The 282,328-nt window shown below is 45.3% G+C and overlaps 6 protein-coding genes across 6 annotated transcripts in view; 1 reads left to right on the top strand and 5 right to left on the bottom strand.

Annotated features, from left to right (window-relative positions):
* The first annotated feature begins 40,444 nt into the window (after window positions 1-40,444).
* LOC119395061 (ornithine decarboxylase antizyme 1) lies at window positions 40,445-47,532 on the top strand. The gene is made up of 4 exons (XM_037662355.2): window positions 40,445-40,517; window positions 41,133-41,284; window positions 42,882-43,137; window positions 46,593-47,532. The coding sequence occupies exons 1-4, from the start codon at window positions 40,445-40,447 to the stop codon at window positions 46,706-46,708; spliced, it is 597 nt and encodes a 198-aa protein (XP_037518283.1). The 3' UTR covers window positions 46,709-47,532.
* An 8,946-nt stretch (window positions 47,533-56,478) lies between these two features.
* LOC119394403 (WD repeat-containing protein 7) lies at window positions 56,479-161,912 on the bottom strand. The gene is made up of 33 exons (XM_037661697.2): window positions 161,802-161,912; window positions 158,992-159,188; window positions 154,916-155,022; window positions 153,853-153,931; window positions 153,370-153,538; window positions 151,235-151,305; window positions 149,790-149,909; window positions 144,743-144,888; window positions 140,520-140,543; window positions 136,069-136,159; window positions 134,695-134,860; window positions 130,826-130,908; window positions 129,316-129,475; window positions 123,032-123,252; window positions 121,692-121,887; window positions 119,918-120,141; window positions 117,968-118,103; window positions 106,302-106,409; window positions 101,030-101,161; window positions 98,163-98,275; window positions 97,207-97,347; window positions 96,453-96,595; window positions 95,047-95,262; window positions 91,178-91,436; window positions 86,997-87,218; window positions 83,810-83,969; window positions 82,280-82,483; window positions 80,292-80,478; window positions 75,512-75,782; window positions 72,878-72,960; window positions 71,602-71,701; window positions 64,738-64,842; window positions 56,479-63,822 (listed from the first exon to the last, which is right to left on the bottom strand). The coding sequence occupies exons 2-33, from the start codon at window positions 159,151-159,153 to the stop codon at window positions 63,637-63,639; spliced, it is 4,785 nt and encodes a 1,594-aa protein (XP_037517625.1). The 5' UTR covers window positions 159,154-159,188; window positions 161,802-161,912; the 3' UTR covers window positions 56,479-63,636.
* Window positions 161,913-164,308: 2,396 nt separating this feature from the next.
* Window positions 164,309-213,096, bottom strand: LOC125758652 (cytoplasmic dynein 2 intermediate chain 1-like). Its single transcript, XM_049416077.1, has 12 exons — window positions 213,093-213,096; window positions 211,796-211,902; window positions 204,569-204,692; window positions 194,728-194,797; window positions 193,833-193,893; window positions 190,569-190,810; window positions 183,995-184,079; window positions 182,252-182,320; window positions 179,197-179,242; window positions 178,746-178,920; window positions 173,496-173,553; window positions 164,309-164,416 (listed from the first exon to the last, which is right to left on the bottom strand). The coding sequence occupies exons 1-12, from the start codon at window positions 213,094-213,096 to the stop codon at window positions 164,309-164,311; spliced, it is 1,149 nt and encodes a 382-aa protein (XP_049272034.1).
* A 5,563-nt stretch (window positions 213,097-218,659) lies between these two features.
* LOC119395060 (nucleolar protein dao-5) lies at window positions 218,660-251,865 on the bottom strand. The gene is made up of 10 exons (XM_049415772.1): window positions 251,739-251,865; window positions 233,569-234,280; window positions 229,612-229,797; window positions 228,953-229,026; window positions 228,537-228,604; window positions 227,658-227,688; window positions 226,621-226,704; window positions 223,019-223,439; window positions 219,994-220,117; window positions 218,660-218,775 (listed from the first exon to the last, which is right to left on the bottom strand). Exons 1-8 carry the CDS (start codon window positions 251,751-251,753, stop codon window positions 223,107-223,109), a joined length of 1,503 nt encoding a protein of 500 aa, XP_049271729.1. The 5' UTR covers window positions 251,754-251,865; the 3' UTR covers window positions 218,660-218,775; window positions 219,994-220,117; window positions 223,019-223,106.
* Window positions 251,866-264,240: 12,375 nt separating this feature from the next.
* Window positions 264,241-265,953, bottom strand: LOC119394402 (mitochondrial import inner membrane translocase subunit TIM44). The gene has a single exon (XM_037661696.2). The coding sequence runs from the start codon at window positions 265,913-265,915 to the stop codon at window positions 264,530-264,532; it is 1,386 nt and encodes a 461-aa protein (XP_037517624.1). The 5' UTR covers window positions 265,916-265,953; the 3' UTR covers window positions 264,241-264,529.
* Window positions 265,954-279,905: 13,952 nt separating this feature from the next.
* Window positions 279,906-282,328, bottom strand: part of LOC119395059 (DNA transposase THAP9) — a 5,335-nt gene continuing 2,912 nt past the window's right edge. The window contains 2 exon segments of the mRNA XM_049416076.1: window positions 279,906-280,435; window positions 280,438-282,219. Of these exon segments, the coding sequence (XP_049272033.1) occupies window positions 280,101-280,435; window positions 280,438-282,219 (2,117 nt within the window). The 3' untranslated portion in view covers window positions 279,906-280,100.

Here is a 282,328-nt window from a genome sequence, read left to right as displayed (position 1 = left end):
CGGCGAGAGAAGGAGCGCGCGCGCCCGCAGTTGTTGCTTAGGAGAGGGAGTGAGAGCGGAGAGGCGCGCGGACAACGCCGGATGCCTCACATAGCCCGACTAAGAAATGCATTCGCATTTAAAAAAGTTAACGCGCCAGCTGACTTCTCTTGGTCCACAGTCACGTGCGACACACACCCGCATACCATGGGCTTTGGTATGCGGTTATGCGTCATGCGTGACTGTGGGAGAGGCTTTCATGACGTACGCGACAAGCATTGCATGTTATACATGCCATGACCTATCAGTCAGGTTCGTTTTACACTCAAACCCTCCTATGCCAATTTTGGTATATGCCAACTTAATGAGGCAACCATGAGAGCACCGAGACGTAGGCGGCTAGATAGATAGATAGATAGATAGATAGATAGATAGATAGATAGATAGATAGATAGATAGATAGATAGATAGATAGATAGATAGATAGATAGATACCATACTTTATGTATGTTCCTGCGTATGTTTGTATGTGTGCGTATATAAATACACATGCAAAATTGAAAAATTCCTTGGTGGCGGGGGGTTCGACCATCCCCTGGCTACGCCAGTGCTCCGGCTACTCCTTGGCTCATGACTAGGTGAATAGGTGGAATAGCATAAAATACCACCATTCAAGAACGGGCCAGATACCCTCCCGCACTCTCGAAAAAAAATTCGTGACTGTACACCACTCATGACTCGAGGCGGAAAACGAATATTGATTTTTTTTTTCGTTGGAGTACTCATTCTGTGCAATATACGCACAGAAGGGAAAGACGGCTTCCTTCAGGTCAGAAAGGTCCAACCTTTCTTCGCAACAGCGATAACCTTGATTGATTGCGTGCGAAACGTAGCAAAGGTCGTACGATCTCTGGCCGTCATAATAGCAGCGATCAATTTCCCTCCTATCCGGCAGCTGGACGAGCTCGAAGCTTCGACGATGCGTCGTTCACCAGACACGCCACCCGGGCCTCCTCTCCTTGTTATGGCTGTCGGAGAAAGGGCAGAATCGAAGTCCGCGTCCTACGCGTATTTGTACTGCCTCGTCTGCCGTCTGTGCGCTGTACCATTACGATGGAAGTTCGATCGTTGTTCCCCTAAACTGCAGCTGTCACGACATGTCAAGGGCTTACAGCGCGGAAACGACGAGGAGGAAGGAGAGTAACTATCCCAACGGACTCTCCTTCGTCCTCGTCGTTTCCGCGCTGTTAGCCCTTGACGTGCACAACAAAATTTCCCAAGGAATCGCTCTCGAGCACGTGGCGCGCGGACATCTCGCTAGCGGCCCTGCCCGCACATGACTTCCTTCGTCCCATATTTTCTTTATTTTTTAATAAGTGCGTTCACGAGCTACTCAGACATGACTCGTCTAAACAATTTTTTTTCGAGAAGCACTCCCTGCGGTCACCATGTGTTGGCACGTAACCGTGAAACAACTCTACATTCCAGAATCGGCGTCTACGTTTTAGTCATTTATAAATTTGGAGATCATTATCCGTATGTTGTTGGAGTCATGGCGCCAAATTCCTTTCAGAAATGACCCATATATGAGATATCGGAAAGGCCTTTGAAATGGCAACGTTAGCTGACGTTTTGTACATACTACACCCACCCTCCCCCCTTCCTACCTTCTGCGCTGTTCCGGCCATTGCGATACTAAATTTCGTGACTGCGGCCCGCTATAGCTGTGGTGAGGTTGAGACCCGGGCCCTCCTCTATGCTGTCACGACATGTGTGCCGAGCTGGCTCATCAGGCACAATGGTAGCGCGCGGAGCAACGCTTCAGTGTCACGACGACCTTTATCGATATTATCGCGGTTGCTGCTGTTCTAGTGTTTCAGGAGGAAATGCCGAAAACGGATGCAAGAAAGTCGTCACGTCTCCCACTAATGCGCCGGTATAGCATAGCGTTGGTACACTTAACATTATTTATTTGGCGTCATTAGCCGACAGAGTGTGTTTCTTGGTGTTAGCGCATTATGTCAGGACGGTAAGGAAGAAGCTCCAAAACTGTGCTGGTGGGCATGAGTGAAAACAAATCGCCTATCCTAATTCGCACCCATTAGGTAATCATATTGGTATGGTACTTTCTTGGATAGTCGATACATATACATATATATATATATATATATATATATATATATATATATATATATATATATATATATATATATATATATATAATTTGGTCATAGCTGCATGCTACTGCAACAATCGCTGCGTTGTGGAGTACTGCTTTGAAGCAGTACACCTCACGAGTACAGTACAATAGCTACTTTGAAGAGCAAAAACAAAAAAAAATTAGCCACTGTGGTGATCAAGTGGTTATGGTGTTCGATCCCACTCACGGCGGTCGCATTTTCGACGCGGGCGAAAATGCTGGAGGCGCCCGTGTATCCTGCGATTTGTCTGCAGCCCTCCACTGCGGCTTGTCGCATAGCCTGAGTCACGTAGCCCATAAACCAACCAACAATAATAATATCTGAAGTTTTGCGAGTCAAAACCACGTTATGACAAACTGGCTAGTAGCATATAGTGCAGGAGCGCAAAAGGACAAAGAAGGAGTACGAGACGAACACAAGCGCTAACTTTGTCCTTGTGTATTCCTTAGAGCCATCCACATTTTTTGAATGTGAGTGGTCTCGACTACATCGCCCTCAAATAACTTTCGTGCAAAAGCTCTTGGAGCCATTACAAGTAACATTTGGTGATATAATCGACCCAAACGCACTCAAGCACACAGCAGTAATAGAATATGATGACATATTTCTAAAAAATGCTAAGTTATTGCCCATTAGATATTTAAACGGGTTGTCGGAAGACTACCTTAAAAACGTACAGATAAATTCAGTAATAGCCACGGATGCTTCTGTTACTGATGAGAAGGCAGGTGTGGGAATTTATTCAGCAGCATTAAATTGGTCATTTTCCCTTCGCATGCCAGACTTCACACCAATATTCCAGGCAGAATTAATCGCAATTATTCTTGCCTTGCGGAAACTCCCAGCACATATCTCTTCAACAGTTATATTAACGGATTCCTTGTCTGTGTGCGCGGCATTAACAGTGCCACACTCGTCGAGCTGCCTAACAGAACTTTACTCGTTTATGCCCAATCACGTACGGCACGTCCGTCTGGTTTGGGTACTAGGACACACTGGATTGATATTAAGTGAAGCGGTGGACACTCTGGCGGCGGCATCCCTTAAAGGACCTGTCCTAAATGTTCTGAGGCCGTCCTCTAATAACACGATCGCACGATTCCGAAATTTTGGTCTGCAAGAGGAGCGCACTAAGTCTTCTGTCCTAAACAATACAAATTTTCAGCACCTTAGGTTTCCGTGGAATAGCAGATGGTGTAGTACAAGGCAGTTGGAAGTAACATTAACTAAAATGCGATGCAGAATACCGTCACTAAACTTTTATTTGCACAGGCCTGGTTTCGTCCCTTCCCCTCAATATAATTATTGTAATCAAGCACAAACAATAGAGCACTACTTCACAGAATGCCGCGGATACGAAAACATAAGGCAAATATTTCTAAAACCACCTTTTCAAAAACTTGGCCTTGAGCTTTCCACATCGGCATTACTCTCCCTGGGAGCGTCGGCACTGGGGCAATGTAACAGGGGCATACATGATGCCATATTCAGTTATATAAAAGAAACAAAGAGACTACCATGTTAAAATTATAAGTTGATATATATAATTTCATTCCCTAAATAAATTTCTGTATTTATTTATTTATTTATTTAATTCTATTATTTAACATTTGTTTAACTAAAATTTCGTATATTAAAAAAAACACCGCTAACGTTCTTGCTTTGCTATAAATTATTTTTTTTCTCGCATGTTCCTTTTATTTACCTTTTTCACAAATTCTACTACCGCACGCTTCGTGGCCGATTCCCCGTAGTGTGTTAAGCTATGCTATAGGAACCAACCAACCAACCGACCAACCTTGTGTGCTCCCGCGCTATGCTACTAGCCAGTTTACGATGAACCAACAAACCCATATCGGTACCCTTGTCACGTTATGACCATGAGGCACACCATAGTGGATGGCTGCGGAAATTTCGACCAGCTGGGGTTCTTTAACGCAAACCTTAATGCAAGTACACGGGTCCCTAGCATTTCACCTCCGTCGAAATGCGACTGCCGCTGCCGGGATCGAACTGGCGACCTTCGCGTTCAGCATCCGAGCACCTTAACCACTGTACCACCGCGGCAAAGATAAGTGAGGATGAGGAGGAGGAAAGGGGAAGGGATAAGGTATAGCATAGCATAGCCATGTGTAGTATGGCATAGTAAGGGTGCGGGAAAGGGAAGTTAGGGGGAGGAAGAGGGAAGAGGAAAAAGCATACAATAGTCGTATATGGCTTCACGCAGGCAAAACCAAATATACATAGCCAAATATACATAGCCGCCCCCTTGCTACACATAGCCATGCGTAGCAAGGGGGCGAGAAAGAGCACTTAGGGTTAGGAGTGATGTGAGGGTGAGGGGAATGGGAGAAGGTAAAGCGTAGCATACCCACCATAGTATAGCATAGCCATGTGTATTATAGTTTAGCAATGGGGTGGAAAAGGGACGCGAGAGTGAGGAGGAGAGATGTAAGGGTGAGGAAGGAAAGAAGGAGGGGATAGGTTGCCACTGCATCACAAGTAAAGGTTTCCTTTCCCGCCTTGCGCGCCAGTAGGATGCACGTTTGAAAGGCCAGCGCTTGCTTGCCCGTGAACACGAGCGTCGCTGAAGGACAGGCGAATCACTGCTTCGCATTTCCTACAGCTTTCTCGTTGAGTGCAACTGCGTACATTTTTTTTCTGTATGTCGCCCAATGTCCACCGTTAGTTCGGCTTGCAGTTCTTCTCCATCCCTAGGCGACGCCTTCTGGGTCGCCTCCCCCTTCCACCTCTACCGGGCAAAGGAGAAACCTTAGCCTCTTAACGAGCGTCCGCAGCATCACTTGATCATATCTGTTCATCCAAGCCTATGCAATCAGTACACGCTTGTTAATTAATAAGTAAATGCTTACTTCAATGTATACGGGAGACAAAACAATAAATCTTACTTTGTTTAATACATGGGGGTCACCAGAAATACTTCGATTGCCTTTCGGGCGATTGGACTGAGTTGTCAATCATGAATATGCTTTGCTAACTTTCATTCATTTTACAAATTGTGACATATATGTAAACAAGTGTTTTGCATATTGTCATCAAACTTATATATTTAACTGAAACGTAATATTAATTTGCACTGGGCTACAATTTCTTTATCGTTTGTAATTACTGAAAGACAAAAAAAGCGAACGTGTAGACTGTGGTAAGCTGATTTACGGTGGTAATTAAGGCCCTTTAATTTCTTTGTTGTGATGTGTTTTGACATTAGGAACTGCAAAAGTCTGAGTACTTCACCCACCAGAAATTAAAATGTACATGGTCATTTGACTCTCTTATGTGCACTTAGTGTTAATAATAATAATATTTGGGGTTTTACTTAGAAGGGTGGCGGCTTGGGCTAATTGGTAGCTCATGACAAATGTTATAGCGCGAACTCGTCCTGAGTTGGCGCTATAACATTTGTCTTGGGGTTTAACGTCCCAAAACCACGATATGATTATGAGAGACGCCGTAGTGGAGGGCTCCGGAAATTGCGATTACCTGGGGTTCTTTAACGTGCACCTAAATCTAAGTACACGGACCTCTAACATTTTCGCCTCCATCGAAAATGCAGCCTCCGCGGCAGGGATTTGATCCCGCGACCTTCGGGTCAGCAGTCGAGCGCCATAACCATTAAACCACCATGACGGGGCACACTTACTGAGGCCCGAACACACGTACGCGTTGTAGCGCGTCAACGCGTACGTGTGTTCGGGCCTTTAAATGACATTAGGAATTGCATGTCTAGTCTCCGTCTAATTACACATTAGGAGTGCTCTAAGTCGACATTAGACATTCAAGTTTCATTGTCATAAGGAATGCTTCAAAAGAGCTAACAAGTGCAACATTGTAATCATTCTAAATATATCCATTGATTGAGTTGTACACTTATTTTTTGCTTTGTCATCGGAAGCCTTTGAACTGCTTCGCGCACTTCGTGAAGTGGTTTGTGTGTTTCTAGTTGTGCTCAGCAAGATTTGTACGTACGCTGTCTGATTTGCTTGCACTTGTTTTCGAATAGTCGAGACGGCCGGTGTACTGTAGCTACAATGTTCCATTTAGGAGAACAGTGAACTGGGCTGTTTATTTATTTATTTATTTATTTATTTATTATTTATTTATTTATTTATTTACGTACTACATAGCTGCATCGCCCCAGTGGGCATTACAGCAGGGGGGTTACAATCAGAAAGAAACAAAGTGATCACGCACACAAAGCGCGGTAAAACACATCGTTGTCCAAAATGTCCACAATGTCTAGTGACAGAGCATTCCATTCTCTTACGGCTCGTGAAAAAAAGAATACCTGAACACGTCACCTCTGAAAGGAAACTCGCGGACTTTCAGTGCACGTTCGCGTCTCGACGATTCGTAAGTGGGTAACTTGATATACCTTTCTCGCTCAAATAGTGCCGGTTTTAAAATGGTAAACAGCATGAAAAAATTTCAGTCTGAGGTTTTTCCGCCGGTCTTGTAGTGCCTGCCATGATAATTTGCGTTTACTTTCCGTCAGGCTTAATGTTCTACTATAATTGTCGAGTACAAACCTTGCCGCCTTATTCTGCACCTTTTCAAGCTGCTCCATGAGAACAGCTGTAAGCGGATCCCAACAAATACAACCGTAAGTAAAATACAGCTGCTCTTTCAATTTTTCCGGTAACTGACTGAAATTACGGCGAAGAAAACTCGGCGAACCTATTTCCTTATTCTTAATGTGCGAAATGTGCCTATTCCATCTTAAATCTGCTGTTATAAAAATACCTAAATATTTGTATTCTTCAACTTTCTTTAAGGTCGTAATATTGAGTGTATACAGGGTGTTTCAGCTAACTTGCGCCTAGTATTACAAAAACAAACACACGCGCTACGTGTGCCGAATTGGCCCAGTATTGTTCTGAGCCGCATGCTGCACGTCAGGAAATTTTGCTAATCCGCTGAGCTGGGTAATTAACAACGATTGTTCAATTAACTTTGTAATTAGTAACTCTAGCCAGAAGCCATCAATGCAAAAGTTGTAGCACTTGTTCTCAATTGTTACAATATATCATCTATGCTAGGATAACTACCAACCCGCCATGTTGGGTAATTAACAAAGATTGCTTAATTAACCTTTATATTAGTAACCCTAGCGAAAGATCTCCAATAGAAAGGTTGTAACGCTTGTTCAGCAGCGTCGGATGATTTAATCTATGCAGAGATAACTGCTCCGTGTTTTTTTTTTTCAGATTTTTTTAGAGTGCCCAAATTAAGAAATTATACTTGACACAAGTTAGCTGAAACACCCTGTATGTGCAATGCAGAAATACGCGTTTCCTTGAAGAGGTGACTTGAACACATTTCTGAACATTTAACGACATTTCCCATTTATCACACCATGATCCTCTAATGTGTAAATCAGCCTGCAATAAAGTAAAGTAATGTCACTCTCTTTATGTCTAACTCTATAAATGATACAGTTATCCGCAAACATTCTAAACGTCTGACGTCATTTGCATCTGACGTCATTTACAATATCATTAATAAAAAGCAAAAACAAAAGCGGACCCAGAACTGATCCTTGAGGGACACCTGAAGTTACTGGAGCATATATGCAGAAGAGAAACCGTTGAGCACAACAGACTACCGCCTTGCACGAAGATATTCGGCAACCCATGCGATAACACTATCATCCAATTTGTAGGCTCGAAGTTTTGAAATGAGAAGATAATGCGCAACTACGTCAAATGATTTTCTGAAATATAGGAATATACAGTCTATTATTTCCGTCTTATCTATCGCTGAAGCCAGACCGTGAAAATATTCAACTAGTTGGGTTGAGCATGAAAAACCTTGTCGCTGACAACCACGCTGACTGGAGCTTAGAAGGTTTTGTTTAACTAAATGTGACATGATAGAAGTATAAACTACGTGCTCCTTTAATTTCCATGTTACACTCGTCAAAGACACCGGCCTGTAGTTTTCAACGGCATTTCTTGATCCACTTTTGTGAATGGGTACACCACGTGCCAGCTTCCAATCATGCAGTAATGAAGCTTCAGATAAACATTTTTGAAATAAACGAGAAAAGTAAAAACACAATATCCCAGAACCATTTTTAAGAAACGCTGCCGGAAAATCATCCGGACCGCATGCGGTGGACGGCTTCATTTTCTGTATTAACTTACGCAACCCCGCCACACAAAATGCAACCTCGGGCATTGGATTAATGTCAATCTGGCAGGTCACATGAACGGTTCGAGAGTGTTTTGGCCTGTACACTGAGAAGGAAAAATTACTAAAAAGTTTCACTTTATCTTTGTCATCGTCAACTATGGTTTCAGATATCTTTAAGGGAGGAATGGAATTATTATCTTAACCGTTAGACCTAACAAGTTTCCAGGATGAACCAGTTGGTACTGGTTCATTATGTTACATTTAGGATTGTATATTACATCAAATGGACATAGCATCCATAGTTAAAAACAGCGCAAGGTGGACAAGATGCCCACAGGACCAGCGCTGCCGTGTTTACATTGCGCTACGCTTGTCCGTATTATGGACGCATATCAACTGGCTCGCATTTGCACTCCTTTAAAGACCTATCACCCAGGGGGGGTTGGGGGTGGGGGGGGCTAAGTGTACCTTATACTATTACTCAGTCGGACCTATCTCTTCATTATTAAAAAAGCATGGCTATGACCACGCAGGTTGTTGACGATTATGGCAGCCGAAGGACCGTCATGTTGAATACAGGGACTGCTTACTTCCCATCTTTACTCCTGGAAAGCCACGGACCAAAGCCAGGCCATTGTCAGAAACACGTCATCACTTCATTTTCATTTTTTTAATCCATTGTGAAGCATGGGCTGTTTTGGACTCGACCAAGGGGGGAGGGGGGAGGTTGCGAGAAAACTCTGCACCCCACCCCCCCCCTTAATGGGGAACCCTGCGCACGCCTATATGAACACCCGTTACGTCATTGCGGTGTGAGCCTCTACATATTTATTTTGTCGAAAACGATGGCGGATGAACACATGTATTGGCCGCTGTAGACAAGTGTCATTCAGACTGTGTACGTGCGCCAGACAAGGTAATTAAGGTTTGTCTCAGGTGTCGCGCCAGTTCCCTGAAATGAGGCGAGAGAAGCAATCTGGTCTCGCATTGCTCTAAGTCAGCGCATGCGCTGTTGATTGCTTAACTTTGTCCTCGTCTTTGTGTGCGCTACACAAACTAAAAGGTGGAAATAGACATAGATTCACATATGCGTCAACTCGCGCGCCGCACGTTAAAAAAATGCGAGCAAATTAGCGCTTATGAAGACGGAAGAGAAATATAATTCGTTTGTTTGCTAAAGAAAATTTTGCTTCCCATCGCATTTCGGTCCGGCAGAATGTTTACTGAGGTACGGAATCTGTACAATATATGTATATGGGGCATTGAACAGACGGCTGTAATAACTTAATGACATAACTTTCTTTCTCGGTGCAAGAGATCTCCCACTTGGAACCTTATTAAAGCCTGGCAGCCGGCATGTTAGCACATCCTCGTCGGGATACCGGCGTTCCAGCAACTTAGCATACGCGAGCGAAAACATGCAAGCTGTTGCCCCCCGCTTCGAGGTCAGCGTGCCGACGAACGCGCCGCAATGAAGGGCAGCTGAAGAACCTCCGAGATTAGCGGCGTCAGCCGCATATCAGGAGGCTATGTGTACTTTGAACGAGTACAACCACGACTGTTGACATGAACCCACGCGGTGGATATCGAGTGTGCTATATCGAACACCAGCCTTCTTCTAGAGCGAAACTTTCTCGGCAAACCTTACAGAATTTTGAGGGCGGAGGCGGCGGCTGCTGTCTAGACGAATCACCAATGCGCACTTAAAAAATAATCAAGCGTTTGACAGCGAGATCAAACTTCGTTCTTACTGGCGTCGCTTACAAACCAGTTCATACCTACACCTAACGCTTTTACACTATAGATGCACCGGCACTGTACACAGACACCTGCACGTGGTGGGGAGCAAAGGCCACGCTGGCCCATATGACGTGGCAATGCACGGACACATCACGCAAAATTAATTCATCCCTTCTAAGGGACACGAGTTCGCACGGCAGTGGAAGGCGCTGCTCGCAAGCGACGACCAGGAGAGCCGATTGGCCCTCCTAGACCAAGCTCAGCGAGCCTCAAAATCCAGTGGATCCCTGGACTGAGCACTCCACCCGGACATCCCGTGACACCCATTCAATAAGGTTATTCCTCCTCTTCAACACAACAGCCGCATGTTGTAACTGTAAAGTCCAACACACTATATAGATCTCTCTTTCCAGCAGGTTTTTTATACGATACTATTGGCATGTGCGTCACTTCTCGTATTACGTGCGCACAAAAGCGCATGCGCACCAGATGAGCGCGCGAGCTTTGTGGTGTCCGAAGTTTCGGATGCTGCTGTCGGTGGCGTGCTTCAGCAACCGTGTCTCATGGTTCAGCTAAGCAGCGATGACGCCCTCTGCTCTGTCATACGCTCAGATAGGGAAAAAAAGGACATGCAATGATAATAGCTGGAAACCTAGTAATGGAAGCAGGCAAGGGAGCCAAGGGTTCCTGGTCACGGCAACTTCAGATTACAGACATCATGTGGCCTCTTTGACGCTGATCCGTATATAGGCATTGCTGTTCTTAGCGGACGTCCTTATGCCAGTAACTGTTCCGCAATGTCGTTTAGCCCTTCACATTCTTACACGAGGTGATTCGCATTTGGAAATATTTTTGTGCGCAATTATAACACTCCCACTCGCAGAAGTCATTGCGGGTGGTCGAGGTCTCATTTCATTACCATCGTCAATGCGGTGCTGATGTGCTGATGTGCAGTGTTATGTTATGGCAAGGTCAGAGGAGCATACGCTGTGACACACTGTGACCTTGATAATACTGAGATGAACAGGACAGAGGCTAAGACAAAGCAGCCACTTGACCTCCATCTCTTCACTATATATGTCCAGCAATGGACATTCAGGCGATATCATCCTGTAGACGCAAATGATGTTGCTGGTGACCGTCAGTCCTTCCGTCTACTTCTACACGCAATCGTACTAAGCCTTTCAATTAGCTTTCGCCGATCATTGCTGACTGTCTACACTTCTGAGTACGCACGAATTGTGTTTCCGAATTCCAGTGATCAGAGGCCTCACTGAAGACAATGGGGAGGGGGTTGGGGGATTTAGAGGTGGAGGTGGGCTTAATGCAGTAAGAGTATGCCGCCAAGCCTTTAGAACTGAGAATTATTGCGTAAGGTTAATCAAATGTAAATTAAGGTGAATTAAAGGGATTTCAAGCAGTAAGTATAGGCAAGTGAATAAGATCTCGAATTGAAGGTGAATACAATTCGAATTAAGACCACGGCGACGAAGCCACAGCACGAAGAGTCAGTAGTGATGAGAACAAGTAACAGAATGCCATCGACTGAGGAACGTCAACGCAACTAAATGAGCGTTTCGTAGGAGTATAGGCTCTCGCCTGTGTTTTACTTTGCGTTAGCTGAAGGGACTGTAAATTTTTCCACGATGATTCTTAACCGGGAACCCTACTCCAGTCTCCAGTGGCGTAGGCAGAAATTTGTTTCGGGGGGGGGGGGGGGGGGGGGGCAGGTAAGTGTGGTCGAGTGTCATTTATCCAATGGCAGACAAGAAAATTAAAATTTGGGGGGGGGGGGGAGCAGGGGCCTGGTGTGCCCTCCCCCCTGGATTGGTTTCTGATTGGGACTGATTGGTTCTCCCGCCTTGATGTGTCGGCTCCTTTCCAGGTTTTCCTCGTCACACTCGTACTTTCCATAGCTGTGGAACTTCTGCCTGCACTTTACACCGAGTGTCAAGGGATGAATGGGAAGCAACCGCCTGACCGCTTATTCTTCGTTAACAGTTTTCGGCTGCGTGTACCCTTATCCCCTTCTGCAGTAATTAGATAGCAGTACGTGCAAACAAAGTGATCATGCGGTTTCCGCGTATCTATGTTTTCGTGCAGTTGTTTACGTTATCGCTCGAAGTGGCAGTTTTGACAGGATTGCCAAGGCACAGCGAGCTGCTTTGCGTGCCGTGTGCGAGCCACCGCCGCCGTGTAAACCCCGACTTGGCGTTCTGCGCCAAGAGCCATCCACTATCGCTAGCTATCAGGACAACCTTGCGTCGACTCGGCCGCGTGTGTGTATGTAGTATGCAAGCGCTCCTTATCGTCTTGCCGCTGTTGCGAACCGCGTCAAGTGAAAGAGCCTGCGAGTGTTGGTGACATTCGCAGACTAACTTTTGTGCGTCAGTGCTGGAACGTTTACGACTCGGCAGCCTTGTTTTGTTGTTTTTTTTTATTGTCCCTTTTCTTACCCGCACGGCCTTCGCGAGCCAGTGAAACGGCGTAACGTTTCGAGCTCCGTAGTACGCTGTACGTGAAAACAGGGGCCTTATGGCGGACACTCAGATAAGGCCATGGCCGCTCTTTCTGTGGACAGTAAGAGCGAGGACCCATTCTACGAGTCCACATTTCGCCGCTGCCAGGATACTGCACTTGAGAGAACGGTCGTGTGCTTTCGCAAACTCTTCAGCTAAGAAATTAGCAAACATTGCGACAGGGGGTATCTGCATGTTCATGCGCGACATGCTGTAATTGGAGAGAGACATGTAGACGATAAACAGACAACTCGAGCGTGAACTTCCTACGGATTTTATTTTCAAACACGCTTATGTAAGGCGTCGTCATCATTATCACCTGCCTGCTTGATGCCCACTACGGGCCAACCCCGACCGTCCTTTTATCTTCAATTGTCCCCGCATTCCGTCAGCTGACACCGGCCTGGAAACTTTCTTATTTCATCGCACCTGCCCTCTGCAGCGTTTTCCGTCCCTTCGCACCCCACCTGTAACATAAACGCACCGCCGGTTACCTGTCATAAACATTACAGGACTTGTTAAGCTCCGTTTCTTGATGTTAATATCGGCAAAGATATCGGCTAAGGTAGTTTGCTCCCTCTAAACCGCACTTTCTTTTGTCCCTATATGTTACGTTCATAGTTTATTGTTGCATGTATCACGCAAACAGGTGCAACACGACACAGCGAGGCGTGCCCAGCTGGCGGTCGGTTGTCAAGTGGGCGCCTATTCCGAGGCGAAATAGTTTAGTGGTTATGGGCGGAGTATAGGAGTTGTCGACGTGGCCGGCGGGGACCCGTTGACCACCTTCCATGAGATTACTTCTCACTGCCCGTTTGGGCAGGAGATCAGTACCAGCTCCGCACAGGGATCTAACCAGAGGTTAAGAAATCGCCCTTCGCTCAATTCAAACGGAGACGTTCCCATCACCGGCCTACGTGGCCTTGTATACAGATATTTTCCCCAACTGCGGCCGATTGGCTACATGCATTCCAGCACCTTATGTGGTGGTGCGCCCGCTTACGCGACAAAAGGACACCACGTCACCGAGGCAGACTTTTGCCAATGCATCTCTAGCACTGCCTCGTTCGACCGATTCAGGGCCGTCCAGGGGGCCTGAGAAGCGGAGCCTGTGGCTCCCTGCACCGCCCTCGGTGGGCTCCTAGAAGCCCCAAGTTCGTCTGACTGATGGGTGGAGTTAACGTTTTGGGATTATTTTCTACCACCAGGCATATGGGGACAGGCATGCATATGGGGCGGTCACATATCGGGACAGACCTCTAACGGCTCCGGTAACGGCTAAAATGATGCGCTCGCAAAAGTGGGCCGACCCTAAGGATAATGTAATACTGAACTGCACTTATGTGGTGAGACACCGACCAAGATGACTCACCAAACTGCAAGTCCCGAGAAAGCAGGCACAAAGGGGCTTGCTTTATTATAGACACTGTTCTCTTTATCACGTACCGGGCGATCAAAACAATTAAATGCCAACGGCAGAGCGCGTAGGTGCCGCACTGCTCGCACTTCTTTTTGTTGCGAAAGCATGTATATGTGCCGTGGTGAGGATATTTAGATACGGTGCGTCGTTTTACTGCGCAGTCGTGCAGAGGAGGCAGCAACAAGTTCACCTACGGAGTTTACCTTCACGCACCTGTATACAGTGTAGGTGCGTGAAGAGATACGCCTAACCAGCCACGGTGGTCTAGTTTTCTTCCTTTTTTTTTTGCTTTATTGCCTGTTTCCAGACACGAATTACATCATCAAGCACATAGCGGAAATAACAACGAATAGCGTCAGTCCTACTGGACGGACAACAATTTTAAAATTGCTATTTCGATGGAGGCGGAATGCTGGATGCCCGTTTGCTTAGATTTAGGTACATGTTAAAGACACCAGAGGGTCAAAATTTCAGGAGTCCTCAACTACGACGTCTCTCATTATGATATCGTGGTTTTGGGACGCTAAACCCCAAATATTATTATTATCGTTACTCATAATCATATCGTTGTTTTGGGACGCAAGACCCCAACAGTTATTAAAGAATACGCCTATTCGATTGTTACGCTTAGAATGCTTCTTCTTATTTTCTTTTCTTTTTTTTTAAGGTAAAGTGAAGATTAGGTGAGGCTTGGAGAGGCATCGTTATAACTTCTGAGACCCGACCTGTGGTTCAGAACGAACAGTTCGCATTAAAAAAACGCGCAAGCGCCATGGGCTTCGTTTGCTTCTTTTTTTTTAAATTTCGATAGCTCGCCGTTAGGCATAGTAAAACACGGTGTCTGTCAGCGAACGAGTCTATCAGCGAGCGATCTTCTCAAAGCAACACTTAACACAGTAGCCGAGTATGCATCATCAAGAAATCTTCACACTTCTTCAGTGACCGACACCGAAGAGCACTTGAATTTGCATTGGTGTTTATCTTTGTGTACATACAGGAATAATGAATGGAGAAACAGCTTACACGCTACATTTCGGCGGCCTTTGCAATCGGGCGATAACGCTGCCCGGGCTCACAGTGCAAACTCAGTTATCAAAATATGGTGGGCGCTCGCATTTATTGCGGCGCATAGAAAAGTGCCCCTGAACGCCTTTGCAGTTTTAGTGTCCGCACAAGCGCGATACGGCGTGCCCCTGCTGCTCCGCCACTCACAGCTCTGACAGCTGCAAAGCTATCACTCTGAAGTGCCCTAACAGTTTCAGGCCGCAACGATGTCGCTTCCGCTAAATGACTCCGCATTCCAAGAAGAAACGGCCATGTTAGATGATTGGTGGTGACGGGCCAGTCGTCTGACCACGAAGCTGTCAAACATTGTTCGAAAACAACCCCGCCGATCTCTTATCGTCGACGTCGACAAATTATCAGCTGCGACAACGATCAGCTGCGACAATTGACAAACGTACGCGTTTGTACAGACCTCACATGTATTCCTCATGTCGTGCAGCCCCCATGCCAGAAACCAATATCTCAAGCTGGGGAATCGACTGCTAAAGAGCTCAGTGACGAACTGCGTATTCGACGTGCACTCCCGGGTTTAACCTCATTTCTCATGAATGTGGTAGCGAACCGGAAGCGCGTCTGGTAGCCCTTCCTGTGTTTTCTTTATCTGGTCTCTCTCTTTCTTTCCCTTGTCGTGAAAACAGCTATCAGGTTCTCGCATAACTCTGACAATCATTGTAGATGGCCATCTACAAAATCCCACATAGAAAGAACAAAATGTGCACCTGCATCCACATCCAGCAATCTAGGCCTTCATGTGCAAAATTCTTTCTGTGATAGCGCATATGCAAAGGAACGGGGGCAAAAAAGACGTGCGCATATTCAAAGCACACAAAAGAGAAGCGTAAAAAAACTTTGGAGCTGTATCTTTGTGACCGCGTTAACGTGTCTTACCGCGGATGTTGTCGCAACACTTCTCGGTCGGTTTATTATCTGCACTTAAAACATCCGCGAGGTACGATTGAGCGCGATAGCGCGTATGCCAAGTTAGATGCGCATACACTGTCCAAAGCTCGCGCCGGAGCGGTTCTTGTGGGAACCCCTTTAGTGTTAGTAATTATGAACCCCATTCACGAGGCTGGAGCTGTGCTTCTGAAATTTTGAATAGAGCTACACAAGTCGAAAAATCGTGTGTCCCTCCGTCCGTGACGTAATAAATAAAATGTGTGTTGATCCCGGAGAAAGTGTTAAAGTGGCAAGAACATGGCAACAAAGGTTCTACGAAGAACTTTATTTAGGGACAGTACACATACCGCAACAAGCAACTATACATGTGCGAGAGCACATCTTAGTTCAATACCTCCCCTTGAGTTTCGAAGAGCAGTGAACGGTGGATGAACGGATGGATGAAACTTTATTTAAGTAATCTATTTAAATATGGTGGAGCATCTAGACGCCCGGGAGACCTCCTAGCCGACATTTTTAGCGGGCCCGGCACACCTGCCACAGCCGGTCGTGCGAGCCGGTGGCACCAAAGGCGGCTTCCCCCGGTCAAAGGCTAATCGGTATACGGTTGGCAGGTTGACAGAGCTCTTGTATACTGCGCGATGTTAGCGAGCTTGGGCCTGGTACCTGATGTCGCTAGACGTGGCACTGGAACCGTCCAGTCTCGCAAAGGGAAATTTGCATTCGTAAGTGCTCGCCCGTGAAAGCCGACCTGATTAGACGTTCGCGCCGACCATAATCACTGCGTCCTTCCTTCGTTTGAACTTTAGCGTTGCTGCATGAACACGTGGCTGTCCAAAAAGACTCCAAATAAATGTTAAATTATACTTATATGTGTCTATAACCTATTATTCTTTAATCATCTGGTCCCGAGGGCCTTATTATGTAGTACTTCTGTCTTTGCTACGACCTGCCGCGGTAGGTTAGAGGCTATATTGCGTTGCTAATCTCAAGGACTCGGGTTCGATTCCCGGTGACCGCACTTGGCATTACTCCCGCCTCAGCTATGTCTAACGCGAGCTTTTCAGTAACAGGAAATTGGTACCGTGCCAGAACAAGGAACGACGGCCGTCTCGCCGCCACTGCGTTCAGATAACCAGCAGCAACCGGCCGTGGACGATAAGGCAGCAGTCTTGGCTCAACAGCACGTGCAAAAGCAATTATTGCTGCCACTGCTGAAACTTCTCCCGCGACGCCGTGAAAATATGAGTGCGTAAATCTAGTAATGTAAAATAAACGGAAAGAAATCCTAACCTTTTTTTATTACGTGGTGGTAAGGAACAACAGTACACAGGGATGCATGCGATAACTTATTTTGAGGAGTTTCTGTATGATGGTGATGTTTAACAAAAGGTAATATCTTTTTTTTAAATATTGCCCACAATATATATATATATATATATATATATATATATATATATATATATATATATATATATATATATATATATATATATATATATATATATATTGTGGGCATTTATTATGCACATCTTCCTCATCTGTACATTATCATCATCATTAGTGTGGGTTCACCGTTCCTGTTGGCTGCCGGGTCTTGAGGCCAAATAAACGTCTGCCCAACCAAGACCTCATACGTGGTGGAGGTGCGGGGTATCGATCCCCGTACCTCTCGCACCACCAACGTAAATCTTTACCACCAACGTAAATCCGTCGCCATCCTCTGCCGAGGAATACGTTTCACGACTCGCCCAGTGTCGCCAGCGGGCTCGCCTGAACACAGAAGCCAGACAGCAGGACAGGAAGAGAGAGAGAACACAACTTTATTGTCGTCAGACTTTATGGAGGTAGGTGATCCGCCAGGCTGAACCTGGTGGCCACCTCCTCTGCTCTCTGTATGGCCTGTAGCTGAACTCCCAGGCTGGTGGAGGTCAAAACCTCCTCCCACCCTTCGGGCGAGGGAGTGGCCAGGAGATCGGGAGAGGGGGGGGGGTATTCCCTGCAGTCCCAGAGAATGTGATGAAGTGTGGCTATTGACCCACAATACGAGCAATGCGGGTCAATCGTGTCGGGGTATATACGTGCATAAATATATGGACACGGGAATGAATGCGTTTGCAGTCGTCGCCAGACAACCTCCTGGCGCTTAGTTAACTTGTGGTGCGGGGGTGGTTTTAACTGCCTCGATAGGCGGTAATATTGCGTAATGTCGTGATATGATGTCAAGGCTTCACCAGGGTCCACCGGATCAGAGGCGGGTCCCACCACTCGGCTGACGAATTCTCGAGCATATTGGTGGGCCGCCTCGTTTCCCGGGTTCCCCGCGTGAGCCGGGACCCATATCAGCTCAATGGAGCATAATGTTTCTTCCTCAGGATCAGTAAGCAGAATGGGGCGGAGTAAACGCAGTGTTGTGGGGGCCACAATGCCACGTGCAAAGTTGGAAATAGCGGCCTTTGAGTCGCTTAATATAATGGTGAATCCGGCTGCTACTGCTAAGGCTATGGCCGCTTCCTCGGCTTCTGTCGTGTTAAGTGCGCGGACGGAACCAGCCGTTTTTACTCGGGGTGAATCTGCATTGACGACAGGAAGAGTGATTACACTTATTGCGTATGCATTGGTCAAGTCTCGGTATTGGGCGGCGTCAACGTACGCCACTTCAGGGTTGGACGCGTACTTTTTGTGCAAGGATTTGGCCCTCGCTTTCCTTCTGCCGTCGTGGTGGTTGGCCAACATGTTCTTTGGCAGCGGTTTTATGAGGAATTTTCTTCTGATATTGGGGGGGATTATGGCAGGATCGTTACCCGTTGGAGAAACCTCGTGCCCAATTTTATCAAGGATCCATCGGCCCGTCCTGCTTCCTTGTAATCGGTAAATTTGCGCCGTACGATGCGCTTCGAGAAGTTCTTCTAAAGTGTTATGTAGCCCAAGATTGAGAAGGCGCTCGGTCGAGGTGTTTCGGGGGAGCCCCAGTGCCACCTTATAAGCTTTACGTATAAGGCGATTTAGTTGGGCTCGCTCAGACTGAAGGAGGTGCAAGTAAGGGAGGGCGTACGTGAAGCGCGACAAAACGAAGGCCTGAATTATCTGGAGTAATTCTTTCTCCTTCATGCCTCGACTGCGCGCGCTCACTCGAGATATGAGATGGGCTGTCTGGTTCACCGTTACGGTGAGGCGGTCCAATGTGATGTTGTTGTGGTGGTTTGTTTGTACAATGAGTCCGAGCACTCTCATGTGGCCCACCTGTGGTATTGGCGTGTCGTTCACATAAACGTTGATACTCGGGAGTGGAGTCTTAATTTTGCGTCGGTCTGGAGGTCGGAGTATTAGTAGCTCCGATTTGCTCTGCGAGCACTCTAAACCCGCATCCGTCACGTGCTGGACGACTGTGTCCGTAGCCCTTTGAAGGGTCTCTTCGATTTGACCATCGGATCCCACAGTCGTCCAGAGCGTGATATCATCTGCGTATAGGGTGTATCGCAGGCCGGGTATCTTGTCGAGCTTGGAGGGTAGTGACCTCATAGAGAGGTTGAATAGAAAAGGGGATAAAACGGCTCCTTGCGGAGTGCCGCGATCACCAAGAGTTATTAGCTTGGAACGGAGGTCGCCCACCGAGAGTTCTACTGTTCGGTCGGTTAAGAAAGCACGGATGTAGTTAAATATGCGTTCTCCGGGTTGTAGTTCGGATAGACTGCCTAGAATGGTAGTGTGCTTGACGTTGTCAAATGCTTTGTGAAGGTCCAGACCGAGCAAAGCCTTGGTACTAGTGCCACTCCCAGGACGTAGAAGATCGTGGTGCAACTGGATGAGTGCATCCTGAGTAGATAGATGGGCCCTGAAGCCCAGCATTGTTGGGGGAAGTAAGCTGTGCTCTTCCGCGAAATTTTGCAGGCGGCAGAGCACAACGTGCTCCATTAGTTTGCCCAGGCAGGAGGTAAGCGAGATGGGGCGAAGATTTTTCAGGTTGAGTTTCTTGCCCGGTTTTGGTATAAAGGCGACCCTTGCGTGTTTCCAGTCTCCTGCAGCACTCATTCATATATTCGGCAATGGCCACCACCGACTTTGGATCGAGGTTGCGCAGCGTCTTGTTTGTGACCCCGTCAGGGCCGGGCGCCGATGTTGTGCGCAGTTTGTGTAATGCTACGCAAACTTCAGCTTCCGAAATGTCGGCGTCCAACTGTTCGTTCGGGGTTCCTGTGTAATGGGGCAACTGCGCTGTGCTGCTTTGTTTTTGGGAGGTGTTGAAGTAGCGTGTGATGAGCTCGTCCAGCAGCTCCTCGTCGGTGCCCGGGTATTGGTGGATAATGCGCGCAAGCTGTTTGCGTGCCGCCGACTTGGAGCTGCCGGGGTCAAGCATGTGCCGCAGCAGATGCCATGTTTTTTTGCAGCCCATCTGGCCATTGAGGCTGTTGCAAATTTGGCCCCACTGCTGGCGTTCTAGCGCAGCAGTGTGGGCTTCAAGTTCGCGTTCGAGCCTCGCAGTGCGGCGGCGGAGCCTGTTATTGTGACGCTGGCGCCGCCATCTACGCATGAGGCTTTCATGCGCCTCCCACATATGTAGAAGGCGGGAGTCAGTTGATGGCTGTTCTTGAGTTACGCCTGTTTGATACGTTGTAGTGTCCACATCTCGACGTAACGAATGTATCCATTCGTTAAGGTCTGATATGGATTCGGGCGCCGTTTCTTTGCGCAGTTGGCGGAATTTATCCCAGTCAGTAATGTGAGCTGCGGCTCGCTTTTTTGCATTGCTAGCGGTCACCTCAATGGTTATCGCTAGAATGCAATGGTCACTTCCTACTGTGTGACCCGTGTTTTGCCACCGGGCACCCTGTGTGTTTCTGCATAGGGAGAGATCCGGCGTGGTGTCCCTACAGACGCTGTTTCCGACTCGCGTTGGTTGCTGTGGGTCGTTGAGGATACTGAAACCTAGGTCGTGTATGATGTTCCATAATCGGAGACCCTTGGGATCCGATTTGGGATATCCCCATTCGGGATGTTTCGCGTTGAAATCGCCTAGTACCAGCAGCTTTGCGTCCTTGGCCAGAAGCGATGCCTTCCGAAAGATGTAAGGAAGATCCGCACCTCTGTCTCTCGGTGGACTGTATATATTTAGAATGAGGAGTGGCTTGTCTCCTCTTCGTTTTGGTACGATTTCCACCAGTGTGTGATGGATGCTCGTGCCTTCAATTTCATGTTGAATAGCTGTGAGGTTTTGATGTACTAAAATGGCAGTGTGGCACTGTGCGCTTACGGAGAGGTCTGTTTTCTGATTATATGGTACGTATCCGGGCAGGTTAGCGGGACTGTTAGTTTCTTGCAACACTATGATGTCCGGGGTACGTTCTCCATCTTGTGCGTGGTTCTGAATATGCTGGGTATGTTGCTGCAGGTGGCCCCTCTTTTTGCGGTAGCCCCTGCAGTTCCATTGCCAGACGGTGAGCGTTTGGCGTGCAGCCATGACTAAGTAGTTATTGGTGCGGTGGCCGGCGGTTGCCGGCTGTTTGATGGTGTGTGGTGTATGGCCAACTGTACGCTGAAGTCGGCCAGTGCGGCTTCGGTCGAGCTCTTGAGCACGGCGAACGAATTGTTTGTTTCTAGGATGATTTGGTGGATTGCATTAAAGCGTGTTTCTAGTTGGGCTGTTAAATCGGATCGTAGGGTGGAGATGGCTGCCGTACCTGCCATCGTTACTGTTGCGGTTATGTCCACCTCTGCGTGGAGTGAAGCGGTGGGCGTAGCTGCCTTGCGTTTATTGGCATCTGGAGGTTGAGGTGCTGGCGCTGACGCCGTGTTGTTGGTTGTGAGTGAGTTAGGGTGTGTTTCTTGCGTTTGGGATGGTGTGGGTGTAGCTGTTTGTTTGTTGAAGTTGAGTGCTCTGTCAATTTTGGCTTCTAGAGACTTTATGTAGCTAGTCAACTTAGCTATCTGGGACTGCTGGGCCGAAATTTGTGCCTTAAGTGCAGAATTCTCCTTTGCCAACTCCCTCACCTGTGCATCGGATGATAGTAGCGACGCCGGGGGGCCCCGCTGCCAGGCCAGCGACTTTGGCGCTTCTCCGGGTCGTCTACTGGATGACCGGGACGTCGAAGGGGTGCGTCTGGCTGAGTGGGACGTCGGGCGCTGTGAGCGAGATCGAGATTTGCTGTGTCGGCGTTGGGCTGAGCGGGACCTCACGCGCCGGGTCTGGGATCGGGACCTGCGCTCTGGGCCTTTGTGCTGGCTGCTGCTGGTTTCGGGTGGTGGAAAAGATGGAGAATGGTCTCGAGGGGATGGTGAGCGGCTGCTTGAGGGGCCGCTGTGGGACGGGTTGCCTTGGGTGTTCGATGTAGGTTCTTGGGCTTCTTGCTTCCATTGCGGGGTGGGTGGCGCTTTCTTGACAAAGCGATACTTGCAGTTTGAGCTGCCGGTGTTGTGTGCACCACAGCAGACGATGCAGCGCGACGTGCACTTGGGTTTCTCGCCTTCTCCCGGTGGAGGGTGTTCCTCGCCGCAGCGACGGCACCGCTGCTTGCGTGGCAGCGGGCAAACATCGGTGCGGTGACCGACCTTGCGGCAGTTGAAACATGCTTCCACCCTGTTGTAGAACGGATAGAGCCTGATGTCGGTGCCGTGGTAGAATATCCACTTGGGAAGAGTCTTCGTCGTGAGTGCGACCACAATGTGTCTAGTTTGGCCCATGCGTCTTCCACTCACAATAGGCATGTCGGGGTTGCTGGCTTGTAGGTCCGCCAGTATTTCGTTGTCCGAGAAGTCATCGTATGCATGGAACATTATGCCTCGTACGGCGTCATCCGGAGGGGGTGCGTAGACATGGAGCTCGATGGTATCAGTGCCCACGTTAATAGTCTTCACGCGGAGGTAGGCCTGGGCGCGTTGTGAGTCGATAACACTCAGTGTAAAGGTATTATTGGTGGGGTGCGTCCGAAGACGATCCCGACTTGCGGGTGGCTGATCCGGCAGCGACGCTGCCTTTAGCAGGGCGTCATGCAATTGCCACGGTGGCACTTTCGTCAAGTCGATGGGTGTTCTTGGCCGTCCTACTATATGGATGGTGTCTTGCGGCAATCGGGGAAGTGGTGCACGCCGGCGTAATGGAGGCGGACGGGGCTTAATCTGGTGTTGGCGTTCCGGCACAGCGGCGCGGGCATTGTCCGACGCACTCAGTTGAAGATCGGGCTTGCCTTGGTTTTGAAGTTCCCGTCGGCGTCGTTCCTGGGCACGATAGCCGGGCGACTGCCACGAGTCGTCCGACCACTCCTCTTCAGAGATAGTATGACCTTCTACGACGCACTGCATGCCGGTGGGCGGCAGGGGCACGACGGCGGGAGTAGCGACAGGTGCGGCGCGAGGCCTCGACAAGGAGCCGAACGCGCGCTGAGCCAGCTAGGCTCAGGGCGGCGAGCGGCGTTGGCCGGGTAAACAAACTCTCCTGGGAGAATCTTGAGAAATCCAGCGTCGAGTGTGGTATCCGCGCGTTCCTAATAACTTCATGCACCCACTCGTACATAAATTATTGGTCGGTAAGCATTCGTCGCAGCGAAAAAGCCGAAAGACTCGGGAGGCGATGTGCAGTGCGTCCGATCGCTTCGAGCGTTCGCCACGAATCCCCCAGGACAGGAAGATTGTTTATGATGAAGCGCATCGTGTTGTCTCCTTCCGACCCGGTGACGAGGTACTGCTCTTGACGCCTCTTCGCACAGCTGGTTTGTGTGAGAAGTTTCAGCCACGGTTTATCGGGCCGTACACAGTTCTGGAGCAGACTTCACCCGTGAATTATCGCGTGACGCCACTTGTAACCCCAGCAGACCGCCGTTACCGTACTACCGAGGTTGTCCACGTCTCCCGCATCAAGCCTTTCATGCGACGTTCCTCGTCCCCTTGACCTGCAGCGGCCAGGCTGGCCGCTTTCACGTGGGGGGAATTAGTGTGCGCATTTATTATGCACATCTTCCTCATCTGTACATTAGCATCATCATAATGTATTTGGTTATGCATCCTCATCTTCGTCGGGCATCATCATCATTAGTGTGGGTTCACCGTGTCTGTCGGCTGCCGGGTCTTGAGGCCAAATAAACGTCTGCCCAACCAAGACCGCATAATATATATATATATATATATATATATATATATATATATATATATATATATATATATATATATATATATATATATATATATATATATATATATATATATATATATATATATATATATACATATATATATATATATATATATATATATATCGAGACTTGACTACATGCAACAATTAAATTTACACCTGCAAAACTAAAGAAGACTCTCAAAAACTCTACAGTGTAAATATTTGGAAAAAATCTACCGCGTTCTTCTCTTCTGTCGTTTCCAGTGTTTTCGCCGCACTTCTTGGTGCCAGCAGGATGAATAACGTGACGTATTACAGTAGAATCTCTCGAATGGTCCATGCATGTACGAGGAATATCAGTTGCGAGTTGACTGCTACCACGCACTGCCATGCACTGCCACGCAGTTGCACGCCCGTTCGTCCTCGCTGTCTCGCCTGACTCTCGTGCTCGATAAGCTTACTTCGATTCGTGTTGTGGGTTGTCTGTTGCGAGAGCAAAAGATAACAACATGTAGCCGGAAAGCGCAAAGTCCTGACAGGCACGACGCTCAGTACTGCCATTGTCCACGTGTCTTCTAAAGAAAATTATCGACGTGGAAGAGATAGTGCCTTTGGGGGGGGGGGGGGGGGGGCAAGTTAGCGCGAGAAAGAAACCACTCTTTCGCCTTCGAGCACGGAGTTGTATAGGAGCCCTTTGAAGGGCCCCGAAACAACCCCTGAAATTACCAAGAGCACCGTCTTTTCGGCGCAATTTGTGACGCCAGCAGTCTGTTTACGTGACGTCATGAGGAAATAAGCTCTCGATTGGTTCATATTCGAGGGAGGTCAGTTGTGAATTGTCTCCTGCGCTGCTTTGCCATGCAGTCGCACGCCCCTTCTGCCTTGTCTCGCATGACTATCGTGAGCAATCAATTGATTTCACTTCCTTTTGTGCGTTTCCGACTGCGCAAGCGGAGATAGCAGCGTGTAGCCGAAAAGCGCGAAATCCTGATAGGCTCAGCACTTAGTGCTGGCATTGTCCACGTGTTTTAGGAGAAATTAGCGGCGAGGAGGAGACAGCGCACGTAGGAAGGGTAGTGAATGGGTGAAAGAAACAACTCTTTCGCCTTTGAACTCTGAGTTACATAGGATTTCTTTAAATCCAGCGCCTCAGGAACGGTGTTATCGGCTTTTAGTTAAGTTTTCTGTGTTTAAATCGGCATATTGAGGTACATGAAACTCCGCGTAGCATAATAGAGTATTGGTAGAGCGGTAGAGTTCCCATACTCTTTAGTTCTCTTCTATACTCCGTCTGGTGAACAGAAGAATGTAAGGAGAGTACAAAAGTACGCGAGAGCTTGCGGCTCATACAGCTAGGGGGTCTTAGTACTAGTACTGTCTAGAGTTACAGTATATATGCTACCTTCAGTATATATACAGTAACTCTAGTACTGTGCTGTGACTCGCAGGGCATTTCACGAAGGGGTTGAGGCTACCTATATGCTACGTGAAATGCATTCGTTCTCTATCAAGGAACAACGGCTCATTCATTCGTGCGTTAACTGTTCGTACGCGACTGTAAAGGAGATGAAATTGAGTTAAATTAACTATAACTTGCCAGGATAGCTTGAATGAATCCACCTTTTGGGTCACGAAGTACAGACACTAATGCATCCAAGGGGTTAAACAAACTCTTCCTCTATATAAAACACATGCGACAGATGCTTGCAAATCGCAGAAAACCAACAGAAACGGAGTTCACCGATTAGTTCGCATTGGGCTTACAATGCTATTATGACTGAATCCTTTCATTTGTACATCTCAGTATTTCTGTGCGTTTTTATTTGTTTTATTTTATTTTTTATAATGTTATGCTTGATAATAATGGTGTATGTCCGATGTGCGTGCACGAATTCCTAGTTTTAATGGATATTGTGCTTTTCTGTGATATCTGAAGCGAGTGAAAAAAAAAAAAAGAAGAAGAAAGCTGTAATACACATGTCAAACGAAGGAGAGGACTCGTCCCATAGAAGAGGGTATTTACTGGACGTCCCGATTGCCCAGTGGGCCGAGGTCGTATCGACACGGCCATGGTCACTCATTATAATCTGTCAAGGTTACTACGCACAACAGCCTCTATCGTTAAACACACGCGCGCAACTAGTTTTATCATATAGCTAATAACGACTACACTATTAGTTATTAATAACACACAAAAAGTTCGCGGGCAGTTTGCACTAAGTCGGGCAAAGCTGGGACAGCGAAGCACGAACCCGTCGCAGCTCGTACTCGATCCACGTCGACCGACACGTCTAGCTTCGAGATGCGCGGCTTCCTCCTCGGGAGTATGCAGCCGGGCTATGCACTATAGAGCGTAGGTTGCGCGCGATGTCTTCGTCGGTTGGCATGGCTTAGCTACTGCCCAGATGGTGCGCAGTAGGTGGTGCGCTATCTAGCGACACGACGCTTGCTTCCTCTTTATTTCTATCTTTTTTTTTCTCTGTCTACTTCTTTTATTTGCAACATACTGCAGACCCAGTAAGGGTCCAAGCAGGAGGGACAGAAGAGTACAATGTAAACAGATATAAAAAAAGAAAATGAAACGAACACTAAAGTTGAACAATAACACAATTAATTAAAAGATGTAAAACATAGTGCCCGATGAACACTTTGAAGCCGAAAATAACAAAGAATACTTTAAATGCACAACAATATTATAGGTCCAAATAATATATTAGCAGAGTAACAAAAGATGCACAAAGAGCAACGACATATCCAAGAACTAATTGCATCAATAGCATCAGTGCCGCATAAATTAGCTACAAGTTCTCCTTCTTTCCCCTCTTCGTTGATGTTCTCTATGTCTCTCTTTCTTTTCCTTTCTGCATTTCTTTATCTCTATTTTCCTCTTTCTCATTCTTTTCTGTGCAACGCTTTACTCTCTCCCCTCCTCCTTTCCCTCCTCTTCACCATCACATCTCTCCTCACGCTCACCTCCCTTTCTCACCCCCTTGCTACAATATACAATACAAGGCTATGCTGTGCTCTGCGAGCGTGCCTGGATAGCCCAGTAGTTAACACGCTCGCCTTCGGATCGAGGGTACGCCGGTTCGAATCCCGCCTCGTGAAGAATTCTTTTCGGCAAAAATTTTTCTCTTTCTCTTTCTTTATATCTTTCTTTCCGTCTCTCTGTTTGTTTGTTTCTCTCTTTCTTTCTGTCTCTCTCTGTACTCGTTCTCAGGTAGCCGCACAGTGGCACATGCCCTTTAAGATGATGATAGTTTTCTGCGATCCACTCTCAAGGAACGATTTGCTAAGAAGCTTCCCTGTTAAAAAAAAAAGAAAATTGGCGTAACTTGCACTGGAGGCACAATGCTAAAGAGAGAGCGGAGTCGACGGTCACCTAGGTAGTCCCGGCTGTTGCTGTCTTGCTATGTTTTTCAACATTTCTCTTTCTTTATTCGTCTATGTCCTTCTTTTTCCGTTTTGTCTCTATTTTTGTGTAGTGTCTCTTTATTGTCTTACCTTTCACACCCCCCTGCTATGCTATACTATACTCTGTTAGCGTGCCTAGATAGCCGAGTGGTTAACACGCTCGCCTTCAGATTGTGGCTACACGGGTTCGAATTCCGCCTCGCCAAGAAATTTTTTCGCCAATAATCTTCAGTTTTTTCTTTATCTCTTTCTTTCTCTCTCTCTCTCTCTCTCTGTACTCGCTCTCTCGGCCTTCAGAGTTTTTCTACCCCGCGCCGTACAAATCGGCGCACGTGTTGTGGGAGCGAAGCAGAAGATGAAGAAGGGGAAGAGCCGGTTCATGATGATGATGCTGGTTCATGATGATGATCATTTCTGTTCGCAGCTCACGGACTAACGGCCGCATTAAACAGCTCCGCTGCTAACAGCTGCAGACTTCAGCAATTCATTCGGCTCTGAACTCATTTCTGCGAGAGCAAAATGTTTCCACGGCGTAGAACTCAACACTTGCCTAGGTTTTCTAATGTAACAGCATTCGTCCTACAGTCCATAAGGCTGGGCAAGAGGTTGCTGCTTACGAAGCCTCTTAATTGAGGTGAGGATGCTACAGTTCTGAGTAAAAAGTCAGAGAACATAATAAAATATTTCTTTTCATACTTAAATTATAATTCTGCCACAATATGAAATCACGCAGCGCCGCCTACAAGGTTTAGGCTAAAGTGTTTTTTTTTTGTTGTTGTTGTGATGAGGCAGCGAACTTGGTTCACATGGTGTGGACATGTCCGAGTCAGAGCGATGGTTCCCACACTCTAGAATCCTGGGAGACCCTGCTCCGCAGCCCAGACACCAACGTCCAGCGGGACATCATCAGTCAAGCCCTTGCTGCTGCTGTGTCTGAAGGGATTCCGGCGGACGGCTAGGGGCGACGGGCAATGCATGGCGTGATTGACTGATTTTTTAAAATAAAGTTTTTTTTCTCTCTCTCTCTCTCTCTGTGTACTCAGGCACAGCTTCGCGACTGAGAATTCAGTAAGCTGTTATGGAACAGTTTGCTTATTCATAATCATTGCGATGTCGTGTTTTTAATGACGCCGCCGATGCTGTCGAATCGTTTTCTTCCTTAAAAAGAGAAATTGTTCCATGCGCTCGTTTCTTTGTTACACGCAATCGATGAAATCGACGAACAGTTAAGCCAAGGAAGGCATCAGGGACATTATTTGTCGTTTCTTTAGGTGTAGCGTAATCATTATCCCTTATATTGAAAGAAATTCATGTGGTCGAAAAAGCACGCTTTCCGTCGGTGGGATCCGAACTCACAACATTCGAATTACGCTTCAGATGTTCTACCTTTTGATCTACAACGGAGGGCGCTCCCTCGTCCACTTTTTTGTTGGGTATTTATGTGCGTTTTGTTTTAAATCCCTGGGAGTGCACTGACAGGGAGACGTGATTTCGAATCCCAGTGCTGGTGACTCGGGATAAAGTTTAATTTTTCTTCGCATTGAGCTGACAGTAAAGCTGTGCATGGCGATGCGCGCCTTGGCGACCACAAAAATACGTCGGTGACTGCAACGGTCGTCGTCATGCGTAACAGAATGTAGTACGGACGGATGCACAAGGCAAATCCAGCTGACAAACCCGCTGTTTGTCTTGTAAAATGACTGCTTCCTTAGACATATTAGAAATTCGTTATAAAAGAGCGCGCCACTGTGGATGCAACAATGATAAAATACGTTGACTTTCAACTATGATTTTATTTTCAAAGGCACGCGTGCAATGTATCCCGTTTTTCGCGGAACGCTCTATTTTTGTCTAATCTCTCAAACGAGACCTTTGAAGTATCTGCGTAAGCATGGTAATATCGGTAAATGATTAATCGATAAAAAGTGTTCGCAAAACGATTGATCGTCATCGATGTCCGCATTTTGTTTAATCGACTTATCGATTAAACCTTTTTAATTATTCGACTTACATACAGTGAAAGAAGTGACGTGAAAATTCCGGAGTGCTGAGGAAGAGCCCCGACTGTGATTACGAATGGTTGACAATATTTTAATTGATTAACAGCAAACCCTTTGACACCTTAGCCCTTAGTCGGAGAACCCCAATCGGTCGGAGTTTTTTTATCGATTAATCAATTAATCGTCCCTTTCGGCGGGCGCTTCCAAAAAGGCTAAAGCAGTCTGTAGTTATGTACAGTCTATCAGGGGCATAGCCATAAATTTTTTTAGGTGGGGAGGTGCTTCGACAACACTTGAAATATATGCCCGTGCGTGTGCTTATATATATATATATGTATATATATATATATATATATATATATATATATATATATATATATATATATATATATATATATATATATATATATATATATAGAGAGAGAGAGAGAGAGAGAGAGAGAGAGAGAGAGAGAGAGAGATACACATGAAGAATTGAAAATGTTTTGACAAATCGTAGTTACTTTGTCGAATACTAAGTATAATTTGTGCTAATGAATGGTCACACGATAAACAGCATATGATGTAACGCCAAAGACAGAAATTCAAGGGACAAGGAGAGTTGCTGGAGTGTAGTGGAACATTGAATAGCACTATGAAATGGCACTTCTTGAGTTCAAAGCCTGGGTTCAAGCAGCGATGCCAATAAATTTTATTTTGTTTTATATTTCTTGTAGCGATGATCATCTGTGTGAGAGAGGTATGGACGTGCGGAGAGTTTTCTCGTCGAGTCGGCATAGAAATGCTTACTCATTTAAAAGTTTTGTCTAGGAGATTATGTAAAGCCAACGTAGATGATTGTGTACGTCAGGAAAATATATAGTTCGCGAAAGTTTCATGCAAACTCGCGTTTCGGTGGCCGCGGGATGCGAATTCTGTGGGGCCATACTGGGCGCTGACGAACGTCGAGTATTTGTGAAAACAGCGTCTGAGTTCGAGAGCAACGATAAGTATTCCCTTCTGTACCATTGCCTCCTTACCTTTAAATATACAATTACATTCTTACCTTTAATTTATAAATGTGTGAACGAGGAGCAAATGCTGCAATATCTTTCTCTGTTGGCGTTGTGCTCTCCTCTCAGGCAAGGACTCATGCAAGCTTACAGGAAATAAGCCCCTGCTCAACGCTGGCCGAAACTTTCAATCCTTCGGGCATTAACCAATATCTTCAGCTCACTCTTCGCACGGTGCTCGACTATCGACTACGCAAACCCTGCCGAGCGCCTTTAACGGGTACTAACGTCAGTTTTCGGTGCTGAGCTTATTGCGTCATACGATGCTCCATACTTGCTCAGAGGCGGCTCTGAATAAGTGTGAAGCATAGGAAGTGCTGACAAAATATTTCATTTTGAAACTGAAGTCAACTATCGCATCGTGCAGCTGCTGACAACAGCACTATAGCGTGACTTCAAGCAACGGTATCAGTTCTGGTAAATTCTCGCATCAGTATGAGTGCGTCAGGTACCAAAAGTTGCATGACAGCCGCTTGTGCGTCGCCAACGGAGTCACGGAGCGGAGCGGCCGTGGACACGTCACGATATCTTGCACGAGCACGTGCGTGGCGAGAAGCTCCTACCGTGTCGTGACGTTAGGATACAGTAGGAACCAAAACCACTTTTTATAAACATGTTGTAACGAATTTCTCAGCGCGCACTCACCCCTTACCAGCGTATTTTCTAGGCTCTGGAAGGCTTGACCTTTCACTTGATGCGAAAGAATGACCACTGAAAGTTTTCAACTCAGTACCTTTACGCAGTCCTCCCAGCCACAACGATGATGCAGCTCTTGCTGCTTCACAGCTCACCTTTCCTTCTCTCTCTCTTCCTCTATCTTTCCCCTGAGTGGGATGGCTGTGGTGTCCTCCACTGAGAGACAGATCCCTAGTCTGAGATCCCAGTAGCTTCCGCGGCGGCCCGGGTTCTAGCCTCCAATGCCTGTTAGGCTTGGAGGTCGAAGCAGCCGAGTAGGACAGCCCTCTCGGGTGGAGTGGGGCTTCGGTGGAAAGTTAGGATTGGAGAAGCACGCCCACACAATGTGATAGATCTCAGAAAACTCCTCAGAGTGCAAGCACGGGTCCGAGAAAGCAAAATTGAAGCGCTTAAGTACTGCCGGGCGCAGTATACAGTTTTGGTGAAGAGGCGGAGGAGTACCTGGTGAGGCCTTTACAGAAACGGGGGGGGGGGGGGGGGGTGATACAGGCTATCAAAGGTTTGATAAATGCAGACGAGCCGATCGTCTAAATCACAGTTCCCAACTGCCATGCGGATTCGCCATGTGCCGTGCAGGTCAAAGCGAAAACAACAACAACAATAAAATTACGTTATACCCTAAAGGTTCCTTCTGGCTCTACGGCTAAGAATCAGATCCATGTGGTGTTTTTGTAGAAGATCCTGGAATAGAAATGAGTCCCAGCAATCATAAAGACATGTTCTATCGACAAAGCCAATCAACATAAATATCTCGAGGTTTCAATTTTGGTGTCAGGGGTCCTTTAACACTCCTCAGAGCCTTTTCTCCTTGGCTTCCACTATACATAGATCGATACAGTGGCACGGGAAAAACACTTTCAGTCAAATCTCTCGTGAAACGTTTACGAGTGACATTAAACAGACGTTCCAAACTAAACCTGTCATTGAGAAAGCGAAAAGCATATACAACTTCTCGCAGAAAGCCACTGACACCATAACGGAGCTCATCTAAATCTCGTGCAAACATAATTCGAAGGAACGTCTTTAATGATGGGTCACACACACTGGTCACGTAGAACAAGAATCTTGAAACAACCTGCATCGAAAATCGGTGGGGCAAGTCCAATCCTTCCTCAAAAAGAATAATGTGCGATATCACATTTGCACATTATTTGTTTGAAGCAATGCAACGTATAGGCTCGCCACACGACAGTGCGCATGATATGGTGTTTCCACGCGGATACTGGACATTCGTGCACAGCAGGAAAAGTCTGAACTGGAATATTTGCGAGTGAACATTTGTTGCCACTTAGGGACATTAGCCAAGAGTCACGCCAATTCCTAATAAGTTCAAGCCTAATGAAAGCTAGAAGATTATGAATCCAAGGAGGGTATAGGGAACGTTAATTCTACTGCCTTAATAGTATTGTAGTAAATGTATTATAAAGATGTGAATAAAGTAAAGTGGACGAAAAGACAACTTGCCGATGGCAGGGACCGAACCGGCGACCTTCGGATTACGCGCCCGATGCTCTCAACTGAGCTACTGCGGCGATCGTCCCCTCGTCCACTTATCGGGTATTTATGTGCATGCAAACCCTGGAAGTGTTAGATGTAAGTCAGCGCCGCTCTTAGCCATGAGAGCGAGTGCGGAACACTCTTTCTTTTTGCCAAATGGCGTCACGTAGCACGTGAACCTTTAACGAGCGGACAGCTGACCGATAAATCCTCGCATGCTATTTGAAGGCATCAACAGTGCCGGAACGAGACGCTCGCTATGAATGAAGGGAATTTTCGAGGGCTCGTTTCTTTGTTTCACACAACCTTCGTGAAAACCAGGAGCTTCATTATCTGCAGGTTTTCATTAAGCCATCTATGTTGTCAGATGATTCATATATATATATATATATATATATATATATATATATATATATATATATATATATATATATATATATATATATATATATATATATATAGATGCTGAAGTATATATTATGCCGTAATTGTGATATTCTTATGCAAAATTTAATTGCCTTGATTATGCTGGAATAACAGCTTCGAGCTACGTGATGGATACACATATGCAGACAGTATAGGGTACAAGATACTGGGTATAAAACATCGACTATTTCTCTAACTTCCATGCCGGCTAACCGGTACAATGTGCGCTAACTCAAAGAATACGCGCATAAATAACCGTCAAGCCGCATTTTACGACCTTTCCTTACTAAGAGCTAGGTTAGTGCTTTTTGCGACTAGTAAATGGTTAGTCTTTAGTTAGCGAATATACCGCCATTTTTTTTTAAGTGTGATGTACAGTAAATAACCGGGTACCTGCGATTACCGAAGCGAAGGAACATCTCCTGGGCAAGAGGAGGCATTGACTCTTTGAGCCATGACGTAAAGCAGAGGTTCGTTCATGTCGCGAAAAAAAAAAAAGAGAGAGAATAAAAAAAAAAGATATGATCACCTCCGACGACAGTGCTGAAAAGCCTACATTCTGCACATTTCTATGGTCTACTCGTCGAAGCTTGATGACAGGCGTCTCAGTTTCCACAGGATGCTTGTAAAAAATGGAAACGTCTGTGTGTTTCTATAAATGACGTCATAGCCAAAGCGTGGCAAGAGCGCATTCTGTTATTCGCTAGTCCGCGAAAAGTAAAAGCGAATCAGTGTGAGCGCGGTTCCTCGCACGCCTCCCTTAGAAAGAAAGTGACGCACCTGCGCTTTATCCTACCGCACTTCAAAATTATTTTCCACGTTATAACGAACGCCACCGACAGGCATAGGAAAATGTTACACTTGCTCATCAGCCGTGGCACGCCGTGGTCGCAAAACAGCCACGCATGAGCAGTCAAAATTGCCAGCAGTTGAGACGGGAAAGACAGCTGGCAGCACATGTGTGTGTACACTTTAAATGTGTTTGGTATGCACGATTCAACTTCCGGCCACGGCGACAGCATTTCGACGAGGACAAAATGCCAGAAGGCTCGTGTACTTAGCTGCGCGTTATAGAAGTGGCGGTCGAATTATAATTTCGGAGCTCCCCGAACCGGAGGCCCTCATAACGCTGGAGTGTTGTTCCATAACGTTAGACTCAAAGAAACGATTGGCGAAAACCTTAGATGCCTCATCAAACGCGAAAATTGGCCGTCGGCGGCTTCAGCGTCCCGCGGCGTCGGCGTCAGCACGAATGTTGCTAAAAATCATCATCGCGTGGTGACGTCACTATATGACGTCACAGGTTACTATAATTTGTGACGCCATCATTACGTCACATGGTGACGTCATAACATGACATCTTCACTTGGTCAAAGGTGGGCCGATCACGGAGGCAGTGCAAAACCACTTTAGGTGCAGAAAGCTTTCGGAGGGAGGCGGGGGACGATCAGTACATCTACTGAGAAGAAAAAAAAAATTAAAGGCAGCTTCGCACTAGTGGTGCCAAGCCTGAAGGAAATGCTGAGCTGGGCGGCCTTCCTTGTTTCTCTTTATTTTTCGCTTTCTTTTTTCCTTCGTTTCTTTCTTTTTCTCTTATCTCCGTTTTTTTCTGTCTTTTTTGTCTCTGTTTATTTCTATTTCTCTCTCTATGTATTTCTTTGTCTTTCTCGGTCTTTCTATCTTTCTCTTTCTTGCCCTTCTTTCTCTCCCCCTATATATCTTGCTTCCTCTTTCTTTCTACCTTTTCCTTGCCATTCTCTCTCTTTCTCTCTTACTTCCTCTTTCGGTCTTTCTTCCCTTTCTTTCTCTCTATTTCTCTTTCTATTTCTTTCTATGCCTCGCTTTACTCCATCTCCTCCTCCTTTCCGTCCTCCTCACACTCACTTTCCTTTCCCGCCCCCTTGCTACAGTATACTGTACAAGGCTATGCTATGCAGTGCTAGCGCGCCTGGATAGCCGAGTGGTTACGGCGCTCGCCTCCTAATCGAGGGTACGCGGGTTCGAATTCTTCCTCGCCAGGAATTTCACTGTTTCTCTGTATTTCTATCTCTTTCTCTCTCTCTCTCTCTCTCTCTCCTGTTCTCTGTCTCTGTGCTCGTTCTGTCGCCCACCATAATTATTGCCTCCCGCGCCGGAGACATCGGCGCACGTGTTTTGGGAGCGAAGCGGAAGATGAAGAAGAGGACTGAGAGGAAGAAGAGGACGAAGATAGCGCGTGCCGATTCATGGTGATGATAGTTTCTGATCGCACTACCCGGCGCAACGAAAAGCCTGAAGAGCTCAGCTCTTAAAACAAGATGATGGTTTTCGCCTTCGAGTCGACTCAGGTGAATGCATAATGGAGCTTGGGAGTTTTTTAACGGCATTATGAGTAAGGTTCTGATGGGAAGACGTATTTGATGGAAAGCATAGTGTTTGGCCGTACGCGGTGCTGGTTCGCCCGCCACCGGATCGAGAGAAGGGCGCTGCATGCCGAGATATTTCGGTGCGTGTAATCTTGCGCCCTTGTGAACCTCCGTTTCCTGAATGCCGAGTCCGTCAGTGCTCTCGTCCGCGCCGACCCATCAATGCCCTGAGTCCCGTCAATGCTCTCGCCGACGTCTCTTCTCACTCAATTGGGTGTGGGCTCTGGGAAGATGCTATACGAAAGAAAAGATTCTTCACCACTATATATATAGGATGCATGAGGTGGGTATCAGTGCATTCCATGAAAATAGAGTCTATTAGCAAGTTGCAGTTAGGTAAGGCAGTACCGTAACGCTCCTCCTCTCCCGCTCGTTGTGCTTGACCCGCTCCCAGTTCCAGTGACAGTGCTCCCCCCCCCCCCCCCCCCCCCGAACGGCAGTTGCCTCGTTAACAATGCGTAGGCTGGCAAGCAACAATGAGGCGTGACAACCCCACAGTAATTTTTGAAAAAAGTTTTTGTGGCGTTGGGGTGCCTTCACCAGCAAAAGCACAACGAGCGGGAAAAGAGGATCGCTACCGTGCACCTAAATCTAAGTAGACGGGCCTCAGGCATTTTCGCCTCCATCGAAAATGGCTGTCTCCGTATGCCTGTATTGCGTAGGGGCCAATAAAATAAAACGCCACTCTTCACTGCCCGTAATTCTTCTTTAACAAAAATGTTTCGCTACAACACTTAGTGTGACGCGAATGAATTGAATGTTACCAATATTAATAGAAAACATACCTGCAGTCATCATCCTAATGAATCACCTTATCAAAGTCAGTCTCCTGAAAGAAAAGCTGGATTCATGCCTGGCTAGCGCATGCATACATGCTCCCTTTGAGGTGCAATTAATGCTGTACTCACGAATTCATGATGTCACCGCTTGCTTGCGAGGTCACCGATAAGTGAAACGCATAATGGAGATATAATGGTGCCTTATGGAGAAGTTTTACCTCAGCGGGAGAGAGAGGGAAAGGTCTAATGGTATCGAGAGAGTTTAGCCTACGGCAGGCCTGAAGTGCTACTAAAATGGCGTGGATCGATAGGAGAAAGGGAGCGAAATATCCCAGCAAACTCTTATCTCAACGCACTGGAACGGCCGGAGAAATTAGATTACTCCGAAACAGCTGAGCCAAGTTTGGTGCCTACGTTACATTACAAAAGAAAAGGTTCCAGGCGTGTCTACAGAGAGCACGTATTTTATATAGGTAATACGTTGATTGAAAGAATCGTTGAAAGTGGCGTAAACAAAATGAGTGATACACGAAGCATAAAATTATCCTTCGGGGGAAAACATGGGACATCACAGTTCTATAAGCTGCACTAGCTCTCTGAAATATCTGGAGTCGCCATGACATATTTGCACGTACGAGATGCGCGCCTTATGCAGACGCAGCCTAGAGAGCAGCGAAATATGTTTTTGTTGCAGAGTCAAGCATGTTTAAACATTTATTGTTCTTCTAAGTTAACGTATTGATTTCCGGCAATTTTTGTAGTAAAACATTGAAGGCCATTCACCATAGCGCTGGTTACTAATGTTACTCGAACCTTGCTCGGGAATGCTATAGCACGCAGGTAAAATATGGATGAGTCACTAAATGTGACGTTTTTGATTATTAAGGAATAATTGTTCTCGTCATGTTTGCAGCAGCCAGCAATATATCCACCCGAAGTACGGTATAGTAGGTGGTAGTTATAGTAATGGCAACGGCAGCAGTAGCAGCGGTGGTGGTGGTAGTAGTAGTAGTAGTAGTAGTAGTAGTAGTAAACGAAAGAAGGAAAATGATAGAGGGGCGAATTTGTTAGGCACGAACTAATGAATAGTGAAGCCAAGAGATGTTTAGGGGGCATTTGTTGAAGTTTTTAATTGATGTAGTAATTATAAAACAAAGGAAAATGAATGAAAGTGTACGTAAAAACAACTTGCCCCAAGTAGGAGACGAAACCAGAATAGTTCGACTTCTACTACTACTACACAACCGGCAGCAGCGTATGCAGCGTGCCACTCGACGGAACAGATGCTACTCAAAGCATCTGAAGCCTTTGCTGCGAGTGTCGTTACACAACCACTCGAGAAGAGACACAGAAGGCTCTTGACCTAGCCAGCGTAACAGCCGCGCTTTGTTCTGCATTGACCCGCGAGTGTGTTTGTTTACTTGGGCCGCTTTCTTCGTCCTTGCGGGGAAGAGACGAGCGCGCTCTCTTTCCTCGACCAGCGTTCCGGTCAACGAACGAGATCGGCATTGCCCAACCTTGCCCTAGAGCGATGCACCGCCGAAAACGGGACGAACACCGGGGAACAAAGAAAAAAAAAGAATGAAAAAAAAAAACCGCCCTCAGCTGCGCGGAAGAAGCGCCGAAAACGAAACTGCATTCGTCGCACCAACGATCCGGCTCACCACCAGGCGGCGCGCGCTACCAGTGACGTCACTCTTGCGGCGGTATTAAAGCGGAGGTCGCCGAAGGGGAGAGCGTAGTTTGCATCCACGCCACCCTTTGGGGCGGTATGAATCGTACGGCTGAGATAGCCTTATCAAGTTTAAGTAGTAAAGAGTTCGCCATGCCAGGTGTTAGTAGTAATTTTAGTAGTAGCTGTCCGGACAACACCATGAGGTAGGGGTCACGAAGTTTCTTTTTCTGCTCTTGCGTCGGCTGCCGGTTTCGACCGCGACGTGTTTACGGTGAACTTGTTCCTCGTTTCGCCAGGCTAAGCCTAACTGCCGAGCGTGACGAACCTCTACATTATCCCACTCGCCGTTTTTTTTGTCGCCCTGCTTATCTTCGATGAGGGAGGCGTGTTTCTTATGCTGGGATTAGCCTCGTGCATGCTTTAGGGCCGTCTGCCCGCCATTTCTTGCTCCGTGTTCTTACGTTTTGTGGCTCGTCGTTCCGGATTCGCGGCGCTCCGAAATGGGACGTGCGATTAATTTTTGCGCTGTAAATCGCGACTTCCTTTCGCTCCGAAACCCAGGCGCCTTCCGCTGGCACGTAGACAGGATGCCGTTGCGAACGCTGTGCCGTTTTAATGAGCGGCCCTTGGAGATATTTATCGCGTGCCTTTTGTTGTCCCGTGACCGCCGAACCACCCAGAAACTTCCCGTCGGCTGCCATATCGGAGCAACTCTGCCCTCTCCCGCCACCTCCTTTATTTCTGATGTCGCATTCGACTGCGTACTGATGTGGTGACCTAGTTTAGCCTCGTCGCTGCAAAACCGTCCGATAGCAAGCAATACCAACATCGCTCGCAGAAATTAACTTTCGGTTCAGTGGTGAAAACAAAATTGTGGCGCAATGTGTGCCGTTCGTCAATAACCAGTCTTGACTCTTCTTCGCACAAGTGACCCCGCGCCTGTAGCGTGAGGTGTATCGTTGCATGTTTAGGTTTCTTTATAGAAAGTGGTGGACAACAAGAGGCCTCCACCATTCTGTTACGTGGGAGATGAGGGTTTGATCGTGGCCCTCTCCCCCTCCCCTCTATTCTCGTTATATTTCGTTCATTGTTTACCGCTTACCCTAGCGCTCGGAGTATTGTGGATGTTGTCGTATTACAGGTGTTCTGGCGTAATCACATTGTTTGGTGGAAGGAAGGCGACATTTAAAGATCATTTACGGATTAGTGGCGCGGTGAGAAGGCGACGCTGCAAGTCATCGTTTCAAGGCCGTGAAGTGAACTGGAATTGTTTTGTGTGTGTGTGTGTGTGTGTGTGTGTGTGTGTGTGTGTATATATATATATATCGCTTCCATAGCAGCTTTCGCTGTGGTTGCAAAACAATTCCAGTTCACTTCACGGCCTTGAAACGATGACTTGCAGCGTCATATATATATATATATATATATATATATATATATATATACATATATGCAGGCGGCACTGACCTTGCTTAATTTTACGCTGGAGTCTACTTCAATATTAGATATTTTTAAAAAATTTGGCTTTAGCGATATTGGGTCTGACTGTAGAGGCTTATTTCTTACGTATACAAATACGACTTCATCTCGTAACACTACTTCTATTTGTGCAAAAGCGTTCATATGATAGGATTCAGCCTTTAGCGGCTGTAACAATAAGCAGCTGACTTTTCGCAAGTTTTAATTTGATATTGCGGAGGTAGCTCCAGAGCAGCCTGTTGGAAGACCTGCGGTGTGGTGTGCACCTGGAGCTGGCGCAGGTCCTATCTTGTTAAAAAAAAAAAAGTGTGGCAGTTCCACTACTGTGAAACCGGAGGAAGTGCATAGCACAGGCAGCCAGCGATTCCCGTTCGTAGAGCTCCCACTGTTCTGTTTACGAAAGGGTCGATGACGTCAATGTTTGAGGTAAGCATGTAGGGCTTGCCCGGCACGAGTAGACTCATGTGAGGGAATTCGCAAACTCTGTGTCCGACAAGTGCGCTACTTTTTGCTGCACTTTATCGACTTCCCTCTTGTTACGGCAGTTGATATACACGTCGTCTGCAGCGAGCCCCCCCCCCCCCCCCCCCCAATGGAATGTAGCGGCGCAGCGCCTGCGGAGCGCAGGTGGAGGGGCATTTGCTCGGCGAGGCAGTGGCGCCCGCTCTTGTGTGGCTCCGGAGTCAGTCGCACGTTTCTGAAACGCTTTTAGCGATTTTAAGGGATTTTGCCACGAAAACTTTCATTTGTCGTTGTCTTGCTTCAAATGAAAGGCAAAGCCCTCAAGAGCCTAGAAAATGCACTGCTAAGCATGAGTGCACCTTGATAAAGTAATTGCAGTAAGTTTTTAAAAATTAGTGTTGGTTCCTACTGTAGCCTGACGTCACAACACGGTATGAGCTTCTCTTCGCGTGCTCGCACAAGATCGCAAGATATTGCAATGTTTCGACGGTCACTTCGCACCGTGGCTCCATTGGTGATGCACACCACAAGCAGCCATTTTGGGAGGTCTGGTACCTGATGTCATCACATCTAGCCAGACAGCAGTGTGAAGTCACCAGAATTAGTACTGTAGCCTGACTTCAAGCTAGTGCCGATGTCGGTAGGTGTGCCATGGGGAAAATTGACTGTAATATCAAAATAATACATCAGCATTTGCTGAGCTTCACACTTGCTCAGAGCTGTCTCTATACAGGAGGTTGCTATGGCGGGGTAAACTCGTTTCGAAAAATAGTTTCATTACCTCTTTAGGTTAATTATTGGGATTACTTCTTGGTTATTTCTGTTAATTATTCTTGTTCCTTCATTTTAACCAGGTTTTGTGCATTGCTAGCCTCATTATGGTCCATGTCAAGCGCTTTACTCTGAGCGTGATCATGCCACATGAGATGCAGGTATGGACGACAAGCCAGGTTCTTAAGTGCTCCGCATTTAAAATTTGCTACATTATTTTAACAGGTTGCAGTAATGTATCAATACGTGATGCATGCTAGTCTGTCATCAGCGCCATGGGCTTTTTGCTTGCGTGTGTTTAGCTCCTAACAATTGGATACGAGGGAACAGACAATGCCTAGGCATGTACCACTGTGCAAATAATGCACTAAGTTATTGCTTATGATAATTTGCAGGACGCTGCTGCGCCACTACTGTATCTCTCTGGGTGCTGGGCCTCTGTGGTGCTCCTGATGCGCCCCATGCCGCCGACGTGTCGCTGTCAAGCACAGGAGGCAGCGGCGTGGGGTCTCTGAAAGCGCCCCCTGTGGACAACTCCCATGTTCGAGTAAGATGAACACCAAGATGTGTAGTGGATCCTACTTTGCGTTCATTGCCAGCCTTTGACATTAAGCATGTGGCGACGTAGAGATAAAATATATAATTTGCCAGTGTAAAGGTATTTTTGTGTTAAATGTGACCTCGCTCTGACAGTGTTCCTGTGGAACAGCATGCTTAGTCTCATTAGCTTTTAATTGCCCGTGCCATTCATACTGTCAAAAAGAGCAAATACTTTTCTCGTTAAAAGAACACATTAACTGAAGTTGAATGCACTCGGTGATCTCTTTGTATGCATACTTTGTCGTGTGTTGTCATTGGTGCGGGGAGTTGCAGGTTAATTTGACCTCAAAATAATTAAATTGGAACCTGTGAAATAGTACATTGTGCAGCACATAATGGCTGAGAAATCCAGGGTTAAGTGTTGCAACTGTATATGCTGAAAAATACCTAATAACAGACCAGTTGGCTTTTCTTTTTTTCCTGTGAAAGGTAATTTTGTAAATGCTGCCATTTGCGGAGCTTTTTTTTTTTTTTTTTTTTTTTTTGGTCCGGGGTCAAGGTTGTGCAACTCCAGAGCCCATCGTGAATGGTATCCCTGAATTTACTGAATTTCCAGAGCAGCCTCATAGCATCACGGTGGGATGGCAATTGACATTTTCCCACAAGTTTTGTTGGAGGGGTCAGGTTGTGCGTTAATGGCTTTCGCCTGTGCTGCATAGTAGCTTGGTGTTCCTTAAAGGGATACTGAACAAAATTTTCACCGCCGAGATAAATGGCCCAATTGAAAGATTGGGTGCTGAAATTTGTTGAAACGACCTTCATTTCAGCCGGAGACTAGCAAAAAATAATGAATTTGATGCATTTTTCGCAAATTGGCGCGTCTAGCGGCCGCGCCGCGAACTAAAGAGGAAGTGAGGCGAAACTCGGCGGATACTGACTCGCCAACCGTGCTCGCTGCAAAATCGCTTACCAATCGACATCGCAAGCCGCCACCCGCTGCCGCGCGTCTCTCTCAAAACTTGTTCTCGCGGTCGGGAAGGTGTTCTTGAGAGAAGAGGTGGGGAAAGGGAAGTGGCTGGGCAGGAGAGAGCGTGCCGGTTGTGCCCCTCTTGCTGGAGCATTTGACGTCACGGCCGTCGACAAGCGCACTGGCGTGCAGCCGCCGCGCTCTCACAATCCACTAAAAATACGGCCAACTGCTCGAAATTACGTGAAATAAACGCTGTTTACAGGAACAGTCGTGTCGTCCGAGTCGAATGCAAGTGTTTTCGTAGCTTTTTCAAATTTTTGTTCAGTATCCCTTTAACATTTGCTGCAACAGGCTTCATGGACTCTTGAGAACATTGGAGTGCACTTGTTCAATTTGCCACTGTAGTGCAACACTTGTAGCGTGAACCATAACATTTTTTTTTTTGTCTGCGTGTTTGCAACGTCAAAGTTAACAAGAACGCAAGGAAGAAACATGCGCAGGTGCAATGCATGTTTGTGCACATTTCATCTGTGGTCTTGTTCACTTTGATTTTGCGCAAGACAAAGCATTATGTATCAGACACCAACTAACCCAAACGCATTTTTGTAGAGTGACTGAAGTGTACCTTCTATTGCAGAAGGGAGGAGAGCTGTTTTCGCGGCAGTGGAGCGAGGAAGCGGTGCGACTGACGTTCCGCTGCCGTCTGACGGAGCAGACCGAGGTCAACTGGGAGACGGTGCTGTGCCAGGGCCGGCTGTACGTGCAGCTGCCGTCCTGTGTGCTGCCCGATGGCTCTCGCGAGGCCTTTGTCACACTGCTCGAGTTTGCCGAGGAGCAGCTGGGTTGCACCCATGTCCTGGTCTTCTTCAACAAGGACCGCACCGACAGAGGTCCTTACCACAACCCTTTCTCGGAATCTATAGTGGCTTAGCGGCTGCATACCGATGGTAGTGAAATGCAAAAAAAAGGGGAAAAAAAGAACTCCAATGAATTTATATGTAGGTGTACATTAAAATAATCTCTTGTAACCCCAACACAGCATGCCTCGTTATCGTATCACGCTTTATGGCGCATAAAATTCTTGTAATTTAATTTTTATGCCCTATTTCCAGTGACAGTATTTAGTTACAACTGTTTGATGCAACAGTACTTTTGCTGTGCTTTGCACTGGCATGAAAATATCAAGTGGATTACACTGCAGATTTAGTTGGTTTGATGTCTAGAGCAAGTTCTCTGTTCAGATCTGGTATTTAGTTGCTTAAGGGGGGACGCGGCTTTCGTATCGCGCAAAATGGCAAAAAAATCGATTTTTTGAAAATCACATTTTCAGTTTCTGTAGCCTTTTTTCTATCTGATTCCAAAATATCTTCACTGAAAACCACCTAGAAGTGCTTTAAAAAATTAGTTGCGCGGGCCGAGGTGTCGAAAATTATTGTGGAGATCGCAAAAAAACAGTGCTTTTCAAAAAATTCTTGCTCCGCAACGGTACAACCGGGCGCCGCCATTTTGAGCTCGTTGTAAAGGGCATTTCTTCCTTTTCAAATTCCCCGCCTCAGCTGGCTCCTCCCTTTAAAAACAAGCGCACAAAAAGCAAATCTCTGAAGGTCGTTTCGAGGCCTCCGATTGGCCGCGTCCGCCATGTTGCTCCAGCACGCCTCGCCATTGGTCCGATGCTCGCTTCCAGAGGACAGTTGTCTGCTGCTTACGCGTCGCGATGTTACCTGTTCTCGTTCTGTGTACACGGGTCGACGATAATTTAGAATATGATTACCCTGTAGTTTGACAGCCGCAAGCGGAAGCGCTGTAATCATCGTACGATAGACGGTAGCGTGCCGCGCTCGTCGCGAACATCGCAGATGCGCGTCTCGGGTAGTTCAGCTTGTCAGCACTTCGTCCTCCGTGACGAAGAACTTCGCGGGACTACTCTTTGTACTCGCGATCTAACATAACGTGCTTTGAAACATCGGGCATCGCGGCCACACACACCGCGACCGAGCTTACTGCTCGGAGTCGTGGCTAGGCCTAACTCCGCTTACGGCGCTGGTTTACGAGACGAATCCGAACTTTGCGGGCACGGACATCGCGCTAGCAGACAAGCCGCACTGTGCTTCGTCGCAAGCAACAAATCGCATCGTCCGCTGGCTACTCGAAAGTGCGGATGGGCACTTTACGCATCGGCAGCGGACTCCCGGTCAAGCCCATCGTACATTGACTGCTCCGAGCAGCGGCTAGCAATTTCGCGCGTCGGCGCCGCAAAATGAGAGACCAAGTACGTTACGCGCGCCGATTTTTCGTCGCCGCGGCTGAGCACTGCGTATTGTCGCCGAATGCCGCCAGCCAGCATATAGTGCGCGACTTCCCGGACCCCGCGGCCGAGTACATCGGCATGAAAGAAGGCGCTGGTGATGCAATTTAGGCACGCTTGGATTCGTGCTTGGTATCGCCGCTAGCTCTGATGAATCTTCTAAAATAACGAAAGCCTCGCAAATTGCAGTTTCCGCGACCGAGTGGATGATGAAACGCATCACAGGCGAGGTTTGCAAATGAGCGTGGCGTGTGTGAAGCAGGGAGTTGAATTTATGTCTGACCAACTCGCGTTATTGAATAAACTGCTCATATATTTCATACCAGAAATGTTTGCAATGAGTGTGCCAATTTTCATGAAAACCTACGAAGGAATAAGAAAGTTGGTACTGAATGCCACGACCCCCACCTTAATTTTATTCAGAAGCTCACTGGAAAGAATGAACTCCAACACACATCCAATGTTTGTGATAGAGACAGTGATACTTCCCTGACTCTTTCTGAAGAACATGCGGATTTATTCCATTGGCTAAAGAAGACTGTATAAATCATGTCAAAAAGAGTATGGGTACAGCTCTGCCAACACCTGTATGAAGAAGCAAAAAAGATCAACCACTTGGAGGATGGGCCGGCCTGACTCAGACCTGATTAATTTAAAAGACTGACTGGTTATGGTATGGCTATCCGTGACAATGTTGACATTGATGACATGCAAAAGGCCATAATGGCAACGTTCTGTCATGTCACCTCGAGAGATGAAGAGCCACGCCATGAATTCTGCCCACTTGGGTCCCTGAGCTGGTGCAGGTACCGTGCTGCAGAAGCTGAAGGCAAGGCTCCACCACCACACACGTATAAATTGGCAGCACTGCATTGCTGCCAATCTACTAAAAACCTGACCACCTTCAGTTGCTCGGCTGTTGCCAAAACAAAATAAAAAGTCAAAATGCGGCCGAGAGTCTTCATTCGGTAGTTTGGTCAATTCTACCAGAAGAGATAAACACTTCACTGATTGCCGCCGAAACAGCTGTCAATGAGGCAGTCTGCAAGTACAATACTAGCACTCTCCATGCTTATAGAGAGTTTTGTGCATCACTTGGCCAGAAGCCTGAAAAGCACTCCATTCAAAGAGCCGCAGAGAAGGATGCCATACGGGAAAAAAAGGCATCAAAAGTGCACCAAAGCAAGCACCAAATGCTCAAGAGACCTCGCATCACCAAGGACACCAAAAACTACGATCCTGGTGCATTCAGATCACTGGACGCAAGGTGAAACTTCGAGAGCCGTTTTCTCAAAAGTGCCTTTTTGCCTGCCTGCCAAGTTTGCGCAGCCATTTTCTTCGTAACCGTTTGGCCTATTTTGGCTCCGTTTCTTTTGTCATGTTTCTTAGACTGCAATGCATGTCGTGACATTCTTTCTTTCTTACTTTGACACTTTGTAATTTTACGAAGTGACTACTTGTTCACCCCAAGAGTGTGCCCGATTTGAAGGTATCAAAAAGAATCGCAATGCAAGAATATTGTGTTGCAAAAAAAAATAAAGCAAATGACACTCGGCGTGCATTTAGCTAAGCAACAAATATTCACCTAGCCTTCTAGTCCTTTTTTTAAACTCTCCAGGCATTGCGCAAAGTGTAAAGGAATGCAAGAAGTAAAAATTTAATTGAATAAAAAGTTCTGAAGATATTACTCTGAAACTTTTTAGAAGCAGCAGGGAGACATGCTGAATATCTGTACCAATTTTCATCAACATCTGTCAAGTTATAAGAAAGTCTGTTTTCCAAAGCCACATCCCCCCTTAAATAATCTCTCCTAAGCTTTACTTCGGCCTTGTTGCTAACGTTTCGCGAGAGTCTCAATCCCCAAACTGAGCAGTAGGTTCGAAATGTGCAGTTTTGTCAGCGCGTCTTTCTCCTATGCATTGCATGGAACCAGATCACGGTGTTTGGTCTTGCATTGCAATCGCTTCTTGCGCCAAGCAGTCTCTGCACGGCGGTACGTTTCTACTTCGGTTGCCTAACAGTGCCTTTCAATTCCTGCAGCTGGCATCGTGCGCACGTTCATGTTCCTGGGCTTCACCGCACTGGCCCCGGGGCATCCGCTCGTGCCGCAGTCAACTTCTGAAGGGCTCCTCTACATGGCATACGCCATTGAGTGAGACGTGGGAGGCCATCAGTAACCCGGCATCCTTCCTGGCTCTACTGCTGCACCAACAGTTTCTTCGTTTTGTTCCTTTTTCTGCAACTCTTTCGGGGAGGAGATCCAAAGCGTGTAACCTTTTGAGTGTTCAAGCATTAGCAACAAGAAAAGGGGCTTCAAAGTTGCGGGGGCCAAATTCTCTTGGGTTGGGCGGCAAATTCACAATTGGGATGTTGTTCGGGGAGGGCATTTTCAGAGACCGCGCGTTAAACTTAGAGCTTAGAAACCACAAGCGAGTGTTTAGTAGTTCGTTAAACCAAGAATTTCGTTACCTGTTTAGCTCCCAACGTGACCTAGGCATGGCGGCGTGATTCCGTTGAACTTCTTTCTTTCTAGTAAAGAATGTGTCATCGATGTTCGACACGTAATTGTTCTATAAGGCGTAATGTAGATGTTCGTTTGGGACCAACGCAGTGTTTTAGGGCATAAGTTAGCCTTCTAGATTGCAAAGATAGCAAGCATGTATGCACTGTTCGGGAAAAAAAATACACTACCTCGCTTGTGGGACTAGCTTCTTCCTGTGCTAGACTAGCTGGACATGTAATTCCTTGCTCATAAACTTCAAAAAATGTAAAAAAAAGTGTATAAACTGCCAAAAACGTTCAAAAAATGCAAATTGCCTTCTGTATCGTCATTTTCTTTCATTCACTCTTTCACATTGTGCAACTGTTTCGTGGCTTTCACAGTTTCGCGAGTCTATTTCCTTGTGCATGCAACACACATCCTTTTTGTTGTTTCCTTCATTTCTTCCAGCTATTTGTTCTATAACAAATAAACCCGTTTCTTGGCGACATTTTTGTTTTTCTTATTCTGCAAGTGCAGCGTATATCTGAATTCTCAAATAGCCCATGCACGGCTGAAAAAAAAACTTAGATTTGTGTCACTGGTTTACTTATGAAAAATGTCATGATCAGTGACGCATTTGTATGCAGCCACACAAATATAGGTTCGTAGCTTTTGCAGACCGCCCCACCACAGTGGTGTAGTGGTTGTGGCGCTCTATCGCTGAGCCGAAGGTCACGGGTTCGAATCCCGGCCGCAGGGGCTGCATTTTCGATGGAGGCGAAAATGTTTGAGGCCCGTGTACTTAGATTTAGGTGCACGTTACATAACCCCAGGTGGTCGAAATTCCCGGAGCCCTCCACTATGCCGTCCCTCATAATCTTATTGTGGTTTTGGGACGTTAAACCCCAGAAAAAAGAAAGCGTTTACAGACTGTATTATGTTGCCTTGGAATTCCAATTAAATCCACCTGTCTTGGATTCCTGAAACTTCAAGCACATTTTCACATGTCTCATCTGTAGTGTGCTGGGTATGTTGTGGCATCATGCAAAACATTGCTGACAATTATTTTTTAAAGATGGGTAGTGCAAATACCGACACAAGAAATAAGTCAAGACCACAAACTCCAAAAGGCTGACACTGAACACACATGCTTGTTTTAATTGGTGAATTTAGAGGCAATACTGTGTTAGCAAAATTTGAGCTCAACAGTCATTGCAGTGCCGACCAAAAGCACAAAGAATTTGTGGGTGCCCGAACATCCAGTAGGTTGGCCCTTTTGGGCAGCCTTCAAAGTAAGCTAATGTACTGTGTGGGAGTGGATCCTAGGAGATTATGAAGTCCCTACATACTTATCTGCTATTTATTTACTTTTTTGCTGTCTGCATGCAATACATTAACTGGCTTGCAGTTACAAAGCTGTGAATAGAATTCAGTATGAACATTCTAGAGAAAAAAAAAGGTTTCAAAAAGTGAATTGAATAGAGAGAGATGAAAAATGAAGTTTGCACAGAGTGCTTAATGTAAGAAAAAAAATTCAGGCAAGCTGTATGTTCATGTATATGACCTGCTCAGAAAGTATGCAAATTAACATTTGTAGCTGAAGTCTGCACACGCCCCGCCACGGTGGTCTAGTGGTTATGGCGCTCGACTGCTGACCCGAAGGTCGCGGGATCGAATCCCGGCCGCGGCGGCTGCATTTTCGATGGAGGCGAAAATGTTTGAGGCCCGTGTACTTAGATTTAGGTGCACGTTAAAGAACCCCAGGTGGTCGAAATTTCCGGAGCCCTCCACTACGGCGTCTCTCATAATCATATCGTGGTTTTGGGACGTTAAACCCCAGATATTATTATTTAAGTCTGCACACAAGTTATACAAGAGTTTCGGTGCACAAGGTGGCTTCACAGTAATGCAACAATGCAAGGAAGACGGCTGCACGACAATGAGCAGGAATTTTTTTTTTTTTTTTTCTTGCAGGCTGTAGTTGGAGGCAAAGCTCTTGGATTTCTAAAATATAAGAGCATTGGTTGGGGGTGTAGCTTATACACAAGAAAATACATACTGACGTGTGTACAATGCCAGTTTGACGCCGTGTGCTGCTTATCGTGATTGAGCCTGATCAGAATCAAATTTCTTTGCAGTGATTGGCTCCCTTCTGCAGCTTGTGTAAAGGGGCAAATCATGATCCGGAATCAATCTGGATCAGGCCCGATCTCAGTCAAGTGTCCATGTGACACCAGTGTAATTCTGTTCACATTTAGAAACCTGAATAACTGAGGAGCTTGTACATGATAAACGCTTTAAATCATAGGCCAAATTGACATTGTCAAGACTTTGCCAGATGTACCTATTACTGCAATAGCAATTACATGGACACTCTCGGCGGCTTTTTGCCGTCGCCGTCATGTCCCTTATATGTATATGTGTGTATATATAAATAAAAGCCACAAAGAAAAATAAGTCAGACAAAAAAAAATATTTGAAACTCACCACCGGGATTTGAACCTGCTACCCCTTGCTCTGCAGCATGCCGTGTTAGACAACTGGGCCACACGGCATTCATTGTTTTGTATGCTAACGGCAAGCTATTTATACACACCATTTACTGATGGCGGTACGCAGAGCTCAGAGGCACTTCAGCATGTGCAGTTCACCCACGAGATTGCCCGAAGGGCACGCTTTGAAGCAACACTCCTAGATTTTGCTTTAGTTTGAAAAGTGCCCTTGAGACACACACTAAAAAGTGGCCCATTCCTGTACCCACTCGCGATGTGGAACATTGGGTAAACACTACGTCGAACGCCACCACGCGGCAGGAGACGCGGAGGGGTCACTCCACGCGCGGCAGTTTTCAAGATGAAAAAGTATCTAAGAACGCTGGGTTATAGCGCGCTGCTCAAACACAAAAGAGTAACAACGGTGACAGTTGTTAGTTCGCACTCGTACCGTGTATACTTGTGCCTTCTTTTCGAGTGTCCTTCCTTGTGTTTGAACAGCACTCTGCAAGTGTCGAGTTGTGACCGCTGTTAGTTCGCGTTTGCCCTGTGTGTGTTCTTTTCGTTCGTCCTTTGCGCTTGAGCAGCGTATTGCAAGTATCAAGCTGCTTGCCGTTCTTCGTGTGACATTCTAATTGGGTGCTATCGCATTCATTGCTTCGCCCTTGCGGCGAAACTGAGTCTGTTTTTTTAAAGAGATACTGAAGTGAAAGTCAGTTAATGAAGTGAAATCAATTTAGACTGATATTCTTTGAGGTATGTTATTAGACAAGAAAATCACGTTTAATTTCTGAATTTCATGCTGGAACTTCAGCACTTAAATCTCACAAATTTCGCTTTTTTGGTATCTTGTTCACATGGGCTCAATAAAATTAGCTGGAACTCACTAGATCTTAAGCTCCCTCAGAAGACGTCATTAATTTGCATCAATAAAGAAATAGGTAGGCTGTAGTTTCACATGTTTTCTCACCTGCTGATAATAAAGTTGTTTCTCTCTCTCTCTCTCACCTGCTGAGCATCTTCTGGCTGCAACAATGGTGATTTTGGCATTGTGAAGGGGTAACTTACTAACACGAGAAAAACCATATTTCTCTTTATGGAACACAAGCATGGAGATGTGTCAAATAATTGATAGCAACAAATTTGCATGTAGACTGCATGCCAAAATGCAATCCACTCTTACTGAATCATTAGAAAATTACTCGGTGAAACTTTCCTGCACTGCGTGTTCTGTTTGTTAATAGTCCTGCATAACAATTGTTGTTGTCCTGCAAAAGAATCATTCTGAAGTTCAGAAGTGACGCCACCTTCATTGTCCTGTTGCCGAGGCCTCCAAGAATCAATTCTATGCTTTATATATTAAAAAGAAACAATATTCAACAACTTGGAAGAGAAATTCTTGAATTCAATATGAATCGAATTGCATGGTCTGTCCACACACTTCCACTAAGACCATCTATGCGGTTTGCCATCGTAGCACATTCCAACAGTTAAAATATACCACTCGTCACATTTCATGTAAATGCCACTTCTAATTGGGGAAGTCGGACCTGCGATGGGCAGTCCAAAGTGTCCATATTGAAATACACCTACACTCAGTGTGACATCTCGAGTTCCATGAACGCTCTCTGTGAGGAGAGGAGACTACTACATTCCACGTATAAATTCTTACCTTCGTAAATTCAATTTCTTATTAACTAACCTCAGTTCATTTTGTAATGAGCCAGAAACACTTGATCATTTTCTTCTGTCATGCCACCAATGCTGCTCCCTTACAGAATATTTCTCATAATCCTGGCTTGTAATCTTGGCTCAATTTGAGCATCAAACCCTTTGTCATTTGGCACTCATCAGTTACAATCCAAGACTCTATGTCAACTGCTCTACGAGAGTTTACTAAATCGTTTAACAGATTACCCTGTTAGTGTTGCTGACCGTAGGATGTATCTCTTCGTAATTTTTTTGTTGACTTATTGCTGAATGAGTCGTATCAGATTTTGCTGTGAATAATGCATGTAAGGTTTATTTTTTTAGACCAGTCTTGTTCCCTGTAGTTCTTTATGTAGTTCCGTTATTAGTCTGCAGTGAACCCAATCTCCTTTGTAAGTAGGAGCCAGTTATTGAGAAAACATCGTAGCTCCCAGTGTACCAACATGTGCCTTTGATGGCAGAGAGGAAGCCAGTATCAAATGCAGGTTATCGCATAATTATTATTTACCATTTATGCCAAGCCAGTGGGCATACTAGGAAGAGAAATATAGTTGAACTCTCATATTGAACCCATATTTGACGAATTATTGCGTATATCAGAGTTGCAAAATCCCCTTGAATATACTTTCGATAGATAAAATATTTTGTATATCGAATTACCTATGTACACAACTTTTTTGTGATCCCCTTCAGATTCTCTATATCTGGGTTCCACTGTTCGAGACAACCCCCCTGTAGGTCGGCAAAAAGATTGGAGCTCACTCAGACTCACTCAAGAAATATATTTTGCTCTAGGGGCTTACTCGGACTCAGACTGACCAAAAATTTACTCAACTGGACTAACTCACACTCACTAAACGTTTTCTCAACCGGGCTCACTCGGGCTCAAACTCACTGGTACATTACTCAGCCGGACTCACTCAACTGAGACTCGCGGCTTGACCTGAGTCTGGGTGAGCCTGAGTGAGTCGACTCGTGAGTCTGTTAGGGTAAAATTTGCTGCTTCGATCACAGTGTCAATGCTTTTTAATGCCAATATCTCACATAATCAATGCTCTACGATACGCCATTTGACCTTGTAACGTCTTATACGAGTTATAAGTGGTTTCAATCCACTAAGGACATTTTTATTAAATACGCGACTCACACGAGATATTTATATCATGAACTTCCCGTAGAAGGTTTGCGGGGCAAGTCATGGCACCCCCTCCCCACCCCCAATTCACGCCTCTGATCAATGCATATTGAGATGGTGCATGAACGCTAGTGCGTTGAGATATATCTGAGTAGACTTGAATATAAACTTAAGCCTATATAAGGCTGGTAGTAATGCTTAGTAGGACCATAGGTCGGCAATAACAGATGGAGCTCACTCAGACACACTCAAGAAATATATTTTGCTCTTAGGGCTCACTCCGACTCAGACTCACCAATATATTCATCAAGCGAACTCACTCGGACTCAGACTCACTAAAATTTTCCTCAGCCTGACTCACTCGGGCTCAAACTCAACAAAATAGTACTCACCCGGACTCACTCTGACTCAGACTTACGGCCCAACTGAGTCTAAGTGAGTCTGAGTGAGTCGACTCATGAGTGAGTTTGCCGACCTATGACTGGGGCCAATGCAGGTGGGGGGTGGGGGTGCAGCTGCCCCCACTATCATTCCTGTGCGACTTGGCAGGGGTACTCCCCCTCGCTCTCCCCACACAAGGCCACAAATGTTACAACAGTGTTGAAATTTTTACCACTACATTGAGTCGCTGAGATATTTTGTATGCCTCACTTAATAAGCAGCTGGTGAAGCTTCCAATAACTTTCTTACTTGAATGCAAAATTTCACTTAAATGGCTCTGCGCGTTCGTCTACATATTTACATGGACACTAAAGGCAAATTAAAATATGTCAGGGTGAAAGGTCACTGCTCGAGAATGTCTAAGACGCCAATATTACGTTCAGCAGCGTTTTAGTAATCGAGAAAGTAAGGTAAATGTAGGATACGATTTGTGCCACCTGTGGGACATTCTGGTACCAGCCTCACAATGTAGTAGGCCCTCAGTACAACTAGTCGCTCGTCATCAAGCTACCCATGATAAAAAGATCATTGCAGTGCATCAGGAGCGTAGCCAAATTTTTTTCGGGGGGGGGGGGGGGGTTCAACCATACTTTATGTATGTTCGTGCGTGCGTTTGTATGTGCACGTGTATATATACGCAAGCAAAACTGAAAAATTGCGGGGGGGGTTTGAACCCCCCCAACCCCCCCTCCCTTGACTACGCCCCTGCAGTGGATTACAAGATGGAATAAAGTGCAACTTGTGCATTTCTGTTCTACTGTTGGAAAAAAAAAAAACTTCTTGATGTTACCCTCAAGAACGACATGGGTGGTCCAAAAGCTCTGTTTTTGCCGGGCTGCGCTATGCTAGCATGGTCGCGTCCGAGTGGTAGTTTTGTTATTGCGAACTGTTGTGTGTGCTTTGCTTGTTCATGAAATTCGCGCAAACTGCAAGTTCGACAAGATTCTGCTTTCACGTGATGTCAGATACCCAAATAATGTACGCCGCATGATCAACAGCAGCTTCAGCAAAGAAAAAACAAGCAGCAAGAAACCACGGCACCAGCAGTCAAGCAGTAAAGGACAGGCATGACGAATGCCAAGTCACACGCTCCTCTCAAAGCGGGTGGTTTGAAGTGTGCTACAACCGTATGCGGACAACTAAATCGTAGGCTTGTGCGAATATTCGAGCAGTTCGGATATTCGAACGAATAATACAGTATTCGAATTCGCTTCGATTCGAATTTAAATTATTGAAAATTTCGAAGTATTCGAAATGAACGAATAGGTGTATATTAGTCCGCTTATAACCCCCCTGTAGAGGTGGTTTCACTGCGGTGGAGGGGTGCTCTACCGTGAATACACCTTTCTAGGAAAATCCGCATTGCCGCGAAGCCCTGCTTCAAGGTTAAATGAACATATTAACCTCACATCGATTCATCATTTCTTAAGTTTAAAAACTTGTTATACCGGCTTACATGCTCCAAGTATAGTAAATTTTAAAACATAACATATTTTACAGGTTATCATTTTCATTCTACCGGAAGCCAAATCCTGCTACTATTCAAAGTTGCTTACACTTCCTTAGAACCAAAAAGAATGACATTTGGACATGCCTTGTTACAATTAAAAAAAAAAAAAACGTTGTGCAGGTTGGTTGGGTCATGACAAATATGCTCATTTTTCTTTAGAATATGTGATATATATTATTCGAATTCGATTCGAAATTATTCGACCAAAATCACTATTCGCTTCGAACCTAAAATTTACTATTCGCACAAGCCTACTAAATAGTGATTTTCTTTCACTAAGCATTTCCATGGCATGAAACACACACTATGAGATTTCTGGAATGCTATTTCAACAAACCACGGCAACTCATTATTTGTCTTTAGTGCCCCTCTAAGAGTCAAGTTGCACAGTTGAAATACAGGTCGTTTGTCAAGTGGCTTGGGCTTTCACTATCAGCGAAATGATTGACAAGTTTAGTCTCACAGTTTAGAAAGGCTTAATGGTTATCAGACATTTAAAAGAAAGAGGAGAACATTTAACATCATGTCAATTACAGACTTCAAGACCGTTCACCTACACAACTGATAAGTATTTGCGCATATTTGACGCAGTAAGAGGAGCCTCTGTACACATTGAATCAACACATTTATTCACTTATGTATACACATGTAGCATCATAACATAACAGATATTGTGCAGAATTCAAATAATACACACAGTATCCTTGGATAAACCTCGACACGTCCTGCGTAGTTACAGAAACAACGCTTATCAAGAATTCCTTATCCTGGACGCAAAAAGCACAATGCTGAGCAACGTTCCCTCGAGTCTTTCAACGATAGTTCAAGGGTGAACAGGGGCACACTCCCACAATATCAGACTAGATATGCAAAGGTGTTTGCACGTCCACACGCTTTGCCTGGGCCACTGATCAGCACATTTCGCAACACAAGGCACCTATCACATTTTTGTCAGCGGGTTGCAAGCTGCGAGGGAGCAGGATATCGAGAAACCTTTCACGAACTTTTGTCTTCACAGTCGGTTCTTCGTGGTGCTCTTGTGAAGGCGCGGCGGGTAGCAGACTTGAGAAGTATTTGTCGGTCAAACAAAAGATTGCCTTTGCGTGTCATGCAAGGTCAGAAGGTTCTCTGAAGCAGCAGCCCATTAAGAAGTTAGCACATAGAGATTGTGATCCTGAAAGACAAAGAGTGAGAGAAAATAATATGGAACACAATGGAAAAAGACCGACATGCTATTAGTAGTTTTAGAACTTTTTTTATTCGTACCGAGATTTTTTATTGGCCACTCGAAATTTACTTATTCAAACGCCGTACTTCAAACTCTGCCACACACGTCAGGTGCTTAAATGTGAAAACATGCTACCTTTCCAATTTTGTCACTGGATGTGGGGCACCTAAAGGAACGTAAACATATCCTGAATACGCTAACTTTCCTGAATAAAGGAATGCAAACATATTTAGGCGCTATGTTTGGAACTTTGCCAAGCGCTTCCATATAAAAATGTCAAAATTATTTGAAAGAAGGATCCCTACAGTATAAATTGTGCTGAGTGAATCCTCATTTGTTCAACTTTGTTTTTGTTTATATAATGTGATGAAACTCACACCCCATACATATCATGGTGTGCTGAATCAAATAGTGGGTTTTATTCCTGTATAATACATAGTTCTTGTGAACTTTATGTTCTTCATTTGGAGATGACATCCGTGAATACAAACTGGAAGCTAGTACACACTACATAATCCAACTTCCCAAATTTTTATGTAAAATATCCAATAAGCAAGGTAGTGATATTGTGAAAATAGCTTGGAGGGAAGTCTGTTACAAAGTCACAAGACTGTTAAATACTGGCATGCAAAAAAAGATTTGGAATGTATGACGTGGTTTATATAGCATAAATTGAAGAGACAGACAAAGCTGGACCAAAGTTACAAGATAAAATTTTAGGAAAAAAAAAAAGGCTTCTGGCAGACTAGAATAAAACATCTAGGAAAACTTTTTACAATAATTAACACGAACAATCTTGTCTTATTTTACTATACAGGGGAAATTTTTATAACAACAAAATTTACAAAAAAGAATTCCATAATTTTCTTTCTTTATTACGGAGTTCACTGCCGTATTAAAGGAGAATGCGGCATTGAGAGGCAGACATGTTAAATGTAGACACAAATAGAATGGGAAGTATGTACTGTACAACTTATTCTACTCGTGTCAATGTCTTCAAGGCCTGCCTTTTTGTTCCATGAATTCCTACAATGTCGCCTAACATCAAGTAGGTACAAAAAAAAGTTGCACAAATGCAGCACAAATGAATACAAGAACCGAAAGAGCTTTATCAAACAGTTCAAATAGCTCTCCACATCTACACTAAGGAGATATCGAAAGTATTAATGGCTCTTACGAACAGCAACCTACATTTTACACGCATGCTCAGCTTTCCAGTCATTTCATAGTCACTGCATTTTAGTTACAGGAAAACACACATTTTCATCAGGGCATTCTTCAAAACAAGTAACAGTTGTAGAGTTTGGTTAAACCTAGGACAACAGTCTTAAATCTATACAGACATCTTAATAAGCCATACTATACATACATGCTTGCACACCAAAAAGGACCCGGAGGGACATTTTTCGTGCACAATTTCTACACAGTTCATTGAATGCTACCTAAAGAATCAAGCTCAACATTTCGCTCTCTTTTGCATTTGCATAAATGAATAGCCGAACTAACATGTGATCATAGTGAAAAAGAAAAATAATCTTGCGCTACCTTAGATGAGAGCAACTATTAATTACTCAAATACAGTATCAGAAAAAGAAAACGCGGCATGCAGGAGCAGCATATTTAATTAAGAGTTCTTACATAATTTTCACTTCCTGCCTTTTTCTGAAGTTCTCAACAGATATTTTGCTCATAAAGAACTAAAAAGAAAAGGCAAGCATAAGTTGCAACTAAGCTCCAAACCGGTTCCTTGAGCTCAGCACAAATAGAATATGCTAAGAAATGTATCCATAAAAGTTGTAGAAATGTGAGCCAAAAACACACATAAATAGAATATATAACACACATTTCAGCAGGGGAATGAAACAAATTCCTCAAGCTGATGCCTCACAAACAAGCACTACCATTTTTCCCAACAAGCAGCGTCTGTCCTTTATACCTTTGTCTGCATCGTTACTTTTACATTTTCAGTCGTGTAAAGCAATTAGCCTAACCTTTAGTGCCATCAATTTAACGTGTTGGTGCTGAGACTTTCTGCGTTCACATTGTGCTGAAATAGGATGAAGAGCAGCGTAACATGGGGAGAAGAAAAGCTTTCCACATTAACATATGTGGCATTGACATTAACGCTTCCATGCTATTCCAGCATTCTCTCACCCCCTCAACAACAGCTTGGCTGTTAAAGTCCATCCCATTCGAGGCAAGAGGCAATGCTGAGTGCGCGATTAAATCCAAGGGGTCATTGCTTGCAGCTGTAATGTGAAAATGGAGCTGTTTAAGGTGCTTAGCTGCTTAATTGAAAAATTAGCTTCATAGCTAGCTGGTGAAGATGTGTGAAAATTTTCGATCAGAAGCTGTGGCAAATGTTTCATTGAAGAATGGTGATACTGTAGGATAAGCACAGAGACGGAGTCAAGAATGTGCACAACCTTTATCTGTCTCGTTCCTTTCCCTTCTGACACGTCCGGAAACGACCTTGACCACCTTCCACGTTTACCTGCTCTCTTCATAACATTCATTTAACATTTCATCATCCAGTAATCGAGGCAATAGCACTCTTCAGTTTGTCATTTTGAATTGCTTAGCATGTCTTTTCAATGCACTGACTTCAGCCATTAATGCGTGCAGCATCTTCAGCAAATCTTGGGTAGTCAGGACAAGAAAGCAAAAAAAATGAAAGCGACATGAAGAATGTGAAAAATGAAGTGGACTCTCAGCGTTCTTGAGACACTGACACTTGAGATGCAGGCTGTTGCAGAATATACGCACCTGCCTACTCGAACATAATACCTGCCTACTCGAGTATAGAGAACAAGTAAAATGTATGTGACTGGGAGGAAAAAGATGGAAAAGAAAGAGCAGTTGGCAGAATTCTGGGCTATCTCTAGTTGCACATACAAAACAACGACAGAGGTCATATTCCTAATCAGTCATTTTTGCAAGTACCGCCATTAGCGAGAATCAAACTGGCTGAGCCAATAGACGAGATGTCTTCCAGTCCAATGAGGTGGCAAACTTAGGTGATTATGCTGACGAAAGTTGAAAGCAGTATTTCCCAGAAATCATGAATCTAGAATAGCATCTCAATTCAAATACAATATCGGTGAGAGCAAATAAAGAAGACGCAAGAGTTTTCAGGCCCAGAAGATGTGAAAAGGACAGCCAACGACAACAAAGATAAAAGGGGCAGACCACCATAGTTTTAAAGGACAAGGACCATCAAGAGTGTAAAAAAAGCAAGATGGAATCGTCAAACGAAAATCTTTGTCCAAGCAGGCTGTGACCAATTTGTCCTATTTAAAATTTTCATGCATGTCTACCAGTCAAGATGTTTCACAATAGACTGCTAGCTTGGGGTTCATAGTGAAAAAACAAAACAACACTTTATTTTATCAAGAGTTGTCTGCTCTGTCTAGTATAGGCCTCTTGCCCAGTTCTAAATGCCCATCTCTTTCGCTACTGAAGTTCCATAAATATCCGCAATTTGCTCTTCGGAGCACAAGATGGTCACTGGGATTTCACTTTTTTTTTCTGTGCCTGTGTGATATACTAGATGCTTGACTCAATTTCATGGGCGCCCCGCAGACTGGGAATGTCACAGAAATTTCCACATAAGTTGATGCAGAATTAAGGCTGCCTTTGGCTTATCATGCAAACTGCCACACATGCAAAGTAATAATAGGGAGTGGATACGTTCCCTGGTGACATGCACTAGAGTACACTTCAAATATCCACAAAGTAGCATGCAAAAAGAACATACACATTTACATGTCAATAAGCCAGCAAAGAAAAGACAAGTCTAAAGCATTAATTCTTTTTTTCTGTCCTACACATGCAAATTTCCTAAAGCTATACATCAGCTACCACCCGTTTACTGCACACCGTTCAAAAAAAAGAGCACTTGCTCAGGTCGCAACGTAAGCTTATATGTTCAGCGAAACAAGGCTGTACAGTAGAAGCATAACATCATCACAAAAGCAGCATTTAAAACTGGCTGGTATTACCGAAGTGGACGAGAATAGTTTGACATAATTTACAATGTATACCTTTGCTCCTCTAGCAACGTATACAAACATTAGAAAACAATATCTGTACCGAAAAAAATAAACCTATGCTAGGAAGTGTTTGCAGACAACACAAGCACAATTATCAGTAAAAAGTGCCTATAATATATAAAGGGAATCGTACAACATTCCATTTGTGCACGAGACTTTAAACATTACATTGCAAGGAACATACAAAGCTGTACAGTGTCAGGGCACAGGTGTGATTAATTCATGCAACTGCCACATGACATCTTCAACAGCTTCAAGGGAATAAAAAAAGACAACCAAAAAAAAGCTCATCATTAGGCAATACAAAGAAAGCCCAGGGAGTCAAAGCTATCGGCACAATCGACTGCTTTACGTCAAAAGAAAGGCTAGACATCGATAAATATTCTTATTTTCAAGCTTTGTAGTTAAAAATCTACACTTACGCGCTGCGAACAGATTTTAATTTTCAGCTGGTCATTCTGGCTCAACTAACTTTACAGCAAACTGCCCTATTGCTCCAATCTTCAAGCACACAACATCTGCCGCAATTCAGAGCAGGATGTGAAAAAAGGGTTCACTTAAGCATTCAGGCAGAGCCTCTTAAACGGCAGGTCATTTGTCATAGACTGAGAGCTTACAAATGCATTAATGAGAGAACAGCAAGGCATCGCTTGTACAAAGCTTTCTTCCAGAAGAGGCAGTGTGAAAACATTGTGTGCCTGCAAGCCATCCTCACGAGACTGTAAGTTCTAGGATTAAACACTCACGCTATCATTCTTAGGCACACCTTCGCTGACATGTGACATCGCATCTGGCACCACACTTAGCTGAGCAATGTGTGTTCTTGACCATTGGTTTAGCTGATTAACATGCACTAGTTATGATATCACTGAAAAAGATGAACCCAGGACAAGGTTTCAAAAGGTCACTAAAGCGAAGCGCTACATCAGTTTATAACAATGAATTATTCTTTGAGAATCTTGCTCTAATTTTGCCACCATAGGTTCATTATTAGAAGAAAAAATGCAGGTCCAAGTTTTCGTGTTGAGCTTTGCGCAGAAACTTCAGCAAACAGAATGTCAGTGTGACGTCATGGGTTTCAAGAGTCTTTTCTTTTGTATTTTGGGCAAAGTGGATAAATAAAATTTCCTGAAGCTTGCTACTTTAAGTCTGTGATGTCACACAGAGATCAAATCGGCGGCATCACCTGCATTTTCTTTTATTGCACTCGCCAAGTGCCTTCTTGCGGCAAGAGTGGCACCTTTGGTATTGCGAGACATTAATTTACTATTATCATTTTTCGCTTCAGTGTTCCTTCAATTGCCAGTGACACCAAGATGCCTCCTAGCAGGCACTCTCTCTTGGAGCTGCTAAATTGGCTTACGACACATCAACCCAGAGTTTGCGGGCGTTGCTTATGTTTGTGCTAAGGTTCATCATGCCATCCGTAAAGCAGGCCAGTACTGTATGAAAAATGAATGCTCGAGGAATTCGGCAAAATGCCAATAGAGCTGAGAATGTAAAGAAAAGATAACAGAAGAGCACAAAAAGAATGTTAAGAAAAGTTCTGCTGCCCCTCTTTTGTCTTCTGTCTTTTGCATGCACTTTATTTGCGCATGATTACTTCTGCAAGGATCAACCAACTTGCCCAAGAACAATCGTTTCTGAAAATAGCTTATTCTGGGCTTTGGCTTAAAAGCCAGTAAATAGCAATAGGAGTGCTAGTCACTCTTATTGACGGCGTCAGGTGATAAGAACATCTTATAATGAGCACTAGGAAGTAGCTAATCTGAGGAGTCAATTGTGATTAACTGATTTCTGATAACATCTGCAGAGGTGCAATATCATATTGAAAAAAAGAAAAGTTGCTTGAAACTAGTAGAGAGGAGCCACACTAAAAGATGGCATCATCAGAAGGCAGTTTTAAATATGGTAGCATTATCATGCTCATAAAGCATCAATAATAAAATGATTTCTCGGGGCATAAAGGAAACAGATCTGCAAATAAAGTAAGGAATCTGAGGTGCCTTTTTGAAGAGAGCTTGTAGCTTGGCTAGTGGGTTAGTGTTCAATATTGCTAACAGCGCAGATGATGAAATAATGCATGTATCTCTTGGGTGTACCACATTTACTCACGCAAGACATGCACCCCTAGGGTAACTGTTTGGGCTTGTTCGTTTGGCATGACACAGGTTGAAAGCTCAGAAGACGAATACAGAGAAGAGGCTTGACACACACGAGCACTGACTTACAACAGTCTGTCTTCGTCTTCTATGCTTTCAACCTGTGACATGTACCCCAACTATCGAGGTGAAAAAGTTTGCGGGAATGAAAGACATTTCACTGAGCCCAAAATTTTGAACATAGGATGCTCAGAATCTATTGATACCATTGCTAAAATTATTTTAAGTTGCTTGCATACTGAACAACACGTGCAACCATCTTTGGGAATGCGACGATGAGGTAATAACCTCCAGTGACAACACAAATCAGATCAAAAGCTAAGGTTGATGGAGAGTGAAAAGTAACAGCCATATTAATGAATGTACAAGATTATGTGAATGCGACATCGTCTGTAGTTTTAGCGGGTAACCACCGTTATGCCTGACCGGTGCAAGAATTGCATTCCCTGCCGAAGCTATGAAGAAAAGGTGTAGGCTCAAAGGGTCTCTTATGCATATGCCTAAGACGACTCGAAGGCGAAAGCCACCATCTTAATCTTTTTCTTGTCAATTGATGTCTTGATCCCCCCCACCCATTCCAAAAGCTTTCTGCATCTACATGGTTCTGCGTTGAATCCAGAATCGGAGGCATTGCAAGCTTTCTGCACCTCGGCTAGTTTTGCGCTGCCTCCAGGATCACCCCACCTATGACCATGTGATGACTTAGTCATCATATGACGTCATGTTATGTGTTGTCATAGCGCCGTCATAATGACGTCACAAATTTTGGTGATCTGTGACGTTTTAATCTCTGATCACGTGACTTCTTGCATAGCTTGTGTTGACACCGCCACTGGTCACTTTTCACGTTTGATGTGGCATCTAAGGCTTTTGCCTAAATAAATACGACACGGCCCTCGTCCTGTCATTCATGCCGTTCATTGCATTATAAATAGGCACAAATGCGCATGGCCCAGAAAGCTGCCCTGAGCCACCATATTTTGCATACGGATGGAGTGCAGTGAAGCCATAAAATCTTATATCATTTAGGTGGAAAGGCACAGAAGCAAGTAAGAAAACAGTAGGAAAGAAGGTTTCATTCCTCCTTGTCTGGTTCTTTTTTTGCTTCTTTTGCATTTTTTTTTTGCCACTGTAAGAAGGGTGAACAACTACTTCCACAGCAAGTAGTAATAAGTTACACATTTTCCTTAATTTCGACAAGACCGAGCATTTCTGATCCACACAGTAGTGGCCTGCTCTGAGCAGCATCATTACGGCACCTCTATACACAGGAAGAGTTCTAAACAGCTGCGAGAAAAAGCATCACTCTGGGCATTCTTGATCGTAATTCAACGGATCCTATATTATGTCCATACAATGACGCAGCACATTGCAGGCAAACTGACTGCGCAGTTTTTCATTTCCAGACTATGAGATGCTACCTTATGTCATCATATACCATTGAGACAAATAATAACCTATAGGCCTCTTCCGTCAATTTGCAGACAAGAGAGACAGACCCACGCTTTTTTTTTAACAAGCAACGATATACAATGCATTTCATGCTGCACAGTTTTCTTTGATTCGTTCCAGAAATCAAACTACAGGCACCTAAAAGGTACAAATTGCAAGCTGGGAAGTGTCAATTTGTGGGAATACACAGCAATGAGTGCTTTGGAGGGTGGGGGAGGAGGCGTAGAGATTCCCGGTTAAGACTTCCACATCTGACACCTTTTTTCGCTAGTAATAGACACACACTGGCAGCACATGACTGACAAGCACATCATGATGCGCTGAGGCACCCCTGACCTTCAGGCTGCGACGCCGACGCAGCCATAATTGTAACAAACGGCGGAGGCGGTATGTATTTCCCGCGAAGAGGAATAAAGTGGATTAACTGAGGGTGAATCGGTGCTCGGAGCCATCTGCCAGCATGAGGCTGACGGTGCGACTGGTGATCCAGACTAGCCACGCCATCTTGAGCGAGTTGGCACGCACGCTGTCCGGCAGTGGAGGCGTCGGGTAGGTGCGCACACAGCGCGTCTGCGCGTTGCCCAGCCCAAACAGACCGGCTGCAGTCTGTGGGAGCAAAAAAAGAAGTAAACGCTGTCGATACACCATCAGCAAACAATATAGCTGTGCATTTGGGGCAAAGAAAGACAGGAATGAGGGACTCTCAAGCAGGAACCAATACAAAGTCAGACTGGTGCAATGATCGTTAAAAAGCCTGTCTACAGGTATTACGTTTTGAGAACTAACACCACACTTAAAGGGGCCCTGCAACACTTTTCCAAGTAATCATCCAATGGCTTCCACACATATTGACTGCCGCAAATATTTTTAGAATCTGTCAAGTGTGAGCGGAGTTACAGGGGTTGGCTGCACGCTTTAAGCACTCTCTCTCTCTCTCCTTTCGTACCAGTGAGCACGCTGAAAGCTATGCAGGGGGTGGGGGGTGGATGACGAGGGGGCAAGAAGCCCCCTTGTCCATGTCAGTGCACGTCATGACCTTGAGCGCTTATATTTTTTTCTTCGAATGCGCGGTTTACTTTCAGTGTGATTGCGAGCGAGCGCACACGTCGTGGCATCCCGCGGCGGCCGTGGTAACTAGTATGCAGCTCACGATGCTCAAATCAGCCAATGGCCCTGGACTTTGGATTTATGGCGTGGTCATCTAGGTTTATGGCATCATTTTTCGAGAGAAGAGCGAGCGATTTCCAGCCAACTTTGAGAATTAAATGTAAATTCCAGGTCTCTTGCTGCACTATGTTTGGCTCGCGTGTTCTCAGGAGCCTTGATTATTGATCGGCAGCATTTTCTGACCATGCTCAAAAAGTGTTGCAGGGCCCCTTAAGCATGGATAGCCCGACTAGCTACCTCCCCAGTTTAATTCCCAATGCAAAACTTTCCTTGACTGACTGGCATCTGCTGTGCAGTGTTCTATTTACATCGAAGCTTCTTGGTAGTTTTTGTTTACGGGTTGGCAGTCATTACCTGCCAGAAGCAGAGCTTGTTCTCCCCACTGGAATAGGTGGCCAGGTATTTGCCATCAGGAGAGAATGTGCAGGCAACAACGCTTGTTGAGTGGGCCGGTATTATCTGCAGAAAGAGAAGCAAACTCAGTGATGAAGGAGAAACAAGGAGAATAAAAAGATTTGAAGTAGAAATATATTCAAGTATCTTTTCCTTTCTAATCACGGTGCAGAATTTTAATTGCCCCTTGGTCAACCAGACAGATTCCTGTCAAACATTCATGCTTAAGATGCAACAACAACATGAACAATGCACATAAAAAATGTTTGTCATATTCTCACGTTTAAGACGAGAACGACGCACACAAGAAATGATAATGAAAACAATCATATGCTCATGCTCAAGATTTGATGAAGACATTGTAGTGAAGAGGAAGAGAAAAACACTTCTTCCTTCTTGTTTACTACAATAGTCATACGACAATGTGAACAATGCACGAAAAATGTTCATGTCAGGCACTCATGTTTAAGACCCAACGACGACATTGTAGAGAAGAGGCGGAATAAAAAGTGAGTCTTCCTTCTTTACTAAAATCATTGCATTACAGCACAAGCAATGCAAACAAATAATGACTGCACTATCAACTGGCCACTTATGGAGAAGAGAAGCTTTTGCATAGGGGCAAACCTTGCATGTGCATTTCTCTATGCTTGGAGGCCACAGGATAAAAAGCACCCATACTGTGTTTTGTAGTTGCAGAACTTTTTTTTTTACCGCAGCATCTGTTTCCGTGAAAATAAAAAATTCAGGAGCCCTTCCCTAATCCGGGAAATGGGGGCAAGTGAAACTTGAAGTGGGCATGCTTGACCTACTGCTCTTCTTTCTTTCTTTATAGCTAGCAGCCATCCCCGGAACGATGTTTTCGGGCTCAGTCGACGTGGCGTCTTTCGTGTTCTTTCCAGCATTCGCCAGCCTTTAGAATGGCCAAACGAAAGGACCATCGTGTGATCATGGAAACATGGTTTAAGAATTCAATTTTGTTGAAGTCAGAATTTTTCCGAAATGTGCAATTCCCGATATCGACCTTACGCACTGTCCAGCAGATCGCTTTTAGTCCGCCAACACGAAATATGAATGAATTGCCCACAGCAAGTGTACTGCTTCTCAACTGTTTTTTGCATCATAGGTAGAATGCATTCATATGATTCAGTTCAGTTCACATTGGGCAAGCATGGGCATGTGGCGTAGTGTTCAATGCACTTGCTTTCCTACCACGGGGACCTAGGTTCAAGCCCCAACCCCAGAAAGAACATTAATTTTGTTGCATTTATTATTTATTTGGAGTGCGTGACAGCTGTGGGTGAGGAGGGTTTTTTGGAACACCACCAGCTACACAGGTCAGTCAATACAAGCTTCGCTTGAAAAGTACAGCAAACAAAACAAAACAAATCTCAAGCGAGATTTCTTGGTAGTAAAGCGATTATCTGCGAGTGAGTGAAACTTTTCTTCTTAACCAATCATGGATGAACGCTTGGTGACAACACTGCAATTAGAAATACTTCTGGTGAGCGCCGCTTCATGCTGATGCTGTCAGCAGCGGTGTAGCAATTTCTCTGGGTAATTGAAATACCAAATATTTCAACATCGATGTTTCTTACCTGCACTAAAGGCATCTCAAGCAATTAGTCTACATTACCTGCAAATAAATAACGGCGGCTTAAAAAGTTTTCAAGGGCCCCTTTAGCATACTTTATATTAAAGTTCCTTTGTTCAAATCAGTGCTGCGGAATTCTGCAAGGTGATGGACGAATTATGAAAGAGAAAACTTACAACCAGCTGTTTTGTAGAACAAAACTACGAGGACATCCATAAAGATTTCTCAGAAAGAAAGCTTCCTAGTTGACAAAAAATTCGTCCTGGTCCGGGGATCGAACCCAGGACCGACAACTTTGTGCTGCAAAACAGGTGGTCGTCAATTTTTCCTTTCATAACCCTTCCACCAGCTCGTGGGATTTCGCAGAACTGATGTGCAACATTCAGTGTCCACAGGCTTCGAGTTGTCGATTAATTCGGGTTGTCTGTTAAAGCGGCGATGACATGGTCACCCAACAATTTGCGGTTTTCAGTGAAAAATAGGAGTAGAGGGTCTATTGTGCCTGTACATATATAAAAAAATTAACTGTAAAAGAATATCTCAGTGCAAAATAAGCCCTAGAAGTCGCCAGCTATCAACTCCGCCTACGGCCGGCGACCACGATTTTGCCATGGAGTGTGTGACGGCAAGTGCTGCATGAAGTGGAGCCGTCGTCTTCTACCAAAGTTTCAGCGGTTGCAAATCGTTTAATTCCAATGTCAAGCTGAAGAAAGCTGAAATGGCTCGACTGAATACGCAGCTGACCACTGAACAAAATCGTTTGCCGGAATGCAGATGCTCGCGCAGCATGCAGCTCGTTACATCACGGCTCGCGAGTGCGGCAGTATTGCCCGACTCTCAGGCCGCTCATGCATTATAAAAATACTCAATTATAAATTAAGTTCTCGACCAAATGTGCTAAAATTTCACCAGCTTGTTTGTGAACTGTCAAGGATTAACCCAAATAACACAGATTATGACAGAAAATTGGGTGTCATGGCACCTTTAATAAAAAAAAAAGCGAAAGCTTGAACTCGGCCACGCAAGGCTTGGGACACAGCAAAGCTGGCCGATTTAATAGCATTTCATGGCTGGCACTAGGTTGAACTTGGCAGACTCGAGGTTTAAACTTGGATGTAGCTATGTCTGAATGTGACTGTACTAGGTTGAACTTGGTTGTAGCTAGGTCTGAACTTGGCTGTAACTAGGTGGAGCTTAGCAATGGTAGGTCTTTCTTAGCTTATTATGACACCATCAAATCGGTCAGCTTTGCTGTGTCTCAAGACTTGCGCGGCTGAGTGCAAGCTTTCGCATTTTAGGGGCGAAGCTCCTCTTAGTCTAACCTTGTCACGTCTCCGTTGTCTGGCGTAACCACCTTTGCAAACTGCCCACTACTTCGTCTTTGCAAACATCCCACTACGATCCATCACCGATCCATTACTTCACCGACCATAAAGCCGTTATAATGAAGGGGGAACAGAAGCCACGTCCAGCTACCACTTACGATTAATAAAATTTCTTGTATAAATATATACAGTGTTTGTCATGTCTTTGATGATGTACTGGGCTATCGCTTTGATTACTGCTGGGCGAAACCACTGAATATTTCACAGTGTAACCATGATTGCTTCAGGAGCTTCGCCCAAGCTCTTCGTCATTCACCCGTGGATATGCTGTGAATTTTTTAAGAGAGATGGAGAGTTCTCGTCTGAGTGAGAGAAATATTAGTATCTAGCAGTCATCATTGTAGCTACCACCATCCTCATCGTCAAAATTAAATAATAATAATATCTGGGGTTTAACGTCCCAAAACCACGATAATCGTCAAAATTCTCTTGCAAACTCGTCGTTGGGTATTCTTCTGGGTCATCACCACCATTGAAGACTTCTACCAAATCAATTCTTCCCGATGTTCTTGCTCTACCAGTTGTTGCTGTGGCCGCTGCTCTGGTTGTTTTCTCTGACTAAGCAAAAGCTTTGCCAAGAGAGAATCCAGAAGCGGTGTTACCACTTCGTAGCCTAGTCTCTAGATGCTTATCGCCGCATAGAGGTATTTGCTGTTATCAAGGGATACACCAGGTCGGGACACCCAGGCAAGCTTGACCGGCATCTTCACCATCAGAGCCTTGTTATCACTGTGGTAGACTGCCAACGGCTTGCACAACTCGCTTGTGCAGGCAGGATAAAAGTTCACATAGATTAAATCTATGCATATGCGCTGCATTCCACTCATGGTGATCAGCAGTATCATCTCGTCGTCTCCTCTTCTCCCTTTCCTTGGCCACGCATTTTGCATCTGCCCGTCGCTACCGTTGCCGTTCTTGCATAGCGACACAAGCCTTGCTTCACGATGCGCGATTTCTTCTTCGAGAGTACGTACTTTCTTTGCACATCCCATGGCTGTATCTGATCGAGAGGTGCAAGCACAGCGGAACTTGGTTGCGCGAGGTGTCTCTGTTGCTGGGTGTGGCTTAGCGATAGCAGCTCTGTGGTTATCGCTACCACGTATCCCATGGCTGCATCTGATCGAGCGGCAGAAGGCTGGCTTTTCGTGAAACACACACATTTTAACGATAGCTTAAAAAACTTCGCTCTTAAAACTGATTAAAAGTGAGCATACTGGAAAGATAACACACTACAATATATCGGCTCAACCGCTCGATAAATACAGAAAAGCTGTGCACGAAACAGACTACACACTGATATATTTAACACTGAAGATGCCAATGAGTCATATGATAATTCTATGATCAAACTAAAAATGTTTACTTTAAATCATTTCAGATTGAATGCTACAAGAGTAAAAAAGACATCGTAGAGGCCGTGGATCTCGAAAGAACTCCAAAGACAAATAAAAAAAAACTGTACTTATCTTTCGTCGGGTCACCAGACTAATCAAAGTGAAAAAATAAAACAGCTAAGAAATTGAACAAAGAAAAATAAAAGGTAAAAGATGACAAATACACTCGTGTATTTAACAATGATTGCATGTATAGAAGTAACAAAGTATCGCACAAAACAAAGAATATTCTAAATTGCAGGCCACTCACTAAAGTAAGAGCTCATTAATTCGGATTTGATGGGACAAGAAGAAATGTCAGAATTAAGCCAATGTTAAATTATCAAAAGTATCGAGAGAACAATATAAATAAGTATCTGTTACATCAATGCATTTTCATTTTCTCGATGAATTTGTTAATCCAGTACTTATTTTGCATAAAAGCAGTGTCAAAGCCACAATTTTTGTCATCCCAGCCGGAAAAATGGCTAGCAACAGATCATTCACCGATCAGAATGTAGCAAGCGAGTTTTATGCCAGCATGCGGACCGCGGCTGAAGCTCTTCAAGAGCTTCCACCATATTTGAGTTTTGTGACATTACGTGCACATTTCCCACAGTCGAAACGAAGCTACCGAGAGTTGCATCCGCTGTGGATGATACCGTGGTCGTTAAAGACATGGTTATAGCGTTTACGCAGTTCTTAAGGCACGCATGCGGCCTACATCCAGAGTAGAAATGAAACTGCTGAGTACTGCATCAGCCTAGCTCTCTAATGCACAATCATGGATGGCCACTACGTGGTTCTGAAGGCACGCAGCAAAAACGAAACTACTGCTTGTCACAGCTAAGCTTTGACCACATAGTCGCTATCAATGCGATCATAGATAGCACCCATGCAGTTCACGTGCGCTGAGTAAATCGAAAATGAAACAAGTTTGCCACAGCTGCTGAAGTCTTGGTCGCCAACAAGGCAATTGTGGCAAGATCCGCTAAGTCAGAAGGTTTAAGTCCTCCTTTTGCCTTAACTGGTGGGCAAATCCTGCATGTGTTATGCCTCCCCCCCCCCCTCCAAAACATTGTGAATGGTGACCAGGCCTTCTGAAGAGCCTCGGCCGTTTCGGTCGTTCGTGAACCCTGTTTTCGCTCCTTTGCGTCGCACATTTGTGGTGGTTTGTGCTTGGTGAGCTTCGAGGATCATCCAAATTAATGGGTTGCGGCCAAATACGACTGAACTAACCAGAGTTTCATGCCATCAAACAATACATATGCTTTCCGGAACAAGAGGACACATCCGAGTTATCCAATTTTCCAAATTAACAGGGGTCAAATGAACTTTTACTGTAAACGAATAGATACCACTGAAAATCGATGGTACTCTTGTAGGTGGCACAGAACTTGTGGACTACTTTAATAATTTCTTTGTGAAAGTAGGACGCGTAGATCACAGCATTCAGGATAGAATGCATGCAGCTTCATTAAGAGAGTCTCTATTCCCACAGCCTAATAGCATTTCTGAAGTGACGACTGACACATTTTTATCATTGGCCACAGCAGAGATAGGGATGATTTAGAAATCAGACCGGTTAAGTATGTCATAGACCTTCTCGCTCCTGCTGTATTATACATTTTTAATGTTTCACTGTCAACTGGAGTGCTCCCTCGCAAAATGCAGCTACTAGCACAAGTAATAGTTATTCACAAAGGGGGTGCACTGAAAAAAGCTTCTAACATTAGCTTTATATTTGGATTTCAGCAAAGCGTTGATTGAATTTGCCTTCGCGCTGCCGATCACTAGCTTACTGGTTGGCTCAATTGGTAGAGCAGCTGCCCAGGAAAGGCGTTGGTCCCAGGTTCCATTCCTGTACTAGGATGAATTTTTCGTCAACTAAGAAGCTTTCTTTCTAAGAAAATCCATATGGCTGTGTACTGCAAACTGGTGGTCCTCTACTTTCCCTTTCATGAAGTCTTTTTTGTTTAGCTCCAAGTTTCTGTTCTATATGTTATCATTGGTAGACAAAAAGCAATGATAGTGCAAATTATGTTATTTTTTTGTTTTCAAGCATAACAGCAAGCTACTTAACATGGCTAAGAATGCCTGCCGTATGCACTCCAAAGCATTTTTGTTCTTCCATAAACTTCTTTCTTACACACATTGTGCAGCCACAACCATACGGTGTGACAAGACAGTGACGCCTGAGAGAGCACAGGAGTTCATTCTAATCCTTAACTGCAACAGAAATAACAAGTTAAAGGGAAGTCAAAGTGAATGAAAAGGCATTCGACACTTCAGCAATTAAGCTACTGTTTTGATGTATTAATGCCCAGCCAGCCATTGAGCTTTTAATTAGGTATGAATATGGGAGGACCAGCGCAGCAGTAAAATAAGAGTTCCACAAAATTCTTCTATGCGATGAAGTGCAAGAGTGCACAAAAGTGAAAAGAAAAGAAGAAAGAAATAATAATGGACATGCCTGTGACTTTGAGGCCCTCAATTCGTATATAGTCAGGTTGCCACTCTTAGCTCCAACAGCAATGCGGCGTGTTGCCCCACAGTAGCTGACATTGTGAAATCTGCAGAAAATGAAATGAAAACATGACAAACATTGTCAAGAGGATCGAATAGGCAAAAGTGTGACATAACTAGAGGTCACCATGCATCTACATGTTAAGTTGTCGCGTACATGGGCACAATCACGCCGTCAACTGAGACAGCACATCAGCTACTGCTAAAGAAAGGGACACCCAGTAAAGCTTAGGTGATCCAGTTGACTGCAAAAAAGCGGCAGGATCAGCCAAGCCGCTAAACTGAAAAGACCGTGTTTGCGATTTGCCATGCGAGTTCCGTGCATCCAAGATTCGTTATTTTACGTATTCACCTCTTTGCTACTTGCATCCACATTCGTGGACACGACTTCTTAACAAGCAACACAACAGCAAACTGCTCAGCGTTGTTGAAAACTCATGCCTTTATTGCCCAGAATGTCCTTTACCCACACTCCAAGAGTGAGCAGCAGAAGTCGACTTCAGCTTCTGATGCAAACAAAATAAAGCGGCAATGAGCAGCTCCCGCAGTGACTCAGAACTAACCTTGTAGAAGTTTTGCAATTTTTACTTTCATACAAAGTAGCGTTACTGCAATTTAAAAAATTATTTAAAGCCCCAAAAGCTACAATTCGTATTTACTGTGCATGTTTTCGCCATGTTTGCAACTAATGTTCATGTCTGTGGACACCCACTTATACTCTTTGAAAATTAAATTTTTTCTGCTGTTTTTTTCTTTGCATTTGGGGTACAATTTGAAGTAAGCTTTCGCAAATTGCAAGGTGGATGACTTGCGTCATAATGCTAAGGTACCAACTGTATGACAGCTCAGCTGTTGAATGTACTTCTGAAAATTTTTCATGACTTTTGCACAACAAGAGTGTTGCTAGTACCGTGATAAGAAGGTACACTTGGCAGTTTTCTGAGAATGACGTTATTTGTAGAAGTGTCTCGTGCTGGTCACATGAAATCTCGTGAAAGTGACCAAAAGTGATCGCCTGAGTATATCGCCCAGCACTTTTCGTCACTCGTGAAATGAACTGTTAGTTGATTTCCTGACAAATATGTAACTCAACCGTAATGAAATCGCTTAAATGCGTCAACGCGCTTTCGAACCAGTTTTACGATGAGAAACTCGGTAAAAAACTGAAACCCAACAAACTCATCAAAAAGCTGAAAAATAGGACAGTAAGCTGGAAGACGTACTTGCAGATGGCAGGGAACAGTTCGCTGAGCCCACGCATTTTCAGCTGCGTAGGATCAAGGCAGTGCAGGACAATCTCCATCACCTGAGCAAAATGCAAGACAAAAAAGAGCATGGCAATGTGAGCATTGTTAGACAGTTCACTCAGGAGTGGCATACAGTAATGCACCAAGGATTGCTATCAAGTGTAGAAATACAAGTGAGACGTAGAAGCGTTAACCAATGAGCTAGTTGGTGCAACATTTCAGACATTATCATGATGTCATCATGTGACGTCACAAATTTTGGCGATCTGTAATAGTATCTGAGGTTTAACGTCTCAAAACCACGCTACGATTATGAGGGACGCCGTAGTGGAGGGCTCTGGAAATTTCTACCACCTGGGGTTATTTAACGTGCACCTAAATCTGAGTACACTGGCTTCAAACATTTTCGCCTTTTTGGCGATCTGTGACATCATGATGACATCATATGGTGACGTCATCATGTGATGATGATTTTTTCATCGTGATGATGACCGGCATCCCGCGCCGACGACGCGGGATGCCGGTCAATTTTGCGTTTGATGACGCATCTAAGGCTTTCGACTTAATAAGTACACCAACGAAAAGAACACAAGTACTGACAGGAAAGATACTCACCTTGCAGCTGAAGGACTTGTTCTTGGGCTAGTTGGTGCTCGCTAATAATCAGGTGTAGCGTAAAGACACATAACAAAGACACGGAAACACACAACACAGGCGCTACTTACAATTTTAATGGAAAATGGACGAGAAACAGTTTCTGTCTCTCGTCAAACAGAAAAAATTCTGTTTCTCGTGAATTTTCCATTAAATTTGTAAGTAGCGCCTGTGTTGTGTGTTTCCGTGTCTTTGATATGTGTCTTTGCGCTACACCATGATTATTAACTTGCAGCTGGGTTTGGTGCAAGTTGCAAGTTAAGGGTCTTTTCTGTCAGTACCTGGGTTCTTTTCGTTGGTTACCGTATATATACTCGAATGTAACGCGAATTATTTTTCCAGATTTTTGCTACCTAAAGTCGACCCTCGCGTTACAATCGAATACCAAAATAACTATATCTTCTTCCTAGACGCAACGAAAAGTCATCCCTCGCGTTACAATCGTGGTCGCGCTACAATCGAGTAAATACGGTAGTTACTTATCAACAATTCTGCATTCTTCACCTTTGAAATGCGAGACTGCTGGACCCATTAACAAACCACAATATTTAGAAAATAAACTGAGATTGTTAAACAACACACGTCAAACACTGGACATAAAATTAACGAAAAGCATGCACATTTCGGATGAATAATGCCTTGATTGGCAGCCAAGGAGATTTTCAATGTTTTCCACACTGCACAGACAAAGTGCATACAACCACTCATGCATACACACCCTGTTAAGTTCATTGCATCCTTATCAGAAGAAAATTTTTTAAATTTGCGGGGCCCTGTCTTCTCAGTACAGTCAGACATCGATATTTTTATTTTTTATTTTTTTATTTTATTCATCAAATACCCACAGCGCCTTCATAGGCATTACAGTGCGGGGCGGAATTACTTAAAGTACTCCATGTAACCTGTACTTAAAGTACAGGTTACATGGAGTAAACATCACAACATAATCATAACTATACTATTGCATCACAGCATGGTCTTACCTATACAACATCATAGAGTGCCTGCACAAACGCGGCATTTGAAATTATCTTCACAATGTCACTGGGTAGCCAATTCCAGGCTCTAACTGTATTGGGGAAAAATGATTTGTTATACACAGCACTTTTACAGAATATTTCTTTCACTTTTAGATCGTGATCCACTCTTGCAGACACATAATCAGGGCCATGCAAATATTTCATCCGATCAATCCCTGTTCGTGTATGTCGTAGAATAATTTCAATTTATGAGTGCATCGTCGTTTTTGAAGACTATCCCATCCAATTAATTTTTTTGCCTCAGATACACTAATTGCCTTGAATAATTTCGAAATGCAAACTGCACGGCTGATACGATCAACATGAGAAACCAGGAATGATGAAATAAATAATCTTTTTTTCTTTTTAGGTGTTAGCATGTATCAAATTAGTGCTTACAAAAAAAAAATGCAGCAATAGTGAAGTTATTCTTCTGTCACATGTGAATTTGTTGCAATGAAGCTCGACTACGTTCGTACTTGTTACCGCCACTTAAAGAAGCATAACATGAAAATTTGGATATGAGCATTACAAGATACTGCACGAAAAAAAAAGACAACCGGTCTAAGCTCAGCACCAACTCAGATGTTCATTTTTAAATATGTAAATGTGAAATGCAAGAATGGTCTTCCTATGAAACCGGTGACCTGATTTGAGTAAATTATATTTTATCAATAAATCGGGAGCTAATTACACTCACCATAGGAAGGGGAGTTTTTATTTAGGATCCAGCAGTTTCTACGAAAAGCAGTGAAACAACACATGTCTCAAGCAACACATGTTCAAGCTGCAGCAGTTTCTACAAAAACTGCTGCAGCTTGAAGAAACCTCATTGAAAATTTTTTGGGAGTCCCTCACTATGGCGTGCCTCATAATCATACTATGGTTTTGGCACATCAGACCAGCAGGATTTGAAGTTAATTTAATTTTAACTCACCTCGACGAGCAGGTCAGCAACTTCCGTCTGCATCTTGTCGATGAGCAGCTCGACGATGCGCAGGATCTCGGGGCGTGCGCGGCTGAGCACCGTCTGGTGCAGCGATATGTTGAGCGACTGTGCATTTTGAGCGAGCGTGTTGTAGCGGTGCACCTCGCGCGCCAGCGTTGTGATGAACGTTGGCGGACGCGCCGTCGCAATCAGGGACAGCGCGTGCCGCGCTGTGCGGCACGAATCTGCCGCCGGGGTCAGCGGCAGCCCGTACGACATGCTGGAAGACAGATCAGAACAGGCACTTCTGAGGTGACGGGAAAACTAAAAAGAGACAGAAATATCCTGCTTTCCTGAGACTTTTTATACAAATACAACCCAAGCACATACATCAAACACGTACAACACATACTTGCAAAGAAACACGAATAGCACATCTTGTTTTAGTTTTCTGGCATCTTTTCTGCATCTCTCATAACAATTTAAGCTCCTCTATTGCTTATTGCAAACAACACCGAATCTCACAAAGAAACCACTCAAGACTTGTGGATATACCGTAAAATCCTGAGCAAGCGGCCCCCTCTCTTTTTCTGGAGATCTGAAATATCCACCAATGACCAAGCAAGCGCCACACCCCCCCGGCCCTCCTGCCATTTTCACTGCTTCATTAAGCGTTTTTATTCGCTTTACGGGGCCATACAATGACAGTGAGTGCATACTTATTCAATAACGAATTTCATTGGAAGCATGCGGATCTTGAATTTTGATCTGTGACCGAGCAAGTGCTCCCCTCCAAATCTTGTCGGATTATCTTTCACCGCAGGGGGGAGGGGGGGGGGGGTGCTTGCTCGGGATTTTATGGTAATCTATTTTATGATGAAGTTTTTAGTGCAACTAGATGTGCTGAAAAACGCTACATGACTGTTTTCAGTTTTTTGAAGAAACTTGATCACTTAAAATATTTATGTCTTGGGGAAATGCAAAGAACATGAAAATATAAAGGCACATATGTAGGCTTATTCTGAAGGTGTGTGTTAACAATTGAAATGAAAACTTTGAAACCTTTTATTCTGGCCTGTCTAGAAGTATTTATGTAGGAAATGCTTCCAATATTTTCTTGTTTCACTGAGAGAACTGAGAACGGCAGAGATTTCATGTTTAGAGAAAGTGGGGGTCACGCTGTGCATGACACACACTGGAAGTTTGGAGTGTGTGTGCCCAATATGCTCTTAAAGTAAAATGCACATGAATGTTTACTTCCTTAGTGAAAGATTATGTACCAAGTGCTTGAAAACGTCGGGTCAAGTTTCAAACAAAACAGACAGACCCCAAATCAAACCACGCATGTCTTTTTCATCGTACATTTGCTTACTACGGTACTTGATGATGACTGTAGCGCCAGTGGAAACATCAAAAGCAAAGCATATGATATTTTAATTTGTTCCTGGAATTGGTTTCTGTGCCAACAGCAGTGTTGTTCATCAACAATTTCTGGCAGTGGACGTGACATAGTACACTGAGGGTGTTGAGTGGTTGGAAATACAAATGCTTATGCACATGCGTATGCTGTGTACTTACTACAGTCGAGCCCGACTATATCGGACCCGTTTATATCAAATTATCCCGTATATCGAACAATTTCTAAACACGGTAAATTTACATTGAGAATATATAGCAAAAGTTACTGTTACATCGAACGAAAATAGCAATGACAACCGATATATCAAACTCCATGTGCCTCAAAAGTGCCCCAGCAACTTGGCTTTCCCTCGCGGTGGCGGGGAAAACTGCCGGCGCCACCCCAGAAAAAGTGGTTTAGACCCGGCTGTGCACGGGCGAACACCCCCCTGCAAAAAATTATCCTGGCCCGCTCGCAGCGCTTACAGCCAATCAGAGGCCGTCGTGCTTTCTCCGAGGTGCGGAGGCGGTACAAGTGAGCGCCATTTTTTCTTTCTTTTTGCTTGCGTGCCTGCTGCTGCCTCTTTTCCTTGAGTGCTCGTTCAGCGTGGTCCGTGCTGGTGGTGTTGCCTGTTGGCACTCTGCAAACTTTCTTGGCGCACTGTTGTCATGGCTTGTGCAAAGAGGCAGAATTTGCCGTTCGCCACGAAACTCAAAATTACAAATCGAGTCGAGCGCGGTGAGAAGAAGTCCGGCGTCGCAACCGCATACGGATCGACATTCGACGAGTTCGTCAGTGCGGACGATGATGTCGCCATCATGGGCCAGCTACAAGATGAGGACTACGTTGCAGACGTCGTGCCGACCACGAGCCAAAGCGACAGCAATAAGGAAATTGACGATGGCCCTTTGCCTACATCCTCCGAAGTGATTAGTGCACTTGCATTGGTCCGGCGCTATTGCGTGAATATACAAGGCTGCTACGACTCGTTGGACGTGGAGGCGTGCGTGCTGTCGCAGGCAGCGAAGTTGTTGAAACAGAAGAAAATCCAGGACTATTTTGTTCCAAAGTAGGGCACGCATGTAAGCCACCGTATTAATAAAGTACTTTTCTTATTGGTATGTGCCTTTGAGTCATTAAATCCTATAGCGGGCCTATATCGAATTATGCCATATATCGAACTAATAAACGTATTTTGGCGAGTTCGATGTACCCGAGTTCGACTGTACGAGAAATATACAAATGGAAACATGTTTTATGATTGTTAGAGGTATCAAAAATATGCAAATTTGTACATCAGAATTTTGTTCTGTGTACAACTGACACAGGAAGTGGTGTTTAATGGCTTATAAAAAGTGCAGTCTTATATTGCATTTCTGCATCATGGCAAAACCATTTAATTCTCTATGGCAAAACTCCTGATTCCACTGTACTCTCAGATCAACCGTGTTATATGCTGAAGTTGGCGTAGTTTTTCAGTTGTTGACGCAATGGACTACGTGGTGACAACAGTGCTATCACAAAGTACAGCGGCAGTTTCCATTAGGAAAGCCACAATGTGCAGAAACGTTTCGCTACCACAAAATGTAAGCCACGTTCTGATTGGGATCAGCCTGACATGTCAACGGGTGAGCGCAATACTAAAGGGCATGCCGATTTCTGTCATCTGCTTTTATATTAAGTGCGAATGCACTTTATAAGCGACCCTGAATCCGCCGTCCCATAGCAACGGCGCGAGGAGCGGAGAGGAGCGTCTGTAGCAACGGCGCAGCGACGTCACGCCTCACGTGACTGCGCGCGCTCCGCCCTCCGCTCCGTGGCTGCGCGCGCCCCGCGCATTGCCTGTGGTGATGAAGGCCGGCGGCGAGACGCCGAACGAAAGCGTGCGAAGCGAGCCGAGCACCCCGAAGCCGATCTGGCGCGGGGACGCGCGATGCGTGAGCGAGCGCGGGCCCTCGAATTCGATCGGCCGGACGCGCGCTTCAAGCGAGACTTCCTGGACCGCAGCTTCGGATATAGCTGCGCGGTGTGCGATCGACTGTGGTTCGACAACAACCTGAGCCCCAACTCGGGCGTGCGCAACGCCGCCAACAAGTTGAACGCGTTGCGGGTTCTTTGGAACGAGTTCGGAAGACAGATCATCATCATTAGTAAAAGTGCTTTGCACTTAAAAACGGCCAGACCTCCGTGGGTCGGCTGGCGCGTGCTCTCTCGCTGCCGTCTCCTTCGCTCGGCTCTGCAGTTTAGTCGCGCGCGCCCCCTCATAGCATCACCCCGTGCTTCGCACTTCCTCATACTCCCCTTCGGGGAATTGCGGGTTTTTTTTTTAATGTGCAAGTTCAATAACTTTTGTTTGCATGCGTCTATCTTGAAAATTCTTTTCTTGCATTCATGGACACGTTGCAATGCAGAACTTAGAGAAAAACTTCAGTGCAAGACCTTTAAAGACAGGGCTGCAACATATGCATAGTGAGGCTGCTGTCATAAGCTGTGCATTTGCTATCATTTCTCAGTCACAGAGCTTCTCTAGATTCGTTCCAGAAAACAAACTAGCAAGTTGGCATGAAATTTTTCTTTGTCTCTGGTTTTAAATGTCAACACTGCAAGACGGTTATGAGCTTTTGATCACCTGGGGTTTTCTGATATTCACTGAAATATAAGTACACAGCTGTCCTTGTATTTTGCCCCCACTGAAATGCAACTGCCGTGGTTTGGAGTCAGACACACAACCTTGTGCTTAAAAGCACAATGCCACAACCACTAATCCACCACGATGGCTGGCTTGAAGTGTTATGCAATACTCAGACAAGGCCATATATGGTCCCAGCGAGTGCAGAAAGTCAGGTCAGATACGAAGCCACGTGAAGTATGAAACCGTCTGCTCAACACAAAGTGCACTGTGACTGGCTATGATCCAGTCAGCCAGCTGCAGCACAATAAATGTCATAGCCTCCGCCCTGCACTACACTCATCTGCAAGAGTTTGCTTGAAATGCACATAAAAAAGAAATTATGGCGAATCTTCTAAAGGGAAACGTGTATGCAAAGCATTAGCTACTCATACTGTGCACTAGCAACACAAGCCAACTGTTAGCGATCACTAGCCTGCATTAGGGAACACCAGCCAGTGCTTGTGTTATGCATAATAATTCCCAATAGAGCTTTAAATTTATATTTTCTAGTCATTATAGCTTTATATGATATTTCATGTGTCCGCTTCACTAGTAGTGTTCTTTTTCACCCAAAAACTGCTCCTGAAATCCTAGCTTACCTACCATGCTTTGCATTAAAACAGCACTACCAGAAGTGCAGAACATGGCGCAGAAGCACGCTGAAAAGCATGCAGCAAAGCAAACAGTGCCGTCAAGTGGTGAGAAGGGGAGACACCAACCTGGGCACGAGCTTGTCCGAATCGCAGCATAGTTCAAGCAGGCCAAGCAGCACCCGGGACACGTCCATGTGTGCTTGCCAGACCGTGAAGCCCCGACCGATCAGGTCGATGGCCGCTCGGCGTAGTGACGTATGTGCAGGTAGAGCTTGAGTTGCAGGTGTCAGCAGCAGATACGACAGTGCCTGGCCTGCATGCAGCCACACAGCAAGCTTACTAACGAGCTGACAACTTGAGATGCAAGCCATTCTAACTTGAGTCTTAAAAAGGGTATGGGCTTGAGCTTGTTGGTAAGGCTTCATGGGTTCGAAACAGTGCGTAAAGTACGAGGACACAGAAAGAACCAGACAGGTCCAGGGTCATTTGAGTCAGGGGAACTTGAGTCATTTGTTCACGCTCTTGCTTGCGTCTTTTCCCATGTTTTATGTTGCAAAGCAGCACTGTAAAAGAAAAAAATTACACCATTTCCCACTAAAGGGGACCATGAGGCGATGCGAAGCCGGAGCACTTGCACGATCGCGTTCCGTTGGCGTTCTTTGGGCATGCTACCGACCTCGCGTCGTGGAACGCGAAGAGGAACGCTACGCGTGTCTTATCTTCCCTCTAGCCTGGCCGTTAATTCTCACAGGGCGAGCGGGGAACGCGGTCAGCAGGCGTGCGAGAGGGGGGGCAGCGTAGGAGAGGAGAGAGAGGGGGAGGGGACGCACATGCGCTGGTGCTCATCGCGGCGTTGCGCAGGAGAGAATTTCGGCATGTCTAGCCCGCGTTTCAGAGGAAGAGTGGAAAGGGGGATGGGAGAGGGAAAGTGGAAAGGGATAGTGGAGAGGGAAATCGGAGAGGGTGAGTGGAGAGGGTATGCGCATGCGCAGTAAGGGTGGTCACGCCGCACACCACCACCACCACCACCGGATTGAACTCCGCCATAAGATACTTCGCATCTAAAACTATAGTCTTTTACAACCTAAGAAAAAACATAACCTCCGCCCACAGAACCATGGCGTGCCTGCTCTTCACCTGTGAAAGACAGTCGTGCTTGCTGGTTTCTGTTCAAACTGTAAGTACTTTTTCTTGGCTAATGTGAATACATACTACATGTATTAGGAGTTAACCCTTTCGTGACCAAAAGAAAATAAGAAAAACGCAGCAAAATTACCATAAATTATTTTTCGCTCAATTTGTAGAGCTTTCTTTTCTGAATAAAGTGGTACCATTCTTTCAATTCAGTGGTGTTCCTTTATTTCACTAATCGTGTAGGAAAAGATAACTCGAAGGTGGCTTCACCACATGGCAATACAATGAAAAATGGCCATAAAATGAAAGTTGAGACACAAATGTCCCAGCATGGACAAGTGTGGCCATCTGGCATCAAGAAACACAAGTATGACGAGTATAGTCTTCATTGGTTCCGTGTGGGACCAATTTTTCTGGTTGACGAGTATAGTAGTCATCGGTCATTTTGTTAGAAAATCTCATGATGTTAGAAAATCTCTATACTTGTCAACAGTCACGAAAGGGTTAAAGGTTCGTTGTTGCTCGCCAAAACATTACGTCTGGCTGAGCAGCGTTGTCAGAATCCCTGACGAAACTTACCAGGAGTTTCCGACCAGGAACCAGCAATACAAATGCATGCCCGCGTGGTACAGCCAACTATCTGAAACACTCTAGAACCACTTGGCGTCACGAAAATGAGTACGCGCAATCGGATGGAGCATTTATGCAAATTCTTTGTGGGAGGGTCAGCGATGGCTGTAGGTGGAGCCGATATTTTGTGTTACGTTGTATCCGACCATAAGTATGCAAAACTAATGAGTCACACTCGGAGCACTTCCAAGGCTGGTGTCGAGACCTAACACACCGCATTGACTTGAATCTAGAAAAAACACCGGCTCAGATTCGAGTAAATACGGCACTCCTTCCACATTTACTTTGTACTCTCATGCAGCGATGCGGTGCCATCGCCGTAAAAATGGTGGCTGCGCGTGTGGACTCACTAGTGTGCCACGCGAGAGAGTAGTTGGTGGGCCCAAATCCATCCACGACGGACTTCTTCTTCTGGTCGTCGGTGCCCTTCCGCTTGCTCTGTTCAATCTCGTGACCGTACTCTGCGCCGATCACTCCCAGAAGAACAATGGCCGTCGACTGTTTGCGGCGGGCCTCGGCAGCGCTCCAGGCGTGCTTGGTGGTCGCCTCCCCACCTGCATGCACACACAGCACAAGTCAATTTTTGACGGCAGAAACCTGGGATAGTTCTTCGTAAGGAAATGCCAGCAGCACTAAAGAAACGAGAAGTTTCTTTAGTTTCTTCTCGTTTCTTTAGTGCTGCTGGCATTTCCTTACGAAGAACTATGTACCAACTTGCCCAACAAGCCACCCTAATGAACTGGGATAGTTGGTAGGGATTCATCATAAAAGAAGGTAAGGTGGGCAAACATGGATACAAGAGAAGAGAACGAGACAACACAAATGGTGTTCGCATTGTCTTGTGCACTTCTCTTGTGTCCACTTGCACGTGTTACTTTCTTTTAAGGCAAAGTTTTGAAACTCTCAAAGCACTGGAGGGGTTGTGAGTAACAAGAATGTAGCAAACAATATGGCAAACTAGAACACACTAACAATGTAGTAAAGCAACAAGTTGGGCTAGTTGGTGGAATTTCACCTTTTTCACTGCGCTATAAACATGGACAAAAGAAGACGGGAAGACGGGACATGTGCAGACCCAGAACTGAATTTTATTAGGCTTGCTGATACTGAGAGGCAATACCTAGATGTGAGATTGTGATGCCAGTATTCCTTTATGACTTTGGATGGCCAATGAGCTGATGTTGTAATTTTTCTTTACTCTGTATACTATGTCACATTTCACCTAGTAAAATTCAGTTGTGAGTCTACACACGTCCTGTCTTCTTGTCTTCTTTTGTCTGTGTTTCTTGCACTGTAAAAAACTTTTTCAAGGTGCTAATAATGTAAAGAATTACAATGGCATAAAGCGATATACAGTATAGCAAGAACAGCATGAGAAGATGCCTTTAATTAGGTGCATTAGTTGTGTGCATTACAAAGTTGGCCCAGAAATGTCACTGTTATTGAAAAAGCAGAACAATATGTAGAAAAAAAAAACACACATCAAGTGCAGTATAAGAATCTATATTACATGAAGTTTGCTTTAGTTAGCGAGCCAGCAGCACAAGCAGACGACACAAGCACATCCTAATAGCCAGTACCGTTAACTGTCTGCATCACGAGAACAAGGGCAATGTAGGAGAAAGAATGTTGAGAGATGTAAGCACAGAGAAAGGTAATACATATCTAAATGCATAAAAGACTTATTGTGCCTCCTCTCATGATGGCACATCCAATGCTGTTTGGGCAAAAGTAAGCACTGTAGCATACCCAGTCACTCAAGCTGTCTATACTACATATTCACTTTGTTCACACACATATTTCCTGGAAAAACGATGAAAACCACACCTCGAGGAAGGGACAAACTGCTTCAAAAATCTCCCCCTTTTCCTTCTTCTCACCTTCTCTCTCCTCCTCGTCTTCTTCCTCCGATGAGTTCTGCCCATCGCTGGTTCTTATCGACTGTGTCTCAGCCTTGGGCTGGGGCCCTGAGGGTGTGCTTCCTCCAGAGGAGGCCCTGCTGCTGGCAGCACTCCCTACCTGGTAGCTGGCCACATTACCCTGCAGGTCAGAGATGGACATTAAGGGCAAGGCCACCATGAAGATTAACTACTGCAGTAGTTCATATAGCAATTAGTGACTGGCACAAAAGCACCTACCAAGCACCTACTGTGTTCTGCTCATGCTTCTCTGCCTATTTCAAATGCTGTACCTCTTTTGTTTACTATACATATAAAAAAAAAACAGTTAAACCATAATATAAGAAACTTCAGAATAATGAAATTCTTTATATAAAAAAGTATTTCGCTTTTCATAACTTCATGTAACTTCATGTCTGTAAAACATGACGCATTTTTAGCCTGAGGTTAACGAAGCATGTTTATCTATGACTTCAATATAATGAAGTTTCAGTGCTACCACGAAAAAAAAACAGAGGGAATAAATTAAAACTTCTCTTGGTGCCAGAGGTGTAACGGTTGTTACACATTGTTTTGCAAGTGCATTTTGCAACTTGCAGGCTGCACAATGAAGGGTGGCCACCAAGGATGAGCAGTGTCTTTCCTGGCAGCAGTTAGTCAGTTATTAATTAATTACTGCCGGTCTGTATTTCAGGCCATAAGAAGGAATGGTTACAAGCTAGTTACATCACACCTGAGTAAAAAAAAGTGAGAAAGAAAGAAAAAGAGCATGCAAACAAACAGAGGAGCAAACCGGAACTCAAGTAACAAAGCGGCTCAAAGTAATACAGCATCATTTCAGGTAATGCGATACAGCAGCCTGGCCAACATTTGGTACCTCGTCACACATGTGGCGTTCATGTAAACAATGCAATAATTGCCACTGGAAGAAAAAAAAACATGAAAGAACAGATACACAGTATAGAAAAAAAGTTGAGGGCGAGGGGAAACAACGTTCTCCTCCTCCCCACCGGTGTTGGGAAGAATGTGAGCAAACTAGCGCATTACAATGCACAGTCTACAGCTGGCATAGTTTCCTATTTCACACCACCCAGACGTTGCGTAGGGGCCTCATTCGGTGTTTTTCTTATTGCCATGCGTCAAGTAACAAGCACGAGTGGCCGGTCGTTAAGGCGGCAGTGCTAAATGCAATGAGCTCTCAATTATATTGCAAGTGATTTCGATCGTTCAGGAAACACAGGTTACTGACAAGGCTATGTTTTAGGTGACTTCATCAGACAAGAGAAAGGATGTTGTGGCTTGTTCTGGAACATCAAAAGGCATGCTTTCCGTGATCCTAAAGTCGCAAGAAGCTAATTTTGACTTTTTCAAGAATAGGCTAAATTTCCAGTGAAATTAGTAAAAACAGGCACCTTTTCTCCGGATGAGGTTTTTCGGTGAGTGCACCATTGCAGCATGTTTTAAGTAGCTGACCAACCTTTTTTTGGCTGCTTGCAGTTACCCGCCACAACACTACTGTTTCCATAAAATTATGGTGATGCTCTGCAATAAAATAGACTTGCAAGACTTCTGCCGAACCAACACATCGCAGCAATTGAAATATAGAATGCTATACAGAATCTTGCTCAATACTTCGGACATGATGCAAGTGCACTGTTTGACGAGTTTCAACAGTGTGTATTGAATGGACTTAGCTGGGGAGCAGTGTCCCACCCCTCTGGGCAACACCCAATGTTTCAACAGCAAGCCGCAGTAGGGGAATGTGCATGATAGTTTCATTACACTGATCACCACTGTGTGTTAAACCCCACATTCGTTTCGGCTTTACGCACACCATGTGGCCGCTGTCTTGAGGACTTTGTCGGCGTGGCATCAAATTGTAAATGCGGTCAACAAAAATTATCTTTTGTTACTGAAATTAGCTTTTCTTTTTGTGTTTCCCTACTATTCGGACATTTCCTGCAGCACCTCTCAAGCGAAAAAAAAAAAATCTGTTGGTGGCTATACATTGCTCAAAAGGCTAAATTTCAGCATAACAAATTTCAATATAGTGAAGTAAATTGCTGATTTTACTGACTTCGTGATATCCAGGTTTAACTGGGTTACTGTTTGTATGCTATCAATGTGCATGCCCCATGGAAAGCTTTGTTGGGAACAACATTGTTGGGTTGTATAAGATATTTCAGTACTCTTACTGACTTTTCCTAATAAACGTCAAACTTGAAACAGAAGTGGTCCATTAATCGGTACCATTTACTTGTCACACGCCTGCACAACGAAGTGCTTATTACTTAATAAAAAAAATTGTTGTCGTGCAGTAAAAAATAAAAAAAAGGCAACAACATTTTGCATGCTTTCTTGGTGAAGGCTCAACCACTGTGACAAATAGAACCCCATTGACAAGGCATGTTAATGACGGTCAGTGCAGCCAAGACCAGCACGGCCAATTTGCTACATTGCCTCACGAGGCATGTCTTTGAGAACTCCCTAGAATTTAACGAAAAATGGCATTATGGGACTACTTCCTGGCATTCAACTGCACAAAGAGTCATTACAGCATTGCTTTCCTTTTAAGTAAACTGCGAGAAGCCTGTAACAACTGCCACTGCAAAAGACAGTGTAGTAGACGCTATGTTATACTATACAATATAGCATCTACAATATAGTAGACAATACAGGCCAATATTGTTAAATGCAGACAAGATATCTATATTGCAGACAATACTATAGACCAACATTGTCTAGAATACTGACACATGCGTTTATTTCTTTATTTTCATGTATTCGGATTTCACCCACAAAAACTGTTAGCACTGCTCGGCGCAGGCCGCACAGCAATGTTTGGGAAGCCTCGTGATTGTTTTAGATTGTTCTGTTAAGATAAGGTGCAGGACGAGACTAGTCAAGTTTATTCGAGAGCATACGTGAGCACCAGCCATAACGCTGGAAGGTTCAATCAAAGACATATAAAAGACGATGCATTCCGCCGATGATCAGATTATTTGAGAACCGACGACTGTATGCGTCGATATCTTTGCACTTTGAGTGTAATTCTTTCCCTGGGCACAAGTTCGCCGAATGAAGAGTTTCATCCTTACTGGTTGCGATTGTTTTCTTCACAATCACAACCACGTGACAATGTATTAGAGAACATAGGTTTGAGACTTGCCTCGATTGCGACGGAGCTAGGACTGCCACCAGCCACGCTGGAAGCCGGCTGTGGCATCTGACCCGTCTGAGGTGTCGGTGGAGTGGGCCCAGCACTCGACGCAAGGAAGGCCTCGCCGTAGTTCGGCAGGTAGACAGCCCACTCGTCCACCACCATCTTGCGACCCTTGGGGCCAATGCGCCGAAGTTCCGCGAGCAGCAGTGCCTGGGCTGCCTCACGTACCTGGAAAGTGACCAACCACAGCCATTGTGAAAACTATGCCTGTGTGAATGTTCAAGCACTTAAAATATTCAATGGAATATTACAGTATTCGAATTCGCTTCGACATGAATTTATTACCAAATAAAAATTTCGAATTCAAAATGATAGAATACCTAGACTTATTTTTTACTGCATGCAACCTGCCTGAAATGGTGCTTTCACTGCACTGTGGTGTCACTATGCTGTGAAACCACCTATTGAGGGGAAATCTGCACTGCCATAAGCCCACACTGCATGGTTCAGTTTGCGTATTATCTGCAACTTAACTTTATATAAAAATCGTGCTATATGGGATTATATGAACTAAGCATGGTGAATTTTAAAGCTAAACATGTTTTACCACTTATATCTTGCACTTTACTGCTATTATAACAGTGCTACGATTCGGCCAGCTCAAAATGATTTATTAATCTATTAGTGCACTGCTATAATGAATTGAACAAGGAACACGGGTTGATGGGACAGGACCAGCAGATTCCATTCAAAAAGAGAATGCAAATAAAGCAAGGCATAAAGCGGAAAGGTAAGCCTCACTTGTCACTACTTCACATGCACAAATGTGACTCATGCAGATGTGAACTTGGATGGTCAATTTTCATTACAGTTAATCAATCAAACAAGCGCTAATGCAGTTTTTTGCTCATGGCTTTTCACTGCTAGTCCTAGCTTTAGGCTGCTTGCAAATTACTATAACTGCGAGATCAGTTGATTTTCAGTGCCTAGTATAAATAGTATTGAAAATATGAACAAACTAAAGTGTCCTGCAATTGACAGACCAATTGTGAAAGCAAACACGATCTAACGCACTCATCTAAGATGATGAGACATCTAATAACTTGGCCAACTATCAGTGTTATTGAAGGTAAAAGCCACCCACTGCAGCTGTTTTACTGTGCACTTTACGTCGCATGAACGCCGCCTTTTTTATATTTTAGTCATACCAACGCCACAAAGATGAAGTGAACACACAGCTCGTGTACCTCAAGCCACAAGGCACATCGTTGGTTTTCTACGATTCATGTAATTTTTTTTTGTACGACAGGCTGGTTTTTTCCACATGCCCCTTTTCATGAGAGATTTAAGGCTTTTCCTTAAAAATTAATTTGACCAGCCGCAGTTTTGGAGCTCAAGTGCTGACCCGAAGGTCACGGAATCGAATCCTGGCTGCGACGACCACATTTTGATGGATGCGAAATGCTAGACTTCAAGGGGCCCTGCAACACTTTTTGAGCAGGGTCAAAAAGCGCTGCCAATCGGTAGTCGAGGCTCCCGAGAACACGCGAGCCAAATACTATAGCGAAGCGAGCGGCCTGGAATTTACAATAAATTCTCAAAGTCAGCTGAAAATCACTCCCTCTTCTCTCGACAAATGATGTATTAGTCCGCAATATATGACGCGATTGTCGGCAGTTCCACCATTGGCTGATGTTATAATCACAATAACACCCTCATTATTACCTTCGTTGTTAATTTTGAGTTCAATAAGTAGATAATATGTATGTTGATATTGTGTTATGCCGTTAAAACACCGAAAAAACATTAATATTAGCACTTCCGGTCTCACCAACAGCTCGTCTGCTCGTAGTTGCGTGGTTGCGTTTTCTTCACCATGCGCAGTGCCGAAATCGTGAATATTTCTGTGCTTTTGACCATCGCCGGTTGTCATTGAGAGTGGCAGCGGTTCGAGTGTTGCCTCGTCAGCTGGAAACTGCATCGTCGGCATGTTCTCACGACCGACCGAGGCAGGGGTGCAGCATTTCTCCGATAACAATGCTGGCACCAGCTAGTTTAGGATACAGTCCCGTTCGCTGTCTGTTCAGTATGTCATCGAGCCGTACCTCGGCGTATCCTCCCCGTAGCCTCGCGTTCCCGAGAAACCGCGACCAAGCAACCAAGCAGACTCGCATTTTCAGGGTAGCTGCAGACAGCCGGGGGATGGGTCCGCGCCGGCCTGATGCCGCACGATCCTTTCTTCTAGTCTTTAGTTCTTTGTTGTCAGCGCGCACTCGCTGTGCGCCCGCATTCGAAGAGCAAACAGCATCGAAGTGCCCACCCACCGGCTTAAATGCTGTCATTCTAGTACCTCCACTGGGAGAAGGGTGCACGCAGCTTTGCCGTGTTGAATACGATTCAAGCGCGAGCAGTGCGACGAGGCGGTGTATCGGAGTGTGGGTCGAAACCCATCTCAGCTGTCATTCGTTCCAAACGCGCACGCAGGGTTGCGTCCATGGTTGGCAGAGCGATGAAAACACTATGGCAGTTCGAGGTGCACACCCAACATTACCAAACCGACTCGCAGTTTTCAAGCACGCACGATACACGGTGCGATGGGCTCCGCTCGACGACAACCACGCAAGCCGACCGGAAGTGGCGCCACAGACCACGTGGTTGCGCCCAGACGCCAGAGAGGAAAAAATGAAGAAAAAAAATTCCGCCGGCGATGACGTAACTCTTGGGCACCTCCTCGCACCTCCACCCTCCCTCCCTCCACGCCCCGCGCAGCTTTCCGCGCGCTGTCGGTGTTGAGCAGAGGGAGAAAGCTGCGGAACGTGATTTCTATAATTTGGTAACACCACTTAGACTTGACGGATTCGAAAAATTTTTGCGGCATATGACTCGTGAAGAGTCATACGTCAATAATGAGACTATTCCAATATGACTCGGAAAGGTGTTGCAGGGCCCCTTTCATTGTGTTTAGATTTAGGTGCACGTTAAAGAACCCCAGGTGGTCAAAATTGCTGGAGCCCTGCACTACAGCATCCCTCATAATCATATCGTGGTTTAGAGACATAAAACCCCAAAAGTTATTAAACTTTAATTAATTTATAAGCAAACGAACTACAAGTGTAACAGCTTGGGACAGTTGGTTTTCCTCAGTACAGGATGTTAGGACCAGGCCCAGACGACGTCAGATGCCTTTGATACAAGAGGCATCTCTAAAAAAAAAAGGGAGGATGACCTTATTTTTAGGTCTGGTGGTCCCATGCCGCCAATTTCCCACAGGGTGGGCACCCTCCCAAGAGACCATGTACTTCATTCTGCCGAGCACCAGGCCGGAAGTGCGCTTCTACATATTTCACCGGTAGGTACCCAGCGGCAGCAATTCTCTGCCTCCCACAGCAGCGGTGGATTCTCGACTACTTCACCAAGGCTGTTGTTGGTTGAGGTGCGCCCAGGGGCCTTTACAGAAACTTATGGGGCCGCCTTTCAAGATGAGTACCCAAGAACAACCGAGTGCCAGATTGGTGTACTCCTCTACCCTTTAAGAAAAACCGGTGGGTTTCCGGTTGGCACTGGGAATCGAACCCGTTACCTACAGCATTGGAAGCAGACGCTTTCAATGCGATAGTCATTCTAGGTTTGACTAGGCATTGCAAGGCTTGGCTATGTGGAGTGTAGAACTATATTGCTTGGCGAAGTGTTGTCGTGGCTATGTGAACTAAGAGTTCATATGTTCTTCATTAGCACAGTCTTAATTACCAATGCCATAATTAGCCTGCTATTAATTAGCGATTTCTTAATAAACAAGATCCTAAATAGCAATGTCTTCGTTAGCATAGTCTTAATTAGTAAGGTCTTTTTTTAAAATATCTTAATAATTGACAATGTCTTAATTACAAGGTCTTAATTAACATGGTCTTAACTAGCAAGCATTATTTAAAAATTAGCCTTAGTTAACCTAAATTAGCAAGGTCTTAAGAAAGTGATAAAGAGGATGAAGAGAGTGTATGCCAGCTGTACAACTCGCTAGAAGGTAGAGGCCAATCATGATGATAGTTTCTGTTCACTCTCCACGGCCTTATGTCGAGCTTACACAACTCCACTGTTAAAATACCAGAGAACTGGAAAGACGGGACACAATGACCGAGATTATTACTATCAAAGCAAACTATGGAAGAAACAAACATTGGGGGGCCTACCTCGAGGCAGCGGTCCTGCCACCGGCGGGCAAGCATCTCAACTTGGGGCCTCTTGAAGTCGGGCGTGTGCACCAGGTCAGGCAGCAGGACGCAGTGCAGCGCAGCCAGCAAGCTCCAGCCTTGCTTGATGTGAGCCTGCTGCTGCGACAGCACTTCCTGGATCACAGCCAGGGCGCCACTGCTGTCCACACTGCCACCACTGCCGCCTCCTTCACCGGGTGACATCATGAAGGCACGGCTATCCGCACGGCTCAGGCGCCTGCATAAAACGCCAAGTCAGCAGCGCACTCTCCAATTTACCGTTGCGGAGATAGGTCATGCAAGAAGCACGACTGAAAAGGGATGCAATGTGCTCCATTGCCGCAGCGCACAAAGACGCTACGGCCGGGTTCATTGACTCTCTGACATAGCGCAGAAAAGGCACTCGAGGCAGGTTGTCAACAAACACGGGTTTATTAACCCAAGATGCAGCACAGTGTGACAACCATGGGATTACGGGCTGTCCAGGGTTACTCCGCAAGACGAATCGAGTACACTTGCCGGCGGTGCTATGACTATCACGCAAAAGCGAGCAGTCGAGCGTACGAATGAGAAGCCGCCTGCCAAAGCAGTGTGTCAACCTCTCGTGCAGGCACGGGAGCGTCTGCCCGTGGCAAGCAAGCGCCAGACAAAAGCAAGCTCAGGTGGAAAGGGAGCTGTCACTGGCAACCAATGAGGACAGGCGTGGCACAGTGATGTATGCTAGCGTGCCGTGCGACGGCAGGTTTGACGCCGGGGAGAGGGCAACATGGCTCGCGCCAGGAACAAAGCCCAGTGTCCATGCACATGGCCGCCGTGTTACCATTTAACAGCGGTTCCCAGCGATCGAGCTGCACGGGGCCGGCACAACAGGCTAGTTGGAGGACAAGGCGCCAGAGGGTAGGGCGCTCTCGATTCTCACACCGTATTGTACTTACTCAACTCTAACGGCCACTTTCCTTTTATGAAAATATGTAAGTCCGTGCGAATATTCGAATGGAGATTAAAATATTCAATTTCGCTTTGACTCGAACTTAAAATTTCTGAAATTTCAAAGTACAGTTGAAGCTCGATGTAATGAAATCCGATTTTACAAAGTTTCCGATCTAATGAAGAAATTATCATTCCTTGGCAAATACCCATAGGGTTCAGTATTGACATCAACCCTAACCAACGATCAAATGTGGCCACCACCCGATTTAAAGAGGCTTTTTTAAAAAATAACCAACTAAAAAGGGGGTGATTCCTTTCTAATTTAGACACAGGCGGGCTTTTTCTTACAGTGTGCACTCTAATGCTATGGCCTAAAAACAATTGGATGCCCTAGTTACGGTGCTAGCTTTACTTTGCATACCTGCCAAGTTTGGAGAAACGGAATCCGGGAGATTTACTCAACGGGGGGGGGGGGGTATAAAATATTTCGACCGCGGGAGGAGGAGGTATAAAGTATGCCGACCGTGGGGGGAGGGGGGGGGAGGGGGGTGGTGTACTGCGATAGCAATTATATGTACATTAGGCAGTTTTAGAACAGCGTACGCAAAGCTTTGCGCTGGCTTTTAGCGCAACTGCGCCTGCGCATGCGTCGTACGCTAAGCGCTTGCGGGCTTCCGGTAAGTGACTGAAATAGTGAGCCGCAAACGCTAACGCTAACTTAGCGTACGCAATTCTAAAACTGCCTACTGACAGCGGGATTTTGCGGTCGCCGCTGATCTGTAGAGAGTCCAAACCGATAACATCGCTTACGCATCGTCTGTTTCACGTGCGAGTAAATGCGCACTAGCGCTAGGGACGAACGCTGTTGAAGCAGAGATGCAACGACCCGGCCGTCACCGTCGCGCGAAGGGCACATGCGATAACATCGCTCCGCATGCGAGGCCTGTCGTCGCTTGCTTACCAGTTATTTCGTCGGGCAAGGGACCATAAGGGGCGCCGTTGAGACGGGGACGGTCGCGAGCGCTGGCGAACGCGCTATCTCGACAGACATCGGCTACCCTTTTAAGTGCTGGACTGCGGCGCAAAGTGCACAGCTACTTCATGCGCAATGAAACTGAGTTGAACCTTTCTACCATCGTTAAAAAGAAGAAGAAGAGTCCTTTCTACTACGTGGCCAGACAACCTTGCTTATGTGGCCAGACAAAGCACTGGACGCGCGGGGCAAAACTGGATTTCCGGGAGATTTCTCTATGACCCGTACAACCGGGAGAAACGTTCAAAATCCGGGAGTCTCCCGGGTAATCCGGGAGACTTGGCAGGTATGACTTTGACAAGGGTGCACGCTTCACCCATGCACAGAACAAAGGACTAGGCTCTTACGTTCCGGGTGGTGCCAGAAGCTGTGGTGGTTGCTTTTGCTATTTCTTGGTTTATGCGGCCCATAGCATTGATAATCCCCAACCTACTTTCTCGCTCGGCCTACTTGCACAATCACTTTGTTCGTTCTCCACATCATCGCATATCTGTAGACTATCAGAGTGTTCATATTTACGAAACGGCGCCATGAAGTAAGACGAAAACACGTGTTTTCGTCTTACTTCTCAGCGCCGTTTCGTAAATATGAATCCTTACTAACTAGCCCAATTGTCAGTCCTACTAAATATCATAGTTTTTCATGACCTGCATTGCCAGGATAGGGCGTCTCCTACATCCGGGCCACCCTCGGATTGTCCTCACGGACTTTTCAGACACGCAGGTGTGGGTTATCAGCAGAAACATTGCCATGGCACACTTTTGGATATCGCTATGTTAAATTTTAAGACTTCAAAGAACTGAAAAACCCCTTTATAGATTTGATGAAATTCCTGATTTGGCGAAATAACTCAAGCGCTGTCATCAATTCATTAAATCAAGTTTCAACAGTATTCAAAATGAACGAATAGACATATTTTGCCACAGGTAACCCGCTTGAGAAGGTAGTTTCACTGCACTGTAGCCACGCCATAAATTGATAGCCTACTCACGGGAAATCAGCCCTGTCGCAAAGCCACATTTCATGGCTAAGCATGCATACTACCTGTACCCCGATTAAAAGTTTGAAAGCGGTTAATATGAGCATATGGCTAAGCATGGCAAAGATGTACCATGTATTTAAGATGTACCATGTTTTATTGCCTACAAGTGGCACCCTACAATGCAAATTCGCTTCTGAATTATTCGATACCGATTAACATCCGCTTCGAACCAAAAAAGCAATATCTGCACAAGCCTAGAAAAATTTACTGAAATATTACATGTGAGTGAGCCTCAAGTGTAATATTGGAACTGTGATAGGTGCCGTTTCAATTTTACTCCCCAATCTCAATTCCCACCTAGCAATCACAAAAGTTGTGCGTTTCTGTGCTGCAGGAGGCAAAAACAAAAGGGCAAAAGATTGCTTGAAAAAAAAAAACAACAACTAATGCACAGCCCTAAAAAAGAGACGTGTATAGGCATATATATGCATGAGTAAGAGTAATGCCGCTAAATATCGAATTTGATAAAACCGGCAATCGACCTCGTTACAACAAAACTTTTATTACATTGAAATTTGTCCTTGCATTAATCGGCTACCCTACCTTGTTCTCCGATCCACTCTGCTGTCTTCCTATCTCTTCATGTTGTGGCTATCATTTTTTGTTTCTTTGCATGCTGTGTGGTCCTCAGCTTCTTCTCGAGTTTCTTCGCTATTCTCCATGCTTCTACCCCATATGTTAAAACTGGACAAATACAGTGTACAACTTCTGCTTTAATGGCTGTTACTGTACCGTAGATGACAAAACATCGAACTATGTTTAGGGCAAATCTTATTCGCGTGATGAAGACTGCGGGAGGCTCTCCACCAACTGTCAAGAGCGAAGCAATGGGTGCGGGATCACCTGTGCAGCTTCCGGCGCTTCTCCTGCTCAGGCACGAAGGTGGCACTGTTCATGGACATCAGGGTGTTGGCCAGGGCAATCACCGACAGCAGGTGGTTGGTCGTGACGGCCGTCGACAACTCCCAGTGGCCTTTGGACGAGAAGCGTCGGGCCCGCTCCTCTTCTTCGATCTGCTCCTTGGGCACGGGTATGGTCACCACCTTGCGCTCCTTGCTACTGCGGCATTATGATCAATCACAAAGAATTGAAGTGAGAGTGTACTGCATTTTCTTGCATATAACACCCCCCCCCTCAACATAGCCCGCATCCCCCATTACAACCTGTAGAAGAATTGAAATAAGATAGCCTCGTATGCCCTACACATTCCACTATAGATTCACCTCAAACGCTTGTTGATTCACGTTATCAATTATTCGAAGTAAAAATGTATACCTGTAGCTCACCTAAACACTTTGCCCGTTTTCTGCTTAAGAAAGCAAAAGTTTACCTATGTATTTCTCCAACGCTGCATCAAAAGCATAAAAGTTTACTTAATTATTGTTTTATAATGAACCATAAGAATCTTAGAAGCTCATTGCACGACTAATTTGTAGTAATGAACAGGAACATGTTCATTATTAGAAGACAAAATGCAAGTCAAACTTTCATTTGCACCGGAACACCAGCATATCCATTTCATACTGTGGCTGCACTTGCACATCCCAGAACCCTGATTCATAGTTCTTGCTGCATTGATGTCCACACATGCACACACACACATGCACACACGCATGCACGCATACAGACGAGACAGAAAGGTCAATATTAGTGTGGCTCAGTAAATGTTTTTGAACTTTTTGTATCCAGTCCTTGCCCCTCGTGCAAGAAAACACGCTGTCCATCTTCGATAAACTATCAACTATACCAGAATAGACAACATCAAAATCAATGACATTATGCGAGAAATTTAAAGCTGATTCATCATTCGTCTTTGGTTCTTGCATCATCTCTCACTTACCAGGCCTCCTGATGCATATTTCATTTCCACTTAAACTTGCAACAGCATGCTTAAGACGGGGAACTGCTGAATTGCATGCATACAGTCAATAACTAAGGAGCTGTGATGTACAGTCAATGTCAAGAGTTTAAGGACCACGAGACGCAAGAAAAAGCTGAATATTCCTGCTGCTTCGGCGAACAGCCTTGAATTTAGATTTACATCCTGTTATAAAATGTGCTAAGAGCACGTACTAAGTAGACAACCAAATACAGTCACAAATTACTGAGAAATTTAAAGTTTTCTTCTAAAGTTCTGACGCCAACTGTACATTCCACTGCTTTCATATCGTAAGTGTGCCGTTATGGTACCAGGTGCTTTGCCTTCAACAGCAGTACCAGAGCGTGAACAGAACTGACAGTACTGGTACCTGATTGGTGCAGTCTCCTGGGATGGGGGCAGTATGCGGTACGTGTGGGTCGGAAGCAGCAGGCTCATGTGGCTGCCCCTTGACAACAGGCCAAAGCAGATGGGACGCATGGGGCACAGCAGGCCCAGTGTTCCCTCACATGCCTGCACACACCACACCGTCGTGAGGCATTGACAAATTTGAAATTAAAATTCTAATGCCAAAACGAATATCGGATTATGAGAAATGCTGTAATGAAGGGCTTTGGATGAATTTTGACCACATAAGGTTCTTTACTGGGTGTCTAAATATAAGCATCTGGTTTCCTTCCCCATTACTTAAAAAAGTAAACAGGATAACAAAAAAAAAAAAATTTTCCGCATGCATTTGTATCAAGGCTAACGTAAAATTTGAATTTTTTTGCGTTGTTAGTTCAATTGCAACTGCTTCTGTTAAAAAAACGAATTCCTGCCACAAAGGGTTCTAGGGTCCTGCCCATATACAAATAACCTGTCATTATCTGTATCAGAAACAATAAAAATTGTTCAACTGATTGATTGACCGAATAAGATGCTTTCTTATTAAGCAGTACAATAAGATGCAGGAACATAATGTTGTGGGTACAATACAGGCAGTGTCGTGCGCCATTCCACTTACTGCGCGTGCATGTGTTTTTGTGTGTGCACCATAACAATGTGAAGGTCAGCTATGTAGTAGCAAGCTTACATTGTAATGAACCCCCGACTACCACTTCAGATCAAACTGACAGCCTTGCCTTGTCGAGATCGTTGTCGAGCCCCCAAGCGTGCAGGAGGGACAGCAGCAGCTGAGCAATCTCCATGGTCAGGTTGGTCTCGGCCAAGCTCAGGTGCTTCTGCTTGGCCGCCAGTGCCGCTGCATTCTTTGGATCTCCTGGCTGCCAAGACAAACCAAGACCAAATTGATGGATGAAAGAAACTTTATTCCACTCTTCTAAAAAGGATGGCAATCAATAGACTGCAGTATAAGACAGTGTATTTACGGCTTCATACATGAACTCGGCGTGACAGTGTGCAACTAAACATGTCAAAAATTCGACCAAGAATTAATTAGTGTTGCACTCAAAAGAAAGCGATGCCCAAGCTGAAACATCCACTTTAAGCAGGAACTTGGGTTTCTCTGGTGCAGAAGACTGCATACACCTCAACGATGCCAAGTGCTTGGAAAGGTTTGTCATACTCGCAACAGACTTTGCCACATGTTGCAGATAAAACAAGCAGGCATCACTATACATTGTATGCATTACAGTCAGTTCCCTATGAATAGCGATGGCCTTAAAGACAGACTACAAATAGCAAAGGCCAAGCAGGTGCTACACTGATTACGCAGAGGAATGGATGGATGGATGGAAAAAACTTTGCTTCCTTTGAATTCACTCATGAGCTTGTGCACATAAGCATATCAGTGAAAAGCAGGAGAAAGGAAGAGTTCTTCCCCTCTGCAGAAAAGCTGGTGGAGTTCTCTCAAGGAGAGAAGATTTATGGATTCCTGCTCTAGAAGATTCATGACAAGAAAAAAAAACATATAAAAGATTTCTGGCAATACCTTTAAACTCCATCACTAATTGCATGGTCCTTTGCTTACTCTCAAGCTCCCTCGTTTATCTTCCATATTTCTGCCTCACATATTACATTGCCAGTAGAAGGTATGGTACAATGTTGAATTATGCAAGAGTAAGAACAAGCTGAGTACCTTGCCGCCTGCAGATGCATCCGTTTGAGATGTCTTAATGCCAACACTTTCTGCCTTGGCTTGGATTTTCGATGCTGCAGTCTCTGCGGTGTCTTTCACTTTGGCGATGAAACCTGCACCACAAGACAACAAACACAAAGTCAGCGTCAAGAACTGCTGTCAATATTCTGTTTCCCAGTTAGAATAAACAAAAACAATATCGATCTGCAGCTTGACATAGTTCACAAAGAAAGCTTCTTTTGGCATCTGTCTTGTTAAAAGGACGCTAAAGGCAAATAATGATTTAGGCTACATTGACATATTAATACTCGAGAACATCTGAAATATGAATAAAGTAATCCCTGGTTATATTGAAGACAGCGGGATGGCAAAAAGTTCGTTATAAGTAGTATTTCTATATAAGCGACCAATTGAGAAAAGCTAAAGCAGTCAAGCTTCAATTTCACCACAACTGTGAGGGGTCAAAACACAATGTATTCAGTGAAGCAAAACTTTATTCAGGCGCAAGAAAGGCAGCAAGCTTTGGCTGTTTCAAGTTCATACGGAGCTTGACAGAGCCACTTATCACTGTAGACCACAAAAAACAGGCGCGAGGCACGCCTAACGAAGCACTCTGAATAACAAATCACATGGCTTGCAGCACGGATCCAAAGGCACGCCCCGTCGGCGCCAAAGTAACTGAATGCGGAGGGCGATGCAGAAGCTTCAAAATGTTGTCAAGGCATCTTGCTTTTCTCGTGCGCGCTGGTGATGGCGACAGTTGCAACGGTGGGCTTGGCTTCGGCTTCACGTGTTGCAGAAGAAAGGCAATCGGAGTCGTGCAAGGCGCGGGAACCGCGGAAGGGCACCCGTTAGTGGAAGGTTGTGCTCAGGAGGGCAGCTTGGAGGAGCAGCTACGTCGAAACAGGCAGCAAGCAGGAGAGGAGTTGATGTGAAGGCGAGTGAGAGTAGAGACTGGCGTCCGAACCGCTTGCAGACTGGAGGGCAAATGAGGAGGGGAAGGCAGTGGCCACTTTTATAGGAGGGGTGTGGATGTCATGGAAAGCTACGAGAGTTTCGCGCTGGAAAGCGTCGCGAATGCCGCGGCTTGAGTCTGAGGTTGTCTTTGTTGTGTTCAAAAACGATTAATCGCTCATTGTGGGTACACAGCGTAGTTGCGAAAACTGACCGGTTTTGCAGTGTGGGCATGATCACTGGACAATTTTTTCCAGAGGCGTGCAGCCGTGATGCAAAACAAGAGTTTTTCGGCACCTCGTTGTCAATGAAACTGCTAATTCTACAGTTCAAGTGTTGGTGTTTGCACACCATTGCGTCTACATCGTTAACAAATGTCCAGAAAGAAAATTCGATGACCCTATCACGCATTTGGACCGTTTCTCTAAACTAGGATGACGTGTTTCAGCACCAGAAGTGCTCTCGCTAAAACTTTGCTCGAGCACACCCCATGGAATGCTACGGCGCAAGTCAGCCCGCTGTCTTTCGGCATCCAAAAGACTTTTCGGCATCCAAGAGACCACGGTTTTCTGGTGTCGCAAAGTGCCAGGAAAACATTATTTCATGTAGATTCCATAACGGGGGACACCAGTGATGCAATTATGAATGAGTTTAACAGTTCGGGCATGCTGTACCATGGAATTTCAAAGCTCCCATTCTCTCCACAGTAAACAGCAGGGAGCACTCGACACTTGCTTGGTACCTGTTACTAAGCGATCATTGGTCGTGGGTTTATATACTTTTGTGGCCTGTTCAGTGCCAGCATGAGACTAGTTCGGTGGCGGCATTAATTTGACACTGCATACGCGAAAGGGTTGCCGTCACTCGCCAGTTTGTTCTAAGCGGGTCAAGCTCTTCGTGCGCTTCGAGTAATGTGGCTTCACATGCATGCGTTTGGGTCATGACCAGAAGAAATTTTGAATAATGCGATATTTTGAGTCAAACAATTTCGCTATAACGAGGGATTACTGTACTATCATCAACAGTGCTTTTGTAATGGAGATGTTAAAGTATGCAAAGGACACAAAATGTTACTCCAGTGGGGCATTCTAGTAACAGGCCAATGATGTAGCATGTTCATTGTATAATTCTTTCACTAGCACTCTATCACACAAAATAAAAGGATCATTGTAGCGTATCGTAAGATGGCATAATATGCCAGCTATATGTTTCTATTCTACTCTTGGAGAAAATATATTTACGGTGTGAACCCAGGCTTTGAACAAATTCAATTCCCAGAAATGGTTTCCTCTATATCACAGCCACCATTTTTTTAAAGGCCATGCTTTCAGGTACTGTCAGGGCTATGCTCAATAGCGGGAGCTGAAGAAACCATGGCTGCCACACGACACAATATCTTGACAACAACATGGGCAATTTGAGTGGCTGAAAAGTATTGTTGCTCACGCATACCCATTCTGTTAGATTAGTTAACCCATTCTGTTAGATTAATTTGCTGGCTTTTCTCGAATGTGGAATTCACTCTAACTGCAAGTAGAAGAAAATGCCACATCTATGTGACGTCACTAGCTCGCTTTCTGGCCACTCTTTTGCATTTTAGATGTTTCTAGATGTGCTTCAGATGTGTCTTAGATGTGTTTTAGGTAAGAAACAGTAGTGCTGCCTGCATGGCAGTAAACAGAGGTGATGGCTTATGCCGCATCTTTCTCTCCTCTTCAGGGTGGGTGATTTGCATAGAACTAGGCATACATGGACTCTTCACAATATACTCTTAATGTAAATTAAGAATTTGTTTTTTGCATGAACCAAGGGCTGTAATGTTTCTGGAATGACATTTCAACGATGCACATCGACTCAACATTTGCCTTTAGTGTGCCCTTAAGGCTTCTCTCGAACAGCTCCTTGGGACATACCTGAGAGCTTCTTGTGCGTCTCGGGCGACGAGGACAAGGTGAGGTATTTCTGGTACTCGGACTGGTTGATAAGGCCCTGAGATTCCAGTGTGCCCGGCGACATTCCCGAATACTCTTCGGAGAGCAGCTGCACTGCACGGTGCAAGAGCCACAATCCGTTAGGCCAACACTGCTCGACACATTCTACGGAACAATCAAACATGCCTGACACCTTCTGAGTTGCAGACCAAGGCAGAATTTTGGAAATCTATTCATCTTGCCGCAAGTCATGTGTAGTAAAGGCAGAGGGAGCCTGTCGAAAGCCGAACAAATCTTTGCAAACTGCTTAGCATGTTATGCAATCTGTTCCAACAGCATATGGCATAAAAGGTTACTCAGGCCAGCTATTCTGGTGCAGATGCAACAGAGATGTGTAAAGCACAAGGTGTATTACAATTCTCATAAAAAACTACTAAAAAATACTGTTCGCATTACATGTACATTTAATAGTAGTTAAACAAAACTTTAAGAAAGGTGAAGGAAATCCTTATAAAAAATTGAAGGTATGCAAGATATCAAACAATACTACTGACTCAGTGCAAGTGCAAGGACAAAATCAACTTTTGTAGCACAAGTATTTGTTTTTCTCTCTGTCATTACAGACATGTGATTTCACAATGGTTTGTAGTTTAAATTTTTGCTATGTTTCTCACAGTTAAGTGGTAGAAAATTATTTACTAGGAATTTGTGTCCCATGCTAAGCTGGAGAGGTTGCTTATGAGATACTTGAAAAGCATGCAAACTTGAGCTTGCTGGTACATATTCATAGTGGAAAACAATGCTATAACAATGAAGACAAGAAAGACCGAACAGGACTAGTGCTGACAGCGCTAGTCCTGCTTGGTCTTTTTTGTCTTTGTTGTATCGCGCTGCTTTCCACTATGAATGAGATACTTTATTTTTTAACTAGAGTCCACAGGCAGAACATTTTCAAATTTTGAGTGGTGTAATTCAGGTTGGAAACGCAGACAGTCCCACCAAAGGGACGATGCTGCTTTCCTGGTTTTGAACGTCACTTCATGCTCATAAAAAAACACGCATATAATGTAATAGGGTGAAACGTACAAGAACAAAAAGAGCAATAGTAAGCTTGTAAAGGCCTCTTCTAACTAAACCTTAGTTAGCATAGTCTGGGCTGACATAGGCTGACCCAGTGGAGGATTAAGTGACTTTAGTGATGCGAAGTGACAGTGCGAGGTTTCTAAGAGTGCGAAGTGACAAGTGGTGCAAAGTGAGAAACACTCCAAGATGGCAAGCAATTTGAGGTGACAAGCAGTGTGAGGTGACAAGCAACATGAGATGACAAGCAGTGTGAGGTGACATGCAGTGCTAGGTGACAAGCAGTGCGAGGTAAAAAGTGGTGTGAGATGACAAGCAACATGAGATGACAAGCAGTGTGAGGTGACAAATGGTGTGAGGTGACATGCAGCGTGAGGTGACAGGCAGTGTGAGGTAAAAAGTGGTGTGAGGTGACATGCAGCGTGAGGTGACAAGCAGTGTGAGGTAAAAAGTGGTGTGAGATGACAAGCAACATGAGATGACAAGCAGCGTGAGGTGACAAGCAGTGTGAGCTGACATGCAGTGCGAGGTAAAAAGTGGTGTGAGATGACAAGCAGTGTGAGGTGACATGCAGCGTGAGGTGAAAGCAGTGCGAGGTAAAAAGTGGTGTGAGATGACAAGGAGAGTGAGGTGACATGCAGCGTGAGGTGACAAGCAGTGCGAGATGACAAGCAACATGAGATGACAAGCAGTGTGAGGTGGCATGCAGTGCGAGGTAAAAAGTGGTGTGAGATGACAAGCAGTGTGAGGTGACATGCAATGTGAGGTGACAAATGGTGTGAGGTGACATGCAGCGTGAGGTGACAGGCAGTGGGAGGTAAAAAGTGGTGTGAGGTGACATGCAGCGTGAGGTGACAAGCAGTGCGAGGTAAAAAGTGGTGTGAGATGACAAGCAGTGTGAGGTGACATGCAGCGTGAGGTGAAAGCAGTGCGAGGTAAAAAGTGGTGTGAGATGACAAGCAGTGTGAGGTGACATGCAGCGTGAGGTGAAAGCAGTGCGATGTAAAAAGTGGTGTGAGATGACAAGGAGAGTGAGGTGACATGCAGCGTGAGGTGACAAGCAGTGCGAGATGACAAGCAACATGAGATGACAAGCAGCGTGAGGTGACATGCAGTGCGAGGTAAAAAGTGGTGTGAGATGACAAGCAACATGAGATGACAAGCAGTGCGAGGTGACGTGCAGTGCGAGGTAAAAAGTGGTGTGAGATGACGAGCAGTGTGAGGTGACATGCAGTGTGAGGTGACAAGCAGTGCGAGGTAAAAATTTGTGTGAGATGACAAGCAGTGTGAGATGACAAGCAGCGTGAGGTGTGACATGCAGTGCGAGGTAAAAAGTGGTGTGAGATGACAAGCAGTGTGAGGTGACATGCAGCGCGAGGTGACAAGTAGTGCGAGGTGGCTTTGAAGAGATCAGCCCTGGCTCAAGAGTGCTGTTGGTGGAATTGGAGCCCTGAATTGGAGCGAGGCTTTGGAGGTAGTTACATTATAAGCCACATAAAGCCTTTAACTTCAACTCTTGGACTATGTAGCGGAGCTTACACATTAGGGCTTAGTCACTCGACTGTGCCACCGACTGTGTCGAACACCAAACCCCTTCCTCTTCTCTCCTCTCTTTGCCTCACACCTGCCTCTTCCTTTTCTTCTCCTCTTAGACCCTCACTGCACTGGCACATTTCTGCACATGCTGTATTCCTCTTCTGGTGCATCACACCAGTGTTGCGGAATGGGCGCCTCCATTCTATTCCAATTCCATTTCGGGGAATTAGAACTTGCCGCAATTCCATTCCTTTCAATTCCTCGGAATGAAAAAGCTTAGCCCATTCCCACTCCTGAAATGGCCGGCCAGTTCAATTCCATTTCTATAATTCATCAATGTAGTAAAGGCATCTTGATAGTTTTATCGAGTTAAGAATGAACGCCCTATAAAGCTGATGTCATCAGATGCATTAAGAACTGCAAAAGTACGCAAAACACATTATACCAAGGTCAAGAAATAGTAGCTTGGTGACATATCTCGTGTAGTACAACCACCCTACTAATTCCCATAGGGGCAGCTCTCCCGCTACTGGTAGTATTTGCATGGTCAGCATGTTTGAACGAATGGTGTTGTTTTAATATTGCTTAAGCTTAAATGTGTTAATGCTAAAATGACGACATAGCGTATTTCGATGCTGACAAAAGTAGTGTTCAAGAAGACTAAGCGTCCCACCACGGTGGTCTAGTGGTTATGGCGCTCGAGTGCTGACCTGAAGGTCGCAGGATCGAATCCCGCCCGCGGCAGCTGTATTTTCGATGGAGGCAAAAATGTTTGAGGCCCGTGTACTTCGATTTATGTGCACGTTAAAGAACCCCAGGTGGTCAAAATTTCCGGAGCCCTCCACTACGGCGCCCCTCATAATCATCTGGTGGTTTTGGGATGTTAAACTCCAGATATTATTATTAAGAAGACTAAGCAGTCTTGCCACACGTCTGGAGCGGTCGTGAATATGGAGTAAACTAAGATTTGGTTAATGGGGAACAAAACCCTCTAGATCTGCTGGTATTAGTTGGAACAATGCACCGCTCGGGCACCTTGTGCCTTGGCATCGAATACGGAACACCGGGCCGCACTGCTCGTCAGCACTCACGCTTGTCAAGCGCGCCTCACAAGCATGGATAGGGTGAGGAGAAATTTCTGTGTTCGTCTGTGCACAGGTATGTAATGTTTTCCTTGTCGCAAAGGTTATTTACGTTTGTCAGCTACTAAACTGCTCGTGAGACAAAGATTAGAATGTGCTTTATTTTCGGAAAAGGGCGTAATTCCATTCCCATTCCATTCCTCCAAACGTTGTCCCCATTCCATTCCCATTTAATTCCATTCCGGGGTCGCCAAAATGTGCAATGATTCCGGAGTCATTCCAATTCTGGAGTGTCAACTCCGCAACACTGCATCATACACAAATTACACATGCATAGTTGCGCCCATTACAAATGCGTAGTTGTGTTGGCTATATACAGGGATCTTGTAGCTTACGAAATCACATTCTAGAACTATGGGTGCCGTGAGTCTTATTTCCGCAATGACCCAATACACAGCTCAGAAATGAACAATGCAACCTAGTGCTGTTAGGTTGTGCCTGATACAGGTTTCCGAGTTATTTGCAGAAGCATACTACACTGCAAACTGCACTAGGACATGCTTGGGTGGACACAATAGCCCCATTTTCTGCAACCTCTGCAAATCATCACTTGTCTTGGCTTTCTTGTCAGTGATGCTTACTTAAGCCTGTCACACGCATCAAAGTGCATTTAAGCACGAAAGGTGAATTTCAAGCATTTGACGGAAACATAGTTTCTTTTCATTTTGTCTGACCAATAAAATATAGACAAAGTGATGCAGAACCTTGGTTTGAGATAGGTGGTAATGATTTATATTTGAAGGAAATTTTTTCAGTGTGAACTAAACATGGACACAAAAAACATATCAATACGACGGACCCATGTCCTGTTTATTTGTGTTTCTGTCTCCTCTTTTGCCAAAAAAGTTTTTTTTCAACTACATGCTAAAACCACAATATTATTATGAAGCACTCCACAGTAACTGACTTTGGATTAATTTTGATCCCTGAGGTTCTTTAACGTGCACCTAAATCTAAGTACTCGGGTGCTCTTGCATTTTGCCCCAGTGAAATGTAGCTGCTGTGGCTGGGAGTCGTACTTGTGTCCTCGAGCTTGCCAGCGCCACACTTTAGCCATTAAGCCACACTTTTTTCACAACACAGACGGTGCGTTTCAGGGGAAATCTGCACTACCGCAAAGCAATGCTCTATGGTAAGGTGTGCATATTATGTGCACCTCGGTTAATAATTTTTTTATAAGTTTAAAGTGTGTTAAACAGGCTTGTATGGACTATGTAAGGCATATTCTAAAATGCAATGTATTTTACCACCTATAACCACTACTATGCAAATCCTGCTCCTATTCGAATTCACTTCGAAATTATTTTATACCGATTACCATTCATGTCGACTTCACTCCAAACAAAAAAAAAACGATATTTGCACAAGCCTAGCCTATACGAAACACAAACACTTATTGTTGCAACATAATGCAGAACACAATGAATTAAGGACAAAAAGAAACTACACACAACAAACAGTAAAGTCAAATGCGGCAGACCATGCAAAACCCGCACCTTTGAATTCAGCCAGCAGCTCGTATGCATCTTGGGAAGTGATAGCAGTGGCCATATGACCAAAGGAGGAAGCTCGGCATTTCTTTCCTTTCAGAGATTTCAGGGAGCCTTGGGTACGAAGCGAGCACAACATGCACACGGGATGATGCAGGCAAGAGAGAACAGAAGCAGTGCACCGTAAAGAAATGAAAGACGAACAAAAACAGCATGCAAGCAGGCACACAGGCTGGGTTTATATTCTATTGGGCATTTCACTATAGTCGGAAATAACTTAAGAAGGCAGGAAAGGCCTGCAAAACCCGCACCTGCAAAACCCCCTCCCAGATGACCGAAACGTGGCAGCCGATTGCCTTTGCGACTAATAAAGTAGTCTCGCTCATGTACAGTAAGCCACAAAATAATACAGACCACATGAGCGCATGGCGAAATCGCCGTCTGCGCCGTCTAGTGGCGAGCCACCTGCTATTGAGAGCACTGCTCTGGCAAGTGCGTGGCCAGAGCAATGCTCTCAACAGCAGACGGCAATACTGCCATGCACTCGTGTGGTCCTTATTATTTTGTGGCCGGCCGTACTTGGCGACGTTCTCTGATGGTGTGGTCACGGACCAGGTGGCTTATGACATCAGCCTAGAGTGTGCACTCATTGGTGCAGGCTTGTGTGCATCTGCCTTTGAGGTGGAGATGCTGCTGCTGCCTTCTAAAGTTGTGCCCGACTATAGAGGCAGTACTATACAGCAGGTTTCGTGGAATGCGTCTACAGGGCACAGAAGCAGTGTGGCTAGCATTTTAGTGCGATTTCCATTACATAATGTATTTTCAGAGTTGCCTTAAAGGATAGTAGCGTAATGCTGACATTCCGGTAATCTTCTGATACCTCTGACTTAGTCTAGAAAGCTTGACAGACAAAAGCAGTGTTTACACACTGGCGTACTTTCTGCTTGATAGAGCAAATTTTTAATGATTTTCATTAAATGTACAGCAGCAGCGTTGGCATTTTAGCAACATTTCTACTATACTATCTGGAAAATCTTTGGGATTTGATCGACATCGCACAAAAGGCAGTGATGATAGCAAAGTGAATTTTCCACAATCTAAAGATGTTCCACTTTTCTGCGTTACATTTATTTCCTGCAATGTTCTACAGACGAATATATAAGCTTAATTTAAAATTTTTTTCACAGCCTTGATCTGGGCTAGACAGAATTGTCTGTTTGGTACCCAAGCACCATTTTAAGAATGGTTTACGGGTACTACATATTGTCACGTGGTCGTGACGTCGACGAAGAAAGCAGTCGGCGTTTGCAGAATGAAACTGTTTATTTGGCCGAACTTGTGGCCGGGAAAATGAGAACTAGAACTACAGCAATACACGCTGTACAATGATAGCGGCAGACAGGGCGTCGTCCGTCGATCAACTAACAAGCGGCGAAGTGCGTCGGCTTTTATACAGGTGCTATCGAACTTTCCAGCGATATCGCTGTTGGTGGCGTTATCTCTCGACAAAGCTGGAACATTCTCGTGCAGCGCGCAATCTTAACGGATTGTTCCAAAACAATCGCGAAGCTTCCTACACATCACGGCGAGGCCTGCGCAGCGCGTTGCCCACAGTCTTTGTGGGTGAAGCTTCAACTCATGAAATATAAGACTTGCGGCAATGCCCCCCTCTGAAAAAGCATCGTCCCGATGCTTAAAAACAGAACATGAATACATGCAATATTAAAGAAAACTAATAAAGAAAGCAAACATTAGAGTCCTCAGGTGCGTTAACGAGCATAGTACGGTTTAAGGCGCACCACATGCACGACCTCGGGTCGAGCTCGGCGCCTCTGAGAGTTCGTGATGCCGTCGGGGACAACCTCGTAGTCGAGTGCGCCGAGACGTCGAAGTACCCTGTACGGTCCGAAGTATCGTCGAAGAAGCTTCTCGCTTAGTCCGCGTCGTCGTATTGGCGTCCAGACCCAGACACGGTCGCCGGGCTGGTACTCGACGAAGCGTCGTCGAAGATTGTAGCGACGGCTGTCGGTGTGCTGCTGGGTCTTGATGCGCAGGCGGGCCAGCTGTCGAGCTTCTTCGGCACGTTGTAAGTAAGCGGCGGCGTCGACATTTTCTTCGTCGGTGACGTTGGGTAGCATGGCGTCGAGCGTCGTCGCCGGGCTCCTTCCGTAGACCAACTTGTACGGCGTCATCTGCGTCGTTTCTTGGACGGCCGTGTTGTAAGCGAAGGTCACGTACGGAAGGACGGCGTCCCACGTCTTGTGCTCAACGTCGACGTACATGGCGAGCATGTCGGCGATGGTCTTATTTAGACGCTCGGTGAGGCCATTGGTCTGCGGGTGGTAGGCGGTGGTGCAGCGGTGGCTCGTCTCGCTGTATTTTAAGATCGCCTGAGTTAGGTCCGCTGTAAAGGCGGTACCTCTGTCTGTGATGAGGACCTCTGGGGCGCCATGACGCAAGACGATGTTCTCCACGAAGAACTTGGCTACCTCCGCGGCACTGCCTTTGGGCAATGCCTTTGTCTCGGCGTAGCGGGTGAGGTAGTCAGTTGCTACGACGATCCACTTGTTGCCGGAAGTCGACGTCGGGAACGGCCCCAGTAGGTCCATCCCGATTTGCTGGAACGGCCGGTGAGGTGGTTCGATTGGCTGCAGAAGTCCCGCTGGCCTAGTCGGCGGTGTCTTCCTTCGCTGGCAATCTCGGCAAGTCTTGACGTAGTGGGCGACGTCGGCAGCAAGGCGTGGCCAGTAGTACTTTTCCTGTATTCTGGCGAGCGTGCGGGAAACACCGAGGTGTCCAGCCGTCGGGTCGTCGTGTAGGGCCTGGAGGACTTCTGGTCGCAATGATGAGGGCACGACAAGAAGATAGTCCGTTCGAAGTGGCGAGAAGTTCTTTTTCAGGAGAACGCCGTTCCGTAAGAAAAACGACGACAGTCCTCGCTTGAATACCTTCGGAACAACGGCGGTCTTGCACTGGAGGTACTCCATAAGGCCCCCCAGTTCCGCGTCGGCTCGTTGCCTTTCGGCGAAGTCGTCGGCACTTGTAGTTCCGAGGAAGCAGTCATCGTCGTCGTCTTGCGGCGGCGCGTCGACGGGGGCACGAGAGAGGCAGTTGGCGTCAGAGTGTTTTCGTCCGGACTTGTACACGACGGTAATGTCGAATTCTTGAAGCCTCAGACTCCATCGTGCGAGACGACCTGAAGGGTCCTTCAAGTTAGCTAGCCAACATAAGGCGTGATGGTCACTGACAACTTTGAAGGGCCTGCCATAGAGGTAGGGGCGAAACTTTGACGTAGCCCAGATGATGGCGAGGCATTCCCTTTCTGTTGTGGAATAGTTGGCTTCTGCCTTGGATAATGACCGGCTAGCATAACTGATAACCCTTTCAAGCCCGTCCGTCTTTTGCACAAGGACGGCACCGAGTCCTACGCTGCTTGCGTCGGTGTGTATGTCAGTATCGGTGCAATCGTCGAAATGCGCAAGTATGGGTGGCGTCTGCAGGCGTCGTTTAAGTTCCTCAAAATGCTTGCACTTGCTCCGGTTCCCACCTGAATTCCACGTTAGTCTTCGTGAGAAGCGTGAGTGGTTCGGAGATGCGTGAAAAGCTTTTGACGAAGCGTCTGTAATAGGCGCATAAGCCGAGAAATCGGCGGACGGCCTTCTTGTCGGTGGGAGGCGCGAAGTCGGCGATGGCCGCTGTTTTCCGCGGGTCTGGGCGCACTCCAGACTTGCTGATCACATGACCGAGAAACAGGAGCTCGTCGTATGCGAATCGGCACTTTTCTGGCTTCAGGGTCAGTCCAGAGGTCTTGATTGCTTGAAGTACTGCCTCAAGCCGCCGGAGATGCTCGTCGAAGGTCGAGGAAAACACGACGACGTCGTCCAAATACACAAGGCACGTCTGCCACTTCAATCCAGCCAGTACGGTGTCCATGACGTGCTGGAACGTCGCAGGTGCCGCGCAAAGACCGAAAGGCATGACCTTGAACTCAAAGAGGCCGTCAGGTGTTATAAAAGCGGTCTTTTCTCGGTCTCTTTCATCTACTTCGATCTGCCAATAGCCGGTCTTGAGGTCCATCGACGAAAAGTACGTTGCGTTGTGAAGTCGATCCAGGGTGTCGTCTATCCGTGGGAGGGGGTACACGTCCTTCTTCGTGATTTTATTCAGGCGCCGATAATCAACGCAGAAGCGCAGTGTCCCGTCCTTCTTCTTCACTAATACCACGGGTGACGCCCACGGACTCTTTGAAGGCTGGATGATATCTTCGCGTAGCATTTCGTCGACTTGTTTCTTTATGGCCTCACGTTCTCGCGTCGAAACTCTGTAGGGGCTCTGTCGGAGTGGTCGAGAATTTTCTTCTGTTATAATGCGGTGCTTAGCAAGGGGCGTTTGTCGGACCCGCGAGGACGACGAGAAACAGTGCTTGTATTGCAGGAGCAGGGTTTTGAGCTGGTCTTGCTTGACCTTCGGAAGGCTCGGGTTGACGTCAAAATCCGGTTCGGGACCTCTATTCGTCGAAGCAGGTTCGGCAGCATCGAAGAGGGCGAAAGCATCGCTGGCGGCTACACATTCGTCGATGTAGGCAACCGTCGTACCCATGTTGAGGTGCCTATATTCGTGGCTGAAGTTTGTCAGCAGTACCTTTGCTTTACCGTCATGCAGCTCGGCGATACCTCTTGCGACGCAAATTTGACGATTCAGGAGTAGTTGCTGATCGCCATCGATTACGCCTTCAAGGTTTGCAGGTTTTTCAGTGCCGACTGAAATAATGACGCTGGAGCGCGGCGGAACGGTCACCTGCTCTTCTATCACATTCAGTGCATGGTTCCCTGGCGTCGGGTGGGGCGGGAGCGCTTTGTCTGAGGTTAGTGTTATCGACTCAGACCTCAGGTCGATAACGGCGCCGTGGTCACTTAGGAAGTCCATTCCGAGTATCACATCCCTGGAGCAGTTTTGTAGGATTACAAAGCTCGCAGGATAAGTGTGGTTATTGATGGTGACTCTCGCCGTGCAGACACCAATCGGTGTTATAAGGTGGCCTCCAGCTGTCCGGATTTCGGGTCCACTCCAAGCGGTCTTTACTTTCTTCAGCTTGGTGGCGAATGGCCCACTGACGACGGAATAGTCGGCTCCGGTGTCGACGAGAGCTGTGATGCTGTGGCCGTCGATAAGGACATCGAGGTCGCTAGTTCGTCGTCTTGCGTTGCGGTTAGGTCGTGGCGTCGGATCACGGCTTCGTCGATTTGTCCCGCTGTTTCTACGTTGCGTCGTCAGGTTTTCTTCGGGCCGCGAAGTTTCGTCGTGAGGGCTCCGTCCGGTTTGCGTCGTGTTCTGAAGGTCTCGTCGCGTTGTCGTCGTCGGCGGCCGCGGAGGATCTTCGGCATTTCGTCGTACAGCAACCGCACCTCCATCGGTTGCTGCCCTTAGTTTCCCGGATACGGGCTAGGCGACCGGCCCCGGTTTGGGCCAGTGTACTGCCGGCGGTGCGGTGACATGTAGCGGCCGGGCGACGGCGAGCGGGAAGCTCGTCGTTCTTCCCACTGTGTTCCGGTGAGGTAGTCGTCGATGTCGCGAGGCCGTTCGCCTGGTTGCGGGCGCGGCGCGTTAACGGCGAATCCGCGTAGCCCCATCTGTCGACACTGGCATCGGCGGTATGTGTGGCCGGCTTCCCCGCAGTGATAGCAGAGCGGCCGGTTGTCAGGGGCACGCCAAACGTCGGTCTTTCGGGGGGCGCAGCGTTGTCCTGTCGGCGGGCGGTATGGCGTCGGTGGTGGTGGCGGCGGTGCCTGGCGGCGGAACTGCTGCGGCGACGCGGCGTCTTGACGTGGGCGAAGGGGTGGGGCGTTGCGTCGGGCTGCAGCAGCATAGCTCATTGCTTCCGGCTGAGCCTGCGGTGCTTCGGGAATTCCAAGCGATTGCCGGACTTCCTCGCGGACAACGTCGGCGATTGAATGCACTTGATGCTGCGGCGAAGGTAACAGTTTGCGCAGCTCTTCCCGCACAATCGCTCTGATGGTGTCACGCAGGTCATCAGACTGCAGCGCCCGAACCTCCCCGTAGGTCGTCGTAGGAATGCGGCAGTTGTACTGCCTAGTGCGGATTTCTAGTGCCTTTTCGATTGTGGTGGCCTCTGAAAGGAATGCCGAGACCGTCTTTGGCGGGTTGCGCACTGGTCCGGCGAAGAGTTCTTCCTTCACTCCCCGCATCAGGAAGCGAACTTTCTTTTCTTCGGACATGGCTGGATCGGCATGGCGGAATAGGCGAGTCATTTCTTCGGTGTACAGTCCGACGTTCTCATTGGGGAGCTGTACACGGGTCTCGAGAAGGGTTTCAGCCCTTTCTTTCCGGATGACGCTCGTGAAGGTGTTGAGAAATCCGGTGCGGAAGAGGTCCCATGATGTTAGCGTGGACTCTCGATTCTCGAACCAGGTCCTTGCGCCATCTTGAAGGGCGAAGTAGACATGGCGTAGCTTCTCGTCGCAGTCCCAGTTGTTGAACGTGGAGACTCGGTCGTATGCCTCCAGCCAGCTTTCTGGATCCTCGCATGGTGATCCGCGGAATGTCGGCGGCTCCTTCGGTTGATGCATGACAACCGTTGTAGGCGCCACAGCGGTTGTCATTGTGGCTGTTGTCTTCTTCGTTGTGATCCTGGTCTTGTCCGGTAGGGGTCCGTATTGTGGGGGTAGTCCTTCCAGTCTGCGGCTGGCTCGACTGCCGCTGATGGTGTCGGTGTCTTCTTCGCGACGTGGGCTGGGTTCAAGGCTTGTCGGGGGCGTCCGGAACATGAACGAGCAGCACCTCCACCAGATGTCACGTGGTCGTGACGTCGACGAAGAAAGCAGTCGGCGTTTGCAGAATGAAACTGTTTATTTGGCCGAACTTGTGGCCGGGAAAATGAGAACTAGAACTACAGCAATACACGCTGTACAATGATAGCGGCAGACAGGGCGTCGTCCGTCGATCAACTAACAAGCGGCGAAGTGCGTCGGCTTTTATACAGGTGCTATCGAACTTTCCAGCGATATCGCTGTTGGCGGCGTTATCTCTCGACAAAGCTGGAACATTCTCGTGCGGCGCGCAATCTTAACGGATTGTTCCAAAACAATCGCGAAGCTTCCTACACATCACGGCGAGGCCTGCGCAGCGCGTTGCCCACAGTCTTTGTGGGTGAAGCTTCAACTCATGAAATATAAGACTTGCGGCAATATCTTAGTCAATAAGATGCAGGCAAGGTGACACTAACATGAGCAGATAAGACTAACACAAAATGCTGGCAAACAATGATACACACATGCACGTGACAGGATGCCTTTGCATGTGCACGTATTACAGCACTAGAAACCGTAGCACTAGAAACAACACACAGCACAGGAAGGGGAGGGGGGGAGGGGCTATGTTCTAGTAATGCATTACACTAGGGACAGCACTATCAACATTATCACCAATGTTTCTTCATTTAACCCGGTCCTGTGCTAGCAACGGCCACGTTATCTCCAGAAACTTCTTATTCTCACCTGTCCACAGTGCTTGCCTTCTCTTGATATCCAGTCTGTTACCCTTAATGACCAGCGGTTATCTTTGCTTCTCTCTAAATGTCCCACCTATTTCTTCTTGATTTTGACCAAGCTGTCTTTAACATACATTTAATCTCAGACCCACTCTGCTCTCTTTTTGTCCCTTAACATTACACCTATCATTTTCCTTTCAATGGCTCGGTGCATCGTTTTCGATTTAAAGCTGAACCCTGTTCATAAGCCTCTCTGCATGGAGTGCTGGCATACCAGTAAGATGGAGCTGTTATACACTTTTCTAGTGAGTGATACTATGCTATAGGTGATGAAAGAAATGCCCTTGATGTGAGAGTTTACTAAGCAAAGAGTGTATAGTACAGTTGACTGAACCACAGTGCTTGCGCATTCACATAATGGTACAGTTAACCGATTCCTACTGATCTCTGATTCAGTTTGTAGTGAGGTAAAACTCTCTAGATTGGAGACACAAAAGGCCCACCAGACTGAACATTCAGCTACACCCAGATCAATTAGAGAATCTGTGTGAGTGAATTGCTGTCTGGTCTCAGTCATTCTTCTAGCAGGGAGGTGACAGTACTTCCAATCATGCACCCTTCCCTGGGCTGTAGAGCAAAGCTATGATTAAACCAAATGAATGTGTTTTGAATGCCCTATTTGGACTAGATACACAGTGTACAGTATGCCAGCAGGGTTCTCTCAAGCACTCAAAGGGCACTGGTCAACAAAGCAGAGGCAAAGAACAACACAACAGTCAATCATAAGTAAGCGCTCATCCACATTTTTTGCCCACTGTATTTTATTTGTTTAACTGTGTGCTACTTATGCTAAGTCTATCAGTCATACATAGCATTCAAGAGCAATAGATTTAGTGCATAAAACCTGACCACAGAAAGCAGATGACATCTAGGCAACAAGGGCATCCGTCCTGTCTGTAATCAGTGCAGCATATGGTACAGTATATGGTGCAGTGTATGCTGTGCGTTCAATGATACTATTAGATATAGTGCTAAAAACTGGACCCCTATCAACTAGCCCAACAGCAGGTAAGTACTACTAAATGTAACATCAGTGACCTAGAAATAACCAAGCAATGGGTGGGTACCCACACATTCTTGAGCATTACTCCATTTCATTCACTGCCTTCGCAGCAGGAACAGTGAACGACAGGCAGCATAGCTCCTTGACTCATGTGGTCGCTGTGCTTCTGCAAAATGACTACTTGGCAAGCGTCAGCTTTTTGGTGATCATCATTTGGAGCATGAAGTAACAATCCTTAACATTTAATTTAAGTGGAGCTAAAGATGTCTCATCAAGAATAGTGGAACAGAGTGTCAAAGAGAACACATAGTAGAAATTTAGCTGGGATCCATCGACTTGTAAGAATTGTCCAATTGCTCTTTAAGATAAAAAAATATGTTGCCGCATAGGCTTTCAAAGTGTCCTGGCAGATGCTTGTTTTCAAATATGGGGTAGTGTGGTGCACTCCTAGGTCTTCAGTACATCCGCAAGCCTGATACTACGAGTTACATGAATTTGCTAGCGCTCTTTAGTCCATATATTTGTATCCTTAAGCAACTAATTTATGCAATGCACGGGGCACTCTTGTGTACTGTGACAAAAGTGCCTTCGCTTCTGTATGTGGATGAATTTTGTGCTAGACATGCAATTTTTTTTATCCTTGGAAGTGATGACCTGAGAACATGATAAATTTTTGGCCATTCTTTCAAAAAGATTGCATTTCCCGATTCCAGTATTTCAATCTCCCTATTATCAGAACTCTGAGGTGGTTCCCTTCTATCCCAAATTATCAGACAGCGAATATACTCTTATGTAAGGGTTCACGAAGTAGACTGCATTCCGGCACGTGCTGATTGGGTAGTGCTGGAGAACTGTGGAGACTACTGGCACCAGTTTCGCCTTCTCTCTAGCTCTGTCCAATCAGAGTGCTCAGAAATGGACAGCGCACTTAATGGACTCACACAGAATACCACTCCTGCTAAGTTCAGAACTTAAGTCATCAACTAGCAGCACAATCATATTTGGCAGAAAGGAATGCCAATATAGTCAAATATAACTTTAGAAGGTAGTGGCATTTCCACCTAAAATTTGGATGCATACAAGCCTGCACCAATGGGTGCGCACTCTAGACTGACGTCATGAGTCAGACAACCGGTGACCCCACCGTCGAAGAATGTGACGGAGAACATGAGAGGAACTATTTCTCTAGACACGGAGGCAATCGGTTGCCATGCTTCAGCCCTCTGGTCATTCTGCATTCTTAAGTTGTGCATGACTACAGCTTGTACTTGATTATAAGAGCATGACAAGCAGATCAGAAACAAACACAAGGAAGCACAAAGTAAACAAAAGCAATGCTCATGATAGTCCACATTGTCAAACATCCACCATTCTGCTTTCCCTGCATTGTTTTTTCCTGTGTTTGCTGCCTGTCGAATTACAGAATTCGTAGAATCGGCTCACGAAGCCAGCCAATTCTACAAGCACAGTAAATTCGACAAGGCATGCGATAGCCCAGCTGGTATTTTGTAGCCATGCCTTATGCTTTATGCTAGTCTTATCATCCACTACCCGAAGCCTACTGATCCTGTTGGTAATGTGGTCAAACCGTTGTTCTGATCACTGGCCAAAAAGACATTTGCATCAGAAAAGGTATTACTACTACAAAATGCCGGCCCAGGTCTCTTCCTTTATTTTCCAAGTGAACCAGGCTGCAAAAAAAAGTAGGGGTGTGCGAATATTCGAAATTTCGAATATTTTTCGAATAGTGTTTACTATTCGATTCGATTCGCACTGAAATTTTACTATTCGAACTATTCGAACTTCCCAAAGACAAATGCAGTCAACGTCCGATTGAAAGTGACCCCTTCAGATTTTCAATATGCTTCACCTCATTACACTCTCGTATTGCGGCAAAGCTGCCTTTCAAGCTCCGTTACGGTCGAACTTAGCCAAGAGACAAAGTCCGGTTGGAAGTGGTCCCTAGATTTTCAATATGCTTCACCTCATCACACCCCCGTATTGCGGCAAAACTGCCTTTCAAGCTCCGTTACGGTCGAATTTAGGCAAGAGACAGTCAACGTCCGATTGAAAGTGCTCCCTAGATTTTCAATATGCTTCACCTCATCACACCCCCGTATTGCGGCAAAGCTGCCTTTCAAACTTCGCTACGGTCGCAAATGTATTAACTCAAGAAAACGCTGGTTCCAATATGGAGATGAAAGATTTGGCAGAGTTGGGGGCTCAATTAATGCTGTTTTGGACCTGAAATTTGGGCAGGAAGTCCGAGAAATCGGACGCCAAAGCTTTTTAGCATCCAAAATTTCAGATGTTCTTATATATCGACGTCTACGAGGCAGATTTGGAACTCCGGACTTGAAGGGAGCACACCCTTGTCTGCCACACCAGTTGGCCTTCCACAGAAGTTGAGAGAGGAGGAGAGGCTGAGAAAATGGCATTTTTGCCCATCACGTGTAAAGTGTTGTCGGCAACACTTTGGTTGCACCAAATCATCTACATAAATAGAATTTGGCCTCTACATTGCCTCATTCATGATAAGAAAGACAACTATGAAATATGACCCCACCAGCGCTTCATCAACCTAGCGAAAAGAAACACTTTCATGTTGCTATCTCACAAGAACATACTTAGGGATTCTCTGCAACTTTTTCTGTAATTTCACTTCGAATTATTCGAAAAATGTTTGAGAAATATTCGAAAATTATTCGAAATTATTCGATTCGATTCGCACTCAATATTTATTATTCGAATTCGCTTCGCACCCAAAATTTTGCTATTCGCACAGCTCTAAAAAAAAGTTAACTGCTTTAGTAGTAAACGATGTAGACTGAAGTTGTGACCACGTGACAAAATATGAACGAGAACAGTGCAGCCGTAAGTTGTCAGTAAGTACTACCTAGGTATGTAACCTAAGTCAGTGAGTACCGTCAGTAAGTACCTAAGTCAGCAGGTATGTTAAAGTTGTAAGAATAAGAATGCAGGTCACTGTAATCGGAACATAGCGACTATTATCCTTTGTTTGCTCTAAACTTCGTTGCGGTGTGATATAACATATGTGTTATACTAGACGTGTCATGTAAGGAAGCCATGCAAGGTGCCTACCGATGAGCGCTTCAATGTCAAAGAAGAGCACGTGGCTGTCCTGATCCACAGGGTTGGTCCTCAGCCCCTGGATCATGAGCGGGTGTGCACGGGAACGAGCATGGGCACTGTCACCCACTTCATGGCCCATTCCATGCTGCATTAAAGAATGTTCAAAGTGCAGTTAATTAGAACAGATGGGACTGCCTTCATTCACTGGTACCATATTTTCTTGCGTATAGCCTTCCCTTCCACAAACTGCAGAAAAATCCCCTATTACCCGCACATTTGAACCGTGCCAATTAATTTTACACCTTGGCATAAATGAAGCTTATTTTCACTTGGTTTCAGTCACTAGCGTCACCGCCCCACCTTTCTCTACTGTACGTCTCATCTGATGCTGACACTTCCACATTTCTTGCATTGCCTGGAAGCATTGCCATAAAGCCACTTTGCAAACTGAAATTCGCATGTAACCCACAACTCTAGGACAAATTTTCTGTTTTTTTGTGAGAGTTATACGCAATAAAATACGATACTCGAGGCCACCAATATATTAGCAGCTACACAGGAGTTGTGTCCTGTCTAGCATCATTATCTTTGTCTTGCAACTCCCGCACAGGATGGCATCAGCAAGTGTGAAACAATGATATTTATTTACAGACACTTTCCACGCAAAGTCTTGGAGATAAGTTTAGAGCAAGGCAGTAGGCTTGTGCAAATATTCGAGCAGTTCGAATACTCGAACGAATATTACATTACTCGAATTTGCTTAGAAGTGAATTTAAAATATTCTAAATTTCGAAGTATTCGGCATAAACAAATAGACACATAAACACCGCATGTAACCCCCTGTAAAGGTGGTTTCACTGCACTGCAGAGGTGCTGTACCGTGAATACACCTTTCCAGGGAAAATCGTACTGCCGCGAAGCACCACTTCAAGGTTAAATGAACAAATTACCCCCACATCGACTCATCACTTTTTAAGTTGAAAAGCTCATTATACTGGCTTATATGCTCTAAGTAGAGTAAATTTTAAAATGTAACGTATTTTACAGGTTATCACTTGCGTTGTACCGAAAGTCAAATCCTGCTACTATTCAAAGTTGCTGCCACCGAAAAGAATGACGTTTGCATATGCCTTCTTTCAGTTAAAAAAGAAATATTGTGCAGGTTAGTTGGGTCATGACAAATATACTCACTTTTCTTTATAATATGTGATATATACTATTTGAATTCGATTCGAAGTTATTCGACCATATCACAATTCGCTTTGAACCTAAAATTTGCTATTCGCACAGGCCTACAAGGCAGAGGTTGCACTTGGCTGACTGGATCGTAGCCAATAACCACAGAGAGTGAATCAAGCAAATGTAATCCTCCCGACTTCACACTTCGTCAGACTAGGCCCTCACTGTTTGTGAACATGCCCATCGCCTGAACACTCTGAACACTAGAAGCCAATGTACTAGATTTTTTTTCATTGACAAGTATAGGCAACTTTGTGGAACTTAGACCACAGTGCTGAATGTTTAAACAATATGTGATGACAATAATGATATTTTATGGGAAGGTAGTCGCTTCCTTCTGTGATGCACAGTCATGTCAAAGCTTCACCACCAACTCCACAATGAACTTTTACTACTGCGAGTGTGCTATGCCAGCTTGCTGTCCTGTCATGTGCTAAAATAAATCAAAACTGCCCTGCACAAAGTGTAGTTTTCATGCTTATGTACTTACACTGTAAAATTAAACAAATACAACACACATGCCAGAGTTTATGCAAAGCAAAGCTCTGTACATTTGTGCAACGCTTGTGTGCGTGTAAGATTCGTTGAGGTGACGAGGTTGCTCAGCATAGTCTGCCTGTAAGCAGATGTTATTTCCACAATGCACCAGTTGCCAATTGGTTGACTGTTGGCTGCCCCTCTCTTTTACCCTGAGTCCATGTGCTTTAAGGCATTTCCAACCTGGTGTCCGGGTGAGGGGTGGTGCGAAGCGTGGTGTTGCTGCTGCAGGTGGTGCAGTCCGCGCTGGGCGGCATGCCGGATGGCAGCCATGTTACGGTGGCGCAGACCCCGGAACAGATGCACCGCCGGGTTGGTCATGCGCTCTCCCGGGTGCCCAGTGTGCTCGTCACAAGCACTCAGAACCTCCTCTGCTGCCAGACCCTGCAGCACTCGATCCAGGTGGCCTGCACAACCACACGCGTTTAAGTTCATCGTTGTCGCAGAAAAATGGGAGTACAAGACACTGGAAAAATGGGTAATACGACGCAGTGTAACTTATTGTCAAGACACCACCATATATCAGTTAATGAAACAAACAAAAACACACGGGGCAGCATTAAGGCGAAAACCTTAGATGCCTATGTTGGTGGCCCCCCCAGAGAGCTGGTGACCTTGACGTGAAATGCACTATGATGAAAAAAATCCCTTCGCGAATGCATGTGGAAACAGCTGCGAGCAAGTGAAAAAATATATGCACGCCCAGCCAACGCCTCCTCTCGGCTTTACTGCGCAGATTAACACATGTTTTGCACATAAAAGTGGGCACACGCACGCTGCGGCTTTGCATCAAACTAGGCACAGTTGCTGCAACGTCGGCTGTTGTCGGCAGTGCTAGTTGGTGGCAGGGAGGTAAGTGACGAAGCGTGCATGCCCTTGTGGCTCGTGGAGACGACCACACAAGTATGCCACTGCAGTGTTGCTGCTCGTGCTTCTGTGTCTGCACGAGCAGGATGCTGAAGACAAGGGGATCCCAAACTGTGGAAGCAAGCAGTGGAACGACAGGTGCAACGAGCAGAAGACGTGAATACATGTACGACATGAAATGGGGCTCACATAAGGCATCCAAAGGGTCTACTTTGATGCCAAACATGCGTACTGCTCATTGTGGCTCCTGTCGTCTTACATGAATACAGCCTTCTTGTGTTCCAGGAGTTTAGCATCTGCCAAAAATTTTTTTACTATTCAAGTGAGGTGTACTAGCAATTACGAGATGAAGGGAAGCGAAAGTGAATAAAAAGAACGTCACAGTTTTGCCGCAAGGGCAAAGCAATGAATGTGATACTAGCAAGAAATTGGAATGTGATACGAAGTAAGGCTAGCAGCTCACTCCTTTGGATCCGATCTCCCGTATCTATACAAATGAATACAGCCGCTCCTCGGAACAACACCGTTTTTGTGCTGTCTGTCGTCTCAATACAAAGTAAGCAGTGAAAGCACAGCATGCACAAGGATAGACATTAGTATAAGTCTACTAATGTCTGTTGAGATAGCACGCTTGTGCCAGTGCTCGCGGCCACACAGTTGTTGCTTGAGTAACACAGTCCGCTCCCCCCACCGACATCCCTTCATGTTCCCTCGCTTGACGAAAGACGGATGGGGCGTTTCCTCTCTGCTTGAGGAGCCGTCGATGACAGATCTCGTAAGCAGGGTGATGTTATCGCATGTGCCCTTCATGCGACAAAGATGGCTGGCTTATTTCATCTCTGCTTCAGCCGCGTTCATCCCCAGTGCTTGCGTGCTTTTAGTCACGCATAAAACATACAATGTGTGGGGCAATGTTATCGATTTGTACTTTATACGGAACATGATGGCAATGGCAATGACAAAAACCCATTGGAACCACGACCTCCGCATTATGCAAGCAAGTACTATCGGTTGGGCTACGACAAGAGTCTACCCAGTACTCTAGTTCTGCCATTCCCAAGCTAACGAATGTGCTTCCACACATCCTCACCGGTCTCCATCTGCCAGACGTAAACCGAGCCGTCCGAGCAGCCGACCACCATGAAGTCGTCGAAGGGTCGCCACTTGACCACACCGACGGGGAACAGGTGGCGAGAGGCCAGCATGATGCACTTGCGTTCCTTCAGGCTGACCAACGCCACCGAGTGGTCACTGGCCACACTGCAGATGCTCTGCAGCACTCGTGTCTGAAAGTGCGATACAATTATGGGATGGCACAGTTAAAGCTGTCGATGCCTTGACAAACACAAACTCTTGAAATGATCATACACATACAAGCACCTCATTTATGTCCAACTATACCAAACGGTACTTTCTCAAATGTTGGATTACGATTACAGGATGCCGTGCCAATGGCAGTTTACTGTTTCAAATCATGGTTGTAGTTTTTGACAAACATGAAATACATATAGAAGTATCATAGAGGACAGACTTTTGGGCTAGTTGGTTTGTTATGTTCATTGAAGCCATAGCGCTGATAAGACAGGGACCACAGAAAGAGGACGGGACATGCGCCGTCCTCTTTCTGTGGTCCCTGTCTTATCAGCGCTATGGCTTCAAAGAAGTACCATAGCCAATGTTGTTTTTGGAAACTCCTGCAGAACTAAATATGGAGAAAAAAAAAGCTGTGACAAAGAGAAATAATAAAACATTGCAATAAGGCATCAATAGTTGGCAAAGTGTGGCTTTTTAAAGATTTAATTTGAAGTTATAGCCAACTTTTTCAGGAAATTATATTTGACCGACTAATCACACATATACGCAGAATAGTTGGTACATCGATTATAACAAGAGCACTACAGCAGGACCTCGTTGGTACATTCCCATTTCATGCAATTTCCTGGTGGCAATGTTCGCAATATTGTAACTAAGTGAAACTGTGCAGTCTTTTGGTGAATTTAGATTGTACGTTTTCCTGGATACTAGCACATTAGCTTCATGCATTTAGCTTTTTTCAAAAACATATCAAGAAGGTTCTACTGTATACCACACGGTGCCATGCTGCGAGCCAGTATCATATTTGTATCGTAACGGAGACTATATGCCAACTGAAATACCACACTGGTCACCAATTTCCTACTTCTGAATGTTCGTCTTCTTTGCCCTCCTTTCCTCAGCCCACTGGCATTCTCTTTTCACTGTAACAATATATTACCATCTGTCTTTTCTGCCATTCTTGGTCACAGCACATTTACATCGTCTGTACCAACAATACTACAGCAGCAAACACTGCAAGTGGCACTGCACGCAATGTTCCCAGCAATGTCCAACGTTTCACTGCAGTCTACTGCATGCAACAATCTGAAAAACAAAAACACGAGAAGTACTCACACTACAGTTACTAGGAGGCACTAGAAGCTGGGTGACCTCGCCTGCATGGACACAGAATCGGTGCAGCAGGGTGCCAGCGTACAAGTCCCACAGACAGACCGAGAAGTCCACACCCCCCGACACCAGGTGGGCAATCTCGTAGCGCGAATGCACGTGGTTCGGATACAGCAGGCAAGTCACACGACCGGTGTGGCCATGAAGAAGCTGGTGCTGCGGGTGATCTGCAGTCACAACCACACTGATCAACGAAAAATGCTCAGCTTTCAACCAACAGCACCGGGAAAGTGAAGACAAAGCTAAAGGTGAGTGACACAGAGTAAGCACTATCAAGTGAAACTTTAATGCAGAAAGAAATTAGGCACACACATCTCACAGTTCAGGTGCCCGAGTGAATGCTACAATATATCACCACAAAATAAAAATAATATTGACGCGGGAAAACTGTTTGAAAAAGCCACAAAGAAACAAAGCACTGTTAAGTTTAGTCAGTCAATGTGGTGTCACAACGGCTTTGATTCCTGACTTAGGGTGTGCTCGAAGACATACTGTAGTCAGCTAAGTAGACAGCTAAGCAGACAGCAGCCATTTTAAGTCTCATTCCTATCCTGACAAAGCTGTCCATATGGACAGGTTCGTAGAGACAGCGTCAAAGACAAAAATGATGCAGGCTAATTTGCTGTAAAAACAAGTGGCGATCAGAGTGAAGGCTAAAAGCTTTCCAAGGAGAGAACAGATTTTTGGGCTAGTTGGTTGTTTATGTTCATTGATGCCATAGCGCTGATAAGACAGGGACCACAGAAAGAGCGCAAGTCCCGTCCCCTTTCTGTGGTCTCTGTTTTATCAGCGCTATGGCTTCAATGAACTTTCCAAGGAGGTCTCCAGCTCAAAGGAAGATGTGGCCATAGTTTGTTACGTGCCTAATGTGAGCTACGTCGAAGCTTTCGCAGGATTGAACATGAAAAGTTAAAAGAACAGTGATTTTATGGTATATTCTAAGCTTTCTCTTGTTGACACAAGTTGGCATGACGCCTTGCTGACGTCTTCCATACGTTCCATTACTCAGGTTGGATGCAGAACCACCCCTCTCCCAAGAAACATGCACCCGGAGCACAATGTTAGCAGGAGAAAGGCGAGAGCGAAAGCTTTATTGAAAGAAATTGAACAGGTAGGTGAAGAGGCAGCCCTCGTAGACGCCGCCTGGGTCAAAGGCAAAGAGGCCTACACGGCCGTGGTGGTCGACAGCCAGGGCGAGATACGGGACGCCGTCACCCTGTTCACTAAGGAATCAACGGTGGCGGAGCAAGCCGCGATTGCTTTAGCTATCAGGAACCGAAAATGGTCTTACATTTATAGCGATTCCAAATCAGCAATTAAGAGCTTTGACAAGGGCTATGTCGCTGGGACTGCTGTTAAACTTATCGGCAATGTAGAACCTATAGAAACTGAAATCCGATGGTTTCCTGCACATATGGGACAAGTGGATGAGGCTCGGGTCAACCTCAACGAGGTGACGAATGATCTGGCACGAGGACTCGCTTGCCGTGCCGGTCAGAACCGAACCGACGCCCACTACCATTCCGGGGATCATAAAGATAATTTACTAACCTACAACGAGATCACTAAATACTACTACTTGGGGCGTAGACAATTCCCACTGCCACACGTAAAGTTGAACAGGGCTCAGGCAGTCACGCTACGTTTACTGCAAACTGGGACGTACCCCACTCCGTATTTTGTAACAAAAATTCACCCTGAAAGTGAAATTAGAAAAGAATGTGACGCATGCGGTGGCATCATTGAAATCAGACACATGCTGGCGGGCTGTCCCGCGACTCTCGCCAACCCCGAAGAAAAATGGCTTCACTGGCAGAAGATGATCTCCAGCTGTTCGTATCAGGATCAACTACGGGCTGTCCAGAGGGTTCACGATGGCGCCCTAAGGCTCGGCCTAACGGTGCCGACGTGGACGCGGCCCGCCTCGGTCTGAAAAGACCGGGCTTCAGGACTCTTAATAAAGTTTTGTGAATGAATGAATGAATGATGCTGTCCTCTAAGATGTCCGCGTAGACTATCTCCGATACTGACCAGAATTGAAGAACCCCCTCAGAAGGATTGCAGCTAGGGCTGGTTGGTGTTCCACGCTTGTGGAGTGGTGTGGTACAGAATAGAACAAAGGAGATACAGTAAAGGCTCATTAATGCGAACTCGAAAGGGACTATAAGATTGTTCGAATTAAGCGGAGTTAGAATTAGTGGGCAGGTGCTAGAATGAACGGACATCGCACGGATTTGCACTACACTGCACGGGCAGAACCCAAAGAAGCCACCTCTGGACTCGTTATCGCGAACTGGGCGCTACTACACGTTTGTGGTAGGCGATTCCGTAAATTAAGTTCATGGAGCTCTAGTGGCGAACAGAACTAATTGATCAGTCAGTGATACGCCAGAAACAAGCACCGGCATGCATTCATGTGAGGAGTGAGCTTTATTGTGAAATATATGATGCTATTCATGCTCCAAAATACGTTTATTTACATTGCAGAGTTAACGAAATCAATATTAAAAGTAACCAGTAATTTGCATTTGCTTGCGTTTCTTCTGTCGCGACTCCATGAGCATAATTTGCGGCTTGCCCGAGAGTTCCAGCGCAGCATCCGAATTCTCATCTGCTGAGCAATGCTGCTGTTCCTTGTTTTGCATCTCTAGTAAACTTGGTGTGGTTTGCTATTGCAACACATTAATTGTGATCACTTTGGGCCGGCTTCTGCGAGGAGCAAGGCAAACCAGGGGTTTCCAGTTCGAATTAACCGTTGTGGATACCGACGCGTTCGAATTATTGGACGTTTTCCCCCATAGAAATACACAGGACTTTGCCGGGACCCGAGCGCCAGTTCGAATTAACTGTAAGTACGAATTAACCGAGTTAGAATTAACGAGCTTTTACTGTAACTGGAAATCAGTTCTGTAGAACCCCGTAAAGTGGCGGAAGGATTAAGGGAAATTGACAAATTGAAAAGGATTTTTTGGCAACTAAGAAGCTTTCCTTGTGGCTTCGTGCCACAAATGGGTGATTGCCAATTTCCCTTTCCGAAAGAAGATAACTGATAATGAAGACAAGTTCTCATCTCTGTTGGCACTTAGGTTCTATGCTCTTTTTTGCATTACACCGTTCTATGTGTGATTCCTTATAACAGTGGCTGTATTTTCATGGAGACAATGCAAAAATGCTAATGAAGAGTAGAATTTCTTCAAGCGTAACCTGAAGGAACCACGTAAATGTGGTTTAGAACGACAGAAAGTTCGAGTTTGTAAGGATTTGTCATAAAAAATGGCAAGGCAAGCAGACATAGACAATAGAAAACGGCATTAGTGTAGCCTTGCCCTCTTATAATTGTGTCTCCTGTCTGCATGTCTTACCTTCTTTTCGATGCATCGGGAAAATATGTTCCATTTAACAACAGCTCCATTTACCGACAAAGCAGTATGGGAGTGCAGCACCCAAATACAAAACCAGCCAAGTTGGAGGCAGTTACATTGGTATTTTGTTTAATGAGATTCTATTGTGCTTAGATTTTAGTGCATGTTAACGGGGCCCTGCAACACTTTTTGAAGTATAATCATCGAATGGCTTCATTAAAACAACTTATTGCCTCATGAATCGACTTGCGCAAAGTTTCGGGAACCTGTCAAGTACGAGTGGAGTTACAGGCATTTATCGCACGCTTCAAGCGCTTTCTCTCTCCTTTCGTACCAGCGAGCGTGTTGAAAGTTACTCAGGAAGGGTAATGACAATGGGGCAAGAAGATGCGTCCATTCATAAGCGTGCGTCATGGCCTTGAGCACTTTCTTTCTTTCTTTTTCTTTGAACATGCGGCTTACTTTTAGTGTGATCGTGAGCACACACGTGGGCACATGGCGTCATCTAACGGCGGCTGCAGTAACTACACTCAAACCTCATTATAACAAAGTCGCATCTGCCACGAAAATAACTTCGTTATAACCGAAAATTCGTTATAAACGTTTATTTGTAACACTGTAGCTATGACAAGACTATTCTTCATTTAGTTCGTTAGAACCGGTAATTCGTTATATCCATTTTCGTTATAGCGAGGTATGAGTGTATGCAGCTCATGATGGTTAACTCGGCCAATGGCCGTGAACTTTGGGTTTATGGCACGGTCATTTGGGTTTAGGCATCATTTGCCGTGAGGAGGGAGTGATTTCTAGCTGACTTTGAGACTTAATTGTAAATTCCAGGCCGCATGCTGCACTATAATGTTTGGCAAGTGTGTTCTCAGGAGCCTCGACTACCAATTGGCAGCGTTTTCTGACCATGCTGAAAAAATGTTGCGGGGCCCATTTAAAGATCTCCAGATAAACTTTAAGCCTTACAAAAATATGTCTCTCATAACCTATTCTGCAGTTTCAGGCTGCTAAACCTGAAAGGTTAATGAAATTCAATGATAAGCAGCAAAGTCCAGTAACCACTGTATGTATGTATATCATGCTCATGGTATCAGGACTGCCACCAGCACATGCATAGTGGCCCAAGGCAACCCTTGTCCCTGTTTTTATTAGAGCTTGAGAATTGTGGACCAAGACCCAATAAAAGAAAATGAAAAAAAAAAAAGTGCCTGAGCCATCTTGGCTCGCCCTTGTGGGCAACAAGAAATCGCAAGATGGCCAAGAAAGAATGCATAATCTTGCCACAGGAGTGTGAAGCAATGTTTACTGTTACATCACGCAAGCCGTGAGGTAATAATGCTGGACTGATTCACATGGCATCAGAAACTAGCTATCCAAGCACCTAGGTACGATATTCTCCATACAGGATTTGGAGCAATACTAGTAGTTTAGAAAATGACAAGATGCTTTCAGGCACCTTTATATTCTCTCCACTGTGGCATACCTAGCCCCTTCAGACACGAATTATGATGCACTGTCTGCAAATGGGTCAAATTCGCATGGCATGATATTAAGACGCTCACTATTGCATTTCAAGAAAGAAAACGAAGGAATGTGTTGTGTTGTGTGAGTTTCAGTAATTAATGTTATTTAGCGTGTAACTAATTATCTAATTATTCTGCCTTCAGTCAGCTTCAATACTTGCATAAAAAGAATCGACCATTAGGCCTGAAAAGCATGCACACTTGCTTTTTTGGTTGTATTCGTTTAGAGCGGAGAAAATAAATACTCTTGACGTTGGTCCTGGAACGCGGCACGTCGAACGATCGTCTAACATGGTAGTGTTTCCAGCAAAGTGATCATCTGCAGCAATACGCAGGACAATGAAGTAAAATGACCGCTAGTTGTCCAATCAAGAAGCTTGCACGAATGTGCACACTGAGTTTCAGGCCATTTGAAGAAACACGCGACGTGGGACGCGCCTCCGAAGTTCGCGTCCCCAAACGAGGACGCCGTGTCGCAAAGGGCTAGCGTTCAACCCAATGCTGCTGAATATGACCACAGAACCCAATGGTAGTCAAGCCAATGCATCTTGGGAATAACGGAACCTCCAATTCAGGAAATGGAGGTCCTCCGATTGGTTATCCAGGGTCCCCAAATGTGAAACAACTCTCTATTTAACCCTTTCAGTGCCAATTCCGAAATGACTCGGGCGACGAAACACCTACAAGCCCTGCCCATCCCGAGCATACTTGTTTTGCCTCTTTAAATCACTCCCTACCACTCGTGAGACAACTCTTGTAGAAAAAAAATATCATGATAACGCGTGGCATGTCCCGCTGTATACAGATAGAACATATAAACAAAGATAACTTGTAGTGAAAATTTTGAAAACAGATGGAGTGCGTGCTTCCACACCAGCGTCGGTTCAGGTCTCTTTTCCAGCGTCTCAGCAGCGTAGCCATGGAGAGTCGGCGTGCCACGGGTGCACGCTATTTGCCAGAAGAAATTCATAGGCTCTTGATGAATTTGTACTCTGAATAAAATGAATAAATGACTCAGCCGTTCTGAAAGGATGGCTAATTATATAATTTCGTTAATTAGTTCACTGCTTTTCATTTTCTTGAAATCATTAATTTGTGAGCGCTACTTTTTAATTGATCGCATAATCCCTAATAAGAATGTTTACATGCCCTGAAGAGCATGCTACTGCACTGCTATCACAAAAATTCCACATAACAAAAAAAAACCCCAGCAGAAAGTGTGGAGCAGTGCCCCCCCCAAAAAAACACCGGCAGTGAAAGGGTTGATTAGCTTGTCCGACATCCATTAAAAAAAGTAGCCAAAAAAAGCCAAGTTGCTACGTGCCTTTCCTCTTACCGTCATGGTGATGCTTCCCATAGAGTAGCTGCAGCATGACAGCTTGGGTGGCCGACACAACGACGATGCTGCCATCTTCCCTGCCAACCACTAGGCGTCCTTGAAGGGGTAGGTAGACACTGGCAGTGAGCTTCAGCTCCTGGCTCTCTCCAGGCAGTTCCTGGAACAGATGCACAGCTGGTAGTTAATGCACTTAGTAGTTGCACAGTTGGCAGTTGCACTATTACTTTGCGCTCTCCATTCTCGTCTATGATGCTGGGCTTTGTTGAGTCGTATATTTGTATCTAGTTTCGCTCAGCGCTGCACAAGATAAGCACAAACCAACACTTTACACAGTGTGGCATGAGAAAAAACATGGCAATGCCATTTCCACATGTGTGTCAAGGATCAAGGGGGAAGCCTAGTCTTAGACCAAAAAGAAATTTTCAATCTCTATCTTCTCATTACGGTGCTGAAAACTTGTATATATACGTAACTCTCTGTGTTAATTTCAAATGAGTAGTACCCAAATCCATGCTTCAGCACCAGGCCATTGTCAACAGGCCATTGTCTTGCTCGTTGCAAGAAGTGAATGAGATAGCAGGAACTAAAGATATGTTGCAGACGTTGAGATTCTGACAATACCTACAGTGGCCCACTTTCATTTCAATTTTGTGGAAGCTTAGCTTTGTTCACCTAATTTTTCAAGCAAGTCTGGAAAAAGGTGAGCTCTTCACGTTTCACTAAACACATTATCAATGGTTTCTGCACGACTCAAGGAATCCAGTGAGACCAACCTTGTTGTTCTGTGTACCTCGCAACAAGAATTATGAGAGTGCAGTGTTGAGAAATCAACATGGTTCTTCAACAAGTCTTCTCATCAAAACATTCCCCTCAGCAACATTTCCTGTTCAAGAATTTTTCATCACTTCAAGTGAGGTCCTTCCCCTGGAATTCTATCTAGAGAGAGCACGGTCAACATGAGAATGTTTTTATAGAAGCATCATAAATACATTAACAGGCTTTTAATTGAAATGTTCCTTTTGGCATGCTGCTAAACATGACACATATCAGAGGAGTCAAACAAGAAGTAATGATTACGCTAAGGAATGAATTTAATTAGAGGGATTAAATGTTCATCACGCAACATACACTTTTTTTCTGCCTTTGTCCGGTGATGACATCTCATGATGAGAAATCCTCTGAAGTGAGTAAACCAGAACTTATTTAAATTATTCAGAGTTACAGAACTCAAGCACCACTAAAAGATTCCCAGATCTTTTTGCTCCAGTCTAACGTGCCAGAAAACAATAGATGTGATTAGCACCTGCAGTTGATAAGCTATGCTGTGCCGTCTGTCACATAAGAAAAAAACCTGTCACAAACTATCTTTTGAGCATATGACACAGTCAATCTACAGATATCCCGTTTTCACAGATTACTGTCTTGGGCATGGCCAGGAACATGCATCGGCCGTCAGATGAACTTACATCCAAAGGCGTACGTGAATGGATGATACGAAGGAACCAACCATTTTGTCTAGAATGCCTGGAGGCGGTGGCTTCATTTCGTCCCAAGCCTCTTGCAAAGCCAGGCTCAGGAATGGCTCCATTTCTAAAGAGAAAAGAAAAAAAGAAAGACTTGCAAAGAGAGCCAAGTTGTGCCCTGTTTGCAGTGTGGAGGCTCCTCCTGGCTAGCCCTATATTATATAACCACTTGCAGCAGACAGGGCTGAATAAGCAAAGCTAATTTAATCCTTTCTATGCCAATTTCAAAATTTCCTTAATCTTTTTATGGGTGTTTCATTGTGAACAACTTTCATTATTCAAATGTCCGTAATTAAAGGGACTGTCTACCGCTAGGAAAAATTTTTTTGATTGTGGTGAAAATGAGAAGATCGTTCGTCACATCGGCGGCAACGAGCGCGCTTTCGTCCCATAAAAAAAGAATTATAATTTTAATCTGATGTTGAAAACCGTGAAAGAATGACCGCTAGCGTCACCCAACGGCAAAGTGGTCGCAATTCCCGCAATCTATAGGTGTGACAGACTATCCACACAGGTGGACTTATTTTGCTTAAAAACAAACATGTAGAACTTGAGAGTGTATTTTCCGCTCTTGAAACAGCTTTCGATTGCGTCAAAAAGTAATTTTTGCTGTATTTTTTTATCCCACGCGCCCAAAAAGACGCCTGGCGGCGCTGCCGCCGCCGCCGCTTTCGAGTTCATCTGCTTCAACACCCCGCGCTGTTTGTGCCGTTACGCTGCACTGTCGTTAGGATGTCTCGCACGTGCTGCGCTGTGAAGGCATGCATTTATAATCGCTACATCAGTACAGGAGTTTCGTTACATCGTTTGCCTGCAAGACCGTTACAGAAACGTGTGTGGGAAGATTGCGGCAGCAGTGCTAAAATAAACGCATACACTGCAATCATAGCAAAACGAGTGTTCTGTAATCGTATAATACGGCTTCATTTAACTGATGGTGCGCTTAAAACGACTGTTACATTCATTGCATTAGTGTTCAGAGAAAAAAAAAAAGTCACAGTTTCGCCGCAAGGGCGAAGCAATGAATGCGATAGCAAGAAATTAATGCTATACGAAGTGAGGCTCGCCAATGGATACTCTCAGTTTGAACAGCGTTCCTGTTGCAAAGGCGGCCGAAGCAGCGAAGGAAACTAGCGTGCTTCAACTGTCGAGCTGTGACACTTGATAGTTCGCGCTCATCTTCTGTTTGTTCGTTTAGCGGCGTCCCTTCAGCTCGAGTGACTTTCGTACGCTCGGTAACATGAGCGCGGACATCACGGTGAAAGCGTGAAACATTCCTCTTCCCCTCACCGCGAGAAAACCGCGCGAGCAGACAACGGAAGGGCAATGTTCTCGCTGCGCAAATATAAGAAGCGAGCGAGCTCGACGACGACTTTTAAATGCGCCCGTCGTGCTGCTAGCGCCATCTTGCTGGTAATGAAGAAATGCTTATTATCGCCTGCCGTGTCTGAGTCCGTCCAGCGGTAAAGGGTGTGTATATAACGCTCGCCGTTAGCTACGTGGAGGATCTGCATTTCGTGGCGTAGTGGATAGCGCCACTCGCTGCGGAGCAAGAGGTCCCTGGTTCGATTCCGCGCTTCAGAAGCATTTTTCTGAATTATTTTTCTTTGGGGCTTTTATATATATATACATACTTATACATATACGGTGCATGATGGCTACAGGGACGGACATTTTCCAGCCGAGACTGTCCATATAATTGCTATCGCAATAAAAGAAATCCTACAGAAATGACATGTGCTTTCGGTTTTAAGTTTTACCGGCACTACAATCGTCATCGTGTCCACCAACCAGTGTTGTGGGGCATATTCACACCAATGGAAGAAGACCGAACGCAGATCGAAAAATTCTGTTTTAAAATTTTCTACTCACTTTCCAGAGAAACCGCTGCAAGGTTGGACACTTCAGACGGTATGCTTTCGAATGCGGTACAAAACAGAAAAGCGATGAAGGACGGTAGACAGTCCCTTTAAGTTGTTTTCTGCAGTTGTTGCCTGTCAGGTTGTTCTTCTTAATGTTTCTGTGTTGCTGATAGGCAATGCCACAGAAACAAGGTACACGAAGCACGACATTTCTGGGGACAGAAGTGAAGTGTGCTTTTGTAGACTGCAGTTTGATGCATCGTTACACTACTGACACACTGAGGAAAAAAAATATCGCGAGGGTGTCTGCACAAGAGCCTTTTTGCCATTCCACACCTGTGTGGCCACCAAAGGCCCCAAATCTTCTTCAAGATTGGCAGTACTATGTTGAAGTTCTAAAAACAACACACTAGAGCATTTAAGGTCTTAATTGTTTACTGGAAGTGAAAAACCACTGCAAAAAAGATGTTGTGTCACTGGAGCCAGCTCACTTTATTGAGATGCATGGGAACTGACTACTTCTCCCTTTCCTCCAACAGCACTCTACAAAATGGCTTTGCAGGGGGCTGTTACCATACAGTGTTTCCATAAAGCCATGGTGCACTTTTGACTGGTCACAGCAAACCAGTGAAATAAGACAGAAATCTGAAATCTTCACCAAATAAAAGGAAAATCTTCCAAGTTTCATACCCGTTCACTACAGTTCAATGTAGCCTCCATTTACTGCCATACACACATCTAAATGATATTAAGGTTTTTCCCACACACCGTTAAGGACATCTGGTGTAACGGAGTGAAAAACGTCTGTGATTCTCCGTTTTAAATCATTAATGTCGTTACGTGGTGGCACTTTGTTGTGTGCACAATGATATTCATGTTGCACTTTGGTAGTGGATTCGAATTTAGCAAGGCAAGGAACACACTGAACTTTCCTCTTTACCGCCCACATCTCGACTAGCATGGACATGGGCTGATCCACTGCTGTGCAGTTTGGGTACTTTGTCATCACCTGTGTGCGCACATCCTTGCACTTCATACTACAGAAACTTGGATAGTTTGCCTATCATTTAGTGAAGATTTCATGTTTCTATGTTATTTCGTTGCTTTCCTGTGATCAGTCAACAATGCACTATGACTTAACGGAGACACTGTGTCATGCAACAAATACAGTCCATGATAATTTTAACAGAGGTATTTTTGGCACACGTGTAACCTTAAGAGACAGGAAGAGAGCAGAGTGGGTCAGGGAACAAACGGGGGTTAAGGACATCATAGTTGAAATCTAAGAAGATGAAATGGAGATGGGCCGGGCATGCAGCACGTCGGCAGGATAACCGGTGGTCATTAAGGGTAACTGACTGGATTCCAAGAGATGACAAATGCGTGAGGGGGAGAAAGAAAATTAGGCGGGTAGATGCGATTAAGAAGTTTGTAGGTATAACGTGGCAGCAGAAAGCACAGGACCGGGTCGATTGGCGGAACGTGGGAGAGGCCTTTGCCCTGCAGTGGGCGTAGACAGGATGATGATGATGATGATGATGATGATGACATTGATGCACCCGAATTCATGTTCAAAGAACTTATCTAAAATGCTTTTTCATTAACCAGCATTTTCACAGCCGTTATTCAGAGCCACAAATTACACCGCCGCATTGATTGCTGTGTGCCACCTACAATTAGTCATCGCAATGACAGTCATCGTGGCGTCCCTTACCATACTACACCATAAATACAGAGGCTGCATTCGCAAGATATCTCGAGACTCTATGCAAAATGTAGCAGCCTTTGCATACACGTGGGAAAGGCTAGAAATTCTAGATTATTTGCAGATGCAAAACCAAAAATATGTCACCCAGTTTAATTTAGAGTAAGGAACCCAGCAGGATGCTCATCAACTCGTACATCTTTGCACAGGTTTTCAACATCATACATGTTTGACATACACCGCATGCAGTGACACGAGCCCAGAGGGAAGGCACCCAAATACTCACGGACAACGGCATTTGCCTCTTGGCGCATGCGAGCTACGTCGGAAGCGGCCACGTCCACAACGTTCCACAGGACAACTCGACCGTTTGAGTCTCCCCTCAGGAGCACCTTGTGAAAGCCGCCCCGCGTGCCCAGGAAGTATCCCATGGCGGGAGGGCACACAAGCCTCTGTAGACAAAAACAGCATTAGGAACTTGATTAGGCCACGTTCAGACTTCCTATGCAATGTACAGATGTGCATTGTAGAATAGCGCAAAAGATAGTCAGGGACACAGGCTAGACAGACGATACGTTATCTGTCTCAGCGAATTTAGACAGACGCATCAACAGCTAAGCAGACGTATCGTTTGTCTAGCCTGTGTTCATGTCCATCTCTTGCGTTGTTCTACAATACCAACTAGCTCAGCCTTCCTTACAGATACAGATATGGGTTAATGCCTCAACAATGAGCTTACCCATATAACTATAACGCAATCCATGTGCACCCAAGAATCTTGTTCTAACAAAATCACATTTTTTGAAATGCTGCTATATATTTATATAGCGAAGTGCCTGACGAAGAAACTAAAGTTTGCAATGCCTCCAGGATCAGAGACACTGCAACGATCGGAGGCGAACGACGATGTCATGTGATGACGTCACAAATTTTAGTGATATCTGGCATCACGATGACGTCATATGGTGAAGCCATCACGTGATGATGATTTTTTGCATCACTCGTGCTGACACTGTCGACAATGAAGGTCAATTTTTGTGTTTGATGAGGAATCTAAGGTTTTCACCTGAATAAATTTTCTAACAATCATCACTCAGACGACATTCTGCAAAATTCAGAACGCTCCCACGTGATCAAAAAACTTTTCTCTTTGAAATACCCTAGAAATTCGCTGTTTTCAATGTAATAAATCAGCATGATTTTTTTCTAATACACTTGAGATGGTTGCCAAAATGGCAGGGACGTTTGGCCCTATATTGACATTAAACCGTACATGTCTTGCCAACTTTTGCAATGTACAGTGCACACGGATTGAAACACTTCAATTTAGGGCTAAGTATTACACATACTTTCGTCTCAGCTGTCTTGAGTTCACATCATATTGGCGCAGCTTGAACACTACATCACAGCCAACATTACCCTTAGAGGCCAGAGTTGTAGCAACACGACGCAATTATTTTGATCAATCGCGAAATACCCGTCTTTATACTAGATGACTGGTTTCAATCCGTGAGCGCTGTAGAATGCACTGTCTGCCTTCCCATTGCTCTTTTGTGGCTTCTTTGTTCTCGACAAAATACCGCTGCAACAAAATTGACTTCCCGTCCCAGAGACTGTTTTAGGTGGCGTTTACAGCAAAGGTATGATGCTGAAAACTTGCCTCATCGTTGGGAACAGCAAGCACACAGAAGAGGAAAGCGTTGTCTTCGGAGTTGGGTCCCGTACGGAACTCTCTGCTGTCGGCAATGGCACTGAGGCAGCACAAGGAACGGGGAAATTGCAGCGTGAATTAGTCGGCACATGCTAAGCACGGCCTGTTGTCATTGCCTCACGAGCCGATACACTCACCACCAGACTGGTTGGCGAAGCCCTGGCAAGACAGCCACATAGCAACAAGCGGCAAAGACTACTGTAACAAATGTTCAGCAAGCAAGCGAGAAGCATGGCTGTGTCTTTGGCAAATGGTTTGCTGTAAGTTACTTTCACTCAATGGCACCTACAAAATTCAGCTTTGCAGTGAACTAAATTACATCCTTTTTAGCTATTCAACAAACATTTTACATTGTAGAATTTGAGAATAATGCTTTCAGTGACTATGTGTAACTTGTTTGGCAAGTTATTACTGGTTCAAATTAGAGCTGTGCGAATAGCAAAATTTTGCGTGCGAAGCGAATTCGAATATTGAAGTGTGAGTGCGAATCGAATAAAATATTTTTTAAATATTTCTCTAATAGTTCTAGAATATTTTTCGAATACTTCGAAGCAAAATTGCAGAAAAAAAAGTTAGAGAGGATTCCTAAGCATATTCGTATGAGATAGCAACATGAAAGTGTTTCTTTTCGCTATGTTGAAGCACTGGTGGGACATTGTTTCATAGTTGTCTTATCAAGAATGAGGCAATGTAGAGGCCGAATTCAATAATTTGGTGCAACCAAAGTGTTGACGACAACGCTTTACACGTGATAGGCAAGGATGCCATTTGCTCAGCCTCTCCTCCTCTTTCAACTTCCGTGGAAGCCCGTGGAAGCCCACTGATGTGGCGGACAAGGGTGTGCTCCCTTCAAGTCCGGAGTTCCAAATCTGCCTTGTAGACGTCGATATATAAGAACATCTGAAATTTTGGATGCTAAAAAGCTTCGGCGTCCAATTTTTCGGACTTCCTGCCCAAATTTCAGGTCCAAAACAGCATTAATTGAGCCCCCACCTCTGCCACATCTTTCATCTCCATGTTGGAACCAGCGTTTTCTTGAGTTAATACATTTGCGATCATAGCAGAGCTTGAAAGGCAGCTTTGCCGCAATATCAGGGTGTGATGAGGTGAAGCATATTGAAAATTTGAAGGGGTCACTTTCGATCGGACGTTGACTGTATTTGTTTTTGGGAATTTCGAATAGTTCGAATAGTAAAATTCCAGTGCAGATCGAATCGAATAGCAAACACTATTAGAAAAATATTCGAAATTTAGAATATTCGCACACCCCTAGTTCAAATATATAATTTTGACCTGCTTTGTATACCTTGTTGTATAAGTTACCACTGCTTTGTAAATTTAGTCTTTAAACTTCTTCATTACCGGTTTTTGCACCTGCACCACATACAATGTTTTGTTTTCTCTTGTAATTGTTGGAGTTCCTCCACAAACGAGTGCTCATTCAAGATGTAATCATTTTTTTCTAACCCTTAGCGGTCCGTTGTTGGGCCCCTCCCAACAACACAATATGGCTGCAGTGGTCCATTGGCAGGCACTGGTGGACAAGCTCTTTTGTGGTTTAGGTCACGCGAGCGTTTTCTCACTGCATTATGTGCCATCTCTAAAAGAGTATGTAAACTTCATTACCTTGTGCTTTGCTTTTTTTTAAAGTTTCGGACCAGAATGGATGGGAGGTGGGTAAAGGTTCCAGACTGCAAAGGGTGAATCGAAAGACTTCTCACTTGACTTGTGAAAACGTTCCAGGGGCCTGCCTTTAGAAAATGTCTAGTGAATTATGAATAAATATTCACTGATTGGATGACTGAAATGCTTTATATTTTTGTAATCATATGTGTACAGCTCATTTTTTGGTTGCTTCAGCAGCTGATCGCTACATGCTGTATATATTTACAACAGTCGAGGTGGTGGTGTTCTTGGCTCTTGAGCCTCAGACAGTTTGCTAACATAAACAGACCTCAAACCACGAAAATAACATCTTTTTTTTTAAGCTGCATTCTAAGCACAAGACATTTGTCATGCACCGAGAACAATACTACCATACCAACAACCTGCCTGACTACTTAAAATTAGGAGAACTGGCCAAAAAATAATTTATTGGCAAGAGTGTCAACAGCTAATTTCGTGGTTCGAGGTTGTTTAAAAAGAAGTACAGCAAAAATAGACAATTAAATGCGCATGCACGGATTAGAATGGACTAAGCCAGCGCACCAATAATCTGCAGTAGAATTACTGGCATCTGTTACCAAACAGATTGAAGTACATCAATGGCACAGCTGTACTGGCACGATACGAACTAAAAGGAAAAGCAAACATGCTCAAGCACACGCATACAAACTACAATGTACAGAAACTAAAAGCTTGCTGCTTTGCATGTGCATTAGCATGAAACTTGCGAGAACATCCATGCTACATCAAAGGCATTTCTATTTACATAAGGGGTCAGAAAATTTTCTGTTCTTAACAAATGTGACAAGTACGGCTTTGGTGCTGAAAGTAAAAAAGACGTAGCAATGGAAAGCTTCTATGGTCAAAGCCTGCCACAGAATGCAAGAGTGAGTATTAACGTCCTGATTACTGTAATAAGTATACAAAAGTTTGCCAAATTAGGTTCTAGTTGCTGCACTCCATTCTCAAGGATCTTTATTCTTAAATAAATATGTGCTTACTCAAACGAAACCGCCATCAATCTCTATACATATGCTGTACGTTTTTACCCTTGTAGAAGTTGATGACGAAAACAATCAAAATAACAAATGCTTTTTGGACTAGCTTGTTTTTGTAAGTGTTACTGACTCCCATTTTTAGAGAAGATGCACAGACAGAATGCTTTGGGTTACATTACGCCACCATAATCATCATCACTGCAGACAAAGTGCTTCTTGGAGCAATTGTTCACTCATCCTTGAATGCTGTGTCAGCAAGCCTGTGGAATTTCGTAACCTTTGCACATTAATACTTAATCCCATTCTCCTTGCCACACTACAACCTAGTCCTGTCCCTCTTTCAACTGCGTTTCCTTTCCTTGCAATGCTACATTATGATACTAACACTGGATTCAGATGATGGATGTAACCAAAGATGCACGAGCCACAAGGCATATGATCCATGTTGGATCACTTTGTGGCTAGCATTCGTATGACCGAGGGATAAAGTATGCAAATACAATGCACTGTGGGAATTGGTGTACATGAAGATTTGATAAGCCAGCTAGGCAAAATGGCGCATTACGACAAGAGATGCACAGCGCTTTTTAGAAACACGTCCCTCAGTCCCCACAGTTGACCTTGCAGTGCTGTTTTATTCAGAATTAAGACATGCTGAAGTGCAAGGCACAACATAATCTACTTTGTACGGTATGACGAAAGACATACAGAAAATTTTGGCAATGAACGTGTCTTGTGACTTCTACCTCCATTGTCAGCTAGAAGGTGCACGCACTTACTTTTCTTGGAAGTTAATTTATGCAATGTGAAGCAGCTGATGCACTGAGCATTTCAAAGCACTGCCTTACATGGGGAAAATTCGTAAGGGCATTTTATTCTGCCTTGCATGTGTTTGTGGCATAATGGTTAGAGTGTCAAATTTTTATGTTGGGGAACTGGCTCAAAACCAATTATCACACACATAGTTTCTCTTTCTGCATTATCTATGTTGCAACAATTTTGTGGTAGAAATTAAATGAGTTGGGAGATTGCAGCATTTTGACACTCAAAAGATCACACCTAGACACCTCTAGCTGCAGCAAGAGGCCGAGAAAGCTTAGCTTTAAAAACTGATTGTAGTGTGGACAAACTAACAAACTAAAGGTATGTTGGAGCAGTGTGCTGTTCTACAAGAAACCACCCAGCTAATGGCATCAGTCACGTGTTTCCTGTTGCACATGTGTCAACTCAACAAGCGACTCAATTCTCTGGTGAGTAGTTGCCCGATCACAGCTTTCTAGTCGTAACAGGATTGAAGAAGGTGTTGCCAGACTGGGGCGTTTCACTATCAGTATTTTAGTATTTACTGCTGATAATCTCTGCACCACTTTGGCTTCTGTCTGCACCATGGATTACTTTGCGAGGAATAAGGAAAGTGTGACAAGTGGCATGCGATCCCAAATCACGATTCCATCCATCATGTGAATCCAGCTAAAGACAAAAAAACACTACAAAATTCATGCCTGGCATTGAATAGGTAAGCCATTCTTCAGGCAGAAGTGCAGGACATTTCTTTGTGAACATCGGCCATGACACATCATGTGACCAGTAAGGAGGGTGGGGTGCAAGTTTGCAGCGACTAATGAGCATAGCGCGATGGAGTCGTGCAAAACATTGTGCGCATGCGCTGCATGTTTTTGATGCAAGGTGGCAAAAGCCAAGGTGCAGGGGTGATGGGGGCGGTGTTGGTATACCAACCTAATTGCTTTTCCCTTCAGTTTGCTGTTCGGAGAAAGGAACAAGACAGGGTTGAATTTGTTTTCTGTTCTTGGTGAGTGAGCAACACCGTTCGGCACAATGTTCAACCAATGGTCAACCAATGGTCAACCGAAGGCTAGACATAACCTCAGGCTGGAGAGACAGCACATGACTTGAACGGCACATTTCACAAAAGTGTTTTTCACTGTTCTCAAGCACTTATTCAAGACACCCTTCGAAAACAGGACAAAGAGGCTTTGGAAATCTGTCCTATACCCCTTCCATGCGATTCTAAAAGCTGGGTTCATCTGCTCATTACCGGTAAGCAAAATTACACAACACATTTCAGTTTCTTAATACAAGTTTTTTCACTGATAATACTTTTAGTTACATGCATTCTCGTAACATTAAGTTTTGTAATAAATATTTGAAATTTTGCATAACTAAACACTTAGATTACTGTCCACAAGGTTCTACGTAAACTATTCCCCGGTAAATAATGATTGGTGATATCTTGTCAGAATTTAGAATAATAAGAAGGCACAAAAAGGGGTTAAAGAAAGTTCAACCGAATGCACTGCAAGTCTCTGAGCTGTCGCAAACGATTTGCATTAGGGAAGTTTGTTTTGAAGGGAGTTTAATGAAAATGTATGAAAGGGCACCGTGTCGATCGCACTTGCCCACAGCTTGACATCAGCTAGCACAGTCATGTGAGTAGAGGTGCTGCAGGCATCACTACTCCATGGATTAAAAACTTTTATTACTGCATAAAATCATACTCCCACGAGAACTTGTTAGAACATTAAGTTTGATGCTACTGCGAACATTTGCAATCGGCACTGTACTGATGTGGAACAAGTACAGTATACACACCAGTAAAGTCAATTGTGGCAAAAAGCGACACAGAAGTGGACAATTGACTAAAGATGGTGTCGAAGACGGGTGCCAACTTTCAACTCAGATTTTATTAGATATGGTGCGCGTGCACACACACACATGTGCAAACAATCCATTGCATCGCAAGGTTGTTGGCAAAGCTTTTTAAAATAGAGCCCGAAATGAAAAAAAAAAAAAAAATTTGTAAGAGCCTTTTTGCACTGTTTTGAGCACTCCTATAGCCTTAATAACAACGTTGTGATGTGAGAGATTGTTCATGCACATATGTTCGAGTATTTTATGTATGTGCGTGCTATTTCTAATAAACTCTCTGTTGAAAGTCAGCACTTCGCTTTGTCCCCCTTTTTTAGTCTGCCGTCCGCTGCTGCACTGTTTTCTTCACAATGGGTTATTAACTAGCTCACACATTGATTTGGTAAAGTCAGGTTAGTTCATGTACACATAACAACCAAAAAGGCTCAGTTAAAAATAATTCCAGTTAGCAAGCATGCAATGCCAGACACATTATGACACATAACAGTATGCTAATCACTGAGTACTAGCCACTTTTATTGGCGCACAGCTTTACACTCTCCCAACAGCTCACTTTTGCACATGTTACACGGCTTGTACCATTAAATTCCAGAGATTAACATCATGTTATTGTACTATAGGTTAACATCGGAGGCGCACTAGTCAACTGCACTCCAAGGTATTCTGTTGTTAACACTAAATTTGATCATTTTAATGAGATTATTTTAATGGATGTACCAGAGGTACGAACTGCCCCGTAAATTGGGCAGTGACTGTTGCCCAGACCTGAAATACAAGAGGTATATTCTTGCTCATAGTCAATGTGGCTGCTGCCACAAACAGAGGGATGAAATGTATAATTTACCACAGCTATTAAAACGTGCACAGTTTCAAAAATGAACATCTAGTAACATAAATGCTAAAACGACCCTGGATGTTAATGTCCTGAACAAATTTCTGTACGAATGGCAGAATTTGTGTTTCATTCATGTGTTCCCGAACTAAATTATTTTCATTGAATGACAAAGGCATTTTCTTAGGGAAGAATCATGAAAGTTTGTGTTCTAGTGAAATAGTGAAACATACAGAAATAAAAAAAAAGAAAGGCTCAAGTATGTTCCCGTGGCTAGGTATAGACTACATAGTAAACATAATTCATGAAGGTGAGAGAGAAGGTATGTCCCAACTTGCTCCTGCAAAGCTCTAACTTGACAGCTATACTCTGTTCCAGAAGTTCCGTGCAGCACTGTGGAAGCTACAGGACTTCTCACCAATCAGGAGGGCGAGCACATCTAAGTGTATCCTTCCGCGCCCTGTCGTCTGCTAGCGGTGATCGCTGCAGCGAAAGCGGCAAGAGCATCTCGGGACACTGTGCAACTGCGCAGTGAGATGAGCTGTAATTGTGAAAGCGGTTAAATATTCTCCTTGGCACCGTAAAAGCGCGCGTCTTCGAGATACTTGCACGTAGACATTTGAGGGATAGGGTTCAGTGGCTCATGTTTCGGTGGAAAGCGCCGCACTAGCCAAATTGAATATGAAAGCACCACGCTTCATCAGATTTCGTATACGCATGCCTTACGCACTGTCCCGAACACATTTAGAGCCAACTGCTTCGCTCCCTTGTGGTAAAAGCTGATCCGGGAGCGATATCGCACAGGTGAACCAGGCGCCGCCATTTTGACTAAGGAGTGACCAAATCTGCCACCGCGGACTAATCACAACCCAAGACTGGGTCCTCCGCGGCGCTGTGGACGCTCGGGCTGTGCGGACTACTCATAAAAGTTTAGACAGTGTCGTACCATTCCTTCGTACTTTATAAGTAAAAACATAACACATACGAGCCACAACAGCGTTATTTCTTTCGTCATTTGCATGTTACAACACGTACAAGCAAGAACTCTTTCTTCAGTATCATGGAGCCACAAAAATTGTTTTATACAGAAAATGCGACAAAGTCGTCATACAAATCACAGCTACAACACGCAGAGAAGCCTTCAATAAAAATCTTCCGACGAGACCGCTTGCAAAAGTCATGAGGACAAACAACGGGCTACGTATATGGGGCACTACATCTCGCTTCGCAACAACCTGCGCTCAAGGGTCATGTAGCCTTGGCTCTGCTGCACGGAACTTCTGGAACAGAGTATATGTACACAGCTTCTCTGAATAATACTGAATTGCACACCTCAGCACTGTTAACCCATGGCATTCAGGGTAAACTGAAATGCAATTACAAGTGAGAATTTTCAATAAAAAGTGTACTAAATAAAAATGTAAACCCTCTGAAATTTTATTTCAGGTCATACGACTGCTAAAATTATGTCATAACAAATGACTGGTGGCAGAATGCATGAGTGTGGAGGCTAGTGCTCTGTGTAACCTGCAATTTCCAAGGAATGGTGTCTCTTATCCAAGTACCATAACTTAAGTATTTCATGCCTTAATCATATCAGAAACTTTCACACTAACACATCTGCACAGCTTCTTGGTCAGTGTCCTTGGTCTAGGTGACCAGTCTGTGTCATCTGCTCTATAAACAGAAAAGTAATCTGTATTTACAGGCAGACCAAAGTGATATATGCACATAAGGGAGTGCAAGTATATGCACGAAATAAATGCTTCATCCTATTTAGCCCATCACATCAAGGACTGACAAACCAGTTGCTGTTTAATGAAATGAATGTCTCAGGGGTTCCTAAACTAGGTTTCGCAGAACCCAGGGGTTGTGAAGGGCATTATAGGATTGTGAGTCAGTGCTCACCACTGCGAGTTCGTTGGTCCGTACACGTTAGTTACATTATTCTTTTTTCTGCCTAATTTGTATCAACTTGCCCAATTTTCTGCCATTTTACTGCATTGTTTTTCTGTCTGCTGCCTCCTGAGAGCTGTCAATCTCTGCTGTATAGGTTGGAAACAATACAAGACGTAACACGACAGCTGTCCACTGAACACATAAAAGTATAGCTGTATATCCAGAGATTAGGAGCATGCTTAGCAGACAACAACTGCAGTACATCGAAGTGAATCCTTTGCATTGCTAAGCTTGAACACATGTGTTCGATTCCAGTGTGCAGTCGCTGCATTTAGACAGGGACAAAATGCAAGGACACCTGTGTACTTAGATTTAGGTGCACATTGAAGAACCCTACATGGTCAAAATTATTCTGTAGTCCTCCACTGCAATGTGAATCATAATTACATCACGGTTTTAACACGTAAAACCCCAGAAATCAATCAATCAATCAATCAATCAATCAATCAATCAATCAATCAATCAATCAATCAATCAGTCAGTCAGTCAGAGTGAAACTCACTTGGCTGGCAGTTGATAGAGGTAACCCCGACCCTTGTCACTCCACACACACACGCGGTCAGCAGAGATGAAGTCCCCACCCATCCATCGCTCGCCCGGTCGGTTGTCCGTCGAGCAAAGCAGTGCAAAGTCGTACGCGTCGTAGATCTGACCAGACAGAGAAGAGGTCAACAACGTGGTCAGTGGTGCTTCCATGCCCTCCACACTTATAGCATGCAATTATATTCATGAAATGCCATTAGAAAGGCACACACTCCTTTTAAAAACATGTTTGCCTTATGCATTTGTTAAGCATGGAAAGAACATTTCAAAGATGCAAATGATTTTCCCACCCAACAAGTAGTTTTTAGTATATTACATAATATGCATTTTTTAAAACTGGCCTAGTTTGAAAGTGGAATCTCAATGAAACGCTATTCTTTTTAAAGAGGACTGGCATATCAAAGTTATGTCTAATGATGAATTTCTGAAGGGCTACAAGAATGAAAGTTGTAGACTGATTTGGATCAAAGCTATAGCATCAAACATTTTTAAACCATATAACAAGTGAGACTGTTACTGTATGATAATTCTTGTATTAGTACAGTAATAGCAGGGTATGCCTGCTTATCTTTTAGGCCTACTATCCTCTCTCCCAAAAAAAGAAAAATTATTGCGACTGGGTGCATTCCACACATTTTATTGGGCCTACGGTACAAAGCTTATTAATCTGTACAAGAGTATGATACACGACAGCACTAGAACATATGAGCTTTTCTTTGTGATGCCAGTAGGCGGTTATGTAGTTGAAACCTTTATTTATGTTAAACAGCAGGGGCATGTAACGCTCTTACAGAAGAAATTCTGGACACAAAACACCTTCACTGGTTCATGCACAGGTCTTCGTTACAAGTTCAACAGACAGCTCATATGAGCTGCACGGCAACTGAGTGTGCAATTATTTATAACACAATCCTTATAGTAACTAAGTACTACATTTTAACGGGGCGTAAAAGTTAGCGAGGTTGTACCAAATTACTGTCGTGGGCCACTTTAGTGACAGTGACAACATCCATGCAACGAATTCTTCGATATTACGAAGTTTTTCTATTCCCCGCCGTTCCTCCATAGAAGCACATGTATTTGCGACCTCTATGTAACAAAGTGGCAGCGGGAGACACCCTTGATATAATGAATTCTCACCGCCGACAGCCTAGGGATTTTGTCCCGCATTTTGTCATTTTGGCACGAGTAGAAGCCGCATGCATCTTCTGCGGTTACCCCGCCAAAGAGAACGCAAAGCGTTGGCGTTGCGCATGGCACGCTTGAAGCCCAGCCTGACTGCAAGGTGAGGGCGAATGCTCGTTTGTGCGTGCGGATGTGCGCGAGGCGAGCAGGCAGGTGCCGCTGCGGGTGCCCCCCCCCTCCCTCCCTTCAAACCTCATCCAGTAGCTCGTGGGTGCTGCCACACTAACCGCGCCGGCTTTCTTTAAAACAAAAAAAGAAAGAAAGAAAATTGGCTAGAGCTGTGAAAATAGCAAAATTTTGGGCGCGAAGCGAATTCGAATATTGAAGTGTGAGTGCGAATCGAATCGAATATTTTTCGGATATTTCTCGAATATTTCTAGAATTGTTTCGAATACTTCGAAGCGAAATTGCAGAAAAAAAAGTTAGAGAGGATTCCTAAGTATATTCTTATGAGATAGCAACATGAAAGTGTTTCTTTTCGCTAAGTTGATGAAGCACAGGCAGGGTTGTGTTTCATAGTTGTCTTATCAAGAATGAGGCAATGTAGAGGCCGAATTCTATTCATGTACATGATTTGGTGCAACCAAAGTGTTCCCAACAACACTTTACACGTGATAGGCAAAGATGCCATTACCTCAGCCTCTCCTCCTCTTTCAACTTCTGTAGAAGCCCAACTGATGTGGCGGACAAGGGTGCACTCCCTTCAAGTCCGGAGTTCCATATCTGCCTCGTAGACGTCGATATATAAGAACATCTGAAATTTTGGATGCTCAAAAGCTTCGGCTTCCGATTTTTCGGACTTCCTGCCCAAATTTCAGGCCAAAAACAGCATTAATTGAGCCCCCAACTCTGCCACATCTTTCATCTCCATGTTGGAACCAGCGTTTTCTTGAGATAATACAATTTCAACCGTAGCGGAGCTTGAAAGGCAGCTTTGCCGCAATACGGGGGTGGGATGAGGTGAAGCATAATGAAAATCTAAGGACCACTTTCAATCGGACGTTGACTGTGTCTTGGAAAAGTTCGACCGTAACGGAGCTTGAAAGGCAGCTTTGCCGCAATACCGGGGTGTAATGAAGTGAAGCATATTAAAAATCTAGGGACCACTTTCAATCGGACGTTGACTGTGTCTTGGCACAATTCGACCGTAAAGGAGCTTGAAAAGAAGCTTTACCGCAATACCGGAGTGTGATGAGGTGAAGCATATTGACAATCTAGGGACTACTTTTAATCGGACGTTGACTGTCTCTTTGCAAAGTTCAACCGTAGCGGAGCTTGAAAGGCAGCTTTGCCGCAATACCGGGGTGTGATGAGGTGAAGCATATTGATAATCTAGGGACCACTTTCAATCGGACGTTGACTGTGTCTTGGCAAAGTTCGACCGTAACGGAGCTTGAAAGGCAGCTTTTCCGCAATACGAGAGTGTAATGAGGTCAAGCATATTAAAAATTTGAAGGAGCACTTTATATAGGACGTTGACTGTATTTGTTTTTGGGAAGTTCGAATAGTTCGAATAGTAAAATTCCAGAGCGAATCGAATCGAATAGCAAACACTATTCGAAAAATATTCAAAATTTCGAATATTCTCACACCCCTAAAATTGGCTTTTCCGTTGGCACCCCCACCTTTCGGTTGTTGCAGTAGTCTCTGAAGTGCACTTCGTTAACGTGAACACCAGGTGACACCACTAAAAAAAAATTTGCAGTGGCTTAGCTCGGCTATGCCAGGATATACGTAGCGTTAAAAAAGGTTCAGCTGAATATTCTTAGCTTTCCAGATTGTCTAGGATTATTAGCCTTCTTCTGTTCATTCTTCGTAAGCTGAACCGCTAATTACCAGGCAACTACTTCGGGATCCGATGAGATAAGCTTCTCGGCTCTTCTGCGCCGTCGAGCAGCATTTGCGCTCTCCTTCTCCATGGCGTTACCCACCTGCAAACGCCAGTCAGAGGTGCTATCAAGTGGCCCCAGCGCAGTGTCAGACGGTGACTGCACAGCGAAGGCAAATAGCTGCGCGCGCACCAGCGCCAGTGTGTCTATGGCTACGAAGTCACTTCTCTCGAATGCGGCGCAGACCAGCAGCGGCGAGCCGCGCGCAGCTGTGGCGGAGTCTGCGCGCGTGCCGGTGCCAGTGTGTCTGCCGCGCCTATGACGCTACTCCTCCCGAACGTGCAGACCAGCAGCGGCAAGCCGCACGTGGCGGTGTCGGAGAGCACATGAGATGCCAACTCCGGTGACCCAGCTGTGTGACATCACTGATCGTCGCGCATGCGCAGCACGGCTCATGACCCTCCACGCGAAATTGGCTCTGGCTAGGCAAGTGTAGCTAACACTACAAAAAACCTTGCTTCGTGTCGTTACACTTCGAGTTCGCGCCGCATATGTGGAGCCGCACTGCATATGGAGTTCGCTTGTTTTCGATGCCATGCGCGCATGTGCGGTTTCACTGCACGCGCATGAAGCAGCCCCTGATGATGTGCAGCTCTAGCAATTTTTTTTAATGCCGACAACTGTGTCGTCACTACTGAGATGTCAGATTAGGCGCTGGTGGAAACTGTTCGCGACCACGGTGACGACAGATCTTCGGAGGTCGACTCGTCACTGTTGTCACGCGCTTTGCCGTCTTGCGCCGCACTGTGGGTTCACGAGACCGTGGCCTTTGAAATTGGCTCCGGCAACAATGCCGTCATGTTGCCGGAGCCAATCTCGGAGGCCATGGCTAGACGATGATGGAGCAGCGTTGTAGTGATGTCCTATGAACGTTCAGTATTGCCGTCCTTCACAAACAAGCAAGAGAGCAAAATACACAGTTTTCTGCTTCTAAATAAATGTTTTGGGTGAGCTCTGCCTTCAATTCAACTTGTGTTTAATTTGTGCATTTATTTTCAGAATTTTCGTGCTGAAACTGGATATAACAAAAACCTGTTTATAATGAATTTTTTCTTAACTTTGTCAATTTCGCTATACCCAGGTTTAAATGTATTTATCTTTTACCCTGCTCAAAGCTTGTGGTGCACAGGCCCTATCTACCCTGCCTCAGGATAACCATGTTGAATCCTGTTGGCTTAAGTGAACTCCATACACAGTAAACTCCTATACACAGTAATGAGTATGGCACGCTAACTCAAAGCGTGCATAACTCTTTACTGTCATTATTACACATTAATTTGCATAAATACATGACTTAAATTATTCGTAAATATAACCTCAAAAACCCAGATTTCTTAAATGCTCCATAAAAAACCCAATTTCTCCCTGAATATCAGTTTGAAAAATAGCACCCAACTTTTACTCCTCGAATTAAAAACAAAATATGAAACCCGAAAGCCAACAAACTTATATATAACCCACTAAAAAAATACAGAAATTTTGAAGCTAAGTGGGGTATGAGTTATACGCAAATTTTGGTGTGCAGTACGACTTTGGTGACTGAAACAAAATAAAGTTGCAGTGCGATCATTTCTATCAAGGCGTAAAATTAATTTGCACGGTTGAAATGTGTGGGTAATATGCAGGGACGTCTAAATATTTTCGCAAGTTGTAGTTGCGTGTGTGTTATGAGCGAGAAAATACGGCACATTCTACACCAGTTGGCGGTGCTTGCATTAGTTCTAGAATGCACAAGTGCCCAATTAGCTGAAGGCAGCGAATGGCGAAAGCTGAAATGGGGCATACATGGCATCGCAAACTATTTAAAGGCAAGGGTTAACTCTAGGCCTCTCGGTAATTCTTGTGCCCAGCAAAGCACCACAGGTGACTTCTACAAGTGCAGGTACAGAGCCGAGAGAATTCCAGCGAGAGAAATAAAATCCACGCTCTTACATGCCAACACTTGGCCGTCACGACGAGTATGGTGCGCTGGTTGTAGGCACAGCATGCCAGGCACAGGGCGTTCAGGCACTTGAGGGTCATCGACTCCCCCTCGTACAGCGGGCTGGAAGACTGCAGTGACAAGACGGAATTAACATGCAGTCACACAAATAAAATGCTCCAATTTCATCTATAACACAAACAGAATTATATCTAGCATTGTCTGTTATAAGAACAAGTGCCGATACCTACGAAAAAGAAGTCATAATTACGCGAATGAAACACAAGCAGCTATAGGATGTCTTCCAAGAGATTCAAAATGGGTCCAGTGCAGACTTGTATGGAACGAATTACATGTAAGTGATTACTTCTAATCAAGAACATTTCTGGGCAATTCTGTTATTTGTCGATTACTTTTCTTACTCAGTTAGGCTCACTGTTATTCAATCATATATTTTTTTTGAGCAATTAGTTACACATAATCAGTTACTCTATTGACAAGAAGGTATAACAGTCGATGCATCTTTGAGCACTTGAATTAGGTGACAAATCAAACAGAATGCCTGTGGCCATTGAAAAAGCAGCCTTGCGGTTCCATGTGTCATGAAAGGCAAACACAGGCATTCAACACTTGTTTTCTCATCTTAATGCTCCACCAGGTGTCAGGGTCGACTAATTCAACTCGTTCTGCTATGGAAACCGCCCCATCAATTTTTATTGGCCCTACGAGGAGCATCTTCGCCAAGCTGTACAAAGCAAATACACAGCACTGCTTCATCAATCGACCAAGATGCAAGCTGTTGTGGCCATGTAACCACAAGCTTGCCTGCAAGGCCCGTTCATATGCATTATTCAGAGGCATTTCGAACGTGGCTGTGACAAGTTCACAACTTGAGCGAAGTAAAAGGCAAGAATTCCGTTTTTTTTTTTTCAGAACGGCCCGATTTTTTCAAACATGATTTCATGGTTCCTAGAGAGTCCAAAAATTAGACGCTGACTACTTTGCCGTATAACTTTCATGTACACGGTCGATCATGCGACCTTCTTCTCTTAGAAACTACTGATCACAAGCAAGCCTGTGTCAAATTTCTCAAGGAGCAGAAGATATAATCTTAAGTGTACGTCTGCTGGATGTTATTAAATCCAATCACATATGTATGCTTGCAAACTTAAAGTCATATCTTCAAGAGTGTCAAATGGCTTCCTAGAATAAGTCTCCACTAGTTGTACCACACATGCTACATTACAGTTTGCTTACAATGAATTAAATAAGTTTAGGAGCACTATGAAAATAAGCAAGGTAATGCAGGGTAATGCAGTTTTCTTTTCTGAATAACAGAAACATTACTTAAAGCTTTTAGGAGCTGGTTGTTTTGTATGAGGAAGTCCCCTGCCTTTACTTTCTTTTTATTCAGGGCCATCATAGCTAAAGAATTAAGATATGGATTGTAACAAACCTTGTAATTCTCAGGCGACAGGGTCCATACCTTGGCCATGCCACAAGCGGAGATGGCTACGACGACATCGTCTGCACAAAGTATTTAAGAGGAAAAAAAATCTAGAACGTCTGTGCTAGTATTTTCAACTGCTGCTTTCCATGGAGATCAGAAAGACATAACTGTTGCTTGAAGACGTGCTTAGAACATTTTCTTAAAATATGTTTCTTTTCTTAGCAACATGTTGGCATCAGACTTGTATGGAACGGTGCCTCAATTCCTCTTGACGAATACAGTCATGAATAATATTTTTAAAGACGAACGCAGTATGAAGAGAGATATAAAGAGTGCATGTTCAATTTGCCCACTATACTCCCAAACAAAAATTTCCCTTTAGCTTGTGTCGCAACGTGGCAACAACTTGATAATGATTTTCAAATGATGTGCCTATTTTCATGTCTACTCCATGACCATAAACTATTGCTCAAAAGTTGCAAAAGTGATTCATTGTGTGAGATTGTCTATAGATCACGAAGATCGTAGTGCTGTATCTCAAAAGCATTTTCGTGCACACCTTCTCAATCATTCATGAAAAAAACAAAACAAAAAAGAACAGAGCATTAAAAAAATAAGAAAACATCAACCTGAAAACATTTGCTTTGAAGAAAATGAATCAACATTGACAAAATAATGGGTAAAAACTGGCAGTGAACCAAAGCAAGCCCACCGAACCTCAGAACAAGAAGCTAAAGATTGAAAGTAACATGGCCGCGAAGTCCTGAAGACTTGGTAGGAAGAATGGACCACTTACCACGCAAGAAAAACCACTCTCTGCCCAAGCTCAACTGCCAGTGGCAACACCTTCCATCACTGCCGGATAACACCTCACAATTTTTCCTTATAGCTAGTCTGTCTACAGTTGTCGGAGTTGGCTTCTGCAGACCGCTTTATTGTCATTCAGCACAGCAGATTCACTCCAAAGCTCACATTGCCATTTTTCGATGCACTGTAACACGTACTCTTCATCTCAAGATGACAACCAACATGACCACTACCAGCTTTGTCACCGCTTTTTGGCATTTCATCTCTTGTCGAATACCGCTGAGGTAGAAATGAATCGCTTGCATCACCAAGGACACATTACAGCAGGCACTAGGTCGCAGTCGCCTACCCTTCCAAGACATAACAACTAGTCTGTGCAAGGTAGAGGCAAACATCGACAGCGATCCTTAACTCATTTATCAGCAGATCCCGATGAACTGTGCAACTCATGCCGTCTCATTTCTTACTTGGCAAAAGTGAAGTGTGCTTGCCTCAAGAGCTAGGCTTGTTCAACCAGCAGGCATCGATCCACGACATCGAATCATGCACTGACAAGCCTTAAAAGATCATCTCTGCACATCGGCACAAGGAAGTACTCGTTGCTCTTGCGCCCACAAAGTGGCACACCAGCCTTCACCACGAACATAAGTCTGTGATGTGGTCCTGGTGCACAATGGTGAATCAGCTCCTATACTGTGGAAGCTGGCTCGAGTGACCGACTGCTTCCTGGTCCTGACAAGGGCGTTTGAGCGTGTCGCCTGAGGCTAGCGTCCGCTTCTGTAATCGAGCGTCCTATCCAGGAAGTTTCCCTTCTTGAAGCGGGCAGATCCTCGTAGTTTATTGGCCGTGGGAGTGTGTTACAATAAAGAGAATGAAGGACACGGAGCACAAGCATCAGCCACGGGCATTGAATCACTCAGTTGCTGCCATACCATCGACTGAGCCAGACATTCAGGTCTGGCTCTCATCCCAGTGTTTCGTTACAGGCATCATGGTTAGGGTGTAAAATTTGATGCTTGTCAGTTTTTCCACTAATATTTCAAAATTTTCTCGTCAACAAAGAGACACCTTGAAAGCTTCAACTACTTTTCTCCATCATTAATAGGTAGCACAATACTTTACCAAGGAAAGATACAAAGAGAACAAGCTTTACTTGAACTGAACGTTTATTGCGAGATGCTTATACATATCTATGTGCAAAGAAACAGAAAACAAAAAGAAACAAGCCCACGTGCCAGGTCAATCATTATTCATCCATTTGTTTTCTCCACTCAACGAAAGAGTAAAACTGACGTCCCACAGTAAAAAAATGTAAAAACGTGGAATGGACTCACCATTTCGTGTAGGTGTTCTAATAACGTGCATGGCACTGATCCAGTCTGAAGAAATGCGCGACACCAGCTCGAAGGCCACAGTCAACGTCATGGTGTCGAGGACGACGACATCCGCGTAGTAGCCGTTGCAGAACAGATACGAGGTTTCACCTCCAGAAAGCATGTGGGACTGTAAGAGGAAGAGCTTGTAATTCAGAATGAACAACTAGCAAAATAACTTTTTTCTTAGGCTAGTTGGTCTATACTTGATGAAGTCATTGTAGCGCAAAATTAAACAGACGCAAAGAACATAAGACCAGGAATCATAGGCAAGCACCATGCAGTAACCATGGTGTCCATAGCACTAGCTGTGTCCTGCCTTGTGTTGTTTGCATCTGTTTTATTTGAACTATACTACAATGCCTTTGTTAACATGACTATTCCTTGCAGAATATGACACAAAAGTGCTGGTAACATTGACAAGCCTGCCCATGCACAGCTCACCTGCATATGCGTATGAACGTAGGGAAGCTTGTTGTTTTCCAGGCACCTGCCATCCGTCAAGTCCCACAAGGACATTTCGCTGCACGCAGAGATATTACAGCTCAATATTACCTGTACTTACTACTTCTGCTTCTTGCACAAGAACAGCAGTATTAGCAAATAAACCTTAGAAAACTAGGCTGACACACTGGCCAATTCAACAGTATTAACTTCAAGCAGCAGACTCATCGGAAAAACATAAGCTAGTTCATCATTCACTTTTTTAAAACAAGACAGCGCCAGGGATGCAGGCATAAAAAAGGCAAAAAAAAAAGCACGTTTTTCATACTTTGCCACGTCCACTCCATGGCTCCTATACAGTACAATGCTGTATATCTCCACTGTTTAAAAAGAAAACCAACTAAGCACGACCAGATACTGTCAGACCGCGCGATGGTGGAAGAAGCCGGTGCGAGAACTTCAATGTGATGTCATTGCCCACGCTTCATTCCAGTGGCTTTTCTGGCTTATTAAGTTTCTTCTCGTGTGGCTTTTATAATGTTGTAAATAGTAGGCAATTTTCTATTTCACTTGTGCTACTATTAGCTAGAGCTACATGGAGCAAGGAAGATTAATTTTATAGTCTAACGCAGAGAACATGAGCTGGTCAGCCTTCCAGATCCCATGTATTGTGGGAATCGACACATGACGTGCAACAGTCTCCGATCAACTGCCGATGTCCCATTATTTGGCTTTGGGCCAAGCGTTGCAAGAGGGTCGACGTCCGTGCACAAATTTAGTAGTAGTGTGCATATCGTGGGCTTAGCAGGCACATCGACCACACCGTGATGCCTAAATGGTAGCTCATAGGCTGACGTAATGTTGGCACTCACGTTAGGGCACAGACGTAAGAACCAGTGGTATGCCATGCCGTTCTACTGCTGACACTAACCAAATACTAAATGGGCTGCAGCCAGCTCTGCTAGCAAAATCCACCCCCTGGTACACTTCAAACAATTCTTTTTGTTTCTTTTTTAGTGTGCTCTTTAAGGTATCGGTCACCCAGCAAAGCATGTCCACATACCCAGCCTCGGAGGAGCTGACCAGCAGTGAGCCGTCCCCAGATGGAGAGGCACTGGCCAGACACAGAACTGGACCAGTGTGGCCAAACAGCATGCTGCGGGGCACAATCTGCACAGATTCCGAAGGTTGAGGGTTAGCAGCTGGAAGTGTACTTACTAGTTATTACAAAGGCAGCCCAAGAAAACAGTGAGATTGAAAAGGAGACACAATGGACAAGGGGCTGAACTAACAACATTGGAAGAATGTGAACAGTGTGAACCACAGGGAACAGTTAAAGAAGAAGCTCCGACAAGATAGCACTTGTCTTATCCTCTTACTCTTCTAATTTGCAGAAGAAGAAGAAAACTCAAAGCAGGCAGATATTGTCATTAGTGAATGCGATCTGATGCAGCACTTCCATTTCAAATCCCTTCTCAACCAGATGACTGTACAAACTCTGAACTACACATACAAGAATCTAACACCCATGTGGACATGTTAAATGTACCACACACTTGAACATAAACCACCAGCATACAATGTTACCCCTCATCGTGAGCTAAACCTAAATGGCTTAATCCATTTCAATTAAATTCAATATAAATTCATGTCTGCAAGCAATAAGACCAAACACTAACCAAGAAAAAGGAGAGGACAACACACAGCGCTCACTGTAAGCTGAAGCTTGTAGAAAGACAATAAACACTTATAAATCAGTTTAACACTGGCGTATCCAAGGGGTGGATTGGGGGGGCTTCACGCTATGTGTATATACCGTATTTTCTCGCATATAACCCACATTAAAAAATGGACGGAAAATGTGCTTAAAAAATTGGGGGTACTGGTTATATGTGGAAGTTATATGCATGTGTTTGTTTTTTGTAGAGTTAAAGTCGGGGATGCGAGTTATATGTGAGAAAAAATATGGTAAACAAGCACACGTACAAATGCATGCACAAACATACATAAAGTATGATTGAACACCCTCCGAAAAAATTTCTGCTATGCTATTGCAGTTTAGATAAAGTATACACCAAGAAATCAATTTTAATTTATTTTGCAAGTTGATCACTAGAAGTTATATCAGAAAATTAAGGCTTAAAGGGGTCATGAAGCACCCCTTGGGCTGATTGAAAAAACACATCCTGCGGAAAGCTGACACGGCTATGAACTGCTCTGCCAAATATTACAGTCGTGCGCGCCGCGTAATGGCCACAAGCGGAGCGCGAAGTTGCCGTTTCCCCAGGCACCCTCTTTTCAAACAGAGGCCGGTTCTCACTCTCGTCGGTGGGCGGGGCGTCTGTCCGCTGTACGTCGCAAGAGACATAGCATGCTTATTGGCCGATAGCCGACGTAAATCGAGAGCGGCGTTCGGATCAGATGCGCTTCTTGCCGCGGGGTGCCGCCACTTGCCGGCGCCGCACTCCTCAGTACACGGTAGCCGCACTCGCGCAAGCGAATCACAGCGGGAGAGCGATCGCGTTTCATGACGCGCGCTGGCGTAACTTCTTTCCCCCATGCCATCCCTCCCTGTCTAGCTTCCAGTGCGCTCGCCGGCACGAGAAAAGAGAGAAAGCGCTGGGAGCGTGCGCCAAACCCCCGTAACTCCGCTGATTCTTGACGGATTCGAGAAATTTTTGCGGCAATCGATTCCGGAGGCAGTACACTCCGATACTGAGGCCATTAGATCATTACTTGGAAAAGTGGTTCATGACCCCTTTAAGCTTCATGTTTGGATTTCACACTGAAAGTGCATTTCCAATGACTCCATAAGTCACGAAAAAGAACGTGACTTTTATATGTAGTGCAGCTGATTTCAGCCAATTTTAACCGAAAACAGTGCTACATAAACACCTGCAGATCTTGTATTGATCGAAGTGCTGCTGAAATGGTCAGATACTAAGCCAGCAACATATGTAGCAGCTAAACATTCAATTATTTTATATCGTTTTGCTATCATCTAATCAATAAAAAACAAGAACATTTCCGAATACTAAGATTAATTCTTTCAGGCCGTTCCTTACTTGACGTCGTGTAAAATACACTGTTTTGTTTCCACTGCAGACCTTGTCTTCATAGCATCACTGAAACAGTGAATTATTTTCGACATGGGCGAATGTTGAACATCCAATACAATATTTGTAGCCAGTTTTCTCTCTTGAATGCTGCTGTATGAGCACTTATACAATTTACAGCGCTTCCTTTTTTTTAACAAGGACGGCGACATTCAGCTTCCATCAATTTTCTAATGCCAGCATTTTAATGTAGACCTAAACAATTTCTCTCGCTTGTTGACAAGTTGACCATAGCAGATGAGTCAAGGATAAGAAAAAGCCCCTATCCATAAATGCTCTGGAAAACCGTATGCGGGTCAAACAGGCAGATGTCCGACTGATTGACTGAGAAGGCATTCAAACAATGCAAACAAATTGAGTGGCATGCATTTTAGCATGCATTGCAATGCCTGCATGTATGCGCTATATTTGTTAAGGGTGGTAATAAAGCAGCTTGTGAACTCTTCGAGGCACCATTAATTAAAAACACAGGTAGATGTGTCAGTGATACTTCTGTAAACTTAGTTTCTACTGAGGTGCACTTGTTTGATGAAAATTTAATTGCTCATATAAACCTTAAAAGTTGTGACATGTCTTGTCACACACATGTGCAAAAAATGCATCATGCCTCATCTAGGCGCAACACAAAAACCAGGCAACTCTTTGAGAAAAGGCAGCGCCTCAGAAAATCTGAGAACACCATCGACATCTACACTGACGCAACAATCATACACGAAAAAGCTAGTATGGCCTGTGTCAGCACATCCGCATCCCGCTACAATGGCTATCACAGTTGCCAGCTTCCCGGTGGTGCACCCTTACATGCAGAGTTGTCGGCCATATGAGGAGCGGTCAACACTATTCCGATTGACGCAGGTAACACAGCAAGCGAGAGTCTTCGAAATAGCTTTCGTATACTGACCGATTCGTACGAAGCGGTGGCTGAACTTACAGCAACAACGACTGAAGATGTGGTGGCCAACGATATTAGAAAAAAGTTAAAGAGATTACAGGATTGCGGAATCGATGCGGAAATTTTGTGGACACCGAGACACACTGGCATGGACGGGGGAAACGAAGCCGCTCATGCGGTCGCCGCGCAAGCGGGTGGGCTTGACTATTCATCGAGCACCCCACACCCCAGTTCGTCGCCAAACCTGGCGGACCTCAATCCCTACCTAGAAATGCTGCGCGCAGGCTCTCCTAGCAGAGCATTTATGCATTATATTCGCGTAAAATTGAAAACCGACAGTAAACAAAGACTATTACAAGCTACACCAGCACCTCTATTAAGCGACAAGGGCGCATTTACTCGCCAGCAAGAGATATTTCTTAATAAGGTTATGGCCAATGCAGCATACACACCACATGTACTTGACAAATGGATTAGACCCAGACAAGCAATTGCAAACACTTCTCCTCGATGCCCACATTGTCAAGAATTATGCAGAGCAGATTTACACCACCTCATTTCGATTTGCTCAGCTTTCTCGCAAGGAAGAACACGCATCCAACACTTGCGACACGACGACATAAGTGCTTTAGGAAACGTACTACAGTCGAATGATGAAGCACAAAAAGCACTTGCAAACTATGCTAGTGTAAGTGGCCTGTTTCGAGTGGTGTAAAAGAGGTCGACCATCTCGCGCGAGAGCGACTCCATTGAACCTCTACCGAAAACGGATTCACACCAAGTGATGTTAATTGTGCTTATGCTGTTCACCCAACAATACCTTCCCCACCTACTCCCAAACTGCGGCTGAGCGCCTTCCTCTCTTGCGAAATAAAGGTTCAATTCATTCATTCCTCATCTTCAATTTTAATAAATTAGTTGGTAGTTGGTGACCTGCGAGTGTTTATGCTCTTTCCAACAAATGCCTGAATTAGTGTCCTAAACTTGCATTTAAAAACTGCGCAAGAACTTGTATTAAAATTATAGGTGCCTCCTCTGTCTGTCATGCTTCCTTTAACTGATAACAAGTTTATGCTGAGTCACCCAAATGTCATTTCCATGCATTAACAGTGAATGCGGGAGATGACCTACCTTAGCTCCGTCTACGATGTCCCAGACGCATATCTGGCCGTCCTTGCAACCCGTCACGATCATCTTCTGGTCCTTCGTGATGAACACGGATGACATGCAGTGGGTGGGGGCAATCTTGCCCCACAGCGTCATGGGAACCACCAGCTGGCTTGAGATGGTCATGGTGATGCCGTGCCGATCACCAGGCTGACGAGACACTGCAAAAACAGCAACATGGCTGACCACTCTGTGCTGACTCATGAATTATAAACCTTCCACTGCTCCCCTTTCAAACCCTGAGGTCATATGCCATATATGACATCTCTGCTTCAAAGGGATGTTGCACAGCGGCCATGATGGCTGTGAATACAGTCGAACTTCCGTGCAATAAATACAGATACAACAAATTTTCGATTATAACGAAGTAAGCGAGGAATTGTGTCGCCATTTGTACAGTGTTACGGATATACATTTATAACGAATTTACTGATATAACAAAGCCATTTTCGTGACAGGTGCAATTTCATTATGATGAGGTTACTGAGAACTGGTTTAGAGTCCCTTAATCTGGGTGAGTTGGTTCATCTTTACAGTGTTCCTTAAACACCACGGGAAACAAAGACGAAATAGCAGGATGGAATTCAGCACCTGTGGTGCCACTTTCATGTTGTGTGTCTACTCTCTGGCTCTGTAATTATGTCAGGAGATACAAGAATAGCTGCCACCCTAGCTCAATTAGTAGAGCATTGTGTGTTACATGGATGTTGTCAGCCCAGCTTGCACTAGCAGCTAGTCCTCTTTTATAACCTTCATTTTCTTTACTAATTATATGTAAAATATAGGCAAACAGTGCTGAGAGCCCTACTGCATTTTAGAGACTACATATTACAACCTTATATCAAAATTTACCCGAAACTAAACCAGCAATGAGTGCTGTTTCGAAACTGTTGGAATAAAACTGTAGGTCACCGTACAAATTTTACGTACTCTTGTTTAGGGTGAACGGTTGTGTTGATTACTGCAGATTTTAGGTAATCCTTTGCCCAATATTACTCGTGAAAATTGGGTTTTGCTTGCATCACCTCCAATGTTGATTCAGCCAATTCTCAAAACACTTATATAAATGTAATGCCTCAAATGTACAGTAGTTCAAGTAACCAACAATAACATCTAAACTAAAGGCAATTCAACATTTCTTCATTACACCATTGCCATGTAAACATGAAATCGTAACAATACCATGAACATATATTATAGGAGTCACCTGTATGTGCTAAACTGTTTGTACTTTTTCGTGTATATCCACCCTGCTAAGATCTGGTACCAGACCGCAGTGTCTATAAATAAAAATAAAATAAAAATCTTGTTCCACATAAGGGTAGGACAGAAACTTCTTTTACACTGATGATTGAAGAACAACCTACATGTGCGAATTACCAAATATCCTTTTTGATTAACCACATCTTGGTTGCTAGACCAGAAATAGAATTGTGCAAAATTTTGTGCTAACCTTTTTTCTTCTCAAAAGCAATCAGTTTTATCTAGTAAACATGTTCATAGGCTACAGACAGCCATTTAGAGCTTTTTTTCTTTTTTTGAAGAATGTGGTCTAATGCACCAACAGTCTGTTTGCATTATTCTGATAACGTTTCTTTTAGTGCCTCTTTTAAACCTTTCTTCGATACATCAAAACCTTTGTTGTACTTTCAACCTGGAGGAGGAGTTTCAGACTTATCTGGACAAATGCATTGCAACATGTTTATTTTAGGATCTCAATCAGCCAGATGTCTTTTATTCATCTAGTCATGCTTTCCTTGGTGAAGTTTCATTATAAAAAGCCCTGCGAACAGTAATATTGTTTCGTTCCATCAAATTCTACAGCATTACACTATACATAAGTGGGACAGTACATAGACTGTGACTTCAACATTCCTAACCAGCTTGAAGCTGCATGGCTAAGATATAATGACAAATTGTTCGCCATTAGAGGTTTTGTAATGTGTTTTGTCGGGACAAAATCTTTAGAGGTGATGCAAGCTGGGGGCGCCTCTTTCTTTTTTTTAAACACAACGATCACAATAGGGTAGGATTGGTAGATACGCTAATTCTCCACAGTGACTAGCTACGGTATGGGCGCTTTAGATACTCTGAATAATTAAACAACCGCGCACAAAAACTGCGCTCATGGGAAAACAGCTTGAAGGGTATCACTAAGGGTCAAATTTAAACTGAATTCGGATAGTGTTTTACTGCTATATCGGTAAGACAATGCAATCTGTCAGAAAAGCGTTTACTCAAGATTACGAGTACGGTACTTTTAAAAGAGGGGGCGGGGCACGTCAATACAGAACCAGCTCGGATTGCGTGCACCGCGTCGACGCAGTGATGACTGCGTATCGCCAGTGGCGTTTACTTGGTGTGGCTAACTATCAGCGCGGTATCCTAAACCATCGCTCGCACACACTTACAAATCTACGCACTTCGCTCGGCTGAAACGTACCGAAATCATAGCCGGCACGATTGACGTTTACTTCCAACAGAGCTCAGTCGCACTGTGAGCCGCGCGAACGTAATCAACGCGTGATTGACAGTTCCCGTGTGGACTTTATCAACAGGGAAAGCTGCTAGACACACGAAATCACTCGCAAATTGGGCGAGAACGCGGTTATGAAAGGTAACAACATGACAGCAATTGCAATCAAATGAAGCATCGAACAAGAATACGAGGCTCCGGCCCCCCGCAGAAGAATAGCATCCAGGCCAGCGACGTTTACGGGCCTTAATTACGTATTTTATCGAGGTGTGAGTTAAAGTACAGGATGACTCCTCACCTGATTTCTAGCAAGTAGCAGACATTCTCAGGAGGAAGCGCTTATCCGCAAACGCGAAAAGCTTCTTCTGCAGGTCCAGTGTTGCCAGCGGCTTTCAACTCGTGCGATCTCTCGTGCCGTATTCAACCGTAGTTACCATTATTTCAGCGGCGGTGTTTGAGAAATCCGCTGTCATCTCTCCCAAATATAATGCTTACTTCTAGTTATAAAATGGCCTGAACGGGTGAGTTGTTACGTGTGTAGCAGAATTATGAACATATGCGTTTTTGGGTGCTGCCAACGTGGGTGCTGCGGCGCTCGTTTAAAAAGGGCGGCAATATTTAAACCATGCTTCAACTGCTCCACAGAAGTTTTGTAATAAATGAAGTTTTCTCTCTCTCTTTCTCTACAGCGGGCCTTAAACTTCACAGTTTAATGACACTGAAACTATATTTTCCTCTTATTTTTTTACTTCAGAATCAGAATCTAATGAGTGAGGCGATAAATGTCAATCATTAGCAAGTGAAATCACATTTTTTCTTGGAAGCAAGGTGGAGACAGCTAGAGATATCGTACAATCAGGAATTATTCGTATACTAGCACTGTATATTTGTTTTACATATTAACGCATTTATAATAATAAACTGCTGCCATTTTAGTTCGCTGACTTCGTATTTTCAAATTATTCAGTTAGCTAACACTGTATCGGGGCCGGGCGGATCCAGGGCAGCCTCTAGGCGGGTCCTCCTCACCACAGTGGCACGCCACTAGACAGCGGTGCAACCAGAAACTTTTTTTCGGGGAGGAAGTGCCTTTTATGCATGTTCTTCGTGCGGTGCTTGTATGTGCGTATATATGCACACATAAAATATAATAAATTTGGAAGGGGAAAGAAATTGAACGTCCCATACCATCCCACCCCTGGCTACGCTACTGCTGTCAGTCAACAAGAACAACAACAAAATGGAGTAACAACGTCGAAGTCTGGGTCAGTTGGTACATGCATGACGCTGAGGCAAAAACCAGTCAAAAAGACGCCGGACAAGGGGAAGAAGTGACACACACGGCGACTGGACTAGCAAGTGCGCTTTATTAATTGACAGCAACTCCCAGAAGAACCACGGCGCATGCGCTGATCACGTAAAACCATGAAGCCAGAAGCCAAAAAATGAAAAAAGCAAAAAAGCAAAAACCGGCCTAATGACGGCCAAGAATCTACCGCCAGAGTGACAGGAACTCGCATTCCTTCTGTAGTAATGAAATGGACGTAGTGCTGACACAGTAGTCACGGTGCACGTTGATATGATATGCTTCAAGGATTTCGCGCTCCTCCTTGCCCCCACCTCTACCCAAAATCTTAACATTGGGTCTGTGGTTGTGTGCCGCTGTTTTCCAATGTTAAGATTTCGGGTAGAGGTGGGGGCAAATAGGAGCGCGAAATCCCTGAAGCTTATCAGGGGCGTAGCCAAGGGGGGGGGGGTTGGGGGGGTTCAAACCCCCCCCGAAATTTTTCAATTTTGCTTGCGCATATATACACGCACACATACAAACGCACGCACGAACCTACATAATGTATGGTTGAACCCCCCCCCCCCCCGAAAAAAATTTCTGGCTACGCCCCTGAAGCTTATCATATCAACATGCACCGTGACGACTGTGTCAGCACTACGTCCATTTCATTACTACAGAAGGAATGCGAGTTCCTGTCATTCTGGCGGTAATTCTTGGCCGTCATGTAGGCCGGTTTTTTGCTTTTTTCATGTTTTGGCTTCATGGTTTTACGTGATCAGCGCATGCGCCGTGGTTCTTCTGGGAGTTGCTGTCAATTAATAAAGTACAGTTGCTAGTCCAGTCGTTGTGTGTGTCACTTTCCCTTTGTCCGGCGCCTTTTTGACTGGTTTTTGCCTCAATGAAATGGAGGAGGGGTGGCGAGAGTTTCGCCCCGAGAAAACCATACAAATACTCTTTTTTTATTGCGTTCTGTATGGCGTTCCTATAGCTCGTACCCACGTGGAGTTCTTGAAGCGCGTGTGAACGGTCCTGTCTTCTCGTTTTCTGCGGGTCGTCACCCGCAGCGCAGCGTTTCGCAGTGGTGCCGCTTCCATCGCAGTGGGCACTCGTGCTCAGCCTTTTTCTTTGCCACATCGCACATAAATACAATCGGTATGCCATGAAAAGATGTAAGAATGGGCTAGCTGGTGGGGATACGTGGCGAAACTTGTAGCGCGCTACGAAGGACACGGACGAAGGAAGTGAATACAGACGTCCCTTTTTCACTTTCTTCGTCCGTGTCCTTTTTAGTGCGCTACAAGTTTCGCGATATGCCTATTTAGCAGTGCTTATGAAATGGTTAGTCGAGCACACGGGAGATTTGTGTGAACGCATGCACGCTCGCAGCCTCAGTAGCACTTTTACATTCTTGTCACGAGATAAACCGAAACCGACTTTCGACGATCCCTCCACCCGACAGTGTTAGCATAACATAACAGTGCGTCGAAGTTGAAAACATAAGTGTGTTTTATTAATTTCTACAGGTTCAGTAGCTTCTCCTGGATCTGGTCGCGACTCAGCTGGTGACTGCTGTCCGCGGGCCCCATCAGATGCACTTGCACTACGCCGTCGTCCATGGCCAATGCCTGCGAAGACGTCCAGTCATAAGTCATATGTTGTTGAACCAGCGACTGGGAAAGAATCAATGCTCCAACAACGCATCACTAGTGACAGATCGCTCGAGTCTTTCGGAGCAGAAAAATAAAATAACGAGCGCACGAGGGTAGCGTAAGAGTCGGCATAGTCGTGCGGACCTGGGAACGTACCGGGCAAACCCAACTGCCCCTTAGGAAACCAAAAACGTTCCGTGCGCGATGTTTATTTTTTCAACTGGTTCTTTATAACATCTGCGCTGCAAGTTTAAAATCCAGTCTAATTTATTTTATTCGCATCGTAAGGACGTGCTTGACCTTAATTTTTGTTTCTCCGTTCATGATCGGGAGAGCAACGAGATTCAAGATCACGGGCGAACTGGCGCGGCAGGTACATAAAAGGTCGACCATCGTCACGACCCTCACAATGGTAATCAATCGACGTCCAATCTACATGGGAACTCAATGCGATGCTGCGGAGCGAAGGCTTTACCAGCGACCTACAATTGGCCCTGTCTTTGACCGGCTGTGTCCATCTTATTCCTGCAGATTTCCTACTTTTGCCACAGCGTCCGATGCTCTGCCGTCCTCAATTGCGCTTTCTTATGTTTCTTTCTTATATAGCATCCTTTATCGTGTAGCGTACATTCTGTAACTCAACCAGTCACCGCTTATCTACACGGTGCACATTAATTGCATGGACTTCTCAGCTTTATTTTTGCCTCTTACGGTGAGGACAAAATAACATTGCTTGTCTTTGATTTCTCTCTATTCCATACCGCTGCATTCTTGCCTCTTGCCTTTATATCCCGGGTGCGCCTGATATTTTTCCTTCCTTAAAGCCCGATTACGCCTGACATATTTTCTTTTCACTGTTCGTTACGCAGTCCCCAACTTTTATCTAGCTTCCCTTTGTTAACCTTCGTGTTTCTGCTCATTATGCTAGCCCGACAGAATGCAAGCGGCGTGGTAAAACGCATGGAAAATTGCTAGTTGGGCTAAACTACTTGGCACGCATTCATCTTTAAAAGTTGCAAGACGCGCCTTGTCGTATCGTTCCCCCTGTCCCATCTTTTTGTACGTTTAAAAGAAGAATGCGCATGGCAAGTATTCCATTGCGATGCACACTTGTTGGAAGTGGCTCGAAGCTCTTTTTTCTCGCCACCTTCTAAGCTGAATAAAGGGACCCTAAAGTGAAACAAGGAATCGGTTCAGATTGATAAATTGTACTCTGGGAACTCTAATGTCGTTAGTTTCACCCTCATAGGTTTATTAATAGAGGAGAAAATCAAGGTCAAACTTTCATGTTTAAAGTTCGCGCCAAAATTGCCGCGCGTGACGTCACAGATTTCAAAGCGTATTTTTCGTATTCTGGCGACATTGGCTCAACGAAATTTCCTGAGACTTGGTATGTGAAGTCTATGTCCCCCTCAGAGGACAATATACTTCATTTTTAGCGATTAGGAACTATACGTTGGGCCTAGTAGACATGTGGTCACGGCGTGTGGTACGAGAAATTCAAGGTGGCGTCACCAACCACATTTTCTTTTTGCGCGTTTTCTCGTTTACCAAGCGTCTTCTCGCGGCAAGCGTGGCGATTTTGGAATTGTGAATAAGCACTTCACTAATACAAGAAAGATCGTTTTTCTCTTTAGTGTCCTTTTAAGCATCTCATGCGCCCTTTCAGAGACGGTCAACCATGGGCGTCGGCAGGATTTTGTCTTAGGGGTTGCAAACCCGTGTTGCATCGAGGTGGGGCAGTGAGGGAAACGCTGGGGTTGCTTGGAGGGGCGGGGGGTGTCAAGTGACCTTCTGTTGAGTCAAGTGCGTAGACTCAACACCGTAACCTGGAACTCAGATGGACGCTGGCAGTGGTTCGGCCCAAAGGTAGTTTGATTCAGAGTAGAACTTTATCGCTCTAAAGGAGCCGTTAGGATCCATTCTTCGCAGGACTGCCATCCTGTTGAATACCGCCGTCTGAGCACCGCTGTCAAAAATTAGAGGGCTTACTTTATGTTCTCAAGTGATGTCGGTAGAACCAAGCAACCCTTAACAACGCCTTCCATTGTCGTGCAAAGGTTTGCAAAAAGCTGGCTTCTCCACACATATGGTCTTACTGCGGCAAAGCCAGCTTCGCAAAACAGCATCCGTGGATATATAGAGAAAGGGAGCCCCTTGTTGAAAATCAGCCAACGTATAATCGTTTACGTGTCACTCTGCAGTGATAGAAGTGGAAAAGGACCATTGCAGGATGTGGGTATAAGAATCAGTAAAAAAAATGCAGGTCTTGTATTAGTACCGGAAAAAATACGTTCGTGCGCGCGCGCGTGGACACACACACACACACACACACACACACACACACACACACACACACACACACACACACACACACACACACACACACACACACACACACACACACACACACACACACACACACACACACACACACACACACACACACACACACACACACACACACACACACTGCTTTCTTGGTGAAGAGTCACAGTTTGGACACAGAACCAGCGCATGCAAGTAAGTTCAGGGTTATGCGCTGCTTAGATTGTCAAGGACAGCTCGTCCTTATACGCTGGGCACTCAAGCAAGGTGTGCGTCACACGGCGCCGCAGGTCATACAGCATGAACTTGTGGTCTGGCCATTGCGCTAAACATGACTATTCATTTACGCAGCGTTTAGTTTTGTGGAGGTGTGGCTGATAACAATTACCAGCCTTACGTTAAATCACAATCGCTCGAACAACTTATTGATGTCAATGACAGCGCCTTGACAGGGCTCTAGCGTAAAAAATAATTATGGGGAAACGACAAGGTCTCTAGTCAGTAAGCAAGAGGGTGCGTGAAAGCCTGCACGCACAAACCGAACGCAAGGTATCGATGATTGAAGTGTGATGTAATGCGAGGGTGTGGTCTTTGGCTCGGATCACGTGCTGCAGAAGTGTGCGTGCTACGGAAAACGTTTTAAAAGCCGCACGAGCAGCAATTGTACGCGTTCACCGTGATTCGGCAGAGACTGTGCTGTGGAGAGAGTGAGAGAAAACTTTAATGAACACGCCAACCTTTTGGCGCTCCTTTGTGATTGCATGCAGTGGAGGCCGCCTTTTCGGATTATCTTGCTTCACTTGTCGCCCTTCGCAGGAAGCGAAGGTTAGGCTCACTTGTTCAGACAAGTGTTGTAAAAGGAGGAAGAAGGAGAAGAAGAAAATAAAAGCGTTCAACAAGGGTCCGAATGCCCATCCAGCGAACTGGGACTCTGACTCTGACAATGACCACAAACCTGTGACAGATTGCAACTATCGCCGTAGTCGCATCCCAGCTATACAATGCCATGGGCGTGTCGAAGTTTCAATTCGTGAGCTCAACCTTCAGACGTGCCTCAAAGTGTTTTCTTTCACCATGTAGATTGGTTTTGCAGACACATTTTGTATTCTCGTGCAATCTCGCTGCCTTCTTGAACCGCATTTTGATGATCAGACGCTCGTCGAATCATAACTGCCGACCATCTTTCGTTCCCGGTCAGGTGTACATGTCGCAGTGTCGTGATGGGCTTTGCCGACTCGACTAGTTGAGCAGTTCAACTTAGTTACCACTCTCATTATCCTAAATCTGAAATCCGAATTCAACATCCTGATTTTCATATGCAAGAAACCCTTACTTTCCCATGTTTGTATTTTAACTAGGATTTGGAAATGGCCCGTAAATAATGAAACTATTCCATCTATTTAATAATTCATATTGATTCGGACGTAGGAGCTTGGGTATAATTTGCACGTGCGCTTTAAGTATTACCCCTGCGTTTTTTTTTTACTTTTTTTTCCCTAATTCGCGTTTCCCGCCGTGTTTCATTCTGGTCTCGAACCATAAGTTTGAATCGTTTAATTTAAATATTTTGTATATTTTAATTTAATATTGAAAACTTGGCCTCCTTAGACTATGTGTGAGCACTGGTCTGACCGGAAAGGGCAGCAAGCGCCAGGCTAACGCTGCCTAATCATTTCCGTCGCTGCTGACTAACAAGGACAATTTCCTATTCATCTTGTCTCATGCACCATCGAAATGTGGCACCTTCACCGCCATTCGTGACACCACTCAGCCTGCCGACGTTTTGAGGCAACTTCAGGCAGAGTCCAGATCAACTGTTCTTTCTTTGTTCCAGCAAAAGCAGCGTTGTGCAGAATCCGAGCATAGTTACAAAACAGTCCGAGCAGCACAAATGCAATCTGTCTTGGCATCGTTGCCAATGGTTCGCTTTTGAGGACAAAACTTAATTCGGCTTAGTTTTGTTTATTCAGAGATGTATACATATACAAAACGCATCATGCCAACGAAATTTGGCAAAAGGAAACAGGCGATGTGTGCTTCCCGACGAGGCCTACACTGCGGGTCAGGGAGGAGGAAAAAAGTCACAGTTTCGCCGCAAGGGCGGAACAATGAATGCGATAGTAAAAAATTTGAATGTCACACGAAGAACGACAAGCAGCTTGATACTTGCAGCGCGCCGCTGAAGCACAAAGGACGACGCCCGAAAAGAACGCATAGGCATGCACAGGGCAAGTATGAACTAACAACTGTCGCAGTTGTTACGTCTTTGTGCTTGAGCAGAAGTGGGGCCCCAAAAAGCTTGGGGATCAAGGAGCTCGCGAGCCGCCAGGGCGCATGCACAGAACCCAAGCCACTCTCACGCTCTTGTGCTCGCGTTGGTACATGACCCAAAAATCGAAAACTAGCGTGGGTCCCCAAGACGTCTTGGGTCACCGCAAGACTATGCAGACGCCGCGAGGGCCACGACGCCGTATGGCTCGCGTCCCGCATGATTTTAATTTCACCACGTGTGGCACCCCGTGCGTTTGCGCCAACGCAGCTTGCGTTTGACCCAGTTCTCAAGCTCTGCTGATCCTCCGAACGAAAGAGCAGCCTACCCGACGCAGCTTGGGTCCCCAATTCTTAAACTCTCTAATGGAGAATCATATGCTCTTAGATAATTCTTTTTCTTTTAAACTGTGCCGCGTGGAGTGACCCCCTGCGTTTCCTGCCACACGGGGGCGTCTGATGCAAGGTGTGCCTGGTGTGCCCAGTGTTCTTTGTTTTTTTTTCTTCCACATCATGAGTGAGTACAGAAAAGGGTCAATTTGTCGTGCGCGTCTCAAGGGCAGTTTTCACGCTGAAAGAAAATTGGGAGCGTTGCGCCTGCCATCGTCGACAATGAAGAATCAAACGCTCTTAGATATTTCTTTTTCTTTTGAACTGCGGCGCGTGGAGTGACCCCCTGCGTCTCCTACCACACGGAGGCGTCTGATGTAAGGCGCGCCCAGTGTCCTTTGTTTTTTTTCCCTTTCACATCACGAGTGGGTACAGAAAAGGGCAACTTTGTCGTGCGCGTCTCAAGGGCAGTTTTCAAAGTGAAAGAAAATTAGGAGCGTTGCGTGATAGAAAACACGCTCAAGCACCTCCGAGATTTGCTTACCACCAGCGGTAAATGGTGTATATAAATAACTCGCTGTTATTTCGCCGGCGCATGCATGGGGCATGGTTGAGTTGTCTGATGCAGCAGGCTGGGGAGCGAGGGGTCGATGGTTCGAATCCCCGGTCGGGTGCTTCGGAATTTTTTAGATGCGAAGCAGCCATGGCGGAGTTCAATTCGGTGGTGGTGGTGTGCGGCGTGACCACCCTTTCTGCGCATGCGCAAACCCTCTCCAAGCACCTCCTCTCCACTCCCCCTCTTATACCCCTCTCCACTCCCCCCTCTCGCGCGCCTCATTTTCTCCTGCGACGAGTAGGCAGCAGCAACGCCTCCGGCGTCTTGACGTGGCACGAGCGGCCGATGGTCGCCTCTGCTTCTGTGGCTCTAAGACGCGGGGCGCTCGTGCTCTCCTTCCCTCGCTGAAAAATCCCACGACGACACCAATGGCATGGACTGAAGAGAGGCAGACGCACATGATCTCGCGACCTTGCGGGAGTCGAATACCTCGGACGCCGGCAGTTCCACGCAGCGGGAGCTGGATGGAGACTGGAAGACAGTGCTGATTCTACGCCAGAGGAAGGCACAAGCTCGAGAACGCAAGAAAAAAAAAATCACAGCATATCCACGGAGTGAATGATGATGAGTGGGCGAAGCTGCGGAGGTTCATCGGTAAACTGTGAATCTTCCGTGAATTCTGCCCAGTACATCATCACCGACGTGAGATCGGGCGCGTTTATACTAAAGGTTCGATGAGTTATGACGACTTGCAGCTCACTTTAATTTTACATGTACGCTGTGAATTTTCATTGTTTAGAAAACCATTGCTTTAGAAAACATCTGGCGTCTTTCGTTAAGCAGCTGGCATCTTTTCGTTTTGCTTTACAAACATCTGGCGTTCTTTCGTTTTGCTTTTGCAAAACATCTGGCGTCTTTCGTTGGTTTATTTCATCAATCAACGGCGTTTTGAACAAAATTTTTATTGTTTAATCACGCACAGGAGAAATCTCACCAGGCACTACCTTGGAGGTAAAGAATGGCTGCTAATGGGAATGAGAGACAGAAGAAGTCGGCTTTTAGCTAACGCTGCGAATTTTTTATTGTTTAACAACCCACAGGAAAAATCTCCCACCGGCACCACCTTGGAGGTCAAAGCGTAAGACTGGTTACGCACTACGACTACGACTACTACGACTACGACTACGACTACGAGGGACGAACGGTTGCCGCCTTAAGGAGCTTCGCCACTAAAAATTACACCATCTCCCGCTCAAGCGAACGATCTCCCCGCTGCTTCGCATCCGCACATGGTTCATTTCAGCGGGGTATGGTGTAATTTGTTTCTTCTGCTTTATTTTTCTTTGTGCCTTTTTATATATATACATACATATACATATCTGGGGCATGACGGCGACGGCAAAAATCAATCGAGAGTGTCCATATAATTGCTATCGCAATAAAAAGGAGGAGTGTGATGAAGAAGACAAGGCAGGGAGGTCAACCAGACTCGCGTCCGCTCCTGCTCTGGGGAGAGAGACTGAGCGATGAAAACAAACGAAGAAGATGCTGCCAGGAGGTGCTGTCCGTTGCACGCCTACGAGCGATAGCTTAGTCCGGTATATTTTATAGTGACACTAAAGAGAAAAACGACTTTTTTCTCGTACTAGTAAATTACTCTTTCATGATACCAAAAACGACACGCTTGCTGTGAGAAGTCGGTTGGTAAGCGAGAAAACGCGCGAAAAGAAAATGCCGATGGCGATGCCACCTCGAATTTCCCGCACCAGTCGGCGTGACGCCATACATTTTGCCGATTCTAAAATATTTACTCTGACTTAAAGCAACAAAAATATAACAATTACATAGACGTTTGGCCACCTATGCGGGTGGCATCCTCAGTACACATTGGCATCAACTGAGCGGAGGTCGCCCAGTCCATTGTTAGTGAATGGGTCAAATCCATCCAAAGAGAATTTGAGAAAACGGCAAGAATTTGCTATGCAAACTAAATACAACGCTGTCAAAGCTATTCTATGATATGTTTTACATGTCGGCTAGGGGAAGTTTCTGGCCACAATCAGTTAAAAAATGTGCAGCGGATTTCACCATTATTAGCATGATAACTTTGGATTTGGCTCATTTCGAATTGAGACATAGAATTCAATGCGGTATTCTTGAAAAAACTTTTTTGAAATTCGGGCAGTGGCGCATTCTTTGCTTCGTCGGCGTCGACATTGCTTCTGTTCACGATGTCGACGACGTCTCGGGACCGATCTCTCGCCGATCTCTTCACTTCCACCAGAATCCATGATAATCCAGCTCCGTAAGGGCAAAAAAAAATAAATAAAACTTGCACAAACACCCAGAAAACAGGCAGAGTAGTCAGGCTAGGTGGGAAATCACACGGAGGCTTCCACGTTCGCCGAATCACGTGATCGCCGAAGCGCTCTACTATCGGCATACTGGATTTGACTCATTTCGATCCATACAGCGCATGGATCTGGCTCAATTTCGTTTTGAAACGGGATCTGTGAGCACACGTAGCTGTTGGTATTTGGCTCATTTCGTTCCGATCTCTCTTTTAGAGGAAAGTTGAGAGAATGTACTTGCCAATGGAGCAATATTTGAGCTAGTTTCGGTTTCTGGATTTAGCCCATTTCGAAAAAAAACGCCACATATGTCCCTGTAAATGTCCGGTACGGTGCCGCTGTTGTATAATGAGGATGCCACCCGCATAGGTGGTGAGACGTCTATGTAATTTTGTTATATTTTTGTTGCGTTAAGTCGGAGTAAATATTTTAGAATCATGAACTCACCCGGCTTTTGGAACATTTTTTGCATACATTTTGACGGCATCTTATAGGGTCTACATAGTTCCTAATTGGTAAAAATGAAGTACATTGTCCTTTCTCATGGGGCCAGAGACTTAACATGCCAAGTTTCAGGAAATTTCGTTGAACCAATGTCGCCAAAGCACGAAAAATGCACTTTGAAATCCGTGACGCCACGCGCGGAGATTTCGGCGCGAAATTTAAAAGTCCAACTGTGACTTTCATTTTCTCCTCTATTATTGAATTATTATTATTGACGGTGAAATTAACGTCATTAGAGTTTTCAGAGTACAATTAATCAATCTAAACCAATTCGTTGTTTCACTTTAGTGTCCCTTTAATTACAATGGCTCAACAAAATTTGATGAAACTCGGCACGTTAAGTCTTTATCCCCCTCAGGGCACAACGTTGTTCATTTTGACCAATCAAGAACTATGTAGGCCCCTGTAGAAGCCGTCAAAATCTATGACGTCACAGTGATTTGGTACGGGATATTGAAGGTGGCGTTGCCTCCTGCATTTGCTTGTACCGCGTTTTCTCACTTACCAGGCGTCTTCTCGGGGCAAGAGTTGTGATTTTGGTGTTGTGAAGCGGCAATTCACAATAATACTGGAAAAAACGGCATTTCCTTGAGTGTCCCTTTAAGCGACCGTTGTGATTACACCTATAGGCTCATAAACGGCAGTCTAAAATCGAGCTCCGCTACCATCGCCATGGGCGTCGTTACACCCCACAAGAAACAGGCAATCAGAGCCTTACCAAGCAATGCTCGGATGTTTTCGACGCAGCCGTTCCATCCGCGTCCATTGCCAAGACTCTGAAAAAGAGAACGAATAGGAATAACGTGTTGAATATAGTTAAGAAGGTTTCAAGACTGCGATAGTAGCAGCAAGCGTTGTACCTGTAGAAACTTCCGGTCGCTTCATTTATCATTCTATAAAACACCGAAGCGGAAAACAATAGTATTGAGAACAAACAGACAATAATGCCACGAAAAGTATAGGGGATGTTATTTGTGGTGATTAGTATATAAATGTGAAGAAAGTAAAGTGGACGAAAAGATAACTTGCCGCCGGCAGGGACCGAACCTGCGACCTTCGAATAACGCGTCCGAGGCTCTACCGCTGAGCTACGGCGGCGGTCATCCTCCCGTCCACTTTATGGGGTATGCATGTGCATTTAAACATAGGAGTATTAGTAAGCGCCGATTGCAGCCATGGCGGCGAGTGTGGAACACTCTTTTTCTGCCTGTAGGCGTCACGTAGAACATGATCTTGCGAGCTGGCAGCTGACCGGCGCTGACTAACACTCCTATGTTTAAATGAACATATATAGCCCATAAAGTGGACGGGAGGATGACTGCGGCCGTAGCTCAGTGGTAGAGCATCGGACTCGCTAGAGTCACTGGAAAAATTTCAGAGTATCGCATCTGTTTTCCGCGCGCCGCCGCCGACGCGATTGGCTTACTCGCATCACGTGACCTCTCGCCGCCATATCCCTTCCAAGCGCTTTGGGCGCAGGCGCGTTTAATGCGGAGCGTGGCCGGACATTTCGCAGTACCACGGTCCCCAGAAGTACTTCATCGCTTTTTTAAACGCGTCATGCGGACAGGGGCGTAAGCAGACATTTTTTTTCGGGGGGGGGGGGGGGCACGGACCCGGTGTGCCACCCCCTGGCTACGCCACTGCATGCAGATGCCAGAAGAGAGTAGCTCACCATCAATCGAACGTTACTGGTGAGCTACTCTGGGAATCTCGTTTGCCGTGTGGGAAAAATTAATGTCAAAGAGCGCCGTTCTACGTGGCTGCATAGTTGCCCTGAACGAATTCGGCCTCCTCGAATAACACTCCTTCCTGCAGTGAACTACACTAACTTTGCTGGAAAAGATCCTATGCGACAGGATACTTCACATTTTCGGTTCGCTATGGTCAGCGATATTGAAAACTACATACCTTTCTATTTGCTCGGCTGTTTATATCTCGATCTGTTGAACAGATTACGCATGCTATCCGAGTTATAAGCGTGTCACGCACGAGAGCGAAATCGAAGATTTATTAAAATATTAACTGTTTACTGGTATACCTTGAAGGCAATTGTGGCATGATCTTTGGCATTGCACAAAACAGAAGCATGGAACTCTGTTGATAAACTTGGTATAAGGCAATGTTATCAAGCGTATTTTTACATTTGTTGCAAAAAATGCTGCTAATGCTGCATTGCACCGAGGGTGCCCTTAAAATACTGTATAGTTGGTGAGAAATGGTCACAGCAAAAAAAAAAAAAAAAAAAAAAAGATCCAACGCATTGAGGGAGTCGATTTTATGCGAGCCCTAGGTCTATATACGTACTGTGTTGCAGTAGCATGCGCTTTAAAAATTCCGGGATGTGCTATTTCTGATCAAAAGAACATAAAGCACCGTGTCGAGGAAGTTTTAATAAGAGTGCATTATGAAAAAAAAAGTGCTGCAGTGCAGAAACCGAACCCCAGCTGTTTACGCGCTGGCGACGCCAAAAAAAAAAAAAAGAACTGTTTGTCAGAACACAGCAAAATATTTGCAAATTCATTGCAACGTTGGGAATATTAAGGAGACAAGAAGTAGGAAACGAAACAATTAAGTAGTGATGTCAATAATTTTTGATGGCCTATTCTCTACGTATCGTAAGATAAGATGCACCTTACCTACCACACGCCGATTCGCCCGTGCGTTCGGCTGCCGGCGTTCCGAATCAAGACGTCGCGCACAACTTCCAATTACCGTGCACACACAACTTCTATTACACATGTCAACCAGTTGAACAGCAAGCACGGTGCGCAAGCAAGCTATGCGTCAGCAATCAGTCGAAGGACGCAATGTTGAATGTTCTCGATGTTCGATAACGTTCTCGAGTGCAGTGAACCTGAACACCGACTGAAAAGCTAGCGCAAACAGTCAAGATTCACCCAATGTCGAAGTAAATGGCATCTCGCACGATGTCACTGCGCTAATGCAACTATGTTTACAGATCCGGACCTAGCGAACACGCCCGGGCGTGACACGAAACGAGACCGATGAAGCCATGAAGAGAGTTCGCGAGCACATGGCAACATTCGCCGTACGTTTCATTAGTTGCACCGCTAACCGCGCAGTCGATCCATACCTGTCGGTGACTCGAAATCACTTCTACTATCCTCTTGAAGAAACACACACATAATGCCGTTCTGCCGAGCGCAACACGGTACTGAGGCTAAAACATCGGTCACTTCTCAACACACGCTAGCAACGCGCCGGACGGTCTGGAAGGGACATGGCCGCCGCCACTCAATGTTGCCCGCGTGCAGCCTACCTTTGCGGTACTCTGATTTTCCAGTGACTCTAGGACTCGCAGGTTCGGTCTCTGCCGGCGGCAAGTTATCTTTTCGTCCACTTTACTTTCTTCAGATTTATATCCTAATTACTACCAATAAAATCCCCTATACTTTCCGTGGCGTTATTGTCTGTTAGTTATCATTAATATTGTTGTCTAACAACGAAAAACGAGCCCTTAAAGGTAATCTTTCCTTCAAAGCGGAAAACGTGTTTTAAGTTGCCTCAAAGTAAGGAAGATCTCAGTTTACGTTTTCAGATAAAAGGAAGGCGCGCGAAATCCAAAGCTAGCTCTTACAATGTTGTGTATGGCTTAAAATAATAGTTGTTAGAAATATTTGGCGAAACGTAGGGAGAAAAGTGTTGAAAATCTGCGGGCTAATCACCAAGGCTTTTCTCCTCCGGCAACGCTATAGTAGGCTATGCCTGTAACGGTCAAAAGGGAGCCAAAATACTCTGAAGCGTCGATATTTTGTTCAAAACACGTGATGGACAGTTTTGCGTGGTCTGAGACGACTTACTGCTCTACCTTGGGACCTCCTTTTGCATACTTCGCTGCATATCGCAACTAACGGATCACAAAGCGACCGATCGATATTAGAAAAAAAATTAGAATGGTAATTACGGTCATAATTTCCATTCTATTCAGAATTACCTCGAACTTACAAGTGTGACTTGAATAGCAGCAACGGTGCTGTCACCTAGTTAACCGCAACATCGTAAAGGGTCATCGTAACAACAATGCGTTATTTTAGTTTGATTAGTTAGATGTTTGCGGAAGGCACAGCTTCGATTTCATATGACGTACGAGCAAAACAAAAGAACAAAAAAAAGCTAGAGGTGAGATTTAGACGCGATTTTTGCGTAAAAGACTCTTCTCAAATGTTTGGCCCGTCCAACAGAGAGGAGCGCCTAGGCCAACAGCGCTGATGCCGTTCATTCGCATTTGTGTTTAGTATTTGGAAGACAGAGACTCAAATAAAAAAAAACATCAAATAAAAACAATTAACGTTTGGAAACTTGGAACTGATGCCAAGCATAACCACGGTATAATTAACTGATTAATTACTGCGGGCCCCAGATTGGCCAAGACAGGTTAGCAGTAAAGAAAAAAAAACTACAAAAGCGAAAACAAAGAAAAAGTATGAAAGTGCGGCAGAGTATAGGAAAAGCGAAGAAAACACATATAGTGTCTCGGACGGTTTCTTTTTTTGTTGTTGATATGTGAGATGTTGGCGAACAAATAAGGGGTCGACTACTCCTTAGCTCTTACAGAGATCGAACATACAACACACAAATTTCGCACTATAACACAACGAGCAATAAAACATGGCGATTAAAAACCATCAAACAGAGTTTTCACAGTAAAACCAGAAACATGGATAAAAGAAAAAAAAAACACACACAGTCGCACATGTCGAACAACGTTCTTACAGTAACATCAAAACACAAATGATGCGTTGCGCATAGAAGAGACAATTTAAGCAGCACCATGATAATGTGAAAGAAAATGTCCCAAATGCAATTATTAAGGCATTTATGCTCCCATCACTTTGTCACTTATTGCATGCATGCCTTATAGTTGGATACAACTTAAGAAGGCAGGAGAGGCCCCACCCAGACGACCGAAGCGCGGCAGCCGATCGTCACCGCGACTAAAGAAACAGCCCCGCTCATGCACTCGCACCAGTTTTATCAGTCGGTGCTATCGCATTCCACGTAGTCGGCGGCGAAACACCGTTGGTGTATGTGGAAGCTGCAGCACTCCGACAACGAGCCGTCACACGCTAACACGAAGCGAAAGGCAAAGAACGTGACTGCGTCTTGGGCGACTCTTCGATGCTAGCGCGGCCAGCGTCTCTCGCTAGCATCGGGACGCTCAACTGCGTCGTCGCCAAATCACTCTCTATTGGCGCTCGTTAGTTTCATGACGCAGTACTTCACTTCACCGCACACAGACGGCGGCACCGCCCCGCCCCGCCTAGCCCCGCCATCAGAGAGCACCGTGCGAGAGAGAATGTGTGAGGTATATAAGGCGCGTTTGTAGAACCTCGTGCATGCGCGTCGGTGACGTTGTCGGTAGTGCGCCGGGCGCCTATCGTAACGGACCGAGGAGGTCGTGGGTTCGATTCGCGGCGGCGGAACTTTTTCTGCAGTTTGTTTCTTTCTAATCCATCAGTGTGCTTTTTACCAACGTCATATCCCTGACTGAAATACGTCAGTGAAGTCTTGGTGCCACCCCGGCATAAAAACACTTTCGTGTTAAAAATGGCATGTCGACCCCGATGGTATGGTATTACACCGTACGGTGAACCACCCCTGCTAAGGGAAACCTATTTTATCTGAAACGAGAGTGTGTAGTCATAGGCATGCGCACGGGGTGGGGCAGGGGGGGGGGGGGGGCAAAGTCTGCCCCATACATTGACTTAGTATGGAGGGGGGGAGGGCGCTGCGACGAACCTTCCCCAACCCCCCCCCCCTCCCCTGATGAGGAACCCTGCGCACGCCTATGTGTGAGATAGACGATCCGGTCTATGTGAACTACAAAAAACTATTCCCATTATGTGCGCTGATAGGTGCACAATTGTCAAACCTCTTTCCTTAACTGATTCCGCAACGACAGTCAAAGTGTCATAGCGGTCACTGCGCAGGAGTCGTGACGTACCTGGAAGAGGGAAACGTGGCGACTCGTGTGGGGCCATCGCTTCTCGTCGACAAGTGCCAGGTGGCCACCTCTCCAGCCGCAGTGGTGACGTGGAACTGCGTCGGGGCGCAGGGGCTCCAGAGGAGCGCTCCAGTTTCCGTTCTCTCCAGCGGGTCCCACTCCCATACGGCTTGCTCTGTCGACAAGGGAGAATACCAAAAATAGGAAATATGCAGCATAGCTGCGCATATATACACACAGGCCCCAATTATGGGGAGGGGGTCAAGCGCACTGTTGCCCCTCCTCCTCATCGAACTGGGCCACGGGAGAGTTGGGAGAGTCGCTCCATTAACAATAATAACGCGACTTGTTTGCAAGTCGTGCGTCTGCCGCGCAGGGCACACTCATTGCGTTGTTCGACGACAGAGCTACAAGTTTACTGAAACGTTTCTTGTAGATTACAAACACTTACCGTACTCGAGGAAGTGCAGTCTCAGAGCGCCACTCCTGCTCGCAACCTGCGATAGAAAGCGTATAGCATCTTCAAGAAGAGCAGTAGCGCGCGCACACATGCACGTAGAGGGAGAGGAAGAGAAAGAGAGAGCTATCTGTACAATTTCAAACGTGGAGACACAAAGCTGCATATCGCCAGTGGTGTGACAGATCCAATCATTCGTGCACATATGCGTCCTATGTAAGCGCGATTACATGACAGAAAAAAAAAGTTAAGGCAGCTGCGTACTAGTGGCGCCAAGCCTGAAGGAAGTGCAGAGCTGGGCGGCCTTCTTTGTTTCTCTTTATTTTCTTTCTTTCTTCCTCTCTTTCCTTCTTTTTCTCTTTTTCCGTTTTTTCTGTCCTTTTCTCTATTTCTTTATTTCTATTTATTTATATTTTTATTCGTATTTTCCCCCTTTCTCTCTCTTTCTATTTCTCGCTTGTTTCCCCCCCCCCTTTTTTTTGAAATTTTACACGTGGTTTTGCCTGTGTTACACCAAGCGACGACAGCATACGACAGCCCGGCCTCTAAAGTGCTCCGCACTTAAGAAAGTAAAACTGTGAATAGGGTGCACTAATGCTTATTATAACGTGTTAGAACACTATAAAGACTAGAGACGAACGACCAAAGGGGCTCTTATTGATTGAGCCGTAACAAGTTGAACAATGCACAACACTAATGCATTAACGACCTTGAAATATATCGGGAGTTTTCTGTAGGGAGAGGGGGAGGAGAAAAGACAGAGTGTGACAGAGGAGTCAGGTTACAGATACGCTGTGCTTTCGGAAAAAACACGAATAAGGAATGTAAATATGAATGTAAAATATGCACGACGAGAAGGAGAGTATGAACGTGTGCTCACGAGGAAGAAGGACCGGTGATGTGGCGACAATGCAATACAGCACTCCTGGGCCGCCCAAGCTGAAAACGGAAGAGTAATCGATGAGGGTGGCAATTTGGGGATTGTTGGTATAGCATGGCAATTGATGGTAGCGAAGGCCAAGGAAAAAAAACAGACACATTCGACACAACACAGCGCTAACTTTCAACAGCTGTTTAATTACTCGCTGATCCCGTTGGTCTATATACTCTCACGACGTCATACGTCACGTGTGCATAGCTCTCACAACCATAAACTGTAAGCTACGCGCGTACATCACAGACGTGACAACACCATATCATTCACCACGCGAGCGCATTTATCCTAGTTGCTTAACCAAAAACCGTTTATCGCCAACACATGTAATCGCGTTCTTCATCTGACAACACCACTGATGGGCTACTCACACATGCGTCCCCAAACGTCGAAATTCTGCTGGCCTCTATTATCAACCACGTCATCTCGCATCTACTTCTACTCATGATGGCCGTTAGCTCCATGTATATGGTGCCCAATAAATGTTTCGCTTCCTCCTATGCCTCACACACACACACACACACACACACACACACACACACACACACACACACACACACACACACACACACACACACACACACACACACACACACACACACACACACACACACACACATATATATATATATATATATATATATATATATATATATATATATATATATATATATATATATATATAAATATATATATATATATATATTATATATATATATATATATATATATTAATTTGCCAAAGTTTCCCAGTGTGGTCACCTTCGGGATCGGTCGAGGTGATACTGCAACAGAACAGGCTGCTGGGCTAATTGGTTATCCATGAACATTGAAAGAATAAGCGCTAAAGATTGACGAGCACAAAAAGGAGAACGGACAAAGGAAGCGCTAGTCCTTGTCTGTTCTTCTTTTTGGGCGCGTCAATTTCAGCGCTTATTCTTTCAGTGATACTGCAACCAGTTGTACAGTTTCTCCGGAGGTTTACTTAAATAACCATAAATGCCACCGTCGCCTCGCGACGTTCTAACAAGCACTGGCTTTTGCTCTAGTTATACAAACATGGTGACCTATATGGTTACAGTTTCTAAAACTTAAAAAAAAAGATAAATACTGGACATCAAAAAAAAAAAAAGAACTGGTGGAGAACCAGATACGCAATTTCCTAAGACTATGAGAATAGATGTTCGTTGAATCGTTGCATAACACAAAGCATAACATAAGTCCCTCAAAGCGTGTGATATTCACTTCCCTGCGTGGTCCTCTCAGTCACAGTTAAGGCTCGTTCACACCGGCGACTAGCAACGGTCGCGCGACTAATTTAGTCGCAAAGCGACTGGTAGCAAATGGTCGCAAATGGCCGTTTTGGTCGCAAAGCGACTGCTTTGACTCAGTCGCTCGCTGCTCGATTTTTCAGTCGCGCGACTGCAGGCGCAAAGCTCTGAGCCAATCACATGCGCAGGAACAGGACGTCACCTTATTTTACGGGGCAATGGCAATGCGAGCTATATACGAGCAGACGTGAATTCTATGTGGCGACATATATAGGTCGCACGCAGGTGTGAACATCAGTCGCTTTGAGTCGCTTTTTCACTTGCAGTCGCAAATGGTCGCGCGACCAGGGCTAGTCGCCCGTGTGAACGAGCCTTTATGCATGTACACTGCTCCGAAAATCGAAAGGAGGAGGAAAAGAAAAACGGAAGGACAGGGAGGTTAGCCAGTTCTCAGACCGGCTGGCTACCCTGTGATGGGGAAAGGGGTAAGGGGAACAAAAGATGATAGAAAAGAGATGCTACAAAAAGGAAAAAAAAAACAATAATACAATAAAGGACACTGCTTAAAGTCTGTCTCTGAGACCAGTTGTGCGCAAACGCAACAACGCTCACGAAGCCTTCCGTGCCGAGTATGGTCTCGGCCAGTGTCCTAAGACCTTTTCCTCCTACAATGGGCGATTGTCAAGTCTATCTAATAGTTGTGGAAGTTTTTTTTTGAAAAACGTTCTTAGCTGCGAGGAGACAATCGCCCATCTTCTCTGTGAGTGTCCTCGCTTCAGTGCGCCAAGAAAATCGAAAGACTAAACCGCGCAAGCAAAGAACACGCCCTGCTGCTTATTACGTACGCGCTGCTTCGGCTTGAACACCTTCGGTGACGTCCTCGCCTTGTACAAGTCCAAGTGAACGACCACTCCCTGCACAGAAAAACATAGTTGAAAGAAACGGAAATAAATCTGTAAGGACAAAGTACATTCGCGCGATGTCGAAGCGGATCTCAGAGGCCACGCAGAAAGTAGCGCCTGGTTGAGACATGCTCCGCCAGGTGCCGCAGTGATCCAAGCTGCTCACAATATTTCACTGAGCTTCGTCAAATATAATTTTCATTAATTATCCCGACAGTTAATTGGCCCCTATCTTAAGCCAAGTTGTGCTCCAATATCATATGTATCCAATATAAATGTTAACTTGAACCAGAATCGATTTCTTTTTTAGATTTTCTGAATATTAATACTTGTCCCTTATCTTAAACCAAGTTATGCTCCGATATCGTGTGCATCCAAGATAAAGGTTAACTTGAACCAGAATCATCAAATTTCGAACCGGAATAATCGATTTCCAGCAATCTAAGCCGTACCGCTTCGCGGTTATCAATAATTTGCAGGCATCCCACTTCAGATACCGAGACGACAGCGACGTGCCGCTCTATAATCACGTAACACGCGATGTTCCTGCTAAGGTCACTTCACTTTCCCGTCGTGTGACGGTGACCGGAAGATTTGCTGTTGCGCTCTTTAGGATTTCGAAACACGCTTCGCCGTGTACAAGTATATAAACTCCACATATTCACAGCATAGCAAAAACGAATGAGACGACCTTAATTAAATACGTTTTGTGAGTCGAGCTTCTGACTTTCATGAGATTTTTTTTAAAGCGGGTGGCTGGTATCCACAAATATCTGTTTGGAAAGCGTGAAAGCGTATACATGATAGCACAGGCGACACATTTCTACATGAGAAGCGCACATGAGCACACATAGTTGCTAACATTACGTTCTGAACACATAGCTGCACTTGCGCACCACATTTATTTGAGTAATTATTTTGCGTACATATGATGCCACGAAATAAACACTCACTCGCGCACCGACCAGTGAACTTGCCGGCGTGAAAGCGCCTCCACTAATAAGATACCACACAGCGAACGGCCCCCTAGAACTCCCTAGACGATTCAAAGCGGAGCACATAAGCCCGATTAAAGAAACCGTTCGATATATCAGATGGTTCGCTATACCCAAGCACACGAACAGCGAACTTATTTAAACGGACATGTGCGTTGATTTCGCCATAGACGAGCTTCTTATCCTCATATGGTGAGAATACGCGAGAAAGGAATCCATTTACTCCTGCTCCAGTTCATCTCATTTAGAGGAGGCAGAATATCGGCGGCGGCACCGCGAAAAGTGCGTATATAAGCTTCAAGGCGCGAGGCGGCTTCGAACTTTCAAGGGCGCTGGAAGCGGATAAGGTATATACCAAATGTCCAGTCCCTTACAATGGCTGCTATCATGCATAAGTATCGGTCAGCAGAATGCGCGTGTTCGTTATCGAGAATTATTCGCTTTACGCGGGTTCGTTATAACCGAGTTTCACTGTATAGTCGTTGAGATCTGACCTTGTTCTTACATATATATACACACGGGCGACATCAACACGGTTTAACGCAACCCAACCAGCCGCGTTCGTTTCTCCACAACATTCTAACTGCACGACGCGTACCCTCATATGCCGGCGTGTTGTCCTTCGGTATAAAGCGCCACGCGTGTCTCGCGAAGGTCAAACGCGAGCAAGTTGATCGAGCGGAGGACTCACAATGTCCGTGGTAACCAGAACGCGCGTGGCGCTCAGCTGAGCCGCTCCGAAGGTCCTCAGGCCGTCGCGTGCCTCCTCGTACGACCTGCGTGACAAGAAGCAAGATCCTCGAAGCTCGCTCTGCCCAGCCCGGTCCGATCCGGTTAACGCATATACACACATACAATGCAAGACCCGAATGACACGTCACGCGTGCCCGACAATACCGCGACGCGCTCTTTCGAACCACCCGGCCACGGCGGCGCAGTTGAGATGGAAGGGGTACGTCCTCGACTTGTGTAGTCAGCTGGCCCAACTGAAGCTGTAGGCTGCATGACTTCGGTGAACGGGGCGTATGGGAAACGGGTCTCTACATTAAAGATTCGAGAGTGATCCGAGCACAGGTGCCCCAACGGCCTCGAAACGAACGAGTCAGCCACCAGTGCAAATCACCGCGATGCATAGAGTGTGTACGTACAGAGAGTTCGCAGGGTTGCGGACGTGCTCGAGTGCGTACACGTCCAATCGCGCAATTTGCGTACGCGCACTTGCGCTCGCGGTACATAACGAGCTCGCATTCGAAGAACGTGACTTTCTCTCGAAGTATAGCGGGCCGCGGCGAATGAACAAAGGAGAGTGTCTTAAATCAAAGCGCGACGCGTGGAGAACGAGGATGCGAATTTCACCGCCGTGGCCTGTTTTCTTTTCTATCTTTGTTTTTGTTTTTATTCTGCCGAGAAAGTCATCCAAAGTTCGTTCCGGCACGACAAGGCCGAGAACATCGTGGATTATCGGACGTTCTTTCTTTTTCAGCAACGCCCAGATTATTTTCACGTAAATACAAGGTTTTGCGTAAATAACGTCGATGCACCGAGAAAGAGGTCACGAAGGTGATTCGCTGTAAGGTACACGAAGGCTTAGGGTTGGTTGAGTTTGTAACGGCTCAATTTTTATAGTTCTCACAGACGTACGCCGACTAAGACAAACAGGAAAAGCTGCTTTTTCATCATGTTTTTCTTCTTTTCTCTCTCTCTCTTTCTTTCCTTTTTTTTTACCGATGTGTGCTCGGGGAATCAGTCTGAGTGCACTGACAATAGACCGCGCGCGAATAAATGCGGACACAAAATGTACAAGAAAAAAATTCCCAGGAAGAAGAAACATAAAACCAGAGACAACATTTACAGTGATGCTACCGAGGACTTCTGATTTGGAGCAATTTTTGGAGCAGCAAAATTTCCGTTTTGGAGCACTTTGGAGCAGCAGAATTTTCATCTTGGAGCACTTTGGAGCAGATAATTTTCCATCTGGGAGCACTTTGGAGCAGCGAATTTTACATCCTGGAGTGCAATACAGAAGCATATTGCATTAACATTCAAGCACCTGAGCATTATTATGGGGCTCTTATGAAGGCTAGAAATATTTCGATTCATTGCAAATCTCATGGAAAAAATCATCTCAGGAGCATAGGCGTGCGCACGGGGGGGGGGGGGGGGGCGCAAAATCTGCCCCGTACATTGACCCTTGCGATAGCAATTATATGGACACTCTGGGCGGATGTTTGCCTTCGCCGTTGCCGTAATTTCCGTATAAAGTCCAAATTAATAACATCACCACGCGCATTCTAGCCGCGGGTAAAAGCTCGCGAGCGCTGGCGACGAACGCGGCTGAAGCGGAGATTAAACTAGCCGGCCGTCTGTCACCGCCGCACGGACAGCGCATGAGATAACATCTTCCCGCGTGCGGGCCTGCCGTCGATTGCTCATCAAACAGAGAGGAAACGCCCCGCCCGTCTTTCGTAAGAAGCATGAAGGGACGCCAGGGGAGCGGAAGGGGGGGGGGCGCATCTTTCGAAGGGCGCAGTCGCTTGCGCGCGCGCTATCTCGAGGCATCAGGAGACGGCTCGTAAACTTGCTGTGCTCTCAACGCTTACTTCGCGTTTAGGGAACTGAGAGCAAGAAAACGCTTCGGTTCCTGGAGGGGCCATATTCCCTTCAACTAGCGTTTTGTTGAGTTACGCGAGATCGGATCCAAAAGAGTTAGCTGCTAGTCTTACTTCGTTTCACAATGCAATTTTTTGGTATCGCATTCATTGCTTCGCTCTTTAGCGAAACTGAGTTTTTTTAACCGTTAGCTATTGACCCCCGAAAGCGAGGGGCGGACGTGTAACATGGCGTAGCCGCTTCACTGTGGGCCGTCAGCGACGGGCCCACTACTGACAGCTGCGCATTTGCGGCTGCTCCGACCAGGAGATATGATTTTACTAATGAGATGACATTTTTAAAAAAGCAAGCAAAAAATTCGAATTGGAACCCTAGCACGTGAGCTCGAAAGGGCAGGACCTTTTAGGGGATATTTACCGCAGAGTGATTACAAACTCGGACGTGCTGGCGGAAGGAATTACGAAAAGCTGTTCTGGATGAAGACCCATGGATAAGGTATATCTGAGGAAAAGTGTCAACGCGTTTCCACCGTCCGCGTGCTCTTCCATAAACGCGAGCAAGGAAAATTCGATATTGTCCCATATATCTACTGCGAGCGATCCCAGATTTCATTCCGCGATGTCCAGAAACAGAAGTGATAGGCATTTTAGCGGCACGCGTGTAGTTATTACTGAACACTGCTTTCATTACGTGCCGTGCGACGCTTGAAACGAGCTATCAGCAGCGTTTCTGGAACAGACGACGTCAGCCGATGAATCGCCGTAGCACTTTCTCGCTACCGATAGGCCTAGACGTCACGAGCCTCTGCGGAGAGCGCGTTTTGCTGTCGAGCCGACTTGCAGAACAGAAGCTGCGTCGGCACCGTGCATGGCATCGTGGCTTACTCGGAACGCACGCGCGAGCGCTATTTATTCAGCGGAATAATTCTTGGTCCATGATTGCGACTTTATTGGCAGCCCCAAAATCGAGCTGCACATGTTCTGACGCGCCGGCGGTGCGATTGCCGGGAGACGCCCCCAAACCCGAGACTTTGGCGCAGTTTGGCGCAAATTTCGTCGATATTATCAGGATGGCGCAGTAAATACAATTTGGCGCACTTTGGCGCAGTTGGCGCAGGAGTGGAATCACTGCATTTAGTAATTATAAACGTTATAAGCGGCCTGTTAAAAAAAGGAGTCCCGCAAGGAAGCGTACTAAGGCCCTTATTGTTTTCTATATACGTTAACGACATCGTACATACAACAAATAAAGCACAGTTTGTCGCATACGCTGACGATACAACAGTATTCATTCCAGGAACAGTTGAAAGTGAGTTAGAAGCAACAACCAATCAAGTTTTAAAAGACATCAAAACTTGGGCAGACATGAATCGCTTAATGATAAACTCAGGGAAAACAAAAGCAATTTTATATCGACCCAAAGGGGAAAGAATATCAAAAGCATTGTTTGTTCATCTAGATAATGACTTGATAGAGTTTGTGACCAATGTAAAAACTCTTGGTGTTATTTTTTCGGAACATTTGACTTGGAATGAACATACGGAATACATACGATCGAAAATGTCTAGCGCTGTTGGTGTCATAGCAAGAGGGCGACACATGCTTCCTGTTAAAGTTAAAATTCTTCTGTATAATTCTCTGGTATCTACTCATTTGGAGTATTGAAGTGTTGTGTGGTGTACCACTGGTATCGCAAATCTAAAGAAGTTGCATATGCTCCAAAAGAGAGCTATCCGTTATACAGGGTGTTTCAAGAAATGTGTCCAACCTTCTCAAAAAATCAGGAAAATGCGATATTTGCTCGGGGCTTTCAGAATTGCTTTTTCTGTAGCGGCAGTAATCTTAAGGTAGTTAAGGACATCATTTAGGACAGTAATTAAGAAAGTTATATTAATTACCTTTTTAATTAGTGGAGTTAGGTGATTGTGTCAAATGGGAAAATTGAAGTTCTTCATGCGAGGAATCCATCCGAGCTTTGAGATTTCGAAAAAGCGTCCTCTAGTAATTGCTGTGGCATAATGAAATTCAACCAAATGCAACGGCTTTCAATAGCGAAAGCCGTCGAATTAGGTTGAATTTCATTACTTCGTAATTATTACTAGAGGCCGCTTTTCGAAATCTGAATGTTGGAATGGGTTTCTGGCACGAAGAACTTCAATTCCCCAATTTGACACAGTCACCTAACTCCACTAATTAAAAAGTTAATTAATTTAACTTTTTTAGTTACTGTATCAAGTCATGTCTCTAACCATCTTAAGATGCCTAGCGCTACAGAAAATGTCATTCCCTCATTTTGGACGTCTCAGAAGAATATGGTAGTTGCTCTCTTCCATGTTTCTGTTTAGGTTTCGCCATTGAATTTGGTTGAATTTCATTACTTCGTAGTTATTACTAGATGTCACTTTTTCAAAATCTCAAAGTTGGGTTGGGTTTCTGGTATGAAGAACTTCGATTCTCCCATTTGACAAAACCACCTAACTCCAATAATTAAAAAGTTAATAATTTAACTTTTTTAATTACAGTCCCAAATAATTTCTTTAACCATCTTAAAATCCTTGCCACTACAGGAAAACCAATTCTGAAGGCAGCAATCAAATATCGCATTTTCCTGATTTTTGAGAAGGTTGGACACATTTCTTGAAACACCCTGTATAGCAAATGCACCTTATCTTTATTCTACGGTTGAACTTTTTCCTAAATGTGATATTATGCGTGTATTTAGTTTATTTTACTACAGGTTAACACTCATGTACCGGAGTTTTCTGCGAAATAAAGAAAACCGCATTATCACTTTAGCAAAGCTGAAAGAAAATAGATCTACCAAGGATATCAGATTCAAGGAACGGTGGGCTGTACCCACCCCTAGGGCATACGGTTGTACCCAGTCATTGACTTTCACGGTGCCTAAACGATTCAATCTACTTTTAAATGATGACTTCGATTCTTTAGTCGCATCTAATAAAGATATCAAGCATTACTGTATGGGCAAGATCACCACAGAATTACATAGCACGCAGGAAAGAATTTACGCTCTATTTTAGTTTTTTTTTTTGTGATGTGTTAAACGATGTGTTTCTTATTTTTGCAATCTACCAATATATGTATCCATTCAGTTTCATGTTTGCGTCATGTGTGTAATAATAAATTGTTATTTTGTTAGCTAAAGTGTAGCTACTACTTCTTTTAACTATTGTATAAATGTCCACTTTGATTATCTATAGTATTTTAAGTGTTCGATTGCATTTATTTTCATGAATGCCCACTGCACTGCCATGTAACAGGGAGTCGGGACCCTTGTCAAGCCGCCTATGCGGCTTTTAGTCCCGTCCCCTCCTTTTTTGACAAAGGAACATAAAGACGAATCAATCAATCAATCAATCAATCAATCAATCAATCAATCAATCAATCAATCAATCAATCAATCAATCAATCAATCAATCAATCAATCAATCAATCAATCAATCAATCAATCAATCAATCAATTAAACCCCTTTATTACTTAAATACTTATGAATGGCCTAAAAAAGCCGGAAAATTTTGGCCGTCCGCCCTAAAATTAAAATCTCATTTCGATTTGAAAGCTGTAGTGTACTGCCGGAGTGAACCTTGCGTAAAAAAACTTCAAGATTTCGATCACAGCTGACGTATTTATAATGTGTCACTCAATGTATTCCGCTTCCTCCCGGAAAAATAGAAAAACCTAAGCCTGTGATTTAATGGGTGAGAAGAGGCGAATGAAGTTTCACGCGGTCTGTTTTAACCATCAGAACATTCCAGCAGCACTGGCGCACGCCCAATGAAGCTTCTGCAGTACAAGCACTCCTTCTACTGGATAGCGTTCCTAACTCATCATGCACTACGCGTGACCCGCCGATGCTGACAACGACGTAAGTGTAACGACACATCGACCACTTATGGAGCGCGAAAATGAAAAAAAGTAGAATGGAACCTCGTTATAACGAAGTGGCATCGGTATCATAAATTAGTTCGTTACATCCGATATTCGTTGTAATAGTAGATATTGAAATAGGCTCTAACAAATAACCATTCTGGCTCGCACGAAAATACTAGATACAAATACGCATGCCTGCACTGGGCAGAACGAAGTTTCTGACAGATTCCATGCCCGAGAAGACCTTTTCTTCTTCAGCAGTTTCATACGTCGGGAGTTTCTCAAGTGCCTCCCCAGTCTTGGCCGTTTCTGCAGCATCCGCACTGCTCATTTCCGCCAAAATTTCTGCAACTTATTTAACCACATTTTAAACAATTTTTTTATGCCACAACCATATTGAACACAAGAATGTGGTTTTCAGTTGTCTTTCAACATTTATTCTGCTTTTTTATGCTACTTTTCCAGTTTTGAGCCTCGCTCGAACAATTATTTCTCCGTTAGAGCCGATGTCGCGGCGACTCCACGCTTTCGGTTTCGTTATAAAAGAATAAATGCCACTGAAATCAAGCGTGACCAGCCAACGTTCGCATCTAGCTCGCTATAACCGATGATTCGCTATATCCGTGTTCATTACAACCACGTTTGACAGTACTTGTAGTCGAATCGTTTTCGAATCACGACATACATGTGAAGACACCGGAAATGTCCACCTGCTAAAGGTAGAAACCCTACATCGTGATTATCTAGAGGTGGTGCACACTCACGGCGGCAGGAAGTTCGGCACCAGGAACACCGCTGCACGGACGAGTTTGAGCGTGGCCCCGGGTGCGAGTCCCAGGTCCGACATCGATCCCTCGGGCTCGCTCTTGACAGCGGTCACAGCCCACGAGACCAGCGTGCCTTCTTCGTCCAGGCTCCAGACGTTGTAGCCGCCTTCTGACGGAACTGCGTCAATGTTAACACTTCGGTTCAGTGGACAATCTCGCGTGTCATACCACAAGTTATTCTGCATTAAAGGGACACTAAAATGAAACTATGAATTAGTTTACACTGACAAACTATACTCTGAAAACGCTAGTGTCGGTAATTTCACCACCATAGGTTTATTAATAGATGAGGAGATCAATGCCGAATTTTCACTCTTAAATTTCCCGCCGAATTTTCTGATGGTGACGTCGCGGATTTCAAAGTGTTTTTTTCGTATTTTGGTTACACTGGCTCCTCAACAGAATTTACTGAAACTTGGTATGTTAAGTCTCTGACCCCTCAGGAGACATTGAACTTCATTTCCAACGATTAAGAACAACGTAGACCCCGGTAGACGCCATTAAAATCTATGACCTCAAGGAATATGGTGCGTGAACTTCAAGGTGGCGTCGCCACCCGCTTTTTGTTTTTGCGCTTTTCTCGTCTTTCAGGCGTGTTCGGGCAGGAAAGCGTGGTGTTTTTGATATCGTGAAAGAGTAATTTACTAATACGAGGAAAATCGTTTTTCTCTGTAGTGTCCTCTAATTCGACGACAAGGAACGCAAAAGAAGACCGCGCACACAAACACAGACAAGTGCTCTGTGAACACACAACACTGGTCGTTCTGAACACACAACATTGGTTGGTTCTTCAACTACCTGGTACAACTCGCCACGTGGAATAGGCCATAAATCGGGCGCTGCAGTTGTTCAGAAAAATATGAAACAAGAACCACTAAACTACAGTGGACTGTGAGGAAAATGTTAGATGTTACCGGATGATTGACTAAAGTAATTACTCATCACGTCAGAAAAAATATTGTGACCGAAAAAAAAAAAACAGATTTTGTCATGCTAGTCTGTCTCGTATAGGAAATTACATACGTCAGCACAAACGCCCCCGTGGCCACAACCCAGAACGGTAGAACCAAAGCAAAGGACCACCGGAAGTGACAAGCTTAAGCCTGTCTTCCGGAGGAGTTCTACAAATATATATTTCTTTGAACTGTGATCCGGCGACATGTTAAGAAGAAATGTTTCAAAGATTCATTCTCATTGCAAGAAAGACACAAGGGTGATTGTGCCGGACCAGATCTATGTGCTCCTGTATTTTCTCCTCAGTCGTCTTTTGTGCTGGTTAACTTGGAGTACACCGGAAGGAAGCCATTTTTGCTATTGTGGGAGCTCCGGCTCCCAGCAAGGTTTCGGCAGTAGCTACGGTACCTCACTCAGCGAACATTTCGCCAGTCACGAAAAAAATTTCAATGAATGAATGTCTGCAGTTTCCGAATCACCTTAAATGAGTACTGACAGGAATTTTAGAAATAATCGTATTGTTACTCTAGATAAAAACAATGGTATCGAGAACACTAAAAAGACTATCGTGGTGGATCGGAACGCATGGAATATATTTTTAACACCGGTACCCTAAAAAACCAGCTACCGGTTTCGATACCGAGGAGGCGGTTTCACAGTGACGTATCAACACAAACTGACATAGGTCTAAGTCACGTGGGGACAGCAACTCGTGACGTGTATACCAGCAGCACATTTGACGTCTACTGTTAGTGGCATGTGCAACATGCAGCTGCTGTCAGTTGCGTGTGCAATATTGCAACGTGAAAAAAAAAATATATATGGGGCGCTTACTCTGCGTGGTCCGGTGCTGTATCGCAATGTCGGAACTGCCGCCCCTGAAAGTATCGGAAAGAGGAGGGTGGTAAATTAACAGACAACTCACTTACTGGACTGATGATGAATGAAGAAAGCGTTGGTGTCGTAACAGTGGATGGGCAGCCTAAGGAATTATTAAAGACGATAGTCTTTCTTGGGGAACTTAAACGAAGAAATTTTGGCCTGTCTGTCTTTCTGTTTGTCTGCCTGTCGCCCGATTCAGCCACCCGGCCAAAGTTGAACCACTTGCCGAAAGCCCAGCCATCTTGAACTGGTGGCTAGGTTCATACTTGTGTACATTGTCGAGCAAAATGCAAACATTACGCATATCTGAGACGCAACATTAATAGGTAAGTGTGAGGTGGTGCGTTCCTTTACTAGAAAATACATAGATACGTAATTCTAAAGACCCTAGTTTCTTAAGCTGCGCTGAAAATGCGACGCCATGCACGCCGACCAAAGCCCTCTGCCACGGAGGAAAGAAAACTTTCCTTCCTCCGTGCCCTCTGCACAAGCTCATGTTTCCCGACGTATTGCCAGATGGCGTCCATATCTCACGCAGCGTAGAGTTAACTCTAACGCAGCGCCTCTATCGTCTTTCGACGACATTTGCAGCGAAGCACGCAGATACGCGGTCAATTTTTTATCCATCTTTAGCCGACACTAACGAGCAATAGCCAACATTATCCATAATGCAGCCCACAAGAGCTGAATTTATCTTGTGCTAATGAGTATTGGTAGTGCGCAAGCAAATACGATATTTGAAGTGACGTGAATTATTGCGATTCTCCATCAGACGGCATTGCGTTCGAGACTGGCCGTTACAAGACGTAGAATGGTACAGCCTCGTGACTTTGTTTTCAGAAAAATGAAGTACCATGAAGCAAGTACCAGTAATCGCGCACGTCGGGAACCAATGTCGGGGACCTTGCAGTCCGCAATGTAGCAATTATCACTCGCTCGAATCCTCGCGAAATGCTTTTCTACGAATACATTTTTTCTGTCAGAAACGGGCATTAAAAGATTTTTCAATTTTTTTTCCCTTCTGCGAAACGAACTTTTAACGGCTTCCATTGCCGATTATACTACGAGGTGTTTCGACAAACCAGCTTATGGAAAGATGGGATGATTTTTTTCAAGACGCCTAACAAAATGTTCTTTTTTTCACAAATCCTAAATTTAATGCTGAACATCTTACAGGCTGTTGTGGTGCTTATGCGATAATTCCATTTAAGCGACTCTGCTTGCCGATATTCTATTACAATCATTTCATGATTTCCTGCGTACCCAGTATCGTAGATACAGTCCCATTGAATGCGCCTTGTGTTATTTCACGGCAGTGAAAGTCCCCACGAGGACGACCAACTTCGGGCCATCCAGAGGGCTCACGATCTGGCCGCCGAGTTTCAACTCCCGGTCCCGTGGTGGCCGCAGCCCGCAGACGAGGCCCCTTAGGGGGCCATCACCTTCTCAGGACCAAGTAAAGTTATTCGGTCAGTCAGTGGCAAGCTTCTTTTGAGCATGTTAGATGCCATCTGCATCACGTCAAGTGAAATCCAGACATACCAATAACTCCCACCGTATCGATTTTCGATTTCTTCTTCGTATCGATTTTCTTCTTTCTTTTAAATTCGTAAAATCGGGTCAGACATTTCTAAGCTCAATTTCTTGTTTCGACGTTTTCAACACATTGTGCTTTTATGTGTATGGGCCGGGCAATCAAAAGCGAAACAACTAAACAAATTGAATTTCGTTAATTGGCACCAGAGACTGAATACTGCGAGGACCTGACCAATGAAAGCAGGCGTATTCTCGACCTATTGTAGACAGTAAAAGTGCGCCTGCTACGCCAGATGCGCCCATTTTGCCTCTGTATTGAAAACCAGGCACAAACAAACGAACGGCTCACGACATTTATGCCGATTATTTCAATACACCCCCTCTCACACTATTCGAAAAACAAGCACGTATGAATTTTGGCGTGACCTTTTGAAGCATGTACACAAATCGAGACAGTGAAAGTGCATCGCAGGAAGGCGTAATAATGCGTGCGACTCAAGACATTGTATAGTAAACGTAATTTGGCGAAATTGCAACGAAGCGCGCTTCTGCGTTTGAATAGTACTTCCTCTGTTTATCAACCAAATGCGTTAGTTAGATACACAGGTAAATTAGTTAGGCACTCAGATAAATTCGCACAACGAACGCACATGAACAACCACCGCCACGTCCAGCATGCATGCAAAGTCGCGCAAGGGATCAATCAAGTAACGACGTTACGAACATTTCGCCTTGTGTCCAGCAACAGACGTCCACGATCTTGGCGAAGTGGCAGTCCGTCTCGAAGAGGGACGCTGGAAACAAGAACGCTAAGGTCATTCGTGCGGCTTGGATAAGCGACGGTAAGCAGGGTATGTCAAGAGGTACTTTAAATTGCGATGAATTTCATTTCAAGAAGTTTCAGCTTGGGCGCATTGCAGAGAGCACGCGCGACGTTGTCACGTTTCGGAATGCAGCAGAGCAATTTCAAATTTTATGGGATAGTTCGTACTAAATGTAAGAAAATGGTGCAAGCTCTTAGACACAGTAAAAGAAATTGCAGTGGCTTAGCTTGGCTACGCCACGATACACGTAGCGTTGGCTAAGGTTCAGCTGATTATTCTTAGCTTTCCTGGTTGTCAAGCTTCTCCGCTTTTCTGCATCGATTAGCAGCATTTGCGATCTCCTTTTCCATGGCCATACCGCACTGGCAAACGCCAGCCAGCCGGCCTGACAACTGGCTAATCTCTCTGTCCTTCCGTTTTTCTTTTCCTCCTTCTCCTCCCCGCTATATGCATACCCCACTGATACGCCTGCGCATGCGTGCAAAATTAGAGGTGCTATCAAGCGGCCCCGGCGCAGCGTCAGACGGCCACTGCGCAACGGAGGCGCACAGCTGGGCGCGCGCCGGCGCCAGTTCGTCTGCCGCGGCTATGATGTCACTCCTCTGGAACGCGCATACCGGCGAGGCGCGCGCGGCGGCGGCGCTCTGGTGCGCCAGATGTGTGCCATGCGACGTCACTGCTCCTCGCGCCTGCGCAGCACGGCTCTCGGACTGCCACGCGAAACTGCTCCACCTCGGCCAGTGTAGTTAACGCTACAGCAGCAGTTGCTGACGCGTTACGGTGATCGTGTCGCTAACAGCGCGCTAACATCGGCAGACAAAACCTGTAGCGCGTCGGCTAGAGGCATGGCTTTCTGTGGGCACCATGCATTTAGGCAAGATGTCAAGTTGGAGAGTGCGGAAGTTTCAGTGAGCTGCCATAACGACGGCTCATTTCTATGGCGCTTCCATTGTAAATGTGCACTGATTACTTGGAGTAGCTTTTTCCTTGCACTCTGCGCTTTCTCAAAGTAAGCATGGAATCGAGCAGAGTGTGACTACGCATTTCCGCATGCACAGTTTTGTATTCGCGTTACTCTACAGAACTTTTTTAATTTTATGTAAGGTATCTGTGAATCCCAGCCCTTTCGTTGGTTGTCATTTATTTAAGTGTTACGTGCATACAACAAATATATTATTACATTATTATAATAACAATATCACACTATTTATTATTTTATAACGGAAACATTACATGAAAAAAATGCCCCCACCTCCCCGAAGGGAATCGTGATGAAATGCGAATGCATTTCTTGCGCCGAGAGTACACGGCGTAGTAATTTTAATGGCGTAAAGCTGGACACATCGACGCGCTCAAGTGTCTCCCTTTTGGGCGCCTTTTTCAACGAACGCTTCTTACGTGCGTTCGTAATCACCTCAGGGATGTTGCCACCGCTATAGTGCCTAGAATATACTTAGTGTGCCGACCGCCGAGGGTTTCCGGAGACGCTGGCACCGACGGTGATGCCTTCCACTGGACGCCACCAGACGGCGACACTCTTAGGGACCATGCTAACCGAGCGGCGCATCAAGCCAAGCGTGCGCGTTGCACGCGCGTCGCTGAATTGCTCTGCGGATGCCCGTTCCACGGCCGCGTTTTTTTTTTTTTAATGTAGCGGCCGTGCCCGTTCGTAAACGTAGTCGGTTGTGATCACGGAGTTAAGAAATATTCCATTGCTGTAAACTTGTGGGGCGTTGTCGCTTTCGAGCCAGTAGCTTATGGTGTCTCCGCATGTCATTGCGAGGTTTCTTTTCTGTGCGCGCGCTTCGCACTTGTTTCCGTTCACAGAACCGCGATGTGGTCGCAGAAAACGAGGCCTAAAGACAGCTCCTGTTTTGTCCCATATTGTACGAGTGGTTACCGCTCAAACAACGAGCGGTTCTCATTATTCAGCGCTTCTGTGGACGCAGAGATTTAATTAAGTTTAGCCGAGTGGGAGAATAATATAAAGAGCACAAATCGAAGACTAACTCCGGCGGCTGTCGTTTGTGAGAAGCACTTCAATAATTGCTACACTGAGTATCGTTAGGTGATTACATAGATAATTAGTAAAATGTGTCGTTAGCTGAATAAATGGATAATAAGTAAAATATGTGTCCTTAGGTAAATAAACAGATCATTAGTAAATGTAAGGTAAATTAGCTGCAAATTGCCGTGAATTTAACATTTGTAGTCATGTGTCGCATATAATAGAATTTTTCGAAGAAACAGCCGGTATCGCGCAGCGTATTAATGATAACTCTGCGTACGATCGCTTGTTAGTGCTACGAAATCACATTCCTTCGATTACGCTTTGCACCCCAACCAACGTTCCGTATAGCGCAAAACTGCATTGGGACAGCCCGTCGGCGGCGTCTCTCACAGGCGCGCGCGTCGGCTAGAGACGCCGCTCGGCATAGCATGGTCCCTACGGCTATCGCCGTCTGGTGGCCGCCGGTGGAAGGCATCATTCTCCGTGCCATCGCGACGCCCGCGGTCGGCACACTAGTAGTATATTCTAGGCACTATACCACCGCCTTCAATGCAGCACAAACGCGTTTAGAACGCGCTGTTTTCAGGCTGTGCCAAGGCATCACAAACACTACAAACGCGTTTCAAACGCACTGCATTGAGGCGGTGGCGCAGGGAGGAGAGAGAGCGAACGGCGAGAGAAGGAGCGGCGAAGCACTGCACCTACCCTCTCCTACACTCTCTCCACACACGCGGGAGCTCCGCCGAGCTCCCGCGATGCGAGCGCCCTCACACGCCAGAGCGCGCTCCTCCACTCCACTCACTCTCCGCTACTCCGCCCGCACCACCTGCTCCGGTTGCTAGAGGCGAGAATAAGCGCGCGCGCCCGCAGCTGTTGCTATGGGAGAGGGAGTGAGAGCGGAAAGGCGCGCGGACAACGCCGGAAGCCTGACATAGCCCGACTAAGAAATGCATTCGCATTTAAAATAGTTGTATGGGGACGTTATCCGCGGTGTTGTGAGTTACCGCATTATATTGTCACGTGGTCGTGACGTCGACGAAGACAGCAGTCGGCGTTTGCAGAATGAAACTGTTTATTTGGCCGAACTTGTGGCCGGGAAAATGAGAACTAGAACTACAGCAATACACGCTGTACAATGATAGCGGCGAACAGGGCGTCGTCCGTCGATCAACTGACAAGCAGTCAAGCGCGTCTGCTTTTATACAGGCGCTATCGAACTTTCCAGCGATAACGCTGGTAGCGGCGTTATCTCTCGACAAAGCTGGAACATTCTCGTGCGGCGCGCAATCTCAACAGATTGTTCCAAAACAATCGCGAAGCTTCCTACACATCGCGGCGAGGCCTGCGCAGCGCGTTGCCCACAGTCTTTGTGGGTGAAGCTTACACTCATGAAATATAAGACTCGCGGCAATGCCCCCCTCTGAAAAAAGCATCGTCCCGATGCTTAAAAACAGAACATGAATACATGCAATACTAAAGGAAAGTAATAAAGAAAGCAAACATTAGAGTCCTCAGGTGCGCTAACGAGCATAGTACGGTTTAAGGCGCACCACATGCACGACCTCGGGTCGAGCTCGGCGCCTCTGGGAGTTCGTGATGCCGTCGGGGACAACCTCGTAGTCGAGTGCGCCGAGACGTCGAAGTACCCTGTACGGTCCGAAGTATCGTCGAAGAAGCTTCTCGCTCAGTCCGCGTCGTCGTATTGGCGTCCAGACCCAGACACGGTCGCCGGGCTGGTACTCGACGAAGCGTCGTCGAAGATTGTAGCGACGGCTGTCGGTGTGCTGCTGGGTCTTGATGCGCAGGCGGGCCAGCTGTCGAGCTTCTTCGGCACGTTGTAAGTAAGCGGCGGCGTCGACATTTTCTTCGTCGGTGACGTTGGGTAACATGGCGTCGAGCGTCGTCGCCGGGCTCCTTCCGTAGACGAACTTGTATGGCGTCATCTGCGTCGTTTCTTGGACGGCCGTGTTGTAAGCGAAGGTCACATACGGAAGGACGGCGTCCCACGTCTTGTGCTCAACGTCGACGTACATGGCAAGCATGTCGGCGATGGTCTTATTTAGACGCTCGGTGAGGCCATTGGTCTGCGGGTGGTAGGCGGTGGTGCGGCGGTGGCTCGTCTCGCTGTACTTCAAGGTCGCCTGAGTTAGGTCCGCACTAAAGGCGGTACCTCTGTCTGTGATGAGGACCTCTGGGGCGCCATGACGCAAGACGATGTTCTCCACGAAGAACTTGGCTACCTCGGCGGCACTCCCTTTGGGCAAGGCCTTTGTCTCGGCGTAGCGGGTGAGGTAGTCAGTCGCTACGACGATCCACTTGTTGCCGGAAGTCGACGTCGGGAACGGCCCCAGTAGGTCCATCCCGATTTGCTGGAACGCCCCGCCACGGTGGTCTAGTGGTTATGGTAATGGCTGCTAACCCGAAGGTCGCGGGATCGAATCCCGGCCGCGGCGGCTGCATTTTCGATGGAGGCGAAAATGTTTGAGGCCCGTGTACTTAGATTTAGGTGCACGTTAAAGAACCCCAGGTGGTCAAAATTTCCGGAGCCCTCCACTACGGCGTCTCTCATAATCATAGCTTGGTTTTGGGACGTTAAACCCCAGATATTATTATTATTATTATTATTATTTGATTTGCTGGAACGGCCGGTGAGGTGGATCGATTGGCTGCAGAAGTCCCGCTGGCCTAGTCGGCGGTGTCTTCCGTCGCTGGCAATCTCGGCAAGTCTTAACGTAGTGGGCGACGTCGGCAGCAAGGCGTGGCCAGTAGTATTTTTCCTGTACTCTGGCGAGCGTTCGGGAAACACCGAGGTGTCCAGCCGTCGGGTCGTCGTGCAGGGCCTGGAGGACTTCTGGTCGCAATGATGAGGGCACGACGAGAAGGTAGTCGGTTCGAAGTGGCGAGAAGTTCTTCTTCAGGAGAACGCCGTTCCGTAAGAAAAACGACGGCAGTCCTCGCTTGAATACCTTCGGAACCACGGCGGTCTTGCACTCGAGGTACTCAATAAGGCCCCCCAGTTCCGCGTCGGCCCGTTGCCTTTCGGCGAAGTCGTCGGCACTTATAGTTCCGAGGAAGCAGTCATCGTCGTCGTCTTGCGGCGGCGCGTCGACGGGGGCACGAGACAGGCAGTCGGCGTCAGAGTGTTTTCGTCCAGACTTGTACACGACGGTAATATCGAATTCTTGAAGCCTCAGACTCCATCGTGCGAGACGACCTGAAGGGTCCTTCAAGTTAGCTAGCCAACATAAGGCGTGATGGTCACTGACAACTTTGAAGGGCCTGCCATAGAGGTAGGGGCGAAACTTTGACGTAGCCCAGAGAATGGCAAGGCATTCCTTTTCTGTTGTGGAATAGTTTGCTTCTGCCTTGGATAGTGACCGGCTAGCATAACTGATAACCCTTTCAAGCCCGTCAGTCTTTTGCACAAGGACGGCACCGAGTCCTACGCTGCTTGCGTCGGTGTGTATTTCCGTATCGGCGCAATCGTCGAAATGCGCAAGTATGGGTGGTGTCTGCAGGCGTCGTTTAAGTTCTTGAAAGGCTTGCACTTGCGCCGTTTCCCACCTGCATTCCACGTTATTCTTCGTGAGAAGCGTCAGTGGTTCGGCGATCCGTGAAAAGTTTTTGACGAAGCGTCGGTAATAGGCACATAAGCCGAGAAATCGGCGCACGGCCTTATTGTCGGTGGGTGGCGCAAAGTCGGCGATGGCAGCTGTTTTCCGCGGGTCTGGGCGCACTCCAGACTTGTTGATCACATGAACCAGAAACAAGAGCTCGTCATACGCGAATCTGCACTTTTCTGGCTTCAGGGTCAGTCCAGAGGCCTTGATTGCTTGAAGTACTGCCTCAAGCCGCCGGAGATGCTCGTCGAAGGTCGAGGAAAATACGACGACGTCGTCCAAATACACAAGGCACGTCTGCCACTTCAATCCGGCCAGTACGGTGTCCATGACACGCTGGAACGTCGCAGGTGCCGAGCAAAGACCGAAAGGCATGACCTTGAACTCAAAGAGGCCGTCGGGTGTTATAAAGGCAGTCTTTTCTCGGTCTCTCTCGTCGACTTCGATTTGCCAGTAGCCGGTCTTGAGGTCCATCGACGAATAGTGCGTCGCGTTGTGAAGTCGATCCAGGGTGTCGTTTATTCGTGGGAGGGGGTACACGTTCTTTTTCGTGATTTTGTTCAGGCGCCGGTAGTCAACGCAGAAGCGCAGTGTCCCGTCTTCTTCCGGGTGGGTGAAGCTTACACTCATGAAATATAAGACTCGTGGCAATGCCCCCCTCTGAAAAAAGCATCGTCCCGATACTTTTTTCAGAGGGGGGCATTGCCGCGAGTCTTATATTTCATGAGTGTAAGCTTCACCCACAAAGACTGTGGGCAACGCGCTGCGCAGGCCCGTCTTCTTCGCGGTTTGGGCTTGGGTCAGCGCTCCGCGGTGGTGTCCGGATCATGAAGCAGCACCTCCACCAGATGTCACGTGGTCGTGACGTCGACGAAGACAGCAGTCGGCGTTTTCAGAATGAAACTGTTTATTTGGCCGAACTTGTGGCCGGGAAAATGAGAACTAGAACTACAGCAATACACGCTGTACAATGATAGCGGCGAACAGGGCGTCGTCCGTCGATCAACTGACAAGCAGTCAAGCGCGTCTGCTTTTATACAGGCGCTATCGAACTTTCCAGCGATAACGCTGGTAGCGGCGTTATCTCTCGACAAAGCTGGAACATTCTCGTGCGGCGCGCAATCTCAACAGATTGTTCCAAAACAATCGCGAAGCTTCCTACACATCGCGGCGAGGCCTGCGCAGCGCGTTGCCCACAGTCTTTGTGGGTGAAGCTTACACTCATGAAATATAAGACTCGCGGCAATATGTTCTGTACTCTGCCCACAGAAACATTATTTGTACGCTTGAGCTCATGCATAGAGCCTTTGATGACGTTTTCCCCTATCCTTAGTTGTTTGTCAATTGAGCATAGTTTTTATGATTTGGGAATAGCCGGCTCTGGCGAAACCTACCTTCGCATGTTTTCAAAGAGAAACTACTTAAACAGTCAAGCCTCTCACACTTTATCAGTCATCAAACAACAACAACAACGACAACAACAACAAGAATGTAGTTAGGCAGATGTTCTTTTTTTACCTCTCCCTCTTTTGCGGACGCCATAAACAAGTGAAAATACCCGGAGACACGCGTCACTCTTCAACTTCTTCAACTTCAGTTTACTTCTTCAACGAACACCGCTATGTTAGCACTACCGTCTCTCACGTCACTCACCGCCAAACGCGACAAGGTAATCCGACGCTAAGCTGCGCGTTGTCCCTGCCAGCTATTGTACGGAGGCCACCGCCTGGAAGCGGCACACAATTTCAGATAGCAGATAAACAAAATCTTTCTTCGCCAATTTGACAACAACGCTCGGCCCTCGAGCTTGTAATACATTGGCTCACTGTCACAGCCGACGGTAAATTCCTGCACAAGCAAAGCGGACACACACCGTTGACAGATCCGCTTCACTGGGGCGAGCATAAGCAAGCTCTCAAGCACGCTCGTCCACAGGAGGATTAAACTTTATTAAGAGAATCCGGCGGCCTCGGTTGTGCGAATCCCACGCGTCAGCTGGGCAATCCGACGGGCCGAGGACGCCGCTAGGAACCAAAGGGCTTGTCCCGAAAAAGCTCGATATTCCATTGTTTTCTCCAGCCGCCCATCCACGCTTACGCGGGCAGTAACTTCCTGCCCACTTCGACGCTGAAGCTTACTCAAACCTAGTCTTTTAAATGCGCAGCATTCCTTAATTAACGTCTGTCACATTGGCCTTATTTATCTTGACACCTACGAATTTGTGCTCTCGAGGCAATTTCGTTTACGGAAAGATACAAAAATTCGTATGGTGTGACATAATGTATGAAGTACATAACTGACAGGTCGTAACGTGTAGGTTATGATATGCTTGTTGTGTGCGACCTGATTTACATGACACGGTCTTGGTGCTCTCGCGGCTATTTCGTTAAAAGGGCACAATCCAAACTTGGTATGGTGTGACATGAATGCATGAAGAACATAAATGACAGGTCGTAACATGAAAATTATGAGATGCATGCCATGTGCTACATGATTTACATTACACGGTCTCGGGGCACTTGCGACCGTGTCATTAAGTTGACACGTACTAAAATTGGTACGGCGTAACATTACTGTACGGCGAACATAAATGACAAGTGAAGCATTGTATATACCGGTGTCATTAGCATGGTATATAAATGATCGTAGATGCATGCACGAATGACAAAAGCTTGCGCCGTTCGTGTCATGGCCTATCATTCATCTTTCTCATGCATGCATGTCATGCCATGCTTTACGAGGAACGCACCGTTTAATTTACGCCATTCATATCATGACATGTCATTCATCTTTGCCATGCATATTCTCATACACACTAACCAATGAAACAATTAATGGACCCCGACGACAGCACGACGTGGATGGGTGGCTGGACGGACAGACAGACAGACAGACAGACAGACAGACAGACAGACAGACAGACAGACAGACAGACAGACAGACAGACAGATAGATAGATAGATAGATAGATAGATAGATAGATAGATAGATAGATAGATAGATAGATAGATAGATAGATAGATAGATAGATAGATAGATAGATAGATAGATAGATAGATAGATAGATAGATAGATAGATAGATAGATAGATAGATAATCGATCTTGTACGCTGTTGACCCTAACCTTCAGTGCCAATTAGACCCCCAGCTCCCAAGACGTGTCGACACACTCATTCATCGCCTAAGATTCGGAACCGCTTACACAAAGCACTTCTTATTTCGGATTCATCGTGCATCATCGTTAACATCGTCAACATGTTCGTGCGGCCACGACGACGAGGATGTGCGTCATCTGTTGCTCGAATGTCCCAAGCACGACACGCATAGACAACGTACTCGAACAGGAACTTCACACGCTGGACTCTGAGCGAACGTTTTCCTTAGCAAAAATACTAGGCCCATGGCCGACTAGGATAAACCGTAAAGCAATGAAAGTGCTCCAGCGTTTTTTTGAAGCCAATAATATTTGCGATGGCTACTGAGTTCTTAAACTTGTAGGACTGTATATATGTATATATATATATATATATATATATATATATATATATATATATATATAATATATATATTTAAATTTATTTTGTTATCCTAACAACTATGTGGAAAGGGGTAGCCGTCACCAAGCAATGGTGACAACTCCTTCATTAATTTCAATTTCAATAAATAAAAACAGACAGACAGACAGACAGACAGACAGACAGACAGACAGACAGACAGATAGATAGATAGATAGATAGATAGATAGATAGATAGATAGATAGATAGATAGATAGATAGATAGATAGATAGACAGACAGACAGACAGACAGACAGACAGACAGATAGATAGATAGATAGATAGATAGATAGATAGATAGATAGATAGATAGATAGATAGATAGATAGATAGATAGATAGATAGATAGATAGATAGATAGATAGATAGATAGATAGGCAGACATACATACAGACAGACAGACAGACAGACAGACAGACAGACAGACAGACAGACAGACAGACAGATAGATAGATAGATAGATAGATAGATAGATAGATAGATAGATAGATAGATAGATAGATAGATAGATAGATAGATACTCTCAAAGTGCGCTTGAGAGAAAGAAACTCTACCTGTAGAATACGCAGGCATCTTCAGGGTGTACGCTTGGGATTCTGGGCCATCTTCGTTGGTGACAACGCTCTTAGAAAGGCAGAATTTATCTCTTAGGTCCCACAATTCGACCGAGCCGTCCAGCTGAAGAAAAGAAAACGATATGAGTTATGCAGATATGCTTTTGTTTTTAACACGACAGAGTTAGCGAGCTCGTTGCCTTCTGCGCGGCAAGTAGTTGTTCTATTACGGAGCCACGCAAGTGCTTGAAACTGCTTCGTAAAAAACCCCTAGAAGAATGTCATGTAGTGGGCAGAGTCTCCTTAACTGAGGGTTTTCTTGCAATTCATTGTTCCCAATGCGGATGCGCTCCAGCATTCGAGAACACACGGATTTTAGCTAGGCATTACCAGGATAATACGCGCATCATCAATGAGGCTGCGGCTATCGCTAAAGGCAACTGCATCAGTGGACCTTTCATGGCTCTAAATAACAAATAAATAGATCACCTGAGTTCTTGTACGCATGTAACCTACGCATAAGTCCGATTAGTTTCCTTGAAGCTTTTTGCTGCTATTTTGCTGTTTATTTTTGCTGTCATCTCGGTTTCCGTTTCACTTCCCGCCTTACTGCGCAAGTAAATGAGCTGTGATCACGTGTGCTGGGTGATTCCACGTAAGATCGAACAAACGATGGCTGGTCGACCTCTCAAATTTATTTCAAAATTTTATATATATTGCCTGATGAGTGGAAAGAAGAGATCCGCAATTTGTTTTGCCGCCAAAAATTTTTTCGAACCACAGGAATCAATAATGACGAAGAGGTGGAGTGGAGCGCTCATCCGCTCTGCTGTTTTGGCCAACTTTCGTTATGAATTGCACAAAATATATTAAAGTTAGGTAGCTGAAATTTATTTAGCTAAATATACGCATGTTTTTGCTTCTGCTCAGGTATTTTTAGTTTTTATGTGTAAGGTAGATGTTTTTATAAAAAACCTCAAATTTGGCCCAATCGGCAAAGTTTTCTTTACTTTGAAGGTCTTTATCTCAAAAAAGCCTCGTAGCAGAGCGACAAAAATTCTGCATTACGTTCTTCGCATGCTTATCTACCAAAGTGCCAAATCTTGTATTTATATAACTTTTCAGTAAAGAGATATGATCGGGCTAAGTTCAAGAAAACACCGAACAATGAAAAGTTCTGACGACAATTAAAAAAAAACCCATTTTTTAAATTTCTTAAACTTTGTCCACTTATCCTCCTCTGCATCAGCTTTCACAATCATTAAAAACATGTTGCATAATATCGTTGCACTAATAGTTACGGCCCCTCCAATGAGAACCTTAGGCAAGTATGGGCAATTCCGACTTCTTGCCCAGCAAGTGTATAAAATGCAGGCAGGATTGAATTTCTTTTTATTAAAAGGTCAGCAGGTATTTAAAAAGGTGTCGCCGGCACTGAACACGTTAATTTTGAAATTATTTGGTCACTGCAGCGGCCACGAGCGCGGAGCTACCGAGTGGGCGCGCGCAGCACCCGAGATGCTCGTTGTAAGAGACGGCGCAGTGAGAGCTCGTTCTCGCGTCCTCAGACCGATTGAGTTCGAAACAGCAACACCTCTCGGGTGACTTAACGCACGTGCACTAGAGCTTCGCTATTCTATCCGCCCTCTGTTCGCATCGCAGCTAGGCGCTGATAACACGGCGGAGATGGAAGCAAGATGAAAACTATATAAGGGAGCTATGAGCGCTCGCTTCACGCACGCTGCTGCCACAGAAACTGCGCTGCGCCAGTTGCGATCATTGGAAAGCATGAACGTGGTGCTCCAGTGGCAAAGCAAAATATGGATTGTCAAAGAAAACAAAAGCAAAACTATCGGTAACCGGATGCGCTTGTCTATATTAGATGTCGGCAGCAGACGGCGTGAACTGGCCGCGCGTTCGGTGCGCTGTTCACACTTCATTCGGCGCGGATAGTTCTTGTGCTTTGCTCTTACTCTACTCCTCCTGTGCGTCTCATGGTGAAAAATTATAGCTCTGAATGAGTCTATTGTGGAGACTACCTTTCGAAGCACAAGAAGCTTAAAGGAGTACTGACACGAATTTTAAAAAATTTCGGATTGTTGCTCTAAATAAAAATACTGGTGTCGAGAAACCTAAACCGACTATTGTGGTGCCTGGAAATGCATCCTATATATTTTAATTAGCGCCACCTTAAAAAGACACTTTCGGTTTCGATATCGAGGGTGTGGCTTCTCAGTGTCGTTTCCTAGCAGTGTGACGTCACGGAGATACAGAAATTCGCGACGTACTAGCGGGAAATCCGTAATATGCTCGTGGTGCAATAGACAACGATGAGTGAATTGTCGTCCAGTGACCCTGACAGTGATTTCTACGATTGAGGCTGCATGCAGGACGCAGAACTCGCGAACTCGGAGGAACTGTCTTGACTTGTCGGGATAATGTCCTTGCAGTGTGGCTGGCTTGCAAATGCTCAGCGACGCAAACTTCAAAGTCAAATTAAAATATTTTATACGTGTTCTCCGACTCCAGTGCGTGGACAGCGTGGACACTGCATACCAACGAAGCAAAAAATGTCCCTTTTGCGATGTCTCAAATTCGTGTCAGTACTCCTTTAATTATTGCAAAGAAGCCAAAATTTCGCAGAGTTACCGACCAAGACATAAATGCTTTGAAGGAACGTTTAACACCCGAAAGATCAGTGACTGTCAGTGAGACGGACTACTTGTGCTACGCGTGCTTTTGCTACCACTGCAATGAAAGATCTTCACGGAACGCACAATTTAACGATGACATTCTTATGCCCCCTGAAAAAGAAATCGACGCAATTAACCAGATCACTGCGACTACCGGTGCACGTGCGTTCAAGTCACCCGAGAGGTGTTGCTGTTTCGAACTCAATCGGTCTGAGGACGCGAGAACGAGCTCTCACTGCGCCGTCTCTTACAACGAGCATCTCGGGTGCGCGCGCGCCTACTCGGTAGCTCCGCACTCGTGGCCGCTGCAGTGACCAAATAATTTCAAAATTAACGTCTTCAGTGCCGGCGACACCTTTTTAGGTACCTGCTGGCCTTTTAATAAAAAGAAATTCAATCCTGCCTGCATTTTATACACTTGCTGGGCAAGAAGTCGGAATTGCCCATCCTTGCCTAAGGGTCTCATTGGAGGGGCCGTAACTATTAGTGCAACGACATTATGCAACATGTTTTAATGATTGTGAAAGCTGATGTGGAGGAGAATAAGTGGACAAAGTTTAAGAAATTTAAAAAATGGGTTTTTTTTTAATTGTCGTCAGAAGTTTCCACTGTTCGGTGTTTTCTTGAACTTAGCCCGATCATATCTCTTTACTGAAAAGTTATATAAATACAAGATTTGGCACTTTGGTAGATAAGCATGCGAAGAACGTAATGCAGAATTTTTGTTGCTCTGCTACGAGGCTTTTTTGAGATAAAGACCTTCAAAGTAAAGAAAACTTTGCCGATTGGGCCATTTTTGAGGTTTTTTATAAAAACATCCACACCACACATAAAAACTAAAAATACCTGAGCAGAAGCAAAAACATGCATATATTTAGGTAAATAAATTTCAGCTACCTAACTTTAATATATTTTGTGCAATTCATAACGAAAGATGGCCAAACCAGCAGAGCGAATGAGCGCTCCACTCCACCTCTTCGTCATTATTGATTTCCTGTGGTTCGAAAAAATTTTTTTCGGCAAAACACCTTGCGGATCTCTTCTTTCCACTCATCAGGCAATAATATATAAAATTTTGAAATAAATTTGAGAGGTCGACCAGCCATCGTTTGTTCGATCTTACGTGGAATCACCCTGCTATTTTGTTTTCATTTTCACGTATCGTGCTAATAAATGATAGTTGGAAGTCAGCGTCAGCTCTCGTCGGTCCCTTGTCCTTGTGTCTCTACCGCGCCGTTCACGTAGCTATGGTCTCCCCAACGCATGTAATACTGCATGACAGAATCGTAGCATCGCACCAGGCGTCAAAACATGTGAATTGCGCAACGCGTGGGTAGCTTAAAGTTGAGCACCATTACAAAGTGTGCAGCTATGATGTGCGCGTGGCACCGTAGGGACGCGTAGTGGGTACTTCGACAATTTGCCAAAGGAAGAATTATGGCGTAGTAGGCACTTCGAAACTGTACTTGCAGCAGGCATTCTAGGATAGTAGGAAAAGGCCAATATTACGCTCACAAACGTTACTTTCCTTGCGGCGCGGTTGAAGGCGATGCGCAAGGGGCCCGAGTACGTTATCGCGTTCTACTCTTGAAGACGAAGCTCAAGGGTCCTCCAAGGTTTTTTTTTCTAAGTTGATTCTCCGAAGTATAAGTGAAATTCACGCGAAATTACATGAAGAAAGGAAGGCGACAGTCTCGAGTTGTAGCGGAGACAAGTGCACTTTTTAAAGGAAAGCGCCAGCAGCGGCTGCCACAATTGCGAGCCGTAGTCAGGCCAGGTAACGAAAAAAACGTCATAGACGGTATCTAAAACGTTTCGACCATGACGGGTGACTTTCAACGTCTGTAGTTGGGTTTCACTCCCTGGGCACCAAAAATACGCAGTTTCTTTCTTTCTTTCTTTCTTTCTTTCTTTCTTTCTTTCTTTCTTTCTTTCTTTCTTTCTTTCTTTCTTTCTTTCTTTCTTTCTTTCTTTCTTTCTTTCTTTCTTTCTTTCTTTCTTTCTTTTAAATGCAAAGAATTTCTTAGTGAAATTCTGCGCCTTTGAGAGTATCTATCTATCTATCTATCTATCTATCTATCTATCTATCTATCTATCTATCTATCTATCTATCTATCTATCTATCTATCTATCTATCTATCTATCTATCTATCTATCTATCTATCTATCTATCTATCTATCTATCTATCTATCTATCTATCTATCTATCTATCTATCTATCTATCTATCTATCTATCTATCTATCTATCTATCTATCTATCTATCTATCTATCTATCTATCTATCTATCTATCTATCTATCTATCTATCTATCTATCTATCTATCTATCTATCTATCTATCTATCTATCTATCTATCTATCTATCTATCTATCTATCTATCTATCTATCTATCTATCTATCTATCCGCCTACGATCTTTGTGCTCTCCTGGCCGTTCCGTTAATGTGATGTATACCAAAACTGGTATGGCATAAAATGACTGTATGAGGAACATAAATGACAGGTCATAAATGAAAATCATGATATGCATGTCATGAACACCATGATTTACATGCCACGGTCTCGGTGCCCTTACGGCAGTTTCGTTAACTTGATATACTATACCAAAATTAGTATGGCGTAACAACAGTGTATGACAAACATGAGTGACAGGTCCTATCGTGCAAATCATGACACGCATGCCATCTATACAGCATGATGTACATGACATGGTCTCGGGACGCTCGCGGCCGTTTAATTAGATAGACATATACCAAAATTGGTACAACGAGACATATCTGTGTGGCGAACATAAATGACAGGTGGTAACATGAAACCTTAAGAGACAGGAAGAGAGCAGAGTGGGTCAGGGAACAAACGGGGGTTAAGGACATCATAGTTGAAATCAAGAAGAAGAAATGGATATGGCCGGGCACGTAGCACGTCGGCAGGATAACCGGTGGTCATTAAGGGTAACTGACTGGATTCCAAGAGATGGCAAACGCGTGAGGGGGAGACAGGAAAACTAGGTGGGTAGATGAGATTAAGAAGTTTGCAGGGTATTACGTGGCAGCAGAAAGCACAGGACCGGGTTGATTGGCGGGACATGGGAGAGGCCTTTGCCCTGCAGTGGGCGTAGACAAGGCTGATGATGATGATGAACATGAAAATCATGATATGCACGTCATGTACGCCATGACATACATGACCCGCTCATGGTGCACGTTTCGCTATCAAGACATGTACCACAGCTGGTATTGCGTGACGTGAGTGTACGAAGAACATAAATCACAAGTGGTAGCATCAAAATCATGACATGCATGTCATGTACAGCATGACTTACATGCCACGCTCATGGTGCGCTCGCGGTCGTTTCGCTAGCTTGGTATACCCCAAAATTAGCATTTAGTGACGTGACTGTATGAGGAACACTAATGGCAGGTGGTGACATGACAATTGTGACATGCATTTGATGTAGAGCATGATTTACACGTGATGCTCACGATGCGCTCGCGGCCGTTTCCCTAGCTTTATATAGACCAAAAGTGGTATTGCGTGACGTAACTGTATGACGAACATAAAAGGTCCTAACACGCAAATCATACACGCATGTCATGTACGGCTTGATTTACATGACACTGTCTTGGTGCGGTTCAGACTTTTAATTGGATATACACCAAAATTGGTATGGCATGTCATGAGTGCGTGACGAACATTAATGGCAAGTCATGCATTGTATATACCAGAATATACGTTTCATTATATAAAAGACTGTACATGCATACATGCATGACAAACATATGATATAGAGTGAACTAGAAGTCATGACATGAATGACTTCATTTTCCTGAAAGATGAACAAGGTGATTTATGGAACTCTTCGCTGGCTGCTTCGGATTACATCGATTCCCACAGTGCGTGGGATCTGCCGGATTTTTTTTTTTTGTAGACTAGGCAAGTAGCATGTGTAAATTGATCCGGACGTTAAATTGCGACAATGTTGCAAAATATGAGCAAGCTAGAACAAATCCGTGGTAAACACAAAATATGTCCACGATTTTCATTGGAAAGCGTGTATCAAACTGTCGAGAGGTTGCGCTCGGGAGGATTCGCGTAGGATCAGCCTTGAACGCTGCGTTTGGAGCAGCGGCGAAATTCGTTGCAAAGCCTCCATCAGTGACCTGTTCATTCTGCACATCCGCTGCGTGATCTGGGTTACCACCCGGGTGACTGTTTGACCTAAAGCGCTGGGCACATGGTCCTCTTCACCGGCCGTTCCTACAAATACTTATCCGGTAGACAGACCTACAGCTCCTAACTTATGCTGCATGGTATAGTCGCGCAAATAATGATAAACAGTACGTCGTTTTCTTTCGACAAAAGGAATGTCGAATACCATATGAGAGAGTGATGCTTAAGTGTAGAAGGTAAGCACTCATTGGGTCGCTGGTGGTTGCTTTTGTACATCACGCTACATATAGCGAATAATGCTCGGCAAGATACCGAAGGATGACTCATTTCATTTCTGTGCATTCTGCAAGTAACTGCAACGTACCGATCCTGTGACCAGGGACGTGGCGTCGAGAGGCGACCACTGGCAGCAAGTCACCTGGCAATTTGATATGATCACGCTGTAATAAAACAATGCGTCAGTGACTGCATCTGTAGCATCACAAGAAACAAGAAAAACTAATAGAATGACAGCTACTACAACAACTGCCCTTTGATCTGCCACGTACTCTGTCGGTGTCGCAGGGCTGTTCAGGTTCCACACGCAAAGGACCGTGTCGCCAGAATACTTGCACGGACCTCTTCTGTCTGCCACAGCGGCGATAGAGACAAGATGAAAGACACGCTTAATTGAGAAAAAGAAATTGTTCAGGAAAAACGCTTAATTGAGAAAAAGAATTGTTCAGGAAAAAGGCGCCGATGCACGTATCTGCTACACATATACTGTTGAGCTGTTTACACAATCACACACGATCACTCTTATCGCGAGAAGAGGTGGGTAAAAGTGAATGCACGAAATAATAAACCACAGGTGATGCCTCTGCGGCCAATTTCTCGCGTTATATCGCCTCGACGTCACCGATTTTAACAGCTCTACACGGATCAATCTCATCCTGTTTCGAGAGTACTCAATGCATCGACACGAACCATCGAAATTTTCATGAAAGGAGGACAGGATGGCATTCGAAAGGAAGCAAAAGCCCAACGTAGTAAACTTCAACAACATTCACCATGCCACAGCGGCCAAAAGCAAAAAATAAAAAAATACATTGAAATCCATGACGTCATAGTGGTAACCGACTGAGATTTCGGCGCGAGCTTCAATTCCAAAAAAGGAAGAAGAAAAGAAAAATATGGTGTTCATTCTGTCTAGTTGTGTAAGTCTGTTTTTTTTTCTGCTCTGCTTGAATTGTCGTTCGAAGAATTTGTGTGTGCGTGCGTGTGTGTGTGTGTGTTGTTTTGTAAAATGCACGAATAATTAAGAACTTGCCGTCAAATGAATTAAACATTTATTTTGAAGAAGCACCAAGTCAGTTCTTTTTAGTGTTTCATTAAGCAATGTATGCAAAAAAAGAACCACGAAGAAAAGAAAACGCAAGGTACGTCGTCCTCGCGACGTGCTTACGTACAATCAATGTCATTGACTCAGACCATGAGCATAGGCTCTGCCACCACTTAAGACATTTGCCACAGTAAGTCCCAATTATTACCGTTCCGCCTAAATAAGTGAAGCATTCTTTATGAAGAAATATTTACCAGCATATTTTTTTAACTTCCCCTCCCCTCACCCGCTTTCTCTTCAGCTTCACTCCTTATTTCTAAGAAAACGTAAGGAAACGTACCCATAATTGTAATTGATATTCACTGTCTTTTTCAAGTATTCGTACTATAGATACAAGTACAAATTCTCAATATACGAAAACCAAACTGATAATTCAGCGGCTATTTATGAGCCATCAGTGCACCGGCATCAGTCTGCTCACCATAGACGTGAGGTCGTGGCTTGTGACCAAGTAGTTTGGACAGGGTCGTGAGAAGCGAACGAAGTTGATCGGACAGCCTGAAATACAGAGGTTTATTACAACGTCGCGTAAACGAATAATAACAGTGTGGCTATTGCTCTTTAACCGTTGCCAGTTAGAAAGAAAGCACTTTCACCTGGACTGGTTAAGATCCATCTAGTTCAACTTAGCAGTAAGCCAACGACATTATTATAGAGCGAATGTTCCCCTCTATCGCTGGGAGCATAATAATAACAATAATAATAATAATAATAATAATAATAATAATTAGGGGCGTGCGAATATCAAATTTTTCGAATACGAATCGAATACGAATATCCACCTTCGAATATCGAATCGAATATCGAATATCAGAGGAAAAATGCCTCAACATTAACGATATTTTATTTAACATGTAGCTATTTGAAGAAAAAAAAACATTAACAGCCTGACTGGCAACACAACATACACTGCTATCTCCAGAACACAATGTCCAGGCTAGCACAATGCACATCACAACACAAGCAAATATCACGGCACAAGGAAAGTAATGACTACATGTTATCATGAAGATAATATGAGTTGCTCCACATTATCAGGCAGCAGGCGCTCCCTTGAACAGACTCCCCCCCCCGTCACTGAAAAGGCACGCTCGCTTGGACAGAAGTGGCTGGTATAGGGAGGTACATGGGGCAAAGCTTTGCCAGAGTGGGGTATCTGAAGGTGCCTACAGTCCGCCACCAGTCCCGTGGGTCCCGTCTTTCTTCAGAAGTGGTCCCGCATAGTGAACGAGTGGTAGTGCGGCACGTTACGGCCGCATAATATTGAAAATGTACGGTTACATGATCGCCAACAGCGCTGCACGTCGGAGATGCACCAGCAATAAATCATACGTATTGGGACGCTCGTCGCAGGCAGATATCATGCCTCCGTGTACTTACGATGTTTATCGCTCCTCTCGGCAACGTTTTTAGCGATACGAACGGAGCAGAAATGTGGAAGACGATTTATTTTATGCATGATAATCGAATCGCATATTCGAATTTTTCAAATATTCGAAGTTATCGAATATTCGAAACTTTTCGAATACACGATTTTCGAATCGAATACGAATATTTCGAATGTAATATCGACGAATATTCGCACACCCCTAATAATAATAATAATAATAATAATAATAATAATAATAATAATAATAATAATAATAATAATAATAATAATAATAATAATAATAATAATAATATCTGGGGTTTTACGTCTCAAAACCACGATATGATTATGAGAGACGCCGCAGTGGAGGCCTCCGGAAATTTCGACCATCTGGTGTTCTTTAACGTGCAACTGAATCTAAGTACACGGGCCTCAACATTTCGCCTCCATCGAAATGGGACCGCCGCGGCCGGGACCGAACCCGCGACCTTCGGGTCAGCAGCCGAGCACCGTAGCCGCTATACCACCGCGGCGGACCACTGGGAGCATCTAGAACATGATGTGGGACCAATCGGACGAACTTAGCGTTCTTACAACGTTTAAGAGCTGCCTGTACACTAGCTAGACCTGTGCGCCGAGCGAAGGCGTCCCTAGCGGCAAGAAGCGCAGATTTGGCGGGATGCTCGCAATGAGGTGAAATCGAGGAACTATGCCTTTTACGATGACTATACTTTTCGTGCTTTTCGCGCTTGGCCAGTGACCAGAGCGACGGTCCGTCCGCGTTATCAACGCGATCAGTCAGCCGCAGGTGGTGGACGATAAGAATAATATAGCGTGAGCCAAGCATCGCTCCGCGATTGCACCCCTACTCGCTCCACGCTCCCGCTGCGACGGCGCGAGGTATTTTCGCGGGGAGTTTGTTTTGTGTCGGTTGCGCTACTCGTAGGAATGCTGAAATCCAGGAATAATTGCTGCGTTGTTGGGTGCAATAACACCTACAGGAATTCTCCGGGCACGCGTTTTTACCAGTTTCCATTTAGAGATGTCGGCGCAGCAAATGCAGTGCCATGGCCATTCGATGGAAAGTGTTTTTTTTTTTTATTCAGCGGCCGTGACAGTTCAATTGCTGGTGTCGCGAGTTTCAAGCTGCCGCTGAGTTCGCTGCCGCGTTAGCCCGAAGGCGATAAGCTGTGATTGTTTAGTGAGCGAGGCGGCCCGCGTTACACGTGCGCGGTTTCGCTCAACGGGCTCGTCACCTCCGTTGTCTTCCCCCAGCTCATGCATCTTATGTTGCCGCGTTCGCCTGAGGATACACGATGTCTGACGAAAAGAAGCACACGCGCTAACGCTGCGTTCTTTGACAGCTGCTAACAATTTGACGTCTTTTGAAAGCAAACGGGAAAGAAAACGCCTCAAGCGAAGCACCAAAGCACGGCGCAGTGGCTTGCCGCCGCCTGCGTCGTCTGCTCCCTTATCCCGCCAAATCTGCTGCCGTGGCCGCTTTGGCGCTGAAGGCAGCGCGCGACTGTGGCGGCTCCTAACGAATGCACGGTGCCCATGGACCATGCGATTTCTACAGATGGCAACGAACTTCGATCAAATGAGCGAATACGTCACTCAGAAAGTGGCTAGATAATCTGTGCAGGCTCACCTTTGGCAAAGCGGACGGGATCTAGCTGCAAGAAACCGTCGCTGAAGCCGTCCACCTCCGATACTCGCTTCAGGTTTCGCCGGGTTCCACAGGCCCTGTCTTCCTCGATAACGCGAAGCATGAGCTGTCGGAGTAAATGAGTGCGCCATAACAAGAATCATGAAGCGTCAAGTTGTGCGCTTAGTGTGCAGACCTGCTCCGTGGGCCGTGACGTCACAAAGAATTTGCTGGTGCTCGCAGGCACGCGTGATTGCATTGTTCCTGAGTGCGTTGTGGTAATTCAGGAAAACAAGCTAAGCCGCACAATACTGCGGAAGAGAGCATCGAGGTGGCTCTAGGAGGCTCAGCAACGACGAGGGTTTCTATTTTGGCTATGGACAGTCTTTTCCCAATGTGCCAATTGTATCTCAATTCAAATGAAGCAATGTGACAGGTCGAGGAACGTGACATAACATACACATACAAAGACCCATGATGTGACGTGCACAGTCAAAGTGAGCTTAGGGAATTAAATACACGACTCACAAATGGCGCGTTTTTTTTAAAACATGAAACAATGCTAACAGTGGTGTTAATGTTGCTCCGCTCTAATCAACATTACGGCAATGCCGCAAGATATTACTTGACGAGACTGAAAGTCGCTATGGTTTTTTTTTTCCACGAAAGCCGTATCGAATGGTTGGGAGTGGATCGCTACTAATCACAGTCTACATTTTCTCAGAAAGTAAACTTCATCATCTTCGCATTTTCAAGAGTTCCGTCATTAGGGTCAAGTCGCTTCCTGTGAGTAAATTAAAGGCTCGTTACTCCACGTCCGCTCTGATCGCCGCGAGGACTTGCCTTCTCAACTGGGACGCACGCAGCTCAATCGTTCGCACGTCCGGCCACTCGCCGGTGCATCGAATCTAAGGACGCTGCGCGTAAGCGAGACGCTCCGCGCCACTGTCAGAACCACGAAACAGTCCTCGACCGTTCCTGAATGCGAGTCTGACGGTCTGGCGCGAAATGCTAGACTATTGGCGAGCAACCCGAGCTCGCCCACGTGGCCGCGGGCGTCCCGACTCGCGGCTATAGACTTTTGCTGATCGTAACATCGCCGTGACCGCGCGCTCGCTCGTCGATTAGCCAGATATCCGCCTTACGACTGCACTGCAGCTCATGCACTTTCGCGTAACCTTTAATATCTCCCACGTATGAACTCGAATAGGACTAGAAGTAAAAAACGTAGTATTACGTCAGCGTTGTTCAAGAGGCTTCGTGAAACTAATTCACTAATTTAAGTTAATTATAATCAAATTTTCCTTTATTGGGTGCTATTGCAATGTTAGACCTGCAACTATATGTAATACCAAAGGAGCTTCCAAAGTAATAACAGCCAGGGAGGCCTCCCGACTTCGTTATAAGCAGCAGAAAAATACAAATAACCTCACTTGAAGTAAAACAAATAAAATATATCACAGCAATTAGGGTTCAAAGGTAGGGACAAATACAAACAAATACAAGCGAAGTGGTAAACATGGTATAAGTTCGAAACTAGCGTGCTCAAAAGTGTCCTCATTGCTCGCTGAGATGGACAAATATTCGTGTAGTGTTCGAGCAAGTGGTATTTCACACGCTTAATAACCGCACGTAAGACAGTGCTGTCGTAAACTACAACAAAGAGACGCCGCGGAAAAGAGAGAAGGAAACGCGCATTGGATCAACGCCACCTAGAGAAAGTTTATTTAGGTGGCGTTGATTGGACAGAGTATGACATGTCGAGGTGACATCAGTGGTTTATTACACACGAGTGCTATAATGCTCTAAACAAGAAAACGAAGTAAACAGATAATAATGTCAAGGAAATAATAGAGGCGTTATATGTAGCTTTAACTTGAGAGAAGAGACAGTGGATGAAAAAGCACCTTGCCGCCGGTGGCATACGAACCCACAAACAAGGAAGCTGCTCAACAGGCGAACAAATAATCCAGAGTTGCAAAACTGACGCCACCCTGCGCGCGATAAAGGCTTTGGACGGAGGTGTCATTTTCTCGAGACATATTTAGCCTAATTAAGCATAGTTTAGAGAAGCTAACTTTCTTGAAAGCTTCCTCTCAAAATCGACTCAAATGTGAGGCAACGTCATAGCGTTCAAAGTTGCGGGAAGTCCACAATCGGTCGGTCCGAAGTGAAAAGCAGTTACGCAAGACTAACTATCGGAAATATACTACCGGACGTCACCAAGACGCCACTGACTCAAAGGCAAGTGACACTGCCACTGTTTCAAGATGCGAAAGCATCTTATGCTCGGAGCAGTGTCCGTTCTACTGCGTCCGCACCCATACTGCGTCTGCGCCAACTCTCCCACTCTCCTCGCGTGAGCGCTAGGAGGTGGGGTGGAGGAGGTGGCGTGAGCGTTGCCTCCGCTTCGTTTCTCCTCTCCCGTCCTTCGCAACGGCGCTATAAAAGCTCGCGAAGCTGAACGTAAACGGCAACGCCGGCAAGCGAATCTCGAAGCTGCGAGGCTGCGAAAGCGCGCGTTCATTGTGCTTCCTTCATTCTCTCTCTGTGCAACGGTGTGCGAAACGCCATGAACAACGTCAACGTCGGTGCTAGTTGCAGCGGCAGCGCCACCGCCGCGGAGCAGAGGAAAGCTCGGGAAGCCGAACGTAAACGCCAGCAAGCGGTAATTCAAACGCCTCAACAACCACCGCCTCATAAGTCACATAACAGAAACGAAAACTAGATGCGCACCCCCCGCGACGCTTTCGCATCCCACCATGGTTGCCCGTAGGGGGAGATGATGTGTAACTTTTTTAGCTTGAAAGAGAGTTAGCCACTCGTGTTCTTACCTCCGCCGAAACCCTTGTAGTCGTGAGGAGGCTGTTGAGTCCATTTGTCCTCACATTCGATGGCATCAGTTTGGCACTCTTCTTCATCGCCTAGGTCGGTTTGGATCAACACCTGCGCGAGCGAGAATGAGAGAGTGTAAAACCATCGGATGCACCCCGTTACTAGAGCGCACGCCTCTAATGCCTAGTACAACCTGGATGCGCGGAGTCGCGGTTTCAATATATGGCTCCGCCTGCTTCCCTGTTCTTCCGGTGGAATACAAAATGCTCGAGTACTGTAACTTGGGTGTGCGTTAAAGGGGTTATAAACAGAAACGAGAAATTACTTTTGAAATGTTATAGTTTGTTTTTTTCAATAAAAGAAAGAATGAAGATAAATGATCTTTTTTGTTGTTAATTTTGCTTCGAAGCCCCAATATACATCCTTGTGAAATAGTAGGTTTGCTAAATTTGCCAAGTTTATATCATGGCGCTTTTAAATGCAACACAGTTCACCGTTTCCATAAAAAAATTATGCAGGCCTGAGCAGACGCTATCGAAATTCATGACGTCAAACCAAGCCGGTGCGGGAGCTTGGTTCGCTGCTTGTCTTTCATTCTTCTTCTTGTTGTTCATTGTGTTATTGATGCTCCTCTCAAAGCGTAAGCGTTGCTTCTTCCTCAATAATTGCGTCTCCTTCAGCAATATTTCTTCTAAAGCAAAACCGTAGCTTCTTCGGTAGTAACTTAAGCTATATTAGCAAGTATAACTTACGAGTGGAATAGAAATATGAACAGCAGAGCTGTTTAAGCTAGGAGTAAGGCCGGCGTTGCAGAAAACTCGGTCGGGTGTGCGCCACAGAAATTGGGCAAGCCCCACTGCCGAGCACAGCAGGTGCGAGGGAAAGCGAGGACAGTGGAGAGAGAGAGAGAGAGCGGAGCGAAGGAGAGTAAGGGAAAGCGGTGGGAAAGCAGGGTGCAGCCTGGTGTGGGAGAGAGTAAAGCCTAGTAAAACGAGGAGTGCTGAGGCAAGGAAGCCGGGAAGGAGGAGTGAGGCACTTGGCTGTTCAGGCACGCTATCAGAACAAGCATTTATATAAACGATATGATTGCGCTGCTATGGGCGACAGAGCGAGAGAGAAAGAAAGAGAGAGAGAGAGAGAGAGCCTCGACTTGGCTTTCCCAGGCTTAACCACCCCCTTCTATGCTCATGTGGCTATATCTACGCCTAACTGGCTATCTCTAGGCTAGGATTGGCTGGTCTGCTAAGGAAAACCACCCAGCACTACTGTTACTTCCCTTTTTTTTTCGTTTTCATTTAGGCTCATTTACTATGTCGCATATCCCTTTACCTGTTTGGCGTCGGCCCGGCCAAATGTCGAAATGTAGACGTCGTAGGTGATTGGTGGAACGTCGAACACCTGGTACGTCATGGTGTCCAGGGAGACCATCTCCAAGACGTCCTTAGCCCGCTGTCTGCAGCGCGCCGTTGAAAAAAGCGGGTCATCCGGGCACTCGAAATGTTTTGTACTAATTACAACAGCCGAACAATTCCACAATACAGCGTACATAGTATTTAAATATTACGTGGACCTCACGCATTACGTGGATCTCTAAGTAGTCGTCGGTCTAAGCGAACTGTTTTTGAGATCTAAAGTATCTGCGCCAGCGGAGTGAGGGTCTAAATTGTCTCCAAGAGCTGCAGCCTTAAACGTTAGCTCGTGTCATATTTGTCAAAGTGCTAGCGGCCATGAGCAAAGGGTCGCAACTAGGGGTGTGCGAATATTCGAAAGTTTCCAATATTCGTCGAATATTACAATCGAAATATTCGTATTCGATTCGACAATCGTGTATTCGAAAAGTTTCGAATATTCGATAACTTCGAATATTCGAAAAATTCGAATATGCGATTCGACTGTCATCCATAAAATAACTCGACTTCCACATTTCTGCTGCGTTCGTATCGCTAAAAACGTTGCCGAGAGGAGCGATAAACATCGCAAGTACACGGAGGCACGATATCTGCCTGCGACGAGCGCCCCAATACGTATATATATATATGATTTATTGCTGGTGCATCTCCGACGTGCAGCGCTGTTGGCGGTCATGTAACCGTACATTTTCAATATTATGCGGCCGTAACGTGCCGCACTACCACTCGTTCACTATGCGGGACCACTTCTGAAGAAAGACAGGTCCCACGGGACTGGTGGCGGACTGTAGGCACCTTCAGATACCCCACTCTGGCAAAGCTTTGCCCCATGTAACTCCCTATACCAGCCACTTCTGTTCCAAGCGAGCGTGCCTTTTCAGTGGCAGGGGGGGGGGGGTTGTCTCTGTTACAAGGGAGCGCCTGCTGCCTGATCATGTGGAGCAACTCATATTTCTTCATGATAACATCTAGTCATTACGTTCATTGTGTCGTGATATGTGCTTGTGTTGTGATGTGCATTGTGCTAGCCTGGACATTGTGTTCTGGAGATAGCAGTGTATGTTGTGTTGCCAGTCAGGCTGTTAATGTTTTTTTTTTTTTCAAATAGCTACATGTAAAATAACATATTGTTACTGTGGAGGCATTTTTCCTTTGATATTCGGTATTCGATTCGATATTCGAAGGTGGATATTCGTATTCGATTCGTATTCGAAAAACTTGATATTCGCACACCCCTAATCGCAACGACTTAAGCATGCGTTTGAAGTCCGCGCGTTGGCTGAAGCATGGGGCTTTTGCGACTATGGGCTCTGGCTGATGTCCTTTGCTACCGGAGATAGATTTCCGGCTCATTATTATTACCTTGTATTAATTATAAATGCTATCTGAGGCTATACATGCCAAGAACCCTACAGACGCACACGAAAGCACAGGAGGCAGGTATGGAAAAGTGAAAATTTAAGGCTACATGGTTAACTTTTATTTGAGGTTTCGGAGCCCATACGGGGTTTATGATGAAACAAGACATCATACGAGGTTGAACGTCATCATACAGCGCACACAGTGTCGCAAGACAAGACGCAAAGAGCGGAGATAAACGGGGACGTGGTGTTCGTGCTTCCTATCTCACGTGCTACAGTAAAAAAAATGCAGGCAGTTTGCACTATAGTAGTAGGGTACGTATTTTGGCTGGTTGGTTCATGATCGCGAGTGAAAAACAGCGCTAAAAAGACGGGACAAGAAAGGACACGAGACCACCACGCCGTGGTCTTGTGTTCTTTCTTGTCCCGTCTTTTTAGCGCTGTTTTAGGGGCGAAGCTCCTTAAAGCGGCACCCGTTCGTCCCCGTCGTAGTGCGTAACCAGTCTTAACGCTAGTACCAGATCTTGACCTCCAAGGTGGTGCCGGTGGGAGATTTCTCCTGTGCGTTGTTGAACAATAAAAAATTCGCAGCGTGCGCGTTAACTAAAAGCCGAATTCTTCTGTCTCTCATTCCCCATTAGTAGCCATTGGCATGTTCCAGTAGGAAACGTTAGTAGAAGTAGAAGTGTAAGTGTTAGCTAAAAGCCGACTTCTTCTGTCTCTCATTCCCATTAGCAGCCATTGTTTACCTCCAAGGTAGTGCCTGGTGAGATTTCTCCTATGCGTGATTAAACAATAAAAATTTTGTTCAAAACGCCGTTGATTGATGAAATAAACCAACGAAAGACGCCAGATGTTTTCTAAAAGCAAAACGAAAAGGCGCCAGCTGCTTAAAGAAAGACGCCAGAAATTTTCTAAAGGAATGGTTTTCTAAACAATGAAAATTCACAGCGTACATGTAAAATTAAAGTGAGCTGCAAGTCGTCATAACTCATCGAACCTTTAGTATAAACGCGCCCGATCTCACGTCGGTGATGATGTACTGGGCAGAATTCACGGAAGATTCGCGGTTTACCGATGAACCTCCGCAGCTTCGCCCACTCATCATCATTCACTCCGTGGATATGCTGTGATTTTTTTCACTCGTAGTTTGCACTAAGTCGCGCCAAGCTTGGCACAGCGTCTATGACTCGTTTTTTAAAGAGACAGGTGAACCCTCTTTGTAGGTCATTATACTCTCTTCGGAGAGTCGTGGGACTCAATAGAGAGTCTCTTAAAGAGAGTCTCTTAACGTGTCTTTTTAAACCGAGTCATGCACATGGTAAGCTAGGACTCACCGAAAAGAGTGACACATATACTCTCTTTTTTTCTTAGAGCGTACCTAATAAACTGACTCGACGCTGTCTGCTTCCTTGCGAACAAGGAACCCGTTATGCGTTAAGAATGAGAATCTTATTCGAGTACCAGTATTTGACTGGTTTGCTTAACACACGGTTCGATAAGTTGATTATTTTCCGCATCTTTAACGAGCTACCATGCAGAAAAAAAAATCATTGGTCATACTGAACACCCGGGGCAACGTACTGAGCTTTGCTGAGCACTTTCTTCTCTTCCTCTTTCTTCTGTGCGGTCAGGTAGCTGACCAGACTGTACGTCGAGAAGGAAGTTGGCATCAGCGGAGCAGGTGGCTTCGCTTCGACTTCGAGAACGGGCTCGGATTTCCAGTGGGACTGCTCCTTGAGCTTCTGCTGCGAGAATGCACAGCAACAGTTGAACGTGTGACCGAGATTTCGCCACATCCATTAGACTTCACCTCTGAAGTGACTTCGCTGTGCTCCTGCGCCAGCAGTCGGTCACTAGTTGGTCGGAATGCATCCTTGCTAGAGGGCGCCTCATCGTTTCCACTTGCGGGGGCGCTTCCGCTGCTGCTGCTATCAGTGATGGCGCTGCTCGCACTGCTCTCGTCATCGACGCCATCGTCATTCTCGAAGTCAGACTCGTAATCCTGAAACAAGGGAAATATATAGAACTGACTGATAATTAGTTTAAAACATTGCTTCGCGGCATCCAGTGGTTCCCGCTTTCTCGCTTAAAGGGACACTAATGGCAAATATTAAGTCGACGTTGATTGTTGAAATAGCGGTCCAGAAACCTCGTAGTGCTACTTTTGTGCCAAGGAAGCGTTTATTTTGAAATAAAATCACGTTTTAGTGGTCCGCATCGCGTTAGCACACTTCAAATCACCCGCCTCAAAGCGGTCTTTCTGACGTCACTGTTGCCGTGCCCAACGTTGCCCGCCTTTACTGCGCGGCGGCGTGCACTGGCGACGTGCACCATTCAGGAATCCGGCAACATCACATGCATGCGGCATTTTGTCAAACTTTCTGTCAGGGCGACTTTCACGAGCGCGCAAAACACACCCGGCAGTACGCGATACCGTAGCTACCACTGAGATCCGACCGCGTGAGCGAAGAAGGGCGCAGGGCGAAGCGCAGTTCGGCGAAAACGGAACCTTTGAACCACGCGCGCCGTTCCCCATGGCAACGCCAATGAGGTTCTTTTTTCCATGAATCAAACAGAAACGAACAAGCAACATTTTATTACGTCTCTTGATGCACGGAAGGTTCTTTTTTTGTTACAGCTAGTTTGATCACGAGTGATTAATTGTAGTCGGACTCTCTTACGTCATCGGGATCATTTCCAAAACGTCCCGCTCGTGGCGCTCATCGTGTGATACATTTAGAGTCACTGGAAAATCAGAGTACCGCAAAGGTAGGCTGCACGCGGGCAACATTGGGTGGCGGCAGCCATGTCCCATCCAGACCGTCCGGTGCGTTGCTAGCGTGTGTTGAGAAGTGACCGATCTTTTAGCCTCAGTGCCGTGTCACGCTCGGCAGAACGGCATTATGTGTGTGCGTTTCTTCAAGAGGATATTAGAAGTGATTTCGAGTCATCGACAGGTATGGATCGGCTGCGCGGTTAGCGGTTTAACTAATGATACGTACGGCGAATGTTGCCATGTGCTCCCGAACTCTCTTCATGGCTTCATCGGTCTTTTTTCGTGTCACGCCCGGGCATGTTCGCTAGGTCCGGAGCTGTAAACATAGTTGCATTAGCGCAGTGACATCGTGTGAGATGCCATTTACTTCGACATTTGGTGAATCTTGACTGCGCTAGCTTTGCAGTCGGCGTTCAGGTTCACTGCACTCGTGAACGTTATCGAACAACATCGAGAACATTCAACATTGCGTCCTTCGACTGATCGCTGATGCATAGCTTGCTTGCGCACCGTGCTTGCTGTTCAGCTGGTTGATATGTGTAATAGAAGTTGTGTGTGTACGGTAATTGGAAGTTGTGCGCGACTTCTTGATTCGGAACGCCAGCAGCCGAACGCACGGGCGAATCGGCGTACGGTAGGTAAGGTACTTCTTATCTTCCGATACGTAGAAAATAGGCCATCAAAAATGATTGACATCACTACTTAATTGTTTCATTTCCTATTTCTTGTCTCCTTAATATTCCCAACGTTGCAATGAATTCGCAAATATTTTGCTGTGTTCCGACAAACAGTTTTTTTTTTTGGCGTTGCCAGCGCGTAAACAGCTGGGGTTCGGTTTCTGCACTGCTGCACTTTTTTTTCATAATGCACTCTTATCAAAACTTCCTCGGCACGGTGCTTTATGTTCTTTTGATCAGAAATGGCGCATCCCGGAATTTTTAAAGCGCATGCTTCTGCAACACAGTATGTATATAGACCTGGGCTCGCATAAAATAGACTCCCTCAATGCGTGGGATCTGCTTTTTTTTTTTTGCTGTGACCATTTCCCACCAACTATGCAGTATTTTAAGGGTACGCAAGGCGCAATGCAGCATTAGCAGCATTTTTTTGCAGCAAATTTAAAAATACGCTTGATAACATTGCCTCATACCAAGTTTATCAACAGACTTCCACGCTCCTGTTTTGTGCAATGCCAAAGATCATGCCACAATTGCCTTCAAGGTATACCAGTAAACAGTTATTATTTTAATAAATCTTCGATTTCGCTCTCGTGCGTGACACGCCTATAACTCGGATAGCATGTGTAATCTGTTCAACAGATCGAGATATAAATAGCCGAGCAAATAGAAAGGTATGTAGTTTTCAATATCGCTGACCATAGCGAACCGAAAAGGTGAAGTATCCTGTCGCATAAGATCTTTTCCAGCAAAGTTAGTGTAGTTCACTGCAGGAAGGAGTGTTATTCGAGGGGGGCGAATTCGTTCAGGCCAAATATGCAGCCACGTAGAACGGCGCACTTTGACATTAATTTTTCCCACACGGCAAACGAGATTCCCAGAGTAGCTCACCAGTAACGTTCGATTGATGGTGAGCTACTCTCTTCTAACATCTGCATGCAGTGGCGTAGCCAGGGGGTGGCACACCGGGCCCGTGCCCCTCCCCCCCCCCCCCCCCGAAAAAAATGTCTGCTTACGGCCCTGTCTGCATGACGCGTCAAAAAAAGAGACGAAGTACTTCTGGAGACCGTGGTACTGCTAAATGTCTGGCCACGCTTTGCATTGAACGCGCCTGCACCCAAAGCGCTTGGAAGGGATATGGCGGCGAAAGGTCACGTGATGCGAGTAAGCCAATGGCGTCTGCGGCGGCGCGCGGAAAACAGATGCGATACTCTGAAATTTTTCCAGTGACTCTAGATGCATTTACCTTAGTTTCTCGGTAAGTAGGGCACAGCTGTTGATAATATTGCCGTTTTAGACGTTGTCGTACACTGAGCTTTCACTCTGACATGAATTATTTGCCTTTAGTGTCCCTTTAACTATGCCAGCGGTTAGTTAAAAAAAGGGGGGGAGGTGGGGAGGATGAGCTTACTAAACAACTTTTAATAGTTTATTCACACTTCCCAACCCACACACATCTTACGCGCCCGATGCATCTAACAAGGGCGTGCCTTCCGACTAAATGGCCCTTTTAATGCGATCTTAAAACTTCACCAAGTGTGTGGTTCGCCCTTGCGGCGCAACTGACTTTTTCGTAGGTTTCTACACATTCTCCTCCGTTGTTCAAGTAAATGATTGCGGTATGTCGCTTTCTTTTTCCCGCACACAAATCACCGTTGCTGAGAGGACGGGGACAATTTGAAGAAAATAAAATTAAATAATCGAGCAACCAAGCCATCATATGCACCCACCTCAAAATCATCGTCGTAATTGTCATCTGCGACAGAAGAATGCCTCGTCCTGGAAGTTTCTGACTTTGAGAAATCGGGCATAATCTGAAAAATGAAGTCGCAGCGGCTACGGGACACGATCACTAAAAAGAATTAGCTCGCACTGCAAGGAATCAGGCCAATGCAGTGTTTTCATTTGTGGAGTTGTTTTTTTTTTCTAGAAGAACCAAATCCAGAAACTTAAACTGGGCTGAATTTCATGAGAACGTAAAGCGTGCCTAAGTGCCTTTCACTTTTAAAGCATTTGTAATAAAAACAGGGCATTTCCTGATTGTAACGTGGACCAAAAAAAAAATCAGTTACCAATCAAAAATGAGCAAAATGCTGCACTTGTCTGAATCAAACTGAGTCAGATCCATTAAACCAGTGCTGCGTCAAAAATCGTGCACAAAACAACCAACGTGGCCGCGTCCAATCTGTTTCATTTGTGACCTAGTTGCTTTGCTCTAGTATTTTCGCCCCACAACTGCGTTTTCTTGGGCGAGTTCGTACTTACGTCAGGAGATAATATTGTAGCAGAAAACTCAAATGGGGAGAGTAGGAGGCACACTTCACTACTTTTTTCTGCCTTTTAGTGTTTCTTTTCGAGTTTTCAGCTACAGTATCATGTCCTTTCTCTCCAGGACGCGGCATAAAACCATATATAAAACCAGCTAAGAAGAAAAAGGGCTGAAGCATTTTTGGAGGCCTACAATAGATTACAAGAACAAGAAAACGCTTTACTCGCTCTTCAATTAAAGTCATCGCCATGAGGCGATGACTTTGTGGTGATGGTGTTAATTTTATCGCAAAATATTAGTATATCGCCCATTCGCGGCTATTTAGACTTCTTTTCCGTGGCCAGTTGAAGCGCAAATGAAAAGTTCCAATCAATAAGAGCCAAATAAAAATTTTACTCTTGAATACCGACGATAGTGGGCTATAAATAAGAAAAACGCCACAATTATAGCACTGAAGAAGGCCGCAAGACATGTCAATTTCTGCAGCCAATTTCTTACCTTTTCTACGGAATGAGACGTCGAAGGTCGCCTGCAAAAAGAAGTAATGATACCGGATTATTCGAGAGGTTCGATCTTAGTTATGTGGATCTTTGCTAAGCCCATGCGCTCATAATAATCTGTAAAGTTTAAAATGACATCCTACATAAATTATATCGGTATTTTCAATGTATAATGTGCAATTAGTACGAATGAGTTTGTTGCGTAAGTTAATATATACAGTAACAAAGATTTTATGTTCAGTTTGCTTTTAATTTTCGTTGTTTGGTTGTGGAGGACGCCGTATTGGAGGGCCCCGGATAATTTCGACCACCTGGCATTCTTTAACGGCCTCTGACATCGCACAGCACATCCAGCAGTTCGCCTCCATCTAAATGCGTCCGCCGCGGCAGGGATCGAACCCGGGACCTTCGGGTCAGCAGCCGAACATCGTAACTCCGTCGCGGCGGCTCAGATGCAGATGGCGTTATTAATGAGTCCGCGTATTTTTATGGGATGTTTTTCGTATCTCAATCTCATATTTTCAGCCTTATAGGCAATCTGAATTTATCACAATATCCAACCATTATAATGACGGTAGACAACTAAGTGATGGGATTAATAAATGCGCAGGCGTGAAATGGAAGCAGCTTGCACAAGGCAGGGAAAATTGGAGATTATTAGGAGAGGCCTTCGTCTTACAGTCGACATAATGTAAGATGATAATGTCAGACTGGTGACGTAAGACTAAAGAGTATTGTCGACTATATGAACAAAACGTTCAATATCAAAGAGCACAAAGTCCTCCACAGACTAAAAAATGACTACGGTATTTTGTCCCCACCGCGTCAAGTCAAGACGACTTTCCCTTCTAGCCTCATATCAATCGTATGCACTTACGCATTGTCAGCGCTCTGTTCCGTTTCCATGGCAACTTCCGCGTTCGTCGGTGTTTCCTTCGAGCCAGCCTGCGAATGCCCGCTCCAGTTCGAAGACAAAAAGAAGCAAGCCGCTACGACAACTTAATTAAGCGTGTATATATTTCTAAAAATATATAAAAATAACGCGAACACACATGCTCACAAAGCGGGCAGTGTTGGCTCTGAGGTGCATCGCTATAGAGCCTGCAAATGTGCAGCAAAGACGCCAATTCCTCTCCACGGCAAGCCATTTAGAACAGAACATTTTAGAACAGTTCGAAAATAAGAAAGAAAATCTGGTTATGCAAAGTTACCAAATTGTTAAAATAAAATCAAGCTTACAAACAATGTCTTTCTCGACGTTGTAAACCTGAGAAGCACGGATGACGAGCTTACCTGCAGCAATTGCTCCGCGGAATATGTGTCTTGTCTTGTGACCGTTTGATGTGTTTTAGACATCGAGGCGGTCGCTTTGGGCAGGGAAAAAACAAAACAAAAAGAGGCAAATTCTCGTTTCACTTGGCACCACGAAGCGCATGCGCGGTGTTTCGTAGTCATACACTAAAGTAGTCCAAAATTCACGTTCTGCGCTTTTGACACCAGTACAAGAAAGAAAGAAAGAAAGGAAGAAAGAAAGAAAGAAAGAAAGAAAGAAAGAAAGAAAGAAAGAAAGAAAGAAAGAAAGAAAGAAAGGAAAGAAGGAAGAAAGAAAGAAAGAAAGAAAGAAAGAAAGAAAGAAAGAAAGAAAGAAAGAAAGAAAGAAAGAAAGAAAGAAAGAAAGAAAGAAAGGAAGAAAGAAATCGCACCTTTTTCCCCATTACAATCAGTTCTTTCGATGCGGACAAATTACGAATACGCTCATGTACGGTGATTTGGATAAGCGTTAATTACCCAATAACACGAAACAGATCCTGAACCACCTCACCGCAGTGACTTTAATACTGACTACGTTGTATTGGGAAGTATAATCCTATGAGTCAACGTAACAAAGATTAACAATTCATAGTAATAGTTCTTTCTTTAAAGATTAACAACAAAGATTAACAACAACCCACGTGGCCGAGGCTGGCTGTCCTTATTCTTCTCCGAAGCGGCATATTTCTGTGGCGCAGCTTTTGCCGTCTTGTGAGACGTGGCCCCCTTGTCGTAGGGACTTTTGTGTTCTTTCTTGCGTTCCTCTGGCTTTTCAACTTTGCTGGCGTGCGAGGACCGTTTTGTGCTGGATGTCACTGGCGATGAACCTGTAAAGTACGGCGTTCACTATCCTTTCCACTTCAAGTCACCACATATGTTTTCGTCATCCTCCGAGATGGGCCCAGCTCATAGGCGTGCGTAGAGTGTTTCCCATAGGGGTGTGGGGGGGGCAAAGGTTCATCTCCCCCCCACCCCTTCTCGTTTGTCGAGTCCACAAGACAACACACAAGACAAAAACGAAAATGAAGCGATGGCATGCTTCTCACAGTGGCCTGCCTTTGGTCCCTGGCTAAGCAAACGGTTCTTGGAATGCAACGTCAAGGGCCTTCGGCCGCCATTATCGTCAAAAACCTGCGTGGCCATAACCCTTCTCTTTGAACAATGACTGGACAGGTCCGACTAAGTAAAAGTATGGCGCAGACTTTGCGCTCCCCTCTTAGAAGATAAGTGAGGCGGCCGCCCCCTGCTCCCCCCTCTCCCAACACCCCCTCACGTGCGCTCGCCTATGGCCCATTCTATTCATTACACTGTGTCTGAGATTAGTGGCAGTTAACTCGGCGAGACTCGCGAAACGCCAGACATCGGGAAAGTGTAGGCTAGAAAGCACCCCAGTGATAACCTTTATAGGTAGCCACTTGAGTATTTTTTTTTTTTCAATGATTCATTGACAGGAGCAGAGAGAGCCGAGCTAATGAAACAGTATCGAAAATCTGTTGAAGCTATTGAAATAGTGTCGACTGCAAGATGAATGCCCAGATTTGAAGCACGTTCATGCAAAGTCAAACCTGTTGGTTTTCTAGATCCTGAGCTTGTCTTGAGAAAAGAAATAGGTGTCAAACCTCGACATGAGCTTATCCTTCTCGATGAGCATATCCTTGAGTGTGATGCTTTGGACAACCACATTTATATTGTGCGCAAATAAAGTGTCCGAACACTACATCCGACTCCGTCACGTGACGAATGAAATGATCAGGGAAATAAGCAAGTGATGTCTGCTCTTACGAGGATGATTATTTTTTAAAACAAGAGCTACAGGCCCCCCACCGGTATTGATGCTTGCAAGGAGAATGCCAAAAGAAATAAAATAAAGGTGACCGCATCATTATCAGCCATTTGACTTCTTATTATCGACAACTTCCCCCTTAGTGCTCGCCATCAACCGTTAAAGACCATGCGCGGAGACGCATTGTTCGCGGCGGGACCACTGCGGCTCCCGTTTCTTGCCTATGGCGTAAGAATGGCAGACTGGGCTCGTTGGTCTAACATATTTGAAGTTTTAAGGCGCGAATAAGACCCGGACGAAGAATAGGAACACACACACGGAGCGCCACTTCCAACATAGATTTCTATGTTGGAAGTGGCGCTCCGTGTGTGTGTTCCTATTCTTCGTCCGTGTCTTATTCGCGCCTTAAAACTTCAAATTGCCTATGGCAAGATGTCCGCCGCGCACGCGGCGCGGATTTACTGCGGTCTACTACAGCAAGCTTTATTTAAACCTCTTTGGTTGTAGCAATGTAACATTCGTTACATATAGCCACAGAAACTGCCGGTGCTCGAGCGCTACGCACACCACTCTGCGCATTACAGGCGTCGCCAACCAATCGAAACGCCGACAACCCCATTAGGACAGACGAAGCCAGCCGCTTCGCACGTGCCAGTCCTGCATAAGCACGAGCTCCGACAGAGGGCCCAGCGCGCGTGACGGAGGAAGAAAGCGAGGTTAGAGGCCAGTGGCTCGTGATATCGACAGACTCCTCGTTCGCTCTGTCGGTTACGCCGACGCCAGCCAACGGCGACGCCGCTCAACGCAGGAACAGGCGCCTAAAAGCTGCACTCTAAAAGAGCTTATGGTTCGAGCGAAAATCTGCTCGCACGACCACTGACCTCCACTGGACCCCTACTGGAGATCACTGGGCTGTCTTTCACAGGTGAAGGGCAGGCTGTTCTGTGGACGGAGCTGGCATTTTTTGTAAGGTTGAAACCGACTAAAGTGCAGTATTTCTCAAGTACACAAGTCTTCCTTAAAGCAATAAAGCACCCATTTAATTGTGCAATTTCCTGACCCTGCGCCACGAAGGCACGTCTGCAGTTCTGAAGGACGACGTATACCTGCAGCTCAAACGGCTGGATACCTTGTACTAGTGTCGTTTTCTGTGACAGGTACAAGTGTTCTTGCGCATTTGCAGTCACATTCAATAGTGACCGATTATGATGGTGTGCCCCTGCTCCTTTTTTCTCTCTCCCTTTACATTGTTATCTCCCCCTTTCGCTGTCCCCCATTGTAGTGTAGCAGACCGGACTTTCACTTCTGGTTAACCTCCCTGCCTTTCACCTCTCCGTCCTGGTATAACTCAGTAAGTGACGTGTAGTCGCTATACGTATTGTTACATGACTTCGGCTTTTGATATATTCTATGCGTCTTCAAACTGCTCGACAATACACGTTTTCCTTTCTTCTTTTCGTCAGCAAGAAATATTAATGAAATAAGGAAGTCCAAGCGCCGGAAAAATAGGTTATAGCTTTTTTACTAAGATTACTTTTTGTCACACTGGCTGAAACTGTGTCATAAAGCGGCAACCATGCCGGAACTAACTTTATAAACGTGATGGCTGCTGAAGTGATGATGTGAACATTTCCTCATACTTTTTTTCTCTTCTTTCTTCTCGAGTTATTCTTCGTTGAGTACACATTCTTTCGATCATATTTGTCACTGCAGGAAGCTCTATTTTCACGCGCCGCGGGCAATGCCGCGGAAACCACGAAACATACGCAATACGGCAGTGCATAGCAGTCTCACTCAGCGTGTTGTATTCGCAGCGTAGTTGGTTTCAATGCGAAAACATTACACGTCACGCGAAGCGAAAAATTCGACGTGAAAACGAGCAAACTAGGAACATATGTGTAGTTCCATATATGCACAAGACTTCTCATGCTTTCAAAAAGATTGGGGAAAAGCATGGCGCTAAAGTTGTTTTCTATGCCCCTTTAGAGCTTAAAAGCCTTTGCAAACAAGTTAATGATTCTCCCGAAACTACACTCGTGAAAAAATGCACCATCAAACATGTAAACAAATATTTAGAATGTGACGAGGGCATAGTCTAATAAATCCCTTTCACGTGCAGAAAATGCCATATTGGGCAGACCGGGCGTTGCATAAACACAAGATTAGGAGAACATAGGTACACCACAGATGTGCTGCAATCACCAGGGCACCTAGCTACTCATTGCGCAAGATGCGGATGTGATCCCATCTTTAACTAAACGCAGACGTTGGCGCATTGCAGGTCTAAAAGAACACGCGGAATCATGGAGGCATTTTTCATGTTTTAATCACGTGAGCTGTGCATCTATTGCCCTCAGTGAGACAGCATTTAACTTTATTGACAACCGCCAGATTCCAAAGTGTTTTTTTAGCGCAAGAAACGACATCACAAGAAAGAAGACAGAAACTCTTTCTGTCTTCCTTCTTGGGGTGTCGTTTTTTGCGCTAAAAAACACTGGATTCTCGCCAACTAGCCCGCCAACGCCTTCTATTGAACCGCCAGATTAGTTAAGAATACACACGAGGAGCATGATAGCTCCAAAATGACTTTCTTCCATGAAGAACACGTTGTAACATAGTCCTTGTTATGTTCAATGTTTTTTGTGTATATCTTTGACGTGCATTTGCAAAAATAAACAGTTGAAAGTTTGCGCACCACTAGTCCTGTCCTCTTGTTAGTCGTTTGTGGATTTCGAACAGCGCATCTACATTACATTTCAATGTACCGCTTAAGGTTATGAGTTATATGAAAGAAGTTTTGATAAATCTTATTTACCTTCTGACTCAGCCTCGTGACCTTGCTTAGCCTCAGCGCTGCCACCAGGAGGCCGGTCTGTTGCCTTCGTCTTTGCGCGGTGTGTTGTCTTAGGGCGTTTTTCCGAGACACCACTCGATGACGACGTCGCTGCGACCTTCTCCAGTTCTCGTTCTTTCTCGTTGCTCCGCGAATGTCTCTGGCCACTCGATTCAGCCGTAACCTTACTTCCCCGGCTCGGTGACTTCGCGCCAGCGTTTGACAGGCGCGACGTAAGGGCGTCCTTGTTTTTCGACACGCCGGCGGCTGGTCGCGAAGATGTCTTCGGATTGGCCGCGGTCGCCTTACCGTCGTGTCGACTGGGCACCGCCTTGCCGTCGGGTTGGAGGTTCGACTTCCTGACCTCTGGCTGCCTCGATGTGGACCTGGCATCCCGATGGCCGGGTGGCTTCTTGTTGGTCTCCTGCGGGGCCGGCACTTTCCTGCTCTCGTGTTGGCTGGAGCTTCTCTTGCTCGCGTTCTGAACGGGAGGATTGACGCTCTCACGACGGTTGGAGGCCCTGTTGTCCTTGCTGACGCTGCGAACTTTGCTTCCGGCGCTGTTTTCGACCATGCTCTTTCTGCGAGCTTCGGGAACCTTGGCTTGAGCGCCGCTCGCCCGCGGAGCGGTTGATCGAGTCTTCTGGGACATCTTTGAGCGCAGGGGTTGCAAGTCACCCCACGATGCCAACGCCTGGGATAAAAGAACGATAAGAAAATGTTGCTTGTTGCTGAACTCACTATGAAATGTGACTTTCACCTTAACGTGGTTTGTTCCTTTACCTAGGTGACTACAAGTATATAAACACAGACGTAGACACATACGCATAGACACAGACATAAAAAGAACAAGTAAAACATCGTATACATGACAAGTGACACCGTATTAACCAACATTTCTATAAACTTTGGTATCAACTACATGCATTAAACATTCAAACATCTAGAAGTAATAAAATTATGTAGTTTCACTCGACGTGAAAGCTGAAGGAAGTGTGGAGCAATGATTCGCCTGCCCTTCTGTGACGCTGGCGTTCACATGCAAGTGCGCACTCGCGTTCCAAACGTGCGGTGTAGTCGGCGTCAATCACGGGAAAGGAAACCTTTATTTGTGATGCAGTGGCTCCCTCTCCCCTCCTACTTACCCTCCAGCTCACCCTCATATCTCTCCTCCGCACCCTCACTTCCCTTTCCCACCCCCTTGCTATGCTGTACTATACAAGGCTATGCTATCATTTACCCTCCCTCCTGCTTTCCCTCCTCTTCACACTTCCCTTTTCCGTCCTCTTGCTATGCTATGCTATACCCTGCTATGCTACGTTCTACCGTCTCCTCCTCCTCACCCTCAAATCACTCCTTCTCACCCTCACTTCCTTCTGCACCCCATGCTATACTATACACATGGCTATGCTATACTGTACGTGACTATGCTATACGTCGTTTTGCCTGCGTGGCGCGACACATTGCTATGCTATGCTTTACGCTCTCCTCCGTTTCCTCCTCCTCAACTTCACTTCCCTTTCCCGCCCCCTTGGCTATACTCTGCTATACATCTCAATGCTATAAATGGTTTTGTTAAAGCACAAAGCTTATGTGCGTGTGTTTATGTGCACAAAGTTTGTGTGTTTATGTGCGCTAAAAAGCCTTGTGCTTTAACATGAATGTTCACCAACTGGCCCATCTCGCCGTCTTGTTGAAATGGTTTTGCCAGCGTGACAAGAGACATGACGCATTAGACGCCGACAGCCCGGGCTCCAAAAGTGCTCTGCCAACGCTTCCTCTATAAAAATAGAGGAGGCACTGGCTCTGCACTTTAAGTAACTGTTACACATTAAAATGCATAGATATCAATTGCGTAATTTAAAACACAATGTGCTGTAGCGCCCAATATGAGCGGCAACATGCTGGCCGTGGTCAAAGCGGTGCCAACACTGCAAGGCGGCGCCGACATAGAAAAAAGTTAGTAATGTAAACACTTTTTATTACTGGTATTTTCTGAACCAATTTAACGTTTGCCGCTGTAAGTGTACAGGCGCGGGGTCAAATCAACCACAGCCACCGTGCTGCGAATCGTATCAGACAGTTTTAGTTGGCCGTCCGTAGAGATGCTGCGAATACCCAACTTAGAGCGAATTCCATTGGGCGTAAAAGAGCCGGAGTTGCTGAAATAATGGCGGATTTCATTGTAAAAACAGGAGCACTCAAAAACACGCTTGATCTCTTGCGAGCCGGAGAGTTTCAGTGGTCGAACAGGAGTAGGAGCACTGTCATTCGGAGCTAGAGTGAGATCCTTTTCGCTACGCGGAAGTTCAACCATGAGCAGTCGATGTGCTCTCGTTTGAAATCGGAGTACGAAGGATTTATATCCTCATCATTTGTATTTGTTTTGCTTCAGCCGGCGGCGAGCCGCCAAGCGTAGTTGGTGCTCCGGCTCCAACAGGTTTGACTTTGTTGCCCCGCCACGGCGGTCTAGTGGTTATGGCGCTGGACTGCTGACCCGAAGGTCGCGGGATCGAATCCCGGCTGCGGCGGCTGCGTTTTTGATGGAGGCGAAAATGTTTGGGGCCCGTGTACTTAGATTCGTGCACGTTAAAGAACCCCAGGTGGTCGAAATTTCCGGAGCCCTCCCCTACGGCGTCTCTCATAATCATATCGTGGTTTTGGGACGTTAAACCCCAGATATTATTATTTATTATTATTTGACGTTGTTGAGGCTAGCCGCATTTTGAACGATACTGCATGCGCTAAATCCCGGCAGCCCGCGATTATGCACCTTGCCTTTTGTCGCATACACGGGCTACGGTAGGTATCAATGCGCTGCCGCCTTGCTGAAACACTCGAGGCGCTAGACAGCACCGATAGCTGCAGGGCCTCAACATCGGAGTCGGGCCGGCAACCTTGTGGGATGCGTCGTCGTTGCACCCATAGAGTTTCCTACAATACTTACTAGAGGGAACTCTGGCGCTAGTGTCTATGGGAGCTGCAACGCATGACGCTTCAGCCAGCATTGGAATGATGGAGTTATGCTTTTCCTTGTTCGTTTTCTCCTTGATGTGGATTGACGTACCGTCAAAGAGATGATCGACGTCGATGAAGCAGGAGGCAGGTTGGAGGTAATAAAAACTTGAAGGTATATTGCAGCGAAATATTTACAGTCATATGTACATCTTGCCGAAGCACACTGATGATAACATAAACATCAACAGCCTCTTACTCTTCTACTTAACGTTTCCTAAGTTAGAGCCTAGAACACTGTTACTACATACGAAGAACCGAGTCTCACTCTTCGACCACCGAGTGGTTACGGCCCAGACAAAAGTTGCATCGTACGGAGTCTTACTGATCGATCGGTTAAGTGATTACAGCTTAGACTGAAGGGAAACGAATTCCGTCCAGTCTTAAGTACCTTGCAGTAAACAAAGAAAAGGGGAGGTGGCCACTGGTGGTCCGCCTCAACATTCCCTTATCCAATCCGTTTATTCTCAGATTAAGCCACTCCCTACTTGGCTGTCCCTAATCTCGACAGCAGTGTCTTTACAGTGCAGACAGGCGTTTTGGCACTCTTTCCCATCATGGCTCTCCCTCTCCTTCCCACGCTTTCAGGGATTCTCACGGTCGAAATATCGGTATCGTAGCAGCCTTGCGGCATTCGCGCCATCTCCCACGCTCATCGAGTCGAACCCCCGGTGACGGTCGCAAAGACGGTTCCGGGAAACAATTTGCGTGTCCTCGCCTTTCCCGCAATCGGACCGTGCATTGTTGCGACTCAGCCCTGCTTTACAGTCGGCGCGCCGAAAGCGCATGCCGGTCATTGTTGGGGTCAAGCATACTGTCGCCTCGAGCGACGGCATAGAGCAGGAGATGTTTGCCCTCTTCATCTTCCCACGCGTTCGGGCCGCACTTCTCCAAGCCGGCCTCTGAGAATAGAACGTCGCTTAACCGCAACCCCTGCGGGCCGTCGGGGTAGACAAGCTGCTCAAAGGAAGCCGTTTGCTTTCCACTGATAATTGCACCGCCAAAGACCAGGCAGAGAGAGAGCCGAGAAAGAAGCTTTGTACGACGTAGAGTGCCGCGCCGTCCCGTCTGCACGATCGACTTATGAGCGAACAGATGGGTAGTGCACAAATTTGTCTAAACTTCGTTCTTTCGACTCCGTTTGGCTCCGCGTCGGCTGCATCCGCTTTGTCGCAAAACTGAGTTCAGCAAAAGTCAGCTAACCAAATCAAACCTGGTCACGAAGTTCAGAACGTTCTATTCTTTTATCCGAAACGAACGCCAAAACACAGCAATAAACAAAGCCACAAGTACGTTTGAAGCCGCAAGCACGAAGACTAGGCAAATTTGTGTACTACCCATCATTCCCATGGTAACTGAACGATCGCAGCGCCAGAGTCCCCTCTAGTTAACTTTAAGAAACTCTATGGTTGCACCAAGATGCCAAAGTCATCGATCGCAAATGGCGACAGCAGCGAACGGCGAGCATGCGAGTGCGACGTATACCAGCACACCGCCGCCACACGTGCTTTGCCGCTGGGAATGGTGTGACGTCGTTTGTTTTGGTCATGTGATACATTCTCCTGGCTTGTCGCTTTCCCACCTGTTCCGTGGATGTGCAGCGTATTCCAATGACGGATCGAGTGGCCCTGCTCACACTGCGCTACCACGGCCTCCACACTGCGCGGCACCTCTGCTCCAATTCGCCACAAGAGTAGAACGCAAGATCCATTGAAATTAGAGACAACAACAGCGGCCGTGCAACAACACAACCTCGCCCCTTCACGTTGAGAGCATTCAGGAATTCGGTCAATCACAAAAAACTGACATCATCCAGACAAATAATTGCAGTGTTTGTAATGAGGTAATAAAGTGCTAAGCTCCTTTTTAAGTCCGTTACCAACAAATCGAACTAATAGGATCTTGTACTCCATGAACATGATGAAGACACAATTTCTGCGGTTCTGGGCGAGCAGTGCTTCAAAAAGAATTTATCAGAAACTTGCATTATTGGCCAGAGTAATTGCTGCGGCTATGTTTGATAAGATGCGGTCTTTTCGTGCGGACGATGACTCTTCGCTCACTTAACAACCATTTCTCCCATCTCCTGTGTGCATCTCTGATCATTGTCCTAGAGCTCAAAATTCCATTTTATTTTTTCGGAAAAACCATGGCGCCTTGATGTTCGCGTCCTCCAGGACGCGCGCTCTCGGTCGGATTTGTCACGTGCAATACGTGTGTCTCTCGCTACATCTAGCCCAGCTGATTGAGACGCGCTTAAAACGCAGTGGCGTCTACACTGTTCAGTTCAAGGCCGTTCGCTGCGTCGTCGCGTTTCTGAGGAGCTGGCCGATACCACTGACCTCCATTAAAAGGCTGGACGGCGCATCCCCGCTCTGCGAGGCGGGCGCTTGTGAAGCCACCGGAAGGTATCCTGTTTGTCCCGGAAGCTGGCGTCTTCTGTCCGTCTCAGTCGCGCAATTCAAATATTCTCGGGTGGCAGCTGTTGTTATGATCGTTTTTCTTTTTTATTTTTTCAAACTCTGCGATTACGCCTCACTTTAGACGCCGACGAACGCTACACGAAAGATGACAGACGCCATGCCGACACCGTCCGAATACGGCGGAGTGCTGCAACGTACAAAATGCGTAAAAAATAATGCTACCTTGAGGTACTTGCGCGTGAAATATTTTCCCTGACGACTTTTCCGGTCGATTCGTACAGTTTACTGCGCTACAGGCAGGTATTTCTTTAAAAAAATAAGATAAAAGCTCTTTTCCGGGACAAAAACGGCGGCTTCCGGTGGCTTCACGCCCGCATGCTAGATGCGCCATCCAGCTCCTGCTAGTAGAGATCAGTGGCCGATACTGCAACGAAGTTGCGCATCGCCCTGCGGGCCGAAATGCCGTCTCCCCTGATGCGAGTTTCGCAGCGTGAGTTACGTGAACGCTTCCAGCATTTGATTGCTGCCTCGTCTCTGGCGGCGGCAGCATGGCGCTGTAGGCGCAGCCCCTGTGCACATCCTGAGGTACTACGCTATGCGAGGCATTCGCTTTTTGGGCAGTCACAGCCCTCTCCCTCTATGACCACACAAATACCACCTGCGCAGCCGCTTCCTACGCGTGATCGGTCTCTGTTCTTGGCGCATTTCGAAGCGATGTCATGTTCGGCCACGCACACAAACTGCGACATATTACCGCCCATGCTTAGAGGGTTACCCCGTGTTTCTCAAGAAGCCGCTGATTCCCTGCATGCCCCTCCATCACCCGAAGAGGTAAAGGCCGCACTGCAGTCCATAAAACGTGGAACGGCCTCTGGGACAGACGGTTTTCCAGTTGAGTTTTACCTGACATTTTGGAATGAGATCGGCGCTGCCTTTACCGCGGTTATCCGGCGGTGTTTTGATGATGGCGTGTTTCCATCCAGTTTTCGAGACGGCCGCATTATACTTATTCCAAAAGGTGACGCTTCCTCTGTTAGTCCTGAAGATTGGAGGCCTATCACGCTCCTTAATGTTGACTACAATGCGTTGTGCCCGCGGGGCAAGGCAAATGTAGCAAGATAACACTCTCTACGAACGATCCTCTGTATTTCGTGGAAGTGGAATAAAAGCATTCTGCGGAACAAGATTTCACGCGGACAGGGAGGCTGAGGAATGCAGGCGGAAACCGCGAGATCAAGTAGCAGCGGTATCAGCTCGTAGAGAAGCAGGCAAAGATGAGACACACGAAAGAGAGATACCGAACAAGGCCAATCCCCCTGAGTGGATGTGAGCCAGCAGTATAGGATCTACATAACATCTGCTGTACATATTTGCTCGTATGTTCATCAAGTCAAGTGTATTGTACATATACATCGTCATGTACATATTGTGACAAGTGTGCGTATGCTAGTTCTTAGTAGCATACGTTAGGGACACCCTGTGGACTTCGACATTTCTGTTAATTGAAACGTTTTATGTATAATGTGTTTCGTCATTTGTGTATGTTAATGTTCTTGTTGTACGGACACTGTTTCTAAATGTTCGTAGCGTCCTACGATGAAATAAACTTTTTCTAAACACACAGTGAGTGCACCTGTGGCCGCAGCGGGTTGCCGAAATATTAAAGAGAGAGAGAGAAAGGTTAATTGAAAGGCAGGGAGGTTAACCAGAAGTTTTTCGGTTTGCTACCCTGCACTGGGGAAGGGGTAAGTGGGGATAGAAAGGTGAGGAAGGAAAAAGAGTTTAAAAAAATAAAGAAATATTAATGTGCCGGTTGTCAAACGGGCTGTGAACGAGAAACGCGTGTCACTACTTCGACACTCCGGTGCTAGTATACGGTGCTGGTTAGACGAAGTTTGGCCAACGACAGGGAACCGACAGGAAAATTCAAACTCTTGTGTCTTTATAAAACAGATAGTGTACTTGTTTGAACGTCGTTCCCCACACAAAACTGCAGAAGTTTGCATGAGATAGTGAGCAGCAAAGCAACAGTTTTATTTTCACTGGGAGAGTGTATCGCGCTTACAATACTATACAGGGTGTTTAAGAAACTAGCCCCAAGTATATATATATATATATATATATATATATATATATATATTATATATATATATATATATATATATTATATATATATATAATATATATATATATATATATATATATATATATATATATATATATATAAGGCGCTACGCGTCTTGAATTGGTGCAGTATTGTTCTGAGCTATATAGAGCATGTCAGGACATTTTTCCAGCCCGCCAAGCTCGATAATTAACAAAGATTGGGTAATGAACTTTTTAAATAGGAACTCTAGCGAAAAATCTTCAATACAAAAGTTGTATCGCCTGCACAAAAACATTGGATATTTTTTATCTATTCTAAGAAAACTCCCCTGATTAATTTTTCTGCAGCCTTTTTTTAAAGCGCGCGAATTTTTAAAAATACCACGTGACTTCTGCCTAACGCTCGGCGCTTTTAGTGCCCTCAAATGTATGGTGAACGAATTATCAAAGACTCTTCCGCGCTGAGAGGTCAATTGAACAGGCTATCGGTGACTGCTATGGACGGGATGTACCGTCGAAAAAAATGTGGGTTTTTTTTTTCTAAAAGAGCCAAATGCGATTTAACTGAAACTGAGAAAAACGCACTTTTTTGCTACTGCCAATATGATCAGGCCTGCTCCAACAATTTTTTGCCAGTGTGTTCCTCTTCCCTAAATAAGTCAAATCTGTCTTGTGGCTAAAATCTATATAGCCAACTATCGTCGGTATGCAGGAGTAAACTTTGTATCTGCAGCTCTTAGAGATTGGAACATTTTATTTAAGCTTGAATTAGCTCGTAAAAGAAGTCTAAAACGATTCGAATGCACAGTACATCAATATTTTGCGATAAAATTAACATCATCCTTGTGCTTCCGTCGGTGCCGTCTTCCGTCGCATGCGCGTAATGGCGATGACCAGACTTAATTGAAGAGCGAGTGGCCCTTCCTGGAAAAAGACGCACTATTCTGGACTGTCGGCAGCGTTTTCTTGTTCTTGGCATCTATTGAAGGCCTTGAAAAGTGATCCAGCTCTTCTTCTTCGGAGCTTGTTTTACACCGTGCCGTTTCGGATCATGTCTTCTTCTTCAAGGAATAGATGAGTGCCCAATATCTTCATTTCATATATCGTTTATTTCAAATATACCGTCTTGGAGCGAAAGGAGGACATGATACTGTAGCGCTAAACTCTAAAAGAAACGCTAAGAGGCAAAAAGAAGTAGGAAAGTCGGCCTCTTACTCTTTATATTCGAGTTTTGCCCTACAACATAACGTTCTTCAGTAAGTGCCAACTCGCCCAAGAAGAACTACTTGCGGAACGTCAACATGACAGCGAAGGAACGAGAACACAAATGAAACAGATTGGATGAGACCATGTTGGTTGCTTTGGTCACGATTGTTGACGCAGCGTTGATTTAATGAATGTGGCTCAGTTTGATTGAAACAGATGCAGCATTTGGCTCATTTTTATTAGAAACTGCCTTTTTGAGTTCACGTTAAAATGAGGAATTGTCCCATTTTGATTCAAACTGTTCTAGAAGTTGAAGATACTTATGATGACTGAGGGGCGCGAAAAAACGGCACACAACGAAAAGAAGTACACGGGACGACGCGCTACTAGCAACTGGAATATTTTTATTCAGGAAAGACATATTTATAACGCAGTGAAAACAAATTTAACCCAACGAGTCGACCAAAAAAACCATATGCTCAGCATGCCTGCGTGAAGTAACGTTGTAGATAGGCTATCTCCCCTTCCTGCAGACTGATAGAGGGGTGACTGATGCAATCCGGCCCTTCTCTCTGGATAAAGAGGGCTTCTAGAATCTCCCTCTCCGCGGATCCCCTGTGCCTGTAGATTACAGTTGTCTGCTCAAATGCAGGCTTGCAACTACCCTGATCGCATCCTCTGCAATGCATCGCCAGATGCGTGAACGGCTTTCCTATTAAAGAGCTGCTGTGCTCTCGCAAACGCACGTTGAGGCATCTACCAGTTTGCCCGATGTATGCCTTGCCGCACGACAGTGGTATTCTATACACAACACCACGTGCGCAAGGAACGAACTGCCTTACGTGCTTAATGGCACATCCTCTTTTTTCACACTGCTTTTGCCTGCCTATCTTCTTACCAACCGCTGCGCAGATGCGGCCCACCTTGTTTTCTGCGGAGAACACGAGATCCACCCCATACCTCGAAGCCACTCTCTTAAGGCCGTGCGAAAGCCAGTGGACATACGGGATTTTTGACACTTTTTTTCTTTCCTGCGGGACATTCTTGGCTGGAACTGTCCCAGGCCGTTGTTTAATGGACTTTTTTATTTTTTCGCAAGCAGCAGCTATAGCATTATCAGGAAACGCGGCGTCTCTTAGTCTTTCCACCTGCGCAAAAAAACTTGTCTCCATAAGATGTGGGCAGGACCTGTCGAATTTGCAGGACCTGTCGAATAATTCGACAGGCACTGGAAATGCTAATGTGGACCTTCGACCCTGGCAACATGGAAATTTGGGAGGTTCGTAAAGCATGAGCAAGTGGGGCTAGCGAAAAAAGAAATCTGGCATACGCTTTTGTCTACTGTTTCTCAAGGCCGCAGAAACGCCATACACAGCAGCTCCAAATGATTGCCAATAATTTTGTAGACGTCAGCGATCATACTAGTACTCGTAATTACACGACGTGTGCACGAATGAGTAACTAAGGAACAAAATGTGCTATGTCCTTGACAGCTAGTATTAATAGCCCCTTCTAAATCTCAGTATGCTTTCCCGCGGGACACCGTTGTGCTGCGGCAAAGTGGCTTAAAAAGCGTTCTGCACGCAATAAAACAAGAATCAGGAAATTTGAGAAGTACTGTCCTTTTCCATTGCGATAACTATATGGACACTCTCGACGAGTTTTTCCCGTCATCTCCCGCATAAAGTCTAAATTGATAACATATCCCTGTGCATGGTATGTTCTACCGCGGGTAAAAGCGCGCGAATGCGGGCGACGAACGCGGTTGAAGCAGATATCAAACGAGCCAGCCCATCTCCGTCGCTCGGAGGGCGTATGCGATAACGCCACTCCGCTCGGGAAGCCTGCCATCAAAGCATAGAGGAAACGCCCCGCCCGTCTTGAACGAGCATGAAAAGACGCGAGAGGGGGCGAGGGGGGCTGTCGCTCGAGTAGCAACATTGAACTTTGATTCTAAGGCCACGGTCGCGATCGCTGGCGCACGCGCTATCTCGGCAGCCATTAGCGGGAGGCTCGTATATCCTGCTACGTGCTGCGCTCTCAATGCGAAGACACTGTGCAGAAAGAGCATCTTTCCTTGGAGCGGCCGTATTCTCTTACACCAACGTTTTGTAGAGTTATGGGAGATCGGATACAAAAGAGTTTGCTGCCAGCCTCACTTTGTATAACATTACAATTTGTTGCTATCGCATTCATTGCTTCGTCCTTGCGGTGAAACTGAGTTTTTTTTTTTTTTTTTTACAGCGAAAGCTGTTATGAGATCATTTAACCGGTCGTTTTTGGCGCCGTAGTTGTCCGCCGCCGCCGCCGCCGGTGTCCGTAACCAGTATCACTCGAAATAAGAAAAAAAAAAATGAAATAAGAAAAAAATTCCAGGATGGAACGAGATTCGAAACTGGGCCCTCTGCGTGGGAGTCCAGTGTTCAACCTCTGAGCCATGTCGGTGCTTGAAACTGCTTTGCGAAAAGGTCCTATACAGGCTTCATGTCGGGAAGGAACCACATTAGCATATGTAATATAGCGTGGTAGAAGAGTAAAATAAGCACCAAGCGTCGCACAGCGCGAATTCTGTAAACAGGCGTCACACAATGCGAATTGCGCAACGAGTAGGTTGTTGAATGCTTGCAACCCATTACAAAGGGCTCTGCCATAATTCTTCGTCGTCATCAGGCACATCATCAACAAAGTGCGCATAATGCCTTACATGCGTTTAGCAGGTACCACGGCTCTCCGTAGAATGACGAAAAATGGCAAAGTGCCTGCTGCCCTACTCCTCAAAAAAACAATGATTTATAGGGTAGTGGGTTCCTCGCAAGTGCACTTGTATTGGTTGCCAAAGAAGCCCATAAGCGCATGATCCATTTCCTCGGGGTCTCAGTAAAATTACAATGATTTATAGCGTAGTGGGTTCCTCGCAAGTGCACTTGTATTGGTTGCCAAGGAAGCCCATAAGCGCATGATCCATTTCCTCGGGGTCTCAGTAAAATTACAATGATTTAGATCGTAGTGGGTTCCTCGCAAGTGCACTTGTATTGGTTGCCAAGGAAGCACATAAGCGCATGATCCATTTCCTCGGGGTCTCAGTAAAGTTCTTCGCCCCCCCCCCCTGTCTCTCTCCCACGTCAACGTATGTTATACAGCATGACGGGAGAGGGAAATAGCGACCGGCGTCACCAAATGCAAATTACATAACTGGTGGGCCGTTTAGAGCTTCCAACCCATTACAAAGGGCTGAGCCATAATTTTTCATCGTCATCAGTCGTTGCGTCAACAAAGTGCACATAATGCCACAGACGTGTAGCTGGTGCCTCGCTTCTCCGCAGAATGACGAATAATGACTTAGTAGGTGCTTCCCAACTTCACAAAAATTGTGATTTATGGCGTAGTGAGTACCTTTCTAGTGTACTTGTATTGTAGCCCCAAGAGAGCTTACAACGGGCTCTAGAAACGCCGCTCTTCCAGCTTTCGCTGTGACTGTGCTGCGGTTTCAGCGCAGGCCTGGCGTTTTTTTTTTTTTTTTCTTTCGCGAGGGGTTAGGGTCTGCGCGTCTGTATTGGATGACGATGCCCACACTGCAGATGACCAACGCGGCCTCCATTTCTTGCTCAAATTTACGCAACTGAGAGAATTTTAGGCTGGTCAGGCATTTTAGCGCAGCGTGGCGCAATTTTAACCAATTTCACGGTTTTGGCTCAGCTTGGCGCAAAAATAAGGAATTGTATCAAATTGGCACAATTGCCGCAGCTGTTGCATCCCTGCTCTTTTTGAAAAAAAAAAAAAAAACGCCGCAAACGTCTTCGACGAAAAAGAGGCCACCACGTGCGAGTGAGTGAACCTTTTTATCTCCGTCCTTTCTCGCCCCCTCCATCGTGTTCCTTCATTGGTGCGAAAACAAAAAAATATTGCCTACGCTGAATCAAATGCTCGTATGGAATTTGCCGTGGCTGCTGCTTTTTCGTCTAAGCACTTTTTTTTTTTCTTAAAACGGTACGCCATTTTTGTCGCTTAACATCCATGCCACAGTCACCGATTGCCTGTTCAGCCGATCTCTGTGAGCGGAGAAGCCTTTGATAATTCAACGTACATTTGAGGGCACTAAAAGCGCCGCGCGGTAGGCGGCCTTCACGTGGTATCTTTTTTTTCTAAATTCGCGCTCTTTAAAGAAAGGCTGCAAAAAAATTAATCAGGGAAGTTATATTCGAATAGATTAAAAAATCTGATGTGTCTGAGCAAGCGCTACAACTTTTGTATTGAAGATTTTTTTACTAGAGTTACCATTTAAAAGTTCATTAACCAATCCTTGTTAATTACCGAGCTTGACGGGCTGGGAAGATTATTCTGATGTGCTCTATATGGCTCAGAACAATACTGCTTCAATTTGAGACGCGGAGCGCCTATGTTTTTTAAAAAATACTTGGTGCTAGTTATCTGAAACACCCTGTACACCACACGCCCTGGCCAAATATATTGCTGCTGAGCGCTCAACAAGCTCCTCCCAGTTTAAACGCTGATTGAAGGTAACCCCCAGTGGTTTCACATCAGCTGCAATATCACTTTATATGCATGCCGTGTCAAGACACATGCATAAGCTTTCCGTAAATGCCGTACATGTATTAATATCCTAGAATAAATTTAGTAGTATTTCATATCATGTTACACGCCTTGTCACTGCAGTAATGTGGCAAACAAATATGTATGCGAGGCACCATTGTTTCTTATTGACTTGTACGTTCTATTTTTTCTTTATTCTTATTCGCTGATTTGCTGTACGCACCCTGTTATGGCCAAACAGTCAGTAATATTCGGGTTGAAGAAGAGGCTATTGAAATAGACGAAAAAAAAAACTATGAAGTGAGATACATTGAAGCAAGATGGTTAAGTTGGGCGAGTTGGTTGAATTTCATTTTGATAAACAGCGCGTTACTAAACGAAGGATGCGAAAAGGAGTGCACAGATCATGTGCACTCTTTGTCTCGTTTTTCGTTCAGTAACGCGCTGTTTCATAGAAATTAAAAAAAAAAAACGAAAAAAAACGTGGGCAAAGTCGGCGTTCGGTAGACGATAGCAGCACGATCAAGTAGTAATAAACTACGACTCATCCTCTAATATGTCATGGGTGTAGGCAGGATTTTGTCTTGGGGGTGCAAACCCTCATTGCATCGACGGGGGAAGGGGGGAGCACTAGTGATGCAGAACTATCGATGGTACTATCGATACTATCGATAGCTGAGTCACTATCGAACTATCGATGGTGAAAAATACTATCGATAGCGCTATCGATAGTAAAACATTCGATGGTACTATCGATAGTATAAAATCAACAGCGCGGACTCACTGCAGAATAAACTTGGTTCCCCGCGCGCGTGGTACATAGTGGAGCCGGAGGAGCAGGCTGAAGGGCAAGAAAGAAAGTTGACATGATTGTGTTCTTAACCAGAGTGCTTTGCTGACACATGATCATAAAGCCAAACTGTTCAGCTGTAGCGGATAGGAATACGTTACATGTGGTGGGACTGCGCGGCTTCAAATTGATATTGCAATTTATGATTTCAAAATAAAAGCAATATATCAAGAAGTTAATTGTAAGGTATACGAATTTATTGATGGATATTTTCCACCATTTTCGCTGCGGAAATAATTAATTTCTCTGCCAAAAAATGCTCATAAATTAAGCGAAGCTAGTAGTAGGCTATCGCAAATATTCTCGCAATATGGCCGGCCAGCAATCGCATCATTATTCACACCACTAACGATAGTATTGTTACGTGGTTGTGACGGTGAAGAATGCTGCAGCAAGACTGGGAAATACGGAGATCTTTATTTGGGCGAACTTATGCCCAGAAAATCAAAACTCAAAATAGAAGCGATACATGCTGCGCACGATATAGCTGCGGGAGCAGTCGTCAGCCGTTCGGTAATCTGATCATCGGTGGAACGCGTCGTCCTTTATACATCAGTCATCAAACCTTCCAGCGTTATCGCTGGTGCTTGCGTAAGCTCTCGAATAAACTCGACTATTCGCGTCCGGCGCGTAACCGTAACAGAATGATCTCAAACAATTGTCAAGCTTCTCAAAGATTACGGCGCGGTCTGCGTCAAACGTTGCTAACAGTCTTTGTGGGTGAAACCCAAATACGTCAAAACAAAGCAATGAACACGCGTGGCAGTAATATCGCTATAGTAATATTAACGATTGTACTACCGATTGCACTATCAATAGTTTGTCGATAGTAGCACTATCGATAGTTTCAAAGAAACTATCGATACTATCGATAGTCAATTTACCGATAGTTCTGCATCACTAGGGAGCACTCGTGTGGCATGAGTGAGGGGCAAGTGCTGGTGCGAATTGGGGGGGAGGAGGGGGGGGGGGTAAGTTCTCCTTTTGCAGAACCCTGCCGACGCCGACGTTTAATACCGATAAGCAGTAACTAGAAGGGGAGGGGTGAGAGAGAGAGAGAAAAATATAAATGTGAATGGATTGTAAAAGTACTGCAATAAAACAAAATAAAAGCTGGAGGTGAAACGGGGCCTCATAATTGTGTAATTTAAGAGGACAGTAAAAAATAGTACTAACTCAGTTAAGATTGATGAAGTAATCTTGAAGAGCTCTTGTTTCCATTTCCCCTCCTCCATAGGCGTGCGCAGGGTTCCCCTTCAGGAGGGGAGCGCGAAGGTTCATCGCAGCGCCCCCCTCCCTATTAAGTCAATGTATGGGGCAGACTTTGCACCCCCCCCCCCCCACCTCTTAGGTGACTAGGGACCCCCCCCCCCCCCCATGCGCTCGCCTATGCGCCTCCTCCATGGGCCCCAGAAGGACCCTTTTTTCGTAGCCGCGCGCCACAGGCGAGAAGATATCCTGGCCCTATAAATCCTGGTCCGTGCCCAATAAAACATATTCTTCCAAGGGACCTTTAAAAGTGTGCACCCCTTATTATAAGAGAGATCAAAGTGCGACTAGAATTAGTCAAATGTCTGTTGGGAGGCTATTCGTTTCATGAATGAGCGGCGTCGCTTGTTGGTGAATTGTGAGATCTCCGGAGCCTGCCAGACCCTTTTTGTTTTCTTTTTGTCCTTAACATGAATACTTTAACGTCCACTGCTGACTTGATTAGGATGATGATGACTATTAGGGAAGCAACTCATTTTTATTTAATAATAATAATGTCTGGGGTTTTACGGGCGCCAAAACCACGATATGTTTATGAGGCACGGCGAGGGGGGGGGGGGGGGGCTCCAGGAATTTCGACCATATGGCGTTCTTTATCGCACACTGACACCGCACAGTACCCGGGCTTCTAGCATTTCTCCTCTATCGATATGCTGGATGGATTATGCTTCATTCTAAAAAGACAAGCTGTTTTTTCTTCTTCGGTAAAGGAAATGAAATAATTTAGCTGAATCATCAATTAACTATAAGTGGAACGCTAATCGAGTCTATAAGAAGTGCCGATGCTTCTGTGCTGTGCTTCTATGAAGTGTTCTGCGCGGCGATTCACAGTTTTTTAGGGGCGAAGCTCCTTATAGCGGCACCCGTTCGTCCCTCGTAGCGTAGTATGTAACCAGTCTTACGCTTTGACCTGCAAGGTGGTGCCGGTGGGAGATTTTTCCTGTGCGTTGTTGAACAATAAAAAATTCGCAGCGTTAGCTAAAAGCCGACTTCTTCTGTCTCTCATTCCCATTAGCAGCCATTCTTTACCTCCAAGGTAGTGCCTGGTGAGATTTCTCCTGTGCGTGATTAAACAATAAGAATTTTGTTCAAAACGCCGTTGATTGATGAAATAAACCAACAAAAGACGCCAGATGTTTTGTAAAAGCAAAACGAAAGAACGCCAGATGTTTCTAAAGCAAAACGAAAAGACGCCAGCTGCTTAACGAAAGACGCCAGATGTTTTCTAAGCAATGGTTTTCTAAACAATGAAAATTCACAGCGTACATGTAAAATTAAAGTGCGCTGCAAGTCGTCATAACTCATCGAACCTTTAGTATAAACGCGCCCGATCTCACGTCGGTGATGATGTACTGGGCAGAATTCACGGAAGATTCACGGTTTACCGATGAACCTCCGCAGCTTCGCCCACTCATCATCATTCACTCCGTGGATATGCTGTGATTTTTTTTTTCGTTTTGTTTGAAGTAGCTTATTCTGTCTAGCTTATTATTCTTATCATTTTTTAATGTGCTAGCTGTTGTGCCCCCTTTATTGTGAGTTAGCTCATATTCTATGCTACATTGTCAAACACAGCGGTTATAGGCACTTTCGTGGTGTTTCTTCTCAAATTTCCTTCTCAATGCAGTGAAGAAAAAGAAAGAAAAAATGAACACGGTCTGCACTTAGTGTGATACGAAACACGAGAAAGTCGTAGCTTTATAGCGAGACGATGACACGTAAACACGTGGTCTGTGACACGTGTCTCGATTGACCAAAACGATATCGCTAATAGGTTTACTTTTGCGACTCGTTCTTCTTGTGCGAGTGTGTGCGTTTATGTGGGTGTGTAGTGTGAAAGTGACATTTTCTCATAGTACTAAGTGCTCACCACGGACGTCAGCAGAGGGGTGCAAAAAAGACACTTGACCCCCCCCCCATCACCACCAATCTCTCACACTTCACAATGCTGCCGATCGACGCCCATGGTACTTACTGTACCTGCGCCGCTCATTTGGTTTGTAAGCTCACAGCTTCTCAATGAAATATGAACTGCAAATTGCAACGGTGCGCTGCCCCTTTTCTCGCTACAGATAAATATGGTGCACCGATTAAATGCTCCAGTTCACCGTATTAGGCGAAAAATGCATGATTTGAAATGCGTCTTTTGACCGCTTTCAATGCATCCTGATTTGTTTATTTATCAATTTCCTTTTCGTTATGAAAACATATTTAATAAACCTAAATATTGAAAGTTATGGACGATGGTAAAAATGAGAACCGGGCATTTACTGAAGTTTTTACGCAGTACCATGACAGTTTTAATAACAACGTTAATTATGCCAGTTGCATTAACCCTCATGTTATTGCACTGACGAAATTGGATCGCATCTAGTTTGATCTTTATTTTTTTTTTTAACATCAGTAGCTGCTAGATACATGCTTGCTATGCACTAAACTAGCTTCTTGTCAGCTGTCTGACACATTGGATAATTAAGCCATGCATCTTACCGGCAGCGCCTGACGCCATTACAAAGAGCACCTATCACTCGTTTGGACTGAAAGGGAGACGTTATAGAGTGACCGAATTCGAAAACCGCCACTGTTTTTCGCTCGTCGCTGTCACGTCAAAGTGGTTCAAATGCAAGCAAACGACCCGTGACCGCGCGCTGGATGCCATGGCCGGTCAATCAATTAAATCCTAAACAACTAAGATTCGAAAGACGAAGGGCGGCAATTCGCAGCATTCTCACCTGTTCCGCGCACATTTTCCAGAACTATGCAGACGCCAACGGCGCGAGTTAAACGATGTCCATCGGCTTTTACAGGCCAGCCGGTTAATTTTGGCAAAGCCATGTTGACCCGCTGATCGGACGTTGCCATGGCGACGGCGAAACGTTTTAGTTGTTGGCCGCCGCCCACACGTGGCGCTTCCAACAGCGGCGGTTGCAGACAACAGCGATGAAGATTATTTTCAAGTTTCAATTGCTCGTCGCAGAGGCATTAGTTACGGGAATGGGGAGGGGGGACGTTCCTTCACCCCTCCCTCCACGGGCCGCATATTTCAGCAGCGGAAATTAGCGGCTGCATTACGCAGTATGATGCTGAAAATTAACCTTGTGCAATCGAAACGAATTTCTACTAGAACAATGACACAGTTATTATTATTTTTTTGCCTCACTCTCAATTTGTACAGTTAGTCCGGCTTCACCTCCCGCTCCGGTCCCCCGGCTAACGCGAAGCATACACCTCTGGTTGCAAGGGCATAGCCAGCAAGAAATTTTTTGCGGTCGAGGGCTGCGGTGGGGGATTCGACCACCCGTTTTGTACGTTCGTGCGTTTGTTGTGTTCGTGTATATGTACCCATTGAAACTTGAAAAATTTCGGAGTTAGGAGCTCAACCCCCTCCCTCTCTCTCTCTCGCCCCCCTCCCCCCACCGGCTACGTTAATGTCTGATTCGTTGCATTGAAGCAAGTAGTCATGCCAGTAAACTTCTACAGCGCAAGAACATTGCTAACAATTTGTGTTTTAATCGTAGCAGGGTCTTTTTGATAACTCCTTTTTTTTTTACAGGCCGTCTATGAAAAAGCAAAGTATGGCGCAAAATGTAGGCACACCCTGTCACAGTGCTGTGTGAAGGATACTTACCAATGGGCCAGGACAGGCCAACTAGCATGTATATTCAAGTGAGGTGGGCAACCTCTCCTACTGAATTGTTACAGAAGACAGTACAAAAAGCAGCACAGTCATGTGAACAGCACTATAAGTTCAGAATTCTATATGTTAAACTCTGCTAGAGGTACAACGAATGGAGAGGTACAATGAATGAGTGTTTTATTAATGAGTGTTTTATTAATTAATTTATTAATTATTGCATCAGCATTGTGTAGGAAGATCCTTGCGTCTTCACCTGGCAGCTAAGTGCCCTCTAAATTATTTTTTAATTAGCGCAGCTCAGCACTGTTAATCTTCTGCTTTGCCTTGCCAGTGACACTGTTTCACCACACTGTTTCAGAGCCATTACTGCTTCATCAGGGTGACAAGTGGAGGTTTCAAGCTGGCCAGCCTTCAGCCCTTTACGTAATGGCTCATTTATCAAGAGATTATGCAAAAATTTCTGTTTATATTGCATGACAAATGAAATCTTAGAACAAGCGTTAGTTGTCCAAAACATTAAAGAAATGGAAGAGGGTGACACACTGTGTAACTTTCCTCATTCGAGGGGGGATGGCTGACACACACTATAAACGGGACTTCTGTATAAAAGGCGGTAATAGTGATTAGTAGTAGCAATGGGCGGTGTGTACAAAGGGCAGGCACGTAACCAAGGCGAGCTTATGCCTCACGCTTACAGGGAATTCCTCTTCAAGGTGAGCAATTGCAAGCCCCCATCCTAATCACGAAAGAAGTTCCACGTGTTACGGCTCTATGTAGTTTTATGCAGGGGCAGTGACAGCGGCGGGTGCAGGGGAGAAGGGTCGAACTAACTCATCATGGGTGGACCCCCAAGTAAAGAAATCCTGGCACTGCCCCTGCTTTTATGACTGAATGTTTTGTGCAACCCATTATTGAAGTTTTGATGTAATGGAGATTGAACAAAGGGTCGAGTTTTTCTGCACATGATAGGCGCAGAAATTCATCAAGTGTTGCAAAAGGATGACAGAAACAACTTCTTAAAGGAAAGAACTACATCTACAACTGGGATTAGCACGCTCAGTGTGATTGTAAAGACCTCAAAACAAATGCATGCGAGACTACAACACCCTCCTTATCACACAATTATGAAAATGTAGGGAGATCATGCGTGTTCTTTAGGGGTGTGCGAATATTCGAAAATTTCGAATAACGAATCAAACAGCGTTCTATTCGATTCAGTACTCGAATCGAATAGTGCATATTCAAAATGCCGAATACTTTTAGAATATTTTTCGAATAATCAGCAACGATGAGAAATGCCTGAAGGAACAAGACGTAACAGTGAGGGGCAACTTTTCTTGTTTTCATCTCCGAATTACCCAGATGCATGCAGCCCATGTACTTACAGGACTATCGACGCTATATTGATCACAGGATGAAGGCGTTTTTCCTTGCCCAAATGACAGTGTCGCCGAAACGACACTGTCGTCAATCCACTACATGACATGACATCAATGCAGTAGAATGACATTCATGATAATAATAACTCATGAAAATTGCTTAATATTTATGTATCAGTTTTATTTAAAAGCTGTTGACAAAGTACCACTGTGAATACTGTAGCCTCTGCTATATTTCAGCCTGCAGTTACAAAATATTTCGAAGGCTCTGTAGTTGCTGTTGTATATGAGCTTCCCTCAGTTTAAATAATTGCGGTATTTTTTCTCGGTTAATAGTAATCGTAATGTTCATTTGTTAAAGCTTGTGAATATTTGTTTCAAATAAAATGTTGTGGAATTCTTGGGCTGTTTTAAAAAATGTTGCCCTACCAGTCTAGGGCTGCTTTGGAAATGGCTCTCTTACTATTCAACCGGTATTCGATTTGTATTCGTGTTCGATTCGGGGTCATCACTATTCAATTCGTATTCGATTCAGTTCTGAAATTCCCTATTCACACACCCCTAGTATTCTTGTATACTCAATGACTGGCAAACAACTATCGGAATGATATGAGAAGCGACTTGATTGCGAAAGTTGGGCATTCATAAAATTCTTCCAAATTTTATGTTGGAAAGATAAAACATTTTGTACCAAGACAGTGGCAAAAACACTCATTCCTCTGCAAATTTACCTGTTGCATTTCAGCTTGGGTGACCACAACACACAGAAACATGAATAAAATACCATAGACACATTACAGAAAACACTTCTCCACCGTAATGCAATATCCATCCATGATTGACGATTAAATCATTGCACAAAATGCCAGATTGCATGGTTTGATCTTTATAATTAATTCCATGTTTCACAGAGCTCTCTCCTATTTTGCAAAAAGAACAAGAAAACAGCTGGGGGAGGTTTGCTACATCAAGGGTGACCTTTCAGTGTCATGAAATACCAATACACATCAGCAATCAAGATCTGGTGTCTACCACGCCTTCACACGCATTGTAAATTACAATCAATTAGACACCATTTGTCCTAGATTCTTCACAAATACATTCACACCACAATCTTGTGTCACAAAGAATTGAGCACCTATGTCATCACCTTGGAAACATTTGTGTTCATATACCCATAAATGATGCTTAACATGGTATGATGCACTATTCTTATCTCAATCACCTTGTATCACAATGTTGAAAAGGGCTGAGAATTCTGTGGCATGTGATGTATCTCGTCAATGGATAAAATATTTAAGCACCTAAATTTAAAAAATCTTTTTCTCTTAATGTTTTGTATGCTCCAAACTGTTTTTTATGCAACCTTCAATAGGATAAAACTGTTCCCATGCTGTCCTACACAAAGCCTCCTGGGACTAGACAATCTGATTACCATAACTTTTAGCCCCAGATAACAGTTCTAGTGCGTGCTGGAAGAATAAATTAAGTTGAAGTTGAAAAAAATGTGGTAATGAAAATAATGTCAAATCGCTTTGAGAACTTTGGATGAAAACTTATGCAAGTCTAGCTTACATAAGGGCTTCACAGGACACAATACTTGCTTTTGTGGATGCAACATTAAGTTGTAGTGTCAATTAAAGAAAAAAGAACTAAAATGATTAGCCAAGGTTAAGAAATAGAGATCAAATCCAAAATCAGGTTATGTTGGTAGTCTTTTTTCTTGGTTGCAACGAAATCGTGCACTATGAATTGGTAACTGAAGGTCAAAACTGCCAATGCTGCGTTTTATGTGGAGGTTGCGAAGTGCCTGAAAGACTGCGGGAGTTGTGCGTAACATTTTTTGAAAATGGCCACCGGATTCTGCACCGCAACAATGTCCTTATCAGACTGGATAGACAGTGCAAGACTCGTTTGCAGACATTTTTATCACTGACATTGAACACCATCCCTACTTTCTCGATTAGGCCATACACAATTTTTTACAGCGCAGCTGTTAGAGGATACTACATAAAGGCTTTTGTAAAATGATGCTGAAGGATTGCGAAAATGTAGGTGGTATCAAATGTCAGTCTAGGAAGAACCAGTAACAGGAGCCTATGTGATGGTTCTGAAGCGTTCTTATCACCGGGGCATCAGTGATGACCTTTCACTGAGCAACACAGCAGTATCAGGCTACTGGGGAACACAGCCACATGCTGGCATAGATAAGAACCAGCACACAGGAACGCATGTTGGATATAATGACGAGCACAGAAGCACTCAGCTTCAATGTACTGAAACACTTCTAAGAAATTACACTAAAACAAAGAAATATTAGCAAAGATTTGGTAGGCTTCAGGCCGGGTAATAAGTATATTCCTAGGACACCAGAAGGGCGTGAGAACTGGTGCATACAGCTTTGCCGTGTCTAATGTACAGTACTTACGAATTGAAAAGCGGCATCGTATTAGTACAACGGTTTCTATGAGCAATTGCTTTTGATAACCACGTAATGTCGCTGCAAATCTGGCTGCTAAAGGAATGTTGACTCTGATGTAAGTGTTCCGAGTCAAAATTGCGTCAATACGACACGAGCTGTATATGCTGAAAATGAAAGTGTGTGCATTAATTAGCCCTAAATTTTTGCAATTCAATCCGTGAGTACTGTACACCTGGTAGCAAAGGTTTACAGCACATAGGCTTCCCTGCAAATATTAATTTCTGCTCTGTCAGTGCATGATGCTTCTAATATAGTAGGTAATTTTATAGGTCGCAAGAACTACAAGCTCGAACATTTAATTGGAAGCTATGTTCCCAGACCAAGTGGGAATATAGCTTTCTTGAAAATTTTGCATTCGATAAACTTTTGCCAGAGGGTGTATAGGTTGCTTATTTAGGCATTCTGCAAAGGTACTTTTCTGCTCCCTAATCGAAAACTGCTGCTGTGGGGCTCTGATTAAGGGATGTAACAATGGATGAAAAGGAAGTGACCTCACTGCTGAAATGCTCATGAAGGCTTCCACGCAATGGAAGAGCATTGTCTTTGGTGGGCGTATTTTGCAAATGAACTCAGTGATGAACCTGAAAATTTGAAGTACTATATATATGTTCTAAACACTATCATGATCTTTTCGTACAGGCAATCGTTAAATGTGCATGATAAAACATTGAAGTGCCCAGTAGGTAACTTGATCATTCATTGTTGAGAAGCAACCGATGAGTTCAGTGGAAGGCAGATGCTAGGCTCCGAAACCTAGCACCTTTTGATGAATTGATCCTGAAGAATAGTAGCCAGGGCAAACCAGTGAAAATCACATCGTCTGAAGGGCACTGTTTACAAGCAAACAGTGGGGCTTTTTGATCTATCATTCTCAAGCGGCCTGAAAATTACGGGGAAACGTCCCAGTCATGTTGTCAGAAGACTGAGGCTGCCAAAAAGAGATTGAGAGGTTTGCTCCACAGCCACGTAATCTACTCATAAGTACACAGTTAGCCCGAGTTACCCACAAGAAGTTACCCTGCTGTTCAACTAGCTTTTCTACTGAAATTCACTTCACAATGCTGCTGAACGTATTGACAACAAATAATGTATCTGAAGCTCTGCAGAAAAGTGATGATTGACACCGCCGTCAATCATCACAGAATATAACAAATAGGTGGGCAATTTGGTTTGGGTTCGTAATGATGTAAAAGACAGCACTAGGACGAATACAAAAGAATAAGAAAGAACACAGGACATGCGCTGTACTCACGAGTACAGTGCACCTTTTTGTATTTGCCCGAGCGCTGCCTTTCACATCATTATGAGTCAAACATGAAACCGTCAAGGCTGTTGAGGATGCACAAAAATCACATTGAATGGCTTATTCGGCATTTTCATGCATCAGAACAGTTTGCTATGTAATGACGTGACGAAAATTGTAAACAATGGTGCAGATTCATGGTATGTCTGAAAACCTCCTTATAAAGGCATGCAGGTCCATGTAGCAGTTTTCCAACAGTTATATTCCAACAGTTATTTTCATTTTAAATATTATTGCATAATACTACAGATATCTTGAAATAATTACCTAACAACCAAGGCAGCAAGGTGAAAGGGGATAGACTTCAGACATAAGAAAGTCACTTCACTCCTGTTCAAAACAGAGATCACCCCAGGTAAGTGCAAGACGGCACAACATGAACACTTGACATGAACATGAGTGAGAAAAAGAAACCAATGGTACTTAAAAGGCACATCCTACGTGGCTTCAAACAAGCGGTAGCATGCCCACAAGCACACACTCGCACAAAATGCTTGAGCTGATTGGGTAGGCTGGGGGTTATGACGTTTGTGCTCCAAAAAAAACTAATGCAAGACAAATGACGCATGGCTAAACAAGTGTGAGCAGAGTGAGCTTTCATAAACAATAAACACTAGAAAGAAAAAAATAGAAGAAAATATTTAAGTACAACGGAAAGAAATAGAAGAAAAGAAGAACTGTGATAGCAATTCAGCACTGCTTGTGACACCTGACGACCACCTAAGACCACCTGATGACAGCACACTGATTGGCATAGGTCAATGTGCTCACTCACATGTACAGTACTCACGGATTCAAATAGGACAATTTAGGGCTAAGTAACGCACATGTTTTCGTTTCTACCGTCTTCATTTCGGGTCATGTCGCCATAATTTCGACTCGAATGCGTACACCAGAGCCAACATTATCTTTAGAGACAAGATTCGTCGCGATATGACGTGGTTATCACGAGCAATTGCGCACAGAAGTCGTTATACTAAAAAATTTGATGTCGCATTTGAATCCGTGAGTACTGTACACCCTTGCAATTTTTTAATAATATCACGTGAGCATTGACCCCTGGACATGGTGGCATCTAACATAGGCTAGAAGTAACGAGATTTCCTACACGATGTGCAAGCGCAGAGAGCACACTCGTGTGCGAGCACCATCTGCTGTTGCTGTTTGCTTAGAGATGCATACACACTATCAACCTTATCTGTGTGATCATGTGTTCAGAAAGCCAGTGTGACACTGATCATCATACCACTGAACTCGTCGTTTCTTGCTGATAATAGAAACAACCGTATCCTGGGGTTGACGCTGGCATGATATTATTAAAAACTTGCAAGGATGCACACACAGACTCCTAATTATTCTGTACTAATTTCACAGGTGTTAGATAGTGTGTCAGTTATTGACGACTGGTGTGGGTGGCATGGGTGCATTAACTGGGTGGGGGGGTGGGGGGGGGAGGAGCAAACGCAATGCCCTACCCCCTCCCTTCCTTCCCAATTTCTCAAAGTGGACATTGTCAAATACACTCCGGCAAATAAAACAAGACTACATCTAAAAAAAAAAAAAACAAACACTAAATCTCTGCGTTTAATGTCTCAGATTTCAAGGTGCATTTTTCGTATTTTAGCGACACTGCCCAATGAAATTTCCTGAAACTTGGTATGTTAAGTCTCTGGCCCCCTTAGAGGACAATTCTCTTCATTTTTAGCGATTAGGAACAATGTAGGTCCTAGTAGGCGCCGTCAAAAATCTATGATGTCATGGCGATTAGTGCTTCAAGGTGGCGTCCCATCCACATTTTCTTTTTGAATGTCTGCTTGCTTACCAAGTGTCTTCTCGCGGTAAGCGTGGTGATATTGACATTGTGAAAGAGTAATTTAGTAATACGAGAAAAGTCGGTTTTTTCTTTAGTGCCCCTTTAATAAAAATTTAATAAAGGAATTTGTTCACATTTATCATTCATCTAGTCTCACAATGTATTAACCCTTCCGTGACAAGCTGCTTCCCCGAATCCTGACCAAGAATAGATTTTTTTTGTTGTGGTCCTCCCTTGCCGAGATGTCTTAATTCCTTTTATTTAGTTATTTATATATGAAAAACATGAGAAGGTGGGCGACCATAGAGCTGGCTATTCCATCAACGTGACATTAATATTGAAGAATAACAGAAAAACAATAAAAACTAGCTCCTCGTTTTGCTGCCCAATGTGACATGTGCTGCAATCTACAAGAACAGGGCAGAACACTGAGACAGAGAAGGCTCGTCCATGGTAGTGCGAGAAAATATATAACACCACCGACAAGCCAAGCTCGCCTCTGGTTGCTTTTACCAAAAATACGTGGACAAGCACAGCTCATCCATGGCATGGAAGGATTTGCTCACTTAAAACAATGAGCAGTTCAGTGTTAAAGGGCCCCTAAAGCACCCAGAGGTCGAAATTTAGTTGTGGTGGGACAGTTGTGCACAAGCCTCCAACGAACGCGTAGCCGTGAGAATTTTTTGAAACGGTGCCGTAATAGCAAAGCTACATGTGTTTGATGATTGAAACGCTGCGATCGCTTATTTCACTCTTTCCTTCGCTACCCTCCACTCAACACCCTCTCGTCGGCTGATCTCCTCTCCCAAAGCTGCTATACCCTCCTCGCCGAGTGCCCTTCGCAATCTCACGTGGCATACCGTCATCGCTGACACGTTCTTCAAAACAGCAGGCACTTCCGGTTGCCACGACTCTGTGAACTCCTTGCTTCTCGGCTTACCGCCGTTGCTGCCGTGCCGACCCATGCTCCTACAAATCGTGCCGGTATGGACCCTGTGTTGCACGCATGTCTTCAAAGGATTGCCAACATGATGGACCCGTACGGTGACACGTGTCGCGTCTTTTCGTTTTTCCAGTCACTGCTTTTGCAGCCAGGCACAGCACACTGATGCGTGAAAGCCAGTTGCTTGCAGACTAACCGGGAGTCGTACGTTCTTGTTCGACCGTTCGCAGCCTCGCCTGCGCACCGCATCACAGATTCAACATGTTCACGTCACGCACGTCACTAGTGAGGCCGGAAAGGCCCGGAGAGGAGAAAAGATTGTTTCTTGGAATTTGTGGTGCGCCCGCTGCTTGTAGCGCTGTCACGTGTGGCATCGTTGATCATGACGGCATTCTGCACACGATGCACGTTTACTCAAAATGTTTGAAAAAGTATTGGAGGTGGTTAGGGGCCCTTTAAGGTTCAATTATGCAGTGGGCACAATGCTCTATGATATGCTGCTGCTGTCATGAACATGCTGACAAGCTGTTCCACTATTTCATTGCTGCCACTGTTGTGCCCTATACAACTGAGAGCAGTTGTTTTATCACTTACAAACTTCTTAGCTATATTGATGTCTAACTGTGAAAGCTTTTACATGCATTTGCCAATTAAGTAAGCCTGACAGCAATTTCAGTTTGCACCAAACAGAACTCAACGTAACTGTCATACTTAATGCTGCTTGACAAATGAGAAAATAGTCAATATTGGTTCAACATTCGGGGTTCTTTTCCTGCATTGTGTTCCTTTGCAAATTTCACTGCCTAACACTCTAACAATCAGGGCGATTCCCCTAGCTTTCCAATGCAGTGTTGGCCTTAAAGCTTAATTAAAATGTAATTAATCTAAATAGTTCACTTAGCGAACACGTTGTAATAGCTTTTCTGGCACGTTATGCCCACCTGGACCAATAATTTATCTACGGTGACGGTAACTGAGCAAATTACTTCATAGGACCCGGCATGTGAATGAATTCAGGAGATGTAGAAGAGGGGACCTGCGCCTTAGTTGGAGTGAGTGCTGGTGAGTTTTGAGTGGATGTGTATGCCAGTTAATGTGAGTTTGAAATAAGGCCATCCAAGTCATTTTGAGGGAATGTACAAGTAAATGAGCGGCTGGTGATGTCTGAATCAGCAGTGGTGTTTTGAGTGTACACAAGTACATGGCATGTAAAAAAACTTGGGAGGACACTTGAGCTTTGCCTTCAAGAGTAGAAATGCAACAGCGTATTCGGGCTTCATTCGCATCGGCTTCTCAATCGCTAGCCTGGCTTTGTTTCTTGGTAGACACCTCAACCATGCCTCTAGGAAAGGAACGTCTGCGTGCAACATTTGCTGTTACAAAGTATTATAGAATGCCTACTGCAAGTACAGTTGCCCACTATGCCATAATTCTTCCTCTCGCAAACTGGTGATGTGTCCCTACGCATCCGAAAGGGAACACACATGCCCGCACACTTTGCTGATGCTATTGCTGATAATAATGATTAATTATGCCCATGTACTATGTAATTGGTGGGCCTTTAAACCAACCACTCGTTGCAAAATTCACGTTTTGACACCTGGTGCGATTCTACGCTTCAGCCAAGCAGTATTACATGCATTAAGGACACATCCTCACAGTACATGGCATTTGTATAGGGTTTTTTTCCAAGACAGTTTCAAGCACAGGCTCTGTTTCAGTTTCAAGCACTGGCTCTGCGGTAGAACACCTGCTTGCCACGCAGAACGCCTGGGATCAATTCACACTCACGGACAGCACTGATTTTTAGCTCACAACTAACGACAATGACACCAGAATTTCTGCGAAACAAGCTCTTCTACACTATCACGTTAATATCAGTGAGTGAGCACACATTCATTCGACTGACCTATGCCATTTGGTGAGGCCCCTGCGAGCAAAGAAAGACTCTCTGCAGCCGCTTGCAAGTCTACGTTGCCAGCCCGCAACACCCAAACTGGAGTTCCTGCGTTTGGCCAGATACAGAAAAAATACATTTCAGAGGCATAAAAGCTATTCTCATCAAAATATGTTTTTCTTAGGATTCCAAGTTATGTACATATCTTACATTACTGTCAACCACTACACTTACATAATGCTACGATTTCATCAACAGAAACATTCAAGGTAAAGCATAATTTATTCCTGTATTTTATTATTGAGGGTGCATTGAAAAACTACGTATAATTCGTGAATATCCTCATCTGACACACGAAGCATTCTCGAATGAAGCCCTCAGACCAGATTATCTGGACAATTTGGCAGCAAGAAGTCGCAAGGCGTGCTTTCAAGTTCAAAACCAACTTGAATGATTCACTGATTGCTTTTTGATGTTAAAATTAGACCAGGGGATCTGCAATATTTTCAAGCTACCAGGCATTGTCTAACATGCAACCAATGCTTGGTAGATGAGTATTCTTGTATTTCTCTGTACTGAGATGTAGTTGGCACAGCTAAGGAGCCAAGCACGTTGCCTCGTGCTCCGCATCTAAACACTACAACCCTTTAGCCATTCTACTGCTAAAAACGACCTGGTGATGACTAGCTACTGTGACAGCAATTAAATAGGCACTCAAGGCACATTCATGTTACCACTGCAGCACTGTCAGTGCATGAGGAGGGGTTAAATATTCTGAAACGCGAGAGTTGTGCAGTGTTTGCCTGCAAAAAAATACAAAGCCTTCAGACGTACCCTCGTCTCGTTTGGCCGTGTAGGAGATCTAGGGTAGTGCTCTAAGACACTGCTACTTGCACTTTCTGCCAAGCGGGACTGAGACGCAAACAGTGATCCGAGCAGAACGGAGAGCACACATCAAGCTACAAATGCCGACGGTTTGCATCAGCACCATTTTGCGCACCATCGGACTGGGATGCCTGCAATGCCAGTGATATCACTCCTCACCATGCCAACATTTTGATGTAATAGCTGCTATGGCACTATTTCTCCTTTGTCTAATGTGCTGCACTAATGTGTGACATCCGTGTTTTGTTACAACACTGTTCGAGGAGCTTCAGTACGTTGGTATACCTTGCTATTGCTTTCAACATGCCCTTTGGACATAACCACCCACTTATTTTTTTAGCAACCTCTCAGATTTCTATTTCATTAGGGGATGTGTTTACAGAATGTTTCAGTGCAACATACGTATCCTGCGTGATGGCCACATTCATTGTAAACATGGCATAAATGGAGAAGTGGGCGATTATGATGTGTGGTGAGGTGTATTGCGACTCGATGGTTTTGCTTTCAGAGAGATAATTATTCACCAACATCAATAATTGTGCTGAATGTATTGATAAGAGAGATTTCCCACCTGCGGCTGCATCTTTTAAATAACACTTTAATATGGAACAATGGGCAACAGGCAATAACAAGGGGTTTCTATAACAATGCATCGCCGAATTCTGGATGAGAATCTGACACTGATGAAATTATGATCACTGTTACATCATACATAAGGCTTCCTCTCGTACATATTGTTTCAAATTTAGTAACTGAAATTTAAATATGTATGACCATGAGACACTGTTCATATTTAACATGAAGTAGCAATTCGATAAAAAAGAAAAGCATGCATTTTATGCAATAACAGAATGTTTCAACCGAAAAAAAATAAAGAAATGTAGGAAATTGATCAAAATGTTCCAAGCTTATATTTTAATGCTTTGGTGACGATATAGCTATTCTTTGAACACAAGCTGACGTTGTATTTGTAAACATCTGGCATGCCATTCGTAACAATCCATCATGAAATGAGGGATGGAGCATGATTGTGGTGTGTTCTGGCTCTCGCATGCCTCGCACGACGAGCAGCCAAAATAGTGGTATTATTTCGAGCATCAAGCACTGTACACACATCCATACTACTTAAATTGCAATGAGTCCTAATTTTTAAAAAACACAAGCGCGCTACATCTGAAGACTACTCAAAGCCACTGCGCCGACGAGGAGGCCGACAAGTCCATCAACTTCCAGGCAGCCTTGGGATCGAGCTCGTTCTGATCCCGGCAGAGAACCCAGGCGTGATGTATGCGCAAGATTTTCTCCGGGTCGCCTTCGACCACTTCGCCTTTGCTGTTGCGCACCACGTTGATCTGCTGCGACTGAAAGGTAACAATAAGTACGGGCCCCTGCTCCATGATCTTGCCCATGGCTAGGTCGACGTTCATCACATCGAGCACATGGGAGTCGTAGCGGTATCCCAGTTGGATGGCCTGCTTTATGGGCGTGCTGATCACGTTGAAGGGCGCGTCGTGGCACCAGTCGCGCAGAATCTCGAGGTCACCGCGAACCATGGCCTCGAGCAGGTTGGGGATGATGTCGGTCTCGCACATGCGCAGGAACTCGTTCTTGTCGAAGCTCGGGTCGATCTTGCAGATCTCGGTGAGCACCTCGGAGAGCTCGGTCTTCTGGAAGAGTCCGCCGAAGATGTCGGACACCTTGTCGGTGAGCGAGCGGGAGGCGCGCACCAAAGGGTTGTCACTTTCGTCGTAGCGCGTCTTCAGGTCGAACAACTTGTGCACGTACGGGTTGTTGTCGCGGAAGTTCTGCCAGCTTTGGTACAAGCGGGAGTCGCGGTGAAGTTCCACGCCCGTCGCCTCCTCGTTGGGCGCGACGACTCGGGCGTCGGCTTGGCCCGAGCCGAGCTCGGAGCGCTTCCGCAGCGTCTTCGGAGCCCTGTAGACGCGAGCACCGGCCGCCGCCGCTTCGTCGATCTCCGTCTTCACGGCTTTGATGCCCGAAGACACCGCCTGGAAGGCGCCCGACTTGCCCAGCTGATCGCCCTGCTTGGCTAACGTTTCCGCCGCCGACTTGGCCGACTTGGCGAGCTCTTCGGTCAGCTCTCGGCTCTTCTTGCCGATCTCGCTCTTCTGGGCTTCTTCAATGCCTTCTTTGATCTTCTCCTTGAGCGATTCGAGCTGCTCCATGATCTGCTGCGAGCCTTTCGCCGTCTCCGCTTCGATGTTCTCGTACTTCATCCGGGCTTTCCGTAACGCCTCCGACTGTTCGAGTTTCGCGGCTTCCTCGCGAAACTTCTTTAAACTTTCTTTCATTTCCTTGTTTTGCACCATCTCTTGCTTGATGTTCTCGAACACCTGTCCGAAGAAACCTTTGCGCTGGGAGGGCGAGCTGTAGCACCTGACCCCGAGAGAACTACGAAATAGGGAAGTATTTACATTTCCGTTCCTGAGTAAGTGGACGGAGCAGATGTGCCGGAAGGCAGAGTTCGTCGAATTCAAACCGTACGACGACCGGGGGAAACGCACGGCACGAGAAACGCCGAGCCATGCTTGCGGCACGGCGAACGCCATTTTTGCCCTTGGCGTGATTCCCAACGTTGCTGGTCGAAACCAAAAACGCGTCTCTTTTAGCCAAACAAGGTTGCTTTCGGTTTCGTTTTCTGCATCGCATTTTTGACCGCGACTTCCAGTAATGGCGTCGGCGTAAATGCAAAAGAAAGCACATAATTTTGGGTTTAATGCTTACCGCGAAGCACCTGGCTACTTGATGTTGTCCGAAACAAACCGATGTCTCCTGTCATTAAGCCTGTCATCAATCTAGAATTTTGAACTCTTCGATGGATGTAAACTCAATTACTGAGTCTAGTACAATAAATTCAATCTTTGAATACTGCGGCAACTTCTGTGTGTTTTATATTCAGCGCATCTTATTTTTCTTCGAATGGGAAGAAGTGGAAATGTCGCAGTGACGAAAATTATAGCCTTCGAGACTGGTCTCAGTCGCATTCTAACAAACAGGGTAGTAACAAATGATCCCACATATATAAATTCTTACAATTTTAAGAATCTCTATACGCTATAACACAATAACAACGCGGCGGCAAAAGTGTATTTCTGGATCAAAATTCACTTTGACGCATGCAGTACGCAAGAGCATAGCCTTTGAGACCTGAAGGTAAATCGAATCGAGCCCGAGTTTGGACGCTACTTATTTCGAGTGCCACAGAATAAAAACTTGTTTCGCTTCGCTATGTTGGACAAATCTAAAAACATTAAATATGATACGAATGTTTAAAACGTAAATGTTAACTCTGTTTGTATGCCTGCCGTAGGGAAAATGCAGGGCCTTCGAGATCGGCTTTAAGTACTTGAAGGAGCTGTCGCAAGGTGGGCAAGCTGGTGACAGAGGACTAACACAGGCGCACGCTTAATGTCAAAAAAGTAATGAGTGTTAAGAAAAGAAGGATACGAAACAAAAAACAGCAAAACAAAATGCTTAATATAGTTGAAAGTCACGTGTTTGGAATGCGCACATGACGTTAAGGCGGGTGTTTTAAAAACAAGTAGCGTACGAAATATTGCGAAGTCACTCCGTGCGTAGACTGCGAATCGGCAGGGAAAGAAAAATTATTTGATATTGCTCCAATCATCTAAACAATATAAATAAAATAAGGTAAACATCTGTACACGTTCCTGTAGTAGTGTGGTGTGGCGGTTGAGTTCTCACGCTATGGTGTGGTCGCACAGGAGTGCGCTTCAGTTACATTAAGGCGAAAGCCTTAGATGCCTGAGAATATGCGAAAATTTACTGTTGGCGTCGTCGGTGTCAACGCGATGGATGCAAAAAATCATAATCACGTGGTACGTCCCCCTCTGACGTCACATATCGCCAAAATGTGTGACGTCACCATAACGTCACATGACGTCATGTCATGACATTGTGGCTTGTTCAAAGGTGGGCCGATCGCGGAGGCAGTGCAAAATCACGTAAGTTGGAGATAGCTTTCGGAGGGCGTGGGGAAGGATGAGTATATCGTCTGAGAACGAGAAGAGATAGCTTTCGCCTTCGAGTCGTCTTAGGCGACTGCGTAAGGGATCCTGTGAGCTCTATTATTATTATTATTATTATTATTATTATTATTATTATTATTATTATTATTATTATTATTATTATTATTATTATTATTATTATTATTATTATTATTACCTTTCGAAACGGCTCTGCCTCGGCACAGAGCAAGCGGGCAGGCTGCTGAGGTAATCATTTGTGGAAAGCCGGTGGAGCGGTAAAGTAAGGAACAAACCGAACGCGCCTTACGCAGTAAGCTCTACAAAAGCTGGCTCTGGGCGTTTCGGTAAGGTTCCAAACCTAATAATAAACTTAAGCTCCTCCCACAGCAGTCGCTGACTCAGCCACAGAGAATTGACATAGGCGTTCCATGCGATAGCGTTTGATCATTCCGTGGCGTCAAGCACTTTTACGTGATCAGGACATTAGAGAGAGAGAGAGAGAGAAAATTTGTAAGAAGAAGGCGGAGAGCTCAGCCTCAGCGCGAAAGTCCTTTCACTCTGCACAAGGCAAAATGGAAAGGAAAAAAAAAAAATATTAAGGCAGGTTCGCACTAGTGGTGCCGGGCCTGAAGGAAGTTCGGAGCTGGGCAGCCTTCTTTGCTTCTCTTCGCTTTTCTCTTTCTTTCCTTTTCTCTCTTTCCGTCTTTCTTTCTTCATTTCTATTTTTCTTATTATTTTTCCCCTTTCTTTCACTCTCTCTCTCTATTCTCGCTTGCTTCCTCTTTTTTTCCTATTTTTGTACGTGGTTTTGCCTGCGTTACACCGAGCGACGACAGCATACGATAGCATACGACAGCTCGGGCCCCTAAAGTGCTCCGCACTTGATATGATCATCACGGCGCTCCAAGAACAAGAGGAAGAATACTTCTCCTTGGCGCTAGTGCGCGCTCAATATGCTACAAATGGCTATGCTATTCGTGGTTTTGCCTGCGTTACGCCAAGCTACGACAGCATACGATGACAGCATACGATGACAGCATACGACAGCATACGACAGGCCGGGCCTCTAAAGTACTCCGCACTTAAAAGAGCGATGAAGTATGATCAAGTGTGATGGTGGGTGGCGGCTTGAGCTAGTTGGTATGTCGTGATGATTGCTATGGAGCGAGCTCGGGACAAGGACAAAGAGGCGCACGAAGGCGAGAGCTAACTTTCAACTAGGTTTATTGTGCAGGACACGAAAAGATAGAGGCGACAGAAAACACTTGACAAAAGGTGAGTAATGAAAAGAAGTCCAGCAAAGCAATAATTCAATGGTCTTCTCCTTTGGCTTCTTTATTTGGTATGTTTTCGTTTTTGTTGTTTGAATTTATTGCTTTGCTCGACTTCTTTGCATTACTCATCTTTTGTCAAGTGTTTTCTGTCGCCTATATCTTTTCGTGTCCTCCACAATGAACCTATAGTTGGAAGTTATCGCTCGTCTTCGTGTGCCTCCTTGTCCTTGTCCCGAGTTCGCGCTATAGCAATAATCGTGACGGTGGGGACAGGAAGAAGTGAGGCGTGCATAAATTGATAGTACCTTTAGTCAACTCTAGGAAGAGCACAGGCGAAAGCCTACGCACCCGTGAGAGAAGTTCAGGGGAAAATGGAAGCTTGAAGAGATGAAAAGTGCTTGAACAGGGGTTGTCTCTGGTTCCAACGTTTCGGCACGTGAACTTGTTGACGAAGACAACCCCTGTTCAAAAATTTTTCGTGCTCTCACAAGACATACAGAATTTCGGATGTTCTCAGTCGGTGCATTATGCCCCCCCCCCCCCCCACCGCTCCCCCTGATGCTTTCTGCAACTCACCTGGTGTTGCACGCAGTCACGTACTGACTACGGTATCGACCTTCCATTGGCCAAGTGACGATGCCATGTGACGACGCCACAAATTAGGCGGTTTGCGACGTTATGATGACGTCATGTGACTTTTGGTACACCGATGGACACTTCATTCGTTCGCTTGAGTATCACTTGACCTTTTACCAACCTTTATTACTCAGTTTTCATTTGGACCGTTCGTGTTGACGCCGATTACGCCGGCGTTTCCACTCATGCGATATATAGGGTGTTTTTTTTAGGCAACGCATATTTTTTATACAAGCCCTATGGCAGTCGGGCTACTGTCACTTTCTCACACGATCTCTGCGTCTAGGCGGAAATAGTTTGCCGCAGCTAAAACAGCACCGATCCCACTAATTAACAACAACTCGTTAATTAACTTTTGAATTATTGCCTTCGGGGCAGTTCTTTATATTAGAAAGTTGTAGTGGGTGACATTTTATGGCATACCTATTTTTTCGACATCGCAAAAGTTGCACGTGATTTCACATATTCGTAATCCAATTTTAACGGCGATATCGAACGTGCTCGAGCCGGGCGCGCAGGAAAAGCGACCACTCTGTCACGTCATACGGGAACTACCCGTGACAACTTGACAAGGAAGTGACGAAATTCAAATTCTGAAGCGACGTTTATATCTAGCTGACAGGGACACCAGGCTTCAAGCATACAATTTCCTTGTGCGCCCTTCACTAGAATACGCGTCAACCATTTGGCATCCCCACCAGATCACCCTTACTAATCTACTGGAAGCCGTCCAGAATAAAGCAGCTCGATTCATCTTATCATCATACTCACGATTTCAAAGCGTTTCATCTTTGAAAGCAGAGCTGAATATGCCGCCGCTTGCTGTGCGCAGGCAATTTTCCAGATTATCATTTTTTCATACCCTTTATCACTCTAACACATCATTGCCCGAACGCATATTTTACCGCCACCTCATACTTCTAGTCGCACCGATCATGCTTTCAAAGTCAACCCTATCTTCGCCCGTACGGAAAAATTCAAAAATTCGCCTTTACCTTTATCGATAAAGGAATGGAATGAATTACCTTCCAGGATTGCTACAATAGCTGAGCCTTCTTTGTTTAATTCAGCATTGCTAACCTATTTGGAACCCTGTGACTTTCATTAATAATTATGCTTTATCTGATGTTTACTCTTGTTGTATTGCTTGCCTTGTTACGTTCTACGAATTTCTGTACTATAGCATTGTATTAACCTGCAATTATTCATTATCTGTAAAAATTGTGTTCTGTTTATGTCCCCCCCCCCCCCCTATGTAATGCCCCTAGTGGGCCCTTAAGGTACTTGAACAAATAAATGAATAAATAAATGAATGAAGGCTCGCCACGGCCGTACCCTTTCGTTAAAAGCGGCCGTATCTCACTTGCGCTAGCGGATCGCCTTTGTACTAGGGGTGTGCAAATAGTGAAATTTCATCTCGAATTCGAATCGAATAGTGCCGAGTAGTAGCCAAAAACATCGAATATCGAATCGAATATTGAATACCAAAATTTTTATGGAAAATTGAAAGAAACAACAGCGGTAATGTTTTGATTCATCGTCATGGTGCTCAGGGCCCCAAAACCTTCTGGCGCCCGTTCACAGAAGCGTTTTAACTGCGCGCCGGAACGATGGACATTTCTGAACGTGTGGTGTGGTGCGGCAGTGACACAGCGTGAACAAATTTTTCCATCCCTTACAAAAATGCAGATTGAGTTTTAATTGACCTGGAACCGAGCATGTATTGAGTCAATTGCAGGTCAATTCAACCGCATTGTCTATTGGGTCAGCTCGGTACAGATTTAATTGACTAAAGGTAAGAAAGCGCCAATTTACTCACACTCTATACGCATTAAATTGACTTTAAAAAAACTAAGTGTCAATTGACTCGAACTCAACGTATGCATTATTGACCGGCTACTGAGCCCTCTCAATATAGCATGCAGTGCTACCTCAAGTCTTATGTTTTATGCTTCTCTAGCTTGCAATATGACATTTCACTTTTTTTTTGCATCACAGAAGTGTAATGTCCTAATGTACCTGGATTTAGTTTTCTTGTTTATATAGAATAATATTCTATATAGTTACAAAAGCACCATGAAGCACGCATGTGCAGGGCATCTCCTTAGGTATAGGGCCAAGTTTCACCGCAGGGCCTCCCTCCCGGCCGCCCCCCTTTCTTTTTCGTTGTTGAGTACTAAAAAAAGCAACGGAAAAACGAAAATTAAGCCAGCTAGGTGCTTTGATCGAAGGTCGCAAGATCGATGCTGCTGGTCCCCGCGGCTGTCGACGGGGTAAACGGGAAGTTAGCAGTTCTTTGAATGCAAGATCAAACGCTCTTCTCACCATGAATTGTCAAAAAACATGCGTAGCCATATGACCCGCTATGACGGATCGTGTCGCGGTCAAGTGCGACACTTGCATTTGCTTCAATGATGCGTTAAAATTTTGCCTTCGAGATTAGCAAAAATACCGTTGATTCAATGTTTATCGGAATGTGTATTCAATGCTTTGACAAGCAGTGTCTTTATTATTATTACTTTATTAATATTTATTCATGAGAAGTACGATAAAAAATTGGGGGACGCTTAAGCTTCGCCTTTAAGAGCTGAACGCGATAGCGATATTCTGTTCCTACTGCGCAGTTCAAACACTACGAGGGTTTAACAGAATGCGCCCACTAAGGCGTGTGCCTTATGTAATGGGTAGCATGCTTTAAACCAGGAGCAATTATGCGCGAGAAACTTCTTCGAAGTTGCGATGCTCCCACTACGTGGTCTTAAGGGAATACGCGCACTAATGTGTGCGCCTTTTGTAATGGGTGGCTGTCTTTAAACCACGAAGTCGTTATGATATTGGCATGGTGTGACGCCCTATGGCAATGTACACTTGTACCACGCAATACTACTGCGATATTACATCTCGTACTGTGACACCTGTATACAGGACGCGTATTTCTGGGAAGCATGAAAGTTACTTTCAGTGCAGCTCCAAGCAGAGGCGTGGCTGTGTGGTAGAACACCTGCTTGCCACGCAGACGGCCTGGGTTCGATTCTCATTCGGACCCAACATTTTTATTATTTTATTTTATTTGCAGCTTTTTCGATTTTTCGGTCACGGACATGATGATGATTTTTCGCTCACAACCAACGGCCCCGACGCCGACAGCGCAATTTCTGCGATACGAGCTCTTTAACGCTGTCGCGTTAAAAAAATGAGGATCTAACACGTCGTGGTAGCCGGCTTAAGGCCGAACCATATAGAGCATTTCTGCCGGCGTTTTCCCGGCGTTTCGTACGCCGGCGTCCCTCGACGTCGACGCTACCGGTAACGGTGGCCGAAACGTCCACCTCTGGACGGTCCAGACATCACGGGCGGCAGCGTCCTTCAATGGTCGTGCATTTTCAAGCTGCTCTCCCCCGTGGGGGGAAAAGGCGCACCCTATTGTTCCAAAACTCGCCTGTCTGGTAAGTCGCGGGCGGTATTCTTTGCACGTTGCGGGGACCATGAGGGGTGAATAACTCGGAGAACACATGTCGCAAACTTTCACTGCACAGGTGCAAGGAGGCCCGTCTACTGTTGCGATCAAGAAAACAACGCGGGAAAAGATCAATCTGTATTTTATAGGGTGCTAATATTGCGCCATGAATACTTGAAATTTAGTTCATAAATAAGCTTCGCACAATTTACTGGGAGTTACACCCGTGTAAATTTCTGACGGTCACTTTAGCTCTTGTTTTGCATCCCTCCGCGCCGCACTTTCTTCTTCAGAATTGCTCACCAGCGTCGCGAGTGTGGATCGTCTTCATCACTTGCGATCTCTCTTGCTCTGATTTCGTGGACAGCGAGTACCGTGATTTACACAGGCTATCAGCGAAAGTGTGAAGAAGCTACTTCACTCATGTGCTGCAATTGTGGCTGTACATGGAAGTTTGTTTCGGCGGAACGGTTGTTCAAAATAATTTAGCGCCAGGACTAGTTTCGGTAACGATAGGTAAACTTCAGCATTATGTGCTTGCTTGCTTTCTATGAGTGATTCTGAGACCGCTTCAATCCCTTCAGCGATAGGTATATTCGTATACAAGGAGCAGGCATCTAATGTTACCAGAATGGCCTGATCCGAGAGTGTTTGTGTTTTGTTAATAGAATCTATTATTCGAAGGAAATGAGGTGTATCTTGAACAAAAGACGGTAGGTTAGATTGTATTTTAGATAAATGATGATTTAGAAATGTTGATAGCGACTCAGTAGGTGTATTATTGTTAGATACTAATAGGCTTGCCCGGGATTTGCGCGATAAGCAGTTCATCTATGGACACCTTATGAATCTTCGGAAGAAGATAGAAGCGGCCTGCTTGCTTGTTTTTGGGCATCAGGAACCGGTGCTCAGAGTGTGTGATTAATTTCCTGGCTAGAAAATCCGTGATCGTATGTTATATGCTATTACTACATTCTTGAGTCGGCTCCGAGGCTAATTTTCGACAGTGCGTGTTGTTGCTGAGTTGTCTGATAGCTTCGTTTTTTATATTTTTCTATAGGCCAGATTACTATACTACCACCCTTGTCCGCTGCTTTTATGACTATGTCCTTTCTGTTTGAAAGTTGTTTCAAGACCTCGTGTTCTGCGTAAGTTAAGTTCTTCGGCTTTCGACTCCGTTTAGCTGTGCTCAGAATTTCCCTTGAGACTAGTTTTATATATTGATCTAGCTCTTGGCATTGTTCTGTATCTGGTGTCCAAGTGCTTGGCGGACGCAAAGAGTCATTGCTTACGTCTTCCGTATCTGCCTTATCAAAAAAAGAATTCCTTGATGGGCAAACGTCTTGAAAACTCAGTTATATCTTTGTGGAGCTCGTACTCGTTACTGCATTGTTTGTGGGACAAAATGTAAGGCCAAAGCTTTGTGATATGTCTACCACTTCGCTACGGCGTTCTGGGTGTTGGGCTGGGATTGCGGGGCTTTCTACCGTTTTTATCGTATTATTGAGGCCAGAGTTCGTAGCATGATTTTCTTTGCGCTTTTCCTTGATCAGCAATTTATCTTTTCTACGTTCTACGAACTGGGCAAGTTCTTCAGTTTCCTCTTCAGATAGTTTAACGCTATCAAGTTGGTTGGTGATTAAAGCAAGTTGATTTCCGCAATGTTCTTTTAAAATATCTATTAATGACAGACGCGCTTTATAGAATGCTGTTCCATTTCGCTAATAGTTCAGGCGGTAGGGTACCAAGAACACATCTGACCTTAACTTTAAGACCTTTCGGAATTTCCTTTTTTTTTAACGTAGCTTCTTTATGACTCACCCAGTCGTCACAGTGGCATCTCCTCCCTCCCCCACCCCTTCTCCCTTCTGGTGGAGAGGGCACGAAGCATATACACACGATAGCTAAGGAAATCAGTTCCAGCCTAGAAGAAGACAAGTCCACTTGTCGAAACGTTGGCTCGAGCACCCACCCCCTGTTTACGGATTTTTTTCATAATAAACACTGTTACTCGATATGCACTCTTCCAAAGGGTCGTGAGACGCGAAGAGAAACGCTACGCGCGTTGTGTCTTCCCTCTAGCCTGGCTGTCAATTCACACAGGGCGAGCGGATGGCGAGCGGGGAAGGAGGAGGAGGAGAGGTTGAGGAAAGGAAAAGGCGCAACTTCTGCAACCCTAATTGGGAGCACGGCTCAGCGCCAAGCGGGGAACGCGGTACGACAGCCAGGCGAGCGTCGGAGAGCTATTTTAGGGGCGAAGCTCCTTAGGCGGCACCCGTTCGTCCCTTGTAGTCGTAGTCGTAGTAATCGTAGTGCGTAACCAGTCTTACGCTTTGACCTCCAAGGTGGTGCCGGTGGGAGATTTTTCCTGTGCGTTGTTGAACAAAAAAAAAAAAAATCGCGGCGTGCGCGTTAACTAAAAGCCGAATTCTTCTGTCTCTCATTCCCCATTAGCAGCCATTGGCATGTTCCAGTAGGAAACGTTAGTAGAAGTAGAAGTGTAAGTGTTAGCTAAAAGCCGACTTCTTCTGTCTCTCATTCCCATTAGCAGCCATTGTTTATCTCCAAGGTGGTGCCTGGTGAGATTTCTCCTGTGCGTGATTAAACAATAAAAATTTTGTTCAAAACGCCGTTGATTGATGAAATAAACCAACGAAAGACGCCAGATGTTTTGTAAAAGCAAAACGAAAGAACGCCAGATGTTTCTAAAGCAAAACGAAAAGACGCCAGCTGCTTAACGAAAGACGCCAGATGTTTTCTAAAGCAATGGTTTTCTAAACAATGAAAATTCACAGCGTACATGTAAAATTAATGTGAGCTGCAAGTCGTCATAACTCATCGAACCTTTAGTATAAACGCGCCCGATGTCACGTCGGTGATGATGTACTGGGCAGAATTCACGAAAGATTCACGGTTTACCGATGAACCTCCGCAGCTTCGCCCACTCATCATCATTCACTCCGTGGATATGCTGTGATTTTTTTCAATATGGATGCACGCTATGAGCGAGGCTAGGGCTGAAGCCACCACCTCGCGGTGTGTTCAACAAAATTACACTTCTATTGGAAACGCACCGAATGGGATGGTCGCAGCGACGGCGGGTTTTTTTTAGATGCGAAGCAGCTCTTTGACTCACGTGTGTAACGCCGTACGTTACGTGCGTCCGTACGAATGCGCCGCAACGCGTTCCCCTCGCCGTAGGTGTTGGAGCGTTGCCAAGTGGGTCACGCCAAAGCTTTGCGTTGACGTCACGCTCCCCTCGCACGCTTCCCTCGCAGGTGCGCGCTGACGTCACTCTCTCCTTCACCCGCAGCATGGTCGCCGTAGCGCCGCAGCTGCCGGCTGCTCCGCCCGCTCGCAACACCTCTGAACTAAAGTCCCGTGGTAGACAAGGCGAAACGCGCGCCTTCTCCGGTCCAGCGTCCGTGTCTCGACTCTGAAGAAACAACGACTACGAAGTCTTGCCAAACGCTTTAATGAAACTTACACGAAACCCAACCCGCCTCCCGTGTCTTTGCGTTTCAAACAAACGTTTACTCGAGTAACGCTACACCGAGTTTCGCTTCAAACCGTTCTTCCAGCATCCGCGTCGACGCCCGTTTCAACCGGGTCAACGCCGTGCGCACCGCTGCTGCTTCGCATCCCATCAGGGTTCCCTTCGGGGAGATGGTCCAAGTTTTTCTTTTTCGAGTCTGGTGGCACACATGTCACCACCCTGTTATAAAGGGGACGCTCATAGCATCCACCCATCCATCCATGCAAGAGCACTGCGAGAGGAAAGCGTGAAAGATAAAAGGCGCGTTCATGTATGTTCTGTTATGTGTTGGGCGGGAGCTCCGTGGGCTAAATGCCCGCGAGCCATCGTCGCGGACCGAGGGGTCATGGGCTCGACTCCTACCAATGGAACTTTTTCTCATTGTTTTTTGTCTTTGCCATTTGATGGCATTCATTTTGCTGACGTATTTCCGTGACGGAAATACGTCATGAAAATCTTGGTGGACCCCGGCATAAAACACTTTCGTGTTAAAAAAAAAACGATTTATTTCGTGAGCGCTCGCAGGCATACAAGGAACATCTTCTCTTTAGCCCTTTCATGTCTGAAAAACTATGGCTAAAACGACAGAACAATTCCTAACATAAGGAAAGCGAGCTGACGATATCACTCATAAAACAACGCTGTGGTTCTTTTACGCTCCGTTATACAACATCAGACGGTTGCCCTCGCCTTACGCGCGTTTAAGCACGGTATCCCGCGTGTGTAAACGCTGAGTGTGGACGCTCCGTGGAGTATTTTGTCTTGTAATTACTTATGAATTTGTAATAAAACATTATCGCGCTTACTCCTTACTGGTGTTGTCTGCGTTAATGCCAGTTGAGGCTACGGCGTCTCCTGGCACGTTCGCAGCATTTCACACAGTTGAGGCACGGAATATATTGTCACGTGGTCGTGACGTCCACGAAGACAGCAGTCGGCCTTTGCAGGGTGAAACTGTTTATTTGGCCGAACCTGTGGCCGGAAAATGAGAACTAGAACTACAGCAATACACGCTGTACAATGATAGCGGCGAACAGCTAGGGCGTCGTCCGTCGATCAACTGACAAGCGCTGAAGCGCGTCGGCATTTAAACATGTGCCGTCGAATACAAGGTATATGGAAACTGGTAGCGAAGCTTCCATAGACGCCCATACGTTCAGAAAATGGCGGCTCTTAAGCTGCTCATGGGGCTTAGCGCCATCTGTGTGAGGAGGGAACACTTCCGGCGGAACAAAAAATAAGCCGGATGTGACGCAAGATTCAATAAATAAGTGACGTCATTTTGGTGGCACTGGCGCGAAATTTGACTTAAAATCACTTCAGGCCTTTGATCATTGAGGGCTCACGTCATTGCCATCCGACGCAAGTTGTCGAGTGTGCTCCTAGTCAACGCCGGCTCAACTAGTAGAGACTCGTGACTATAGCATGCTGTATGAATCGCCTTGGTGTTGCTGAAAAATCTTGCATTTTCTCTGAAGCTTTATGCTGCATTCTTGTCTTGCTGTACTAAAGAAATAAGTTGATTACCTTGATTGTATTTTTTTCTGCCGTGGGATACAGAGCCCAAAATGACACTTGACCACACTTGGCTGCCATCAGCCCTCCCCCCGTCCCCGTAATAAATTGCTGCCGACGCCACTGCTCCGTTGTTAAATTGCGTCGCACATACGCAGGCCGCCCTCGTGCCTTAAGTATAAATCAAGGTCATATAATACTTGCGTGGTTTGTGTGCTTCAGTTCTAAGAGAAGAAATATAACGTCTAGTCACAATCATGATATTTCAATTTATTACTGGATCAACATAATACAACTTTATTACACTGTACAAAATCAGCAACAAGCATAAAAATAAGTACAACATGCGTACGGACACTAAATACATTATGATCTCCTTTAGCCACCGATAAACTGACCTTACCCGTGACACATAGCATCAAGCGTCAATGAAAGTTTCAACAGCGGAACTACTCTCAAACAAGAGAAAATAACTAGTGCATTATTGCCAACGTGGGAGATTCCCACTGCGCGCGTCTCTCAGGACTCTAAATAAAGGTTCACCATCCAGCCATCCATTGCCTTAACAATCTAAATATGGAGCCAACTGAAGGGGCACATCTCAAAAATTACAACTTTGCTTGTGTAAGTGCGACCAATATATACCATTTTGACATTTTCCACCAACAGGTCGTTAGGTATGAACGTTTCTAGTTAACATTCAGGGTGGTTAACTTTTTTGCTGTTAATATAGTTATATTCACACGCTTTCCAAGCTTATTACACCACCTATGTCTGAGGGTCGCAGGAAAAGAAGCAAGCCAACGCGCCAGCACAACTTTGCTAATCTGACGTGGTGCGTACAGAGAGATCTAAAATGGCTGTAAATATTTAGCAATAAAACGTACATGACAAAAATACTAGTGTGTCTTGTTCCAGAAGGTAGGCGAGCAAGCCCCGACTAAATAAGCAGCCTCAGATCGTCGTTTTTTGCATGTGTTACCCCGTTTTTTTTTCTTTCTTTTTTCTCCATTAATGACATTCGTGCCGTATAAAAAAGGGGCGCATGAAGCGTGATGTGCGTTATTCAACGATTTCGCACGCACTCACGAGCGCAAGAAAAGGAATAAACCATGGCGACACTCGCCGATAAAGGCATTCAAGAATAAATGTGAGATACATGATGTCATCCGGGGCATACGCGCTCAAATTCAGATCTCACTCAAACACACGTAGGACGAGCGTCTGGTCCGGGCGTTCTGTTAATCTTACAACGTCGCCCTGGCACTCCCACCCTCTACTGCAAACGATCGACTGTATGCCCTAGGAGTTCACAATACTACACAGGAAACCCTACAAACTAAGAGAATTGCCTATCAAGTCCAACTCAATCACAGAGAGTAAGGGACATCATTACCAGCCTCAATATTTCGCATTTGGTGACAGTCCAAGATCGCCAGATACCCCGAATGGCATACGCTCCCGCATCGATAGTCAACCGCTCATCCTCACAAAGAATCATTCTCGCCGCTCACGAACACGATTGGTGCGCACTTCAAGCGGCATGGTTATCAAAAACATGGGATCACTAGCCAACTGCTTTCCATGTTGATTGTGCAGGACTGCACGTCTTTACAGCTGCAGCCTTATTGGCTGCAATTCGCCTTCTTAATGACCAGAAAATATCATATTCCGAGTGGCTGCCATGGTAGAAGAAGCAATCGCCCTTGCCATCTGCACTAAGTCCAAAGCCCACATCCTCACGAACTCGCAAGAGGCCTGTCGACATGCATGGTAGCGTTTGCAAACAGGCTACCCAGATCGTAAGTTCTCCTTTCCCCTACCCGAATATTATGAGGCCCATCTCCATGGTTCCTACCATCAGAGACTCGCCGAAGGGAATGTCGCTGCACATGCGCTGGCCCGTGAATCACTTTACTAGGTGACCCATTACGGTAGTCTAGTGGTTATGGTGCTCGACTGCTGAACCGCAGGTCGCGGGATCGACTACCGGCCACGGCGACTGCATTTTCGATAGAGGAGAAAATGCTCGAGGCCCGCGAGCTTACACTTAGGTGTACGTTAAAGAGCCCCAGGTGGTCGAAATTTCCGGAGCCTTCCACCACGGCATAATCATATCGTGGTTATGGGACGTTAAACTCCAACAATTATAATTAATTTTACTGGGCGCTCCACTCTGCTGTCGACCGTACACCTGTGGCGGCCTCGGACTCAACCACCGCCACCCCCTGAGGCACCAACTACATGTCACGACACCCACCTCTCAGTGGTGCAGGGTTACGGTGCTCGGCGGCTGGCACGCTTGGAAAATGCATTGAGAAAATAAATTCAGTTGCTGAGTCTTCGCGCTTGCTGCATAGCTTTATGCTTAACTTGTGCACATTGAAGCTCAGCATTTCTTTTTCTTGCAAACCAATGCAGCCTGACTCGAGCGAAGAGATGAAACAAGTGGTCATAAACTTCCTCATCACAAACGGTGAGCGTCCTTTCGACCTTCTCGCGAAGATGCATACACAGCGTATGTCCTACTCTGTTCGTAGAGAAAAGGCTCCCAATGGTGTTTTCGAAGACATTTTCACAGCCCTCAACAAAGGACACAAAAGGAGAGGAAGGCACTGAGAGACCTCCAAAGTCCGTTTCTGCAGCACCGTTTGCACTCAAAGGAGAATTTGGTTACCCTCAGTTAACTCCGCACCTTCGACCCTGAGAACACAATTTTGGGCCTTTCCGACACACGAATGCGACCTCAAAAATTTTGCCGCAAGCCAACCCGCAAAATAAACTAGGTTATTTTGCTCAATGTCCGAGAGTTCTTCAGCGCAAGGGTCATCTGCGATCCCAAGCGAGACTATGTTTTCGGTACCAAGAGCCGGAGACGGCGCCGAAAGGTCTGTGGGGAGGGTCGCCAAGATCGATGTCATGTCCTCGGCGCAATTAGAGCTCTCAGACAGCTTGAACCAGTTACTGACCAACAGATGTCTGAAAGCGGCCTGAAACTGACGAGCTGTGGTGTTGGCGTTAGCTCCTGATTTGGAACGTACAACCGAGAAGGTGTTTTCCAGCGCGTCTTGATTAAGCCTCCTTGTCAGCAGATATGCAAATCCATAATGAACGCTGAGATGGTCGCATAGCATTAGGATAGACCGCATTGTCAAACAAAACCCGCGCACACAGGGCGGTTGCCTCGGGCACCCAACTACTTGCATGTTCTCAAACAGCGCAATGCATTCCTCCAGAAACTCTCTATGGACAGAGCCATTGCACATCGCAGATGCGTAAGGTGTTTTTGCCACTTTTTGAGAACTGTTGAGGCAGTCAAACAAGCGGTCTACCCTTTCGACAAACCGTGCAGTATGGATTGCTTCGGCGGGTAGCTGCTGAAAAGTCATCAATATGTACATCGCAGCTGCACAGTGGTTGCTAAAAACCTGTGCGGCCAACTTTACAGACATCTTTGATGCAAATGTTAGATTGAAGTGCTTGTCGCTCAGTCTTGGGATGGAACGAATTTCCCGCGCGCGGTCCTTTTCGTAAGTATCTCTTATGTAGTGGCTCTTCACAAGATGATTCCCTATTTTGAAATCATACTTAAAGAGCATGTTTCGCAAGCACTTAAGCAAGTGAGGAGCATCGAAAATGAAAAAGAGCCTCCGCCCGTCGATGTCTGCATAGGGCTGTTCGGTAGTCACAAGGCTTGCAAAAAGGGACACGTTCTGGCTTCCCTGGTCACAGACCACAGCCACTGGTTGCAAGCCAGCGTCACAAAGGGACTTGTAGCATTGAAAAAGCAGGTCCTTCAAAGCACTCGCAGGTGCCCCCCGATGCGCGAAAAAATAGCCAAGGGGTTGTTTCCACGCCGTTCGGATACCTTTAGCCATAAAGACAAGAGCCTTGTTGCAAAGGTTATTTCCTTGAACACCATCATATTCTTCCAGGCCTTCGAATCTGTCATGGGATGGGTTGTACGAAAGCTCTCTCTTGATGTGCATTTCATCGAAAACAATGCAACAGGCTCTGTCACTCATGGAAAAGGTAGCCGCTCGTCTCTTTATAAGGTCGAAGATTTGCGGGAAGAACCCAACCCTTAACGGGACTCGCTTAAGCCACAACTGCAGAGATCGCACTGACGGCAGCCTTAGGAGTCGCCTACAGTACCTATAGCCCTTTGGGCTATGGAAGTAGAGTCCAAGGGCAAATGATTTGTTTTGGCTCGACCAGCGGCGACCAAAGCGGCTGACGTTGTTCATCCTCAGCTGAGCCTCCACGAGTGCTGCAACAGCTGGAGACACGTGTGAGCGGACGCTTCGGACGACTTCCCCAAGGGTTAGGGCTTGACGCTGCCTCTGCAACCTTGCTTGCAGCCTCCGGTTTAAGTCCCGCTGTTTCCGCAGCTTCGCCTTCAGCTCCTTGGTTTTCCTCCGCACGTCGCGGTGACTCGTGCAGGGCACTGTGAGAGATGCGGGTTTTTTAAGGAGTACGCTTTGTAGATGTTCGACGCATAATAGGAGTCGTTAAGGAAATCATATGATAATGACCACTCTTCGTGACATCTTTCT

Source organism: Rhipicephalus sanguineus, chromosome 5, assembly GCF_013339695.2.
Source record: "Rhipicephalus sanguineus isolate Rsan-2018 chromosome 5, BIME_Rsan_1.4, whole genome shotgun sequence".
NCBI lineage: Eukaryota > Metazoa > Arthropoda > Arachnida > Ixodida > Ixodidae > Rhipicephalus > Rhipicephalus sanguineus.
The sequence above is the reverse complement of the archived record's forward strand: the minus strand, read 5'-3'. Positions and strand labels throughout refer to the sequence as shown.

Bases quoted from the DNA above. Each gene is read 5' to 3' on its own strand.
- LOC119395061 (XM_037662355.2), top strand. From the start codon at position 40,445: ATGTTTCGACGGTCACTTCGCACCGTGGCTCCATTGGTGATGCACACC. The intron at 40,518-41,132 runs GTACCTGATGTC...GATAATTTGCAG, and splicing joins CAGCCATTTTGGGAGGTCTG to GACGCTGCTGCGCCACTACT. The intron at 43,138-46,592 runs GTCCTTACCACA...CAATTCCTGCAG, and splicing joins CAAGGACCGCACCGACAGAG to CTGGCATCGTGCGCACGTTC.
- LOC119394403 (XM_037661697.2), bottom strand. From the start codon at position 159,153: ATGACCATCTCAAGCCAGCTGGTGGTTCCCATGACGCTGTGGGGCAAG. The intron at 153,932-154,915 runs GTATGTGGACAT...CTCTGCGTGCAG, and splicing joins GTCAGCTCCTCCGAGGCTGG to CGAAATGTCCTTGTGGGACT. The intron at 120,142-121,691 runs GTGAGGATGTGT...GTGGTTGTGCAG, and splicing joins CGTCTGGCAGATGGAGACCG to GCCACCTGGATCGAGTGCTG.
- LOC125758652 (XM_049416077.1), bottom strand. The intron at 178,921-179,196 runs GTAAGTGTTTGT...CCTTGTCGACAG, and splicing joins ACTGCACTTCCTCGAGTACG to AGCAAGCCGTATGGGAGTGG. The intron at 173,554-178,745 runs GTACGTCACGAC...TCTCTTTTTCAG, and splicing joins GCCACGTTTCCCTCTTCCAG to AGTCTTGGCAATGGACGCGG.
- LOC119395060 (XM_049415772.1), bottom strand. The intron at 227,689-228,536 runs GTAAGTGCATAC...TTCTTTTTGCAG, and splicing joins GAACAGAGCGCTGACAATGC to GCGACCTTCGACGTCTCATT. The intron at 223,440-226,620 runs GTGGGTGCATAT...CCCTTGTTTCAG, and splicing joins ATTACGACGATGATTTTGAG to GATTACGAGTCTGACTTCGA.
- LOC119394402 (XM_037661696.2), bottom strand. From the start codon at position 265,915: ATGGCGTTCGCCGTGCCGCAAGCATGGCTCGGCGTTTCTCGTGCCGTG.